This window comes from Rhinolophus sinicus, linkage group LG09 (assembly GCF_036562045.2).
Source record: "Rhinolophus sinicus isolate RSC01 linkage group LG09, ASM3656204v1, whole genome shotgun sequence".
Classification (NCBI taxonomy): Eukaryota; Metazoa; Chordata; class Mammalia; order Chiroptera; family Rhinolophidae; genus Rhinolophus; species Rhinolophus sinicus.
The window spans coordinates 83,379,419-83,667,776 of NC_133758.1; the positions used below are offsets into that span (position 1 = coordinate 83,379,419).

General features: G+C 35.2%; 5 protein-coding genes and 1 long non-coding RNA gene across 26 annotated transcripts in view; 3 read left to right on the forward strand and 3 right to left on the reverse strand.

Moving 5' to 3' along the window:
• Positions 1–972: 972 nt before the first annotated feature.
• On the forward strand, positions 973–145,120 carry AKAP9 (A-kinase anchoring protein 9). 11 transcript variants are annotated; one of them, XM_019716603.2, is made up of 52 exons: positions 973–1,244; positions 18,297–18,554; positions 21,277–21,321; positions 27,035–27,088; positions 27,450–27,614; positions 28,412–28,567; positions 29,411–29,608; positions 34,831–37,218; positions 43,062–43,275; positions 45,184–45,263; positions 51,490–51,628; positions 52,868–52,953; positions 58,796–58,907; positions 59,382–59,580; positions 64,723–64,819; positions 66,035–66,130; positions 74,669–75,022; positions 76,072–76,296; positions 77,376–77,516; positions 78,007–78,110; positions 78,839–78,934; positions 80,661–80,866; positions 87,298–87,530; positions 102,681–102,843; positions 103,663–103,875; positions 104,850–104,888; positions 106,280–106,512; positions 107,452–107,571; positions 110,686–110,862; positions 111,525–111,629; positions 115,998–116,150; positions 116,515–116,694; positions 117,307–118,383; positions 119,526–119,666; positions 120,169–120,657; positions 121,084–121,147; positions 121,236–121,357; positions 121,943–122,131; positions 122,401–122,589; positions 127,503–127,647; positions 131,245–131,464; positions 132,195–132,345; positions 133,445–134,116; positions 134,490–134,698; positions 135,010–135,115; positions 136,535–136,717; positions 137,690–137,890; positions 138,217–138,449; positions 141,307–141,392; positions 142,623–142,752; positions 143,326–143,465; positions 144,583–145,120. In XM_019716603.2, the coding sequence occupies exons 1-52, from the start codon at positions 1,197–1,199 to the stop codon at positions 144,615–144,617; spliced, it is 11,859 nt and encodes a 3,952-aa protein (XP_019572162.2). In that variant the 5' UTR covers positions 973–1,196; the 3' UTR covers positions 144,618–145,120. The 11 variants fall into 11 exon arrangements, with proteins under 11 accessions (XP_019572162.2, XP_019572179.2, XP_019572186.2 ...); XM_019716620.2 differs by having other exon boundaries at positions 121,248–121,357; XM_019716627.2 differs by lacking the exon at positions 104,850–104,888.
• A 2,210-nt stretch (positions 145,121–147,330) lies between these two features.
• CYP51A1 (cytochrome P450 family 51 subfamily A member 1) lies at positions 147,331–163,317 on the reverse strand. The gene is made up of 10 exons (XM_019716672.2): positions 163,012–163,317; positions 159,977–160,075; positions 157,758–157,934; positions 156,420–156,546; positions 155,344–155,518; positions 153,581–153,700; positions 152,974–153,169; positions 150,495–150,590; positions 149,778–149,946; positions 147,331–148,171 (listed from the first exon to the last, which is right to left on the reverse strand). Exons 1-10 carry the CDS (start codon positions 163,183–163,185, stop codon positions 147,993–147,995), a joined length of 1,512 nt encoding a protein of 503 aa, XP_019572231.2. The 5' UTR covers positions 163,186–163,317; the 3' UTR covers positions 147,331–147,992.
• A 15,219-nt stretch (positions 163,318–178,536) lies between these two features.
• On the reverse strand, positions 178,537–192,749 carry LRRD1 (leucine rich repeats and death domain containing 1). The gene is made up of 5 exons (XM_019716725.2): positions 190,809–192,749; positions 186,131–186,329; positions 182,004–182,165; positions 179,824–179,941; positions 178,537–178,723 (listed from the first exon to the last, which is right to left on the reverse strand). Exons 1-5 carry the CDS (start codon positions 192,747–192,749, stop codon positions 178,537–178,539), a joined length of 2,607 nt encoding a protein of 868 aa, XP_019572284.2.
• Positions 192,750–202,543: 9,794 nt separating this feature from the next.
• On the forward strand, positions 202,544–225,202 carry LOC141573198 (uncharacterized). Its single transcript, XR_012498875.1, has 3 exons — positions 202,544–202,860; positions 206,545–206,659; positions 225,079–225,202. It is a non-coding gene; the product is annotated as an uncharacterized LOC141573198 (long non-coding RNA).
• On the reverse strand, positions 207,712–243,714 carry KRIT1 (KRIT1 ankyrin repeat containing). 7 transcript variants are annotated; one of them, XM_019716770.2, is made up of 17 exons: positions 243,211–243,714; positions 238,711–238,814; positions 237,612–237,771; positions 234,528–234,617; positions 233,292–233,421; positions 231,658–231,901; positions 231,355–231,470; positions 231,005–231,148; positions 225,177–225,333; positions 224,387–224,494; positions 222,601–222,757; positions 221,652–221,803; positions 216,647–216,813; positions 215,769–215,856; positions 215,129–215,335; positions 209,499–209,615; positions 207,712–208,655 (listed from the first exon to the last, which is right to left on the reverse strand). In XM_019716770.2, exons 2-17 carry the CDS (start codon positions 238,810–238,812, stop codon positions 208,587–208,589), a joined length of 2,208 nt encoding a protein of 735 aa, XP_019572329.1. In that variant the 5' UTR covers positions 238,813–238,814; positions 243,211–243,714; the 3' UTR covers positions 207,712–208,586. The 7 variants fall into 7 exon arrangements, with proteins under 7 accessions (XP_019572329.1, XP_074196826.1, XP_074196825.1 ...); XM_074340725.1 differs by having other exon boundaries at positions 221,652–221,818; XM_074340724.1 differs by having other exon boundaries at positions 221,652–221,818; positions 238,711–238,839.
• The window catches only part of ANKIB1 (ankyrin repeat and IBR domain containing 1), a 116,849-nt gene continuing 72,174 nt past the window's right edge, over positions 243,684–288,358 (forward strand). For 3 of the 5 annotated variants that reach the window (XM_019716684.2, XM_019716708.2, XM_019716702.2), the window contains exons 1-3: positions 243,684–244,237; positions 276,114–276,392; positions 286,606–286,906. In XM_019716684.2, coding sequence (XP_019572243.2) covers positions 276,205–276,392; positions 286,606–286,906 — 489 coding nt within the window. In that variant the 5' untranslated portion in view covers positions 243,684–244,237; positions 276,114–276,204. Of the gene's footprint in view, positions 244,238–244,368; positions 244,585–276,113; positions 276,393–286,605; positions 286,907–288,358 lie in introns of those variants that run through there. The other 2 variants (XM_019716693.2, XM_019716713.2) reach the window with 2 other exon arrangements.

The following is a 288,358-nucleotide window of genomic DNA, read 5'->3' on the forward strand; positions in this document are numbered from 1 at the left end:
TAATGACAAGATAAGGAACACAGTCTCTGCCATCGAGTGCGGAGTGTGAGTTGAACTAAGAAGTGCACAAATTATTAAAATATCATGCAGAGTACTTAACGGAAATACAAGGAGAAAGAAAACTGACATTGAGGACGTTTTAATATACTAGGGGCAGTCACATATAACTCATATATATTAACAACCCTTCCAAAACTTCCAGGTAAGCCCAGGTAGCATAGGTAACTTGTTCAAGGCCATTACAGCTAGGTTAGCGTGTATTGGCTTTGTCCCCAACGCAGGTTCCAAAGCCTAGGTTCCTTGCAGGGCACCTCCACGCCACGGAATGGGAGGGGAATAAGTTATGACGATACTCCCAGTTGCAGTGGAGGGAACAAAGGGATCAGAAAAGCTATTCAGAGGGGCGAGAGATGGGCCTTGAAGGATGAACCGGAGATTGGGCGGACGAGTGGGGGAAGAGGGAGGGACTTGCCACTAAAATAAAAGAGAGCTGCTGGCTACTCTCCCAGTTCTTCCAGTCAAGGAGTCAACGCACGTTGAAAACTGACGTCCGGTGGGTCCTCTCCCCGCCCCCTCCCCATCTTTTCCTTTGGGGCTTTTCAGCGTTCACCAATTTATTTCACCGTTAGGCATCTGTTATTTTTGTAACTTGAAAAAAATCTTAATGTCTTAAAAGCGACTAGAGTCCCTTGGACGGTGGGTGAGGGTCGACCGGCGCCCCTGGCACACCCCCTTCTCCCATCTCCTCAGCCAGGCCACTACCTGGGGAGCGTTCGTCCCCCGCCGGCTTAACGCCTGTAGAAGCCGGGGTCCGAGGCCGGATCGTGGTCCTCCACGCTACCCGCCGGCGGGGGCGGGGCGGCGTGCGGGGCGGCATGCGGGGCGGGGCGGGGCCGCAGGCGCACCTGCCTGGCGCGGCGGGGCTGGCGGCGGCTGCGCGGATGGACGTGACCCACCCCCTCCCGCCCCGTCGTGTGTTTACGTGGAGACGAAGATGGCGGCGGCGATGACGGCGTTCCCCGTGCGGCGGAGGACGGTCAGCCAGTGAGCGCGGAGACTGGTTCCAGTCCGGGCGGGGGAGGGCCGGATCCGGCCCTGCTCCCTGGGCTTGAGGTTCCCACCTCCGTCTGAACCGACCTTTCCTTCCTACCCCCCGACCCTCTCTCTGTCTTCCTCCAGCTTTCCCCGCAGAGGCCATGGAGGACGAGGAGAGACAGAAGAAGCTCGAGGCGGGCAAAGCAAAGGTAACAACAGAGCCGGAGGCGGCAGGGCCCGCGGTGGGAGGCGGTAGCTGGGAAGGGGTGGGTGGGGGCCTGGGAAGCGGAGATCGCTGCAGCCCCGGTGCGCTGCCTGGGAGGAAGGTGCTGCAGGATCTGCGTTTTCCTTTCGTCCTGCTTTCTCTTTCCAATTAATTGAAAAAGCCTGGTGTTACTACTTAGCAGATGATACTTCCGTGATGATTGGGTGGTGTGGCTCTTTTCTCGTTAACGCCCAAATAAAACCCCTCTTTTACTGTATTGTTATAAACTGGTATTTATTGTTTCTAAATCTCCAAGCTTTCACTTTTTTATAGAGTGCTCTGGGTAGTGCAGTCATTGTGCTTTTCAGGGTGAGGATTTAGGGCTTTTCTTTATTCAGTGGGGGATTTGTACGGTGATCATGAGCTTGGCTTTCTTAGGTGGCACGCTGGCACTCTTGGGTGTGTGATTGGCCTGTGACAGCTGCCTCAGCAGTGGCTTGAGTGTGCCACAAGTGCCAGCTGTGAACTTTGCGTTAAGGGCGGTTTTAGAGACATGGCTTTGTATGTTGGTGTTTGGTCTTTGTCATGGCATGTGCTTTTGTATTGTGTGGAATGTTAATGCAGTCTGTGAATAGAACTTTTGGGGAGGAAAGGTTCTCTAGTCTTAAGCAACACCTATAGAATTCCTGCTTTAAATAATTTATATATAGACATAATAACATCTCTGACAAGCCCTTGTGTGTGTGTGTGAAAAAATAAAGCAAACAATATAAAATTATACACAGGTATTCACACCGATATTCACTGGGCTTCATGAACAATATGACATAGACAAAATATAAATTAAATAGCATTTTTAAAAAATTACATATTTGAGCATGTCTTTTGGCAGGTTTCAAAGGCCCCCTTCCTTCCTATAATGACACTTCATATAATGAAACTACCTTTTAAAGATTATATCTAAATGTTTCATTAGAGATGATTTTTAGCAATCATACTTGGACCACAATTAAATTACAATATAGTTAACTATTTTTTCTCTCTCCCTCTCTTTCCCCTCCCTCCAAATAAACAAACAAAGGAGACCTGATGTATGATTTCAGTAATCATTGAAGGGCCATACCACAGGGATTCAGTTAGTAGACGCTCAACACCAAAGTTTCTTAAATGAATATGTGTATTAACTAACTTGGTATTTCTAAAATATAGTTGGCTTTCCCATAAGTTCCTTCTAAGGTCAAAGTTGAAATGCTTGTATGTTACCAGATAGATTCTGTTACCTTATGATCTATAAATGGAGGGAAAGGGGAATCAAGGCATCTTCAGAAGCCCAAAGTCGCTTACATTTCTGCAACCTGATGGTCTGAGCAAGCAAGCTCTATGCACCCAAGTAAATGGAGGTAAAGTGTGCACCTCCTTCAAAAAGCACTGCTGTTCTAAGACATTATGTTTGTCTGTTACCTCAGAATTTTTACAGCTTGCCCCATAAGTATCTTTACTGAGCATGTGGGAAGCCGTCCTACAAAACAGTTTACTTGGGACAGCACACCTCATAACAGGATTTATTTAAATTGTTTTGATTTGGCAAAAAAATTCTAGTTTCTTTGTGTGTTCTTTGTCTTTCAAATTACGCCTACGGGGTAAAAATCTCTTTAACATTCATTTTTATTGTAGAAGATTATCTTCCTCTAGAGCTAGCCCAGTTTTTCCAGTCAGAAATAAGTCTGTGAGACTTGTAAGGCAAGGTATGTTTGCTGGAGCATTAGCTATACAATATAAAAACACTGGAAGCAACCTTCAAAGACAGTATTAGGAGAATTGTTTTCTAAACTGTATTACATAAATGTGATGGAATATCATGTAGCCATTAAGATTATGACGACTGATAGGAATGTGGAAAATAGAAATAAAACAGCATCATCAAAAGTAGTGTATGCATTATTTCGTTTATATAAACGTGTGCTTTTAGATTAGGACTAAAAACTGCATGGTAAATATAAAATCATATGACATAATGTTTTATTCCTGTTTTATACTAAGAGCTGGAAATACAGAGGTGGTAATAGTCTCTGTTCTCTGGTTGCTTACAGTTTAGCGGGAGAGACAGACACTGGGCAATAACTACAATGAGAGAGGAGGTACAGTAGGATTTGGGGTGAATTTTTTCATTTGTTAAAATGTGTTAAATGCTGCTACCTTATTTTTAAGGCTCTTACAAAGAAGGCTCTTAATACTGATATTAATGCAACTTAGCATAATTCCCATCAAATAGTAGATACTCAGTATTTGCTCAATGAATGAATGAGCAGAATGACTATGAGTTGTTATTGGGTGCTGCTTTGTTTACTAGCATGTTGTAATTTAATAACAGTAATCCAGAATGCTCCTAATTGGAAGCCTCTTATTGCTGGCATCAGAAATCACTTACAATGATCATTTCCAAAACTTATTCAGATACTTGTTTGTTCGTTGGACTTAAATATTGTATTTGATAACCTGGTTTTACGAACCATACCATTTACATTTTTTTCTTGGTGTTTGGTAAGCTGTTCACTGAAAAATTTCTTTTAGACCTTATAAATGATTATTTTTAGACCTTATAAATGATTATTTTTTTACGACTTGTCATGTATACAGTATAGTATACTTTATCAAATGGTTTATACCAACCAAAATCAGTAATGATAGCTGAATACATTTTGGTATATGTAGCCATTAAAATAATTCTGCACAGACTTTTTGAGTTGGGAAAATGCCCACAAATAATGCCAGGTTAATAAAAATGTTACCAAAAAAAATATATGTACATATTTATATATGAAGACACCTGGAAAAAAAAATCCACCAAGGTGTAAATGATGGTTATCTCTGGGTGGTGGGTTATAGGCAATTTTAATTTTCTATACACTTTTAGTATTTTCCAAATTCTCTGCAACGCATTTCTTTTATGATCAGTAAGTAAATGTTTAAATACCATTTTTTAAAAACAATGAAAGTTTATCAAATACAGAATGTTGATGAGCATGTTCTACTGTATGATCATTTTACAGAATAAGACAATGCACACAATAGCTAGGTTTCCTCAGGACCCTCCATTTAGTGTCGTCCCGGAAGTGTAATTCAATTCCAGTGCTGCTTATATTATATAGTTGGGATTCTATTTTATTAGACATTTATAGATCTTTCTGTTTTTGTAGTTTTTATCTCCTTGTTGTCGGTTCCCATTGCCATGGACATGCTCATCTTGCCTTGCTCATTTGCCTCTTCCCAATGTGCTGTGACTAAAGAACCTAGTAACTGAGTAGATAAAATGATTTTTCCAAAATCAAGGGACAAAGGAGCCTAGTGAATGGGCTTTATGACAGTTTAGTTTTTCTGTTACTTGTTGGTTTTTTGGTTTGCTGTTGGGTCCAGCCACTTCCTCAGTGTTGCTGTTGCAAGAAGCCTGATCCATGGAGATGTGAGACATGACTGCATTATTAAGTAAATATTGTCAGAGCTGGGCTAACCCCCTTTACAAGGTGCTGGCAGGGATGGCACGACACAGGCTGTCCTTGTGTTGAACCAATAAACTATGCTAACTCCACTTTAAATGACTTCAATTTTTTCCAGCTAAAATTATTTGCAATAGTACATAAAGCAAGAATTGTAATATTAGTGACCAAAATTAGAGAACAGTGTGTATTTAGTATAAAATTATTAGTTCTGTAAATTCACATTAGGTATACTTTTTAATATTCTATTTTATACTTTTTAATACTGCAAAATAGCAGAATTCAGTAAAACCAAAGTTATTCATCATTTCTATAATTGACATAATTTGATGAATAATTATTAAAATTTTTGCTTGTGGCATTCAGTAAGTAGTAGCTACACTATTTTTACTTGTTTAATGAGCATTTTCAGTTTGAAAGTATTGCCAATTTATGCATAAAAGAATAGTGCTCTTTGCAAGCTATATATTAGGTTATTAATAGCAGGACCTTTCAATTACTGTTTCCACTTTGATAGACAAAGTTAGTTATGCTGTAAAATTGTTCTTTGTGTATTTCAGATACACTGCTCCACCACTATGAAAGTTGCTCTTCACCCCTATTTCTTTTAAACTTTCCAGTTTTTTATTCTTATATGTGACATAGCTTTCCTAACGTTCAAAGTGTACTACAGCAGTTTGATGCTTTCATCAACATTTGTTGCAACAGGGGTGCATTGTCTGCAACTTAAAAATTAATTCATGATCTTCAGGCTTTGTTAAAAAAAAAAAAAAAAGCATAAAACATAACTTGTAGATTATAAGCTTTAAGAGAGATAATGTGGAGGAAAGAATGGCAGAACAGGCTTCTGAAAGTGTATAGTATTGAAAAGTTTCTACAGCAAATCCAAGAAATGGCAGGAACAGGGATAGGGAAGTGACTGGGTAAAAGAGCCATTAGGTCCAGAGAAGAGAGACTCAGCAAGGTCTGTGGTGTGTCAGTGGAACTCAAAGTTGAATGAGCATGTGGAAAAGAAGTGAAAAAGGTTGGCCATACCCAAGTGACTGGAATATGACAAAATTGGGGCAAAAATTATCTTCAAACAAAACACTTATTTTTATATATATAAATTTTGTAATGAGAGCTAAGCTACGACTGCAAAATATTTATGTATTATAAACTGCTAATTATTGAAATATAAGTGAATTCTAATATGAAAGTTCTAATAGAAAAAGTTGTCATGGTAATTGTTAAGCATTAAATGATAGCGAACATTTTTTGTATTTATTTCTCAATAAGATTCCACTAAAATTGAAATTAGACGTCTTATTTAATTGGTGAGCATCTATTTAAAAACTTTAATTTGAAAAATCTTCAGAATTTTCAAAAAGCTTATCTGTAAAGGTAGTATGCATCGTGTGTGTGTTTATAATACTGCTATTGGGCGTACTAGAAAAGGCACTAGGACTTGGAGACATTTAATTGCTCATTTGTTCAACCGACATTTTGAATGCCTACAACTACAGCTATGGACTTTTACTTAGCAAGCATATTTTAAATGATCACAGATTCTCTGTTTTTTGTGTGTGGGAACAATGCTGTCACAGTACGTGAATCTCAACAGGTGTTTTGAAGAATAAGTGAAATAATGATTGAGAGCTCTTTGAACTCCTGTCGTTAGATATAAAGAAGCTATGATTTTTTTAAATTGAGGTGAAATTCACATAACAAAACTTACGTCAAAATGAACAATTCAGTAGCATTTAGTACATACGCAACATTGTGCAACCTCCACTTCTATATCGTTCCAAAACATTTTTATCATCCCAGAATAAAACCCTGTATCCGTTAGGCAGATACTCTTCGTTCCCTCCTACCCCTAGCGCCTAACAACCACCAGAGTCTGCTTTCTGTTTCTATGGGTTTACCTATTTAGGTATTTTATATAAATGGAATCATATAATATTTGACCTTTAGTGTCTGGTGTTTTTTTTTTGCCCCTTAGTGTGTTTTCCAGGTTCATCCATGTTGTAGTAAATATCAGTACTTCATTCCCTTTTATGGCTGAATAATACTCCATTGTATGTATCTACCACATTTTGCTTGTTCCTCCTTTGATGAGCATGTGAATTGTTTCTATCTTTTGGCTATTTTGAATAGTGCTGCTGTGAATATTTGTATATAAGTGTTTGAGTACCTGTTTTCATTTTTCTTGGGTATATACCTAGGAGTAGAATTGCTGGATTATATGGTAATTCTCAGTTTTTTGAGGAACCACCATACTGTTTTCCATAGTGGCTATACCATTTTAGATTCCCACCAGCACTGGATGAGAGTTCCAATTTCTCTATATCCTCACCAACGCTTGTTTTCCATGTGTTTTTTTCTTTCTTAAAATAGCCATTCTAGTGGATGGGAAGTGGTATTTAATTGTGGTTTTGATTTGTAATTTTCTAATGACTGAGGATGTTGAGCATGTTTTCATGTACTTGTTGGCCATTTGTCTGTCTTTGGATAAGTGTCTTATGTCTTTTGCCCTTTTTAAAATTGGATTGTTACCAACTTATTTTATATATTATTTATTTTTATATATATTTCTATATGCAAAGTGTAAGAACACGTGCTCTCTGGCAGGCGTGAAGAGGAACAAACCGAGATAGACACACATCTCTAGTAGAATTATCTTCCATCTTGGTTATTTTTTAGGCCTTCTGGGCTCTGACAAAATTTAAACTGTTGCTTCCTTTGAATAATAGATTCTTGGTGAGTTGATTAGAGCATGGTGCTAAAGTTTGATTTCTGTGTGGGCCAGTGAGTCATTCCATTCCAAGACCAGCTGTTTTACAAGTGCATGCAGTTGGTTAAAGGGGCACCTGTTGGTTTTTGGCTTGATCATTACCAGTCAATTTTCACTGGGGGGTGGGGGGGCAACCTGGTCTTCTTCAATAACAAAAAAGCCTATCATTTTCATGTATGACTATAATAGACCTCTACAGATATTTCACTAGTGTAAGGTAGTTTTTTTTGTTGTTGTCATATTGACTGCCCTTTTACTTTTAGTGTTTTTGTGGTAGTGGATACCAAAATATAACTTAGGATACTTAATACGTGGCTCAGTATGGTGCAGAAAGCTTTGGTTGATTTGCATATGTATTTAACCCTATTCAAAAATTAAGCGTTGTTCCAGAGGTGGTTTTGTCTAGGTTATTCAACTCTATGCGTAGATTCTTTTGTACCATTAAAAAATTCCTTTATTCTCTTTGTTCATGAACAGTGTAGTGTTTGTTTTCAATTGCTATCAGGGTTATGATTTTTATTGTGGTTTGCTATTCACTGAGATTTTTATGTGGTCTAAAAGTTTCTCTGAAAGTGTAATTATTTTTTTCCTTTTAAGAGATCATTTCTTAAAACCCCCAAAGTTTTTTCTTTTATCCTTGTAAGAAATGAATGCTTAAAGCCCCAAAAGTTATTTTAACTAGTAAGAACTACACAGAACTTTACTGTTTAAAATCCTAATCTATAAAGATTTGAATCCATAAATTGTATTGACTGAATAGGTTCTCTGTTTACAGATCTTTGAAAAACTAACAGCGTATAAAATCTAGAATTTCTTTCCTCCTATTTCTTGATACTGCACACACTGCAAAATTCCTTGTTTACTAAGGATCCTTCCTTGTGGGCTCTGTGATTAGGCTGTATTTATTCCTCAGTGGCCTCACTTTTCAGTTGATGTTGCCTTATTGTTTTCCCAGAGAAGATAGGGACAGGGACCACATGAAAATATTCTCCATATTTATCAAGAACCCAATTTAATGTATGAAAGTGTGTGAGGGAGATGCAGGCAATTGCGATGGGCATGGGGCACTGATCCCAGTTAATTACCATGACATTTATGGTCTTTGACTGTATATGTATGTGTTGATTTCTTAAGTCAAATAAATAAGTAGATGCCCTAAAGGGCAAGGTTAGTAGGATATGTGTAAAAACTGCATTAGCAAGTATCTGCTGGGAGTTCATGTAGAAAAGAATGGGTTTCTACTGAAAGTTACAGAAACTATTTCCTATTCTTGGACAACTTAAAAATATTGGAAATTTTTTTATGTAAAATCTTTTATAGTAGTCGCCAAACTAATTTAATTTTTTAAAAACGTTTATGGATTTGTCCTGCTTTTGTTTTGTTTTTTAATTTTATTTTATTATTTTTTAATTTAATTAATTAATTTATTTATTTGTTTTTATTGGGGAAGGGGAACAGGACTTTATTGGGGAATAGTGTATACTTCCAGGACTTTTTTTCCAAGTCAAGTTGTTGTCCTTTCAGTCTTAGTTGTGGAGGGCGCAGCTCAGCACCAGGTCCTGTTGCCATTGCTAGTTGCAGGGAGCACAGCCCATCATCCCTTGCGGGAGTCGAACCGGCAACCTTGTGGTTGAGAGGATGTGCTCCAACCAACTGAGCCATCCGGGAGCTCAGCAGCAGCTCAACTCAAGGTGCTATGTTCAATCTTAGTTGCAGGGGGCGCTACCTACCATCCTTTGCGGGACTCGAGGAGCTGAACTGGCAACCTTGTGGTTGAGAGCCCACTGGTCCATGTGGGAATCGAACCGGCAGCCTTTGGAGTTAGGAGTACGGAGCTCTAACCACCTGAGCCACCAGGCCAGCCCTAATGTTTTTTAATGTGCATAAATTCACTTTGTAATGAGAACACATCTGAGCATTTCTATTCAGTGACTTCCCTTCAACAAGAGAACTCTCACTTTTCTACTTCAGTCAATAGCAATTTTTATAATAGAGCTTGAGAAAATGAGAAGATAATAATTTCAGATTTTTTTAGTTGAGAAAAATGATTTATATACAGAGGGTGCCAAAAATGTATACATATTTTAAGAAAGGAAAAAAACTATTAAAATTATAATACTGAATATATACTGATAACAAAAGATGAATACAAGTCCTGTGTTTACATTTTTTTTGGCACCCCTAGTATTTTTTAAATTCTAAGGGTGAAATACAATATAAGTACTTTTAATAGGTCTCAGGATTTTAATCTTATGACAAAAGACTCTATATATATTCTTTTTTCCTGTAGGATTTGGATTTAAAATTTTTTAATATTCTAGTTTTCTCTTTTCTATCTCATGTATGAGCATATATTCGAGGTTTAGGAGTTTATACCTATTCACAAAGCATCTCAGTTAAAAAATAAAATCCTTCTGAATTATTCTGTAATTATTTTCCTATATCCGGTATACTTACAACCCAATCTCTAATTTTTTTTAATTCAAAATTTGTCTCATACTTAGCGTTTCTTCCACTTCTAATACTACTACCCAATAAAATCAGGCCCACATTTACCTCTCTTCTATTTTGTTTCCCTTACTCATTCTCTTTTACCTTTCAGATTCAACCAATCACCACATTCCACTGATTTTACCTTCTAAATATTTCTTGATTTATCCCCATTTCTGTTCATATGTTATTATCCCTCACTTGGATAATGGGAAGGTTGAGAATGGAAGAGAAAAGAGTATGAATTCAATAATAGTAGCTGCCAATTTTTGAGCACTTTCTAATGGTATGCATTTATTATCATTTCATCCTTATAACTATTCTAAGAGCTGTGTAAACTGTTGCTATCTCTATTTTATAGGTGGGAAAACCAAGAGGTTAAGTAATTTGCACAAAATCGTAGAGGAGGAGCAAGGGTTCAAACCCAGTCTGACCCAAGAAATTGCATTCTTGATTTCAGCCCTACACTAGCTCTTATATCTTTGATCTGTGTTCAGTAGGTAGGATTGGGCATCCTTGGTAATGGGTCGTAAAGGGTAAGAGAGATGCTGTGGTCTGAATGTCTGTGTCATGCCCCCCCCCCTTACCACCCACCCCCCCTTCATACCGTTGAAATCCTAACCTGCAAGGTAATGGTATTAGGAGGTAGGGCATTTGGGAGTGATTAGGTTATGAGGGCAGATCTCTCATGAATGGAATTTGTCCCCTTGTAAAAGAGAGATCCTTTGCCCCTTCCATCATGTGAGGCAAAAAGATGGCCATCTAAGAACTAGAAAAGAGGGCTCTCACCAGACACCAAATCTGCTGGGACCCTGTTCTTAGACTTCTAACCTTCAGAGCTGTGAGAAATAAATTTCTGTTGTTTATACCCAGTCTATGGTATTCTGTTATAGCATTCCAGACAGACTAAAGCAAGAGATGACTCCAGCTTTCTGACTCAAGCACCTGAAGAGGTGTAGGTGCTAGTCTGTGAGATAGGGAACAAATGGACAAGTTTGGAGGGAAAGAAAAGTTTCAATGAAATGGGTCTTTGAGATAGGAAATGTGGGCATGGTTGGAGGGAAACAAATATTTGAGTAAGGTAAAAATGAGTTTTGGGTGTGTTGAGTCAGAGGTGCCTACAGGACATTCTGGAGGAATGGTCCAGTGTAAAACTGAATATATGTCTGGAGCTTAAGAAAGAAGTTCATGCTATAGATAAATATTTTATTTAAAGATACGAGCTGACACTCTGGGAATGGGAGTTCACTCAGGAAGAAGACTGACTGAGTGGGATGCAGATGGAGAGTTGAATCCCGTGGAAACACCCATGTTTAAAATGCAGGTGGAGAAGGAGATTGCAAAGGAGACTGAGACAAACTATTCAGAAAGCTAGGAGATGTTGCTGTCAGTGAAACAGTTTCAGGTATGAACAGGAAGACAGTTTCAAGTAAGTAGGAATGGCCAGTTGTCAAAAATGAGAATTCAGATTACTGAGGGATGGGGAATTAAAAGGAATCAGGAAAAGGTGGGGAATGGTACCTACTTTTTCAAAGATTTTGTTGTGAAAAGCAGTATAATTGTTGTGGTTATGAGCTTGTACCAGATCATCTGAGATCAGATCCTGCCTTTGCCATTTATTAGCATTGTGACTGTAGGCAAGTTGCTTAAACTCTCTGTACTTCTGTTCCCATCTGAAAAATGAGGCCAGTAATAATACTAGCCTTGGAGTTGTTGTGAGGATTCAGCTAATACATAGAAAGCACTTAGAACATTGTCAGACTATAAAGTGTTAAAGAAGTACGAGCCATCCTCCTCTTCTTCGTGCTGGATCATAGAGGCTCAAACTATATAGCAGAAAATTAGATGGGAGAAATCGGCTGGGATCAGATTGTGAGGAGCCATATGTGTCATTTAAAGTAATAGGGACTTTACCATAAAAGTGGCAGAAAAGTCAGAGAATGTGTATCGGGCATGTTTAACCTCTGAAGAGGTTAGTCCTTTCTAAAAAACAAATATCCCGTATTCAGATAGGCCTGATGCCACCAGGTGGCAACTAGTTATATGTTGTTGCTACACAGATGAAGCAGTAAAACTATGTGTTTTTTTTAATATAAAATACTGACTTAATTAAAAAAGCTAAATGTAAGCACCCTAATTCTGTTAGGGCTCCTTTGTTCCGGAAAAACTGAGATTAGTTAAGTGAGGAGAGATAACAAAGGGTTATTGTAAAGATAGATTTCAAAGGAAGGTAAGAGAAGTATAGTTGGGCCTCCTGGGAAAAGCCATTTGGAACCCAGATAAGTTTGGGGCAAAGTGCCATTCTTCTCACTGTTCATTGTTAGCAATAACTGAGGTGACAGTGAAATGAAACAGATAGGTGGCATCTGAACTGTGAAATGTAATGCCGTCAGTGTTGGCAGTTACACTTGTGGGGTATGGTAAAGGTGTCTAGAGAGGCTGATGAAAGAGGCCAGGCCCCAGTCAACATAGTCCTGGGGCTTCTGCCTTTTTTTCTTTTTTTGTCTTTTGGGATGAGATTTTTGATAGATGTATAGTTGTACTATATCCTTTTAAAAATAGTGATGTTAACATATGGGCCCTGTGTGATAATTTTACTAGTGAATATTCTTTATAGATCTGAGGGGGAGGGAGGCAGTGAAGATCTTTCAAAAAAAAACAATCACCCACACAGTCTTATAACCTACAAGCAATCACTATTAACAGTTTGTTGATTCTTTGTTTCCATGTGTACGTATATTTTTAAACTTGAATCATACTCTTATTTGCAATTTTGGCCTCTTTTTTTCTCTGACTTTATGTTGAGAGCATTTTCCCACATTACAATTTTTTAAAAAACATTTTTGACAGCTACATAATACTACATTGTATGGTTGTGCAGTAATGTAACCATGGACCTGATAATATCATCTCAATTTTTTTAAAGAAATTATGCAGATATGTATTCTGAAGTTCTGAGGAATAGTGTCTAAAATTATTGCTTAGAGGCATCTCTTTTCTGTAAAAGATAAATTATCTTTTTTTCTCAACAGCTGTTTATTGAGAACCTATGTACAGCTACTGTTCTACACTTAGAATATTATATAGGCTTTGAATTTAATTAAAAATCCCTGCCCTTCTGGAGCTTACCTTCTAGTTATTTGTTCTGAAGTAGTAATTTGACTTCATATAATCTATAATATAAGCCTAAATCAGTATTTTGATAATTTTATGTTCTTAAAAGTGATTTGTTCTGAACACTATAATGTAATCTTTCCACTTTCTATTCTACATCTTTTTTTCACTTGGAATCACTTAGTAATAGATACTGTTCATTAAACATGAGTACTTTTTCAACCAACAATTTTTTAAAAATACCTTTTATTATGTAGAATTCTAGTTTTTCTCTTTTATAATTAAAGTAGGAAGAGGAGAAAGGAAAGGGAACAATTGAAAAAAAATCTCCAAAAAAAACCCTTAAATTTGGAAGAAATATTAAAAGATCCTTCAAATCTACCTCTTCATTTTGCAGTTGAAGAAACTGAGTTCTGCCAAGGTTAAGTGGCTTGTCCTGTGTCACATAGCTAGCTTATTAGAATCTCTACACAACAGTCCAGTACTCTATTATATGTAATCCATACTATTTTTGAGACATTTTCATTCAACAAATATTTGTGCCTACCATATGCCAGACAATGAAATGTAGTAAAATGTGTAAAATTAAGGTGATTCCTGTGGGTTCAGATTCTGTTTTCTACTTACACGTGAAGGTATTCCAAAAACTTTTATTTAAGAAAAAATCTACATTGAGTGAGATTAGAGATATAAATAGGACCGATGGCTCATCAATGTGAAGTCCTGCGGTCATTTCCATGGCTGATTTCCTGGGACTCATTTGGAACTGTTATTTTCCACCAGTTTGGGATATTGTTGGAAAATATGCTCCAGAGCACAAAAGAATTGCTTTTGTTGTTTTTGCTTTCAGTTTTCCTACTTCGGTCTACATACAAATTGTCTTTGGGTCAACTGTTATCTTTTTGTTTCTATGGTTAGGCCCCTGGAGTGTTGCTGTAATAGTTTGTACAGCATTCTTATGCAACATTTATTAAGGAATATTAAAAGGGTTAAAAGGCAGCATTGACAGTACAAATAGTCACTGTAATTAGAATTAATTAGGATTTCTTAAATTTTCTGTAGCAAAAACATAGGAAATAGCTCTACTTGCAGCCATTTTTGAAAACGAGAGACTAGATAACATTTAAAAAATACTTTATAATCTCTTTTGGGTATGTGTGTATATTTCTTCTCTCAGTCTTGTCAAAAAAGTATTTGTTGGTTTGGTGGTTTCATTTGTTTGTGTCTTTAAACTTAGTGTTGTAGGATTTGAAGTATAATGACAAATGAAGGAAAAAGAGAGCTCAGAGTGCATGGCATGCAGATTGGTATAATGGAAAGAATACAGGATTTGGAGTCAGAAGTTCCTGTTCATTCTGTTTGCCACCTACTGATTATGGTCTCGGACAAGTAACTCGTATTTGTCTTTAAATCTCAGCTTCCACATTCTTTTCTCAACAGTTCCTGACCTTTCCCTGCATTCCCATCCAAATTAAGTTTTTCTGTTGTGTGCTTTCTTTAGTACCTATATTTTTTCTTCAAAGCACTTTTTATCTCTTGAAATGATGTTTCTGTGTTTATCTATATTGGTTTAATTTGTTCTTCCTACCTGAATTACAATTCATAGGAATAGGGTTTGTATCTGATTCATCTTAGCACTGACACATGATAGGTAAACAGTAAATATTTGGTAAATAAATACTTAATACCTGCCACATGCCAGGTTATTTCCTTCACAGAGATAAAACTACCACAACCACACCTCTGACAGAAAGCCTTCTTTGAGAAAATTAGGTCGAGAGGTACCCATAGCACCTTCTTACAGAGGACTGCTGGGTTTATGAAATTGTACACTAACTTTTATCTTATTTGTGTCTCACACCCCAGTGAAGTAATAGGCTGGCCTAGACTGAAACATCCTACTATTAGGATCATGCATTTGAGCTCCTGTCTAGCACAGTGCATTGAACACTCAAGAAAACCAATTCCAGTTAGTTTTTTGAAGCGGCAGTCAGAAACTTGGCATGTTTTTCTACAGCATTTTTAAAAATCTTTATCTTACTGAGAATGATCATTTATAAATTTATAAATATTGAGTTTAAGGAATAAATTATCATTTTTATTTAGTTGTTTATTCATGCCCCGGTCAGGGTAAGATACTTGCTTGAGATCTGAATCAGTTTTGAAAGACAAGTGTATGTGGACATAATGGCTTACCGGTAAATCTTACAACTTATTTCCATGCCTACGTATGCTAACATTTTTATAATTGGCTTCCAAAGGACAAACACAGATGGCTATAGTCTGAATATTCAGCATGTTTTAGACTAAATGTTTTCCCAGTAATTTCAAGTGTATTATTTCAGTATCAGATGATTAGCTGATTGAGTAGTTTCTGATACTTGCTTATCTGTTAGCTTGCCATTTTTCAGATTTAAAATAAAAAGTTTGGATAGCTGTAAGAAATGAGATTTATGAAAAGAACTTGTTTCCTCTCTCACATTTTTATAAAACAAAACTCTTGCTAAAAAGCTATTGTAGGCATTATTTTTGAGAATTTTTGTGTTGTGGTGGGGAGGCTGGTAGAGGAGAGAGATTATGGTGAGAGGGATTATTTTGTGTTTTAATTCATTTCATTGCTAATTTTAATTCTGAGACCATGGAACTTTTTTATATGGTAGAATTAGATATGCCTTTTATATCATCTTAATTCTCAGGTTCTGTAGGACAGCGCTTAAAATGATTGCTTAGTAGTGACTTTAAAAGATAAATTATCCATTTTTCACTCAATATGCATTTATTAAATTCTGCTCTAGCCTTTGTGTATATAGCAGTGAGCAAAAGTTCTTACCCTCATGGACTTTACCTTCTGGTTAATTGTTCTGAAAAAATAATATTACCTCATATGCTCAGTAACCAGCCTAAAACAATGTCTTAGTTATTTTATGCCCTTAGAAGTGATTTGTTCTATTACGGAACCATTCAACTTTTTGTTCCATTTCTGTTACTAACTTTTTCATTTTTATTTTTTTAATTAAACTATTATAAAAAGGTTATGTAATTGCTCATATAAATAAATATTAAAAATAAATTACATACATGACCTAACAGTTGAAATTTTAAACATAATCTTCATCTTTGTCTTGATATCCTCTGCTGCCTGAATATACTTTCTAACACAAACAACATGGAATTTTAAGAAGTTTTAGAAATTGAGCATAAATATCAGGAATGTCATTATTAATATTTTTCTTGGTTTTGCATTTTCTCTGAGGGATCTTTTTAAAATCATGCGCCTAGACTTTTGATTCTATTTAAAGATAATACATAATGGTATTTCAGTTGGTTTATTTTTAAAAAGGAATCTGCTGTCCCCCAAAGTAGTTTAAATGCATTCCAGCAGCTTAATAATGCACGAATAGAGGCAACTAGTCTTGCATCTGTTCCTTAAGCAGACATGAGATGAGGTAGGATCACTGGCTAATTGCTAAATAACTGGAGGGAAAATTTTAATGTGATATATTTTTATATTCTATAGGTCAGTGATTAGATAGTTCTGACTTATGAGTTAGACATCCTTATTAAGTAAACACTATATACTTTTCTTCCTCTATGGCAGACAAGTATAAAATATGCTGTATGTTGTTCTGTAGGTTCTGTTATTTGTCATGTATTTTGATATCAACATTATTATTAAGATTGCTTTAATACTTTGTACCATAAGAAATTTACTACCTTTGTAATTGGTCTAATTAATAGTTATACAATTAATATGTTGCTAGTATATTTCCTCTTTTTAAGGCACAAGGTGCTTGTACATATTCTTATGCTTTGTTTCTTTCAGAATGATCAAGGCTCTAATTAAATTTAGGAATCGGTGGTTAGTAGTTGCTTCATATAAAATTTCGAAAATTTGTTCCATAAAAAAAGAAATTTCAAATGAGCATAAAGAAAAATACCAGTAATCACAAATCCAGAGATACACCAAAGCTATTATGGTTTTATTCTTCTAGAATTTGTCTATGTCTATGTATATAATGTTATTAAAAATAAAGCTAGTTTAGAATGAATTATTGAAGGCTGTGAGCCTGAGGCTTGCCTTGTCTTTGTTAGATGAGATGCATGTAATTTTCCTTTTAGTAAGAAAAAGACGACATTGCAATATTATTTTATACCTACTGTGTCATAAACATCTTTATGATTAATAATGGTTTGCATTAATACTATTTTAATTGAGTTAATCCAGTGTTGCCCAAGTATGTAATGCATACTTCTGATTTTAAGCGGTGTCAGATATTTTAGGTGACATCCTAATCCATTATTAAGTAACATTGGATAGTATTGTAGGAAAGTTTTTACCTTTTTAGGTTTCTTTTAAGTTCACCTGCTTATGATAAGCTAAAAGCCTATTTGATGCTCATATATCCTTTATGCCTCTCTAACACATACCTGTTTCTTTTGTAACTTTCAGTAATATCTAACTAAAATTTTAATAATGTAGTTTTATTTTGCATTGTATTCATTTCTGTTTACTATTTTTTTTTAAAGAAATCACAAGTGATACTGGCTTTTAATTTATATCAGGGATAGAAAGTCTCCTTTTAAAATAAATTTAAGAAATGTACGCTAGTTAAAACAGGTTAAGTAAATGATAAGTATAGGTGGCACTAGGATATGACAAAAATTCTGATGACTAAGGGATGGGAAGCACTATTGATTGATATTGAAATTATTTCTAATTTTTATTTCTAAGGATGTAGTGATGAATTGTATAGCTAAATCTTTTTGCATGGACTAATTATATTTCATATAAATTAGCAGAAGTCCCACAAATTCTGCTAATCAAATGTATTTAGAGCTCTTGTATTTTCATATAACCTCACATCCAAAGTTTACACTCTTTACCAAACAGTGAGTGAGAGTGCCTATTATTCCTTATTCTACCCAACTCTGGGCTAATTTTTTTTCTTTAGACATGACATTTTTAGTTCTTCTCAATATTTGAATAGCATTCATTTAGAAATCCTTAATTTCTTTGCAATTCAGTAGTTAGAGACTGTAACAATTGTCCTTTATTTTGTCATCATTTTTGTGATAGTTTGATCTTTTAAAGAAAGTGACTCCAAAGCTGCTTTTTCCTTAGTGGTGATAAAAATAAATAAATTTATCTTCGACAGTAATGACAATCTTTTTTTTTCTGTAGCTTGCCCAGTTTCGACAAAGGAAAGCTCAATCTGATGGGCAGAATCCTTCTAAGAAGCAGAAAAAAAAGAGGAAAACTTCAAGCAGTAAACATGATGTGTCAGCATATCATGCTTTGAATGTTGAGCAATCACAGAGTGATGAGATGTACACGAATAGTTCTCAAAGAGTAGCATCAGCTGTGACTCCTGAATCCACAATAATGAAAACTTTACACGGTGGAGAAGTGATCAAACATGACCAGGTCTTCTCTGTTGAAGTAAGTATTCATCCAGATTTTTAAACATTAAAATTTTAAGTGGAAAGCAGTTGTAATGACAACACTCATTAGCACCATGTGCAGTTTTTGTGAGCTTGATTCAACAAACATTTATTGGGCACCCAAACATTTAGAATTGAGCAGTAAGGATACAAAGGTAAGTATGACAGTCTCTACCCATTAGGAAAATCAATCTAGTGGGGAGGGCAGATGTAAGATAGTCCGTGGACTCTGTCTGCTTAGAGATGTGCTAACAAATGTGCACATGGTACCGTAGAGTATCATGATTTGGGGGAATGCCCAAATCAGCCTTATGTGGTTATTTAAACAAGTTTCTTGGAAGAGATAATGGAACTGAGCTTTGAAGTATAATTTAGAGGAAAAGAAGTAGGGGAGGCAATCTCTGTGCAAAGAACCAGCAGTCTCTAAGATATGAAAATGTGATGTGATTTGGAAGCCATAGGTAGTTTAGTTTTAGATGGATCACAAAGTGATGGGAATGGGATGGTGGTGATGGTGAGGGGCAGGAGGTCGCACCTGGCCCGTAGGAAGTTCTCAGTAAGTGCTGATTTTCTTCCTCCCCATAGTGGTGTGATTTTTCAGAATCAGGAGATGAGGGAGATGTTAGGAATGGATTGGGATGGCGGGTAGAGTGGAGGAACCCCCAGCTAAAATTAGTAGAGAATGATGGGATGCTTAGGAGGAAGAGTTTTGGACAAGGCAGAACTATAATTTGGATTGTGTCCTTGCATATTTATTTAGGAAACAGATTTAGATATCTAGGGATTTGAGCTTTATGCAAGAGGGCAGGGTGTCAGTAGAGATTTGCTGTTCATAAGTGTACCTTTTTGAGTTTTTCTTACTTAGAGTTTGTTGAGCATCTTGGATATGTAGATTAATGTTTTTCATTAATTTAGGAAGTTTTTGGCCATTGTATTTTCAAATATTCTTTTTGCCCCTTTCTCTCCTCTCCTGGGTCCCCCCATTATGTATATGTTATTACTGTGTTTCTCCGAAAATAAGACCTAGCCAGACCATCAGCTCTAATGCGTCTTTTGGAGCAAAAATTAATATTATATATTTATATAAAGATAATTAGATAAAAATATAAATATAATTATATATTATTATAAGGCTGGGTCTAATATAATATAATGTAATATATTACCGGGTCTTATATTAATTTTTGCTCCAAAGGGCGACACATTGGAGTCTGGCTAGGTCTTATTTTCGGGAAACACGATATGTTTAATGTTGCACAGATCTCTGATGCTGTTTATTTTTCTTCATTCTTTTTTTCTTTTCCTCAGACTGGATAATTTCAAATGAACTACATTAAAGTTTGCTGATTATTTCTTCTTCATTCTCAGATCTGCTGTTAAGCCCTTGTAGTGAATTTTTCATTTCATTTGTTTTAACTCCAGAATTTCTTTTTGGTTGTTTTATATACATTCTTTTTTTTTTGTGTTGATATTCTCTATTTGGTAAGGCATTATATTTATAATTTTCTTTAGTTTTTTAGGTATTTTCTTCAATTATTTGACTATATTTGAAATAATCTAGTTTAAAGTCTTTTTTATTAAGTCCAATGTCTGTTTTTCCTCAATTTCTATTGACTGCTATTTTTCTTGTGTATGGGCCATACTTTCCTTTTTCTTTGTGTATCTTTTAATTTTCTGTTGAAATCTAGACCTTTTATAAAATGTAGTATGGTACTTCTTGTGCTTGATTTAGTTTAAAGATATGTCAGTTCCACAGTTTTTAGTACACAATATGCATTTAATCAATAGCTATTTAGAAAGCATAAATGAATGAACCCTGAAGCCTTCTGTCATGAAAACAGTTTAGATTTAAAAGAGCCATATGGGTTAGGAACCACTGCTACAGAATTTTAGAATAGAGGTAAGGCTTATTTCTGTTCCTGGCATCAGTTACTGTATCATAAAAGGAGGTAGACTTGGAACTTGATCTTGAGTGATGAATAAAATTTCCCTAAGTTTAGATGAGAAAGGAGACACTGATGGTTCATATTTGTTGAATGAAAAGGTGAAATAATGTGGGTCTCTTTTCTCATTTGTAAATGAAAATCTTAGATGAGAGGGAAAAGAGTGAAAGCAGTGAAAATTTAGGTTTCTTCCTTGACTCTTCTTCCCAGTACAGTACTTCTAAGCTGAAGGCTGCTTGGGGAAAAGAAACCACTCACTTCACACCCAAATCCCAGAGATGTAAGGATGAAACAAGAATGTCTTAGAAAGTGCTTTGTAAGCTGAAAAGGTGTTAATAACACAGGTTGTTATTTTTCTTCAAGTTGTAATTACTTTTCTAACATCAAGATTTGATGACTTCTTTTTGAAGAAATCGAACTCTTTTTTAGTAATATTTTAGGACTTTTTATTTCCTAAAAGAGATACAAGAATTAGAGGGATGATACCTTAATTGGTGCCTTTGTCTTACAAATGATTTGTAATGTATACAAGATCCAGTGTGAATGTACTTCTTGATACTTTTATATTTAGAAAAATCCATAGTGTTAAATTTTAGGTGCATTATTTAGCCATTTATAATCAGAGTGAAAATTTTAAAGATTTGAATAATTTTTACTATATTTTTAGTGATATTTTTATATGAGTTTTCTATCATAAGTACCAATAGTAATAGGTTAATAAAGTATATTTGTGGGCGGAGAAGACCTTAATATAATTGGTTTTTACTTTTGTTTTAGCCGGAAAGTGAAATTTCAACCACAGCAGATGATTGTAGTTCAGAGGTAAGACTAAATAATAGTATGATTGAGATTTTATGTTATTCCTAAAACTATTATTGATTATTAGTACTTTATTTCTTGCAACTCACATGCCTTTGTATTTTTATAAATATAATAAAATATAGCATAACATAACATAATATAAATGACCTAGAATACCTGAAGATAGTTTTTCTGATGTATCTGTTTTTCAGATTATTAACTAAGGTCTTAAATTTGTATGTATAGCTTGGTTTTTAGATGAAAGCCTTGTTTTAGTTTCTAGGAGTGTTTGATACTGGGTTTCTAGGATACTTGATCACATTATAAGGTATCCATATTTACTGCAGTAAATATTTCATAATAAAGTCTGTTTCATTTTGAGTAATGCTTTTTATAAATCCTTAACTGCTAGTTAATTATATAAATTCATTTGTTGAAATTAATCTTGCAATAGTGGTTGTTTTTTAATTTAGGTGATAAAAGCTAATGTCGGCATTGGCCACTTTAACAAAAATGTTCTTTTGTTATCGTTTCCTTATTGTCATAGATATGATTGTTACTTCTTTGGTCCAAATTTGAGGATGTGGAAAACTATTTGTTACTCTGAATGATTCAGTAACTCAGTGTATTCTATAAGTTTTGATGTACTGTAGGTTTCTAATAGAAAAAGAAAACTTCATGTTCTTAAATTTCTGTTTTGGATAACTAATGGGAGTAAAAACTTGAACAATTCAAAAATTTAATGTGTTTAAAAGCTGGGAATATACTTAGGAGTAATCTGGACAGGAAAATAAATACTGTGTTTCCCCGAAAATAAGACCTAGTCCGACATCAGCTCTAATGCATCTTTTGGAGCAAAAATTACTAGAAGACCTGGTATTATATTATATTATATTATATTATATTATATTATATTATATTATATTATATTATATTATACCTGGTCTTACAGTAAAATAAAACCAGGTCTTCTGTTAATTTTTGCTCCAAAAGATGCATTAGAGGTGATTGTCTGGCTAGGTCTTATTTTCGGGGAAACAGTGAAAAAACAAATAAATAAATAGGTGCCCAATTTAGGCTACATAAAGTTGCCTCTATGGGAAGTATCTCAATTTAAAAATTATAGCATGTAGTTCATAGAATCTGCCCTTGTGATTTGAAATTTGGGGTTTATATATGAAAACACTGCTTTTTTGTTTCTGTATAATGCCTTAATTCTTATAGCTTGTCTTTCTTGATTGAAAGTTTTGAGTGCTTGAACTAGCTGTGTGTTTGGGGTACCCTATGACTCCACAAAGTGCATTTTTTCCTTTACCCCAATGTGAACTTTTTATAAGCCAGGTGGCTACAGGTCAGACCATCTCATACATGCCTATGAAATCTGGTTAAAATTTCATAGCCATTTTCTCACTTTAAGATAAAAGACTGAAATTTAATTTTCATTATGATTTGAAAGCTAAAGACATTAAAAAACTTAATTTTCATGTTCTCTTTATGAAAATATGAAGTAATAATATTGGAGATTCTGTTATAAAATTTTTTAGTTTAAAAATCTGGTGGGAATTATGAGGTCCAGAAAAATACATTGCAACTATATATCTGTGATACCTACTTAAATACGATGTGTTTCAAAGTAAGGTACACGTAGTATTTAAATATAAGTCCTATAAATAAAAGTTAGTACATGTTGACTGTGGTTCAACTATAAGAAATGTATTTTACATATGTGTGTGTAATTTTGTATATTTGTATGTATATAGTTACATATACGGGACTTCTCAGCTGTGTTCACATTTTCAGGAGGCAGAAGAGTCATCAGTAGACCAAATGTATAAACCAAGGAATAAATCTCAGATTATAATACTTTTCACATTGGCCTTCTTAAGGAATTGTCTTTCAATAATATCCCCCCAAATGAAATTCCTTTCTAGGCAACACATACTTTATTTTATAAGTTCACCACAAAATGCCAGATTTGCAAAGTTTATTAATTTTGCATTTATGTAAATTTTGTATTTGCATATCTGGTTTGCATTTGAATATTTTAAAATTTCAAAATTACATAGTTTTAATCATAGGCCACATCTGTATCTTGTATTTTGTCTATATATCACTGTTATTTTTCTGGTACTTATTTAGGGAAATAAGGTGATATTTGGATCCAGAAAGACCTGTGTTTAAATCTCAGCTTCATCACCTCTGAGCTGAATTTGGGCACTTAATCACTTAAATTCTGAAACAGTTTCCTTTCCTGTAAAATGGGAGTACTAATCTCTACCTCACAGGATAGGTATGAGGGTTATTTGATAGTGTCTAGTATGGTGTTTGGTATATAAAAAATAATTAGCAAAGCCTCTTTTTTTTTTTTAAACTCTTTTCAGTAGAAATATGCTTTTCTTCACACTAAAGTGTATATGAAACAAGTGAGTGATAAGAATTCTTTTAACACATTCTCGGGAGGATTTCAGATTCTGATTATATATTTAGTTAGAACTCAGTTTGGAAATTTTACATATATAAATATGGTGTGTGCTTAATATTCTTGACTTCTGTGGCTAGTATACTTGTTGGATTGAAAAATGTGCTCAGGCCTAGGAAAAAATTAGATTAATTTTATCCTATGACCTACCTTCGATCTGTTCTGTATAAATATACTCGTATATCCAATTACATGTATATATTAGGGAAGTAGATTAAATTAAAACATACTCTTTTATGAATTAATTTACATTATACATGATCTGTTGAGTCCTTGATGAAAGGACATTTCATATCCAGAATGCCATATTTACATGATTTAAAAAAAAATTTTTTTATTGGGGAATTTTGGGGAACAGTGTGTTTTTCCAGGACCCATCAGCTCCATGTTCAAGTCATTGTTTTCAATCTAGTTGTGGGGATGCGCAGCTCAGCTCCAAGTCAAGTCATTGTTTTTTCAATCTAGTTGTGGAGGGTGCAGCTCAGCTCTAGGTCAAGTCCTTGTTTTCAGTCGGGTTGTGGAGGGCGCAGCTCACTGGCCCATGTGAGAACTGAACCAGCGACCTTGGTGTTATGAGCGCTGGGCTCTAACCATTGAGCCAACCAGCCGCCCCTACGTGAAATATTTTTATTGATACCTATTGATCAGAGTTATTTGTAGAAAGTGGGGAGTGCTACAGGCACCATAGAGACAAGACAGGTAAATAAATGAATGGTTTGCTATGTGTAGACAGATGAAATGTTAGGGCATACAATTTCATTATGGATTTCATCTGATTATTTAATATTTCCTAACAAAGGTGCTTGTATGATATATGACATTTATGTAATTACTGGCTGGAGTTAGAGACAGTCTATAGCCATAAAGTAGTATCAACTTAGCTTTTCAACTTTCACTTGTTATTTTGTTTTGTTTTGTTTTACTTCATTTCATTTTCTTTTTCTGCCTCCCTGCCTCAGCTGTGTTGAGGTATAATTGGCAATTAAAAGTGTTGTATATATTTATGATATATAGAGTGGTGATTGATATTCAACTTTGACTTTAAATGTATGATCTTAACTGCATTAGTTACTTGGCTCCAATTCCATGAGTCAGCTAGGAGTTGAACACCTGTAATTTTTATGAACTTTTATGAACCATCATATCCTTCCTATTTTTTATTAAAACATCCATTGTTGTTTCTTAATGTTTGCACTACCAAATTAAGTATAAAGATAATGTATTAATCATAAATAGTTGAGTGAGTTATGTTTTTAAATTAATGTTCACTGAAAGGAAAAGTTTTGTGTGAAGGTCATTTTATAGTTTTAAAATAAAAGTGATCTTTCTTTGATTCCTTCTGAATAGCAGTATAGTATTTTTACGAGATGATACTTACCTCTGCAGAACATTTTAAAATTTAAAATGTACCTCACTTGTACTTTCCCAAATCTTGAAGTTGTCTCTACAGATTAAGTAAATCTGTGAATTCAGAAAATATATGGGAATAGACTAAAGGTTAAATAACTGTGACAAGTGCCACAGTAAAAAAGATCATTAAGAGAAGTTGATCTTTTCTGCAGTTAATGGAGTCTATTAACCTAATTTACATGTTTCAAGTTCTTAATTTTCTTTCACATTATGATTTACCAATTATAGTGTTAGAAAGCTAATAATGCAAAAAGAAGAGATAAATGCTCTACCCTTAGGTATCAGTAAAATAATTGTTGCATTAAAAAATAAAATAATCTATTGCTAAATATTAATGGTCCTAATGTTGTGTTGATTATGCGTATTTCTATTCTAACTTTGAAATACGGTTTTAGTTTAGTTCTGGTGAATAATCATTTATTACCTATTTACATGATACTGAATGATTAAAATTTATTAATATTGACAAGATTTTTATATTTATTATAACATAATTAAGTTTTGAAAACAGTTGCGTAGTATTTTAAGTTTATATATGTGAGTTAGTCTAGTGTAAAATTTGATTAAATTAGTGAGAAATTAAGCTTAATGTTGGCTATATAATGTGTTAGATACAATTAATTACAGTTAACTAATTTATGTTACAGTGATATCATCCATTGCTTAATATTACATTTGAAGACATAAAATCCATTTTGTTACACTGTTACTATAAAGTAAAATTTTAAGACACTTATTAAAATGCGTCATTTCAGAATTAAGAAAAGCTAATTGAAATTTAGGAGAATTTAATTTGAAAGTTATTGCAAGTGACTTGGTAGTAATAACTTTATAGAGGTCGTACTCCTGTTTTCTGATAACTTTCACAAATTTCAATATTGTGTTACCATAAAGGTGAAAAGTTTTTTTGGTTTTTGTTTTTTTTACTTTAGCTTTGTTTTTCAGAAATTAGGGGAAAAAACCCCAAAGGAATCGAACTCTGATAAAGAACTCTTGATTAGGATCTTCATTTTTTAAAAGTGTTGTGGTCCATATGGATCTAATTCTAATTCTGGGAGACTCTATCTTACGTATTTCAAGAGTAAAAACATCATTATCTTGTATTCTATTGACATAGAATTGTGAATAATTAACATGTGAGGAGGAGTGAAGTTCCTTTGTATACTCTTGCTGGTAGGAAGAGGAGGTTGTTAAATACATTAATTGATCTAAAATTAGTCTCACTCCAGGTCAACCCTGCAAACATATTCTATCAGTCATTCTTCTTCCACAAAATGCCTGAGCTAGAGACAGGCTATAATATGTTATAGAAAATGTCCACATTGGTCAGGGTTGATACGTACGATAGTACTACCCCCAGGGGAAAGTTTGGGGGAGTGTTCCTCACTTTTTCATCTCCTCCTACAACTTGACCTGCTTGCCAACCTTCAATTAATTTGTACCAGTAAACAGTTTGACTTTAAAATTAATAGGACTTAATTAAAAAAACCAATTATTTAAATGATTTCAAGGCAGTATTTTGTAGAAGAGGATTCAGTAACTTGAAGTTTATAATTATCCTTCTGAAGACAAAATAGAAACTGCACTTGGAACTTTAAATCACTTAAAAGATAATGTATACTACAGTGTCTTTTGCATTGTAAGCACTAAATGTTTGAGGAATGATTGGCATTTGAAATGGTCATAATGTTTTTTAGATACTTGAAAACTATATCTGTTTCTGCCAATGTGACATTTTCCCTACACGTAAAAGAGGCATGAATACAGTTAGCTGATATATAATTATTAGCTTTAAATAAAATTCTGTTTAAAATCGTAATATATCAGGAAATTGTTTTTATACAGGTAAATGGTTGCAGTTTTGTGGTGAGAGCAGAAAAGCCTACAAATTTATTAAGGGTACAGTATTTAAAACTACTCATGATACTAATGTTTTATGCTATTTAAAACCATCTGGCTTACTAACAAAGCTTTTTCCTGCATGTACTTCTTTCTGTGGGTGATGTTTAAATGCTTTTAATGGTTTAACAAAACAAAATTATCCGCCTTTTGTTGTAAAACTCAATTGTAATAGAATTTGCAGATAACTTGTTCTTGATCTTGAGGTACATAACACATTAACAACAAAGGAGCTTGCCATACCAGTGAACTCCCAGGTGATGAGTGATGTTTTAAAGTGGACTTGGCTTTGAATATTTGACTAATTCTTCCTGTGAAGTGTTGTTTGTACTGAATTATTCAAAATCTTGGATTGATTTAGGAAGAAGAATTTGGTGTTGATGATTCTTATTCGGAACATGGAACACAATACAATCAGACCCAACTAGAGATGATGGAAAATGAACTGGTTGGCAAACAGCATGAGATTGAAGAACTGAACAGAGAACTGGAAGAAATGAGGGCCACTTATGAAGGACTGCAGCAAGTATGTTTACCTTACGTGTCTTGTTACTCACAAAAACAAAAATAGGAAATTTGAATGATAGTGTACGTACATTCTTTAAAGATGGGGTTTTTAAATGGTAACAAGGTCAATTCATGATACTTATCCTTATGTATATATCAAAACCACCTTCCTTAAAACTAGGATTTCATTAACAGGTCTAATAAAACGTGGACTCTTTTATTTTACTTTATGGGATAGGTAGGCTGAAATCACTTTAGTAGAATAGACGTTTTTGTAATCAACCTGCGAGAAAATTATTGTGCAAACCACATCAAAATACGATGATTTAAACTCATTAAAAATGTCAGCGAGTCCTTGTAAGTGACCACTGGTGGTTAAAGTGACGTGTTGTTTGTCGCAGTCAGTTATGAAAACAAGATGAAATAGGACGTTGGTGAGGATAACACAACACATTTCACTTTTATCCTCTCCAGAAAAGAGTGAGATTTAACTTGTCTATGATGGTGTTGCCCAGGAACAGATGGAAGCATCCCTGAATATAAAGGCACTGTCCTTCTAGAAGTAGATATATGGATAAGTCAGACCTAATATGTTTTGTTTCTAAGTTCAGATAATTTTTTAAAGGTTGATTTGGAAGTGAAACCAATTCCTGCAAGCTAATAGCTTTCAAATGCGAAAAAGGTTGCTTACAAATTGTAATGATTCTGCCAATGAGTTGTGAATATCATATTTTTGAAGAACAGTTACCTGTAATAATGATTGATTTGTTAAAAAATAGAAGTTTAGCACTTACTAATTTCACTGATGTTTTTTAGTTACAAGAATTTGAAGCAGCCATTAAACAAAGAGATGGCATCATAACCCAGCTTACTGCTAATTTACAACAAGCAAGAAAAGAAAAGGATGAGACAATGAGAGAATTTTTAGAGTTGACAGAACAAAGTCAAAAATTACAGATTCAATTTCAGCATGTAAGTATTAGTAGTAGAACCAAATTTATTAGATTGTTAGAAAGGAATTAATTTTTTTCACACTTTCCACAACCAATTTAAATTTGTTTAAAACCATTTGCTTATTTCATATTATGTTTGGAAAACTAGTTCATACCTCTTGTTATATTATCCAAGAGTTTAATTCATATTTCTTGCATAGTTTCTTTCTTTTATTTCTTTGTATTTTGAAATCCTACAAAACTTTATAAGTCTGATTGAGTGTAGATTTGCAGAAATTAACATATAGTCACATCCTACCTTTGCCAACCCTGGTGTGATTTTATTTTAGTCTCAAATGGTAACTAGACTGAATATAGTCCATTTACCTTTAATTAGAGCCCTAAGAGTCTTAATTATATTAATCAAGGTTTCTGATGGGGAGTAACAGAAAATAAATTGAGATAGCTTAAGCAAAAGGGAGGAATTTAATGTAAGGATGCAGGCTTATCTTATAGAAGTCAAGGCAGAAATACCACCACGCCTCTGAAATGGACTGGGATCAGAAACTGGAAAGTCCTCAGGAATCCAGGAAGTATTGCCTTTCAGGCCGCATTTCTTTCAGCATGTCTGCCTCTGTTACCTCTCTCACTAGACTACTTTCTCTGCTTGATCATGGGAAAGATAGTCTTATTGGTTCAGTTTGGGTAACATGCCCACACTCATCTGGTCAGCCATGGCAGTAGTTTGATGGGGTCTCAAGCCTGTGAATTCAGCACAGTTCCCAGAGAGCAATTGTGAGCCAAGTAATACCCCAAAAGATGTCTATTCCTTAGTGCCGTCACTGCAGAATTTAATACCTTGTGATTTCTTTCTGTTTTCAAGTTACAGGCTAGTGAAATGCTGAGAAACAGCACTCATAGTAGCACAGCTGCAGATTTACTACAAGCCAAACAACAGATTCTTACTCATCAGCAGCAGCTAGAAGAACAAGACCATCTATTAGAAGATTATCAGAAAAAGAAGGAAGACTTCAAATTGCAAATCAGTTTTTTGCAAGAGAAAATTAGAGCGTATGAAATGGTATGTTTATTTTAAAGAAGTCAGCCAACTTGCAGCAGCTTTACAATTAACTTTAGTTTTGTATGTAAATATTTATCTTGTTATGTACATGAGTCACAAAATTTTGTAATTAAGAAAAGCTCTTTCAGTTTCTAAAATTTATTTCAAAAGCAATTAGGAATCTTATAATAAAAAATGTTAAGTTAATACTCATTACTGAGTTCCTTGAAAGTGACCGGCCTATGTTAAACTGAGTTTTCAGGAGAATCTAAATTTATAACCAGAATTTCTGTCCCTTTTTTTTTTTCCCCATCTAAAGGTATTTCTACTGATTTTAGGGGTGGCTGGTTAGCTCAGTTGGTTAGAGCGTGGAGCTAATAACACGAAGGTTGCCGGTTCAATCCCCACATGGGCCGCTGTGAGCTGCGCCCTCCTTAAAAAATAAATAAATAAATAAAGGTATTTCTACTCATTTTAGACGTGGTTATGAAATTCTGAAAATATTTTCATAACAGAATGAAATTATATGGATTTTAATTAGAAAAAATACAGTCAGTTCTCATTGTTCGTGGTACCGAGTTTCCCCAAAAATAAGACCTAGCGGGACCATCAGCTCTAATGCGTCTTTAAAAATTACTTAAAGATTATTTAGACCCGGTCTTATTTTACTATAAGACCAGGTATAATATATAATATAATATAATACTGGGTTTTGCATTAATTTTTGCTCCAAAAGACCATTAGAGCTGATTGTCTGGCTAGGTCTTATTTTTGGGGAAAAGGTAATTATATTTTATACAATTGCCTGGGACAATTATTTAGCAAATAAGTTCTCTTTGGGGATACACACATATACATAACTCACAGATTATAATCTTAAATCCTAAAAACAGCTCATCCTGGTAGATTATATTTTGTTTACTTTTCAAAAGAGAAAGTGAGGTTCAGAAGTGTTAAGTGACTTGCCTGAGGCCACCCCAGTTACCAGAGTTGGGATTCAAACCCAGTCTAACTGGCCCAGGGTCAGAATTTCTTGCACTGCAGGGTCTCTGTCCTCTCAGCACGAGAGCTGAAACAAGAGGGCCGCCTTGTTTGTCGTCAGCTGGAAATACACGTGTCTATCACCTCAAGGATTTTGACACTCCGTGCACTTCTGAAAATGACTACAAGTACTGATTTGGGGGTTAAAAATCTATTTTAGCAGGTAGGTGAATTTGCAAATACAGACTTTGTGAATAACAAGGACAGACTATACATATAACAGTACTTTTTATAAACTTAGGAGGTTCTTCTGCCAGAGGTTGAGGAGTTACCAAGACGAGTATTATTTGGTTAATATAAAAGTGTTAGTATTTATTTATTTTTATTTTTAAAGATTTTATTGGGGAAAGGGAACAGGACTTTTATTGGGGAACAATGTGTACTTCCAGGACTTTTTTCCAAGTCATGTTGTTGTCCTTTCAGTCTTAGTTGTGGAGGGTGCCGCTCAGCTCCAGGTCTAGTTGCCGTTGCTAGTTGCAGGAGGCGCAGCCCACCATCCCTTGTGGGAGTCAAACCAGCAACCTTGTGGTTGAGAGCCCACGCTCCAACCAACTGAGCCATCCGGGAGGCAGCTCAGCTCAAGGTGCCGTGTTCAATCTTAGTTGCAGGGGTCAGAGCCCACCATCCCTTGTGGGACTCGAGGAGCTGAACCGGCAGCCTTGTGGTTGAGAGCCCACTGGCCCATGTGGGAAATGAACCAGCAGCCTTCGGAGTTAGGAACACGGAGCTCCAACCGCCTGAGCCACTGGGCCTGCCCAGCTAGCATTTATTTTTGTTCACTTGCTACTAGGCAGGATTCAAAGCATTTTACACATATTAACTCATTGACCCATTACAGCAACCTTATGGGGCAGAGGTACCATTATCACCTCCGTTTTACAGATGAGGACACCAAGGCAAAGCAAGATGAAGCAATTTGCCAAAGTACATAGGTACTAAGTTGGTAGAACCAGATTTCAAACCTAGGTAGTCTGACTTCAGATACTGCTCTTAGGAAAATAGGAAATACACAAATTTAAGATATTGGAATTAAGAAATGGATATACTTTACAACCAAGGTAATTTCAAAATGCTTATGTAGATGTTTATAAAATACCTGTTTTGTACCAGGCCCTTGCAGGATACAGTAATGCTTAAAATATGCCCTTTTCTTCACTGGAACACATGATTTAGCAGGGCATATACACAAAACAATAAAACGAGGATAAGTGTAGGTAAAAGGGTGTTGAAAGTTCTGAGTAGGTCTGGCTTCATAAAGGAAGCGATTCAGGGTAGGCTTTAGGGAGGAGGTGATGTATGTTGGAACAATCACTTTTTAATTGTATTTTGTTTCCTCAGCAGTTGGTATAATGTGTGGCACATAGCAGCTACTCAATACTTATTTGATAAATGAGTAAATTATGACTCTAAACTGATAGAAATGGGGGGGACAGTTTAGACAGAGTAGAGTGTGCCTAAAGACCCAGACTAATACGTGTTGAAAATATATAGGGAGCAAAAAATAGTTTAACTAGAAAACGGTAGTCTTTGAAAGAGAGTCTTTCCAGGAGGAAAGTAGAAAAACAGTCCAGGCCTAGGTTAGAAGAGGATGGAAATTGGATTTTATTTTATTTATTTTCTTGGCAGAATAACTTGAGATTATTTAAAATTCAAGTATTAATAATTTATGTAGGGGGGAATAATCTTTCTTTATTTGAATGTTAGCAAGAATTTTATCAATCTCTTTTTTCATTACATATATAATCTAATTTCTCCTTTTTTTTTTTTCCCTCTTTGAATGAGTCCTTCTGAGTGGTAGTTTCATTAAAGTAGCTGAGGGACTAGAGCATTATGTTGATAGTTGACACTGTCTTGTTCCCTAGACAAGTGCATTTGATTCTAGGCTTACTCACATTATCTTAATCCTCTGAACTTCCCATGGTGCAGTAGTCACAGTCAGGAAGTATATTATTCCCCATTCTCAGGTTTGTTTCCAAAAGTAGAAGGATTGTATCTTCAACCATAGGGTTGTCTTTTTTTTTTTTTTGCAACACAAAGTAAGGGGTTTAAAGCCATGTATTTTGAAATAAACATTCCAAAAAAGAAAAAGAAACATGAATTTGTATAGTTTAATAGTTAAATGAAAAATTGTCGTTTGTTTCATTTATATCAGATGATAGTTTTGATTAAGTAATAGTTTTATAAGAGACTTCCCGTAGAAAATCAGGAAATAGAATTGTTACAGATTTATAACAATATTAACATTTTCAAGACTAATTACTTATTTAGCAATTTATCTAAAGTTGAACTAAGTTTACTTTCTTGCAGGTTCCAAATGCTGTATAGATCTTTTCTAGTATATAAAGATTTTACATTTATATACAGCACAGAGAATATTTGTTTTAATATGTTTTAGTTTTGAGCATACTCTGTGAGATAGAGGAAATAATATTATCTTTATTTTACAGATGAAAACACTAAGATTTAAAAAGTAAACTGATTTAAATACATTGTAGTGCAGAAATTAAAGTAAGGCTCAAGGCTCAATACTTGGTAATAACTTCTAGTGACGTTGGGTGGGATATGTGATACCAAGACAAAAGCTGAAAGGATTTTACTCCAGTGGCTGCACAGAATAGTATTCATTGCTTTGGTGAATTTATATAGTGCAGAATCTGGCCTTTGACTAAGCTCAGAAGTCTCATTTGGGTTTTATTTTCTATCAACTGAGACTTGAGCTATCTTTAGGTGAACTCAGATTTTCCAAGTTCAAAATGCTAATATTTAAACCTTGAATATAAAATTATTAATTTACAATGAGAAATAATTATCCCAGAGACCTGTATACTTCAAGTTCATTATTTGAAAAGCCAAGTAATAATAATAATAGAAAGTTGTTTAGTGAGCATGAGATTAAGGGATGTTAGAGGAATCAAATGTTGAAGGCATTAGGCTGTAATAAACTGATGTATCCATCTCACAGTAGAAATGATCATGCCTCTGGACTGGATGAATTAAATTCTGATTAAATGATTAATTAAAATTAATCATTGAAGAATTAAATTCTGTTTGCTACAACCCCCTACATTGCTTTGTACATTAGGTATAGTTTTCCCAGAGGGATCAGAATTCTCCATCTCATGGCACCTTGGTTCTGGACTGCACATGAATGGGGACTGCCAACATTTCCTTCTGAGGCTTTTCTTTTTCCAGGCTTTGCCATTTCATTCTTTCTTTAGATATGTTAATATATTCCTTCAAGGTGCCTTTAAGTCCCCTTGGTCTGGGAGTCCTGTCTTCTTAAAGGTGATTTAGCTTACCTACTTATATTCTGTTCCATTCTGTGGATTTTACTTTTTTCTTTGTTTTTGGGACTACAGCCCTAACTACTTAGGCAACTAAGTAACAGAGGCAAAACTTGGTCTCCAGGACTTCTGCTGGACTCCCTTTTGCTGTAACACTCCTGTGAATGATTGTGATTACTGATAAGCTTTGGCTGTGTTCTGGGTTTAGGCTTATCTGCAATTCCAAAATAGAGTCCCAAATCAGAACCAGGAAAACGTATCTGTCCTGCTTTCTACTTAAACCAATAGTCTAGGGCCAAGTTGATGTGTTATAAATGGTGTAGTTGTCTTGCAAGGGACTTGAGTTCAACTGCTTAAGCATTACATATCCCTAAATTTCTATTTTACTTAGCCCCAGGAATGAAGTTAAGGCAGGCACTCAGGAACCTGTTTTTGTGGTTTTACTCTTTTCATAGCACTTTCCCATCAAACACTTTCAGGTCACTAGACTACATGGGAGGAACCTTGGTTTATTTAAAAGACTTTCTTTTAGAACTCTAGAGTACGTAGTAAGTACTCTATAGAAAATACTAAATATTTAGAATATTGATCAGTTAATATCAAAGATGAAAATATAGTGGTTTAGATACATTTTGTTTCACCTGAATTAAGTTAAAATTTTCAATCATAGTGTAAGAAAACTTTTTTCCTCCCAGTAAAGCTAACACTACTTTAATGTCTGCTCACAAGTAGTGTTGAGTACACAAGTCCTATATTTCATTGACTTGGGAAAAATTGAGGGACAGACCCAGCGGTCACTTTTTATAGAATTACGTAGAAAGCAGACTTTTATTACTCTTTTGATAATGAGGTTAAGCCCCATAAGTTTCCTGGAATTAAAAATACCATTTTTATATTTTCATCTTTTTGTTTTTAAAGGAACAAGATAAAGAAGTAGAAAGCTCAAATAAAGAAATACAGGAAAAGGAGGCAATCATTGAAGAATTGAATGCAAAAATAATCGGAGAAGAAAGAAAATCTCTTGAGCTAAAGGATAAAGTCACAGCTGCTGACAAACTACTGGAAGAATTACAAGAACAGGTTGTACAAAAAAACCAAGAGATAAAAAATATGAAATTAGAGCTGACTAATTCCAAGCAAAAAGAAAGACAGTGTTCTGAGGAAATAAAACAATTAATGGGGACAGTTGAAGAACTTCAGAAGAAAAACCATAAAGATAGCCAATTTGAAACTGATATCCTACAAAGAATGGAACAAGAAACACAAAGAAAATTAGAGCAACTCCGGGCAGAGCTGGATGAGATGTATGGGCAGCAGATTGTGCAGATGAAACAAGAGTTAATAAAACAACACATATCACAGATAGATGAACTGAAAACAAGACATAAGGAAGAAATGGATAATGCTTTAAGATCATATCCAAATATTACAGTTAATGAAGATCAAATAAAGTTAATGAATGTGGCAATAAATGAACTGAATATAAAAATGCAAGATACTAACTCTGAAAAGGAAAAACTCAAGGAAGAACTAGGAGTAATTTCAGGAGAAAAGTTGGCTCTACAGAGACAGCTTGAAGACCTTTTTGAAGAATTGAGCTTTTCAAGGGATCAAATTCAGAGAGCTAGACAGACAATAGCTGAACAAGAAAGTAAACTCAATGAAGCATATAAGTCCCTGAGTACAGTGGAAGATTTGAAAGCTGAGATTGTTGCTGCATCGGAATCCAGGAAAGAACTAGAATTAAAACATGAAGCAGAAGTTACAAATTATAAGATAAAACTTGAAATGTTAGAAAGAGAAAAGAATGCTGTGTTAGACAGAATGGCTGAATCACAAGAAGCTGAATTAGAGAGACTGAGAACACAGCTTCTGTTTAGCCATGAAGAAGAACTTTCCAAACTGAAGGAAGATTTAGAAATTGAACATCGAATAAATACTGAAAAACTTAAGGATAACTTAGCCATTTACTATAAACAGCAGATAGATGGCTTGCAGAATGAAATGAGTCAAAAGATAGAAACCATCCAGTTTGAAAAAGACAATTTGATAACTAACCAGAATCAACTAATTTTGGAAATTTCAAAGCTAAAAGATTTACAGCAGTCCCTTGTAAATTCAAAATCAGAGGAAATGACTCTTCGAATCAATGAACTTCAAAAAGAAATTGAAATACTCAGACAAGAAGAAATGGAAAAGGGCACACTGGAACAAGAAGTTCAAGAATTACAACTTAAAACTGAATTATTGGAGAAACAAATGAAGGCAAAAGAGGATGACCTTCAAGAAAAATTTGTACAACTTGAAGCAGAGAATAACATTCTTAAAGATGAAAAGAAAGCCCTTGAAGACATGTTAAAAATATATACTCCTGTTAGCCAAGAAGAAAGATTAATTTACATAGACTCCATTAACTCCAAATCCAAAGACTGTAACTGGCAAAAAGAAATAAAAATACTGACAGAGGAAAATGAGGACCTCAAAAAACAATGTGTTCAGCTAACTGAAGAGATTGAAAAGCAAAGGAACACTTTTTCGTTTGCTGAAAAAAATTTTGAAGTTAACTATCAAGAGTTACAGGAGGATTATGCTTGTCTTCTCAAGGTAAAAAATGATTTAGAAGACAGTAAAAATAAACAAGAAGTAGACTATAAAAGTAAGCTGAAAGCACTTAGTGAAGAGCTTCATCATTTGCAAAGAATAAATCCAGCTACTGTAAAAATGAAAAGTTCAATCTTTGATGATAACAAACTTTTTATAGCAGAACCACTGGAAATTGGTGAGGTTGTTGAGAAAGATACAACAGAACTTATGGAAAAACTTGAGGTAACCAAGCGAGAAAAATTAGAACTGTCAGAGAAACTGTCTGATCTTTCTGAACAATTAAAACAGAAACATGGTGAAATTAGTTGTCTAACTGAAGAAGTTAAATCTTTAAAGGAAGAGAAAGAGCAAATTTTATTAAGATGTAGAGAGCTGGAAATCATAATTAACCATACTAAGACAGAAAATGTAAGTGTGTGTGATGTTCAGTTAAGTTCTTTAAAAGATGAAGTTGTGAATGTGACAAGCAGGGATTCTGGAGGTTCCATTTCTAAAATAAATAAAGATTTTGGTGAAGAATTAAAAATAATGGAGGATGAGAGTATACCTTTTGAAAATACGATTATTGGAAAAGAAAGCAAGCAAGAAAGATTGATTTGGGATCACTTGCCATCAGTGAAAAGTGAATCGTCGCTTGGGACAACTGAACAAAGTGAAAATTCTAAACTTCAGCAGGAACTCAATATGCTTAAATCAGAACAGGTATGTTTACTTATTTATATATGCTAAAACAAAGTGCAAATGTACATTTCATGCTAAAGGTTTTACCTTCATAAAACTTAAGTTTTATTTTATTACAGAAGAATGAAAGTGAACCCTAGAATGTAATTCTCACTTGGGTCTATCATTTATTTATCGTTGTTTCTGTTACATATTTTTTCACATTGTTGGCTTTCTTTCAGTTAATCTATGTTGTACGTTCTGCCTGGAAAATAAATCGTAATGGTTTCATATTTTCTTTGGAAAGGTAATAGTTTAAATAACTTTGTGGAGAATCTGAGCTTTAGAAACCTTATTTTTTAATATTTTGTTACAGTCTCAAAGATTAGAATTTCATTTCATACTGGTGCTTGCAAAATTCCACAACTGAAAATTAACGTTTAAACTTTTTGTATTCTGTGTAGTTGTGCATTAGTTATGAAACTATAGTTCCTTTAAAAAAGAAATCTCAATTTAAGTCCTAGAGTTTTCTCAGAGTATTGTTATACCTGAAGGAGAAAAAAAGTATTCTAAATACAGTTAAAGGGTGCATATAATGAGTGATAATAAATCACTCCTGACAATTTATAGTTGCCAGATACTGATATTAGAAATAACAGGAAAATTCTAGTGGGTATCTTGTATAATGATGCTCACTCAAGCTTTATGTTTCTTCATTTATGTAACAAGTATTTATTGAATCTGTTGCCAGGTATAGGAGTATAGTGGCAAAGGAGAAAGAAGATTCCTGTTCTCAGAGAGCATATATTCTAGGAAGGGAGGCAGGCAATAAACGAGGAAACCAGGAAAGTAATTAGAAATAGTGATAAGGCCTATGAAGAAAATAAAGCACATAATGTAACAGAAAATGAGGAATAGTGCGGTGGTAGCATTAAATAGGGTTTCAGGAAGGGTCTCTTGGAGGAATTGACATTGGAACTGAGATCTGAATGACAGGAGTCTACTACAAGGAAATGAGAGCAATTGTGAAGACGTAGATGAGTTTGAGTTGCAGAATGAAAGCGTGTGTAGTTGAGTTTGAGAGATGGAGAGAAGAGTTTGAAGAAGGAAGAGACCAGACCTTGGAGAGCCTTACAGTCTTTGTAAGATGTTGAGATTTTATTCTATATACAGTAGGAAGCCACTGGAAAGTTTTCTCTTTATTATAATAGATGTGTTCATATTTATGATGTTATATCAAATGTGAAGATATTTTCCATCCTAATAACTTAAATAGAGATAAGAAACTCAAATTGTTCAACTATTAATGCTTTGTTAAATATCTGGAATTGTTTGCAAAACCATAAACTGGGTTTAATTTAATTACTCCTAAAAATAATTGAAACGTTTTTTAAAAAGCATTATTGGGACGAGGGAGAAGTGGCAGGAATGTTATTGATACTGATTAATTATCGATGCTGTGGGAGGGCATAGATTGCAAAGTATATGTGTAAAATTGAAGGTAATTATTAGAATTTAGAAAAGGTATTGGAGCTTAGAAACTACAAGAGGAACCACTAGAATATCAACTCCTTGAAAGCAAGGACTCTGCTGTATCTCTAGGGACTAGCACAGTGACACGTGATAGGCAGTTAATAAATTTTTTTTAAATGAGTGAGTAAAAGGGAGAATAAACAAAACCAGTTTATCAAAACCCACAGTGAGACATCATAGACCTTCATGTTAAAGTCAGGAACAAGCTCAGGATAGCTTTTGTCACTTGCTGTTCATCATTGTTCTACAGGTTCTAGCCAGTGCAAAGACAAAAAGTTTGTGGTGTAAAGGGAGGGAAATATAGTTGGCATAATTCACAGATGTAATTAAATAACTAGAAAGTTTAAGCAAATGAACTGAAAAGCTTTAATGTATAGTAAACATGAAAAACTTACTTTAAAATGTATAAGACCAGTATAAATAAAATTATAATACTTTAATTAAGGACATGAGACTTAAATAAGTGAGAGGACTTGTTTCCCAATGAGAGGTTTTTAATAGTGTAAAATACCAGATACCTCTAGAAAAATCCACAAGCCTTATGTAATTGTAATAAAAATTAGAATGGCAAGTATTTGAAATTTGATTTAATTGGTTTATAGTTCATCTGGAAGAATAAATGTACAAGAAGAGCCAAGAATATTTTTGAAAAAGGAAAGTAATGCAGAGTGCATGGAACATGTCATGTAGAGGACAATTTTTAGCTTTAAATAAAGTAGTTTTACAAACAAGAAATATTAAAAATTAAGCTATTAATTCAGTAGCATAATACAGTATATACCCTCAAAGAAAGGAGAAGAAAAATAAAGTTAAGAACAGAAATAAGCAAATTTGGAATAACCAAAAGAGGGAGAGAGTTTTCAAGGATATGGAAAGCTTATTTTTTGAAAAGATTAGTAAATTAGAGTTATTACACAAACCTCTGAGAAGATAATGAAGAAAAAACAAAAGATTTATAAACAAAATGAAGAATTAAAATAAGAACCTAACTATAGGTATTGTTAAAAAAAATTTTTTAATCGTAAAAGAATAGTATAAATAACGAATGCCAATAAATTTGAAAATATAGATAAACTAGATAGTTTTTTGGAAGAATATAAATTGTCAAATCTAACTCAAATAGAAATGTAAATCCTGAATAAACCAATAACCATTAAAGCATTTGAAATAGAAGTTTACCCTCTCGCCCAACCAAAAATACTACGTTGAGATCGTTTTATAAATGGGTGTACAATTTCTTAAAAGAACAGGTATATAGTCATTTACTAAAATAGGATGAAAGAGAGGGAAGAAAGGAAGGGAGGAAGAAAAGGCACCCAGGTTATTTAATGAGGCTGGTATACTGTTGATGCTAAGACTAATCTGATGGGAATGGTACAAGAAAATAAAATTAGAGACTAATCTCACTTATGAGTATGGTTGCAAAAATCCAAAATAAAATATTAGCATATTATCCCAAGGAATGTAAGGATAGTTGAACATTTGAAACAATCTGTTAATCTCTACATTCAAGTATAGTGTGAGAAAATCCATATCATTTTAATAGAGGCTGAAAAAGAATCAATAAAAAATTCAACAAGTCATTTATAATTTTAAAAAACTAGAAAATTGGGAGTAGAGGGAAATTTCTTCACCATGATAATGATTTTCATCCAAATATGTAGCAGAAATTTAGAAGCATTCCTGTTAAAATCAGGTATAGAACTAGGATGCCCACTATCAACTTTACTGTTTTGACATTGTTTTGTAGTTACTCTCCAATGCAGTATGACAATAAGTAAGAGATAAAGGATATGAATAGAAGAGACGGAACTTTAAACCCTGCACAAGATGTTTGAACTTGTTAAGAAAATTATAAAACGTTGAAGTACCTAAAAACCTGACTATATGGCAATATGTACCATATTCATAGTGAAAAGATATAGAGATGTCATTTCTCTCAAATTAATCTTTACATTCAGTGTAGTTCCAATGAAAATTCCAACAAGGTTTTTCATGGATCTTAAAAAATACGATTCTAAAATTGATGTACAAGAGTAAATATCCAAGGACATCCAAGACAATCCTAGAAAAATTTATATGATATCAAGACATTAAAAAATCATAATAGGTAATATGATTTTGATGCTGAGATCAATAAATAGAAAACCCAGAAACACAGCCAGGTAACATGTGAAAGTTTAGTATGTGAAAATTTAGTATATAGTATGTACAAGTTAACATTTGTTTGTTATTAATAATGAGCCTCTACTATATTCCAGGTACTATTCTAGACACTCAGAATATAACAGTGAATAAAAATAGGCAATAAAGAATAAAGCTTATATTTTAGAGGAGTTAGACATGAAATAAGACAGACAAATAAAAGTACAGTAACAGTAATCTACTAGAAGTAGGGTAGTGAGCACTTTTTATTCTTTTTCACGTAGGGTAGGTCAGTGAAGACCTGACGTGATATTTGAGCAGATTCAGGTGAAATGAAAGAAGCCAAATCAACAGGAAAAGTTTATTGTTTTTGAAAGCTGCTTTTTTGAAACTTTGCTTTCAATATTGGGGGTGAGGAGTTAGGGAATTAGATCCTTACCCTTAGGAAGAAATAAATCCAAGTTGGTTAAAGATGTTCACATAAAAGGAAATTAGGATCTTGATAGGTAGGGAAGGACTTTCAATGAAGACAAATACACAGGGAAGGATTGATAAATATATCTGTCTTAACAAATGATAGCCATAAACAAGTTGAAGAACAGGGATTAGATATTTGCCACATACATTAAAAACAGGCTTAATATCAAGAAGGTGTAAAGAATACTTAGTGTAAAAAGAGGTCTAAAAATATAAAAATGAACAAAGAATATAAATAGACATGTGTCTCAGAATAGGAAACCAAAAGGGCTAATAAACATGAAAAGATACTTTCAACCTTACAAACTGATATAACAATAAAACAGCATTTTACATCCACCAGATGGCAAAATAAGTCTTTCAGAAAAAAGTGTGATGAGGACACGGGGGAGATGAGTACTCACATACAGAGGGTGCCAAAAAAATGAGTACGCATTTTAAGAAAGAAAAACTATTAAAATTGTAATATATACCAATAACAAAAGATGAATACAAGTCACGTTTGACTTCTGCAATTACAAGAGGTGCTCAAAGTAGTTACCATCAGCCTCCAGACACTTCTGATTATGGAGAACTACTGCTTGAGCATAGATAACATCTCTTAAAATGTGTATACATTTTTTTGGCGCCTCCGCTATATACTATATCAATATAAATTGGTACAATTATATACAAAGTTATTTAGTAAAATCTAATACAGGTGCATTAGCTGTGACCCAGAAATTACATTTTTAAGTGGTGGTTCCCTGACCAGCAACATCAGTGTCATTTGGAAACTGGTTAAAATTCAAATTCTGAGGCCCTGCACCAGATCTGAAACAGACTGGGGGAGGAGCCCAGCTATCTGTTTTAATAAGCACTTCAGATGATTCTGACACTGCTAAAGTTTGAGAACCACTTCACTAGAGAAACACTAGCACAATTTTACAAGGGGATATGTATAAGAATTTATTACAGCATTTTTTGAAATACAAAAAAATTAGAAATAATTCAGTTGATCTCCAGAAAGGAAATGGACAAATTGTGGCATATTCATATATATGACAGTTAAAATAAATTAACCTTTATCTACATGGATAACTCTCAGAAGCATATTGAATTGAATGAGAAGAGTAGTTTGATAAATAAATACCATTTTGCACTATTTATATAAATTCTTAAGAACACTGAATATAGTGCATTGTTTACAGATACATTGAGAAGTGATATTATAAGAAATGGATTGGACTTGCAGCTAATTTGTGGTAATGATTGTCTCGGGAAGAAGGAATGGAAATATAGTGGATTAAATTGTATTTATATTTTCTTTCTAAACCAAAAAAGAAGTGTGTAGGGAGGAGAGAAATAAACACACAAAATATTATTAATAGCACTTGTTAATTGGGGTGTGAATACATAAGTGTTTATTACATTATTCTTTGCATTTCTCTACATTTAAAATATTTTTAAGCAGAAATCGAAGATGAGGCCATACTAGCTATACTAAATATCACAATTTACCATGAAGTTGAGGTAATGAAAACATTGTGCTGCTTTTCTTGAAAAATACAGTAGATCAAGGCAAGAGAATGAAAAGAGAGAAAAAATTAAACTTCACTTTTCTTATGTGAATTTTTAAACTATAATTTCATGTATTTTCCCCTTTGTTGTCAGTATATTCAAGAAGTTAAATTATTAGATTTGTCATTTTAAACTTTTCTAATTTTAATTGTCTATACATTCATTTTAAGAATGACTTAAGGCTACAGATGGAAGCTCAACGTATATGCCTCTCTCTGGTTTATTCTACTCATGTGGATCAGGTTCGTGAATACTTGGAAAATGAAAAAGATAAAGCTCTCTGCAGTCTTAAAGAGGAGCTCATTTCTGCTCAAGAGGAGAAAATAAAGGAACTTCAGAAAATACACCAGTTAGAGCTACAAAATATAAAAACACAAGAAGCAGGTAAATGTTTTCTGACAAAATTATAAGTTAGAGCTACACCAGTTAGAGCTACAGAATATAAAAACACAAGAAGCAAGTAAATGTTTTCTGACAAAATTATAAATGCTGTGAAGCAAATACGTATCACTAGAGACCACCATTCTGTCATTCCATCCTTGTCTTAGAACCCATAAAGGAAGGTAACTGTATATCCTAGTCTTAGATTAATTTGTTCATATTATCACTGGACATTCGTTAAGCGCTTGAGAAATCTAAAATCACTGAATCATTTTCCCACAGGAAGTCACAGTCCAGTGGGAAAGCAATATAAAATAAAGTGTCATAAACAACAGGATAATCTCTGTAATGGAAGAATGAATGGAAGGAGAGGGGAGAAAAGTCTAGTATTTTCTAGAAGTATAATTAAGGTGAGGCAGTGGGCAGGAGTAGAGAGGTTGGAATTTTAGGTCTGGCTCCTGAGTTTTAAACACGGGTGTGAGAGTCTGCATCCATTTTGGAGAATTGAGAGTTCAAGGTGTCTGAAAAGGTAGTGGGGGATAAAGCCTAAAAGATTGGAAGGAGCTTGATCAGAAAAAGCTGTATGTACCCCGACTGAAGCATGTTTAAGCTTTATGCTATTTGTGATAAGACATTCTGCAGGATTTGTAATAGTGGGAGTAACTATTTAAAATTTAACTATTTAACATAGTAGGATTTTTATTTTAAGATGACACCATCGGAGCTAATTAGGGGAGGTGAAATTAGTCATGAGAAGACCAGTTAAGCTACTTTGGCAGTAATTCTGATAAACAGTAAGATGTTGAACTCGGTGTCATTAAGGATGGAAAGGAAAGTTCAACAGTTAAAGACGTAGGCTGTAGTCTGGTGTTGATATTAGCAGTAAAAGGGGGAGGAATTGAGAATGAGCCCTAGTTTCTAGCTTGGGTAACTGAATCGAGGGTGACTCCAGTCATGAAGAGGATGAAGAGCAAATTTGTGGGAAAAATAATAAATTCAGTCTGCAACATATTGAGTTAAAAATACCAATTGACTCAGAAAAAGATGTCCAGTAGGCAGTTGAAAGTAGACGTCTGAAACTCAAGAGGGAGGTTTAGGCTCAAGATAAAGATTTGAAAATCAAGTCAGTTGAGGCCAAGGGCAAGAATGAGATGGCCTATGAGACTATAGAGTGAGCTGAGAGACTAAGGTGGTACTAGGGGAAGCAACAACATTTAAGAAAACCTCAATGGACTTTAGTAGACATCCTCTGTTCAAGTCATCTCTAGCCTTCTACGCTTGACAGCTCTGCTTGTGGACATAAGGGGGTTCATAAGTTTGTCCCATGGAATTGCTCTGTTGAACAGAGTAGAATGTAAAGAGTGGCTTGAATAAGAATACCATACTTTTTCACTTCAGAAGTTCTTTGGGTTTGATTTTAATAAGATTTTAAGCTGTATTACTTTTACTGGTATCCTCTTCAGGTAGACTCTCTCCACTGTTTTTCAAACGGCAACTTAACTATTGGGTGATGAAGTCAGTGGAGTGAGTAATGAGGAGCATGTTGAAGAGTGGAGCAGAACAGGAAACATTGGAGTGCATGGCATATAGAAAGAGTAAACACTGATTTGTGAAATTTTTGTTTCAGTTTTACGTGGATGTATATGATAGGTTACGATATATGATTTATTTCTTATATTGGGTTACAGTAAAAAAATTGTAAGTCGTGGCTTTATACCATTTTGTAGCATAGAGATTAAAAATCCTATAACTTATCTGAGACGGGACGTTAAGTAGTGGAAACTAACTCTAAAAGAAATAAAGAATTTAAAACTAATCCTATTGTAGGGAAGCTTCCAGTTGACATAGGTTTAATATAATAGTACTTAAGTGAGTAAATTTGAATGTCTTAATGCAATTATCTTTTACTAGGTGATGAAGTGAAGCCTTTACAAATGCTCATTGGAAAACTTTATAAGGCAGTGTGTGAAGAATGTTCTTATTTTACACAGGTAAGATATTAGTTAAAAATAATATTGTGATAAGTTTACATGGTGGCAGATGATTACTAGAGTTAGTGGGGTGATTACATTGTAAGGTATAAAAATGTTGAATCACTATATTGTACACCTGAAACTAATTATAATCAATATAAGATTGTATACCAACGGTACTTAAAATAAAATTTTTAAAAAGTATTTTTAGACAAGTGCTAAATTTTGTTACTACCAATTAGATAAGCAGAATCATCCAACTTGGTTTTCCCTGATATCTTACTACAGTACTGCACTTAGAAAATATTCCTGAATTTTTAAGTTTAAAATGAGCATTTAAGATTCTTTCTGATAATAAGTTTGAAACAAAAGAAATTCAGGTAAATTATCTCAGCAGTAGAACAGACAACAGGTATAGATCATAAAACAGTGGACCAGTAGAACCTCAAACAGGTCTGTTTCCTGTCTCTGCCCACTTTGGTGGTTGAGTAAAAAAAACTAAATACTCTAATTATACTAATTATAATTATACTTGGGAGATGGGGTGAAATAGGATCTCTTACACACAGCTGGTGGGAATGTGCTACCTTGAGAAGCAGATTGGCAAGGTTGAAGATAATGTACACCCCACAACCCAGTTCTTCTAAATAGGCTCACATATGCAAACAGTCAGGTATGTTGCAAGAGAGTCTATATTAGGTTAAAAATTGGAAACAACTCAGATTTCTATCTACAGGGTAATGAATAAATAAATTGTGGTACATTCATTCAATGGAATACCATTTAGCAGTGTTTTGTATGTGTACTAATGTCAATAAATCTCAAAAGAAAAAATATTTAAAAAGCATGCTAGAGTCATCACTTCTGGGAAGAAAGAGAAGCAAATGAAATGGGATACAGGGAGCTTCAAATCTATATGAAATGCTCGATTTTTCAAAAAATACATGGGGATAATATTACAAAATATTTTCAAAGCTAATAAACTACTCTTTTCTGCATATTTGAAGTAGTTCAGAATTTAAAATATATTGCTAGGCTTGATCCTGATCTCTGTCCCAACCTTTTTTTTTTTTTTTTAATTTTATTGGGGAAGAGGAAACAGGACTTTATTGGGGAACAGTGTGTACTTCCAGGCCTTTCTTCCAAGTCAAGTTGTTGTCCTTTCAATCTTAGTTGTGGAGGGTGCCGTTCAGCTTCAAGTTGTTGTCCTTTCAGTCTTAGTTGTGGAGGGCGCAGCTCAGCTCCAGGTCCAGTTGCCATTGCTAATTGCAGGGGGCGCTGCCCACCATCCCTTGCGGGAGTCGAGGAATCGAACTGGCAACTTTGTGGTTGAGAGGACGTGCTCCAACCACCTGAGCCATCCGGGAGGCAGCTCAGCTCAAGGTGCCGTGTTCAATCTTAGTTGCCGGGGGCGGAGCCCACTGTCCCTTGCGGGACTCGAGGAATTGAACTGGCCACCTTGTGGTTGAGAGCCCACTGGCCCATGTGGGAATCGAACCGGCAGCCTTCGGAGTTAGGAGCATGGAGCTCTAACCACCTGAGCCACCGGGCCGGCCCCCAGCCTTTTTATTTGTAAATTGAAGGGAAAGAAGGGTAGTGTAGTTGGGACAGGTAAAGCTGCATTATTGATTCTAATTACCTATAAAATAGTTCAAAAACCAATACTGGCAAAAAAAAAAAAGTCAGAAATAAACACACTGAAGGCCTTTATTCTTATTCAGCTACTCTTCATCCTCCACCTCCATCTCTGCCTAAGGGTTCAGACATTGTCCTTTCATGTCCATTGTTTATCAAAGAGTAAATATGGAAAGAGGGCCCAAGTCACAACGGTTCATCTATAAGTTGACTTATATTTTCTTTTCTTCCACTAATGTCTTTACCTAACCCCTAATTTTAATTTGAAATATGAATCAGCTTTTTGTAATGAAGGGGCCCTCGAGACCTCGTCATGAAACCTGGTTTCATCACTAATCATTGATGTTGCTGTGGACTCATTACTTCATCTTTGTGAATCCTTTTCTTCATCTGTAAACCGGGGATCATTCAGGTTTCTGCCAACTCTAATATAAAATTCCAACTTAAAAACTATGCTGGAAATTTAATAAACTCAGTTGTTAATTGACAGTATACAAGTAGTTTAACTTTTAAGCGAATCTCAAGAAATAGCAATAAACAACTTGGCTTTTAAGTCTAGAAGTTGTTTATTATTTCAAGTTGTGTGAGGGGCATGTGTTTAGAGGGCTTATCAAATGATGATGGGGCATGTGTTGTTTTTAAATGATAGAATTGTCTTTTGCTCAGGATAAAAAAAAAACCACAGAGTAATGTGTCAAATATTTTTAATTTTGTGTGTGTATACACCACAGAGAAACTACTCTTATATGTTATAGAAAAGTGTATGAGGGTGCTCCCATACTTGATATGTTACAATATTTATAGAATTTATAAACTTCTTTCTAGTTATCATTTTTGAACTTTCATCCTTGTCTTCTAGTGTTTTTTCCAAAGGGTAGTTGACATTATAGAGATAACATCAGAATAGGATCCAAGCTAGAAGTGGTAAAGTACAAGATATATCATTATTAGAAAGAAGCAGAGAACTAGGAGAGTAATGTCAGAAGCATGGTGGTGTGAGAGGTTTCCCCTGGTCTCTCCCCTGGAACTTAAAACAAGTTGAACAGCTATAATTCAACAGAGGATTCCCTACTCAACACACAAACACATCTGAGAGAGCTGCACATTGAAACATCTGAAGGTGGGCGAATCTGAGTGAACAGGGGAGGAGGGAAGGGAGAAGAGCACAGACAAATGCTATGGATGCAGCTGCAAGAGCTCACTGTGGGTCTCAGGAGAGGGGAGGAATCAGGTTGCAGCATGCACTCTCTGCAGCCCGGAGGAAAAGAGGTAGAATGAGCATTCCTGCCTGAGTGGTGAGCACATATTGTGGCTGAACCCAGTGACCAGGGCAGATGGAGCACAGAGGTGTGGCAGTTATATTCTAGCAGCCGCCATTGTCAGGCAGAAAACAAAGCCATGGAGCCTGGCCACGTCCTCTTACCCTCCCCAAGCTCACCAACCCTCACTCTTCCGGAGCTAGCAACAGGCCCCAGAAGAAGCTGTAAGCAGTGAGTGTTGTGTTTCAGAGCACACTATGTGCAGCCCTGAGAACCAGAGGGAGGAGCATTCCTCCCTGAGCAGCAGATGCATGCTGTGGCTAATCCCAGTGACAGGTGGAAATACAGAGGTGATACAGCTGAGGTCTGGCAGTCACCGTTAATGGGAGGAGACCAAAGCCACAAATGCACAAGCAGGCCTCTTCCCCGCTCACCCCGCCCCTACTCATGTCGGCTGATCCCAGCAGGGGCACCTGGAACACCTCGGGCAGGGCAGCACTGGGATTTCACAGGCTCAGAACCTGATTACCCATCACATTCCCCCATGGGGGTGGTGCCCTGAAACCAAGGAGACCTGGTCACAGAGGAGATGCCCACTTGCCCAAGGAATACAGGCCATTTTCCACCACCCAGCAGAGATCTAAGAAAGCAGTGCAAGAGAAAATAAAAAACTTGGTGCTTCAGTGCCACCTACTGGGGTAAAAGATCTCTTCTTACAAACCTGCTGAGTAGGGAAGTGTCACTCTTTAAAAACAAGCAGATTTCATTCCTATAAATGCCTAGGCAGAGAAATAATCCACCAAATACTATGAATAACCAAGGTAACAAGGCAGTTCAGGAAGAAAGTGAAAAATCTCCAGAAAATAAACAAGTGCATGAAAATGACAGTGTGATTTAAATGACAGAGATTTCAAGATTACAGTTCTGAAAAAAAAAAAACAGCGAGATACAGGAAAACTCAGATAGGCAGTTTAATGAACTCAGAAATAAAATCAATGAACAAAAGAAGTGCTTTACCAAAGAGATCGCAACTTTCTGGAGCTAAGAATTCAGTGAAAGAGATGCTAAACTAATAAGCTTAGGAAACAGAGCTGACCAGATGGAGGAAGGAATTAGTAATATAAGATAGAAATCTAGATGGAAAAAGAGAGTAAAAAACGAAAATGAAAGAACTCTATGGGAACTATCTGACTCCATTAGAAAAGCAATATGAGAATAGTGGGTATACCAGCAGGAGAAGAGAGGGAGAAGGAAACTTCAGAAAAATGAAAAAAGCAATTCCTTTTGCAATTGCAACAAAGAATAAAATATCTAGGTATAAACTTTAAAAATGATGTGAAGGACCTATACACTGCAAACTGTAAGATGTTATTAAAAGAAATTGAAGAGGCACAAAGAAATGGAAAGATATTCCATGTTCATGGATTGGAAAAATAAATGTAGTTAAAATGGCCATATTACCCAAAGCAATATACAGATTTAATGCAATTCCCATCAAAACCCCAATGTCATTTTATAAAAAATAGAACATAAAATCTTCAGATTTGTGTGGAAAAAACCCCAAATAGTCAATGCAATCCTGAGAAAAAAGAACAAGGCCAGAGATATCACATTCCTTGACTTCAATTTATACTACAGAGTGACAATAAAACAGCATTGTATCAGCAGAAAACCGGACACACAGCCTAATGGAATAAAATTGAGAACCCAGAAATAAACCGAAATATATATGGGCAGATAATTTTTGACAAAGCTTGAGCCAAAAACATAACAATGGAGAAAAGACAGCCTCTTCATTAAATGGTGCTAGGAAAATTGGAAAGCCATGTGCAAAAGAATGAAACTAACTGCTATCTGTCACCATGTATCAAAATTAACTCCAAATGATCAAAGACCTAAGCATAAGACCAGAAATGATAAACTGCATAAAAGAAAGTATAGGTACTAAACTTATGGACCCTGGATTCAGAGAGGATTTTATGAATTTGACCTCAAAGGCAAGGGAAGTAAAAGCAGAAGAAACGAATGGGCCTGTATTGACCTAGAAAGCTTCTGCACAGCAAGAGAAACCATCACAAAACAAAGAGACAACCAGCCAAAAGGGAGAAGATATGTGCAAACAACACCTCCGATAAAGGACTAATAATATCCAAAATATGTAGAACTCATATAACTCAACAAAAAACAAACAATCCAAATAAAAAATGGGCAGAGGACTTGAACAAACACTTCTCCCAAGAAAACACACAAATGACCAAAAGGTATATGAAAAGATGCTCAACTTTACTAGCTATTAGGGAAAAGCAAATCAAAACCACAGTGAGATACCACTTCACATCTGTTAGAATGTCTACTGTTAACAAGACAAATAATAACATGTTGGCGATCTTGTGGAGAAAACGGAACCTTCATACACTGCTGGTGGGAACGAAAATTGGTATAGCCACTGTGGAACACAATATGAAGATTTTTCAAAAAATTAAGAATAGAATTACCATATTAACATAGCAATTCCTCTTTTGGGTATCTACCTTCAAAAATTGAAAACATTTATTCATAAAGATACATCTATCGCTAGATATGAGTATGTTCAATGCAGTATTATTCATAGTGGCCAAGATACGGAAACAACCAAAATGTTCTTTGATAGATGATTGGATAAAGAAGATGTGGTATATATACACAATGGAATATTACTCAGCCATAGAAAAAATGAAATATTTCCATTTGCAACTTTGCGACAACATGGTTAGATCTTGAGAAGATCATGCTAAGTGAAATAAGTCAGATGGAAAATGTCAAGAACCATATGGTTTCACTCATATGAGAGAAAAATTAAAAAGCAACAAATGAACAAACAAGGCAAATAAACAAAAACTCAGATACAGACAACAGTATGGTGGTTAAAGGGAAAGGTGGTAGAAGGGAGATAGAAAAGGTTAAGAGGGGACAAATATGGTGACGGAAAGAGATTTGACTTTGAACACAATGCAATATACAGGTGATGTATTATAGAATTGTACACTTGAAACCTATATAATTTTAGTAACCAATGTCACCTCAATAAATAAACTTTAAAAATAAAGAATCAGAAAAAATTATAGCTTTGTGTAGTGAAGATTATCAGTATTTTCCTAATGTAGGAAGAATTTCATGTCCCGTATAGAGAGAGAAAGGTTTAGAGTTGATTATTTCTTTTGCAGATTAATTTGGTGTGTGAAAGAGTGTTTTCTTACTGATTTTTCTGTGCCATTTTGACTGTCTTTTGCATATAGGAGAATAATGTTTAATGATCTTTAGAGGAATAAATCAAAATTTTAATTTTATAAAATGCCTCATTTTGTTAACAGACTTTTTGCAGTGTCCCTGGTGAACATTATACTCCAGCTTTAAAATGTGAAATAAATGCAGAAGAGCAAGTGACTTCTGATGTGCATACTTCTGAAAATCAAAAACCAGAATTGCAAGATTACAGATACGAAGTTCAAGGTAATAATAGTTTACTACATTATTAAACAGTATTAATTTTCTTAATTGATGATAAACTTTTACATTTAATCATGATTTAATCATGGGTTTATCTTAATATCTTGTCTTCATTTCTGATTCATGAGATCTTATGTTTAATACACATTCTTATTTTATAATGCAATAATTGTGATTTAAAGAGAACTGGAGCTGTCTGCAAGTTTCCTTGTCTCGTTTCCTACTCTTCCTCTATTCCCATCTTTTCTTGATTGTAATTCTTTCCTTAATTTTATACCATAGATCCAAACCTTTAAAAGATACCGTATTTATTGAACAAATTTATTTTAATGTTTTTTGGTGTGTTTTTTTTAAAGAATAAGAAGACATAAAATTACCTTTCTTAATAGGAATCCTGTATTACTGTATTTTGCTGCGTATAATGCACACTATTTTTGCCCAAATTGTGAGGGAAAAATAAGGATGCACATTATACATGGGTAGTACTAATTCCGTATTTATTAAATGTATTTTATTCCTTGTATTTATGCTTATGAGTTAAAAATGTAACTCTTAGAAATCAATAATGGTATCCATATACAAAATAATACCCTGGAATACGATAATCGATAATCGGTTTTGTGGAACTTACAATGAATTTGCAACAACAAAGACTTCTTGGCCTTCTATGATGCTAAGTATAGTAAATTTGTTACCGGTACATAAAATTTCTTGTACCTTGTATTTGTTCTTGTGTTTTGTAATTATTTGTTACATAAAATTTCTTGGCCATAATGTGTTAAAAACTAAATGCTAAAATTCCTTTATAATACAAAAAATAAGTACCTAAATGTAAACAAATAAAATTTTGCATTGAAAAATTAAAATGAAAGTTTTTTATTTCCTGTAAGTTTGGGCCAAAAATGTGGGTCCGTATTATACACAGCAAAATACGGTAGTTTATTTCTATAGTTTGCAGCCTCAGTTAATTTTTTTGGTGTGGCTTCACAGACAACATTCTATTCCTTTGTTCATTTGAACAAAATGTGTACAGATTAATGTACACATTAATGTATTTTAATATGAAATTATCAAGTTATCTTAATAGGTGTTTCACATTAATGAAATTTTAGTTTTTGTTTATTAAATATTTGAGGTTTACTGCTAGCAGACAATTTTCTAAAGTTATTAATAGATGACTAATACTTATTGAAAGAAGCAGACTTTTACTGTGGAGTGAAATTATAATTGTTTATCATCTAGAATGTCAAGAAAATATGCAAACTCTTCTCAACAAAGTAACAGAAGAATACAACAAACTTTTGGTACTTCGGACACGATTAAGTAAGGTATGTGAAATGCAAAATGGATCATGTTTGCATTTATTGTATTGCATGTTGTTTTATAAGCTTCTTCATCAACCAAAAATTTCTTGAGTAAGGGAACATGAAAAAGAAGATTAGGCAAAAGTGACATACATTTATAGTATCAGTGAATTGAAGGAATTGCTGCAATTTCAATACTATTTACACCTTTAGAGAGGTTTTGAAATCACGATAAAATACCGGTGGTGCCAAAAAATGTATACAAGTGGATGCTTTGGTCAGCATTGCTCAAGCAGTAGTTCGCCATAATCAGAAGTGTCTGGACGCAAATGGTAACCACTCTTGAGTACCTCTTGTAATTGCAGAAGTCAAATGTGACTTGTATTCATCTTTGTTATCAGTATATATTAAGTATTACAATTTTAATGCAGTTTTTCTTTCTTAAAATGTGTATTCTTTTTTTGGGGGGGCACCCTCTCTATATATAAAACGTCAAATTGTAAACTTTGTGCAAGTGTTGCATTGAATTTTATGTAGAACTCTTTAAAGCAGTGGGTTTCTTTCATAGAAAAATAGTGAATCGTTTAGAACATAGCTAATGTTTTTCACAGAGTGTTACATTTGTCAGATTTCTTTCCAAATAGTTTTTCTAGGGTTCTGGTAGGCAGGTCAGCTGTCTCCTGAGCTGTGGCTCCCTTCATGTGTGCTTTAGGCTGTTTTCTCTGTCTTGATTAATCAACACTCTCTTGCCTCTTTTCTGTTTTCCAGAAATTGTTTGAAATCTCTCTTAGTTTCTTCTCTTATTTTCTTGTTTATTATGGATTCATACCGTTTAAAGATTCCTCACTGTCATTTTAATTGAAGGGATGTAAGAGATATACATACATGAGCTTAGTACATAAGCTTAGCTCATAAAATAAATGAAGACGACCCAGTGAAACTTGGAAAAGTGAAACCTGGAAAAGTGAAACCTGGGGAAAACATACCTCTTTCAAAGCGGGCAGAAGCTGCTCAGCTTCACCCTATTGCCATATGTAGGAATGGGGGCCTAGTGTTGCTAATTTTGTTTGATTTATCAATTTTATGTATAGTCTTTTGCTTTTTAAAATGTTGGGAAGTAAAAGGTTATTATTTCAGAAGAAACAATTAAAAAAGAAACAAGAAAAACTGTTTTGTCCCCAAAAGAACACTTCTGTGGCCTAGATTTAAAGTTGTATCTCCACTTTGCAATCTTAGGTGCAAACACATGCTCAATGTTTGTTGAACATTTTTCTTTTTAATTCTATAGTTTTTTGACTTTGTTGCATTTGCTGCTGTCATAGAATATTTTCTTCCCTTAGTTTCTGCGACTTCAATTCTGTGGCTTTTTAAGCCTTCATTGGGGATTCCACCCCCCCACCCCACCCCCCCGTTAATAGTCACCCAGGATATGTGCTTGATCCTCTTATGCTGTGCGCTGCTCCCATACACTTTCATGGCTTCCATGTCTCCATGTCTCGGTCAGCTCTTACTCCTGAACTGCAGAATCCTACATCTAATTGAATATCCCTATACTTAAATATCTTAATGAACATATTGAAATTTTAATTTATTTATTTTTTTCCCCAAAGCCAGTTTCTTCTCTCTTCTCAGTTTTGAAAAATTATATATTCAACCAGAAACTTGGGGATCATCCTTGACAGTTTTCTCCCCTAACCTGTGATCTTCCTTCCACCATACTGCAATATAATCTGAAGGGTGTATAAAAGAAGTGAAAGATACATATTTTGTTCTCATTCAGTTATCCAGCCAGTAATTTTTATTTGCTATTTATATGCCAGGTGGTTCTGTGCATTGGGAATAGAGCATAGTATGCAATGTAAATAAACTCAGTAGATTGAAGGAATTTGTAAATTGATGGGCTTTATAAACTAATTTAAGGAATATGATGGACATATATAAGTGTTATCCAAGGCAACATTTAATTAAATATTGAAAAGAGAAGTACTTTTGAAGTTAAGCAAACGTAGATACATGTAGGTGCAAATAATTAAGGAAGATTTCTTGGAAAAGGGGGGATTTGAATTGGACCATGAAAGATGTGTAGGCTTAAATAAGGTAGGGGAGGGAGGATAGCATTCCAGGTGGGAGAAATAATACGATCAATCGAAGTCTTACAAATGTAGGTGTGATATATTTGGGACATACTGCTGAGAGAGCAGTGGACTCGAAAATTAGAGAGGCTAGACTGTACCAAACTTTGAATGATAGGCTGGACTTTTATTGTGTAGACATTGAAAGCTTGAAAATTTGTGATTATGGGCAGACATCAGGAAGTTGAACTTTTAGGGAGATGAATATGGTGGCAATGGGAAGTAGGAAATAATGGACCATTCGTAAGATATTTTAAGGAAGAACCTAAAGAATTTGATAGTTGATGTGGAAGAAAAAGGAGAGAAACAGGGCCAAGATGACTCATTTTTTTCATTCCCTGTATCAATGTAACTTACCTTAGAGGTCTGTATAATGGGGCGCAGAGTATGGGTGGGTTGAAGGTCCCTAGGACCATCTCCTGGTTCAGTGATTCGCTGGAAGGACCAGTAGGATTCAATATACAGTTGTACTCAAGGCTAAGATTTATTACAGGAAAAGAATACAAAGCAAATCAGTCTTGAAAAGGTATGAAAAGGCACATGGGGCAAAGTTTGGAAGGAAGCAGGCACAAACTTCTAAAATTCTCTCCTAGTGGAGTCATAGCACACACTTAATTTCTATAACAGTAAGTAAGTTGTGAGAGTATGTGCTGTGTTGTCTATTAAGGAGGACAAGGATTCCATGGATTTTTTTAATCAGGTATTAATTAGTCAGGTAGGCATCCTCTGCCTAGCACATTACCAAAACCCAGACTTCCCAGAAGGAAAGCATGTGTGGAGCGTAAACCATATTGTTGGCATAGTCCAGGCATTAGGCGCTCTTATGATTTAGGGAAAGTTTTAGTGTAGTGGACTGTTTACCAGCCAAGGTCCCGGGTGCCAGCAAAGGGCCAAACTTGCATGCAGCCTTTCTTGGTTGGGATCTGTCAGCAGTGAATTACATCACTGACCTGTTAGCCTCATCTTCTAATTCTCCTCATTTTCGCCATACTGAAATACTTAGTCTTTCACATCTTTGGGCTTTTTTGCCTGCTCTTCTTTCTGCCCAACTGCCCATCCCCCTCCAATCTGCTTGGTGTGTTCCCACTTGTTCTTCCAGTTGGTTCAAATGTTACTTCTTTGTGTCGTCATCTTTACCTGTCTTCCTAGACGTAGACATTTCTTCCTCCATTGTCTTAGCACCTGTAAAAGCCATTGCCTATTTTTTGTTTTCTTTTTTAAGCCTTTGTGTATTGCACTTAACTTTTTCCATTATTTTTTAAATAATTGTCTTATTTTTCAATTACAGTTGAATGCAATATTATGTTAGTTTCAGGTGTACAACGTCGTGATTTAGACATTTATGTAACGTACAAAGTGATCACCCCGATAAATCTGGCACCATACATAGTTATTACAATATTTTTAACTATATTTCCTATGCTGTACTTTACATCCCTGTGACTATTTTGTAACTACCAATTTGTACTTTTTAATCCCTTCCCCTTTTTCATCCATCCCCCCAACTCCCCTCCCTTCTGGTGACCATCTGTTTGTTCTCTGTATCTGTGAGTTTGCTTCTATTTTGTTTGTTTGTGTTATTGTTTAGGTTCCACATGTAAGTGAAATCATGTAGTATTTTTCTTTCTATGTCTGACTTATTTCACTTAGCATAATACTCTCAAGGTCCATCCATGTTGTTGCAGATGGCGAGATTTCATTTTTTTATGGCTGAGTAATATTCCATTGTATATATGTACCACTTCTTCTTTATCCATTCATCTATTGATGGACATTTAGATTGCTTCCATATCTTGGCTATTGTAAATAATGCTCAGTGAACATATAGATGCATATGTCTTTTCCAAAGTGTTTTTGTATTTCTTTGGGTAAATACCCAGAAGTGGGATTTTGTGTCCTTCTTGGTCTCTTGGTATAGACTTTATTTTAAAGTCTATTTTGTTTTTCCATTTTCATGAAATACCTTTTTCCACCCCTTTACTTTTGGTCTGTATGTTTCTTTCGATGTGATGTGAGTCTCTTGTAAGACAGCATATGTTTTCTTACTCATTTAGCCATCCTATGTCTTTTGATTGGAAGATTTAATCCATTTACATTTAAAGTCATTGTTGATAGATATGTAGTTATTGCTATTTTATTATTCATATTTTTGAATTTTTTTCCTTCTTAACACGTTGCGTACGGATCACGAGAATCTTCATGAGGGATTTAAACCCCGCCGTATGCAACGTGTTAAAGAAGCTCCTTTAACATTTCTTGTAATAATGGTTTGGTGGTGATGAACTCCTTTTGCTTTTTCTTGTCTGGGACCTTTTTCAATTATCTAAATACTTCATTTACCCTCCTGTCTTTCTTCCTTGTTCCCATAGTTCCTTGTACAAATGTACATTTGTATCACATTATTTTTCATGTTATTATAATCATTTGTTTGCTTTTCTGCCTCTTCCACTAGATTGTAAGTGCTTCAGAATCAGGGAGACTTCTCTTTAATTTCTCTTCCTAGCACAGTGCTTTGTTTAGCACATGGTAAAGGCTTAATAAATGTTTGCTGAATTAATTAAGTGAAGATACAGAAAGGTTGAGGTGGAAACTAAAAAATTTTCCAGATGCGCTTTGTTTTCTATGGAAAGTATGAAAATGTATTCAGGGGGTAGGAGTGGGATAGAGGACTTGGTAAGAGTAGTAACCAGGTGAAATAGCCTTCATGGGCTTTTCTCCTGTTGCATACTTGCTTCTACAGTATCCTTTGTTCATCTATCCTAGCAAGTCCAGTCTCTTTCCTCTTTTAAAGTGCTAGGTAGTCTAGATGAATCTTATCTACGTAGTGTATTTTCCCCATTCTTTTCCAAATTAAACCCCTCTAATTAAGATCATTGTCTTCACTAATTAGAGCATAGGTCATTCTTTCACCAGTGCTCATTCTTCCTTGTTGACTTTCCTAGTCATTGCCCAAAATGATTGAGGCCCATATCAAATTGACTTCTTCTGTATTTACTCACATTGGTTTTTCTTCTCTGTCATTGCCCGTATGGTCATCCTTTATAGTTTAGCACTTCTCTAATTGTTTTATTTCCCCAACTAGTTGATAAAGTCTGTGAGGGCAGATATACCATATTTTTACTGATTTTGTATTCTTACTCTCTCATCACAATACTGGCCATATAGTAGATAATGATTAAATATTTGATGAATGACTAAATTAATACATCTGACACATTGCTGCCTAGTTTTAATAGTTAAGGAAAGAAGCTGACATTTATTTGTTTTCATTATTTTCCTTCCTTTTGTGTAAAGAGCAGCATACCATTTGTCAATTACCACGCTGCACATAGGTAATATCCAGAGATGAAAAACAGTTATATTATCAACCATTGACAATAGAAAATTTACTGTGTATGAGTTGAAATTTCAAAGATCAAGTCATATAAATATTGTGAGTTTTATACCAAAATTCTGTGCAGATCCTATTTTTGTAGTACAATGAACTTTCTGGGTATGAAAAAACATTATTTTTAATTAACATAATTTCAAAACTATGAAGTTTTGGGAATGGGGTGTGCATCACTGTCAAAAGAGAACATAAATAACTTACAACGGAAAATGTTTGTGTCAGAGTATCACAATTTTAGATGATTTTGGAAAAAATCATTTTAAATGTTAAATTGCTTTAATATGGTTTCTGGATAATGGGTGATATATTTATGTCACTGCTTTTCATTTGTTATTTTCAATAGATTCCAGGACAGCAGACAGATGTGAAACTTGAATGTGCAGAAGAAAACCTACCAAAAGAGGAAACAGAGTTTTTATCAACCCATTCTCAGATAACCAATTTGCAAGACATTGGTAAATTTTAATTATATAACACAATTGTGGTATTTTATGTCAACATTCAGTAATTTAACTTTTTACTTTAAAATTTGGGATAACCTAGTAACCTTGGTTATTTCACTGTAACCTCTCTTGTCTCAGTTTTCTCACCCTCAAAATGAAAGGTTTGGACTCATTTCTTTTTTCCCTTCTCAACTTCTTATATTCTATGATTCTAAATTGTTTTTGGTTTAAAGACATAAAGATGGTAGACTTAGCGGTACTATAGTAAAAAAGATAGACATGATCTTGAATTGTACTTTATGTAATTTATGTTTCCTCGTTTTCATCAATGAAAATGAGTTTAAATCAAAACCTGAGTTATTACTACTAAGAAGCATTATTTTTTCAAAGAAGATGAATATTCTCTGCACACACAAAAAAATGATTGTGATTTTTCACTAGGAAATTTGTATTGAATATGTATTTTCTTCTGTTTGTGTACATTAGATGTCATTCATAAAAGCAAGTTATCTACTCTGCAAGATACTGAAAAAATTAAACAACTTGAAGGACAAGTCCAAGAATTAGAAAACCTCATATCCTCTTTGCAGCAACAATTGAAAGAAACAGAAGAAAACTATGGGGCAGAAATCCACTGTTTGCAGAAAAGGCTTCAAGCTATGAGTGAGTCTACAGTTCAGCCCAGGTATCCATCTATGTATAATTTCATTCAGTAGTATTTGTAGCTTAGTAAGGATTATAATATGGTTGTTTTAAGAAAAAATGTAACTGAAGCAAAGTTGTTTAAAAGAGATAGAATGTAACATTATCAAGAAATAAGAACAGGAGGTAATTCTTTATCTTGAAATGTGTGAACTAAATGTTGGTATAAACCAAAGACATTTTCTGATAGGAATTTTACTTAAACCTGTATTTTATAAAGACGTTGGTTGTTATTAACCTGCTGGATTAAGTGAGGCAGTGTGCATGTGTTCGGTGTTTATTGTATGCCTGGTCTTTACTACTTTGATATGAGGAATACATGAAGACTACAAGCTACGATCATTCCAGTCATGGCTGAATTTCCTCCACCTGGTTGTATAATGCTCAGATTCACTGTGTCCAAAATAGAATTTTGGATCTCCCCTCAAAGTTTTCTCCCTCTGCAGCCATCTCAATCTGTGGTGACTCCTCTTTCTCTAAGACCTCACTTCCAATCTATCAATAAATCCTGTTATCTCTACCTACAAAATATATCTGAAGTGGACCAGCTCTCACCATCATGCCTCACCTGGATTATTGAAGCATCTCCCTGCTTCTACCCTAAATCTTCCCCAGAGTCTGTGCTCAACCGCGTTCCAGAGCTTTGCTTTTAAAATTTAAGACAGAGCATATCATTTCAATGCTCTTGTGTCCTCTCACTGTCTTACCAGTCCTATATGGTGGGTCCCTGTTATCTCTCTGACTTTATTTCCTGTTGACTTGCCTGTCACTGTTCTCAAGCCAGTCTCTAGGATCCTCACACCATCAGTGTGTTCCTGCTTTAGGGACTTCTCATTGTTGTTCCTCTGATTAGTGGACGTTTGCTACTGTCAAAACATTCGTGGAGACATTTGGTCCATGCCAGAAGGTCCTTGATATTTAAATCTCGCTCTTCTGCAAGATGCAAACCCTGACCCATCTGCGTAATTCCACGTGCCACTACCAGCTAGGCTACTGAAGCAAGAAGGGTTATTACAGTACAGCCGCACACAACTATTGGACCAATAAAACGTGATAGTATTTTTTTATACATTAATCCTGTAAACCAAAAGTATAAACAAACATTATGGGCTATTTGAATCCAGGGACCTTTTCCAAACATGGGTGTTTCTGACAGGACCAAATACCAAGGACCATTTGGCATGGACCAGAGATGCTCATGGGTGCTCTTGGTAGGAACACATTTCAAGGACCTGTTGACAGATCAAATGTCTCAGTGGTCGTTTTGGGCAGGAGCAAATGTCCTGCAAGGATTCCTTTTACCTAGAATGATCTTTCTCTAGATATTTTCATGCCCATCGCACTTAACCTCCTTTGGGTCTTTACTCAGAGGGCTGTTCTGATCACCCTCTGTATATTAAAATCACCCCTTAGAACTCTGTGTCCTAATCTTCTGTTTTGGTTTTTCCATGTTACTTAATATTACCTATTTTATATATAAAATAAAAATTATGCATGTATATATGTATGTATGTATATATATATTTATGTATTTGTTATATATATGTATTTGGAGGATAGTTTATTTGTTTTGTTTGTTGTCTCCTGTGAAGGACTTTATAAGGTTGGGGATTTTTGTCTGTTTAAATCACTGCTATATCCCAAACCCTGTAATAATTGCCCATGACAGTAGGTATTTGGTAAATATTTGTTAAGTGAATGAACAGTTTATAATTTAGTTGGGAAGTATGCTATAGCTGTTAACTAGCTCTATTAAATCCTCAGATTTTATCTAACTCTGGTTGGCTCTGCTATTCTAGGACTGATGTCTCCATAGGCACTAACCTCAAGACAATTTTTTTTTTTTTGGAGACAAAATACTGAATGTCCACAGTGTTTTGCAAGTGGTCTTTCTCCTTCTTTTATTCAGGCTCAGTTTGTAGGCTTTGGAATTGTTCCCCCAGCACTGGCACAGCCTTATAATGCTTCCATTTTATTTGCAATCAGTGGTTCACAAACTTGACCATGCATCAGAAAAACTGGAGGTTTTTGAAATTTCGTATTATTTTTTTACTTCTTAAAATTACAGACTCAATAGCTTTGAGATGAAATCTGGACACTTATATTTGTAACAAGATAATTCTGATGCAGGCAGTTCGTGGTTTGGCACTTGGAAACCACGGCTTTAGGTTTTCTGATGTGAGAGAAAGTAGGTAGATAGCAAGAACTCTTTAATAACCAGCTACTGTATTTCAAGTACCATCCTTTAATTAGTGATGGTTTCTCTCCAAAGCATGAAGAAAAGGAAGTTTTCTGGAAATGTAGACTTAACTTTGCTGTTTCTACATTTGGCCATTTGTCAGCTCACCACCCTCTCTCAGAGCTTCTGTAATACTCACTGGGTATATACTGAGGATACCTTTCAAATAAACCATTAGTTTTATTTCCCCCAGCTCCTGCCCCCAAAAAGAGTTTTACTGACCCCCATGCTCAGTCCTACTTACAGTAACGAGTCAAAGTTATTTCTTGTAAATGTTATCACATATTTGGACACAGCTGTAACACTTTTTGAATAAAGAATATACTATTCTCCTCAGGTAGACTTGAACTAGTTTAAGAAAAATGATTGAGTCATTCATTTAACAAATATTTGGTTATATCATACTAGAAGCCTCTTAGGGATATAGTATGGGATTGGTTTGACCATGGGCTTAAGAGACAGACAGACCTGCATTTGACTCCTGATTTAACCTTTTACTGGCTTTATGTTTGGGGCAGATAATTTAAGCATCTCTATAATAATAATAACTACCCTTAAGATTGTGAGGGAAAACTTGGAAGAAGATTTAGATGTATATAAAATGGCCCTTTCCCTCAAGGGACATCAGTCTAATCATTGAAACAATAATTACGGGCCAGCCCGGTGGCTCAGGTGGTTGGAGCACCATGCTGCTAACACCAAGGTCATTGGATCGATTCCCACATGGGCCAGTGAGCTGCACCCTCTACAGCTAAGAGCTAAGATTGTGAACAATGGCTCTCCCTGGATGCTGGGCTGCTGTGAGCAGCCAGAGGTCGGTGTGAGCTGCCGTGGGCTGCTGCAGGCTGCTGTAGGCTGCTGTGCTTCCATGTCCTGCCTTAAGTGGCTAGCAGCCAGCAAGAGCTCCTGTGAGCTGACCGGCGACCAACTGCCTCATCTGGGGCAGGGTGGGGGTGGGGGAGCGCAAGTCTCATAATACCAGCATGGGCCAGGTGTCCTATACAACTAGACTGAGAAACAACGGCTTGAACTAGAGTGGAGAGGGAGGCGGAAGAAGGGGGGAAAGTGTTCACAAAATAATTTTTAACAGTAGTGATTAGGCAATATAACATAGTGTGGTACAACCAGAGTGCTGGAATTTAAACTGATCTGTGTGGTATTTTTCACTGCCCATCACTGTACATTTCTGTAATGTTAGAGTGGCTAAAGGGGAAAAGAAAATGAAGGAAAGAATATGAGACACTGGGATGGAAGAAATGTTGGGAGCAAAGCAGAGGGAAAAATCAAAAGATGACCCTGTGTTGTTTGAGCTTAGAGAATATGGAGAATAATGTTGCATTAATATAAATAGAGAAATCAGGCTGGTAGAGAGTAGGACTTTAATTGTAAAGGGGAGCAGTGAATTTGGTTTTAGACAGACAGTTTTTGAATTTGAGATAAATACTTCAAATTCTATAAAACTACAAAATGAAGTCATTGTGACTAAGTAGCGCTTTTTTGGAGTTTGGGTCTTAATGGCTGGATAAATAATCAGGAGGGTTTTCTAGGCCATGACAATAAGAATCAAGACAGGAAGCTAAGGATCAGAGTAGTGTATGTAAGAGGCAATATGGAAACAGAGACTAAATGTTGAGAAAGATTAAAAAAACTGGAAAGGGCAGAAGAGAAAGTCAGGGGAAACAAGTTTTTACATTCACTTAACAAGAACATAGAACATGAATATAGAGCATGAATAAACAGTTCACAGCAGAAGAAACTTACGTAGCCAATAGCATTTGAAGGGACGTGTAATCTTAAAAATACCAACGTGCTCCGACAAAGTTTTAAGACTGTTAAAACTAGGTGCTGCTGAAGTTTTGAGAAAATACTTAAGTGATACTATTATTGGAATAAATTCAGTGCAACTTTTTGGAATGTGGCATTATATTAAAATTTTAAATATTAAGCCTGACAATTATAAGATTTTATCACATAGAAACATCCAAATAATGTGTGCAAAGATATATTTATGAGAATCTATATTCCAGCATTTGTAATAGGGAACATTTGGAGACAACCAAATGTCTTATCAGTGGGGGGTTAGTTATATAGGTAACGTAATGGGATGGTGACAACTTGTATCTGGCCAATTTGAAGCAGAATGAGAGAAGACAGTATGAAAAAGGGTGGGCAAGAGGAGGATGGAATGAAGAAGGCAGCATGGATGCACGTGAAACAGGGAATGAGAAATTATGTTAGCTATAACAGAAAATTATAATTCCCCTTTAATTTTTTTCCTGTAGTTCCTAAATAATAATCTTGCCTTATTCTATGACCCAAGTTAAGCATGTTAAGAATTTTTTTACAAAATAATGTATGCTTGTAAAACAATACAGAATAAAGACATGAATACCAAAAGATACATAGATTAAAAACAAACAAAAATCTAGAAGTGATTATGTGTACTGCCACTGCTCCACAGTTCTACTTGGAGATAATCATTGTTACTTTTTGTGTGTATTCTTCCAGACTTTGTGAGTGTGTGTGTGTGTGTGTGTGGGTGTGTAAACAATTTTTAATAAAAATGAGATTTTACAAACTTTTTTAAAAAATATAGATAACTTTTAAAAATGTACCTGTAAATAACTCCGTCATGCATTTGTAATAGACTTCATAAAACAGTGTTAAATTCAATGATGATCTCTTAAAATACTCCATCATTCGATTGTGTTACTTTTAACTGGGAAAATTACCAAAAAATATGATTTAAGTTACAATATCTATAAATTTTGACATACCATTTTTGTTTCCCTGCCCCAGTATGCATTTATGCATACTTTAAATTTGGACTAACAGTCAGTAAAGTTCACAATGCTAATTCTTTCACCCTCTTTTATTTGTGTTTAGCTCCTCCATTGATTCAGTGGTAATTACTGAATCTGATGCACAGAAAACCATCTATCCTGGAAGTTGTCTAAGACAGAACATGGATAGTACAATAGAGGTATTATATCTTTAAACTGTAATATATATTGATTTTATTTTTCTTACTATCATTTTTATGTTTGTGGTTTAGTAATTATCCAATAAATAGTTGCTGAGAAGTAAGCATAATAAATATGAGGATAATATCTTATGTGAAAAACCCTGAAGAATAAAGGTGAGGTTTTATTTCCCTCCTAAATATGTTCTAGTTTAAAATTTGTCTTGTTTTGTGTTATATGGGCTGTGTAGCAAATTAGTTTCAGTACCCTGACCTACAGCTTTTCTTCCTACCTTGGAAAGTTGGATTAGACCATCTCTAGATGGTCTTCCCACCTTGAGAAGTTGGACTAGAACATCTCTAGAATAGACTTTTGTAATCCCTCAAACCCAAGGTGCTAGGCTGGGACAGTGAGTTAGGCATCCATCAACACAGGCCATGCAATGTCTAAAAGCCCTCGTCGTTTACAGTATGTGCCATCTAGCTAAACCACTCTCTACTTCTTCTCAACATTGTATATATTCCAATCTGTGGCCACTTTTCTCAGACTTACAACTGTAAAACCTTGGTCTTCACTTAGTAGATTTTTAGTTCTTAAATCCTACAGAAAATAAAGATCATTGCCCACCTTCATTCTGGATACAGAGGAGAGATGTTGGCTACATTCTTGATTCTTCCACACATCTCCCATATGGAGTATGTTTGAATGACATTCAGATAATTGGTAAATAAAGAAATACTTTCATGCTGAGAACTTGTGTACATTTTTAAATAACTGTTGATGGTTTTTCCTGTTTATAAAAGTAATTTGTATTTGTAGAAAATTGGATACTATCAATAAGTACCAAGGAGAAAAGAAAATTTGCTTATAATTTCATGAGCGAAAATAGCCACTGTTAACATTACTTAAAATTAGATATACATTTTATTAATTATATTTAAGAACTTCGTATTTTTATCCAACTCTAGGACTATATATTAATAATTACAAATATGTAAACATGTCTCTCATTTTCCATCTTTGTTAAATTCATAGTACTAAGTACCATTAGTAGAGTTATACACTAGAATTATCCACTAGATTGTTTTTAATTAAAAGCAGAACTGAAATTTATTAAAATTTCTCAGAAGTTTTCTAAGAAATAGTGATCTTTTGAAGATATTTGAGAGAAGTTTAAAAATATGTGGTATATAATTAGTGTAAATAAGTATGTAACGTTTTGCTTTTTAATTTAGATTTCTGGTGGTGAATTTGGAGTGGACCAGGAAACAAATGTGATTAAGTTGCTGGAAAAACAGTACCAAGAACGATTAGAAGAAGAAGTAGCTAAGGTAAGTTTATAGTTTGTACGGAAGATTATTGTGGTGTATACTCCCTTTGAACCTTCAAAAACATAGATTTTGTTGATGGTAATGCACTTTTTCTTTTGTTATACACTTCATGCATAGCTCGTCTTTAAGTTTTTAACTGGTATCAACCACAATTGCCTTTAAGTGGAATGTTCTGTGAATTTTTCTTTGAGAAAAGCATTCTTTTCTTGTTATAGAACAGTAATTAGAAACTTTTCAGAATGCCAAAACAGGTTTTTACAAATGTGTTACCATGTGAGTAGTACCTTCTGAAGAAGTTTGGCCTTCCTTAAAGGTGGTAGATATGGTAGGAAATGACAAAGAAGGTGGTTAGTCTTTTATGTATAATCTTTACTTACCTTCTCCTAGAGAAGTTACTGTAAGGTTAATGACCATAGATAGCATTAGCTGCCATGCCCAAAGCCATTCTTTAAAATTCCTGAATACCAAGCAAATCATCTAATCTACCACTATGATTCCATTTCTTTTTGTCTTTGTATTCTCTTTTAAAATATATATAGCTAATTGGATTCTTTTATTGGAACAGTTGGATTTGAGTTTGCTTATTTTTTTTCAATATTACAACTGTTCCAATATAACAATCCCAGTAGAATAGATGCATTTTAAAGTGGGAGGATTGATAGGATATACAGAAAGTGCAGACGAAATTAGGTTAAACATAAATTAGATAAGGTCAAGACCCAAGGAAATATATGGGCCATAATGATTTATTCACTTCTGTATCTGAATAGAATGTTCAGTTCCTGGAGATCAAACTGAAAAGTGAGGTACCATCACTTTTACATATCTCTCATTATCTAGTTCTTTAGAGAAATGTAGGTTTTCCCTTGCACTTAGCTCTTACGTAAGTTTCTGAAGTGGACTGTTATAGCAGGGCATCATAGTATAGCAATGCAGAGCAAGAGATTTGGTATAGGATATAACATCCTTTAAATTCTGGTTCTCCTGGTTTACTGGATCTGTGAGTTTTAGGAAAGTTACTAAACTTCTGAACCTCAGTTCCCTCTATGTTAAAGAGGAAAATAATAAGCATAATAGTAATTCTTATTCAGTAGTGGATTCAGTGAACTAATACATATAGAGCACCGAGCAGGTAAAAAGACTATTATTTAATGATATTTTTCAAGTAGTATTATTACTATGATAATGATGATGATGTAAGTATGTTTTGTAAAGCATCATTTATCCAAGGCGATAGCACAGCACCCAAGCACAGGCCAATGAAAACTGTTCCAAAGGCAACCACAGCATTGTGGTCCAGGAAACAACATTGATAGCCCAGCTTGATCCTGGAATAATATGGATTATTGACATTATTCACTAATACTGATGCGATTATGCTCTACCCTATACCCTCAGATGTGATGATGGAAAAAGATTGAGAACATTGATTTAAAAGCACAGGGTAAATAAAAGAAGCCCAATAGAAGTAGTGATTCCCAATAGAGATCATATTAGGTTCAGCCTGTGATTTGGGTACATACTACTGAACATAGACAGTCACTTACATTTAACTCCAGGTAGTGTTCCGAGTGCTGGGAAAAAAGAGAGGAAATCTTTGCTCCCATAGACCTTACATTCTACTTGGTGCAGATAATATACAGGTGATGATAAGTACTATGAAGAAAGAAAAACAAACCTCAGTAATAGGACTGGAAACTTCTATGGGGGGGGTGAGATGGTGTTATTTTATATACAGGTCTCACTTTTAAAGTGATGTCTGAGGAGAATTCTGGAGTAAATCATAAAGCTAATAGGTTGAGCACCTTTTTAAAAAGTGGAATGAAAGAGAAACAGAAAAGTCAAGAATTGTTGCAACGAATGTTGCCAAGAGACTTACCCAACTGCCAGCTCTGCAGTCCTTCCATCCCCATATTCATTGGCCTGTTTGGTGAAATATTGTGAAATTCTGGCTCAGATGGATCTCTTCAGCATATGTAACTGGATACCAGGAAAGGGGCAAGGGCTTGCCCTTCAGGGGAAAATATTACTTCAGGCTATTTGACGTAAGCAACTGGAAGAATGGAGTTGCTATTTACTTAGGTATCTGATGTAGAATGGAAAAGACTGCAAAGAAGTGATTTTTGGAGAGGAGTAGGACACTTAAGAATTCAGCTTTTGACCCATTAAATGCAAATCACTTATTAAATGTCAATATAAATGTGAAGGACTGGTTAGATATATAAATTTAGCGTTCAGGAAGTAGGATAAAACTAGACATTTAAATACGGTGGTTAGCATATAGGGCAATGTTTTTCAAACTGAGTTATAACTCATTTTTAGTCATGAAATCAATTTATTGGCTTGGAAGCAATATTTTAATATTAATGGGAAAATTCAATTATATAAACACACAAGTTCCTATGTGTACTTTGGGTCACAATATAAAACATTTTTTATTGTTGTATGTATGTGTTTACCATGGTTGCAGTGAAAAAATTTGAAAAACTTAATACAGTGAGTGTAGATAATGCAGAGGTCATAGGACAGCATGGAGAATGCCAATGTTTAGAGGTCAGAGAAATGAAAAAGAAAAAGGGGAAGCAGTACTAAATTAAATATGGGAGGAACAAAAAAATGCACCACAGAAGCCAAGTAATAAAAGTATATTAAGAAAATGTATTAAACTATGTCATCTATTTCTGATAACTCAAGAAAGATCAGATTTGCAAACTAACCATTGGATTTTACAATGAAATCACTGGGACTTTCACAAGAACACATTTGATGGGGTGGTGGAGACAAACTAGTTTGGATTTGTGAGAGTGAAGAAGAATAGAGATGAACTATTTTGAGTTTTACTTGTAAGAAATACAGTGGTAACTAAAAGGTGCTGTAGGGAGTCAAGCGGTGGAATTTTGTTGTTGCTGTTTTGTTTTTGTTTGAAATGAGAGATATCACATATTTCTATGCAAATAGAAATGATGGGGCGGGGGCGCTGGAGCTGATTCAGGAGAGAGGAGCAGTCCTTGAGTACATGAGAGGAGATGTGATCCCCTGGAGAGTTGCAGTTAGACTGGAGCATGGCAGTTTAATCCATAATAACAGGAGGGAAGACAGAATATTTGATTGATGATTTAGGTATGTTTTCAGATGCAGTATTTGGAGGCTGTAGAAGTTCTTTTCTGATTGCTTGTATTTTCTCACTGAAATAAGAAGCAAGGTCAGCACCTGAGAATGAGAAAGGAAAAGAAGACGTTAGAGCTTTAACGAGAGAGCAAAGTGCTGTCTAGGAGAAGGAATAAGAAATGGAAAAGACAAGGGAAATGGAGTAGAGTTGCCCAGTATCACTAAGGGCCCGTTTTAAGGGTAGTGGTTATGAATTTAAAATGAGACCAATCAGCTTGGTTGGATTTTCTTTTTTTTCTCCTCAGTTAAGTTCACCTACACAGGCACAGAGTAGGCCGAGTTAATTGTAAGAACAGTTGGAATTTGGTTAGATGGTATAGTGAGTAGAAAGGTGAGAATAAAAAGATAGCTGAATCTTTTTTTTTTTGTTTCCAATCCACATAGTTCTTTCATTTGTTACTCATTTCTAATATAAATGCATATACAAAAGAAAGTGGTCATTATGATAACAATTTTTCAAAATTTCAAAAAGTTCCTTTGTGATCTAACATACTGGTCATATTTTTGTTTTTTGTTTGTAATTATCTTTATTGAGGTATAATTTAGATACAATGAAATTCACCAGTTTTGATGAGTTTTAACAGTTTACAGTTATGAAACTAACACCCCAGTGAAGATATAAAACATTTCCATTACCCCCCGAGTTTCTTCATGACCCTTTGGAGACATTCTCCTCTTTTTTATAGGCTGGATTCTATTTGCTACTACAGAGGGTGCCAAAAAAATATATACACATTTTAAGAAAGGAAAAAACTGTACAATTAAAATTGTAATACTCAATATATACCAATAATAAAAGATGAATACAAGTCACATTCGACTTCTCCAATTACAAGAGGTGCTCAAAGTGGTTACCATCAGCATCCAGACACTTCTGACTATGGCAAACTACTGCTTGAGCAGCCCTGACCAGTGTCCACCTGTATCGCTGTGCATGCTATTTCAATTTTCTTCCTGAGCTATTGCCAGTGTAGCTGGTTTTCTACAATACACCACATTCTTTAAGGTCCCCTATAGGTAGAAGTCAAGGGGTATTAAATTGGAGGTTCTGTTGCATACTCATGCCTCCATTGTCGTACTTCCGCAATGTTCTTGAATTTCAAATACCACTTAAAATGGCCTTGCACTCTTCAAACAACAACCAGTGCTTCCACCATTTTCTTTGACTGTCCTGTCTGTCACATGGTGATGCTAGCATTCATTTGATCAATGCCATCTTTTGAGTGAATGTCATACTACACATTGCTACCGTAATTCAATTCAACTTCGAATAATCATAGATAACATCTCTTAAAATGTGTATACATTTTTGTGGTACCCCCAGTATTTTATCAAGGATATTGCTGTCTGTATTCATGAAGAACATTATCCATAGTTTTGTTTTTCTTGTAAGGTCTTTGGTTTTGATACAGGATAGTGTCAGCCTCGTAAAATGTTGACCTGTATTCCCTCTTCTTCTATTTTCTGGAAGAATTTATGTAGACTTGGTATTATTTCATCCTTAAATATTTTGTAGAATTTACTAGTGAATCCAGGTAGGCCTGTAGTTTTCCTTGTTGGAGGTTTGTGTTTTTTTTAACCTATGAATCCAATTTCTTTCATAGGTTTTGTTTTATCAGGTTATCTATTTCTTTTAGAGCGCGCTTTTATAATTTGTGTTACTCAAGGAGTTGATCCACATCATCTAAGCTGTTGAATTTATGTTGGTTGAGTTGTTCATGGAATTCCTTTGTCATTTAGTGTCTGTGTGTCATTTAGTGTTTGTCATTTAGATCTACTTATAAGTGTGGCTAGAAGTTTGTGGATTGTACTGATATTTTCAAGGATCCAGCCTTTGGGGTATTTTTTATTGTTTTTGTTTTAATTGATTGCTGTTCTTATCTTTATTATTTACTTGTTTCTGCTTGCTTTGGGTTTGATTTGCTTTTTTTTTCCTAATTCCCTGTAACACTTTCTTTTCTAATGTATGCATTTGATGCTCTGTAAGTTTCCTTTAAAGTACTCCTTTAAGCTATATTCCACAAATTCCTTTCAATCCAAATATTGATTTCTCTTGTGACCTCCTCTTTCATTCATGGGTCATTTAGAAATATGTTGTTTGACTTCCACATCTTTGGAATTTTCAGATCCTTCCTGTTGTTGATTAATTTATTTTAGTTAATACAATAATTTTAAATTTCTTTGTGGTCAGACGTACCCTGTATAACTTCAGTTTATTTAAATTTGTTGTCCCAAATATGTTCTATTTAGTTGAATGCTTCTTGTGTATTTGAAAAGAATGTGTATTCTGCTGTTCAAACTTTTAAGTTTCCCTCAGGTATTCCCCTTCAGCCTGAAAAACTTCTTCAGAATTTTTTTAGAGCAGATCTGCTGGCAACAAACTCGATATGCAACAAATTGTATATCATCTAATTTTAAATTGTCTATTGAACATTTTAAATATTATGTTGTGTAGCCTCTGGGTCTTATCATTCTCTGGAGAATGTGATTTTCTTTTTTTTTTTAAATAGGCAACCCAGTTAGTTTCAGACTACAGGTTCTTTTTCACCTTCCCCATACAGATCTCTTTTTCAAGTTTTGGTTTCTTCTGCAGTCTGCCTGCTGTTGTTGTTGTTGTTGTTGTTGTTGTTGTTACTTTTCAGAGTTCTCAGGTAGTTATTTTTGTACTTTGTTCAATTTTTAGTTGTAATCAGTGGGAAAGGGGGGCTGTAGTGGACTTCTTTGTGCTGACTGGAATTACAAGTTTCTGTCTTAGGGGCTTTTATTCCACAATTTAAATACAATTATTATTGCTTTATACCCATCAATGTTTAGATTTATCCACATATTTACAAAAAAAGTTTGAATGCTATAATTATTTTTGTATCTTAGGCCTTTCTTCTAGCATTTTTCTGCTTTTTTAGGGACATCCTTTAGAAGTTCTTTTACTGGCAATCTATTGTAATCAGGCTGAGTAAACTTTTTAATTTGTGTTTATGTCTGTATCTTACTTGCTTTTATTTATGAAACATGATTTTGTTGACCATTTGATTCTGGGTTAACAGTTATTTTTATGTCAGAACTTTAAAGGGGTAACATTTTATTATTTTCTGACTTACTTTTTTTCTACTGAGAAAGTCCTTGTCAGTTTAATTGTTCCCTCACAGGTAATACATCTTTTTTCTCTGGAAACTGTAAGATCTTCTTTTTGATTTTGGTATTCTCTTTATTTGTCCTTCTATGATTCATTGGTCTTCTCGAATCTTAGCAGTGGTGTCTTCCATATTCTCAGCCATTATCTCATGAAATACTTCCTTTCCGTTGTTCTCTGACACAGCTTCCTGAAATTCTGATTAGATGTTGGTTGAATATTCTCACTCTGTCCCATATCTCTTTGCTTCTTTCATATTTTTAATCTTTTTTACTTTCCATTTTGCATTCTTCTTCATATTGGGAGACAAAGAGAAGAGCAGATCAGGTTCAAGACAGGAAATTAAAATAAAAAGTTAAGGTGTTGAACACTAGTTAGAGAAAATTGAAGGTATGTTTTGCTAAGCTGTATTGCCTAGTTCTTTCATCTTTGTTTTTTTGACATTTTGCTATAATGGGCATTTTTTTCCATAGTGTCTAGAACATTATTACCAAATTCTAGTGTTGTCTGAACTAGCATAGGCATCCAACAGGGCCATTTTGGTAGAGGATATATAGTGGTGGGATTGTCTGGACAGAAACATTATAATACATAGTGTTTAAGGTAGTTGAGCTCTATTACAGAGTTAGAGACACTTTGATTCAAATCTCTGCTATAATGTTCATTAGATTAGACCTTTGACATGGCTCCTAATCTTGCTACACTTCAGTTTTCTCAGCATTGACTATTGATAGTATAATTATTCCTCGTAAGGCAGTGTAGCATTATACTTCTAAACAGATTTGTTCAGATGTGGAGGTAATGGTATAGTACTACATTTTAGAAGGTGAGCTTAGGTGAGACTACAGGATTTTGAATCCCAACTTTCACCATTTATTTGCTTTGTGTTTTGGGGGTCAAAGTACTTAATCTCTCTTCTTAATTTTCTCATATACTAAATTGGGGTAATAATAATAGTACCTACCTAGTAAGATTAAACAAAATATAGCAAATATAAATGAGATATATAAATGAAATGTCCTATAATGACGATTAAATGAAATAATAGAAGGATTAAAGAAATAATTGCTGCTGCTTTTATTATTGTTCTTATTATCATCAGTATTATTTTACTGAAGCAGGACTCCATTCATCTGGAGGAGATAGCATCTGGGAAGAAGAAGGCTAGCAGGAAGCAGGTGGGAATCAGGACCCCAGATAGGCAAATCAGGTTCAAAACAGAGCATGAAAACAATAGTCTATGTAGTTATATGGCATGGACCAACAGGGAAATGAGTAGATTGAAGGGTAAGAGGCACAAAGGCACTCCAGGCATGCTTTATCTTAGACTGTGGTAACCAGGCTTCCCCCATGGCATATTATCTGTGGAGATGGGACTTGAAATAAAGTTATTGGTACATTTGGTTCTTAAAGGCCTGGACTTGTCACAGCCAAGGCAGTGGGTCAGTATTTCTCAGTACCTATGTTGGGTGGGACAAAATTAAGGAAGAATTTAGTATCATAGTTGTAGTGGAAAGTGAAATTGAGCTAATTGAATTTTATAATCATACTTACCAATCACACAAACCAAGTATTTCACTTCTGGGAATTTTCTTTTAAGGAAATAAGAAAGGATATGCACAATGATACAGTTACAAAGATTTCATCACAGTGGTGTTTAAAATAGTGTAAGAACTGGATTAGTCTAAATGTTCAACATAGACGATTGAATAAATTTGTAATACATTTGTATAATGTGAAACTTAAACCCATGGAAAATTATATAGAAATGTATTTCTTAACTTGAAAAGGAAGGTATTTACTGTAGTTAAGCTATAGAAGCATATTACAATATACAATATGACATTTTTCTAAGAAAAATTCCTATCTGTATTATTCATATCTATCTATACATAAAGAGAGAAAGGATTTGGAAAAGTATTGATAGTGATTAATACTGTGTTCATAGTGATTTTTCTTGGAAGAAAAATATAAGGGCTTTTATTTCCTTCTTTCTAATTTCTGTACTGAACATTTATTGCTGTCATAGTAAGAGTTTTTATTTTAATTTTAAAAAGCAAGCAGTAAATACTTTTACATTCAGTTCATTGTAAAATCTTCATATCACTTTATTATTTCTTTTAGCTTAAAACCATGAGGCCATGCTTTTTTCCAATTTACATAAGTTTGAGTGGTAAGTGCTTTTTAATTCCTGCTGGTATTTATAAATCTAATCCTTTTTTGTTTACCTTATTCTTTAGGTCATTGTGTCAATGAGTGTAGCATTTGCTCAACAAACTGAACTGTCTAGAATATCTGGGGAAAAAGAAGAGGTTACATCATTGAAACAAGCACATGCTCTCTGTCAGCAAGAACATTATTTAAATGAAAGGAAATTATCAAAGGATCAAGTTGATTTTCAGACTTGTGAGACAATGGACATGAAATTTAAAGAAGAATTTAAATCACTTAGTAAAGAGTTAGGAGAAGATAGAAAGGAAATTCTGTTATCAAATAATGATAATCTTGGTGATATCCTAGAGTCAAAGGACCATGAACTGACTATTTCAGAAGAACTGTTCTGCAGTGAGAAAACATGTATAGCCAGAGAACCTGTAAGTATGCCTCTTTGAATAGAAAAACAAAAAGTTGTGACTTCCTTCACTATAAAAATATTAGTAGTAATGTCACTTAATGGAGAAGGAAAATATCAAATTCAGTGTGGACTTATGATTCACATTATGAATGTGTTGTATTATTTGTAAGGTATATGAAAAAATGACTTAATATTATTAAATAAAATAGGTCTGGTTCATAGTATTCTTGTTTGTTTTACACTCATTGAGCATGGTAAAAACCCTGTCGTTAATTATACCTATATTAATTTTGTTTTAGTTCAAGATTATACTACAATTTAGCAATATGTATGAATAAAACATTTATTTTAAATTATCTAAATTCAAATTTTTGGTTAATATTTAGAATAGGTTATGTCTTGTTAGAGGCATATTCAAATAAAATTGTCAACTCTATATATAGCGCAAAACTTGTGAGGTATTCATGAAAACCTCTTTAACAGCAACTATTCAAAGCAGAATGATTCATTTAAGTAGTAGCTCTTCAGGAATTGAAGTACTTGTAGAAACCCATTAAGGAGTTGACTTCTCATGAGTGTGAGAAAGTATATTATTTCCAAATAAAATGTATTGAAGGTTGTTTCTTATCAAACTAGTCTCTAGTAGTGTGATGCCCATTGCATAATATAAATTAAGTAGGTAAAGTTTCTCATGTTTCATTACTTTAATTTTAAAATATAAGTATTACATTTATATTATTTCCCCATCATAAAATGTCAAGAGGAATAGTGGAGTTTTAGCTTCATTAAGTATAAAAGGAATCTTGAGTATGTTTCCTTACTCTTCTCCCTTAAAAATTAGATTACCTCTAAACTAAGTGATAAATAGCTATTTTGCTTTTGGAGAATAACATATATAATGATAATTAACTTCATTTGATTTGGAATTATAATAAAGACAAGTATCTTTTTTTAAGTTATTTAGGTGCTTTGTGGGTTAATAGTAGAATTGTTTTCATATTTATTTAAAATATTGATGCTGACAGATTTCTACAAAATGTGTTATGGTTGAATTTTTTTTAACTACAGATCCGTGATGAGATTTTGGTATCAAGCATGGATGCTTCTAGACAGCTAATGTTAAATGAAGAACAATTGGAAGATATGAGGCAGGAACTTGTACGACAATACGAAGAGCATCAACAGGCAACGGAACTGTTAAGGCAGGCACACATGCGCCAGATGGAGAGACAGCGAGAAGACCAGGAACAGCTACAAGAAGAGATTAAGAGACTGAATAAACAATTAGCCCAGGTACGGGGCTTACAGTCCCTTTTTTCCCCAATTAAAATAGTAGTATTCTTTAGCCTTTTTAAAAAAAGTCAAAATTATTGCCAAGATCTGAGTAAATACAAATATTTAACATCAGGAACAGACTTCAGCAGCACAACAGCTTAGGTCTTGTTAGGGAACTCTGACTCAACATTGGAATGCATTGTCTTCCTACCATTTAATTTATTTTTACAGGCATTGGAAAGGGAGCTACAAGGTTGTTTATTTTCTTTTGTTTTTTAATCATGCCACTGACCATATGGGGCAAAAACACTGATAATTTTGGGAATTTTTTGTTCTGAGGTGTAATTTATATTCAGTTTTCCCATATTCATTTATAGTTTTTGTGAGTTCACCAATTAGCATCTCCCAAGGTTTACCTTTATCTGTCTTTAATCTGTCTTTTAAATCATCAGTGGAAATCTGAAGTAGTATGTTTCTGGAGCTTTCTCCAGAGAAACATCTCTTCTTGATTTGAGAAATGTAAATTTACATAACGTTCTTATCCCTTTCTTGACTAAATTTACAAACTCCGTGGTATTTGGGAGCTGGATTCTTACCAATTGCTGTATATACTATACTCGCAAAATCATTGCAGAAAAGCAAGAAATATTTATATAAAAGTTCTTACTAGAACATTCAATTTAATTTTGGAAACAAGCTAAAAGGAGAACTAAGAAATACAGAATTCTTGAAATATGTTCTTTCAAATATACTATAATAGGAATATCGGGAGTTGACAAAGTCATTTGGAAAAATTAATTTTGCTTTTCTTCATTGCATTTTGTGAATTTAAACTTCTGAGTTTTCAATGCAAAATTGATATATAAAATATTAATTGAGTTGCACAAATACCTAATATTTAGGCTTAATTAGCTTTTTTGTTTGTTTCAAATTTTGCATTGAACTTTATATATGCTTTTAACTCCTTATCTTGGGATATGAATCAGCAGTATGACCAGGATCTGTTAGTCCCAAGGGGTTAAAAGAAATCTGCTTAATATTTCTGCCTTTTCTTCTATCACAAACAATATTCTCTCATGACCTTTTTTCTTATTTAGAGATCCTCAATAGATAATGAAAACCTGGTATCAGAGAGAGAGAGGGTGCTTTTAGAGGAGCTGGAAGCACTAAAGCAGCTGTCTCTAGCTGGAAGAGAGAAGCTGTGTTGTGAGCTGCGCCACAGCAGTACGCAAACACAGGTAGTATGGACTTTGACCCACGTAGGAGCAATGGATCGACAATGCAGTAGGATCTGTTTGTCTTTGTTGGTGGTGTGAAACATGTTTTATAGGTATTGAGCTTAAAATATTTGTGATTGCTTACATGTAAGGTAGGTGGAGCCAAGATGCCTTACATTCCATTGAGGTAATTTGAATCCGACATTGCTGTGCCAGCAACTATTTTCTCACCAAGGAGCAACCTAACAAACTTTATTGTCGCACTATAGCATGCATTAGCTTGAACCCATTAAACCATTAAATTGTTTTTCGTCTGTGCACTGGAGTCTTTTATCTGTTTTTGATAATGCTAATCTCGTGATAAAATATAGTTAAATATTATTTCATACAGTATTTGCATGCAGAGGTTTCTGTTTCGCTTCATAACAATATAGAGGATTGACATGCTATTTCCAAGATGACAGGTTTTCTTTCTGTCGTATCCTCTCTACCGTTACACAAACTTAAACAGGATGAAAATGAAAACGAAGGGGAAGTTGAGGAACAGACCTTCAAGGAAAAAGAATTGGACAGAAAACTTGAAGATGTGCCTCCTGATATTCTGTCCAATGAGAGGTATACAGAATGTGTATTTTTTTTTATAGCACAAAATGAATTAAAATAGTTGTTTCAGTATTACAAACTTTATTTGTCCTTATTTTTATCTTTGATATTTATACATTATACTCTGTATGTAAAGATTAATAATTTTTGGTCATTTAAATAGACAAACAAGTATTTTTAAATTTTTTGTAAATAAAGTAGTTTTTTAACACATACTGATCAAATACTTACCTCAGTAAATCTTAAGGCATTATTTGGTTACTGAACCTTTCTTGACTAATTTTATTTTATTCTTAGGCCATTTTTTGACACAATTGTACTTAGGATTTTATTCCTTCACTGTATGGACATAACATTCAGTATAAGTTACCCCCTGCTTAATTTATGATGAGAAAAAAATTAAGTGTGATAGTCCACATGTAGCTTCTTTCACGTATTTACTGCATAACAGATGAGAACTTTTAATCCATGTCTCAGTTTTATAGAGGAATAAATTAATGATCCAATGTTAACAAAACTACTTGGATTTTGTAGAGGTTAGTATAAAAATGTAAAATATTAAATGAGAATAGTTATCCCACATTAATATTAAGGACTTTATGCACAATATTTTAAAATTTGTTTAAATGAAAATAGTGTCTTTACTTTTAAATTAAAACTAATACCTACTAACTTAATTTCCTCCTTTTCCAATCTCTGTGACTGTCACCCCTCTGTGTCCTCCTAACCTCCTTCCTCAGCTTGCAGGGAGGAATGTGGCCCCTAAGATTTTGGCTTCCCCACTGGATCATCAGTATGGAACACAGTCAATATGGGACTCAAACAAGAAAGACAGTGTATGAAAATTAGAGTTACCATGGCAATATAAAATAAACAAAGTGTTTATTTTATATGATTTATCTCAATTAGGTATATTTTTTAAATTATGCAGTGTTTAATTATTAGGAATTTTTATATTGAGTGCTGATAAATTAATAACCATATATTTCTTTTTACCATCATATTAATTTTATTCATTTCTCTTATGTAGAAACATTTTCAACATAATATAGTCCGAAAGTGTTGGGGCTTAAACAAAATCTCAGGAAAAGTTAAAGAAATAAAACCCTTGACTTAACAATTACTAACTAGATTATTTAGAGTTTTATTTTTCATATCCTTGCTTATGTAAGTAGAGAACTTGATCTAGGTGCAAAAATAGAACTGCCTCTTTCACTTGACAAATACTGAAGGAAAACGTCTGCATTTATTACCCTGTCTTAAAATAGTTATGTCATGTGCATATGAAAACAGATATCCTTTAACCTGGTGTTGGTGATCTCTCACACTGTGAAACTGCGAGAGGAAATTATCTTAAGGCAGAGGACCTTTACCATGAAAGTCTCTTTTTAGGTCTGTGTGCAGTAAATATAAAGTGCCACTGTAGTGGTTCCTTTGTTGAATTAAGCTGTTAGGACAAGAGAATTGTTTAGTTGTTTATTTGTTCAGAAAGAAGATTAATCAGATAATTTTCTGAATCATCATTTATGGAATTACATTTCTTGACATGGAAAGATGTCTGTGTTAAGCAAAAAAGAAAGCTTACAAAAATACTTTGTCCGTGATAATCCCATTTTTGTTTTTAGAATATATATATTTATGAGAGAAATAGTGGGCAGCGGGGGGAATAGCTAGAAGGATAGGCATTAAAATGTTAATGGTGATTATCTCTTTGAGTGCTGAGATATTTTGGTGGGTGGTTAGCAGTATTTTCTAATTGTTTAAAAATAAGAATGTATTATTTGTCTTTTAAAAAAAGAGACACCATTAATTTCATTTCGTTCAAAATAGTTTCCTTCTACTGGTTGAAATGACTGGTGTATGTAACTTGAGAAGTTTCTGTCTCTGGATCAGATATAACGTCCTATGATATTCCCTCTGGTGTTAACAGATAGTGAAATTGCACAGTAGACCTTTTTAAAAACAGGTCTCTGCCAATTTTTGTAATTTAATCATCTGGATCATTGCCATTAAGTTATAGAAATACACTTTTTTTTTCTGGTGGATTTTTAAAATCATATTTTTAAATAGATTGTTTGACACACAAAGAAATTAAATGTAAAACATACATGAATAACCAAGAATGGTATTACCAGCTCAGTAACTTGCATTTGCTTGGGTTGGGGACTGTCACACCTTTTAAAACTTAACCTTTGCATCTCCTTAAATTTTTCTTTTAATCTGGAAACATTTTTTTTTTCAGTTAGTTTATTGGGGTGACAATTGTTAGTAAAGTTACATAGATTTCAGGTGTACAATTCTTTGATATATTATCTATATCTCACATTGTGTGTTCACCACCCAGAGTCAGTTCTCTTTCCATTAATCTGGAAACTTTTAAATGTATAAAATAAAAAAACAAAAAGCACTTGATTGTAGGTGCTATTCTATATTATTTTAACAGAGGATCATATGATATTTTATGTTTAAGTAAAATGTTTTGTGCATTTTTTGTAGGATGTAAGCAAAGTGTTTACTTTAAAAAGATTAAACATTTTCATACATATTTCTTTATCTCTATAGGTATGCACTCCAGAAAGCTAATAATAGACTTCTGAAGATCCTCTTAGAAGTTGTAAAGACTACAGCAGCTGTTGAAGAAACAATTGGGCGCCATGTCCTTGGTATTCTGGATAGATCTAGTAAAGGCCAGTCATCTTCCAGTCTGATTTGGAGGTCAGAAGCAGAGGCACCTATAAAGTCACGTGTCCATGAGGAACACACAGGAGGTATGGGTTTTATATGCTATTGAAAGTATCATAATTTTAAATAAATCTTGGTGTTTGAGGTACATTGCTATGTGTTGGAAATACAGAAGAGAATATATTAAAGTATTTTCTAACTGAAGACCTCTAAACACAAATGCCTTAGAGCCACTCTTCTCAAAACACCGTTATTGTACAGCATTTGCAAGGGGGTATTTTAGAGTTGTCATTACATATACTCAGGTTTGCTATTGTGCTATATAAACCAGAGGCTATTTAATTTCTCCACCTATAAAAGAAAAGTTTCATATCACCAGTCAGAACTCTTAACTGAGGTAATATACATGAGGTAAAGGCAACATCCTAGCACCACACTGTAAATTAAGGAAAGATTAGAAATAAAGAGCTTTTAAGAATCAGACATCAGTTTCACATACCTGTTGAGATGGTTAGATTAGTCTTTATAAGAAGTCCAAGGTTTGAACTTGTTTTTGGACTATCCTCTGCTAGGTCCTTTCTTCCTTTTGGAAAAGTGGAAAAGTATGACAGAATGTGTGAATCTGGAGATCAGATCCTAACATGACGTAGCTGTCCCTAACTGTCTTCTTCCAGCTGTGTGGACTGGGCTCTTTGAGTTTCTTACTTTCACATTGCTGAACTCCAGTCTCTCCTGTTTTTTCAGTTCTTTGATCCTTACTAGAGAGGGAATCAGAAAGTCATAGGGGGAGAAAGTTTTTGTCAGATGGAGAAAGATAGGGTCTGTCTGGCACTTGGATCAGAAGATCCAGCCCAGACTTCACTACCTTTCCACACCCAAGCACTTCCCCCAGTTAGAGGCCAGCATTCTAAAAATGCCTGTTTATGCAATTTTTGAGAGCTTTCTGTTTGTTAAGTTTCATGTGGAGAAATGACAAGAAATTATCCCATTTACAGGTTGGCCTAATTCCAAGTTAGCCAGTAGCATGTTTCTAAGTGCAGAAAAAAGCTAGATTTGGAATTTTAAGTAAAATGAATTTTAAAACACCTCAGTCGAGTTCAAAGATAATTTTAAAAATTGCTGTTAGTAAAGTTAAGACCTGAAATAATAATATATTTTAAAACTTCCAAATCATTCTTTTCAAACTTTGTTAGAAGTTTTTTTCAAACTAATTTTACTCTCCCTTAAGCTCTCAATCAAGGGCTGCTTTATTTTTGTGTATGAATGTTGATGTATATCAAAGAATTAAGTAGTATTTTTTTTTGTCTCATTGTGAGAGTGTTTATGAAATTATACTTTTTTAAAACAAGTGTTTTTGTGCTTGCTTCGGCAGCACATATACTAAAACAAGTGTTTCAGAGATGGTTTCACTTAACCATCAGCGGTGGGGGTTCCTATTTTACTGGTAAGACCTAAACCATATTCAAAACGCACACTGAGGAATGTTCTGTAGATTACAAAAGTATTTTGTGCCATTTTTGTTAGCAGTTCTCTTAGACCTTTCTCAAATGGGTTGCTGAAGTGCTCAGCAAACAACATACCTTAAAAGACAGCAAACTCATTTCCAGTGCAGTGTCCCCATAGTTGTAGAAGGATTAAATTGGTAATTTAATGCAAGCACAGAGGATTATGTTTATGTTCATTTTCTGTGAGAAAACAGACCTAAAGGGACATCTGATCTACTCCTACTTTCTCACATGGTTACATCTAAATCCCCCCTTATAGATTAAATATATCTACATCCTATTTTAAGATATGCAATAATAGAGTAGTTTTTCAGTTATAAGCAGTTTCATAAGTTCAATTCTACAGACATTTATTGAGCAATTTCTCTGTGCTCTGTGCTTTATAGCAATTCACAGTCTAGTAAAGTAGGCACTGAGATTCTAATTCAAGGCAAGATAAAGTCACAGTACTTAATATTTTATTTAAAACCACTTTATGTATATTTTTATCAATTAAACCTTTAAAATTTAATTATTTAACTATTAACTGATTCTGAAAGAATAATATTAAGATACAAGAGGAAAAATTAAATCCACAATCAAGTAATACAGTATATAGAACATTGAGCAGAGATAAGAATTTTGCTGTTACTAGCATCATTGGTTATAATATGCACTTAGTATTTAATTACTCGGTCTTTGTTTTTGTGTTTAACAATGACATGCTAGTTTTACTAATAAAATTAGGGTGACTATTAATATCACTTGGAGACACTTAGATCCATATTGCATCTTTAAGGAAATATTGAATTATCATTTAAAACTTGGAATTTTCTCATAAACTTTGAAGAAAATACTGCCCTTAAAATAGTGACACTTTCATATGTAAGAATTTTTTCTGACGTTCCTTCATATTCTTAATGGATGCATTATTGTACAAACTAAAATGAACTTTTGAAATCTTTCGTCTTAGTTAATATAACAGGAAAAGTTCATTCTTAATCTGATTATGAAGCCAGTTCCACTTTTCCGTTTTCATATATGACTTTGTGTTGTAGATAGCACTTGTGATCTATTTTCAGCCTTCAAGTCTGAACTTGTTTAGATTTTAAACAAGTATGGACTTGTTAACTAACTCTCTAAAAAAACAAATAATTGATTTGTTAATGTTTGCTTCCTCATAAGAGTAACCTGGCTTATGAAATTAAACGGCCGTTTTGAGCCAGTGTGAAATCACTTGAACTTTAGTGAATATTAGACTAGTTCATAAAAATGAGTCCCCCAGGGTGTGTTGAAAGAAAATTTCCTTGAGGCCTGCCCTGTGATGGTTCACCGGTAGAATGCATACCTCTCCCTTCGGCAGCCAAAGATTGAATCTCATTCCTACAGTTTCCATTGGGAGCAGTGCGATGTTTTAGAAAGAATGCTGGATTAGTAATTAGAAGGCCTTTGATTCTTGTTCTAGCTAATTGTGACCTTGAGCAAATCTAGTCTCCCACGGCCTCAGCGGAGTTTTTTCATGGGTCAGGTTGAAGAGTCAGACTAGAATCAGTAGTTTCCATTTGGAGCCCTAGAGAGCTTCAGAGGGCCGTTGGGGCAGAGGAATGCTCTCTCATATCACCCGCCCTGCTTCAGCCTGAGAAGCTTGTTATCTATATGGAATGAACATGGTGTAGTCCATGAAGTAAATAACTAAAGGACTTTGGATAAATGTTATTTGCTATTTTTAAGACACAGGCCTGAGTGGTTCAGCAATCTGAAATCATGATTCTAAACACCAAACTGACCATTCTGAGATTTCTGCTGGCATGTTATGAAATTGCCCTGTTGATTTATATTATTCTCTGATTCCCCCCAAAACTAGTCATTATAAATAAAGTGCAAGTTTGATGTCTTTCTTATTCCTTTATTTCATTGGAATAAACAAAAAAAGTTGTTTCTTCATTGGAACATATTCGGATTATTTTTGTTTATATCTTCAAAATGTTATTAATAAAATACATTAAGCTAGTTGATATCTTCATTTTTTTTTCTAGGTACTTTAATATCTATTTTGTTCTTTAGCCATTTAAAAAAATTAGTGGCCTGTTATAAGCCATTTTGTTTTAATCTCTGTATTTTGTGCTTGAGATTTGCTCCCATGTAGTACACAGTATCTTCAATCTTTTCCTCACCATTAATTCCTTCTCTGTACCAAGAACATGCTAATATGTTCATAATACTAAAAGAAAAAAATGGCGCATGTTGGTTTTACTCATCTTTTCTTCCCCGGCTCAAGGGAAATATCGATAGACTAGATGAGAGATTAGACTGGCTCCTGCCTCTGCCAGCTTTGGTTTCTGTTCCTATGGTAGCAAAGCTGCTCGCTCAAGGACAACAGTGACCTGCCAGTTTTCAAATCCAGTAGCATCTTCTCAGTCCCTGTCCTGTTTGACTTTCTAAACAAATAACATTATTGGAATCTCTGCCTTTTTACAATGTTCTCTTTTTGTCTCCTGGAATATCTCCTGTCTTTCTCTGATAGTTTTTTTACACAGGTTTTGTTAACTTATTGTGTACATATGCTCCAACTTGGTTTGTCTTCCTCTCACTAAATATTGCTCCTGAACAAATGTATCCATTTCCAAGGTTTTGACTTTCACCTTTCTACAAATGATTCCTAAGTTTCTGTAGACCCAAATTTCCAAAAGTTGACTCTTTTCCTGTACATAGTCCATTAATATTTCAGTCTAATCGATTTTCATACCTAAACTCTGTACCCTTTCTCCTGATTTTTTAGTAACAGCTCTTCTGTCATCTAAGAATCATGTAAGGTGGAAACCTAGACTCATCTTTTACTACTTTTCTTTCTCCCTTGTCTTAAACATTTAGTCTTCTCCAACCTATGCCCCATCCACCTCCATCTTATGTCATGTCTAACATTTCTCATCTGGGCAATTGAAATAGCCTTCTGACCAGTCTCCTCCTCCTCCAACCCTTCCACTGCATTGCTGCAATTTGCTTCCTGATTCACCGATTGGATATTATCTTCCAGCTCAAAAAAATAATTTACCTCCCCATTATTAATAGTGAAAACCCTAAGTTTTCTATGAAATTTAAGACCATTTGCAACTTAGATCCCCTGCTTTCCAGCTGCTTTCTTTCAGCTCTTCCCCTACCTCATCTTCACTTCTCCACATACTTTCACCCTATAAAGCCTTGACTTTCTATAATATGAGACTATTCTCTTTCCTCAGATTTGTTCTGTTCTCTGTATCCATTAGAAAGAAATTATTACTAGAATGCATTTAATGAATTTTATAGCATCAGATAAAGATGCTATACAGTATAGGTATTCTTTTTTTGAATACCTATTATAAACTATTAATATATCTTGCTTTAATAACTCCTTCAAAAATATCATTTATTTTATAGACTACTTTGATTTAGTAACTTTGTAATATACATTGTACTGCCCTTTATCTTAATTCATTTTGAATGCCAAGATCATTTTGAACTGAGGAATATTTATAAACTATTAATCCCTATTAAGACATTCCATTTTGAATAAGTGGGATAATAAAGTAAATACCAGTCTAGTTATCTGTTTTTTAATTTTGAGAATAAGAATTCAAAGTGAAAATTGTATTAGCTGTTACACCAAGAATTAGATATACCTATGTAATAGGAAACATTTAAAATTATATCCTAGAATGCAGTTTTGAATTTTTCATCCAGTGACTCATACAGAGGAGGTGCTTAGTGAATATTGAATTCTGTTGAATTCAGATCTTGTGAGAACTACATCTGTTATTGTTGGTACACGAGATTGAGAAAACTCAATGTGACACAAGCTACTTTAGCAAGACATTTTAATAAATAGCTCTTATTCTCTTGTCTGACTGTGTCAAAGTCAATGTTTATTCCATATGCTTTGAAAATTAAAGTTTCAGGTGCTTTTAATGTGTTACCTTGTATAGTTACTAATAAGAAATATTACTGTGTGTAATGAAAGAATAGATAATTCCTCTTCAGGAAATTTCACTGTTGGGTTATAGCTTGCTGCCATGGATGAGTACTGTATTTCATGGCAGCAATGAATAACCTATGCCTTTATTTCAGTTCAAACACTTCCAAAGCTTATCATCTGCCCATATAAACTCAATTTTTTTTACATTAGAAATACCGTGTTTCCCCAAAAATAAGACCTAGCCAGACCGTCAGCTCTAATGCGTCTTTTGGAGCAAAAATTAATATAAACTAAAATTATAGTAAAATAAGACCAGGTATAATATTATATAATATAATATAGTATAATATAATACTGGATCTTATATTAATTTTTGTTCTAAAAGACGCATTAGAGTTGACGGTCGGGCTAGGTCTTATTTTCGGGGAAACGGAGAATAGTAGGATGCATAATTCCATAGTTAAGTTAGAACTGCTCATTAGTCTACCCTCTTCCCACTATACCTCTTGCAAAAACAGCAAACTGCAAAATGATCTTAGTCACCTTTACTGCCTACCCGGAGCAGGCGATGCTGCCCAGCGTGGTGTCAGAAATCAGAGGGTCTGCTGCACACAAGATCAAGTACTTCTGTGTTTCATACACCAGGAACATCCCGTGCACAATATTTTACTTTTCACGTGGGGGTTTATCTGTTTGTTTTCTCATTGCACTATATGTAAAGTCCTTGAGGATGGGATGCAGATCTTGTCACTTCTCATGTGTCTCCATTACTTGGTAAACCCTACATAGTGGGCACTTAGTAAATATCTGTTGAAAGTTATTTTAAAAGTTTAATCAAAGAAAAAATGCTAAATAACCCAAATATTAATTTCTGCAAAGCACTATTAGCATAGCATTATCCTTATTTTTATCTATTTGGTTATCAAATAATGTTCTGTATTTGTCCATTTTATGGATTTTGTTGCAGTGTTATTAAATAACTTGTAGCTTCAATTATTTCAAGTTTTAATTTGATTTTATTTTGTAACCTTCTTTACTATAATTAATTATAATTGATTTATGCCTTTAAATACTATTATTCTAGTTACAGATGAATCGATACCCTCTTATTCTGGAAGTGATATGCCAAGAAGTGACAGTAGCATGTGGTCAAAAGTAACTGAGGAAGGAACGGAGCTGTCACAACGGCTCATAAGGAGTGGTTTTGCTGGAACTGAAATAGATCCTGAAAATGAAGAACTTATGCTGAATATTAGCTGTCGACTACAGGCAGCAGTTGAAAAACTCCTGGAAGCCATAAGTGAAACTAGTAGTCAGGTAACCTCCTTCTATTGCTAGTATGTACTGAGTTTGAAGTAAGTTTTCTTTAAAGCCGGGAACAACTACATGTTTTCTCTCTACTGTTCCATAGAAATTTAGACTCCACCGTAATAATTGGTTGTCTTTGCAATCATCTGATGACACTGATAGCTGTAGTATTCTTTTAAGGTAGTAAAGGTTAACATAATGTGCTCATGGACTCTTCTGGCCCTAAAATTCAGTGTTTTAATTTTCAGATTTTTCTAGACTCTTACATGTTACTTTTTTTGATACCAAAAGAGATTTTAACTTCACCATTGTATGAAATATTCCACTATGATATATGTAATTTAGTTAAAAGAATAGTATAAGGTAGTCCTAAAACAAATTATATTCTCTAGTATGTCATAACACTATTACAATATGATAAATCAGACCTACAATTCCTTTACATGATTTTTACGTCCTTTTCAGAAATATGAATAGATTAATTATTTCACTGTACAGACTAGCTCTTATTAGGAAATTAGAGTGGGGGACAGTTTCTGCATTAAGTACTGTTTTTATAGAAATTTTTGAACCATTGTGCCTATAACTTAAATAGCAATTTTCTCTGTCTTTAAAATGGTGATACCTTATATGATAATTGTCTCTTAAGTTTCCTTTTAAAAATATTAAGAAAATTCACTTATTTATTTAAAAAATATTGAACTTAAAACAACTGTAAAATCAAAGCTGTCATACTAATCAAATGAGTGCTGCATTGTCATTAGCTGCAGGGCCAGTATTAATGAACATTTTCATTGATATCTTTATTTAGGGTATTCTAAATCCAACTGTATTTTAAACAGAAGTTGTGAATTTTAAAAATTGTCTTTGATCTCTTGTTTCTGATATCTGGCTTACATTGATGCTGCTTTTTTCCCTCTATGATAGTATGCTGTGTATGGTTTTTGCAACAGCAATGACTGTTGGTTGTAACACATTTGACAAATAATGTTACATGTTTTGTGTTTTAATGCCAGATTCATTTATTTTCAGGTTAAGTTAGTGATTATAGGCCATTCTTAAGTCATCTCTTGGTTATCGACACTTGAAATAATTTCGTTAATCACCTAATATTTGATTAGCTTAACATTATCAATTATTCTTTTTTTTTCTGTCTTGGTAACTTGCTATTGGCATTTAATGAAGAAGGCATTATCAAAACAACTTATATTTCCAGTGAAGTATTTGTCCTCTGAATAGTCTTCCTATAATGACACTTAACCAGAGTTTTCCCCAGGTTCATTCCTTTTTGTAGGGAGACAGTCTTAATTCTTTTCTTTGAAAGAGTATGGACTGTATCTTTAAGAGCAAAAGAATCCTGAAATTATCCCACACTGAGATGAGAATTCACTCATTGGCCAGGGGAATATACCATAGTCATAATATATCTGCTGTTAAACTTCTGGATTGTATCTTGATTGACTGGCCAAACTAAGGTATTCATATTAAGTTAAGTAGTAAGTTATACTCATATAGCAGAAGAAATTGCTATCTTTGGGCAATTCTTGTTTTTCTGAAACTTTCTTTCACAGCAGGTACAAAATGATCGAAAAGCTTTTGCTTCAGTAACTCAGAAATTTCCTTGAGCATCACAAAAAACTGAAAGAAGTGTAGTGTTTCTGAAAACTCATCTTTGTATTTGCTAACGTACAGTAGATTGGCAGTAGATACAGTTGTTGACGCAAACAACGATTGTGGTCCTATTTTTAACTAAAACTGCAGTGAGTTGTTTTCATTGCCAGCATCCTAAGTGCTAGTAAGGAAATGGCATCAATAAAAACCAGTATCATTTATGTTACTAATTTAATAAGACATTAAATTATACTCTTGGATCAAAGAGTTTTAATCTTCACTGTATTTTTCTTCAGCTTTGGGTCCAGTAGACTTTACTTAAGTTTAAATTAAACATTGAAATTATGAATGCTATGCCATGTGAAATTCCATAGCTACTGTAAGAAAATACGTATTTACTAAGATTTATTATTTGTAAAAGTCTTTACTTTTCTCATTAGCAGAAGCCCTGGATTGGCTTTCCTTTAAGAAACCTTACGCAGAAGCCACTTTAACAGTAATATGCTGCTCTACTAAATAAATCAGCTGAGCCAGTTCAAGCGGTTTCAGCTGTTGCTTTTCAGCACTTTTAAAGCTTGAATGTATATACGTCATAACTATCCCTTTTACTCTCTGAAAGTTGTATAGAATAAATGATTCTATACTGAATTTGTATATGATTCTGCCCTTTTTTTTTTTTTGGCTTATTTTAGGCAGATTAGTATTTAATTCTGTGATTTGTAGTCTTTCATACCATGAAAAAAGCTGTGATATTTTTCCCTTTTTGGCCGCTATCAAATACTTTTGAACTGGATGTGGAGCACTGTTTATACTGTTGCTACTACTACTTGATACCACTGTAAATTATGGACAGTGCAGTTACGGCAGTAGAACATTTGCTGTTTTGGAAGTGATCAGTGGTTGGACCCGTTCTTAGTATAGCCAACAGGCAGGTATGTCAGATCCCCCTGAAACACTGAGTGTCCCAGGCCAAGATCACAGCCCATCACTTCTACGTATGTGACCAGGTGGTGAAGTACAATAGGAGCCTGACCGTGACAGTTCTCAGATTCTTCTCAACTTGTTAAATATTAAAGCAGCAATATGTCATTTAACCTTTACTGTATTGTTTTAGTTTAAATATCACTGAACAGATCACACAAAAACTTTGCCTAGAGCAGTTCTCAGAGTGCAGTCTCTAAACTAGTAATATCAGCATCACTGAGGACTTGTTCTAAATGTAATCCAGACCTACTGAATGGCGGAGCCCAGCAACCTTTGTTTTAACAAGTCCTTTCAGTAATTCTGATACACACTAAAGTTTGAGAACCACTGATCTAAAGATTATTAGTATAATGTTCCTATCATTCTAGCAGAATTTTGAAGTGTTCTATTAATATCTGTTATATAAAAGGTTGAAGTAATTGTTGACATTTGGTATAAAAGTTAGACATTTCTTAGGTGAATTATGTTTTTAAGGCAATGGGAATAGGAGCTTTGTAAAACTTCCTTTTAAACTAAATTTAGTTCAGTTACTACTCTTTCACGAATAGATGTTTAAACCCATTGACTTCTCCAGAATATTCTCATTAATAACTGAAATAATTTTGAACCTCATGAATATTTTTAAGTCAGTTAGATTGGTACAAAATAATGTGTAATTATCTTTGTGAAATAACTGGTATTCCATTTTCCTTTTAATGTGTCATTATTCGATTCTTCTTCATAATGGAACAGTTCCCTTTTACCTTGATTTTTTTAAAACTTATTGAGAGACAGTGCTGTAATTTTACTTGCAGTGAAAGAGAAATCCATGTAAATAGCTCTGCACAGGATACCCTGAGACTAGAAAAAAGAGCAGCATCTGGCAGTTTGGGGTAAATTGGGACCAAGTAAAGCTTATGGGAGTGTTTGATGCTTGAGATTTCATTCATTCATCAGATTTACTGAGCATCTAGTATATAAACAATTGCTATTCTGGATGCTGGAAGTCCAGCAATGAATAAAATGGACAAAGTCTTTGCTCTCATAGAGCTTACAATTTAATGGTAGAGACCAACAATAAATAAATATATAGTAAGTTGGATGGTGACACCTACTGTGAAGAAAAATAAAACAGTGGGATAGAGTATGACAGGGGAAGGGGACATTTTATATAGAAAAATTAAAGAAGGCCTCTGTGATAAAGTGATATACAAGCATATTCCTTAAGGAAGTATTGGAGGCAGCCATGGAGACAGTAGGTAAGAAGAAGGCTGTTCCAGGCAAAGAAATAACACATATAAAGGCCCTGAGGTGGTTGTTTACTTTTTTTGTGGCTGACAAAGAGACCAGTGCAGCTAGAGCAAGGAGAGTGGCGAAAGTGTGGGAGATGAGGTTAGAGTGATATCTAGAAACCAGATCACATGGAGCTTGGGACTTTTTTCCAAAAAATTATGAACTAGATACATATGGGGGAAAAAAGAACCTTAGCCCCCCACCTCATAACATGCAAAAAGCTTATTTCAAGATGGATCATAGACCTAGTTATAAAAAAAAAAAAGCTATAAACCTTCTAGAAGAAGACCTAGGAGAATATCTTCATGACTTGGGAGTAGACATAAATTTGTTAGAGAAACCACAGAAAGCACAAGCCGTAATTTTTTTGATTGGTGTTACTAATCTGGAGTGTTGTATCTACAGTGTTTCTCCACTGTGATATTACTATTTTTCTATTTGTAATTAATAAATACCTTGGAGAAGATATTTAAGACTATGCAACTAATCTGTTTCTTCTTTAACTTTCACTCACTAATTTTAACATCCATAGGTATATTTTGCCTGCATAGTTATTACTGTGATGTTCTATTGGTGATTTTCTATTTTCTTCATTCTGTTAGTTGTTAAGTGGAATTATTCTATAAGAGCTGTCTCTTCATTCACATTTATTGAACTAATCAGGATCCATGTAGACTCATGGCTATGTTTTTAAAAAATGGGTTATAATCCAGTACTACAGTAATGTGTTTTGTTCTAGCGTTGGCATTGGGAATTTATCCAGGTTGGTTCTTGCTCCTTTTCAGAGTGCTTACTTTTTGAGCATTTGTACTGTCAGAGGCTCCAGTTCCATCTTGTATCTTCCCTACCCAAGCCCTTGAGTCAATTACTTTTCCAAGGAATTCAAGTTCTTTTTATTGGAGAATAATATTTAGAAACCAAAATCTGGATGCTAGATGTACCCATTATTATTAGGGTGTCATGACTTCTAGTTCTACTTAGCAGACAATTAAAACAGTATATATAGTGTATTAAACCTCGCATCTGTATTTATTTCTGTATCTATCTGTATATAGTAAAAACCGTAAGATCATACTGTTACCATACATACCCATAAAGTAATTTCATAATTGCTAACCTATACGCCTGTGTAAAACAAATTTACTAACTAGAGAGCAGTATTTATGTACAGTACTTTTTGTCTTTAGCCTTATACAGTGAAAGTACTGTTTTTTTAAAGTAACATGTTAATTTCCCCACCCCCTACCCCATTCAGTGTGGTTTTGTTATTCATTTTTAATATAGTAAGAATCATTTGTTACAGTTTTTATTCCATTTTGGGTTACCCCACATTCTGGTTAATTTTTTTAGGTTTTAATAGTATAAAATTCACTCTTCATGGACAGTTCTTTTGGTTGTGACAGATGCAGAGAGATACGTGTCTACCACCACAAACATGATGCAGGATAGTGCCATCACCCCAAAATTCCCTGCTGCTGCTCTTTTGTAGTTGGCCTCTCCTCTACCCCCTGCCCTTGACAACCATTGGTTGTTTTCCACCCCTATAGTTTTGCCTTTTCCTGAGTGTCATAAATGAAATCATATACCATCTATTCTTTGGGGCCTGGCTTCATGGCTCATATATGTTGTTATGTGTAGTAAACATAACACAAACTTAAAAAATTAACTTTGTTCCTTTTTATAGCTGAGGGGTATTCCATTGTATGGATGCACCACCATTTGTTTATCCATTTACTACTGTTTAGAGGACACGTAGATTGTGTCCAGATTTTTGAGTAATCACCTAATTTACATTTTTCAAAAGGATCACTTTGACTGCCTTGTTAAAAATAGATTGGGGGAGAGGGGAATGGTGGGGTTCAGTGCCGAAGCATAGGAACCAGTTAGAGAAGTCACTTATCCAGGTTTACAAGTTAGGTAATAGACTTAGAATTTGAACCCAGGCCGTCTAGCTTCAGAGTCCATGCTCTTAACTGCCACTTTTTCTGCAGTTTGAAGAAAGGAGTAGATCACTCTGTCAATTACAGCTGATAGGTCATGTAAATTACAGACTGAGGAATGGATTTTAAAATCTGGGGTCATCCCTAACCTTACAAGAGCCATTTCAGTGGAGTAATGGAGATGAAAGCATCATTCAAGAGAAAATTATGGGAAAGGAACTAAAGTCTTAAAAGACAAGGAGAAACGAGGAGATAAAGAAGAAAATTTGTGGCAAAAGGAGGAGCATGTTGGTGTAAACCAGCATGATGTTTGTGAGGACAGTGGATAGTTTTGTGTTACAAACATTCGGGTGGAATGTGGGAAACTGATAGAAGTTGAGGGTAGAGAAGTAGGCGGTGATTCCATGCCAAAGTCCCTTATGGGCTAAGTTAAGGAGTTTTAACTTTATGCTGAAAAATTGGGGAGTCATTGAAATATTTTTGGTAAGAAAATAATATTAATAGCAAATTTGTGTTTTAGAGAGATTTCTCAGGCAGCAGTGGGATGGATGGTCAGGAAGATGGTGAGAAGAGATGCTGAATTTAGAGAAACAGGAAACTCAGGACATTCCAAGTGAAACGTGATATCAAGTTAAGTCAGGAGGAATGTGATTTTAAAACTTTTAAGGGAGCTGAATTTGATAGAAGTTGGTGTGATTGGTCAGATGTAGAAGATAAAGAGGAGAGGAAACCAGGCATGATTCTTGATTCTTCATTTTACTAAGATAAGGATGTAAAATTAGTGAATAATCAGTTCAGTTTTAGATAATCAGTCTAAAATGCATGGTGGAGGTGGGGGGGTATCATATGAAGATTCACTAGAGTCTGGAGTTTGGGGAAAACTAGATTAGAGGTTGTCGTCAAAGACATTTGAAGCCTTAGTGTGAGAGAGTGTACAGAACTAATTTTTTTGTGCTGATAGATGCTGACATTTAAAAGCGAACATAGGTAGATAAGTACACAAAGAGGATTAGAAAGGAGAGGTAAGTGGAAAAGCAAGAGAATGGTGCCATAAAAGCCGACTAAGGAGTGATTTTGCAGAAGTGTCGCATACCATGGAGAAGTCACGGCTGCTGAGGATTAGTTTGCATTGGATAGTGTGGATGTCATCGCTGTGACCTTGATGAGAACAGTTTCATGGAGTTGATAGAGGAGAAATTCAAACTTCAGAGAGTTAAAGAAGTAGAATTGAAATAGAAAGCAGTTCCATGACACCTAGCTGTGAAGCAAACAGGAGAGCAGTAGCTTCAGAAGGGGGCACTTTTTAAAAGGTTGAAATCATTTATATGGAGTCGCAATGGAGACGTTGATGATGCAGGACTGGGGATGGGCTATGTGGAGCCAGGTACTTGGGAAGGGGGAGGATGGAAAAGGTTCCACCAGAGCACAGGTGGAAGATGTGGCCTTTGGATCAGAGAGACCTGGCCTCCGTTGCGATTTGACAGAAGGGTTACTGCAGCTGGCTGTGGGTCTGTGTTTGGTGTTGAGGAGGAGTTTCATTGAAAAGGCCCAGTAGTCTAAGTAAATATTGTCAAATTTCAAGGTTCTTTCCTTTTTAATGGTGTGGATTTATATGTCGTATAATTATAGTAGAAGATACATGATTAAGCCCTGTACTTAGTTTTAAGGTTTTAGGCTGCTTTGGGTTCCATGGGTACTTTCTGCTTTAATAAAAGACCTAGTATGCATTTTCTTTACTAAGTATCAGGGCACCTGCCTTATAGGCTTTTATAATATCTATTGTAGGAGTATTTTACTTTATTTGCTTTGACAAGTCATTTGCCCAATGTATATCCAAATCTATATAATAATACATTTATTTTTTTGAGATATTCAGCAGCTTATTATAAAATAGGCTTTGTGTTATAAATAATACATTTATTATGATGGATTTTACTTCTCTTTTGCCCAAACAGGCTACCATAAAATTAGGCTAGTCAACCTATTGCAGTTTCTTGTTGTTTGGGATAGCATTCATTATAATATGAGGAAAAGCTTAGAGACCACCCTTAAGCCCTTAGAAAGGTGAATCTCTTTAACATAATTTTTATTCACTAGTCTCTTTGTGGTTCTGCAGAACAGTTATCTTTGAGAGTGTGGTTTCAGATTCTTGATTTTTTGGGTCAGGCAGAAATACAAATAGTCTGTTCTGTAAGAATAGTCTTTCAGCAATTAAAAATTTCCAGAATCCAGAGGGACTGTTCAGAGCCACAGGAGATTATTTATCAAGAGATTCTTTAAGGCCTTGGAAGAAATGAATGAATAAGGAATTTACTCCCACAGAATGATTTTTATTGTAGGCAACTCTCATGAGTATATTTATCATTTTTAAGAATAATGGATGTTAAGCTACAGGTTTCTATATTTACTCAAAAAAGAGACTTTTCCTGAGGATGAAAGAGTAGTGTAAATTAGGATTTTGTTTTGTCACGTTTGTGTTTTATAGATAACTGCAATCTAAGTGTTGAAACATGTTTTGCCATTAGGTGTTGGCCCCAGTGTGCTTATTATAAGCGTTGGTCAGGGCTCTGTCAGGGTATTGTTTCAGGGATTCATTCTCTGTATTAAAGAACTTAGAGTAATAAGTAAATCAAAATCCGAAAGAGAGCAACGGAAGTGTTTTACAATGTGAGGGAAATGTTTATGGGAAAAAAGATTAAATAGCTTGACATTGTACAGTTAAAGCTATTTAGTTTGGGAAACATATCTCTATACTGTAAATTAAGCCTTCAAATATACATTAAAATCTTGATTATCTGAAACAAAACCTGGGAAAAATGAGCTAGTCTGGATATTTAGCAAAATGTCCTACATATTGAACTCATTTTAACTGGTTTTTGATTGCAAAAGTTTTATGTGCTTTCCAAAATTGAATATCTACATATGTATAACTTGAATCATTCTAATTCAGAGTAATCTGTCTGAACATTAGCTAATATGATGTACTATCAGTTAATATACTGTTGTTAGAGAGCTATTTGCCCCTATTCTAAAGCATCTTAACTGCTGTTTTGAGTCTTTTTCCCTCCTGATTTTACTCTTATTGTCTTTGTGGTTATTTTGTATGTTCCTAGTTACGAACAGATTACACACACACACACACACACACACACACACACACACCGGGGGTGCCAAAAAAATGTATATATACAAGTGGACATTTTGGTCAGCATTGCTGAAGCCGTGTTTGCCGTAATCAGAAGTGTCTGGATGCTGCTGGTAACCATTTTGAGCACCTCTTGTAATTGCAGAAGTCAGATGTGACTTGTATTCATCTTTTGTTATTGGTATATATTGAGTATTACAATTTTAATACAGTTTTCCTTTCTTAAAATGTGTATACATTGTTTTGGCACCCTCTGTATATATGTATATACATATACATATGAAATCTGACACTTAAGTTTGTGAACTCATCCTAGAAAAAGTGCTGCAGGCCTCATTGCTGAGTATCACTGTGGTCACCTTCGAAGTACTCCCCTTGGGAAGCTATGCACTGATGCCAGTGCCTAGTCCACCCTTCAAAGCAGTTTTGGAACTTTTTCTGGAATGGCCATCACAGCTGTCATTGTATTATCCTTGATGTCCTGAATGTCATCAAAATGTCTTCCTTTCAATATTTCCTTTATCTTTGGGTAAAGAAAGAAGTCATTGGGGGTCAGATCAGTTGATTAGGGAGGATGTTCCAGTACAGTTATTTGTTTACTGGCTAAAAACTCCCTCACAGACAGTGCCCTGTGAGCTGGTGCATTGTTGGGATGCAAGAAACCATGAATTGTTTGCGAAAAGTTCAGGCTGTCTAACTTTTTTATGCAACCTTTTCAGAACTTCCAAATAGTAAACTTGGTTAACTTTTTCCAGTTGGTACAAATTCATAACGAATAATCCCTCTGATATCAAAAAAGGTTAGCAACATCATTGCAACAAGGATCTCAAACTTAATTGTCCGACCTTGTATACACGCACACATGTATGTTTACACATGTATGTTTACATGAATGGAAACAAGTTTTACATGTTTTCAAAATGGGGGGGAAACACTAATGTGAATTATTTTAATTCAGGGTCACCATTCTGAACATGACTTAGTATAATGTGCTGCCATCAGTTAATATACTGTTATTATGAGGGTTGTTTGCCCCATTCTGTATCATCTTAATCTACTGCTTCTTGAGTCTTTTTTTCCTCCCTAGTGTTTTCTGTCTTTTCTTTGTAGTTAGTTCTTCCTTGACCTAAATGTTTCTATTCATAAAGGGATACTTCTTACTTTCAGGGTTTTGTTTTTGCTACAAATAAGAGAAATTGGACACCAGATTATCAAAATAAACTAATTTGCAGAGGGAGCTGGGAAGGAGTGTTCTGAGAGATGTTTGACATGCTGAGCATGGGCCCCACCATTTCATAAAGCTGAGCAGCTAGATTACGGATGGTTTTGTATCTCCTGAAGCCCCAGTAATGTCAAATTTAGCTGCATCAGTGGTAGGATTCGGCCTCTGTCTTGTGCAGATGTTAAGACGGCTTCACAGACTAACTGGAGGACTCACGTAAGAAAACACAGTAAGCAGACATTGGTCATTGTCTAGTCCAGAATGGAAGAGGCAGCTGCCCCTTCTTTAGCACACACCATCTCACTGTAGATTCTGTGCTTCTTCTAGAAAATCTTGTTTTCTCTGCCCTAATTCACCTTGAGTCTTGGCTCACCTAACAATTTGTGTAGTGAAAGTGGCTATAAAATGGATTTTTGTTGTTAATACCTCCTTGCTTTAATATGGGTTTTCCCATTATAGATAAAAGGTTTTGTGGGTTTAGGATATTTAGTTACTAGATAGAGAAAAGGCACCACAATGAAAGCTTTTTCAGTTATTTAACACAGCTTTCACTATTGAGGATCTTTTACTATTAAAAAGTAAGTTCATCTTTTAAAATTTTGAGTGACTGGTTTATTTACTATTGCTTAGGTTTCTGAAGCTACAGGAAGACTTTTGTATACATCTTGTGCTTTTAAGTTTTAGTCAAGAGTCCATAGGATATCTTAAGTGGTATATTAATAATTACTAACTATTATATACAATACAGTTTTTTAAAAGAGGGTCCCCCCACCTCCCCCCTTTGACATTCGCTCTAAACAATTCAGTGTGGAAATAGGTTATGACTAACCTATCTACATTTAGTTCTAGTAACTGCTCAAAAGAATGAATAGTATTTCTAAGGAAATATCAAAAAGAAGTACTAACTTAGTTTTCCAAAAATAATGATGGTTATTTCATTAGTTGAAGAACCGATTGGTGTGGACTCAAACCTGCTTGATTCCACATTTTTAAATTAAAACAAAAATTGTAATGGGGTGGCAAAATACTATTAATAGCTTATCTTCGAAGCATTACAAACTTGTCTACCCTTTTCAAAGCTCTGACGTGGAAGTTGGATCCTGTTAGGCAGGCTTTTTTGTGGGCGTATTAATTCACATTCCACCTGTCAGGGTACCTATAGGTAACGACAGTAAACCACACCCTCTGTTCTGACCTTTCCTCAGGGGACACTGACTAGAATCCTTTGGCTCTGCATGAGAGGCTGGCTATTTGAATAGCTCAGTACGAAGAGCTTTTACTTTTGAATTGAGTGAAGCAGCAAGACCGAGGGAAATAATGTTGCAACTACGTTTCTCAGGACTGCTACTGTGGAGAGGTTTAAAACTGGATCTTTCCTGCTAGGTTCGACTTGGAAGGGTTTCTTATTTCCATAGACATCTTTCCACAGGTTTTTTTTTTTGCTCAGCTATTTAGATATTTATATTTTTATTCTATTCTTAAAGGATTTAGTTAATCTAGTTTAAAAGGTGTTTGCTTGCTTTTATTTTTGTGTTTCTGTTGTTTTCTGGTTTTTTGATGAAGACTGAAAAAGACCTAGTTTTTTTGTGTGTTTTTTTTAGATTTGTGAGGTTTTTCTTTCATTGTTCAGTTTTCTCAATTAGTTTTGTAATGTTTATTTGATAGTGCTAAAAATAAAGAGAAACTTCCATATTGCTATGGAATAAACTGAAAATAAGTTTTTAATGGGGAAAACTGATAAAACAAACAAGGAAAATTGGTAGCTGCATCTCCTAGAATGGATTCTTACAGAACCTATTTAGCAACTGTCAAACTCAGTGGCTCATGGTTGGAAGAACAAGATGAAGACATATATGAGGTTGAATCTCGTGTGCCTTTACCTCATCCTTTTCCTCTGTGTGAACATTTGGATGAAAATAACTCAGTAATTATTAATACTTCTATTTTTCATTTTATTCATAAAAGAAATGGGCACATATTAAAGCTTATTTCTAAAATTTCACTGCCTACCCCTCCTTATTCAGTAAGTATTAAAAATTTTGTTTTTTGTACTTTTAGCTGTAGTTTATACTTTGTTTTAATATGTTTAGTTAAAAAAAACTATATTGAAAAATGAAGTTTAAATGTCTTTAGTCAGGGTAAATGGAATAGAATCTTGTTTTGTTGTTTGATGTGTTACTACTTATTCATCCTGGATATATTATTGAAGGGCTAAATTTCTTCTGAGAGCCCCAACATGGCTATGTTTTTAATTCCAGAAAGCAGACTGAGAGATTACAGTTCTCCCATGCCACACAAGCTGTTTAAAGGGATTCTGCTTGTCCTTAAGAATCTTGCTTTTATATGTGTATGATGCCAACCCTGAGTAAAAATGGAACGATTATATTTGAGGGAATCAGCACTGTGGAACCTAAAATAACTAAGTGAATTGACATGGAGCCAATTAGGAAATGTTTACCATCATACGGCATATTGGCCGTAGTTCCAGACAGGAAAACGGGACCTGGATGCTAATTTTAATTTTATTGGTAGCTCAGCTCCCTAAGGAACTTATTTTCAGTGTTTTTAATATGCCTACTAATCAAGTGAGGAAATACTTTGTTTTATTATTTCTGTGAAATGTGTTTTATTAACATTGTTCAGGGTAAGTATTTAGCATAGTTAATATTTCAGGTTCATTTGAGACTTAAATATGTTGTGAATGATTCACTACAAGGTATTCAGCACTTTTTATGACTTTGATGGCTTTAACTATAATACACTAGCTAATGTTTAACAAGCCAGATGGTTTTCAGAACAGTTTTGTGACCGCCCCTGAATCTTTTATATTAAAGTGACAGAATGTTTACTGATGCTTTATACATACTTTTAATGATTGATTTCTTATATTATTTGAAAATATTGAATATGACATTTTTATATATTTCATATTTAGTTAAGTAATAGTTATAGGCAGGACATAGATATTAGGATTAAATCATATCTCAACTGGATAAAAGAGGGTTTTTTAAGTATAAAGTATTTAGATGAACATTCGAAGGGAATCTCTTATTCTAATAAAATTCTAAAAAAAACTGATATAATAAATGAAATTTGTTTACTAGATTTACTGTATTTGATTCTTCCGATTTTTTTGTTTCATTTGTAAAACAAGTTATTTCTTGTGGTTTTATGGTAAATATTTAAATGCACTTTAAGGCTGGTTTAGATGCTGTCAAGAAGCAGAATACAGAAGCAAAGACTTATTTAATTTTCTTATCTAAAGCAAGAATATATTTTGTTGTAAACACTCTGTTGTAGTTGTACAATAAGTTGAAAAAGGAAAAACGACTCATATCCTTTTTAGTTAGAGCTGTGAACTCTTTTAGCCAGTTCATGTATTTACCAGGCAACCATTTTATAATGTACAGAAAAAAATTACATATGTACATATAGAAACAATTGATATATTTTTAAAATATAGGCTATGACTGTAAATTCAGGAGCGTAGTTGTATAAAATTATTTTATAGTTTATGGTCATGTTTCTTTGTAATAGAAATTAATGTATATTATCTACACTTAAAAGAAAATACTCTTACTAGTCTAAGTAAATATATAAAATTTTTATCTTTGATAAGGTAACAACATATATATATTTTAGGAAATATATGATTTAAAATGTATGCTTAATTTTCAATTATGAGTCTTAAATATACATGTTATTTCCAAGTAATAAGTTGTGAATGATATTTAAAACATCCTATAAAAAAATGATTGCATACGAGAGATTTTAGAAATTAATTGAGTATCTATAAAAAGCTTTGTTTATTTAGTAACTATAAAATCAGTTTGCTATGGCAAATACCACTCAGCTGTGAAGAGCAGACGTTTTTAAGAATAAAATATTCCTAAATGTTATAATTTTATAATACATTATTGATACCTGACTATTAATTGGAAACCACTACAGTTGATTCATATTTTAAGCTTAAAACATGGTAATATTTTTGTAATATACTAGGTATCTATAAATTTACAAATTCTTATGATGTTATTGTGAGCCTATTAATGTATATGGTCATTACTTTTTTAAAAAATTTTAATAGTGTTTATAATCTAGGACTAAGTAGTCAATCTGTGCTCAGATTTTTTTCAGTATAGTTGTTTCAATAAAAATAGATAAGGAGTCAGCAGCCCAGAAAACTGAGGCCGAGATAGTGCTTTTCTACAGTTTCATGCAGCTGGTAACAATGATCACTGTTTTTTTGAGAGCTTTGGCCTTGAATCTGTACAATACTTGACTGTCATCTAAAAATCGTATAATAATGTAGTCAGTATGTGCCAGTGACAACAGTTTAAGGAAGCTGTGTTTATGGGTAATGCCTCTGTGTTCTGAGGTTTTGAAAATAAAGTGAATATGCATATAGAGTCTTGTAGATGTTTCAGAAATGGGTAAAAACATAGGCTTTTTAGTTAAAACATGGGTTATAAATGTAATTTCATTTTGTTTTGCCACTATGATTTTTATTCATTGATGCCACTGTATTAATTACATATAATTAGTTCCCTACAGTGTGTAGTAGGAGTCACAGTTAATAAGTAAATGTTAAATATAAAAGAAATAGTTTGTCATATAGCACAGTTACATAAAATTCTTTAGCAAATACAAAAAGAACCTATGTGTCATTAATTTTGTATCTCTCTTTATATGATAGAATGTAGATCTAGTGATGTAAAGTGGTTTATTTCCAAAAGAAGCATTATTTTATTGTTCAATAAAACTAGAGTGCATCTTTTATGGAAAGTTGTACACAATCTAGTTGTCTACTGACTTATCCTACCTGCTAATGCTAGCATGTACTAGAAATATTAAATGACTGCAGTTCAACAGCATATTTTTATTTTTATTTAAAATCTTTTTTTAAGCTTTAATGGGGAATGACACTGGTATTCCCAGTACTTCACTTGTCTTCCTTCATGTGTATACTTTCCCTCCTTGTTTAGCTCGAACATGCAAAAGTTACACAGACAGAGTTGATGCGTGAGTCATTTAGACAGAAACAAGAAGCGACCGAGTTCCTTAAGTGCCAAGAGGAACTGCGAGAGCGCCTTCATGAGGAGTCCAGGGCCAGAGAGCAGCTGGCTGTGGAGCTCAGTAAGGCTGAGGGTGAGCAACTGGCCATTGGCAATGGAGGGTGGAGAAATTTCAAGTCTAAATATAGAGATTTTGATGCAAGCCAGGTTTGGAAACCACCAGTCTACTCTAATTTTGAGTGACCATTGAAAAGTAGTTGTAATTTGTTTTCAAATTACTCCAGATGATTTTTACAACTATCTATATTTTTGATTATGAAAACTACTTAATAAGAGTTACAGAAAGTATAAAAAAAATTTAGAAAATACAGAAATGGATGATGGTGAGCTGTTACCATACTCCCACCTTCCTAAGACAACTCTTGTAATTTAAAGATAAAGAAACTGTAGCTAAGAGTAAATTGTTCAAGGTTAACATTAAATGGAGATGCCAGGGTTGAAGCCTCCAAAGCGCCGCACTGTTTATATTCTGCCATGCAGTTGTGGGTGTTAGCCTTCTAGAATCACTTAAAATATCAACTTTTTCTACTCTATTTAAAATGTGATTCAGTTCCCAAGAATCTGATTTATATTAAGCTGTCCTGGACCCTATCTATTTAATCTATTTAATAAAGTGAGTTATACCCTGGGTAACATTATGTGATGCATTAGCATAGCAAAGCAATAGAAAGTTCAGAGGAATTTCATATTTAGGCACAATGGTTAATAAGAAAATGGCTGGATTGAGCATAACCTTGTTGGCTGCTGTTAGCAGGAGCAAATTCATCTAAGACTTTTAATAGGTTGGAATGATTTAAAGTTTTGCTAGCAGTATACTCCTTTTATTGTTTATATAAAACCTAATGGTAAAATTTGAAATAAGCAATAATCCCATTCCCTGTTAATTTTTTAGGTGTCATTGATGGCTATGCAGATGAAAAAACTCTTTTTGAAAGGCAAATTCAGGAAAAAGCTGATATAATAGATCGACTTGAGCAGGAGTTGTTATGTACAAGCAATAGATTACAAGAATTGGAAGCAGAGCAACAGCAGATCCAAGAAGAAAGAGAATTACTGTGCAGACAGAAGGAGGCTATGAAAGCAGAGGCAGGCCCAATTGAACAGCGTATGTATTTTTAGACTTTGTATGACATATTCTTTAAAACTTCAAGGTGGCTTCCCCCCCCTTTTCAAGTGTCATTATTTGTGTATTTTATATAGGGATTAAAAAATTATAAGAAAATCCCCCTTATTGATAAATGTCTTACTAGCCAACCATGTGGAATCAGAATTTTTTTTTTTCTGTTTTCTCTAGCAACTTTAACAGAAAAAGAGAATTCTTCACTTCTCCTCAAACCTCTGCCTCAAGAGAAAGTTGCACATAGTGAGACAGGATATTTCTTAAATTGTGTAATATTTAGTTCTTTTAACAGCAGAAAGGCAGCAAAAATGTGTACTTGGATTAAATAACTAAGAGCACTGATCTGACACTAGTAGTGAGCAGGCGGGGGTGGATTTCGGCCTGTAAGAGAAAGATGAAAAGGTCAGTCAGTGGCTGTTAGAAGCAGGCTGACATCTAGTTTAATCTAATGAGTTTAAAGAATGTACAAATTTACAAGTAACCTTTAATACTTTCTTAAATGAGAAAGTAGATAATATCTTGAAGTAAGTTTAGTAGTAAAAACTTAAATGTTAGTCTTTGTAACAATGGAACTTGAAATCCTTATTGTATCCTCTCACTTTTATATAACATGTGTAGTTAGAATTGTGTGTAGTTTTACTAGTGGAATTTTATCAATTTAGAAATACAATATATATTTTTGTAATATGGTGAAGTTGTTTCTGGTTGTTTAAATTTGTTTAATACAGGTTTATAGAGTTGAAATTTTTAATGTGGAAAGTATGCGTATCACACATGTAAAATATTCAGGAAACACTGGAACATCTCTAAATGTTACCAAAGATAATAATCAGTGATTTCAACATTTACTTCTAATTCTTTTGTGTGTGTATGTGTGTGTTGTCCTATTTCAGAAAATAGAAGACATATAAATTATATTTTTGTTCTTGTGTGTATTTTTGTTTTTTCTATTCATATAGGACTAGTAGATGCTGCAGTCGATGCAGCACCTGGATCAGGTGTGTTTATACAATTGCATGGCCAATCTTTGGGTGGTAAATTTACAACTCCAAAAATTGGATGACCCTTGGATTTTCAACCAACTAACATATCTCTAATTTTGCTGTTGTGTTTCATACTTACAGTTTTTCTCTTTAACGAAACTTTTCTTACAATTAAAATACATATTTATGTTTGAAATTAACCATTAAGATTCATAGTCATCATCATTTTATTATATCTATTTTTCCACAGTTTAAAACCATTTTGATTCTTTTAAAGAAAATATTGTTTTATTAAAATAGTTTTTTTCTTTAATAAATATATTAAACTCTTGCAGCCAGCCTATGACTTTTTCAAGATGCTGTTTTTAAATCAAGATGTATATAAGATGATGGTGTCAATAGAATCAGTGAAATTTAGTATAGAGATTTTGGGTGATTTATATTAACATCGAAATCAGTATTGTTTTAAAACCAAAGCTAATTTCTATAGATTCCTAGTCCTGAGTACGGTGTTGGCAAACCAGTTAGTATGGACTCTAGGATTATGTTTCTTCCATTTTCTTCATTAGAGGATTGTTGTACTTTTCTATATATACTTTATTATTGTACGATTAGTATTAATAATAGCTAACACTTATATAGTGTTTATTATACCCCAGGCACTATACATATAGTAACTCATTTGATCCCACAGTAACTCTTAGAGATCAGTGCTATTACTCTTCCAGTTTACATATAAGGAAATTGAAGGACATCATAAGTGTCACAGGGAGATAAGTAGCAGAGGTAGGAGTCGAACTCACAATTTCTGCTCTGAAGCTTTATACCACATACCTCTTCTGTCAGTTTTCCCTTGGTACACATACATGTGAGCATGCAAGACTAACTCAGGAATATGGATCTAATAAGGAGTAAGACTAACAGGAAATTCTGATTGCAGTTGTATTTCTTTTTCTGTAACTCTTAACTTGCCTTGGTTAAAGATTTGCAGTATTTGATCTTCATGTGTATTTGTATGCATATAAAAGTGACTTTATGGGTATAGAATGAATTGATTTTTGCCTGAGGTGAGTCATTTCTATGCTACAATTTAAATAGACTTTGTCCTTTTCCTCATAGTAAAAGTGGACCTTTTCTTTTTGGTCATTTGATGTGGTGTTTTCACAAAAATACTTTTTTTTTGTGACAGGATATGATCTTTTTGTTAATTCTGTATAATTTTATTGATACCACTTGCTTATATAAGGGATATGTTATTTTCATAGGAATATTTTCCTTTTCTACGTGTGTTTGAAATAAAACTCTGATCTTTTATTTCATGAAGGTAAAATTTTGTAATGGGTGATTTCACTGTCATAATAACATCAGTGTGATTTAACTTAGTGTATTTTTGCATTTATAAACAGAATTACTACAGGAGACAGAAAAACTAATGAAGGAAAAACTAGAAGTACAATGTCAAGCTGACAAAGTACGCGATGACCTTCAAAAACAAGTGAAAGCTCTAGAAATAGATGTTGAAGAACAAGTCAGCAGGTTTATAGAGCTGGAACAAGAAAAAACTGCTGAGCTAATGGATTTAAGACAGCAAAACCAAGCACTGGAAAAGCAGTTAGAAAAAATGAGAAAATTTTTAGATGTAAGTATTCTCAACTTAAATACTGATTTTTCTCAGTGGAATGCTACCTGCTGCTATTCTAGGTTGTGAATTTTAAATTTTGAAGAGACTCATGAATTCTAATATTTCCATCTTCATGTATCGTCTACCAATTAATTGAAAAGTACTATTCCAGTTAAAAATTCTAATAATTGTTGTGCAGCAATCAGAATTAAAAGCAGTACTGGTAGGTTATGAGGAAGCCATACTAGTTAGCCTTTCCAAGTTAAGAAGTTAGAAAGTTTGTCCTAGTCTTTTGTTTAAGCAACAGCCAAACCCAGTGAGGATCCCAAGAGGTAATTGACCACCATTGTTTCACCCACAAAAAGTACGCATGCAGGTAACAGTGTGCCCTTGGAAACAAGGGACTGGAACAGTTGTCATGTTGTCATTACTCTCTTGCCAAAAGATGTATCTCTACTTTCACGTGGATTTTTTTCTTTGGGGTTTCATTTAAGCCTGCTATTCTCTTCACAGATCAGAGAATCAGATTCTTTCACATTTTATAATTTTAGATGTAAAACCTAGATTAGGATGAAAGAAATTTATTTACTAAACAATTTGTTGTATTTATTTTGTTTAATAACTAAATTAACAATGGAATTCCTCCATTGTTCCAAAAAAGTAAATTTAGTTTAAGGGAAATATTTTTATTTCATTTTGTATTTTATATTACTGGAATAAAAAATGATATGCTTCAAATAATACTTAAATGCATAAATTTTTACGAAAGAGCCCATGAAGGCTCTGTCCCATATAAAAAAGTTTTTTGAAATGTTATCTTTTTAAACCTTTTGGTTTGGGGTATTTTGTGGTCATCGGTTGTTTGTCTTCAAACAAAACTATACCTATAAATAAAGGGAAATAATAGCTTCAATAAATATTGTTTCTTCAGTTACTATTATTATTATTAAACTTTAGGAGCAAGCCATTGATAGAGAACACGAGAGAGATGTATTCCAACAGGAAATACAGAAACTAGAACAGCAACTTAAGGTCATACCTCGATTTCAGCCTATCAATGAACATCAAACTAGAGAGGTAAGAACTTTACTAATAATGTCTACCTTATAATAATTTGTGTATTGTATGCAAAATAAGATGCATATTATGAAAAACAAAGAATTCCTTCTATTGTATGTAAATCTTCAGAATCAAAATTAAATGTTGTTTCAACATAAGAAGGTTCTTAACCTAAAAATTGTTTGTATCGCAATTTGGAATCATTCTCACCTGCATTTATGTTCTAGTATTGTCCAGTTAAACAAGCTTTCCTACTCATTTTTCTATTCCCAACAAAAGGATCAAGAGTTTCTGTATTCAGTCTTTGCTTCCCCATCTCTTATTTTCTTCTCAATATACTTCAGTGAAATTTCTTGCCTCTCTGTCTCAGTGGAGTTTTCTTATCCTCTGCTCTGTTGAAACTGTTGTGTGAAGATTCCCCTCGTGGATATGTTCAGATTACCTCTCTGTCTTTATTGTGCATGACCAATCCGAGGCATTCATTACAGCCTTCTTCCTGAAACACTTCCTTTTCTTGGCTTCTGTGTCACACCTACTTCATTGGTCTTTCTCTGGTCTTTGTTTTTTGACTTAAAATAAATGATGGAGTACACTTGTCTTAGTCTTGGGTGCCCTTTTCTTCCCTATTTATATTGTCTTCCCAGGCAGTTACATAGGAGTGACTCCACATTTGTATCTCCAGCCCTAACATCTCGGTTGAGCCCCAGACTTGAATATTCAGCTGCTCACTCTATGTCTACTTAATAAATGTCTCAAAATTAACAGGTTCAGAAGAGAGCTCTTGATTCCTGATTAGCCCCCACCAAGAAAGACAAGAAGAAAACATATTCCTTCTTTATTTCGGTAGATTTTACACCATTGCCACCTTCCACATTGCTAAGACCTAGATTTCATCCTTGATCCTACTCTTTTTTTTCAGCCCCTACTTCTAACCTATTGGTGAGTCAGGTTTCACTACATTTTCCTATTCTTTCCACTTTTATCTCCCTAAATCCTACCTCTTGTCATTTTTTGCCTAGATGATTTTGATAGCCTGCTTACCACTCTCCTTGCTTCTACTTTTTCATCCCAACTGTCCGTTTTCTCCTCATATGGAAACATAGCCAAAACTCCATATTCACCAAATGAATGCTACATGAATGAGGGAAGATTCGTTGTACAAATTGCTAAAGATGACTTGTTATAGTTGTAAAGAGAGTGTGCTTGGGGTTAGACCATCCCATTTTGAATCATGGCTTTGCTGTTTACTAGGTGTTTGACAGAATCTAAGTCACTTTCTAAAACTTGTTTACTCATTTCCAAAATGGAGACTGTAATGAACCCACCTCATAGGAGCACTGGCATGGTACATAGTGAACATTTAAATTTAACTGTTGCTATTTCTGAAAATAATTTTTATTTTTAAAAACTTTTACCATATATAATTTGATGCAGTTTACTGGATTTTTTTCCTCTTAAAAACATTCCAAAGAAGTATAAAATGCCTATAAACTTGTTACAGTAAAATGTTATCTACATTCCCATGGACTAGAAGTAATTCAATATAGAACAGCATTATCTGCTAGAGTGGTAGAAAATTATCAATCCCCACAGAGTTTGTAGTTAGGTCGTTATTTCTAACAAATATATTTTCACCTTTTGAAAAATAGCCGTGTGTTTGTTGAAACTCAAAAGAATATTTAAGTTCTAGAACTTATCACCATTTCCTATTATTTGCTTTCTTACATTTGAAAAGTGTGACCAACTTCATTCATGAAACTTCAAGAAACAAACAAGGATGTGTATATTTGATACTCTCCAGTAACATTGTGATCCATTTGTTCTCGCCTTACCATGTCAAATCTGGTGCCCCAGCTTCTGATTTTCTCAAGATTAAAAGAAAAAACTAACTATAGTAGTATATTGTGCCACTTCATTGTGCCTGTTTTGTTGTCTTTTCCTTTAACCTTACTCCAAATCTTAGTCTACCTATTGTTAAAGTTTCTCCTCGGTGGCTTCATTACTGTCATCCTCGAGCATAGATAATTATAGATAAGCTTACATTTCTTTTAATGTTTTGAGGAATAAGTATCATTTTTAGATAATTCCTCAAAGTATCTCACTGAAATAGGGTAAAATTCCTTTTTCATTTTTCCTTCCTGTCACATTTAATAAGCTTTCTCTCCTCACTTGATCAGAACTAATTTCATAAGCTATCTTATTCAATTTCCCTGTATCCTTCCATCACAGAGCCATTTACTTGAATGGACCTGCATATCAGAATCACTTTCAAGGTACAAAGATCACTCTCATCACCCCACATTCTCATCTCTATTCTGGGCTGGTGGAATGTGTAGGCTGAAAAAGCTTTGCAAGTGATTGTATTAAAGCCCCCCCAGCCCCTACCATCCCTGCAGTATTTAGAACTATTGTGTTATGTATTGATGGTAACCATTTGTGGAAAGAAAAATAGAATCCATGAAAGATTTTTTTTAAGGTAATCTTATCTCACATAAGAGTATGAGTTGGTACTATGTAAACTTGTCTTTATTACGTTATAGTGTGGTTATGCCATTAGAGGTTGTAATTCAACATTATTTAAAAGTTATTTTTTTCCTCCTAGCTAGAGAAACTCTTAGTCTTCAAATAAAGAACTTTTTTAAAAGGCTAGTGAAAGCACTATCATTTTTCTTTCCTTACTTGTCTAGTGCTGCTTAGTTTTATCCACTCACAAAATGTCACCATACCGTTTCCCCAAAAATAAGACCTAGCCAGACAATTACCTCTAATGTGTCTTTTGGAGCAAAAATTAATGTAAGACCTGGTGTTATTATATTATACTATACTTATATTATATTATATTATATTATATTATATTATATTATATTATATTATATATTGTATTATATTAAAGACCTTATAATAAAATAAGACCGCGTCTTATATTAATTTTTGCTCCAAAAGACGCGGTAAAACTGATTGTCCGGCTAGGTCTTATTTTTGGGCAAACACGGTAGTTGGAGACAATAGTTGCTATCCTTATAAAAAATAAAATTAGCATAGCATCTAAAAATACTTTTGCAATGACAATAGATGTGTTATTAGCTTCCTGACATTTTTTTAATTTACAGTTTTTGTTTATTATATTTACAGGTTGAACAGCTAACAAATCATCTGAAAGAAAAAACAGACAAGTGCAGTGAGCTTTTACTGTCCAAAGAGCAGCTCCAGAGGGATATACAAGAACGGAATGAAGAAATTGAGAAACTGGAGTGCAGAGTAAGGGAGCTGGAGCAAGCCTTACTCATTAGTACAGACGCTTTTCAAAAGGTGTGACATTTTCTTTGGGTTGATTTTTACAGTGTTTTAATGCAGATTACTCTTACTTAAACAAGCATCAGTTCTTTTAAATAAAAAATTGAACTATTGACTTTTTGTTGATGTTATTATATAATGTATATGTCTTCATTGACATCATAACCGTTTCTGTTTATTCTTATCTCCAAATATTGCTTGCATACCTTAGTCCTGAAAAAGGCAGATTAGTTAAACCAGAAGAATTAATTACCCTTTTAACCATCAACAAGGTTGTGATTCTAAAATAATAGCCAAATGAAAAAGCTGTGGGCACCAGTTGAGGCTGATGCTTTACCCCAGACTAAGGAATGAAACCTCTTCCTGATATACTGCAAAAACGGAAATGAATAAAAGAAGAGCAGGATAAAGAAGCTTGGGAGAGGGGCAGATGAGGGGATAGCCTTCATTTATCCGGGGAGGGAATAGCCTTCATTTATCCGGGGAATGAATTTTAAGAATGTCAAACATTGCTGTATAAAATACACTTCAAGATTGAGTATCTGTAACTTTTTTATTATTCACTAATGTAGATTATCTACTTCTAATTAGAGAAATAGAGTTGCTACTTCTCTAATTAAAAAGGAAAATCAAGATTTAATGTCTGAAATTTTGAGAAAATTCTTATGTATTTAAAGGTAGAGGACCGAAAACAGTTTGGAACTCCAGAAGCTAAAGCAGAATTATCCCTAGAAGTACAATTGCAGGCTGAGCGAGATGCTATAGACAGAAAGGAAAAAGAGGTAAGGAGTTTATTTTTAATGATAAAATGTGGTTTGAATTATGAATAAGTCACCTTGAAAATATAATTTGAGCAGAGTGGAGTTTATGGCCTAAAACCAAAGTTTAGACTGTTTCTTAGCTCATTGCCTAAGTTGACCTTGAAGACAAGAAACATTTGAACAGATAGCTGGTATGTGAGGAAGAGTGTTCCAGGTAGAGCGGACAATGAGTGTAAAAACCTTGATACAGCAAGAAGTTTTGATGGCAAAAAGGAGGCCAATTTGGTAGATACGAAGTGAGAGAAGAGGAGAATAGAGAGAGAGAGAGATACTCACTAGTGTTAGGGCCAAAGGCGGTGTCTCTTTTCTTTTGACTTTTCCATGGGCTTTGAATTATTGCCACTTTACTCTGGGGTTTTATTTTTAAGTTGTATTGCCCTGGGAGATTATAGTGCTGTTTTAAAATATACTGAACAATATAGTGTTCTTAATATAAAAGATTAATAATAAAGTAATTATATAAAGTTCTCCTATGTTTTCTCCTCCACCTTCCAAAAAAAATTCCACTTTTAAAACAGTAGTACTGGGGGTGGCGTTAGCTCAGTTGGTTAGAGCGTGGTGCTGATAACACCAAGGTTGTCAGTTCAATTCCTGCACTGGTCACTGTGAGCTGTGCCCTCCTTAAAAAAGTGAAGAAATAAGACAGTAGTACTTTCCAATTCCTTTTTTTTTTTTTTTTACTTTTCAATTTCTAATGAAATTATAGGTTATTTAAATCTTTGTCTACTATTAGTTTTTCTAAAACATTCTGTATTCTATTGTTTAGCTATATCATATCATTTAAAATGTTTAAAAATTTCTTAATTTCATTTTTCTCTGTATCCATATAGTTTTCTCAGTACATTTAATATATTTTAACAAATATTCATTGAACTTAAACAGTGTATAAATGTTAATAAATGCTTTGAAAAATACAAGAATGATTGAGACATCAGCTAAAACTACCACTTAGAGAACTTGTAGTTTAGAGGAGGAAACAAACTATAAAAATGACTTATAGCAATGATCCTTTCCATGAAAAGGATTATTTTCTCACTAGTACATAATTCTACTAATGTTTAGCTGAAATATTCCTGTTTATTTCATTTTTTGGTTTTTCTAGGAGAGGCAGTGAACACTTTTGTTTATATGCAACCCCTATACAAGTATGTTTTTAAAAGAATTAACATTTAAAGATGTACCTTACACTGCATAGTCAAAGTAATTTCCTTCTCCCAAAAAAGATGGATTTTCAAAACTGGATCCAAAGCAATGATAATTCATTATAGATAGTTGGTAAAGTTTACTAATTTTTTATTTTTATTATCCTTTGAACTTTATAACATTACTAACACCTTAATATCTTGAAGTAAGTACCCAATTACTGTCTACCTTTTACTCAGTAACATAATTGTTTAGAACTGCAAGAGCCAGATGAGACAGAGCCAGACATGTTGAATGAGTAAAGGGTTAAACTGACAGTTGGCCCTGGTCTACTATTTTTTAATAACAGTGACAAGCACTGTGTCAGAACCCACTTACCTATAAGTGCAGACTGAAAGCCAGGAACATAGAATTAAAACACATTTCTTTTCATGAAAATTACTTAAGCATTCTCTCCTGCACTAGGCAAATGTTTTCAGGTATCTGATGGAGTATAAATATAGGATGTCTATATGTCATTATATTTGAGATACCTTCCACTACTCTCATAGCCTAAATTTGTGTAAAGCTTTTTTTAAGTTTATTACAATGTTTAGAAATGGAGAATGAATAGAAAGAGAAGAAAACTTTAAAAGAGGAGTTTCAAGATGATAAGAGAAGGGAAATAACAGAAATACAAGGAAGAATTTCTTTAAGAAAGCGATGTCTTCAATAGGTTTTATTTCTCTGTAGAGCTAATGAGATCTAGTTTAGTGATGTAATAATAGTAGTTAACTTTGTTTAGATCTGTGCTGGAAAATTTAAATGCCTTGTGTTATTAATCTTTATGCTATCCCTGAGAATTAGGCTCTATTGTCATCTTCATTTTACAGATAGGACTAAACCGAGCTAAGCTTAAGGGAGATTAAAGTAACTTGCTCATGGTCACATAGTAAGTGATTTACCAAGAATTCCTCCAATTTATTTCACTGATTCTGGAGCTCTGTGCTGCTGTACTTCCAAAGCCTGGGGGCATGTTTTGCCTTGCTGGTAGAAGTATTAAAAACCGTCATTCAACATTTATTGAGCTCTTACCGTGTGTAGACCATCACTGTCCAACCAGCACCGGACGGACTTTAAGGAATCTAACTGAGGAGACATATAAACATTTGAAAGAGATGAAAACACTTAAAAAGAAAACACAAATAGGTGCAAATTAATGTGATCCAAACAGTCTGGATATCATTTGGTAACTAAAGTAAACAAGACTAAAACAAATAGCTACCATTCTATTTTTAAACCTTAATATTCTTCTGTTTTGGGGTTGTTACAGACTCAGTAATAAGACAACCTGAGACTGAAACTGGAGTCTGACTGAATAAAAGGAAAGAATGCCCTACATTGTCATTTTTGGGAATTGAAGGCTTGCTGTGATGCCTCAAGTTCAGCTAGTTATAACAAGAATGTTAGTACTTTAAACCAGTGCTTCTCTAACTTCAATGTGCATATGAATCCCCTCAGGATCTTGTTAAAATGAAGATTCTGACTCAGTAGATATGACGTGGGGCTTCAGAATCTGTGCATCTAACACCAGGTGATGCCAATTCTGCCCCAGGGAACACACTAAATAGCAAGGTTTTAGATCACAGAGCTAAGTATTTGACTTTAAACTATTGTATCATAAAGAAAATAAATACCATGTGAGGTAAGGCAGCAATTTTGAACTTACCATATCTCTGTATGTGTTGAAATAGTACCTTGTCATCAAAAGTAGTTGTAGAAGATAGGGATAGATATAAATACAATTATATACAGTAACTTGGAAGAAGATATAATCATCACAATTTTCAGCAGACTAACCTGATAATCATATATGCACAACTAAGTATATTTAAGATGTGTTTACTGAGTTTAATGTCAGTGTTACAGAAAATAATTTACATATGAGTCTTAGACATTAGTTATTAGAAGCAGAATAAACGATAGTTAAGAATATCAGGCTCCAGAGGTAAACTCCCCAGGTTCAAAAGCTGGCTTCCTCATACTCGTCTTCTGACCCCAGGAGTGCTCTCTCAGTGGCTCCCTTCCTTACGTCTGAAATGAGAATAACCCTAGTAAAGATGTCATAAGTTTATTAAGGGTTTGTTACATATAAAGCACTTAATAATAAATTGTCTATGACTGATGGTTATTACTATAGTATCAATACTATTTCTGTTAAGGAAATATTAGGCTGAATAATTTTGAAGGTGTTAGCCTCATCACTGCCAAGATTTGGTTATGATTACATGCCTGTGTGTAATGCCCCCTTTCAAGTTCTAAGGCAATAAATGTTTTCTAGACTGCTCTCTGAGCTGAGCTAGCTGCCGCTACATGCTGCTCCCGGATCTTAGGTTGTTTTTAATGCAGCAATTTGATCATCAGATAAATACATATTTGCAAATCCATTAATTAAATATTTGTAAGTAGCTACAAAGCAATGAGTTAAATGACTGTTCCTGTCCTCAATCAAACCCAATTTTTAAAATATAACAATAACTAGCTTTTAATATTCATCATTAGTTTTCATCTATATAACCATCAAAGATCAATTGCTGTATCATTTGTGCTAATCCTCAGAAATGAGCTAAATTTCTATTGTCCTACATATGGGAGCTCTCTAATTTCCTAAAATGGTATTAATAACTAAGGTATTCTTTAAGTTTCTGTGTTTCAGACCTCCAACTCTTCTTCCTTCTGCTTAAACAAGGCACATGGCAGCCAAATCTTTTGTTGGGTATTAATATGGACTAAATTGAGCTAGTCTCATTGGTGGCAAAAGTAACTGATTTAATTCTACAGCTTTCTTGAACCTTTTGATAGAAACTAAAATCAAATATGAAAATAAAAAATTTTAAATGTAGACTTTTCCCTTTCCTCCCATGACTCCTCTGCTGTATCAGAGGGTATTGTAGGTAGGAGCTAGCTCCTGTATCCTTCCTCCGAAGGTCTCCTCTTTGCTTGTGGCAAGACGGTTTAAGGGTGTTCAGTTTGACAAGGTCTGGAAATGACACATGTCTTTGAGAAACCCCTTTCCTTTATTGTTACAGTTCACATATTTTAAGCATACACTTTATAGAACTAATATAACACTGTTCATTCTCTTTTGACAAATAAACATTTGTATAAACGTTTGTTTTTTTTCTTTTGATAATTTTGATATTGAAGATCACGAACTTAGAAGAACAGTTAGAGCAATTCAGAGAAGAACTGGAAAATAAGAATGAAGAAGTTCAGCAGCTACATATGCAATTAGAAATACAGAAAAAGGAATCTACTACCCGCCTACAAGAACTTAAACAAGAAAACAAATTATTTAAGGTGATTAGTTAAGCAAAACTTTGTAAATAACTTATCGTTTTGTCTTGTGCAAGCCTGAGTATTAAGCATTTGCTAAATCCAGCTGCTAACTAGTGCTTAACAGAGGAACGTGGGCTGCAGATTGATATACATGGTACTTATTCTTAAATCAACATAAACATTTGAATTTATCATAAATGAAAAAATGTTGAGATCTTTTATCAAAATATTTTAAGAATTATTGATTTACAATAACTGTATAATATCTCTGATTTTTGTCATTTGTGTATTTTGGGCACTATATCTTTTGTAAGAGTTGCTTGAAAGAAGTTTAAAAATCACATGTAATGATCTGTCCAACTGGGATGGTTATTTTTGACCCTAGGATGAAATGGAGAAGTTGGGATTTGCTGTAAAGGAATCTGATGCTACCTCTACTCAGGACCAACATGTACTATTCGGGAAATTTGCCCAAATGATGCAGGAAAAAGAAGTAGAAATTGATCGATTGAATGAGCAAATTACAAAACTTCAGCATCAACTTAATATTACAACGGATAATAAGGTACACGAATTTAAAATCTATTATTACATGAAGTTAATTTAAACTAGAATTTTAAAGGGCAAAATGGTGATTTTTCAGTTTCTCTTTGAATGTAAAATGCAAATAAACCTTAATTCTCTTTTACCCATTAATTTTAATTTAACAAGCTATGTATATTTTTATCTCCTCCTAGTATTGTCAAAGATTTTTGATGGTTTACAGGGAGTCTTTGGTGACTTAGATTTCCTCATATTATTCTAACCAAACCTATTAAAAATTCTTCTGTTGTGAGTTAAATAAGATAATGACATTTGGGTGCCATCTGCTATAGACTGTTTTTATTTCAGTACTTCATCCTTTTCGATTAGAGTGTATTGATACTATTTTACTTATAGGAATTCAGCTACTAAAAGTGCAAATCACTTTATATTTAACAGAACTTTCTGAATGAAGTTCTAAATAAAATCTTTGATATTATGGGGGGACTGTTGGCTTATATTAAAATTAATGTAGTGTGTCTGAGAGGTATATTATTTTGTGTGATGAACACTTGAAGATCCTGTCCAAAATAAGATAAAATTCCCAAAATATAAATACATATTTTTATATTACTCTTTTTTCATTAACTGATAGGTTATTGAAGAAAAAAATGAACTGATAAGGGATCTTGAAATGCAAATAGAATGTATGATGAGTGATCAAGAACGTGTGAAGAAAAATAGAGAAGAAGAAATTGAGCAGCTCAATGAAGTGATTGAAAAACTTCAACAGGAATTGGCAAATATTGAACAGAAGACATCAGTGGATGCTAATTCTCTCCCAGAAGAAGCAGATAGTTTAAAACATCAGTTGGATATGGTAATAGCTGAAAAACTGGCTTTGGAACAGCAAGTAGAAACCACTAACGAAGAAATGGCCTTCACGAAAAATGTGCTTAAAGAAACCAATTTTAAAATGAACCAGCTAACAGAAGAATTATGTAGCTTAAAGAGAGAACAGGAAAATCGGGGAAAAATCCAGAGTGTATCAGAGAAAAGTGTTAACACGGCTATAGATGATCTAAGCAAAAAGAAACCTGAACTAGAAGTTGTCCGTACTGAGGACGCTCTTAAACCCCTAGAAAACCAGACTTACTTCCAGTCTTTTGAAGAAAACAGCAAAGTTTCCATCAACAGTTTGGAGACAAAGGTGCTACATCTCGAGAGCACTGTGAGTGCAAAGAACTTAGAACTTACCCAGTGTTATAAACAAATAAAGGACATTCAAGAGCAAGGCCAGGCTGAAACAGCAATGCTTAAAAAGAAGATTGTTAACCTACAGAATATACTTGAGGAAAAAGTTGCTGCTGCTCTTGTGAGTCAGGTCCAACTTGAAGCAGTTAAGGAATATGCAAAACTCAGTCAAGGAAAACAAGCAAGTTCATCAGAGCCTGAAAGAACAAATAGACAGAATTTAAATCCACCAGCAGAAAATGAGATGGAGTCAAATGTATCAGCTCTAACCTTAAGAATATCAGAATTAGAAAGCCAGGTGGTTGAAATGCAGACTAGTTTGATTTTGGAAAAAGAACAAGTAGAAATTGCAGAGAAAAATGCTATGGAAAAAGAAAAAAAGCTACGAGAACTACAGAAGCTATTGGAGGACAGTGAGAATAAACAGGGAGGCAAAGAAAGGAAAAGAAGCCCTCAAGGAGATTTTGAAGTTCTCAAGGTTAGTTTGTATTTGATTTTTTTTCACTTAAATATTCCCCTAAGAAACTATTCTTTTCTATGTTCCGTAGGCTGATTGCTAATTTACTAAATTACAGATGGTGTTCTTATACATCTAGCAATTCATACGTAAAGGGTTTTATAAAAATATTTCTATTGTGTACAGTCATATTATCTCTAGAATAATGGATACGAGCTGTACTTTGTGGTCTTCAAATCACAATATTTATTTCACAGGCATAGTCATTAAATAGAGCAGTCGGAAGAGACTTCGAAGTGTTAAGTTGAGCAAATGTCCTCTAGAACTTGTATGGGTTCTTTTTCCTTTTCCCTCTAACGTGCATGTTATGTGATCATCCCTTTTAGGTAATGGAAAGTATCAAATGTATTAGTGTCCTACTGAATTAACATGTGAGTGATAAGTCATTGGCTTTTGCAGATTTTATACCTGATAATAAACTTCATACTTTCCTAGGAAAATTTTGAATTTCACCCAGGTCTACTTATGTAGAGATCTGAAATCACAGTTATTTCTTAGCATAGGACTGATATGAAAGGACTTTAATTTTCATATCCTCACTTTATAGTTTATAATTTTGAATAGTTGATGTACAGTCTTATCTGAACACCAGGAGATTAACTGATATAGCAGGATTCTATGAATATATAATTTATTTTGCAAAGGATAATAATTTTTTCCATTTGCTAGTCTATTTCCTCCTAGCTCACTGAAACTATAAATGACTATAAGCAATAGTAAAATAGTAATGTGAGTTTTTGTGTATAAAAAATGTCTGAGAAATATCTTAGTGATACCTGATATCTTTGGAAGAAAGTGATATATGTTAGTTTTTGAATGGTAACAATATTTTCATTAATAATTTATAAATTTTTTAGGCTACATACTAGTGTCATGATTTATCTTTCATTCTCAGAAAATCATTCTCACTGTCTCAAGACTATAAAATGATGGTTCTGAAAAAGTTTCCCTATTTTTTCAAAGACCATGGATTATTTCAACCCCTTTTATCTTATAGGCAGTCATTCCTGAAAAAACTTCCTTAGAATGTATACGTGTTTTGAACTTGGTTATATGTTTTGAAAACGATATGTTTCTTATGTTTTTTCACATTTGCCATTCAGACAAATACTGAGCTGATTCATACCAATGAAGAAAGTGAATTTTTTGATCAACTTGCGGTTCTTAGAGCTGAGTTAGCAACTACCAAAGAAGAACTTGCCAGTTATAAAGAAAAGGCAGAAAAACTTCAAGAAGAGCTTTTGGTAAAATAAGTAACATAGCTTCTAATTCAATTACATCTACCTATCTTAATTTTATTTCAAAGTATATTCTCTTCTATAGAAACAAACCCAGATCTATGACTTAAAACTTAAAAAAAATTTAAAGCTTTTGTAAATGTGATGAAAAGTTATTATAAATTCTTTACTAGCATCTTCTTGCTTGGTTTTCCTTGGAATCTTTGTTTAGGGAGATGGTTTTTTAATCTCTAGCCTATTAATGAAGGAGGAGAATGACAGATGTTAAAGAGAACTGTATATCCCATGAGACTCCAGAGTAGAGGCTGATAAAATAATTTCACTTCTGTGGGCATCTGTGACCATACTTATATACAAATGTGTATGGAAACTGTGAATGTTTCTGAAATGTTTTTCCTGTTCTGAGGAAAATGAAAATATTAGCAAGAATTATATTCTCTTCTTTACCCTAAATTCTACATTCAGTATTTTTAACTAAATGTTCTACTGTTTTTCCATTATTTTTTAGATAAAAGAAACGGATATGGCATTTCTTCAGAAAGATTTAAGCAAAGTTAAGAATCAGCTCACAGAGGCAGAAGAGAAATTATCCTGCTTCTTAGAAAAAGAAGCTAAGACTGAGGTGCAAGAAAACAGAAAGGTCTGCCTATTTGAGCCACTTCCTGTTAAAGTGGGTAAAAGCTCCACATCCCAGACAGACAGGACTCTCACGGTCAATAGCAGCAATCAGACTCCACATATTCGTGTTAGAAATGCAGGAATACAGATTGATTTACAGAATGAATGTTCATCAGAAGAAGTCACTGAAATAATCAATCAGTTTACTGATAAAATTGAGCAGATGCAAGAGCTGCATGCTGCTGAAATTTTGGATATGGAATCCAGACATATTTCAGAAACGGAAACCTTAAAGAGAGAGCACTGCGTTGCTGTTCAGTTACTGACCGAGGAATGCGGTGCCTTGAAGGCAGTGATACAGTGTCTGAGAGCTAAAGAGGTAATTGGTTTTCCTAGTAGATGTTTTTCATCATTCTGTGATTTTTTTTTTTTTTTTAATTCTATGTTTTTAAGAGAAAAAGAAATTTGGGACAGTTGCTTCCTTATGATAAAATTACAATTTTAAATCTTTCCATTGTGTACAGTCAGATAATAACTTCCCACAAAGTTCCTATGCAGGTTTGCACCGTGATGTTTTCATTTCTTAATTCATGAGTGTTTCTTCTTCTTATGGTAATAGCCATGAAAAAAACTAAAGACATGATGTAAGCCATGGATAGTTTTATTTATTGTGAAATGTGTGACAGATCTAATTGTGCTTTTTTTTTTAAAACAGCATTTTACAAAGAATAAGACTTCATTGGACCCTGTTTTTATTAAGCAAAAATAGTTATGTCTTGTTTGTTTGTTTGTTTTCTCTAATTAGGGATCCTCAATTCCTGTATTAACACATTCTGATGCTTACCAAACTAGAGAAGTATGTTCCAGTGGTAAGTTATATAAATTTCTGGAATTTTTATAGTACTTGTTTAAAAGTGTTTGTTTCTTTTTAATAGTCAGTGGTTTTCTTTATTTCAGATTCTGGATCAGACTGGAGTCGGGGAATTTATCTTACACAAAGTCAGGGATTTGACTCAGCATCAGAAGGCCGAGGAGAAGAAGGTGAAAATTCAACAGATTCATTTCCAAAGAAAATAAAGGTACTAAAGGACAGATATCTTTTAGTATAATTTAGTCAGTGTGGTTTCTATATTGAACATAGTAGTTTAATTAGAAATTTATGCAGTAAAATCCCCTCTGAAGGGAGAATCGCAGAGCTAGAAGAAACGTTGGCATCTGTTTAGTCTTATTTCCATGTTTTGCAGATATTAAAGTACAATATATTTAATAATTATTTGTATAAGTATTTTTTAAATTTTATTATATTTTTGTCAATATTCTTAAATTGTTATCAAGGACTAGAATTTATCTCCTACGTATTTCTTTTGGTCAAATTAGTGACTAATCGTAAAATCCAAGAAGAGTATGTTAGCTAAATTGAAGGAACAAAGTTGTAGGCCGTTCATTCTGGGATTGGCTAACCCCTGCATAGGAAGACGCCATTCCTCATAGGAAGAAGTAATGGTAGGCTGGTATTTTCTGCCTGCAGTGGCTTTTCCAAATCAACCTAACTAGGTAAAGTTATCTTGATTAAAGTGTATTCTTAAAATGTATTTCTCTTTGTATGTCTGACTTTGTAGTCTTTGAAAAAGTCATAATTCTGGCTTTTGGGTTTTGGTGTGTAGGGATTACTGAGAGCTGTCCATAATGAAGGCATGCAGGTGCTCTCTCTCACCGAGTCTCCTTATAGTGATGGAGAGGACCATTCTGTTCAAGTTTCAGAATCTTGGCTAGAAGAAAGAAGAGCTTACTTCAGTACAATCTCATCTCTTAAGGATTTAATTACCAAAATGCAAGTGCAAAGACAAGCCGAGGTACTCAAAGAATATTATGTGTCTAAATAGTTTTATATGATTTTTATCAATAGTAAGGCACCTTGCCAATTAATGCATTATCTTTTATGATGTATTTTCACATGAATTAGTATATATTGTTTAAATGCCGCAAGTCATATTCTTGAAAATAATTCACATGCTCCTAGGCTTCTAATACTTATTTTGATTAGTAGCTAAACATCATTTTTAGAGCATTTTTTAAATATGTTTATTTGAAAACTAACTTTCGTTTTTTTATACTCTGCTAGGTTTATGATAGTTCTCAATCTCCTGAGAGCTTCTCAGACTGGCGAGGTGAACTTCTGCTTGCCCTTCAGCAAGTTTTCTTAAAGGAGCGCAGTGTTTTACTAGCTGCATTTCAGACCGAGCTGACAGCTCTAGGTACTAGAGATGCAGTTGGATTATTAAACTGTTTGGAACAAAGAATACAAGAGCAGGTATCAAAATGAAACTTTAAATAAAGCTTTAAAAGAGAGAATGCTTTTTAATAGTAATAAGAAAGTGAGTTATTGATTAGTTTTAGAGTAAGTCTGAAGGTTAAAATTCTAACAGGAGCCACTAAGAATATTTAGAAGAAAAATTATTACCTTAAGTGTTTTTATCTTATGTTAGGAAGTAACCAAGACTGAAAATTAATGAGCTAATCGTCTAACTGAGGCAGTTAGAAAAAGAGCAACAGAATAAGCCCAAAGAAATTAGGAGGGATATGATTCAGTCAAGCTCATTACTTGCAGTGGATTCGGTAAAGTTGCCGTGAATGTTGAGCCATGGCCACTAGGGGAAATACAGGCTTAGGTTCCTGTGAGCCCCTGCTCATGATATTTTGTCTGCCAGTCAGTACATAACCTTGTTTTATGTGTGTTTCTGTTTAAAGATACCTTATTTACTATATATTATTGATTTATTAACATTCAACTCATGGCCAACAACACTATAACCTATGCCTAAATGAAGCTTATCTAACACAGGTTTCCTTCATAAAATGTAGCTTTCTTCTGCTTAGAAACAGTAGAAAGTATAATACTTCATCACTGTGCTCGGGGACCATTTTAAACATCATAATCACCAATTTAAAAAAGCACAAAAGTGCAAAGAACACATCACTAAGTGGATGGCAAAAAGGACACGTATTTATAGTATAAGGTATGAAAGAAGAAGGCACACTCACCTTGTTTGACTTGCTAGGAACATGTCCATCTGGCAGTTTAAATGTTTGCCACTGAGTACATGTTTGCAAATGACTAAAAACAATGCATTTATTTATTTGGGAGTCACATACATTTTTGTGAATTGGCAAATTTGTTAATACGTAATCAACAAATAATGAGGCTCAACTATAATAAAGAAAAAAGTTAGTGAAATACATACACTAGTACAACAGAGAGGATAAAACAGTAAAAGTTGGCTCTTTTAAAGGCTAATATAATAGAAACTTTTCTGGAGAATTGGTTAAGGAAAAGATAAAGCATACTTTTTACTTTTAAAAGTTAGGAATAAAAAGAGGATCAAAACCAAAGATATAGGTGAGATATTAAAATAATACAACATTGTGAATAATTTTATGTCAATTCAAAACTTGGGTGAAATGGACAATTTTTCTAGAAAAATATTCCTATCAAGAAGAAATAGAAAATCTGAAAAGACCTGTAAGTAGTAAAGCAATCAAATCAGTAGTTAAAAATCTACTCACAACACTTAGCTTCCAGATCTTGATTTTTAAGTACATTCTCCATTAAGGGAATTAGGACTTCTTGTAGTAATGGCTGATTCCAGGGCTGGGCAAATACAGGATGAATCTGGAATATCTCATTTTGCTAACAAGGAATTGCTAAAAGAATAAAGGCAATACGTCAGAGGATCACAGAAGCCAGCTTGAAGGCGTTCATTTCACACTGGCTAAATTTGGGACAATTTCAACATCAAACTAAATAACGAGAATGACAAATTATAAACCAAAGAGTAAAATAAGAATTCATGAGTTCATACTAATATAATAAATGAATAAAAATTCTTACAATAGAATGTTGACTAGCAGGTAGAAGCAATGGTAGAATTAATAAATCACCCTTTGTTAAACACTATCGTAATAGTCAACTGACTGTGATCAGGGAAGTATACTTACAGAGTCTCAAAGAGAAAATACTTTTTAATTACGAAAGGAAAAGCAGTAACTTTGTAGTAGAGAAACCTTGCCGATACCACCTTAACCAAGTGATCAGAGTTAATATCCCCAGTACTGGAACCAGCAGACACCATGTACTTCCTGACATGAAGCTCACAACGTCACTTTTGTGCATAACCAAAGTGTGCTCATAGGGACACATTAGACCAAAGTAAATTGAGGCTTCTACACATCTATCAGAAGGGCCAAAATAAAAATTAGTAACAAAACCAAGTGCTGACAGAGAAATTGTAACTCTCGTACATTGCTCTTAGGAATATAAAATGGGAGCATCACTCTGGAAAACAATCTGGCAGTTTCTCATAAAATTAAATGTACACTTACCATACAACCTACAAGTCACACAGTATTTAATCTGACAGAAGCGAAAACTTATCTCTCCATAAGAACCTATGCATGAATATTTATAGCAGTTTTATTTGTAATAGCCCCAAACTGGAAACAACCCAAATGTCCTTTGACAGGGGAATGGTTGAACAAATTATAGTAGATCCATACAGTGGAATGCTACTCAGCAATTAAAAAGGAACAACTACTGATACTCTGAACCTCTTGAGTTATATGACACTCTTGAAATGACAAAATTATAGTGATAGAGAACAGGTCAGTGGTTGTCGGGTTAGGAGTGGGGAGAGGATGACTACGAAAGAATTTATTTGTGGTGATGAAACAGTTCTGTATCCTGACTGGTGATGGTTATATGAATCTATACATGTGATAAAATTTCATAGTACTCTACACCAAGATAATGAATGAGTGTATGTAGAAACTAATGATATATGTATAAGTGCTGTAGTTTAAATAGTATTGTACCAATGTCAGTTTTCTGGTTTTGATAATGTACTATAGTTATGTCAGATGTTATCAGGGAAAGCTGGCTGAATGGTACGTGGCAACTTTGTCTTAAATTATTTCAAAATAGAAGTTTTTAAAAATTGAGGGGACATACAAAATAACCTGTACTCCTCAAAAATTCAAGGCCACAAAAGAAGACTAATATATCATTTTCTGCCCTTTTGCTATTAAGGACATTTAGCAAAATTTAAATAAGCTCTGTACATTATAGTAGGTTATAGTAAGTTAATTTCCACTTCGATAATTGTACTGTGGTTCATAAAAGAATATTGTTTATAGAAAATATACATTACAGTTTTTAGGGTTAAAGGAGCATCTGACTGCAACATATACTCACACATTTTGGAAAACAAAAATGATACATGTGTATATGTGTGTAGAAATATACACACAGATACATAGATAGAAGGGTAAAGCAAGTTTGGTTAACATTTGGGGAATTTGGATGAAGGATATATGGGGATTCCTTGCACAATTTTTGGAGCTTTTTTGTGAGTCTGAAATTAAAATACGAAATTAACTACAATTTTTTTTTAAATCTATCCACAAAAATTATACCAAGCCCAAATGGTTTTACAGGTGAAGTCTACCAAACATTCATGGACTAATTCCAGTCTTACAGATAAGCTTCTCATTGTTGGATGATTGTGGGAATGCTCTTGCCCTATCTTTGTGTGAGGAAGCTAGTATAAATCCTGGTTCCCAAAATCAGACAAAGATAACACAAGAAAGAAAAAATGTGGACCTCTTTTATTCCTGAACATAGATGCACAAATCCTGAACAAAATATTAATGTACCAAATCCATCAATTTATATATTTTAAAGACACAATCACCTTACACTTATCCAGGGATGCAGGGTGCATACTATTAAAAACAACTGATGTAACTCATTACTTTAACTAATCAAAGGGAAAGAACGTAGTCATCTCAAGAGATAAGGCTAATTAATTAAAATGAAGAATTTCATACTTTAAAATAGCTTAAAGCAAATAAACTAAAAAACAGATTTCTAGAACTAAATAAAGTATGTCTAGCAAAAACCTACAACAACCATCATATCTGATAGCTAAATATTAAAACTATTTCTTATCAAAGGGTCTAGTAGTTCAACTTTGTCCTAAATATCTAGCTAGCAAAGCAAGAAAAATAATTAAGGATTGGGGTTGTGGAAGACCCCTTATTTACTTACATAGAAAACGAAAGAGAATTTATACACACAGATTTTTATAATTGATAAGAAAGTTGGATAATGTTGCTGGATAAACGATCAAGATACAAAAATCTGATTTCTCAACAGGAAACAAAATATAATTTTAAAAATAATTATTTACAGTAGCATTAAATGGACAAACTCCTGAAAGTATACAAACCAAAACTAACTCATGAAAAAAATAGAAAACATGAATAGACCTGTAATAGTTAAATTAGTAATTCTAAAACTTCCCACAAAGAAAAGCCCAGGATCAGATGGCTTCACTGGTGAATACTGCCATGTTTAAAAAAGAATTAATACCAGTCCTTCACAAATTGATCCAAAGAAAGAAGAGAAGGGAACACTTCCGAACCTATTCTATGAGTTTCAAAACCAAAGACATCACAAGAAAACTACTGACCAAGTATCCAATGAGATTAATACAACCAATGGAAAAACGAACAAATAATACAAATATGTGCTCACATGGAAGATAATAAAGAGTATCTAATCATTATATGAAAAGATGCTCAAAATGTCATATTATTTGTAGTGTGGAATACTATATAATAATGAAAATTGGTGTAAAGTAGGTCTACATGTGTCAGCCTAGATGGTTCACTAACACTTTAAGTAAAAAAGGCAAATTACACCAAAATGAACACAATATGATGCCATTTATATAAAGTTTTAAAACACACAAAACGGTATTGTACGTTGTTTAGGATATGCGTATGTATGTAATAGTATACAGAGAGTATGAAAATAATGCCAGACTTAGAATTTGGTTATTTCTTCAGCAGGTGGTGCAGAGGAGGATGTGTTCAGGGAGTTGTACACAGGGGGCTTTAGTTGTATAGGTGCTTTTTCCTAGGCTAAGTACATGGGTGTTTATTATATTATACATCATGTTTTCTTGTGTGTTTGAAGAATTTCAAAATAAATGTAAAGATTAATAACCAGAAAGTAAATCCTAATGAGCAGGAAGAGAAAATGAATAATATCTTTATACAATTTTAGCATGTATGTTCCATTCATTCTTCCTTAGACTTTGTGGTTATTAATTTTCTTGTCTTTATAACTTCTTCACTTGATTTTTTTACTTTGCATTGTTGCAGGGTATTGAATATCAGGCAGCTATGGAATGCCTCCAGAAAGCAGATAGAAGGAGTTTGTTATCTGAAATTCAAGCACTGCGTGCTCAAATGAATGGTAGAAAAATGACACTGAAAAGAGAACAAGAGAATGATCAGCCAAGCCAAGGTATGCTGTATAACAGGGTCATATGGTGGCACAAATAGGTGACAATGTTTCACTTCATCTCCCTTTTTATTGATCAATTAAAACACATTTCTTCTTAGTCACATTTTGTTTTCATTCTCCTATCAGAGAGGTAATTTACATTAATTATTCTAGGGATTAAAGGGTTGTCCAATTGGTTTTAAACATATATATGTGTATATATGTATACATAATGTTTTTATATATTGTATATGTGTGTGTATTTAAATACATTACACAAATATATGTATGAGGTCAGACAAGTAAGTTCCCGAACTAATCCTAGAAAAAGTGCTGCATACCTCACTGCTGAATATCACTACAGTCACCTTAGAACTACTCCCCTTGGGAAGCTATGCACCAGTGCCAGCGCCTAGTCCACCCTTGAAAGCAATTCTGGAACTCTTTCTGGAATGGCCATCAGAGCTGTCGTTGTGTTACTGTCCTGAATGTCATCAAAATGTCTTCCTTTCAATATTTCCTTTATCTTCTGGTAAAAAAAGAAGTCATTGGGGGCCAGATCAAGTAGTAGGGAGAGTGTTCCAATACAGTTAGTTATTTCTGGCTAAAAACTCCCTCACAGACAGTGTCACGTGGGCTGGCGCATTGTCGTGATGCAAGAGCCATGAACTGTTGGCGAAAAGTTCAGGTCGTCATGCAGCTATTTCACACTTCCAAAAATAGTAAACTTGGTTAACTGTTTGTCCAGGTGATACAAATTCATAATGAATAATCCTTCTGATTTCAGAAAAGGTTAGCAACATCATTGCAACAAGTTCGCAAACTTAATTGTCAGACTTTGTGTATATATTTGAATACATACACACAGTTGACCCTTGCACAACATGGGGGTTAGGAGCAGTGACCACTTGAGCAGTCAAAAATCTGAGTATTAGATTAAGACAGCCTTCCACATATCAAAAATTCAGTATTTTTTTTTTTTTTAGAGTTGAAAAATATTTAGGGTTTTCTCACCAGGTACAAACTCCTACATAGCTTTGGGAATAGAAATAAAATAGCTAACATTAAGTCATGCTATGCCATCTAAGCTTATTTCTCCATCATCATAAACAAAAGCAATAGTTCTTGAAATTGGGAAGAAGTAGTGGTTGTAAGGTGCATGGGTTATTGCTCAATTACTGCAAAGATAAAATGCTATGTGTCACACAGACTGGTCGGGACATGCTTTAGAATATCAGTGGACTCCTTTTATTTCCTGTAAAGTTTGGAAACAATTTCTGCTAGCTATGTGTGGAGAGAGAATGACAGTAACTCTTACAAAATACTTGAATCAAAGAGACTGCAATTTTCTTACATAGAAACAGATATATTTAACTTACGATGAACAAACATTGTCTTGACCAGGTTGTTTCCCCATTAAGTTCATTATCTTTCTTTTTTTGAAGCTCTTTATAAGGATAATTTAAAAGAAAAATCCACAATGAAAGTAACTATTTCTTTTTAATCCTTTTTTTATTGTGAACTATAACGTACATACAAAAAAGTGCAAAATGCAAAACTGTACAGTATAACAAATTATTAAATTAGTATCTGTGGAAGCATCACCCAGTCAGATATCCCAGAAGCCCCCTTCCCAAACACATGCTCCTCTTTTAACCTAGATACCTATTATCCTGATTTTTTTGTTGTTGTTTTACTCTCTACTTACATATTTCTAACCGATGTAAGTTTACAGTTTTTCCTGCTTTTGAACTTTATCACACTGTATATATTTGTGTCTTGCTTTCACTTCTCGATGATATTCTTCTGTACATTGTTATTCAGTGTTTCTGATACATACGTGCCAGAGTTTCTGATGTATACGTGCATGAGTTTTCTGGGTACATACCCAGAAGTGGAATTGCTGGGTAATAGAATACATATGTTCAAATGTATTAGATAATGCCAAACTTTTCCCAAAGTGGTCACATCAATTTGTATGCTTACTAGCAGTGTATGAGAGTTCTGTTGCTTCACGTCTTTGCCAACAATTGGTATTGTCAGACCTTTATTGCCAATCTGGTGAGTGTGCAGTGGATTGTTATTGTGGTTTTAATTTTACATTTCTCTCATTATTGAAGTAGTTTGTCATGATTATTGCTTGGCTGGATTTCTGTTTTGTGAAGTGCTTGTTCATATCTTTTCCCCCACTTTTGATAGGGGTCTGTTAATTTAAATTGAGTTGCAAATAGAAATCTTTAGAGATTAAAGTAAAATAGAAGTTTCATCATATCTAGTGAAGATACATGTCTTTGTCTTCAGATTTGTTTAATAAAATGGTAGAAACTCCTGTCCTTTTGCAGATTTTGAAAGTTACACCATAGTCTTAACATTTGTCATTGGAAAGCTGAAGATTTAAAATATCTTAAAATATTTCAGAGAAAACAAGTATAATGACATCACAAATATATCACTTATGTTTCAACAGAATTAATTGATTGTTTTCAGAAAATTGATTAGTATATTTTAGTTAAGTTCAACTCCACTGAAAACTTAATTAATATCACATAGATACATATTTATACATGTAAATCATTAGCCTCTACTCCCTAAGGAATAGTTTTAAACACCTAAATTAACATGATTATCTTCTAAAGCCAATATTATTTCTGTCTCCTAACATCAGTAATATGAATTGTAATATGAAGTGATGAACTTTGATAAAATTTTTTAAGTTAAAAATACATTTATGGTAGAATGCAGAAACAAAAGAATGGAGTAGAAACCGCACCTCGAGTCTCCTAAATCCTACTAGGTTGGTGCAAAAGTAATTGCGGTTTTTGCAGTTATTTTTAACCTTTTAAACTGCAATTACTTTTGCACCAACCTAATAAAGTAATGACTATTAATGCTCAGGTAAATATGTCTCCAGACCTTTTCAATGTGCATATGTATATAAGTTTATATTTTTCACAACAGGGGTATCCTGATGCATATTTTGTAACTAAAAATAAAATATTGTATTTAGTGAATTAATATTTCAGTTTGTTTTCATTGTAATAGATAGACATATAGCAGGGTTTGGTGGTTTTGTGTTATTTTGTTTTGTGTTTTTTTTTAAAAAGACCGTGATCCAAATTGAGGTTTGGACTTCTACTTCTCTTACAATAAAGTTCCTAGGTACTCTGCGAAGGAGGGCTGGACAAAACACGCAAGCAGTTCTGGTCATTGTGGTCACAGTCACATGGGTGACTCCTACAAGTGCTTATGTGGCTGTCAGAACTACTGGAATTTTTTAGTGTGAGCTACAGAAGTTTTGAATGAACAAATACAGATTTCTGTTGTGTGAACACATGGAGTATTTTTATTCATTTCAGGTCTTGTATCCATTCATGTATTCTGTTAAACTTTTATCATGCTTATATATTTATAGTTCTGAAATCTTGACCATTAGCCCTGTGAGGAAAATACGCATAAAATGCACATGTATATGAATTGCTGACCTTTGGGAGTGAGATCTTTTCACATTCGCTTTGTAGTAATTTCCTCAATTACAAATCAGTTCTTACCAACAAAGTATTTATAAACCAAATAAGAGTTGCTAGATCATACTTGAAATATGAATAATCTTCCATTTAGAGCTCTTGGAATATAACATACAGCAGAAGCAGTCTCAGGTGCTGGAGATGCAAGTGGAGCTCAGCAGTGTGAAAGATCGGGCAGCAGAACTGCAGGAACAATTGAGTTCTGAGAAAATGGTGGTTGCTGAACTGAAGAGTGAACTTGCCCAAACCAGACTGGAACTAGAAACAACACTTAAGGCACAGCATAAGCACCTCAAAGAATTGGAGGCATTCAGGTATGCCAGGCTCCCTTATTATACACCTGTATTAGTGAAGACATTGGAATAATTTTGTCACAGACACTGGGCAGATGTTACAAAAACATAACATTATGCATGATGTTTAAATAGCATGAAACTTTGTTATTTATAGGAAGAACTAACAGTGGAAAGGAAACATTCGAAATGATAAATTTGTGATATTGGCATAGTCTCTACTGTGGCTTCAGTTCTATTTGAGACTTGTATAAAACATATAAGTTTGACCTTTATTTTACTACCAAGTAATTTGAAATGACATTTATGATTTCAGTATGATTCATGCTTCAATTAGCTAATATATGCAAAATGCTTTAAAAGATAATGCTTGTAAAAAGAATAAATTTGTGAGTGTAAATACTGAGATATTCTGCTTGCTAAGTATTCATTCCAAGTACAGTCTTTATTTTGAACATTATTTTCACACACAAACACGTTAATGCCTCTGTTTAATAAAAGACAAAAGGAAATTTTTTATTAATATTATTTTGTAACAGTAAATTGTTTTTAATGGTAAATAATTGTACTGCTAGAAACAGTTCATTTGAAATGAACCAGTCAAAAATCTTTATCTTTACATGGTTTGTATTTTTCTATTAGCTAGTTTATAATATGCTTCCACTTTTTAGTGGGAGCTGTTCTCTCTTTCTCTCTCACTATATAGTCGTCAAAGTCGTTTTATGAGAGTTCATTTGTCTCTCTGATTTAGGTTGGAAGTTAAAGATAAAACAGATGAAGTACATTTGCTTAATGACTCATTAGCAAGTGAACAGAAAAAATCCAGAGAGCTCCAGTGGGCTTTGGAGAAAGAGAAAGCCAAACTGGGACGCAGTGAAGAGCGGGATAAAGAAGAACTTGAGGTATTGTTATCTCTGTCATTAAATATCTGTGGAAAATCCAAAAACGATAGAGGATAGAGAGTCTGGAGACCTTTCTCTTTCTTAAATGTCAACCTTAGACTCTTCATGAAGTACAATTAAGTTAACTACTATTATAATTGTTACCTGAACTGTTTTATCAGGAAATGCTAATAGTGATGCTTTTTTTCCATTATTATATCCAAGGATGCATACAGACTGTTCTGCTACAACATATGTTTTGGGAATTTGAATTAGTGCATATACAATTTGATAAATACAGCAATCGTGTCTGCTTAATACAGAAGTAGTTTGGATTCCTGTTTTGTCCTAGGGAAGGGGAGCAGTGATACTTTTCTGGCAGCAGGGGTCCCCACTGCTCTGAGTCCCTTAACTCTGGGCTCTGTCCCAGAGAGGCTCATGGCAGGCTGGACCGCACTCAGGCCGCCCTTTCACCATAGCCCACTGGCCCATGCTCTTCTATCCACGTGATCCCAGGACTCACTAGCTCTGTACTGGAAACTATGTAGCCAGCATTTCTGCCCTGCTGCTTTTGAGGTTTGTTGTTGTTTTAATGTCCACCATGGTAGCCTCCAGGTATAGCGAGCTCTCTGCCTGGCAAGGACTTGTTATCTCCTTAGGTACTGATTTCTGTTTTTTAATCATTACAAATTTGCGTAGGTTTTGAGTAGTTTGTCCCTAGCCCTGCTTTCCCTGTAAGCCCTATTATTTTTACTATGTGATGTTGGAAAACCTGGAGTTTTTCGATAACTTGTATCACATTATATCAGAAATACTTGTATTTTTAATGGCTATTGTTCCTCGAAGAAGTGTATCCTGCTTCATATTCCTTAACCAGATATGATGGCTGATGTTTGAAGAGAAAGTATTACTTAGCTTAGCTATCTTTTGTTTATATTCTTTGATTAAAATGACCTGGCTGTCCAAATAATAATGCTCTAACCACTGAAAATTTAATAAACTAAATAATCAGTTCTGTTACCAAATACTATCAACTTAGTATTAATAAAGGCACAATTGTGTATTTAAAAGTATTGTTAATAATATTAACACATTCTTAATTGCAACTTTCTCCTACAAGGACCTGAAATTTTCACTTGAGGGTCAGAAGCAAAGGAATATTCAGCTAAATCAACTTTTGGAACAACAGAAACAACTACTAAACGAATCACAGCAGGAAATAGAATCACAAAGAGTGCTACTTGATGCCCAGTTATCAGAAGAACGAGGTCGAAACTTAGAGCTTCAAGTACTTCTTGAATCAGAGAAAGTTCGAATTAGGGAAATGAGTAGTTCCCTGGATCGGGAGCGGGAACTGCGCGCCCAGCTGCAGCAGCGCAGTGACGACAGTGGGCAGCCTCGGACCCCCTTGCCCTCTGAGGACCTCCTCAGAGAGCTCCAGAAACAGTTAGAGGAGAAACACGGTCGCATAGTAGAATTGTTAAGTGAGACTGAGAAGTATAAACTGGATTCTTTGCAAACAAGACAGCAAATGGAAAAGGATAGGCAAGTGCACAGGAAGACGTTGCAGACAGAACAAGAGGCCAACAGCGAAGGACAGAAGAAAATGCATGAGCTCCAGTCCAAAGTGGAAGAGCTTCAGCGCCAGCTGGAGGAGAAGAGGCGGCAGGTGTATAAGTTAGACCTGGAAGGAAAGCGGCTGCAAGGAATTATGCAGGAATTCCAGAAGCAAGAGCTAGAACGAGAGGAAAAACGAGAAGGCCGAAGAATGCTATACCAGAATCTTAATGAGGTAAATTGCTGCTTTGTTTTAAAATACTTTCACAATTTTTGATGTTGGACTTAATTATTTAAATAGCTATGTACAGATCTATTAAAAATGAAATCTGTAGAAGTTTATTTGAAGTATAAGCAATACAGCAGGTCCTCAAAGAACACGTTTTCATTCGACTTTGTTTTAACATTAATGAGACGCAGTAGGAACTTAACTCCTGTTTATATCAATTAGCATGTGGTAAAACTGGTTTCTTTACACGTCATCTTGCTAAAAGTTACAGAAGCTATCAACATTAAGTGAGGACTTATTATGATTGTGTTCCCTTAAGAATGTGATATACTATTCATTTCTTACTATTACTTTTTCATTTTCTCTCCCAAATTGCTAGCCAGTCACATGGAGTTTAACCAATGATCGAACTAGAAATTGGATTCTTCAACAGAAAATAGAAGGAGAAACAAAGGAGGCATGCTATCCTAACGGGATTGAAATGAATGGAGGAAGAACTGGCTATAATCACGAATTAGAAATGATCCAACAAAAGCTTCAACATGTGGCTTCAAAACTACAGCATCTCGCCCAGAAAGCCTCCAATAGGTTAGCCCTTTGTGCCCGACCCCTGGAAAAGGTATTCTTAGACAAGCTGTATGGAATCGGTCCGTCACTAATAGCTCACCGAGGGCGGGGAATTGAAAATTTTAAAGTTAATGCCTATTTACATTAGGAAGTGATATTCTTTAACAAAACTCATAACACCTGACAACAAATATCTTAAAACCTTGACCCAGGGAGAGAAAACACTTAACATAAGAGAGGAGAGATAGGTGAGCTTAGTTGCCTGATCCATATGTTTGTGCCAGTCAACACCACTAATTGAGATTTGTTTGATTTTTTGTCTGTTTTTGAAGACTACAGTTTGAAACAGCAGATGATGAAGATTTCATTCAGATTCAGGAAAATATTGATGGAATTATTTTACAACTACAGAAATTAACTGGCCAGCCAGGCAAAGAGGTAAGACTTTTCTCAACACTGTAAATTATCAAGAGCAAAGATGTAATGGAAACTATATGAATCATTTGAAACTGGCACCATATTTTCTAGAGTTTTACTTTTTTCATTTATGTTAAATATTAATAGTAATGTTTGCCTTCTCCCAATAGAAGATAGTGAAAGCTTGAGGGGAAATTACCTTTCATTACCATTATTAAATAATTACATTGACCCCCTATTGCTTTATGATAACCAAGTTTCTTGGAAGATTAGTCTGGCTACCACCCTCTTCGCTACCTGTCCAATCTGATGAATCTTTTCAGCCTGTCTTTCTGGTCTTCTTTCTAGCATTTGACACTTTTGACCTATTCTGTCTTAAAAATCCTTACTGACTTTATTTTTGTGTCAGTATTCTCATTTCTTTCCTTATCTCATCAGTCACCTTCATGAGTTTTTCTACCTCCTTTCTTCATCCATTTTTTTCTCTAACTATAGCCATGAAAGCTATAGTTAGCATTCATTTCTATAGCCTGAGTTCTCAACAGACTTATTTATTGAAAGATCCTTATATCAGGCACTTACCATATGCCAGGTACTATCCTGGGTTCTGGGGATACAGTGAACAAACCTGATAAAAATCTCACCCTTAGGAAGCTTATGTTGTAGTGGACTGTGGTTCTAGTCCAGACCTTTGTGTTGTGGGCCAGGTTTATATTTTCAGTTAGTTACTAGACATCTTTCTTTGGGAAAATATACCCCAGAGTGACCCCTTAGGAACCTCACAGCCACGTTCCAAACTGGGCGTTATCTTCCTTTCTCCTTCCTGCCCCAAACCCACATATCTGGTCATGCTCTCTCCCACTTTAGAAAGCCGAGTCTCCATAGACCACCTTTCTTCACTGTTACTTGCGCACCCAAGCAGTCACTGAGTCCTGTGCCTTCCACCTCCTAAACAACTGCCCCTGTGCCCTTAGTCATTGCCTTCATTCAGGCCTTCGGCATTTCTTACGTAGACTGTTGCAGTAACTTCCATTGCGTCGGCCTCACACCAGCATCTGTCTTTGCTAATTCACTCTACTTTGCACACTGCTTCCAAAGGACTCTTTCTAACCCATAAACTTTGTGGCATTCTCCTGCCTAAAGTCTTTCATGGCTCTCCACTGCCTGCATTTAGGTCCGCTACCCATAAAGCCTTGCCAAGCAACTTGTAGCTCCCTAAAAGCAACCCACTCTGATCCGGCCTTTGTGCCTTTACACGTGCTGTTCCTTGTGCTGAATACACCATCCCTCTCTTCTTTCCTGCCAGTAACGTCCTACTTATTATTTAAGGCTCAACATAAGCACCGCTTCTTTATGAAATTGTCCTCAGTGCCTGTTCACCTTTTTTTATGTATTACTCATGTTGTGCTTATGTGATCTTATGCCGTTTTGTCTTTCCAGCCTAGCTTAGTGTCCCCAAGCACTTCTTACGGCTCATTGACTGAAAGACTACTGAGACAAAATGCTGAGCTGACAGGACATATCAGCCAACTGACAGAAGAAAAGAATGGTTTAAGAAACCTAGTTATGAAGCTGGAAGAGCAGATCCGGTGGGATCGACAGACAGGAACTGGCAGAGATTATGTACGTGTATTTTTAGCATGGCCACATTAGAAGTAGTGCAGAGTTATAATTTCTGCTATTTAGTTTCAATTTTTAACCCTGAGAATGTAAAAATATTACATATCTGATTCTTGGTAGGGTCATTGGAAAATGTATAGGGATGACAATAATTGCTATTATTTATTGGGAGCCTTCTCTGTGCCAGATTCTGTGTTATATGCATCCGGAATCTCTAATCCACACCCAGCCTTGCACACGAGAAAACTGAAGTCAGTAGTCGAACCGAAATCAACTGATCTCCAAAGCCAGATATTTTGCTACCTATTGACTAACAGCAGACACATGTTAAAGAAATGTTCAGATTTGAATTTGGACTGTTCTTACCAGTTATCTATTAGTTATTGTGTTCATAACTCAAGTGAAAGATGCCATTAAATTATATATTTCAGTCTAATAAACTGGGAATTTATTTTTAAAATTTTTTTCATTTAAAAACTACAAAATAAATGGCTAGCTTCTGTAATCCCCCAGTATAAAAATAGGGAAGACCTGTAAAACAACTGTGTAGTCAAATACACAATCACACAACCGCACAGCTTCTGTAGGGATCCACTTTCCAGTGGACATGCCAGGTGGTTTTTTCCCCACTTCTCCAGTGCACTATTTCAGGCCCAGGCTAAACATTTGGACCCAAATGATCCATCTGTTATTTCCCTAGACTTTTTCACTTCAGAGCTCTGCTAAATCTAAACACCTTCTTTAGGACCAGTCTTTCACAGGGATTTGTAGTTGTAAAGTTAATCTGCTCAGCAACGGACCATATACCTAAAGTTAGTGTAGATTCTTTAATGAGATCGGCTTTGGACTTTGTCTGAGGCCGGAAAGCTGAGACGGCTGTATCCCCCATAGGCATACCTTTAATGCGTTTAAGTCACATTTTTTCTTGAGGGACTTTTTCTTAAAAATCAATTAAGTAGGCTCTGGTCTCCACAGTCTTCTAGGTTTTCGTTCGGTGGTGGCATCAACATTGAAGCCATCATTGCTTCTGAAAAAGAAGTATGGAACAGAGAAAAGTTGTCTCTCCAAAAGTCCTTGAAGAGGGCAGAAGCTGAAGTGTACAAACTGAAGGCTGAACTAAGAAATGAAGCTTTACTTCAGAATCTGAGCCCTGATGCTGGGCATGCTGCTATAAAGGTAGGAGGCATCCTTCATGGAAACATGTGCCAAAGGAAGCGGGCCCTCTGCTTTTGCCTGCTTCCGTCTCTCACTAACCTAAAATCCAAAATAAACAAAAAGCGTAACTCTGCAGGTCGGATCCAGATTCCATTGACTAAAAAGAGGCAGCAGTGTAAGGTTAAGGTAAATTATCGTTACTTTGAACTTTGCTGAAAAAGTAAAGTTACGAGTCCCTGATGTTCTACTACTACTACTTTTTTACAGATAAAATCTAGGTTATCTTCCCCTAGAGAACAATTTGAATGACTTCTTAATAATGTCTTTATTTTCTTCTTTAAACACAGAGAATTTATGGTAAATACCTGAGGGCAGAAAGTTTTCGGAAAGCTCTCATTTACCAGAAGAAATACCTGCTGCTGTTACTGGGTGGCTTCCAGGAATGTGAAGATGCCACCCTCGCTCTGCTTGCCCGGATGGGGGGGCACCCGGCCTTCACGGACCTCGAGGTGATCACCAACCGTCCGAGGGGCTTCACCAGGTTTCGGTCGGCTGTCAGAGTGTCTATAGCAATTTCAAGGTAAAGTACTTGAAAGGGATACTTCATGTTGTCCTTTGGAGACCCTATGAAAAGGGCCTTCCCAGCTGCAGGCAGCTGGTGACTCGTGGCTGGAACATCCAATCTGATTGTCTTTTTTTCCCCCTAAACCTGGATAAACCCTTGAACTAGCTCAGACATATAAGTAAAAGAGATAAGAGGGAAAAAATGTTTTTGAAAAATTACTTAAGTTGATATACATTCATTTTCTTCCTTCCTAAAATAACTCATTCTTGGGGCCCCACTACGGAAAGCCTTGGCCTCTGATTTAGGCCAGAGATGAGCTTTTAGGGCATTGGACTCTGCTAGTGCTTTTGTCACTTTTTCTCTGGTAGTTCCAACCTAGGAACACTGGGACTCATTCTGTATCTGGTTGAAATGGAGTCAGGACTCAAACTACCTTGTAGACCTGGCCTCCTGCAGTCCCCGACTTGGGTGGTACATACCCAGATACCTAGGCTTCTCCATACTTCCCTTCCCTTTCATTTCTGTAGGAGCCATACAGTCTCAGAGAAATTTGGTTTATAAAGTTCTTCCTATCGGGTCACCTTCAGTGGGTCTTGCCTTTATTACTTTACCAGTTTTTCTTTGAAAAATATGATGCAGAATTTTTTAACTAGAAGCTATCTGAGATCACATACTAGTCCAGAATGTCACTTCACAGATGAGGAAACTGAGGCAGAGTGAGATTGCAACGCCAGTAGAGATAGAGCTGGGACAACTAACCGGCGCTCCCCAGACTCATCCACATTGACTCTCTAAAGGAAGCTCACGTTTTTTCTTACTGGTGGTCTTATACTATCCCTGCCTCTACTATCCCACATTATAGTCACATGGTTCCAGTTCCTCCTTCCATCTTTCATTCCCTTCATCATCATCACCTTGTACAGGATTAAGTGCAGGGTTAAGATGCATTAATAAAAAAAAGACATAATCCCTACCTAAATCCCTAAAGGCAGCTCACTTCCTAGTGGAAAAGACCAACATGCCCATAAATTAGAAGACACTAAATGAGAGGTCACAGGAATTATCCATCAGTTTTGTATTTTTTTAAAGATTTTTATTAAAATACAGCTAACATGCAATATTAGTTTCAGGTGTACATCATAGTTATTCAACATTTATAGACCTGAAGAAGTGACACCATGATTAAGTCCAGCAACCATCTGACACGGTACCACGCTATCACAGTACTATTGACTATATTCCCTGTGCTGTACATTACATCCCCGTGACTTATTTGTTTTATACCTGGAAATTTGAACCTCTTATTCCCCTTCACCTTCCCCCTCCCCCTTTTTTAATTTTTCAATTACACTTGACATTCAATATTATTTTATATTAGTTTCAGATGTACGGCATAGTGGTTAGACATTTGTATATTTACAAAGTGATTTCCCAGACTAGTACCCACCTGGCATGATGCATAGTTATTAGCATATTACTGACTATATTCCTTATGCTTTACTTTAAATCCTCATGACTCTTCAATAACTATCAATTTTTCTTTTTTTGTAAGATTTTTATTGGGGAATATTGGGGAACAGTGTGCTTCTCCAGGGCCCATCAGTTCCAAGTCGTCCTTCAATCTAGTTGTGGAGGGTGCAGCTCAGCTCCAAGTCCAGTTACTGTGTTCAATCTTTAGTTGCAGGGGGCGCAGCCCACCATCTCATGCAGTAATTGAACCGGCAACCTTGTTGTTGACAGCTCATGCTCTAACCAACTGAGCCATCCCGCTACCCCCAATTTTTATTTCTTAATTCCTTCACCTTTTTCACCCATCTCCCCAACTCCCCTCCCATCTAGCAACCATCAGCTTAGCTTGTTCCCTGCATCAGTAAGTCTGTTGCTGCTTTGTTTGTTTATTTCATTCTTTAGATTCCACATATAAGTGAGATCATATGGTATTTGTCTTTCTCAATCTGACTTATTTCACTTAGCATAATACCTTCTAGGTTCATCCATGTTCTTACAAATAGTCAGATTTCGTTTTTTACAGCCTAGTAATATTTCATTGTATATATGTACCACATCTTCTTTATCCAGTCATCTATTGAAGGACACTTAGGTTTCTTCCATATTTTGGCTATTGTAAATAATGCTGCAATGAACATAGGGTTGCATATATCTATCTGCCCTCTTGACTGGAACCACCATTAATTTTGATTGGAAGAATTTGGGAAGTTTCCATAAAGCCAGTTGCCACTGAAGGATTTCACTTTAAGTCTCTCACTTTCTTTTCCTCTTTCATGTTCATTGTATTTTGACCCAGCCTTGAAGCTGATGGTAGTTATGAAATCAAATTGATGCTCCAAAAGCTCCTTGCGTCAGTACAAGGCTGGCAGCAACTTGCTACAGCTGGTTTGTGACACTAGCACCCTGATCTTTTTGAAGCTAACATTGTTTTCATCACTGATGACACAGCCTCACTCCTTTCCGCTTTCCCAGCTCACTCTTACTATCAATTTAAGGGTCTTCTTACTCTCTTTCCAGCTCAGCTTCCCTACTCTATTCTTTTCTTCTTCCAGTACTTGTCGCCCTTTCTTCGCTCATCTACTTTTCTCTCCTTTTGCTCTCCATCTCTTTTGCCCCGTGTGCCCCTAAAGCCAGAGCCTGATGTTGGCAACACAAGACACCTCTGATGCCTGTAGGGAAAGCCTCTTCTTCTGTTCCAATTAACTTTGCCACAAGCCAAGGAACATTTGCAGATTTTAGATTAATCATGTGATGTTATATTTGTTCTATGTTCATATGTAAATGTAGGACTTGATTTTTGTGGGAAGTATCTACTCTCTACATTATAGATGTGCCATAAATATTTTCTTGGGATCTTTTTTAGAATGAAATTTTTGGTTCGTCGGTGGCATCGGGTCACAAGTTCTGGTTCTATCAATATTAACAGGGATGGCTTTGGATTGAATCCAGGTAAATTCAGAATGGAATTTGTTCTTATGTTTATGATTGTCTAAAAATTACTGCATGTGTGATAACTTCCAAATAATGTGTTCTGGAACCCATGTTGTCCAAAGACAGAGCCCCCCCATAACTAACAAAGCTGGGGACCCTGCTGTTTTAAAGAGTAATAATAGCTGATTTTTCTGGAGATTTAATCTGCACTACGCCCTACTTTTTTCGTGTATTATATATTCTCCCAATTCTGTGATACAAGTACAGTGACTATTCTCACTTTATAGGTGAAAAACTGAGTCATGGAAAGCATTTGTCATTGCCCCAGATTACCCAGTGGGAAGTGGCAGGGCCGGTTCAACCCTGGCAGTAGGGCTCCAAAACCTACTCTCCTTACAACTGTATTTAAGGCTCTGGTTCACGATGGGATTGCTGTTCAGTCACATGAAAGAGTTACGCTTCGAAGTTTTCTCAATTTAGCAATATTCACACAGGTTTCTGAGTTCACAAATAGGTCGTATAATAATGGTTAAAATGGTTAACAGTTAAAATTCCTTCTCTCTACACCTAGAAGCAGAAACAAAGCTTAGGGCTTTAACATTTCAGGCATAAGGATGTCAAGCTGGGGACAGACACAGAGCATGACTGCCGCGCATTGCTGTTACACCACCTTTACATGTTCTACCAGTAGCTGAGCGTGAGCAGCTGAGAAAGAGGAAATGTATTTGGTACCCTAAGCAAAGTGTTTTAAAATGGGAATCCTTACACTGAAACAGCTGAAATTTGTAGCATAATGAGTTCTGTGTTGAAAGTTAATATATCTTGATTTCAAGTATTTTCTAATAAAAGTTACTAGAATGGCTAGATTACATTAGTCAGATTTTTTTTTTTTTTTTAACTACCCCATCTTTTCCCCAAAACCATGGACACGCTCAGGCACTGTGCCTTCACTTCACCTCTACTTATATAACTAATTGTTTTTAAAAGAAAATTCTTCAATTAAATAGTTTATTTTCTTTGAGGTGTAGCTCCAGATTAGCAGAAATACTCATATTGAAAGGTAAACAAAATAACAGTTCTACTGTTGTTCTCCCCTTTATTATAGTCAAAATAATTGAAAATCACTATACATAGGAGAGTGTGCAGTGTAATACAGTATAGTAGTCCTTTGAGTCCTTATCTGTTTTGTAGAAATCTTTCAAGGGCTTGTTATTTCTTTTTCACAAGCTATGTTTTGGATTACTGTAGGTGCTGAAAAGACTGACCTGTTCTATCATTCATCTGGTGCCCTGGAGATGTATGGAGAACCAAGGCACACTACGTACCGCTCACGGTCAGATCTGGACTATCCTAGGTCTCCTTTACCATTTCAAAATAGGTAAGAATTTGAGAAAAGCTGCCTAGAGTAGTTAAATATTCTGATACTCAACAGAGTAAGAAAGCTAGTGTTAGTTAGGGCTTTGACTTCTTTGCATTGAAATAGCTAGACGTATCTTCAGTTATGCCTGATTTACATAATTTAAGGCTCAGAATGAGAAAAAGCTTTTGAATTTGTAACTAGTTTCGAAGGATGTAAGAAACAGAGCTGGTTATTTAGGATATGCTGTGGATTAGACATGGGGGAGTGTTGACCAAGAGTGATAGTCTCTGGACATTATAAAAACAACTGTAAAGCCAACATGACAAGATGTATTTATAAATATGCAACATTTACCGAGGACCTCTGCTAGGCATTGTCCTGGACATTCTTATGATGACTTAGTAGCTGCTGCTTTGAATTTCTTGAGAAGGTTTTTCCTTTATACAATGCGGACTCAGAAGTATGGGGTATGTAGGTCAAGCAGTGTACACGCAAGTGGTCTTCCTTTTGCGGGCAGCGGAGGCTGGCTGCTAAGTTACTTGCCTTGTTTCTGGGTAATTTGGATTTATGTTTATATTTTTGACCTCATAGGTATCCAGGCCCTCCAGCTGATTTAAATCCTGGTTCCTTAGCATGTTCTCAGCTTCAGCATTACGATCCTGACAGAGCCCTAACAGATTACATCACTCGGCTAGAGGCACTACAGCGACGCCTGGGAACTGTACAGTCAGGTACGCTCAGCTTCACCGTGTTAGTGCTACATGGACCCACCGCTGCCCCTTCTCTTTTGGAACTCCGTGTCCTCCTCATTAGCATAATCAAATCTTACAGTTCAGTGCATCAGTTTCCACCTTACACTTAGGAATTTAAGTCAGGACAGGATTTATCTATCACCCCAGATCCCATTCCCCGCAAAAAGATTCCTGCTGTCTTCATTCAGCAGATTAGAGAAAATGCACAGTGAGCACCAAAGCCCACTGAGGCTTGCGAGGTGGCTGGAGAACATGTCCCTAAGTACCACATTTTCCTAAACAATGCATGCAAATTAAGGGGTGGGAGATCAGAGAAAGAAGCAAGTACGTTAGCACTTAATGCAGTCATTGTTCCTATTAGCACAGTGTGCTTTTATGTGTGGTTCATGAAACCCATCCATTCAAGACTTTACAAAAATGACCTTTTATTTTTCTCTGCTCAAAACACAAATTTCATACTTAATAGAAATGGATTCCCTGTTCATTGTGGGAAAACCTCTTTTCCCTGTGTGCCTTCAGTTCACTCCTGATTCAGGTTTTAGATCACTTTAATGTGTTTAAGTCAACTTTTATTTATATTTTGTTTTTACTTTTTTTACAGACCCTTTTTTAGAACTATTCCCACAAACTAGATAGGGCTAATAGCAGGTTATTTTAAGTTAGTGGTTTATCTTTTCATACAGTCACCTAACGCAACCAACTTACTGTCATAGGAAGCTTTGTTATGATAGCTGGACTTTGGGTTGGTTTGTATTGTGTTTTGAGCATCCAGATTTCACAAGACCCAGATTATGAAACCACGTGATTTTTCAAGAGGCAGGAGGTACAGAACTTTCAACCTGCAGGGCACTTTAAAGAGCCTTAACATTAGTCTCACTTACCTTGCTATAGAGCCAGCCACTGACACTTGTAAATATATATTCAAAATCTCTTTCACAAATTAGTTCAAGTACGAATAAGAATTTTTTACAAAAGTAAAAAGCATTTTTTGAAAATGGAGCGTAATAGTAATCTTCTGCTCTTCATAAACTAATTAGTCTGGGATAGCTGGCGGTCTAATTTGAAATCATTTAAATAGACTGTTTTTCTCTCACAGGTTCAACTCATTTTCATGCTGGCATGAGAAGATAATCTTTTTGAAACATCAGGAATCAAAATGATTTTAAGCAAATTCCCTTTTGTAAATCAATGGTTCTTTTGTGCTTTTGTATTGTGGATATGGGACCAGTACAAACACAGCTATGATTGTATACAAATCCCTTGCCAGCACATAAAAACAAACTGGAATTTGTACATACAGGCACTGTGTATGTATTCATGCACAATAATCATTTAATTACATGTATATTTGTGGAATGCTAATTTAAATGGTTAAATTATAAACCTTGTGTATTTATCAAATGGGTGAAAAGATTAAACTTTTGCGCATTATGACACTGCTGAATGTGTAGCCGAGGTGTCCTGCACTTTTCTTATAAGGCTACTGAAGTTACATGTTTCTGCCTAATATATTTGCTACTGGTGATGACGACAGATATCACTTGTAGAGACCTATTTTTGTATAACGGTAGAAGTTTTGAATTTTATGGGGTATTTTGTCAAGTACTGAAATAAAAACGAGTTCACCATTTTAACCCTACTGTATTTGAACCCTCTTCATTTTAACTGAGCCATAGTTCTTGGTGCATAGTTCTTAGTCCACTCAGGATGCTATAACAAAATACCATAGACTGGGTACCTTAAAAACAATAGAAATTTATTTCTGACCGTTTTGGAGACTGGGAACCAGATTCATTGACTGGTAGGGGCCTGCTTCCTGGCTCGTAGGCAGCCATCTTCTTGCTGTGTCCTCACATGGCAGAAGGGATGTGCATGGGAACTCTCCCATTCAGGAGAACACCACCATGATGGAATCACCTCCAAAGGCCCCATTCCTGAATACCAACAAATTGGGGATTAGGTTTCTGCATATGAATGGGGGTGGGGGACACAAACAGTCTGTGGCCATGCATATTGTGTCATTACCTACCAGAAATTCGTGGGACTTAGAGATTCAGAAAGTTGTCCTAATTTTGGAGGTCCTATTGGGATCTCTCCTTCTATTGCAGCATTTTCCATGTGCCTTTGTAGCAACCTTACATCTTATTACATAGTTTTTAAAAGCTCTATTGGTGTTTTTATGATCCATCCTTATTTGCCCTGTTATATTTAGTGTTATGTGTGTCCTCACAAAGCTATGTGCACTAAGACAATACAGAACTCATTTAACTCAAGTAATCTTAAATTTTATTAACCGCAATATAACAGAATTAAACAGTATTTCTGCTGTCTAGCCCAATTCAGATTGGGAAACTGAGCTAAATCTCAATGTTGTATCTTAGAGTCCTCTCTTGTAACTTGGCAACTCACTAAAACAACAAGAGTAGTATTAGATGCTTATAACCAGAGAATTTTGTCTTACCATTGGATATTCTGATTTTTACCAACACAAGTAGGCTATGGAAACAAATTGTATGTATTGAAGATTTCTCATTACCTAAATTATCCATATTAGCAGCTGAGTTCCAATAAGAGTTCTAGAAATAACAAATGTATTCTAAAGCGCGTAGTTGAAGGTGAGGGTTTTGACTAAAACCTTTCGTAACTTGACATTCAAGGCTATTCTGCTCTGAGAATGGACAAAGGAGCAGATAGACAAGTGCTCTGAGCAATCTCATTTCACTCCCATTGTTTGACCATCAGCTCTCTTGAGATTAGGCCTCTGTGGTCAGCTTGTTAATGCTTCTCAATAATTAGTCTGCTTAAAAATTAAATCTATTAAGGTCTAAAACTATTCACTAAACACAGATTAGCCACCTTACCTCAGAGCTTTAACTTTTTTTGTGCCATGAACCTCTCAAACTTTCTTGTCGAAACTATGAGTTCCTTCTAACAATAATGCTTTTACAGCTATAAAACATATAGGATTGTAAAGGAAACCAATTATATAGAAATAGTCAAACAAAAAAAATTTATGATATGTAAGTTTAAAGAAATAAGATCTAGCAGTTGATCTAACTACCATAATTTCAAAGTAGTGATGAGAGTAAAAGATATTTCAAGAGATGTACAATAATGATAATATGAAAATATCTGTGATTTGTTTCCAAAATCATGGGTACTGCTAATACTAGTGTACTTTGTTGCCTAAATTTGTAAATAAAGGAAATACTAAATTAGTTTGAAACTAGTACAAGAAAGGCATTTTTTTCCCATCCAAGTTTTTAGATTCCTGAATCTCACTGAAGCACGGAACTTTACAATTCATGAATATAGACATTTTTTCTCAAAGACAATTTTAATGTGAAAAACTAACAGCAGAGATAGACTTGAGCCTTTAATGAGTCCTCCAGCCTCTTAAACAAAACTGTTATACACATGATGGAAAATATTTTGGCGTCATCTAGTAAAAACAGACTATGTCGTTGAATTACAGGTATGATAGAGACAGGCCCTCGTTATAATTTAGGTTGACTCCCGAACACAACTTCCATGAAATAGGACCAATGATACTACTCTGCTTCATATTACCCTTATATTAAAGCCAGAGTTTCCTGATCTCAGATTTTCTATTAAAAACAAACAAAATTGCTTGTTGGCATAAATTAAGTTTTAATAAACAGAACTAGTAACATAAAATCTCTAATTGCATTAAGAAGAAGCTGGGAACCACCTTGAGCCGAAGAGAACAAAAATTATCCCTCAGAGACTTTATTTTGGATTTTCACAGATGTGACTAACAGGAACAAGAGACCAATTTATCAGGTAGGTAAATATTTAGTAATTAGATCAAGTCACACAGCAGTCTTTAGTATTAATTTATTTTTTTTAGGAAATGTAATTAAGTCAGTATCATAGATCTCTCTCAATTTCCTATAGACAGTGTTTCTTAAGGACAAATTTGTCTACAACACAGCTCCATCATTACTAAGAATCATCACACCAAAACAATACCGTTTCTCTTTTATCCAAGGCTTTAAATGTGAGTTTATTCTCTACCCACCAATCCTCACTCACACACACAAACATTACCAAGCAAGTGAATGAATGATCTGAGGCTTCCTAGTATCTCACTGAGCTTTTACACCTGCATCTAGTCCAAGATTTGAGTACCCTGAACTAACTTGCCAAGAGCTATTAAAATTAATATCAAGAAATCCTGTTATTTAGAATTTGCCAATTACCAAGATCCCCCTAAATAATTATTTACTGGTGAGCTTGATTTCCTCAATTTACAAAGCATGTGTAGTAAATATCCATCAAAAAACTATTGGGAAATGTCTGAAATGCCATTAGATTTGATGGAACCTTTCAGTTAAGAAAATACAAAAACCCTAAATTAAGCTGGCAGTCTTTTAAAATTACACCCTCAAAGAAAATGCACTGAAGAGTTGTTTCATAAACTTCATTCTCTTCTAATGTTTTTGCCGTTTACAGTGATGTTTCACGTATTCCTTGCAGCCTTTTTCATTTTGGTCTTCGTTTGTATCTGATAACTGGGTTTTCAGGGGTGTGAATCATGGTTGTGTAATTCACAGTGGGAAAATAACCATCAATGAGATCAAATTCAAATAAACGAAGCATAGTGGACCAAATTGTCTTGATTTGCACATAGGCAAAATTCTCCCCAATACAACGATGACGCCCTGTGTAAAAAAAAAAAAAGCAAGTTTTCATAAGAATCAGTTGCAATTCTTTCTCACTTCTTTTAACCTGGAGTGATAGTTTGTTTAGCTACAGGTAGATGAAGAGCAGATATACAGATATTATAATAAAAAGATAACATCTTTTCACATAAAATGATACAGTTAATAAAAATCCCAGGAGATTTTTGACATATGTTTTTAGGGGAAATGGTACTTGGGTAATTATATAATGACTTTTCCATCATTTTTTATCTAGGTTAAATATATATAAGGTTTGAAATATACGATGCTAACCTAGTTTGGGAATATACTAGAATATTCTTAGTTTCTGTTTCAAGAGAGCTCTAGTTAAAAAATAATATGAACCCTCCAATCAAAACTTTAAATGCCATTACAAATTGAAGAAAGAGGGATCTAATAAACCCAAAACAGCAACACATAATGAGATCAAAATTTAAAAGGTCATATATGCATTAAAAACTGACAAGCTGGAGCCACCCCAGTGGCTCAGGCAGTTGGAGCTCCGTGCTCCTAACACCGAAGGCTATTGGTTCAATTCCCACACGGGCCAGTGGGCTCTCAACCACAAGGTTGCCAGTTCAACTCCTCAAGTCCCGCAACGGATGGTGGGCTCCGCCCCCTGCAACTAAGATTGAACACGGCACCTTTAGCTGAGCTGCTGCTGAGCTCCCGGATGGCTCAGTTGGTTGGACCACGGGCTCTCAACCACAAGGTTGCCGGATCGATTCCCGCAAGGGATGGTGGGCTCCGCCCCCTGCAACTAGCAACAGGCAACTAGACCTGGAGCTGAGCTGCGCCCTCCACAACTAAGACTGAAATAACAACTTGACTTGGAAAAAGTCCTGGAAGTACACACTGTTCCCCAATAAAATCCTGTTCCCCTTCCCCATTAAAAAAAAAAAACTGACAAGCTGATTCTAAAATACATATGGAAATGCAAAGGACCTAGGATATCCAAGTGATCTTGAAAAAGAAGAACCAAGTTGGAGGATTTAAACTGACCTCAAATCTGACTTCAATAGTACAGGTACAACAACTGTGATACTGTGATTTGTAATAAATATACATTCGGTCTTCCTCCCATTCTTGGCATGGAGCTCCTCAAACCTTTGGACTATCTCATGAAAAGAGTAATAAAGGTGAAAGGAGCAAGGAGCCTTTTGTTATTCCTAACAAGCTCCTTTCAGCCACATTTGAGTTTGTTAATGAGGTAACTTTGGGAAAGCTCCACCCCTGACCTCCAGGAAAGGGGCTGAAAGTTGAGGAAGCTCTCTCAAAAATCCCTGAAATACCAGGGTTGGCGGAGGCAGTGTTCAGAGAGCTTCCAGGCTGGTGAACACGTGGAGGTCCTGGTAAGGTGCTATACTGTGCTAACCCCAGGTAGTGTTAGAATTGAATTGATTTGTATGAACCCAGTTGGTCAAGTGTCGAAAAGAATTGGTGTGGGAAAAACACCCACACATTTGCAAGAATGTCCCTATTAGGAAAGGGAAAGATATTTGTAAATAAAATTCACATGGATTATTTTGACAACCACAAATTTTGTCAGAACAAACATTTCAAATGTAAAATGTAATAATCTTACCAGCTCCAAATGGCACATAGGCAAACTTCTCTCCTGATGCTGGATTGTCCTGTAAGTATCGATCGGGATTAAAGTCCAGACGTTCTATCCATGAGTCTTTCAGTCTTTGATTGACGGTCGGAGAAACACACACCTGATGTCCTGGAGGAATGGTATATCCTGCCACAGTCTACGAATGAAAGCAACACATTTCATGAGATAATTTTAAAACATTCTACCAAATAATCAAGTCATTGTGTAATAAAGCAGTAATACACATGATATGCACATATATTTTAAAACTAGCTAGATGATACGCCAGCTAAAAATCATTTTAACTGAAGATGATTTGCAAGTGACCCAGTATTGAGCTAGAAGTATATATACAAAAAAGTCAATGCATTGGAGGTAGGGGTGGGATTTTAAGGAGCTTTTCACAATCTTATTTATACACTTCAGTACTGTTATAATTATTTTCTTAACAACAAAATATTTTTGAAAATAAAATTACTTCCATTTTAAAAACCCTAACTGTCAAATAAAAATACAGGGAACAGATTAGAGCCTGTCTCCTGTCAGCAATTATGTAAAAATAAATATTTGGAATATGTAAAATTGAAAAGTACTTAGAAGTGATTATTCTACTTTTTTTAATTTAAAAAATTCTCTTTCTGAAAATCATCTTTCGATATATAAATACTAGGGGCACAGAGGAGGAAATCTAGCCAAAAGACTAACCTGAGGAGTTTTGGCCATTCTCATCATGGTCATTATAGGAGGTCGAAGTCTTAATGTTTCTTTTATACAGCGATCAAGTAAATTTAGATCTTTCACCTAAAAAGATAAAACATTTCCTGAGTTTTACAATATTTAACATACTTCAACAGTTAAATATTATTTTATAAATTAAAATTTATTTAGTTCATTTTATTTAAGTTAAAATTATTTTAATTTCTGGATTATTACAAAATAGCTTATATTCTAGGTAGAAGTACAGAGGTAACTGGTTCAGGGTAGCTGGGATGAATCTTGTTCTATCACTGTCCATGATCAATAAGAGAAAAGAGGGTAATGTAGCAGAAACAGAAGAGATCACCCTGAAGAATGGTATAGTAAGGACATGCAAAAATTCACTCATCTAAAAAAAACACTAGCAAAAATCATCAATGTCAACTTTTCCAAAACCTGTACACAAATGTTTAGAGCAGCATTACTGATACTAGCCAAAAGGTGGACAAAACCCTTTTGTCCATCAACTGAAAAATGAATAAACAAATATGGTATATCTATCTATATGATGTAATATTATGAGGCAATAAAAAAGATTGAGGTACTGATACTACAACATGGATTAACCTTAAAACATGCTTAAGAAGCCAGTTTTAAGCCAGTCACAAAAGACCGTATGAATGGTCATTTATATGAAATGTCCAGAATAGGCAAATCCATAGAGACAAAAAGTAGGTTAGTGGTTGCTAGGGATAGGATGCCAGGGAAATGGAGAGTAACTGCTAACAGGTACTGGCTCTCTTTTGGAAGTGATATAAATGTTCTAAAAATCAATTGTAATTTCTAAATTTCAGAACTCTGAATATATTTTTTAAAAAACAGCAAACTGTGTACTTTAAAAGGATGGATTTTATAGTATGTGAAATATATGTCAACTAAGCTATTATTTTAAAAGTTACTAAAATTGAGAATGAAAGAGGAGACATTACTACTGACCTTACAGAAATAAAAGGGATTATAAGAGAATACTATTAACAATTGTATGCCAACAAATGAGGCAATCTAGATGAAATGGGAAGATTCCTAGAAAGACAAACTACCAAAACTGACTCAAGAAGAATAGAACATATGAATAGACCTGTACCAACTAGAGATTGAATCAAAAAACTTCCCACAAAGAAAAGCAGACCTAGGTGGCTTCTCTGGTGAATTCGATTAGCCGTGTAAGAATTACCATCAATCCTTCACAAACTCTTCCAAAAAATAACTTCCAAACTCATTCTATGAGGCCTATATTACTCTGATAACCAACAATTATCAAAGACATCACAGTAAAAATACAGACCAATATCCCTTATAAACATAGGTACAAAAATACTCAACAAAATACTAGCAAACCAAATCCAGCATTAGGACATTTCAGGGAGGTCTATGGGGAATTTTCAGAAAATAAAGACGCTAACCAATTTGTAGTATATAGAAAATCTCAAATTGTCCCCTTTATTTTTAAATTCTATTTTTTCAGCCATCCTTCCACTCTCCTCCCCTTTGGCAACCATCAGCTGGCTCTCTGTGGGTCTGTTTCTGTTTGGGTTTTTTCAGATTCCACATACAAATAAAAATCAAAAGGTATTTGTCTTTCTCTATTCGATTTACTTCACTTAGCATAATAGCCTCTAGGTCCATCTATGTTGTCAAAAATGACAAGATTTTGTTCTTTTTTACTGCCAAGTAATATGCCATTGTGTATATGTATCACATCTTTATCCATTCATTTATCGATAGACATCTAGGTTGCTTCCATACCTTAGCTATTGTACATAATGCTGCTATAGGAAAGCATATAGCTTTTTATAGAATTAGGGAAGCACATATTTTGAATTAGTGTGTTGGATTTCTTCGGATAAATACCCAAAAGTGGAACTTCTGGTATTTTATTTTTAATTTTTTGAGGAACCGCCATAGTTTTCCATAGTGGCTGCACCAATTTATATTCCCACCAATAGTACACAAGGGTTCCCTTTTCTCCACATCCTCACCAGCACTTGTTATTTATTAATTTATTGATGATAGCCATTCTGATAGGTGTGAGGTGATATCCCATTGTGGTTTGATTTGCATTTCTATGATAACTGGTGATGTTGACCATCTTTTCATGTCTGTTGGCCGTTTGTTATGTCCTATTTGGAGAAATGTCTATTCAGATCCTCTGCCCATTTTTTAATCAGATTGCTTTTTTGGTGTGAAGTTGTATGAGTTCTTTATATATTTTGGATATTAACCCCTTATTGGATGTATCATTTGCAAATATCTTCTCCCATTCAGTAGGTTATCTTTTCATTTTGTTGATGGTTTCCTTCACTGTGCAAAAACTTTAGTTTAATGTAGTCCCATTTGTTTATTTTTGCTTTTGTTGCTCAAACTGTCCTCTTTAAAAACTAGCACAGATACTCAAATAAGGAAGCAAAGAAACTGAAAATCAACAAACCTGGTCATAAGTTAAAGGAGGTAGATCCTCTCCACAGACTGTTTTCTGTTCTAAATAACATTTTTCTTGAAGTGTTTTGTCTCTGGCCAAAAAGAAGCCCATCCAGGCACTAGTAGTTGAGGATGTATGCTGCCCAGCCAAGAGCAGTCCAATCAGCATGCCTGCTATTTCATCATCTGTCAAAGGACGTCCATCCCTATGGAATGAACCACACCCACAAATTTAACATTTTGGTAGACAACATTTCATTTCTCATCTTTTACATAAAGGGTCGTAATGAATAAATTTTTGAGGTATAATAGCCTCTTGTATCGCAAGTCAGATATTTTTTTCTATTAGGGAAAAGAAACAGACCAATAGAAAATACAATTTTGATTATAAAAGACTTCATTGCAGTTTCCTAGCAAACATTTTTCACCATGCACAGTTACTGGAATTCCAGTAAGGCATGAGATCCAGTAATTTATGTCTCATCCATTTAAAAATCTAAAGGTCATAGCTATTGATTTTGTTAGCATCATTACTTTTTAACTGGATATATTATTTAACTGTGTTTTAATGTGTAATTTTCTGCTTCAGCTTAATACGTGATCTGAACACCTCTTACTTGTAAGTGGAATCTAGTAAAGTCTGGAGAATGTCATCAATTTTTTCTTCTGACTGTCTGCGTTTCTGGATTGCCTTATAGAAAATATTCTTTATCTCTCGATGAGCTCTGTCCCTGCGTCTGTAATTCAAAGAAGAAATAACTTCAAAAAATAAAGCAATACTTTGTGGCATCAAATTCATTTTGAAAATAACGAGGACCTAGCTTAAAGCAACCTTACCCAACTTTACTGACTCTAAAAAAATTGACAAAACTCAGAACAAAGAGAAAAAAAAAGACACCATGAAAATCATATTGTTATGGACTTATAGGGACCCTCAGGGCAAGAAATGTGTTTCTTAAAGCGGACAATAGTCACTCTGGTTCTTCTATAGGATTTGAATAAACCTAGGATTATTTTGGATTATCTAAGTCTAGGTTTCAGAGTATGACTACAGTATATAGGGTTTGATTCTACTTTTCATTTTCTAACACAACAGAGGGTTATATAGGGGGTAAAAATACTAATAGAGTCAGAAAAAAAACTTGAACTCCCAAAATTTTACCTTTAAAATAGGATGCTCACTAGGTAACAAGAACTGTAAGTGTTTTACATGAACTACCCACTTTGACCTATGAGGTAGGTGCACAGATATCCTCACTGCACAGATAGCTGCATAAGATCACATAGCCAGCAATCTGACTACCTCGCCCCTCTTCATGAAGCCTTCTAACAAAAACTCCTGCCCTGCTTCATTTTTTTAAGACTGTTACTGACGATTGAATGAGATAATGTGAGCAGAAGGGAAGATGACACTGAAGGTTAACACTATGCAGCAGAGCCAGGAAAACATAAAGCCTGTTTGAGAAAGTGAATGGAGTAATTGGGTTAAATCAATTGGTTTGGGTAAGACAGAGAAAGACTAGGCTGGAAAGTAGTAAAGGGCCTGTCACACCAAGCTCAGGAATTTCTGACTTCATCCTGGAGATTGGGAAGGTGGAAGAAGGCTCAATGCACATTTATGGAGAAACTACTAGAGGCCCAGGGCTGTGCTAGATGTTGCAACATAATATGGATGAAAACATTTCGATAACTGCATAGCTCCCTACAACTGTAAGGTATTGATGAGTTCCAAAGAACTCCAAAGAACCTCTCCTGGCTCTGCCTTTTACTCCCACCCCTCTTCATTCTGTAAGTAGATAGAAGTGCAGAAATGGAAGGAAAAGTACCAATGTAACACCTCCCCATCGCTCACCTGAACAGAAAAGAATGAAGATACAGAAAGCCTACTAATATGTAAGACACTACTAATACGCCAATTCCTATGAACAATATTTCTTTTATCACTGGTGGTGCCTGTCCTTTAAGTAATCACAGTACAGCTGGCAAGGAGACAGAAAACTAAAGGCACTAATACCTCAAACAAAGAAATTTCACAGTATACTGCAAAACAGTCAAATACTTTCAAACCAGTGCTTAGAGGGCTATACCACTTTTAAGTCGAGTTCAGAATCTTTCCTGAGTGTAAGGAGTATGTAAGATAAGTACGTTTTAAAATATTAGGACAGACAACAAATTACCTTTGTAATAAACAGAAACTTACCATAAATGAGTTCACTATATAGTTTATATAAAGCAAACTTGTCTTGACTTCTTATAGAAGAATGGGGACTCATAATCTGCCACAATTTGTTTTATGTTTAAATTTTATCTTACCAAAGCATACCAACACTACAATAATTATACAAAGTTAAATCACCATATATAAATTGTTTATCCATACCTGAAACTCGGCAAAGGGAGCCAACCAGGCAACAGCCAGGCTGCGTGGCTGAAACCTCCATCCAAATCTGCATACAGTTGTGCCATCTTCTCGTTGAGCTGACTTCTGATTTCCTTTCCATGTAAACAATGACTAGCTGTTAAGATAATAAGCTCAGAAAGAGCTTCAAACAAATCTAGAGGGGAAAAGATTATTCCCATTAACATTGCTAAAAATTATTTTGAAATGTCCTGTTTTCTTAGAGATATAAAGTAATTATGAAAGAAAACTGAATAAAAACAACTCAAGAACCAACAGGTACTATTCATATCATCAAAAAAGCTGATAGACATATAGATATGTGGTCACCCCACTACATAAAACAAAGAAGCAAGAAACCAAATGATGGGAAGTACCCCACCCTCTAAATGGCCAAAATCGATGCCACAAAGGCATCTCTAAGCCTCATTCATAAACCCGTCACCTTGAAAAAATAAAGTGAAGATAAAAATTAATGTGGTTATCTGAGTTCCTCATACTATACCCAAAGCAGCAAAAACAGGTCATTTAGTGCATATGAGGACAGCAATGAGGTGCTTCCTAAAGACCAGTAGTCCTAAAACTGAGGAATGGGTCATTTCCCAGGTCCAAAGTGGGAAGGTCAGAACTAGACAATTAAATTGCTTAGACCTTTACTTGCCCGTTAGGGGTAAAAAAATAATAATACATATATATTTTATTAACTTAAAGTGAACTCGCAAAAGTTTTACGTTCAGTTTATTTCAAAATCTACTCATGAATCATTTTTACGTTATTTGTACAAATGAGCTGAATAATATGCATGTTATTTAACCCATTTTAAGGTTTTGCTAAGTGAGCAGCAATAATCACTTTCTCTCAGGTCTTTTTAACTCCACAGTAATCATAACATGTTCTTTCCATTAAATCTAAGGTGCTTTAACATACTCGTATGTTGTAGTTTGTTTTATACACATACACACACACACACACACACACACACACACACATTCTTAGATTTCTAGTCATAGAAAAGTAGAAATAGTAGGACAAATGCAAAATCAAAACATTTTGCTTACTTCTTTCTCCACTTTCTCCCCAACTCTGAAAGTATTCCTTTGTTTCTTTTTCAATTATAGAAACATGCTGTCTAAAGTGGGCTATATTAAGGCCACTTTTTAACATTTTCTTTTGCTCCAAGAAAACCTTCAAAACATTAAGAGTATATAGCATTAAAACACAATTTTGTTTTATCACAAGATCCATTTGGGTTATTATAACTCTGACACTCAAAGAAAACAACCTTCTGAAAAACTGAAACTAAAAATAGTGAACGGATTTTTTAGAAACTACACCAGATGTGGAATAGAGCATTTGTGCATAAGTCTGAAGTAATGTGCAGAAAACACCTGTTACGCAGCCCTAGACAAACAATAAATTAGGAATCCCACCTCCCACCTTCCTTCCTATATACCCTTTTCCCACTCCTGGCTCCAGGGCTCCCTTTTCCTATTCTATTATCTTCTAGTCCTCCAACCCAACCCAAATGCCAACACAATCTCCCAAAGGTCCATTATGCTTTAATATTATTTTAATCCTCCTTCACATATTCCACAGTTCTATTCCCAAACAAATGTCATCCTCACTGACACTATCTTCCAGAAGTTAATTAGAATATAATATAGTCTTAATAAAATAATTTCACACCAAGACAACTAATGGTTTTAACCCTTTGAGGCATTTCTATTTTAAGAGTATGATAAGCTGTGTGAAAAGACACATATATCTAACCAGAAGGTTTTTCCAGGGCTCTTGCTTTTGTCCTTCAGGAAGCCAATCATCCCCCACAACTCTCCCACCCCCAGAAACAACACTTAATGTCAATTTTTAACTGCTACACTAGGGTTCTAGGCAGTGTGTGTACATTCATAGCCAGAGCCCACACCAAGCAAGCAGGCCAATTATCTGATTTGTGTTTTACATCGACTTGCAGCACTTTAATGTTTGACTTTAGTGGGGAAAGGAAATCATAAAAACTTGTAAAGCCTATGATCTCTAGCTCAAAGGAGCTCTTATGCAAGCATTTCAGGCAGGAGTGGGAAGATAGGAGGCCCTCTGATGAAATAACGGGATTTTCTTGTTACTCTCTCAAATCAAATCCTTATAAGCTATCATTCATTCTATTTCTTTGTATGGCAAGCCCTTTGAAATTGCTTGGTCCATGCCAGCAACTACAAAACAAAATAACCATTCTTTGTCAGTTACCCATGGCTTCTCTTCTTTTGAATCTCATGATTGTTCGGCTTTTTGAACAAAGGAATAAACTGTTTCTACGTTTTACATGTATACTCCTGCACTACCAGCTATAATTATTACAGCGTAGATTGGTCTTTCTTGAAGATAACAGTGTCACCTACTGGATTCGGCACATCATATGCAACGCCCTTCCCAAACACAGGTGTCGTCAGACGAGCGTAGACATCTTCTGCATTCAGATCTTCGTTTTTACTATTAAAAAGCAGCGCAGCAGCATCACTCCCCAGAAGGTAAGTAAACGTCTTGCCCACCATGGTAAAACTAAACACAGGTCCGTACTAAAGAGAAAAAAGTACCCATACTGATGTTACCAAAAAACACGGAGCACTAAAACATTAATTTCTTAAATCACAAAACAGTAACTTGTTGAAAATAAATTCATAAACCTTAAAGCAATTTTCCCCTAGTCTTTGTCCAAATGTATAATATTTCATCCAGTTGCAAATGGAATATAAATAAAACTTTATATTCTGCTTTTTTCACTGTTTATATTTAAAATATATTCTATCTTATAGACATCATAATATCAATAACTAACTATTCTTTCATTACTTGATTTACAGGTAATGTGTCAGTTTTTTAACTTATTATATACAATTCTGCAATGACTATCTTTGAGAATATAGATGTTTTTTCCCCCTTGGTTAAAGACAAATTTACAGAAGGAGCCAAAGGATATGACCTTTCCTAAAGTACTTGCTATGTGAAGACACCAGAAGTTTATTCAGTTATTAGTTTTACCACTATCTCACCAACACTGTGCTTCAGTTTACCTCATCTATAAAATGGAAATAATAATAGTACCTACGGCACAGAACTGTTGTCAAGATTAAATAAACATACATATGTTAGAGAACATATTATATTAGAGGAATATGAAAATATAGAGGGTGCCAAAAAAGTGTACACATTTTAAGAATGGAAGACAGTATTAAAATTGTAACAATATATACTGATAACAAAAAAATGACTGCAAGTCATGTTTGACTTCTGCAATTACAAGTGATGCTCAAAGTGGTTACCATCAGCGTCCAGACACTTCTGAATATGGCAAACTATGGCTTGAGCAACGTTGACCAAAGTGTCCACTTGTATACATTTTTTTGGCATCCCCGGTATAAAGAGTGCCTTGGCCATAACATTAATAAGCATTTTCTATTATTATTATTATTATTACTAAAAGCATAGACTTGGCAATCAAACCATATGTATATCCTAGCTTGGCCACTAGCTAGTAGTGAGCTTAAGAACAAATTATATGTGTATAATGTGTTTCTCAGTTTTGTTATCTATAAAATGAATGAACCAGAAGGTTTTGCTTCAGCGAGATAATCTATATAAAGCAGTAAGTACTGGCACAAAGTTAAGTGTTTTATAATTAATAATGTACTAGCAAGAAAAGATAATGGGATTATATAACCATCACTAGGTCTGTATATTTGAAATTAGGAACATGAGGGAGTGCCCAATGGCTAGTTTTTAATCTCTTTAAAGAGGAAACAAAGTCATCTGCTTTGATAGAAATGTAGGAAAATTCAGACGTTTAAAAAATAAAGTTTTGAGTTAGTCTCTGTGGGGAGTGGAAAAGTAAGCCAACAACAGAAACATATAGGATTGCTGAAAAGTGTTCGAAGTTCATTTAACGTAGGCAACAATCATGAAATTAGGAAAGAATTAATCTTGTGCAAGGAAGAGAAAATGACAAACAGGCTCCCTTCCAAGATTGGGGTTTTATCAGGTAAACACAATGAAAAGATCCAGGAGTAAGGAAATTAAGGTATTGGCAAGAGTGTAACTCAAATGATGGACCACGGTCCCAAAGTGGAAAAAGAAAGTAAAGAAAGAAGGCTGATAGATCACAACAAAGAAAATGGAACAATGGACTGGAAGATCTAGTGAGGTCCGAGAATGGTTATAATGGAAGGAGATGTACAGGCAAACCAGGAGAAGTTGTGATCTAAGAATAGGTTGGGTGTCTACGTTCATATTGTGCAGGTCAAATAGTTAAGAGTGATGACAACTCTTAGTGGGAACGTGGGGTTAATGACTGACTAGGAACAGGAAAGCTCACTGGAGAAAAGGGCCACTATCTGAGTGGCCGTGGTGTTGTGTGCGTCAGCCAAGTAGAACATAAGTCATAGAAGTGTAGTGCAGGTTACAAAATTCCACAGATGCGTGGTTAAGAAAAAGAAGGATCAATTAGTGGTACCTCAGTGGTACCTCAGAGATCACCCCAGGACATGAGAGAAGCTAAATGTTATACCATTTAAAAGAAAAGTTTGAAAAGCACTAATTTCCTGTAATCATTTGGAAGACTTACCTTCTCATATGCATTTTCTAGGAATTCAATTGGACTTCTCCCAAATGCTATGGCATGCCCAAGGAATGGAATTGGAGAGAAAATGTGTGGTGGACTTTTCTGCCAGAGAAAACAAAAAACTTTCAGTTCACATTTCATTTTAAGGGAGGAACCCAGTTCAGTTTCATGACCAAACAAATTAAATTTGCCATTAATACTAAAAAGTTACCCCAAAATGAAGCATCAAAAGTAATTAAGAACAAATGAAGAAACAAAAACTCATAGACACAAACAAAGTTTAGTGGTTACCAGAGAGTAAGGGGGGAAGAGGGTGGTAGATGAGAGTAAAAGAGATCAAATATATGGTGATGGAAGAACTGACTCTGGGTGGTGAACACACAATGTGATATATAGATGATGTATTACAGAGTTATACACCTGAAACCTATCTAACTTGATTAACAATTGTCACCACAATAAACTTTAAAGAAAAGTAACTAAGTACAGCCAAAATACAAATATTTTAGGACTGAGTATTCATAGTAAAAAGAACAGAAACTCAAAACCTGCTGTAAGATGACCAGATAAACACAAAGGCATTGCAATTACAATGGACCACAATCCAGAATATGTAATACTGTATTAGTGGCTCTAGGCAACTTTCCTAACCATTAGTAGCAAAACAAAGACCAGAAAAATCAAACTGTAGTTTCTTTTTTTTTTAACTTTTATTTATTTAAGTGTGTGTTTCCAGGACCCATCAGCTCCAAGTCAAGTAGTTGTTTCAATCTAGTTGTTGAGGGCGCAGCTCACAGTGGCCCATGTGGGGATCAAACCAGCAACCTTGTTAAGAGCACCACTCTAAGCAACTAAGCCAACCAGCCTCCCAAAACTGTAGTTTCTTGACCACTTATTTCCACTACCACTCACAATTTCAGTCCCAGAATCTTCTCTAAAGAAGGTATAGAAGAAAAAGACAAACAGTAACTTGAAGTATAGAAATAAGAGGAATGTTTGAGAAATAACATTTATCAACAAACAACTGCTGGTGAGGATGTGGAGAAAAGGGATCCCTCGTGCACTGCTGGTGGGATTGCAGATTGGTGCAGCCACTATGGAAAACAGTATGGAAATATCTAAAAAAAATGGAAATGGAACTACCTTATCACCCAGCAATTCCACTCCTAGATATCTATCAAGAGAAATCCAAAACACTCATTTGAAAAAATATATGCACCCCTGTGTTTATTGCAGCACTATTTACAACAGCCAAAGTATGGAAACAACCAAAATGCCCATCGGTAGATGACTGGATTAAGAAACTGTGGTACATGTACACAATGGAGTATTACGCAGCCATAAAGAAGAATGAACTCTTACCATTTGCCATGATATGGATGGACCTAGGGAACATTACACTAAGTGAAGTCAGACGGAGAAAGACAAATACCACATTATCTCACTTATATGTGGAATCTAAAGAATAGAATAAATGAACACTAATCAGAAACAGTCTCAGAGATATAGAGGAAAAACTGAGGGTTGCTAGATGGGAAGGGTGTGGTTATGAGGGAGAAGGTGAGGGGATTAAAAAGCACAATCAGTAACCACAAGATTGCCACAGGGATACGAAAGACAGTTTGAGGAATTGAATCAATAATGTTGTAAAGATTTTATAGGGTATCCGATGGACACTTGTCTTATTAGGGAGATCACTTCATGGACAGTGTAGGTACCTGACCACTGCAGTGTATACCTGAAGCTGAAGCTGAATAATAATGAACGTCAACTATAATTTAATACGTATATATGTGTGTGTGTATATGTGTGTGTGTGTGTGTGTGTGTGTGTGTGTATATATATATATATATATGTATATATATGGTCACAGGATGTGGAGTACAGCATAAGAAATAGTCAGTGGAACTGTAACAGCTATATACAATGTCAGAGGGGTAGCAGATTGGGAAAGGGGGGGTTATCACTTCGTGAGGGGCATAAATGTCTATTACATTACATTGTTTTGTACACCAGAAACTAATTTTAAAAAATGACATTTATCAGTAAACAGAACACATCTCATGCTTCTCTCGCTGCAAATGAACTAGATCCACTGATTTTAGAGAGTAGATCCACTCTAGCAGGTACTCTTTAGCAGTCACTATAAAAGGTACTTTAGATGCCCCGAAATGGGACTTGCAGATTACAACATTAAGTCTCCTGGAAATCAGACTTGCAGTGATGAAAAAGCTTAAGACTCCTCAGATCTCTCATGGTCACAAATTGTAAGGAGCACTACAAACTCACTCTTCAGGTAATAGTACCAACAATCTTAAAATACTAAAGCTACCTTTCTTTCCCAAGACAAATACCACTTCCTCAAAAATACCGTTTGTAGTTAAAATAATACTTCCTTATGCCTGTTATAGTTCAAAAAATTATTTTAAAAACTACTTGGTCAATAGTTTGTACTTCCATTGTCAGTAAAAGGGTAGTTTTTAAAGCCACTAGGTGTTGGCTGGTTAAGGATGCTTTCATCAAATATATCATAGAAGTATGAAGCTAGTGGTCAATAAAGCCAGTAACAGAGAAACTGATTTTATTAGCACTATAGGAAGGTCCCTAAAACACCCGTCACCCGCACTCTTCCAAATTGAACACGTCCTCCTTCATACTGATATAAATCTCCATTTGGGGCAATGCCGCAGGACACTGAACCAACCACACAAGGGCAGTCACTAGGATCACACCAAAAAGGGACACAGCTGCCAATAGCATCTTCGCCAGGGCCCCCACCAAGCACGCAACAAACCTTAGGGCCAATACAACGCTCAGAGCCACAGCCTGGGCCACGGCCGCCGGCCCTGCCACGGCCAGCACAGCTATCACTACGGCCAGAGACGCGGCCAGCACGACCCCAGCCAGAACCAGAAACGCGGCCACCGCCAAAAGCAGGACTGTCAGCAGGCAGTCGCCGCCCTCGCTAGCCATTCGGCCGTCTCCCTCGCCGCATCTCCCGGAGCGGGTGAGGCCCGGACCTCCAGGGCTGCACTTACCGCCCCGCCGTGCAGAGGGGCCAGGTAGCCGATGGCGAGGCGGAACAGGTAGACCAGGCTGAGAGTAAAGGCGCAGGCGACCAGCAGCATGGATAGGAGGTTGCCACCTGTCACCTGCTCCGTTGCCTGCCTCAGCACCGACCCGCCCGCCTGCAGTAAGCCCAGCAATGCCATCCCTGCCGCCGCCGCCGCTTCAGTCCCCCGGAGACGCTGGAGGCCCAGGTAGCCGCGTCCCCTCGGAACGGACTATGCGAGAGAAGTCGGCAGAGAGGCGGCTTCCTACAAAACCTACTCCGGTCCCCTGCGCGCACCACCCGGTGCGTCACAGGACGGGGCGGGGCTCCAGACACGGCGCCCGGTTGGGCGGGAGGAGGGAATCTCGAGAGCGAGGGCTGCGATAGGGCGGCGGGCGGCAGCGGCGCGCTCGGTGATTGCACCGCGTGCGCGTGAGGTGATCTCGGCCTAGGTCGCGTCAGCCCCGCCCGTGGTTCGAGTCCCGCCCCCTGCCTGAGCGCCGGATTCGTTGTACGAACCTGCTTAGGGGCCCAGTCCTGTGCACTCCCAGAGACAGCCCCATATAGACGCGAAAGGAAAGATTGTGAAAGACGCCTCCTGAAGGGTGGGACGCTGAGGTCAGTCCCATCCCACACCAATTCAAACCAGTTATGGCCGTGAAAGTAACAAATTTTGGTTCTTAAGTATGCTGAATTATACGGATCTGTGTATGTGTTATAGGCTGTCGTGACGTATCTGAGGTAACATTTCCCAAGAACGCCACTTACTCTGGCCGTTTAGCGGCCAGAACGGTTTCGAAGCCGGAGTTCAGCCCTGCAGCCACAGTCAACCTGAACTCATCCTGTGGTTTCAAATAAGCATGTGTAGGAATGACAAACAATCCTTCGTCTAGATGACAATCAGGAGCTCCTGACCCGATTTATGTATTTATTCAGTCAACATTAAGAGCTAGGTATTGTGCCAGGCACTGGGGGATACAGCAGTGACTGAGAAAACTGCAAGGTCCTCTGGGAATGAGCACAAATACCCAATTGCCTGCTGGACACTTCTGCCCAGAGAGCTAACATTCATGTATCTCACAGTCAGTAAAAACAACACTAAACTTGTTGTCTCCTCCCACCCCCCTGTCAACCTGCCCCTTCTGTGATGCCTGTGTAGGAGGGGCACCACTACCCACCTCATTGCCTTCTTCTTTCATGCTTCACATGTAACCAGTCACCAAATGCTGGAATTCCACCAATTGAAAAAGGTCTTCATTCTTAGTGCCACTACCCCAGGTGAGGCCCTAATCATTGCTCATCTACATTGCTGCAACAGTATCCTGCCTGTCTACTTCCACAAATGTCTTTATCTTCCACACTGCTGCTGTTTCTTACATCCCTAAAGCTATGTTGTAATCATCTCAACAGGTTTCCTCTATTAGAAGATGAACTTGAGAATAAAGATCATAGCTCTTATGTTCTTTGTTTATCCTAATACCTACCATAGCAATTATCAAAAGTGTGGTCCATGGCCCTCTGGGGAACCCCAGGATCCTTTTAGGGTGTCTACAAAGTCAATACTCTTTGTAAAAATAGTTATTTGCTTTGTTACTGCTGGAATTGGCCCTGATGGTGTAAAATCAATAGTAAATCAAACTTCTGGCTTTTTACCACAAACCAAAGGCAGTGGCACCAAACTGTAGTATCAGTTATTCTTCACTGCCATGCACTTGCAATAGAAAAAATAAAATTGCCTATTTCACGTAAGAATGTCCATAATGAAATTGTGAACATTAATTTTAGTAAACTTTAACTATTGAGTACATGTATTTTGAATTAACTTGGTTTTTCACAGAATAGCATTTTTGCTTGCAAGAACAACTGACAGACAAACTGATGGTCACTTAGATTTGGATATTTGAGAGACATCTCTTGAAAATGTATGTAGTACCTTTCCTTGAAAGGTCAAGGAAAACCACTGGCAGTATTTGTTGTGATCATAAAATTAAAGCTTTCAAATAAAAGTTAAGAATTTCAGAAAACATATCTACTGTTGTGAACTCAACAGCTTACTAATTCTTAAGACTTTTCTACAAAGGAACATTTAGTAACAAATGAATTTTGTATAATAAAATGTGTCAACATATTGAATCTGCCTAATTCAATAAACTAGTATTTTCAAATCACCAATGCATGACAAAGTCATGCTTAAAACATCCATTCAAAGTACAAGCTAGACCAATAGATTTTCACAGAATACAAAAAATTCATTGATATAGTTTATAGTTTCTAATCATACATTGCAGCTAACTTTTAAGATACTACCACTTGTGAGGAAGAACATAATTCTCTGAAAAAGTTATTAAAGTATTTCTCACTTTTCCAATTATTCATCTCTGTGAAGCCAGGTTTTCTTACAATACTTCAACCAAAACAGAATAGATAGCATAATAGATTGCACAGAAAAGCACATTTGAGAATTCGACTGTGTTCCATTAAGCCAGGCATTAAAGAGATTTACAAAACTCTAAACCAGGGCCACCTTTCTAATTGTTTTTTGTTTTTGAAACTATTACTATATTCTAAAAGTGCATTATTTATGTTAACATGGCATTGTTATTTTTAATAATAAACATTTTCATTTCTCCACTTTAATTTGTAATACTGCAAATATATAGAGATAGAAAGATGTAAATATTTAACATATAGATTGACATTTAAAAAGAAAATTTTAGACTTCTCAATAATTTGTAAGATTGTGAAATAGTCCTGAGACCAAAAAGTTTGAAAACTGCTGACCTAGAGTATAAGGTTTTCAATTTTTGTTGTTTGTGGGCCTAAGTCCCATTCCACCAGTACTACCTTCCTGTGAAATTATTTTATAGCAAGACCTTTTTTTCATTAAAACTTCAAAGTAGTTCCCATTGTTATATAACCATAGCTTTTGTTATTTTAATCATATGGGTTTTCCAAGGTGATGTTTCAGAAACACATCATAAAATAAAAAGGGAGATTATTGATTCATCGTGGATTTGACCCTACTGTTTTCTTATTAGTTGAATATCGCAGGTAAACTTTTTCCTAGGCTGCCTATACTTCTCATCAGACCACTCTTTTAACATTATTGAAATTTAATTTAATTGTTGTGAACTAAGAGTGGCCTGAAATTGTGGATGATTGATAACAAAGCATCTGTGACCAAACTCAGTTTCTTTGTTTAAAATATTTTTAATGTTTATTTAATCAATAAGTTGCTTGACAATTAAGTTGGATAATTTCTTTTAAAATTTTTTTCCTTTATGTGATCTTTCTGAACTATTTGGGGGAGAATTATATTAAATTGACTCCTGAATCAGTGTAAATTGCAACCATTTCTCCAGAGAGCTCTTCCATCTCAGCTCAGTCTTGAGTCTCTGCTTACTTTCCCATGATTCGTCAATAAGATGCTGCTCTCTGACAGGAAGGGAGAATCCCTTAAAATTCCCAAAACTACACTATTGACATGTGAACTTACCTTTACAGCTTTACTGAAGCATTGTAGATAACAAAATTTTAGAACCCAAGAGAAAAACTAAAACCTCTTGTCATAATGCTAAATATGACTTTTCTAAAGTCAAAGGAAAAGAACAAAATGTTGTGGACACAGAACACTATTTGTCTAAAGTTTACTTCTCTGGTGCTCCTCAGTGAAGGGGCTTTCTTTAAACGGTGCTGTAAAAACCATTCCATTCAGGAGAACTCTAACCCCTGCCCACAGAGATTATTTCACTGTAGGATCCAAAGCCCACCCACATCCAAACCCCTACCCTAATCCTCTCCAGCAGGGCAATTCACAGACACAATTATGCAAAATATTTCTCTTGAGTTTTTTAGTAAGAGGCAGTTAAGCAAACTGTTCATTTGACACCTCAAGTCTAGACCCCTCAAGTCTGTACCAGTGCGAAACGGAATGTCCATCTTCATTTCTCCTCTAGTTTTCTGTTAACTTATTGGAGCAAACACACACACACTCCAAGGACAAATGTTTCTCAGCTCTGGGACAATGCAAAGCCAGGTAAAGAAAGAGAAACATTTTCCTAAATGCAGCTAAATTCACACAGATTTCCCTGCTCTTAACAGAGATAGCACTATGTATGCTTATGCGGAGAGAAGTGATTTCCCATTGTGCATCTTCTGGGTTTCAAACCATGCCCACTAGAGCATTTGAAATAATGGGACTATCTACTGCTGATGAATACTTTTCAGTGACACAAAATATCTGGCAGTAGCTTTGAAATAATATCTTTATAATTATAGGTCACAGCAAATTATCACTATCTATTTTTTCTTTGTTGCTTGCACTTTGGTGTCATATTCAAGAAACCATTGCCTAACCCAAGGTCATGAAGATTTAAGTCGTGTTTTCTTCTAAGACTTTTATAATTTTACATCTAATATATAAGACTGATCCATTTTGAGTTAATTTTTGTATGTGGTATGAGTTTGGGGTCCAAATTCATTCTTTTGCATGTGAATATTCAGTTGTGCCAGCCCCATTTATTAAAAAGACTGTTCTTACCCCATTGAATCATCTGGATAGCCTTGTCAAATAATCAACTGACTGTATATTAGGGTTTATTTCTGGACTCTCAGTTTCTGTTCCATTGATCAATATGTCTATCCTTATTCCAGTACCACACTTTTCTGTGTAGTAATACACACACATGCATAAATAAATAAGTGTATATTTATATAAACTTACAGTAATTGCTTTTGATGAGTAACTTCTAATCAACATTGCACACACACACACACACACACACACACACACGGTGCCAAAAAAAAGTATACACATTTTAAGAAAGGAAAAAACTATTAAAATTGTAATACTCAATATATAGCAATAACAAAGAATGAATACAAGTCACATTTGACTTCTGCAATTACAAGAGATGCTCAAAGTTGTTACCATCAGTGTCCAGAGATTTCTGAGTATGGGGAACTACTGCTTAAGCAACACTGACCATATCCTAAAGTGTATACATTTTTTTGGCACCCCTGGCATATATATACATATACATACTTATACAAAGCTTGGAATATGATAAAATGACTTTTAATGCTTTTTCAACTCTGTTAGGTAAAATGCCTATGACTCTAACAGTTAATTCCATTTATATTTTTAGGTTAACAAGATTCTGTCTGCCACCATCAGTAACAAGTACCAAATCTGTGTTCTCACTACGCTTGACCGGTGATTTGGCAGTTAGTGGTCATGGGTGTAAAGTATATTATGAAGGTAAGTGATGGCACCATTGCCTAGTTCAATGTAGTCAAACCAAAAATTTATAGGGTGGAAATGGAAGAAGAATCACCAGGAAGGAAGATACGGTTCATCCTCTCGTCTCAAATCTTGTCCTGAGATTCAACTTCTTATTAATCATTAACATATAATAAAATACTGGAATTAGTGTCCTTTAATGTTTTACCACAGTGTGCCTAGACAGAAGACAATCATTCCCTTAAATCTTCTTAGGAGATGTAGGGTTAGAAATTAACAAGAGAATCAAATGTGAGAGTAACAGGAAACTGATTTGAGATTTAAGCATTACAGAATCCACCTTATTCTCTGTGTTCTACCTCTCTGCCAGAAAATAAACTGGTAATCTGTCTTCTTTGCAAGTTACAGTCAAGAGATTAAAGTCCATTAAGAGACAAGCATTGATATCTTCCATTCTAAACCCCTTTACAGTCCCACAGATCCATTACCCCTTACCTACAGAGAGGAAAACTAAAAAGCTCTTGGAACTGAAGGTTTTTATCTAGAAGTTTGGTACAAACTCATTTGGCATCAAAATATGAACTGATTAGAGGATATTCATAATCTTTATTTATTCCATGTAGTGGGAGTACTCATATGTTTGGGGGACAAAGCCCCAGAAAGTAGTTTACAGGTTCTCAGCCTCACGTGGAAGGGTGCTGGCTCGGGTAGTAGAAGGCCATCAGCTGAGGCTGGTTGGCTGTCAGCTGTGGCCAATTCGCCAATTGGCCGCTAATATAACTGCTGCGACTACGGAGGAGAGCCGAGGATTGCCGAGGAGAGCCGAGGAGAGAGGAACAGAGTCGAGGAGAGTGGAGGAGAGTTGTCGGTCGGTTGGCAGAAAAACGGACAGCAGGTCGCACGGCCGGTTAACGCAGCCTCCAGTGAGACCGTAGCGGTATGACTCCCCTACCTATGGTTCCGTGGGTGTTCCTTTTTGGCCTCACCATATCCTGCGTTCTTGTGTGGGGAGCGGGAGCCGAGACCCCGCAGGCCTCCGCACACGACAAATGGCGCAGCGAGCAGGGTCTCCTGCACGACAGTGTTTCACTATAGAAATATTGTTTGATAATGGGTGGTACCCTACCTTTTGCTGAGGATGTTAAAAATGTACAGAATTTTCGTGTTTTTCCTTTTTAAGACGTGAAAAAAATTCTGATGGCAAAAATAATGTTTTCTGAGGGTTTCAGACAGCAATAGTGGACTTGTAATGTCTTTTCTATATGATTCAGTTCCTAGTTTCCTTACCCATAGAAATATCACATCAGATTTCAACTTCCCCAGGACCACAGGTATCGCACCAGGTCTAGTATAATCATAAGAAGTACACAAATACAGTAGTGGGATGGGGGGCGGGGTTACTTTCTAAATCACATACTAATTTAAAACATGATTTTGTTTTTGTTGCTGAAACAGAAATAGTTACTGGCTGATTAAGTTCCTGGTGAGTGCTCTCTTCCTGGCTTGCAGACAGCTGCTTTCCACTCTGTCCTCACATGTAGAGACAGCGAGCTCTTCTCTCTCTCCCTCTTCTTATAAGGGCACCAGGCCTATTAGATTAGGGCCTCTCCCTTATGACCTTGTTTAACCTTTATCATCTCACAGGCCCTATTTCCAAAAAACAGTCTCATTGGGGGTTAGGGCTTCAACACGTGAATTTTTGTCTTGATTACTGTGCCTTTGTAGTAAGTTTGGAATTGGGAAGTATGAGTCCTCTAACTTAGTCATTTTCAAGATTGTTTTGGCTCTTCTGGGTCCCTTGAGTTTTTACATGAATTTTAGGATCAGCTTGTCTTTTTCTGCAAAAAGCCAGCTGGGCTCGTGCTAGAGATTGTGTTGAATCTATAGATCAGTTTGGAGAGTCTCGCCATCTTAACAATGTTGTCTTACAAGCCATGAACATGGATGTCTTTATACGGTATTTATTTAAATTTATTTTAATGATGTAAAGTCTTCTGTTTCCAAGCCTTTCACTTCTTTTGTTAAATGTCTTCATAACTATTTTATTCTTTTTTATTTTATTATACATGGAATTATTTTCTTAATTTTACTTTTAGATTGTTCATTGTAATTGTATAGAAATACAAGTGATTTTTGTGAATTGATCTTGTATCGTGCTACCTAGCTGAACTTATTTATTAGTTCTAATAGTTTTTTAATAGGTTCATTAGGATTTTCTACATATAAGGAAGATTCTGTCATCTGCAAACACAGTTTTACTTCTTCCTTTCCAATATGATGCCTGTTATTATTTCTTTTTCTTGCCTAATTGCTATGACTTGAAGCTCCAGCACAATGTTGAATAGAAGTGGCAAGAGCACATCTCCTAGTCTTGTTCGTCATCCTAGGAGGAAAGCATTCAGCCTTTTACCACTAAGTATGATGCTAGCTGTGAGTTTTTTGTCGATGGCCTTTATCCGAATGAATTAGTTCTCGTTACTCTTAGTTCGTTGAGTATTTTTATCTTGCAGAGGTATTGCATTTTGTCAAATGACTTTTCTGTGTGTATTGAGATGATCATGAGGTTTTTGTTTTTATTAATATATTACATTGAATGATTTCCATTCGTTGAACCAACCTTATATTCCTGGAATAAATTCCTCATGGTTGTAGTATATAATCCTTTTTAATGTTGCTGGATTTGGTTTGCTAATATTTTGATGAGGATTTTTGCATGTATTATCATAAGGGATATTGGTCTGCCATTTTCTTTTCTTGTGATATCTTTGTCTGGTTTTAATATTACACTTACACTGCCTCATAAAGTGAATTAGGAAGTATTCCCTCTTCCGTATGTTGGATGAGATTGTGAAGAATTGGTATTAATTCTTCTTTAAACGTTTGGTAAAGTTCACTGGTGCAGTTATCTGGGTCTGGGATTTTTTTTTTTTTTTTTTTTTTTGGTAGGTGGTTTTGATTACGTATTCAGTCTCTTCTTGTCGGTCTATTCAGATGTTCTACTTCTTTCTTAGTTCTCTTTCTAGTAATTTGACATATATCTATGTTATCTAATTTGTTGTCATGCAGGTATTCATTTCTCTTATAATCCTTTTCTGTCTATAAGGTTAATAATGCCCTCCCTTTTGTTCCTTATTTTAACAAATGGGGTCTTTTTTTATTTTCATGGACACTATAGCTAAGGGTTTGACTTTTTTTTTTGTCCATTTTGTTCTTTCCGAAGACTAACTTCGGTTTTGTTGGATTTCTCTATTGTGTATTTATCTCCATCCTAATCTTTATTATTTCCTCCATTTTCTTGCTTTCAATTTAGTTTATCCTTCTCTTTTCCAGTGTTATTGTTTCCCAGTGTTGTTTATCCTCCTTTTCCATTAAGGTATAATGTAGGTTATTGATTTGAGACCTTTTATATTTTTTTAATGTAGACACAGCTATAAATTTTCCTCTAAGTTTTCACTGCATCCCATAATTAAGGAATTCTGTTTTATTGTGTTTTTATTTTAATTCACTTCAACATAGTTCCCCAAAGTTCCTCATTTCCCTTTGATTTCTTTGCTTGGCCATTAGTTATTTAGAAGTGTGTTGTTTAATTTCCACACATTTGTTGAATTTCTCAAATTTTTAAATTTTTTATTTCTACTTTCACTCTTATTTTGATTTTAGAACATACTTTGTATGATTCAACACTTTTTAATTCATCGAAACTTGTTTTATGACCTATCATATTTATGGTCTATACTAGAGAATGAATGTTCTATGTGCACTTGAGAAGAATGTATATTTTGCGGTTGTTTGTTGGAGTCTTTTATAAGCTTGTTAGCTCTAATTGGTTGGCAGTGTTGTTCAGGTGCTCTTTCTTTGTTGATCTCTGTCTAGTTTTATGCATTGTTGAAAGTGGGTATGAAGTATCAGCCTATAGTTGTTCAATTGATGAAATTTTCCCTTCAATTCAGTCAGTTTTTGCTTCATGTCATGCTTATATGTTTATCATTTTCTTCCTATTGGATCGATCATTTTATCATTATTACCTTTTAATATTAAATTCACCACAGAATAGTTTTACCTTGGCACCTTGAAATTGACATATGAATGTAATTCCTCAATTTTAACAACTTTCTGAGGCTTTATTTCACTATAGTTACTGCCAAAGTTCCATTCCCACATGAAGAAGGAATCAGATACACACAAAAGAAATACATAGCCCAGGAGTGGCAGCAAAGATGGTGGTAGTGGCCATGTGGGAGGGACTAAGGGTATGACTTACATAAAACAACTGGGCACTAGAAGTAGAGTAGTTATTCATACATACTGGATATTAGCTAGGAAGTGTTTCAGGACAAAACCAAAAATGTTTAATGCAGGAGAATTCAGATGGCAGAGTGGGAAGCACCAGGAATCTGCCTTCCATCTGGACAACAACTGCCCTTCTGGAATCTGTCTGATGTCTGTTTTGGAACTCTGGAGTCTGTTGCAGCCTCGGTGGTAAATTGCAGTTGATTTCGGTCAATTTCAGCTGTTAGCACAGTACAGCTACCCATATACCCCAGCCTAATCTGCTGGCAGGCAGCTGTGTATGTGTTCCTGGAGCAGCCTGCACATAACCTACAGGAGTGAGAGTGGGGAAAAAAGGACCCTGTTCTCCAAACATCTGGGATCTGAGCTCCTCTTATTGGCTACTGCTTCTGAACACAGAGGTGCAGACAGAAGGTGGGAGGCCATTGTTTCAGGATGCTCGCATCCTCTCTGGCTGAAGTAACTTCAAGAAGATTTAAAGGGCTGGAGCCTTCCTTCCGCCCTTAATTTTTTATCTTTTGGGAGCCAGGTATTAAAGACTAGGACAAAATTTAACAAAACAATGGCATATATGAGTAAAATTAGAAAGTCAGCACACATACCCAGGGAAAGACTTAGAAAGACCTGAGAAGACCTTAAGATTATACCCCAGGCTCAGCACAGACAACCTGCAACAATCAAAACAAAAAACAACAAACATGATTTCCAGAGTTACTATGTTATTAGATTCAAATGTCCATTTTTTCAACAAAAAAGTCACATGGCATGCAAAGAGATGGGAAAGTATGTATCTTTCAAAGAAAAAAAAATAAATCAACAGAATCTGTACCTGAAAAAGACTTGATCTACTAGACAAAGACTTTGAAACAACTGTCTGAAAAATGCTCAGAGAACTAAACGAAGATGTGGAGAAAATTTGAGAAGGATTGGTATTCTTCTTTAAATGTTTGGTAGAATTACCAATAAAGCCATCAGGTCCAGGGCGTTAGGATAAACAATTTCCTTTTGCTGGTATGTTTTTCCTTAAATTTTCCTTTCTCCATCATCAGAGTTTTTAAAATAAGTTTAGGGATAAAGGAAGCTACTCAGCAGCTGGTTGTAAGCCACTAAAATCTATGAGTCCAAGATATGAGCTCATAGTATCAACCAAGCCAATGAGACTCCTTTTCTAGAATATCTGGTACAGAGAAATAAGTCAACTCTTTATTTATTTTTATGGTGTGCCCCCAACAGGCATCCCAAGTCACAGAGAAGAGCCTGAGAAAATGAGGCTAAAACATAGACAAAAGCTGAAACAAGGGAGTAGCAAAGAATCCTGATACTGCTCAGTTTCTGAATGTAGTTGGGAAATAAAAACAGGAAAACTCTCATTCTTTAGGAAAAAATTTGCTAATTTTTGGAAAAAAATGTTAATTTCCTCTTTAAGAATGGAAGTTAGCTTCTTATCCATAATATTTATTCGATAGCCAAAAGAAAACGTCTCCCTCCAAAATGCACTTTTGTTTTGACAACTTTTCACAAGCTCCTTACAATCAAGGAAAATAAAAGTTTTCCTAGTGCAAATAAACTTGCTAGTTTAGTTTTCTGTTACACAAATCAAACCTTTAAACCTAAAGCAATTGATTTCATTGCTTTAAATATTTGTGGGAAATTGTTTAATTGTGAAAATTAGAGATAGTTTTGAATTGAATATTTATGTAAATTATTCAACAGGAAGCTTCCTAAGCTTTTCTTAAAGGTGCATTGTATTCAAAGATTCAAAAAATTGCAGTTTTATCTATCCTACTCTTCTCTTCCTAGTACAATAAAAATTTAATAACATGATTTCTAAAAGTTTTTGCCACCAACGTCTAAACACTGCAAGCTTTTTGTTTTGTTAAGTTTTTCTTCCTCACTGTTGATGCTAAAGCTACTTTCACCTAGGTCTTCTGTGGCTTTAGTTACATGAGTAGGGTTGCCTTTTAGCTTAACTAGATAGGGTTTTGATTCTTTGCAACTAAAAGAGTTTTAACAAAACAGCATTTGCTTGGTCTCATCCTCTCTACCTGGGGTCTTTTCCAGGTTATCAGAGGATGGCTATGATAGAACAGGATTCTAAATCTTGAGTCTTAGACAAACACCATCACCCTATTTCAAAATGACTAATAGTCTTTTTTTTGAATCCCCACAACAACCCTGAAAAATATTATTACCCCATGTAGTACTATTGATGCCACACTCAGATCTCCTAGACATATTTCTGAATACATTGTACGTGTCCTAATGTATGTACCTGTATCTCTCCGCCTTATAACTTTCTCTTGGCTAGACTGAGGCAGGCCAGAAGTGCTGTGGAACCCCTAGAAGCAGCCCTTAGCCATGATGAAAGAGAATTGAAGAGTAAAGACTCTAGTTCCCTCACTCATTAGATTGAAAAACTCTATGAGACTTGTTCTACACCCTCTCCCCAAGTTCCCAAGGGATTGAGCCCTACTTTGCCCACAATTACAAGCCATTCAATAATACCCCATCATTAACTTCCTTCCCTTTCTTGTCTTACTTCCCCACTGCTCTACTGGTAATTCCTGGGATCACCTCCCAATTAATTGATGTGTACCCAAGTCCTTTCTCAGGGTCTGCTTCTGGGGGACCTCAGTTTCAAATACCCCATTTTACAACTTAGGAAACTGAGACAGGTTAAGTAACATCACACCTATATTAGATATAGGCTCTGCACTTCAAACCCAGGATTTCCTGGATCCAGGACCCATACGTGTTGCCTCTCTGACACATAGCTTCTAAAACATAAGCATTTATGCTCATTAATGTATTACTGGATAAAGTACAACTGACATTCAAAGGTTTGCATTTCTGGCTTAGCACCAAGAGGCCCTATTCATGATCAGATCTATGTTTCTTAACCACTTCATCTTCCGTCGTTACCCACAAACCTCTTTCATCTCACAGTTTCATATTTGTGCTTTTGCAGTTCTTCTGCTGCCTCAAACAGCTGTTGGGTCTGGGTGTGGATTTTGCCCTACTGGCAAACTAAAAAGTTACCATGTTGCTATTTCATGTATATAGTAGCAGAAGTAAGACTCCTAAATCAGAGACAAAGGACTGTATGGCTGCGCAGCAAGTAACGTGTGCCATCCAACTCTCATGGGGCAATGCAATATGGACCCAAATGGACACCTCACATGGAGTGGGTTTTTATCACAGTTGAGGAACATTGAGCTTGGAAAGCTCACCATTTTATAGCAAGCAGTAAACAAGCCTGCTCTTTATCCTGGAGAGAGGCATTACCTCATCCCTCAAGGTTATTCACTGCAAACAAAGCCCTGAGAAGTGGCCCTGATAAAGAGTAGTCTGGACTCTGCACTTTTCATGTCTGAAACTAACAATTCTTCTGGACTCCACTTTTCACTCACTTAAACTGACCTGAGTTTCCATAACTTTGAATAGAAGGAGACCTAATACAGGTGGTTCAGAATATTCTAGACATAGTGCAGTTTTGTTACTTCTTTTTTTTCAAATTCAAGTCTTTTTTTTTTTTAATTTTTTTTAATTGAGTAAGGGGAACAGGACACCATTGGGGAAAAGTGTGCACCTCAAGGACCCCCTCCAAGTCAAGTTATTGTCCCCCCAATCCCAGCCGTGGAGGGTGCAGCCCAGCTCCAGGTCCAGCCGCCATTGTTAGTTGCAGGGGGTGCAGCCCACCACCCCTTGTGGGAGTCCAACCGGCAACCTTTGTGGTTGAGAGGACTGCATTCCAACCAACTGAGCCATCCAGGAGCTCAGCTGCAGCTCAGCTCAAAGTGCAGTGTTCAATCTTAGTTGCAGGGGGCGAAGCCTACCATCCCTTGTGGGAGTCGAGGAATTGAACCGGCAACCCTGTGGTTGAGAGCCCACTGGCCCATGTGGGAATCGAACCGGCAGCCTTCGGAGTTAAGAGCATGGAACTCTAACTGCCTGAGCCACCGGGCCGGCCCAGTTTTTGTTACTTAATAAAATAACTTTCTACTTGAAAGATATAGTAAACTTTGTGATGTGAGACCAAATTAAACAAAGGAATTGGTTTTGCAGGTTGGATTTAAATAGTATATATTTTGTCTTTGTTGTTGTAAGTGCAACATGCAATCCTGGTTTGCAACTATAAAGCCTAGGTCCTAATTCTCTATTTTTAAACTTTTTCTAGTATGGATAAGAGTACAGTAAGTTCTCACTTAACATTGTCGGTAGATTTCTGCGACTTTAAGTGAAACAATGTATATTAACAAGATTGATTTTACCATAATCTAATTGACATAAGAATTAAGCAAGTGAAAGTGAAGAGTCCAGAAGTATTGTTAGTTTCAGACATGGCTGCTGTGATGGCTAATTTTATGTGTCAACTTGACTGAGTTAAGGGATGCCCCAGATAACTGGTAAAACATCATTTCTAGGTGTGGTATCTGTGAGGGTGTTTCTGGAAGAGATTTGCATTTGATTCCGTAGATGGAGTAAAGAGATTCACCCTCACTAATCTAGGTAGGCATTATCCAATCTTTTGGGGTCCAAATTGTCCAAAAAGTCAAAGGCAAATCTTTCAAATCTTTCTTGAGCTAGGATGTCCATCTTTACTGCCTTTGGCCATCAGCAGTCCTGGTTCTCAGGCCTTTGGCCTTGTACTGAATTATACCACCAGCTTTCCTGGTTCTCTGGCTTACAGACATCTCTGTGGGACTTCTCAGCCTCCATAACCATGTGAGCCAATTCCTATAATAAATCTACATGCTAGGGGTGCCAAAAACATGTATACAAGTGGACACTTTGGTCAATGTTGCTCAAACAGTAGTTCGCTGTAATTAGAAATGTCTGGATGCTGATGGTAACCACTTTGAGCACCTCTTGTAATTGCAGAAGTCAAATGTGACTTGTATTCATCTTTTGTTATTGGTATATATTGAGTATTACAATTTTAATACAGTTTTCCTTTCTTAAAATGTGTACACAATTTTTTGGCACCCTCTGTATATACAGATACACACACACACACACACACACACCCTATTGGTTGTTTCTCTGGAAAACCCTGATAGGTGGTCTCTCTCTCTGTCTCTCTCTGTCTCTCTCTGTCTCTCTCTGTCTCTCTCTCTCTCTCTCTCTCTGTCTCTCTCTCTCTCTCTCTCTCTCTCTCTCTCTCTCTGTCTCTCTCTCTCTCTCTCTCTCCAGCTCTCAGACAGACTACCACAAGCTGTGTATGATAGAACAAGACTCCAAGACTCATAACCTACCAGCAGAAAGAGTGCATCTTCCCTTATAGTTGTGCTGAAAGGTCCAAGGGAAGCTCTTAATGGCCTGGCCTCAGTCAGATGGCTTTCCCTGCATCATTCACTGTAGTTACATGGGTTGTAGACCTTGGTGTTAGTGGCTTCAGGGATGGGGGAAGAGGGTTGCATATGACAAAGTCAGCTCTGCCTAAAATAGATGAAATGGGTTCCCCATATAAAGGAAGGTTTCTGATAGAGGAAGAAGGTACACATGATAGGCAAGACACTACTCCATCAGTCCTATCTGGACACTCAACTAGAGGCTTACTGACCCTGGCCTTGGTTTATGTTTAACAGAGCGACCCCATTCCAAATGGAGAAACAGTAGGGATATTCAATTCCATTTTTAAGCCAGTATCTAAAAAGAAACTGCTCTGCTTTCTAACTTCAATGAAATGTACTAATTACCTTATTATCTACAAATATGGGGTTGTGTAAAAGAATTATATAACAAAGAATTTTTAAATGGAATTATTTGTTTTAAAATTTGTTATCATAATTCTAGGCCAATAGAACAAATACACAAAACATTGTCTGTAATATTTTATTATAACATATTACAGTGGTAGCCATAAATTGTTATCACCTCTTAGGAATGCATAAAAAGAGACATGACATGCAATTCTCTTAGATCCAGTTTCAGTTATATAAGTGCATCATAAGTTTTCAGTTTTTATTTATACACTATTCAGAATTTAATTGTACATGTAAAAAGTTTTAAAGCTGTGATTTTGTCCATAATTTCATATGCTCCTATCAGAGTTAGCGCCCGAGTTAGTTGGTCACTTAAAGCAGCAGTGGTTAGTAACAAGTTGGTACTTTCCATTTTCCACCTGTCAAGTGCTTGGTGGACTCGCTCACTTAATGAAACAGTGCTGAAAAATTTTTTAAACAATAATTACTTAAAGAACATTGTTTCAAACTACTAAATATTGTATATCTAGGTTTTTAAGCCAGTTTACCAGATTGAAGTGAGGATTAAATTATTTGGTAAAGATAGTTCCTTTAAAAATTTAGCACAGAGTTTAGAACATAGAAAGTAAGTGTTAGCCCCATCTCACCCCTTCTTCGTTGGAGACAATCAACAATTCAATTAACATTCGATCTGAGAGATTTACACAAGACCTCAAAACAATAATTATGAATTATTTGCTATAAACCAATGCATTACTGCTCTTGATACATGCTTTATAACTTGGTCTCATGACAACTCTCTTAAGTACTGTGTTTCCCTGAAAATAAGATCTAGCCAGACAATCAGCTCTAATGCGTCTTTTGGAGCAAAAATTAATATAAGACCTGGTCTTGTTTTACTACAACATAAGACCAGGTTTTATGTAATACAATATAATATAATATAATATAATATAATATAATATAATATAATACCCGGTCTTATTTTATTGGATATAATATAAAGTATAATATATAATACTGGGTCTTATTTTACTATAATATAAGACCGGGTCTTATAATAATATAATATAATATAATATAATATAATATAATATAATATAATATAATATAATATAATATATAATATAATGTAATACCCAGTCTTATTTTACTATTATATAAGACCAGGTCTTATGTAACATAAGACCCAATCTTATATTAATTTTTGCTCCAAAAGGTGCATTAGAGCTGATTATCTGGCTAGGTCTTATTTTTGGGGAAACACAGTAAGTATATCTATTTTACCAGTGAAGAAACTAAGGAATAGAGAAGCTAAGGGACTTATCTAAGGTCGCAAAACTAGTTGGGATTTAAAGCCTAGCCGTCTGTCCTCAGAGCCCTTACTCATAACAACTACATATACCCACATGGATCTCAAATATATATAATAAACCAAAGTCATTCTTTTACAGCAAATTACAGTTCATGTTAATATGAATGTTTCACAACCATATAATATTAATGATATAAATCAGAACATGAGAATAAGCTTATACCACATGTTGTCATTCATACATACCTCTTTGTAGACCTATCAGTTTCTGAGATTGCCAGGTTTAATTTTTGACACAAAAATTGAAAATTTGTTTCAGTGATGTTGTTGGCAACTATCTTGAAGATCTTCTCTAAGATTTTCTCTATTATTTGAACATAAAAGAAAATTTAAGCCATCACTTTTGAAAAACATACTGTATTTTGAGTTATTATATCTAGGTTTCTTACTTCTGTGCTCCTACCAAATGTATATGTCAAGTACAATGGAAGTGTAAAATGCAGACCTAATATACGATAGCTTTTTAATGAACTTCTTTATATACCATCTGGAGAAGCTAAGTTCACATCTACCATGTTTCCCCAAAAATAATACTGGATCTTATATTAATTTTTGCTCCAAAAGACGCATTAGGGCTTATGTTCAGGGATGTCATCCTGAAAAATCATGCTAGGGCTTATTTTCCTGTTAGGTCTTATTTTCGGAGAGACACGATACTATAAATATTGTGTATATATGCATATTTTATATTCAAATCACTCATTTAATGAATGTTGGCTTAGATATAAGTAGAGAGTATTCAGTTTAGGAAAAACAAAGCTTCTAGCTAATTTGAGCTATACTCATTTTTTTGTTGTTGACCCAAGGTACTTTGGGAATTTTTAAGAACTAGTGATCACCCACCCCTCTGTAATAATCTCAAATATGTTCCATGTTTTCTGTTTTTTTATTTTTATATACCAATAATCCCTCAGGCTAGATTTTATGCTAATGATATAAATGAAAATCCAGTCTTCTGAGTAACATTTTAAGGAAGGGACCCCATGTTCTTTGTTAATTGCACAATAAACGCATCTTCTATGGTGACTTCCTGTCTGCTCTCTCTGGGCACCAGGCCTGCTGTCTGAAGGCCCCTCAGACGTAAGGAAAGGAGGTAAATGGCCAGGGTTCTCTTGTTTCTGCTGACTTCGATCTGATGCCATTGCCCTTTGCACTTTCCCCATAGAGGCCAGAACCACATGAATCCTCCTTCCTCAAGAACTTGAGTAACAGAATTTTAGCAAGGAGATTCAATCATGAACTTGACAGCCATTCTCTAAAGTGCTGTTACGTAACAAGAATTATTTATGGATCCTTGAAAATCCCTAAAGACTTTATTTTATAGAAATAAAGTTACCACAAAATGTCCCTTTTTTATGGTTATAGTCAGCAGAACCAACTTGCATAGCAAGTTAAAAAAAAAAGCAGCTACTGTGACTTTTAATTTTATCTCAGGTTTTTTCCCAATCGATGAGGCCAAGTCTTGCAAAAGCTTGTGAATGGTAGCCATGTGTATGGCTGTATATTGTGGCTGCACATTTTTAATGACCAGCTCACTAGATTATGAGGTTATGCTGAGGTAAACTCCTGACTACATACACAGGGTACATGATATAAAATAATTTTAGGGGACAGTTTTGTATATTCCCTTTCCCCATATCTGGAACAATACTTATTAAGTTAATACTTATTAAATGCTGCATTAAATAGGAGGACCAAAATCTGGATGCATTATGAGGATTGACAATGAGGAGCAAAGTCAGAATCGCTGGAAAAAGCTTAGTTGTTGGGAACCCAGCCCCAGGGAAAGAATTGGACAGTGAAATTTGCCTCCCATAGGCCTGGAGAAACCAGTCTCCATGTTTTCCAGTAGAAGAACATTTAAAGAAAATGGACTTGCTCTCTGAAATAATTAGGGACAAAAGGAATGAAGAGTGCCCGAGGATTGCAGGCCAGTGATTCTAGTGGGCAAACAACTGACTGGCATCAATGGAAAGGCTCTATGGACTTCTTAAGGCCAAGTAATGACTTTTAGAACAACTACATATGGAGATACAGATTAGAACTGATGAAGAAATCTGTGTGTGGATTCTCTGAATCTGGCCACAATCATGATTTTAAAAAAAACCTATTGAAGGGCAATGAAACCACTAGGAGGGAAACAGCTCACCCTTCTGCTTGGATTTAACTGTTTTCAGTGGTTGAATGTGTATAGTCCCAGATTAAATAATCTGAATTATCAAAATAAACTCCTTCTGAAAAGGGAAAATTATAAATATTTTAATGTCTCTGACATATTGAAAGCCTCTAATTAAAGCAAACTATTTTTTAATGTACAGATGATTCTAGAAAATAACTTATAAGCAATTCACTTACTCATCACCTACCATCTCTTTCATCTGCCCTCTGTAGATAACGTGTGATAGTATACAATTGTTTTGCTTTACACATTTCCCCTGGAGGTCTCACCAAAGGGTTATCATCAAAATTTATATCTTTCAGTGAAAAAAGGTTGTAGATACCACTAGGCAGAGCTGTAAGATTATTTCCTAATAAAAAAGAAATTATAATTATACCTTTCTGTAAAAGAAAAGTGTGGAGACAAATAACCACATATGCGGCATCTACTGTGTCTCACTGCAAAGTACCAGAGAACCCTCCCAATGCTGGCAAATCGTAAGTAAGAATCCTAAACTCTTCCTGTTGTTCACTTGCTAGGAGTGAAAAGGAGGAAGAAACAGAGCAGTGGTTCCTTTCTCTCACAGAGAATGGCAAAATGAGATAGGCTTTCCTCTTATAATTCAGGAAGGGACTTGAGAGAGTAGATATAATGATAATTTTTTAAAAAAATAAACTTTTTATTTGAAGTAATTTCAGATTTACGGAAAAGTTGCAGAAATTGTAGAGTTTCTGTGTACTCCTCATCTAGTTTTAGGTTCCCCTAATGTTAGCTCATGTTATCATGTTACATTTATCAAATCTAAGAAATTAACACTGGTACCTTAGAATTAGATAAACTTTGCACATTTCTGGGTGTCATTAGATTTTCCATTAATGTCCTTTTCCTGTTTCAGGGAAAGGGGAGTCAAATATTTGGTGATGGAAGGAGAACTGACTCTGGGTGGTGAACACACAATGCAACATGTAGATGATGTATTATAGAATTGTGCGCTTGAAACCTGTATAATTTTACTAATCAATGTCACCCCAATAAATGTAATAACAATTAGTAAAAAGGAAATACTGGCATTAACAAAGGGAAGAGAGGCTATTGATTGGGAGTCCCTTCAGAGGCTGTTATGTTAGTCCACGTAAGTAGTGATCTTCAAAATACTTAACTGGTTTAGCACAGGCACTGAACGTCAGAACAGAGGCCAGCTGTGAACAACAGATACAACTCTACTTGCATAACTAGCTGTCTTGCAGGTAGGGAATGAAAGCCTGCTGGGTGGCATTACCAATGCAGATCTGTAGAGAACTGTGAGGTCTTTCCTCGTTGAGAAAAACTACAAGCAACTCACATGTCCGTCTGTCTTCCTTTCATTTGGTATTTTAGCTCCTTGGAGGAGAGACGCTAACATTTTTTAAAAACCTACACTGTATCAATTTCTGTGCTTGTCGTTGGTTAACCACTTAATGCTCCCAATCCAAAGAGGAGATATTATTATTTCTATTTAAAGGTTAGGAAACAGAAGTTTAACATTTAAAAAAAAAAGCTTCCTAGTGAATGATGGAGCTAGAAATCTAACTAAGGTCTTTTCTACTCCAAAACCCGTGCTATGAGGGAAGGAATTAATATCGAAATCCATTTTTTCGTATAATGTCTCACATTTGTCAAAGTGTTTCATAAGTTTTACCGAATTATATTCCCACAACTCTATGGACAAGCAGAAGTTACAGCCTTCTTGTCTTGCTGATGAGAAAATTGAGGTTCGGAGAGGTTGGCTTCCTAAATTCACTGCAGTGAGTGACAAGAGGGCTTTTCTTCACAAGAGGCCTTTTGTTTGAATGGTGCTCTCACAGTATGCTACCTGCTTTCAAAATCTCATTCAGTCACCCACCAAATCTATGGCATGGGTATTCCTGGTAGCTTCATTTTATGAATGAAGGAAACATTAAACTACAAGACTTGAACTGAGCCCCTCTAACTTCAAATTTGGCAATAAAAGTTGGTGACTGTGGGCCTGCCAGTTGTGCAGTCTTTGCCTCCAAACTTATCTCTCTGTGGGCTTCTTGACTGTTTTTTTCTTGAGTGTCGCCCAAGCTACCCTCTTTTACCCCACCAGTAGCTGTTCCTTCCCATTGAAACAGCTGAGTGCAGTCTGCGGTTTACCCAGTACACGCACTCACACCCCAAGCTCAAAGCAACCAGCACTAGCCAAGCAGTGTTCCATCCTCAGATATCTAACTTTCACTTCTGCGTGGCCCCTCCTCCAATCTTTTAAGTTGTAGTAATTCCAACTTTACTCCCTCAGCCATAGGGCCGTTGTTTCCTGCCATTGCTACTTTTGTGATAACCTTAGAATTTTCATTTACCCTTTCAGTTATGTAGTTAAGAGCATACTTGGTCATTAACGTATAGTTTCTGTCTCCTGATTGGATCCTGACTGATGTCTTTTCCTAATGCCGATGGGGACTAACAGAGAGCTGGCTAAGCCTGCTGAAAAGTCTGTGAGCGTCCCGTTCTCCTGGATCCTGTACTAGAAGGCCTACGGAGAACTGTGCTTCCGGTTGGTAGTTGTGTTCTCCAGTGGCCAGGAGGCACTAGGCAGCCTTTTTTCATGCACAAATAGTAGGTGAGTGGAGTATCTCCTGTCCTACACTTGGACAGATAAATAACCTCCCTAAAAGACAGTAAAACTTTGCCATAACACAAAAGTGAGACCAAAAATCCAATTGCAGGGCTGAGTTATTGTAACTTACTGCAAAATTAATGAAATGACTGATGTGTACCTGCATAGCCAGCTTACAGGGAGTTCTGGGAACTCAGGAGATAAGTTCTAGTTGCATTATATCTAAGTATTGATGCATTACTGTAGGTTTTACTGCACTACTGGTACTATGATAACAAAAAGATGAACTTTGTTTTCAATCTGGAAATCCTCTAAGACTGCCCTAGTTAGAAATGCTACTTTAGACTGAAAGGTATGATTTCATAAACTCAATTGTTCTTGTGGTTAGCCCAATATCCCCAAATCTGGTAAAGCTGAAGATGTATATACCCTCTGATCCAGCAATTCTCCTTATAGCTATGTGCACTAAAGAAACTCAAGCAGATGTATACCAGAAATATCATGCTCAAGAATGTTTATAGTAGCAAACAAATTGGAAACAGCTTAATTGTCTGTCAACAGGATAATGGGTTAATTGTTGTTTAACCATATAATTGAATATTAAGCATTTCAAATGAATGAAATAGGTCTATGTATATATTAACGTGGATTAATTTTTAAAATATGACAAATGAAAAAAGCAGGTTACAGAATGGCGAATTACATACCATATAGTATAAGATTTAATACAATTAAAAAATTCAAAATAGTACTTTGTATGGATATATATACATGCATATATATGTATAAAAACATGAGTGGAAAAAAGATACGCACAAAATGGTTACTTTTAGTTTGGGCACAAAAAGTTTCACCTCTATTATTTTATTTCTTAATTAAAAATAGCTCAACTAAATATCACACAACCGTAACACTCTTTATATCTGGGAATAGGTATGTAGGTGTTTATTATTTTCTGTAAGTTTAAAATATTTCATAATAATAATATTTTTCAAAATACCAGTCTAGTACCGTGTTTCCCCAAAAATAAGACCTAACCGGAAAATAAGCCGTAGCATGATTTTTCAGGATGCTCGTAATATAAAATAAGCCCTAATGTAGCTTTTGGAGCAAAAATTAATATAAGACCTGGTCTTATTTTCGGGAAAATACGGTAGAGCCTATTTTATATTACGAGCATCCTGAAAAATCATGCTACGGCTTATTTTCCGGTTAGGTCTTATTTTCGGGGAAACATAGTGTTTGTTGTGCTTTGGGAAATCTTTTCTGATATCTTTTGAGTAAATGATTTACTTTTTTAAATTTGTTATTGTAGTGATTGACTTTGTAAAAGACTGTAAGGTATTAGAATGTTGTAGGGTATAGGAGTAGGATCAGGTAGCCAGCGGAGAAGGGAAAACAGAGAAAATGCTGACCTAAGGTTGTGTAGGTAGGTGATGAATAGTGTCAAGTTCAGGAGGGAAGAAATACTGAATGAATGGGTATAGGCAGAGGAGACAGAAAAGAAATGAAAATATGTTCTGGTTCCCCAGCTGGATTATAACCTCTTTCAGGAAAAGAACTGGACCTTATGCTCTACTCACATTTTCTTTACCTACGATAGCCATTCCCTTCCAATGGGCACTTAATACATTATGTTGACTGTTTGCCATTCTGTCCTGTCAGTAAAATTTATAACCTCGACACTAATACTCTACTTATTGATTATGCTTGATACTCACCACTCAAGTTTAGTTGCTGGAGATCATTTAAAGATAGAAAGGATGGTGGCAGATAACTTATTTGATTGTTGTATGCATTTAAACTAACCAGACTTCTCAGTTTCCCTATATTTGTTGGAATCGCTCTGATTGCATTATTTGAGATATCAAGTCTTTTAAGTTGAGTCATATTAGACAGCTCCTCTGGAAGTCTTGTTAACTGTAACAAAAATTAAAGAATTATATTTTTAATAAATATTTCTACAGCTAATATTTTTTTCTAAAATCAAATAGAAGGAGGGATTTTTATTTTTTGTCTTAAAAAGGAGATATTTCACGATGTCACAAATTCCTTTGCGACTCCCTTGCTAAAACCCACGACATATTGTGTGGCATCCTACGACCTCTTCAGTCTGACCCATGCTACCAATTCAACCCCGAGCTTGCTAACCCTCTTTTCTGACTCTCTTCGTTGCCATCTTATCTCTTTCTTTCCTCCTTAAATCTGACCCTGCTTTGGTTTATTCTCTTCTTCCCTGAAGTCTTTCCCAATTATTCTGTCCCACATTTGATCTCTTTTTTTCTATTCTTACCAACATTACTTTTTATTAGTCCATTGGGTGTTTTCCTTGGATTTCTAAATGACATGATGTACCTTTTATACTTTCTGTATGTGTGTTCCTAAGCATTGTGCATTTTGAGTAAACACTCAATAAACCCCTTTAGAATGGAATCACACAGTTTGGCAATGCAGCCTAAAATAAAAATTCCTAGTACAAAAAGCAATGCAAAATATCAGGAATTAAGATACTCTGCTAAGGTGAAGAAAAAATATGTACACTCAAAGAAATAAGGCCATCACAATTGGTTTTGAAATAAAGGAAGTTCTATGCATGAACAAAAGAATTTTGAGTATATGGGTCCCTCAGAAATATCGAAACAAAGTAAATGCTGGATATTGTGCTCATTGTTCTTCCAGATATAAAAGAAGCATAAGAGACAGTCCCTCACTTCAAGGAGATTACAGTTTAGTTCAGGGAACAAAATATACGTATATGAAACCATCAAGAAATAGCATTAAGTAATAGGTACGCCAATGTCAGAGTACAATAACAGATATATGCAAGTTTAGAAGATGTATATCAGTACAAATCAGAGGACTAAAGGAAAGTTTCATGTAGCAGGTGGGACTCAAATGACATCCTAAGGATGAATGGGATTGGATAGAAATTACAGGACACTTAAGGCAAGACAAGTATCATGCATGAAAATGGCCAGGGAGAAGCTGACCAGTAAAGAGAGGTGATAGGAAGCAAAGGGAGATATGTTTGAAGAAGGAATATGGAACCAGGCTATGGCAAGACTGGTGACACTGTGTGAGATAGTGACACTGGAAAACAAGGGAGAATGATCCAAGAGCTTTTTCAGAGGCAAAATGAGACAACTTTGGTGTAAGATTCAGTATAATGGTGATGGGAAAGCAACAGTCAAAGATGATTCCATGATTTCTAGATTGGTAGATTTGAAGAAAATGGCATCAGGACCAAATGCAGAGGTTTTGAATGGAGTTACATTGGAAAGATAGATGAGTTTGAAGTTATGTTGAGTATAGACAATAGAAGACTAAAAGAACAAGAACTGTGGGACTAAACCACTAGTGATCAGCTCCAGTTATGTAGATTTGAGTCATGTGTATGGTGTAGTCTTAGAGGATGGAGTTACTAAAAAAGAGAAAATTAAGAACACAACCTGTAGACTTCCACAGTAAGATACAGGAGGAGAAAGTGAGAGGATTACAAATTAGCCAAGCAATTAGTTGATTATAATGCAGAAAAAGTGTCTTTGAATACAAGAGCAACTTTTAAAACACAACGTGTATCATTATTCATTCCTTCTACCTCAAGCAACTATTCCCCGGAATAACCTTTCTGGAAAGGTTCTATATAGCATGTGTTAGGTTCAAAAAGGTCAAGTAAGTTTGGGAAATATGGGTTAAATAGACACAAACCAGCTTGTTGAGTGCAGGACTCTTCACAACTTTTAATACACTAACATTCATTGTGATTCTCTGAGAACCCAGTGCTTCTCGAAGCTATTTGACGATAGGAACCCGTTTACCCATTTATTTATTTAGTTATTTTCAGGAGCAGCTCATGGCACTAGTTTATTTTAGGAACAGACTTCAGGAAATCTTGCTGCAGATAATAGTCTGACCTCTATTAAAGGACTTTAATTTGACTGACAATCACATTAAAGATAGCCACGTGTCCTTTTCAATAATGTGTCTCAATATACATCAGTAATGTTTTGACTTTGAAAAAGTATTTCATAAAATTCACTCTTAGAATTTGAGTAAAATGAAATGCTAAGCTATAAAGAACATTTATTTCCATTAATCTAGCAATTTTTAAGGGAAAATATCCTAAAGAGATAATAAAATATGAAAAAGGCTATATTGATGAAGACGGTCTTCACAGCATTATTTGTGATGATGAAAAATTACAGCATCCCTGGGTTGCGCCCCCTGCAACTCAAGATTGAAAACAGCGATTGGACTTGGAGCTGAGCTGTGCCCTCCACAACTAGATTGAAGGATAATGACTTCGAGCTGATGGGTCCTGGAGAAACACACTGTCCCCCAATATTCCCCAATAGAATAAAATAAAAAATAAAATAAAATAAAAATATAGACCATATCCTGGTTTATAAAATAAACATTAACAAAAATAAAGTAAATGAAATCATAGAGTATGTTTCTGACTAAAATGGAATTAAACTAGAAATCGAAGGTAACAGGAAAATTGCACATCAGTTGGAAATGAAACAATATACTCCATAACCGCACAGCTAACGCGTCTTGGAAGGAAATTTGTAGCCTTGAGTGCTTATATTAGGAAAGAAGTTCTTAGATCAATAGTCTAAGCTTCCATCTTAAAAACTGGAAAAGGATGAGCAAAATAAACCCTCATCTAGCAGAAAGAAGGAAAAAGAAAAGAACAGAAATTAATGAAATTGGAAAAAACTCCAAAAACAACAGAGAAAACAAATGAAGCCAAAAGCTGGTTTTTTTGAAAGATCAATAAATTGATAAGCCTCCAGCAAGACTAACAGAAAAGAAAGCCACATGATACCAACAGCAAGAGTGAAACCGGGTTATTCGAATTTGCATTTCACTGAGTATCAGTGAGGTTGGCACCTTTTCGTGTTTATCAATTATCTGTCTTTCTGGTGAATGAACTATTTATATGCTTTGCCAATCTTTTAAAATTATTTTGGAAAAACTAGAAAAGCACACTGCCGCCTTTGTATGTACATGGGAGGTTTCAGTCTTTACTTGTTGGGGTCTCTATATCTGACACCAATTTTGTTAATATGTTGCAATGCTTTGTCATAGCCCACTGCTAAACTGTAAGCTTTCTTTTGTCTTATAGAAAATAATTGCAGAGTCAAACCTCAAACCTTTTCTTTACAGATGGGATATTTTGCGTCACCTTTAGAAATATTCACCCTTCCATCATAAAAAGAATTATATATGTTCTTCCAATGCCTTAAAAAAACATCTTGCCTTTTGCTTTTATATCTTTAATCCAACTGGAATTGATTTTTTAGTAAATATGAAATAGGGATCTAAACTTTTTTTTTTCTTCCCAATTAAATGGGTAGCAAATGGACATAACACCATCCAGTGAAGAGCCCTTGCTGATAAAAAAAAAGGTCACATCATGTTTCAATAAACTGCCCTGGATGCATGGGAAGGTTTCTAAATGTTGCTCTTCTATGGATTCAGTTTGTCTACACCTGAGCACAGAGTGCTGTTCTAATTTAATTGTGTATCGTGTCACATATACCCCCTGCCCCCGCCCTTGTTCTTTGCTTTTCTTGGTGATTTTTTAAAATGTGAACTTTATATCCTTTAATATGAACTTTAGAATGAGTTTGTTATTTCTATATTAAAATTCTATTTGGGAGTCTTATTAAATTGCATTGAATTTAGTAATTTTGAAGAACTGGCATCTTTGTAATATTGAGTCTTAATATTGTAAAGTCTCCTTTTAAGTCGGTTTTCTTATATTTATTTCAGTAAAGTTTTCATCAAAAAGGTAAAAAAACAAAATTTACAACATCCCTAAATATTTAACAGGATTAGTTACATAAATCACGTGTTGGTTATAACAATTATTGGGAAGATTATGTTATATCACGGGGAAATTATTATGCTACATTAAGTGAAAATGAAAGAATTTAAACTTGAATGTACAGTCTTTTTATAATTGCTTAGAAAACTATATACATAAGGAAAAAAAAGGCTGAAAGTAAGTTGTCAACATATGACCAGTACAGTTATATTGCAGTAATGTGCTCGTGGAATGATTTTTTTTTCACTTTTCTCAATTTTCCTCCAATAATGTATTTATATTAATCCATAAGTTTGAAACTATTTTTATAATTTAACTGAAATAAAAAGAAATATATAAAATTGTCAGCTTTACTTGGCATTTCATTTTAATGAAATATTTTCCTATAAAACTTTTGTGTTGAGAAGTGCATTTGTAAGCCAAGTATGGGATTAAAATATAAAACCTATCCTTTTAAAAATAAAATATTCCACCTAAATTTAAAACACATATACTCATACAGCTTAGATTCTGATTCTCTTCAGTCCCACCTTCCCCCCAAGTCCAAAATATCACTCTCTTACCTTTGTCCCATTTATCTGACTTATATTCAGCTCTTCCAGTGAGAGAAGTTGACACAACTCAGTAGGAAAATATGTAAATTGATTGCTTGAGATGTTTAATTTCTGGATTTCTTTTAAGTTACAGATCTCTGGAGGAATTTTCTGTATTTGGTTTTCTGAAAAATTAAGTACTTGCAAATTTGCTAAAGTACACACTTCTATAGGAAAAGTTTCAAATTTATTACAGCATAAAATGAGAACATGGAGTGATGCCATATTGGAAATAGATGGTGGAATTTCCCTTATTTGGTTTTTACCAAGATCCAGGTGTTGAAGATTAATTAGAGAACAAAAGTGCTCAGAAAACATGAGGAGGTTGTTTTCATTAAATTCTAAATGAAGCAGTTGTTTACTGAAAGATATATCCATAGGTATTTCTGAAATATAATTTCCATTAATGCTCAAATAATAAAGAGAATCTAAAGCGCACAAACCTACTGGAAAATAGATTATTTTATTATAACTCAATTCAACTTTAGTTATTTTTCTGCAGTTTTTTATTTCAATAGGAACATCTGTGATTGTATTTCCTGAAAATTCTAAACCGAACATATTATTAAGATGTGAGATATCTTCAGGTATTCTCACTATGTTATTTCTGTTTACACAGAGTTTTCTTAAATTTTTAAGCTTGTGGATGTTCTTAGGAAGTTCCGTTAATTTATTATCACTAAGACTAAGGCATTCCAACATTACACAGTGGGAAATTTTCTCTGGTATTTCTTTCAGTATATTTTTATCAAGTATTAGAATCTTAAGTTCCCTGAAATTCTCTATTTTGTGTGAAATAACTTCTAATTTGTTGTTAGTCAGCTGAAGTTCTTGCATTTTGAGCAATTGAAAAATGTCCACTGGCAAAAATGTAAGTTTATTGTGATCCATTAAAAGTTTTCCTAAATTTTTAAGCTCCCTAATTTCTTTTGGCAAACTGCTTATCAGGTTTCCAGTAAGGTTTAATGAAATTAACTTTGGCAGAAAGCACAGAACTTTAGGAAATATTGTTAGCTGATTATATGCCAGAGTGAGAACACTCAAGTTTTTCAAACTAGACAGAGTATCTGGTATATGTCTTAACTTATTTTTAGCCAGACTTAAAATTTCCAAGTTTCTAAGACTTACTAAGCCAGAAGGAAAATTCTCAATGTCATTGTTATTTAAAAAGAGCTGCTTGATACTCCCAAGCTGTGATATTTCTTTAGGTATATGTGCTAGTTGGTTGTGACTGACATTTAATATCCTTAAATTATGAAGTAACTGAATTTCAGATGGAAATGATGATAGTTCATTATCTTGCAAGGACAGAATTTCTAGTCCTAGCAGATCACCCAAGTCTGCTCCTTTAAAACTTTTGATTTTGTTCTCATCTAAATACAGATATTTTACATATTTTATATTTAAAATGTCCTTGGGGAATTCTTGTAAACCCTTGGCCTTGAGATTGACTGTAAAGTCATCTGACCCTAAGCCAAGTCCTTTCTCATTTTCTTCAGAGAGCTGTAGACTGTTTTTTCCTAATGTTTCATGAGATAGGAAGTCAACAGAAGCCTCATATTCAGCAGTCATCTCCGTTATTGATGATGATGGACTTGGTGATGTTTCAGTTATTAATTGCAAGCTGTCATAGCTAGTGACTGTTTCAGAAAATTGAAGAGCTTCCCTTTGTTCTTTATTTCTCTTAGGCTTATTTCCAGAGGAGGATGTATCATCATGTCTGTCTGATGTATCCTTTCTAGGATGTGTTTCACCAATCTGGTCAGAAGGTTTCCCATCAGAACCTTCCTTTAACAAATTTGATATTTCTTTAATAAATCCAGGTTTTTCCACCAACTGTGATTTAGATTCTGTCCTAAATTGACTACTGCTGTCCTCTATCTCTTTTGAAGTATCCTCCTTTTCAGACATCTTATTTGCTGATATGTTTTATACCAATACAAGATTGTAACTCGATTTTAATTTTCATGTTTAATTTTTTCCTTTGAACCTAGAAAACAAATGTTAAGAGATGAAATAAAAATATCAAAATCATAAATGAATTTAAATATGCTTTTTATTCTATAATGAATAATTTGATGAATATAAAAATATTTATAACTAATAAACTAATTTATATATGATTACTGGTTAAAGCTAATTTGTTGATTACATGCATTTATCACATGATACTCTTGGAATCACATTAAAATTATAGAATAAAAAAGATCACACAATTAGAAAGGAGACATAAGGGAATGAAAGAATTTAGCAAATTTTTATAAGACGGGTTAGATAACCAGTGGTCCCCCATGCCACATGCAGAGTGCTGTTTGCATTGTGGACATTGCAGGTCTACATATGGTACCAAAGTGACTTGTCCCAACAAATTCAGTACATTATGACAGTTTCCCAACAGGTGGAAGTAAAATGTCTTAAGGAAAGAGGGGTTGCTTTCTATAAGAGTAAACTAGAAGTAAAACAAGTCCTTCTCAAGGACTGAAGCCAGACTTTAAGTCTTTTATGTGACTCCTGAGGCACCTACACAGCTGGGCAGCACCCCTCCTCAGATGCATGGGTCACAGCCCCAGTAGGTCCCTTCTCCAAGTTTGTAGTTTTTAATAAACCAACCTCTTTCCCTTGTCCCTTCATCCTCAGTGTGGTAGCTACTTCCTAGACTTACTATCTCTGTGTTACTGCAGTTCCCCCTTACTGTTTCAGTTCTCCAGTACTTGTCTACACAGCTCCCTAAATCCAATCCTTTCTATTAAACTGGTATGGTTTTAATATTTCACAAACTCTTCAAGAGAATAGAAGAACGAACATTTTCCAACATGTTTTATGAAACTAACACTAACCTTCACATCAACACCTAACAAGGACAATATGAAAAGGAAAACTACAGTCCAATTTTACTCAAGACAAAAATGCAAAAGTTCTAAACATTAAAAAAAACTTCTAAATTTTATAAAAACCATCAATACATAAAAGAGAATATTTTGTGACTAAGTTGCGATTGTCCCAGGAATGCAAATTTGGGTTTTAACATTAGAAAATCAACATAGTTTGCCACATTAAAAAAGGAGAAAAATCATATGATAATTTCAATAGAAGCAGAAGCACTTGATAAATTGCAACATTTTTCATGATTTTAAAGAAAAATTTTAGCAAACTAGGAATAGATGGGAATTTCCTTAACCTGCTAAAGGGAGTCCATAAAAAATCTACAATAAATGTCACACCTACTGGTGCAACAATGAAAACTTTGATATTGGAAGCAAGAAAATGTTGCCCTCTTCCATCATTTCTATTCAACATTGTACTGGAGATCTTAGCCAATGGCATAGGCAAGGAAAAAAGGTATGAAGATTATGAAAGAAGAAATAAAACTGCCATTAGTCACAGATAATATAATTATGTATGTAGAAAATCCAAGATCATATACAAATTATTAGAATTAATAAGAACATTAAGTAATGTTGCTGAATACAAAGTCAACATACAAAAGTCAATTTCCTTCCTGATATTAACAAAACAGAATTAGAAAATGAAAATGAAAGTTTATCATTTACAATTAAATATTAGGAATAAATCTAATAAAAAATGAGCAAGACTTTACTGAAAAAAATGCTACTTAATGTAACTACAAAATGTAATAAGAGAAATTAGAGAAGTCCTAAATAAATGGAGAGGTATTATTTTTAAATTGATATATATATATATATATACTGTCAATACGATTCCAATCAAAATCCTAATCTTATTTTTGTGGAGCTTGACAATCTAATTCTTAAAAGTATTTGGACAAACAAGGGCCAAAAATAGTCATGATAGAAAACCAGGTGGGAGGACTTTCTTGTTGACTATCAAGACTTATTATAAAGCTATAGTAATTAAGGTGATACAAATATTGGTCCAAGAATATTCAAGTAGATCAGTAGAATGTATAGAAAGTCCAGAAACAGACATTTGATTATGACATGATACTTGATTTATGAAAAAGATGGGATTTTTGAGCACTGGAAAAAATAGATGGTCTTTTCAACAATGATGCTAGGACAATTGGACAATTTAGCGAACTGGAAAATATGTCTGAAAGATATATCCAAAACGTAGGAAAATATAAAAGAGCACATAGAAAATATAATAAGAATGATTAACATATATTTTTCCAGAAGGAGAAAGTGGAGCTAATGGAGAGCAAGGCAATATTTAAAGAAGTGATGGTCATGAATATTCCAGAACTGAAAAATATGAATCCACAGATCCATGATGTACAGCATATCCAAAGCAGAATAAGTAAATTTTTATCCTGAAACTACAGAACAACGTAAACATAAAAATGTTGTGAGAGTAGTCAGAGAGAAGGGAAAGAACACCTATAAAGGAATGGTGAAAATAGACTTCCTAGCAACTACAATGAAAGCTAGAGGACAGTGGAAAAACTTATTCAAAATGCTGAGAGAGAGTCACTATCAACCTAGAATTGGGTATCCAGCCAAATTATCATTCAAAACTAAAAGGAAAATAAAAACATTTGTAAAAAAAAAACAAAAGAACTGGGAGCTTTTACCACCAAGAGACTTACTCTAAAGTAACTTCTAAAAGATTTTCTTTAAGGAAGAGGAAAAGATACCAGAGGATGATCTGAAATTCAAGAGGGAATAGTGAGCAAGTGAAATGGTAGACACATAGGTAAATTCAAATAAATAATAGTCTGTGTAAAACAATACTAGTCTCTCGCGTATGGCATTAAAGAAGACATAACTGGAATATTATACAATAGTATGTGAGTCCAGAATCTCCCCAAATATATTTATGAGTTATAGAAGTGATGGTAACTGCAGGGTAGAAGGCCAGTAGACACCACCTTTGCCAAGTGATTTAAGTCAACCTCGCCAGTATATCATGTACTCCCAGATATGGAGGACTGAGAAAGGCACATCACTTCTGTGGTATTCTTGCCAAAAATGCATAACCCTCGTCTGATCAGGAAAAACAAAGCAGACAAATCCAAATTGAGGGACATTCTGCAAAATAACTGACCAGTACTCTTCAAAAGTGTTGAGGCCATAAAAGATAAGAAAAGACTCAGAAACTGCCACAGATTGGAGGAGACGAAGGAGACGTGACAATCTTAATATGGGATCCCAGGTTAGATTCTGGAACAGAAAAAACACATCGTGTAAAAAAACAAATTCCAAATAAAGTCTGTAGTTTAGTTGGTGCTATACCAATGTAAATATTTTTGTTTTGATAATTGTACTATGATTATTAAAAACGTTCATATTAGAAGAAGCCGGATAAATGCTAGAAGGGAATTCTCTTTACTAGTACTGCAACTTTTTTACAAATCTAAAATTACTTCAGAGTAAAATAAAAAGACCTCAGCTAACATGTTTTTAAGTCTTTTTTATCTGAGGTTGATGGAAGCTGTTCAGCTTTATGGCTGTGTTAGACATGCTTGATAAAATTTGATAAATTTTAAGAAATTAAAAGAATAAAAGTAGAGGGAATAAATTCAACTTTTAGAGAGAAAAACTTTAAATAATGAAAAAAAGAACAATAACAAAGTACAGTCAGATTTTTTTTAGAGCAATAAAGGAGAAATCAGACAGACAAAATTCAAATAAGGTAGAAACAGACACAAATGTGTATGTTGATAATCAAAATAAATGTGAATGGACTAAATAACCAATTAAAAGTCAGATTTGTAATAAAAAAACAAAACCTAAGTGCTTATTTTTGAAAGATGACTCTAAAGCATACAGTCACAGAAAGGTTGAAATTAAAAGGACGGAACCCACACATATATGGCTCTTGATTTATGGCAAAGGCACTAAGAGCACTGGGGAAAGGATGGCCTTTGATTCTGGGTCAACTGGGAATCCATATAAAAAGAAAAAGATATTTGACCCCTATCTAGCCAGCCACAAAAATCAACTTTAGATTTGATTTTAGACTATAGATTTAAATGTGAAGAGTAAAACAATAAGACTCCCAGTCGATGACATAGGAAGATGTTTTCATGACATTAGGAAAGAGAATGAATTCTTAAGTGGACACAAAAAGCATTGTTTTTAATAACAGATTGGAAATATCATCAATGTCCATAATATGAGACATGTTAAATGAGTTATATCCGAAAGACCTAAATGCTGAAAACTATAAGACATTTTTGAAAGAAATTGAAGAACACACCAAGAAATGGAAAGACATTCCGTGCTCATGGATTGGAAGAATCAACATAGTTAAAATGGCCATATTACCCAAAGCAATTTACAGATTCAATGCAATCCCCATCAAAATCCCAATGGCATTTTTTTAAAGAAATAGAACAAAAAACCATTAGATTTGTTTGGAACCACAAAAGACCCCAAATAGCCAAAGCAATCTTAAGAAAAAAGAGAACAATAATGGAGGTATCACACTTCCTGACTTTGGCTTGTACTACAGGGCTACAATAATCAAAACGGCATGGCATTGGCAGAAAAACAGACACACAGACCAATGGAATAGAATTGAGAACCCAGAAATAAAACCACATAAATATGGACAGATAATTTTTGACAAAGAAGCTAAAAACATACAATGGAGGAAAGAGAGCCTCTTCAATAAATGGTGCTGGGAGAATTGGATAACCACATGCAAAAGAATGAAACTGGACTGCTATTTGTCACCATGTACCAAAATTAATTCAAAATGGATCAAAGTGGTACTAAACTTATGGACCTTGGGTTCAAAGAGCATTTTATGAATTTGACTCCAAAGGCAATGGAAGTAAAAGCTAAAATAAATGAATGGGACTATATGAAACTTGAAAGCTTCTGCACAGCAAAAGAAACCATCAACAAAATAAAGAGGCCACCAACTGATTGGAAGATTTTTGCAAACAGTGCCTCCGATAAGGGGCTAATATCCAGAATATACAAGGAACTCATGCAACTCAACAACAAAAAAACAAACAACCCAATTGAAAAATGGGCAGAGGACCTAAAGAGACATTTCTCCAAAGAGGACATACAAATGGCAAATAGATATATGAAAAAATGCTCAACATCACTAATCATCAGAGAAATGCAAATAAAAACCACAATGAGATATCACCTCACCCCAGTCAGAATGGCTATCATCAACAAGACAAATAGTAACAAGTGTTGGAGAGGCTATGGAGAAAAAGGAACCCTCATACACTGTTGGTGGGAATGCAGACTGGTGCAGCCGTTATGGAAGGCAGTGTGGCGGTTCCTCAAAAAATTACGAATAGAATTGCCATATGACCCAGCAATCCCTCTCCTGGGTATCTACCCAAAAAACCTGAAAACATTTATCCATAAAGACACGTGTGCTCCAATGTTCACTGCAGCTTTGTTTACGGTGGCCAAGACATGGAAACAACCAAAATGTTCTTCGATAGATGAATGGATAAAGAAGTCGTGGTATATATACACAATGGAATACTATTCGGCGGTAAGAGAAGATGATATAGGAACATTTGTGACAACATGGATGGATCTTGAGAGTGTAATGCTGAGCGAAATAAGTCAGACAGAAAAAGCAGAGAACCATGTGATTTCACTGATATGTGGTATATAAACCAAAAACAACAAGAGAACAAGACAAACAAACGAGAAACAGAAACTCATAGACACAGACAATAGTTTAGTGGTTACCAGAGGGTAAGGGGGTTGGGGGGTGGGAGATGAGGGTAAGGGGGATCCAATATATGGTGATGGAAGGAGAACTGAGTCTGGGTGGTGAACACCCAGTGGGATTTATAGATGATGTAATACAGAATTGTACACCTGAAATCTATGTAATTTTACTAACAATTGTCACCCCAATAAATTTAAAAAATAAATTTTTAAAAAAATGACTTATATCCATGCATAGATCTAACTTCAACAGAATCTTAACCACACCAGATTAGACTGGGGTTTAATCAATATATATTTGGCTTTGGCTTTAACATAGTGTTAAAGGTTATTAAAATAATCTGTGTCCGTATGATCTCCACTCAAAGTTACTCAAAATGTATGACATACAGCTTTAACTATAATTTTAACTATGGTTTAATCAAAGTATTTGGGTTTATCATTTTCTATTTCCACAGTGTGTTTTGTGATGTTTTAATTGTATGGTTTTTGTTTTGTGTGTCTTGTTTAAGAAATTCTTCTATATCTGCTTCTGTGTAAGTCAGGTTCCACAGGCAAGACACGATCCACTCAAATCGGGTAAGTTGAGGAAAGTTAACAGAGAGCTGATTTACAAAGGTGTGGGTAGAGTGTAAACCACAGAGGATAGCATTGTATCCAGTGGAGATTATAAAAATGGCTACAGATTTTTTGCATCTCAGTATGTGCTCCAAGAGGTAGAGTCTGTTTCCCCACCTCTTGCAGCTCAGCTTGGCCATGTGACTTACTTTGGCCAATGAGGAATTAGCGAACATGACATTAGCAGAGTTTTGAAAGGCACTTAAGACATTACATCTTACAAAACTGCCCTCTCACAGTTTCTGAGACCCCTACCATTTATGCTATGTGAAGAAGTCTGAGCTAGCCTACTGGATGATGAGGTACATTTGGCTAGTTTCTCCAGCCTTCAGCCATCCAACACTCACAAGCAAAGTGACCTAGCTGACTGGCAGATGTGTGGGTGAGCCCAGCTAATACTATCACAACTGCCTATCTGAGCCAACCCCAATGGCTACCTGCAGAACTGTGAGTTTAATTAATTGTTATGCAATGACTAATTGATGTAAGGAGTAAATGGAAAATATCCAGCACAAATTCTAAAAATTGTATGCTTTGCCATTCACCATTCTTCAGATGGAAATTGTTTTGTGTATGCTATGAGGTAGAGATCTAATTCAATATTTTCTTATATGTCTAGTGACTTGTGTCTAACAATTTATTGAGTAGTAAATTCTTTCTTCACTGATTTCTAATGCTGCCTCAATCATACGTCATACATGTACAAAGCTATTTCTGGACTTTCAATTCTATTCCTTTTATCTATGAGTATTTGTCTAAGTTTGCATCACTACATGTTTTAATGATTAAAACTTTATAGTAAATCTTGGTATCTGTAGAGAAAGTCCACGCACCTTATCCTTTTTCTTCAAAACTGTGGTGATTATTTTCAGTCCTTTACATAGCTAGATCAATTTCAGGATCAGTGTGTTAAGTACCACAAAACATCTTGCTTGTATTTCAATAAGAATTGAATTAAATTTGTAAATTAACTTGGAAAAGAAGTGATATATTTATGATATGGAGTCTTCCTATTTAATAACATAGTATATCTTTGTTGTTATTGGGAATGATATATTTTCTATGTCTTTAGTTTTTAAAATATTGGTATAAGGAGCACTACTAATTTTTGTATGCTGATCTTATATCCAGCAATCTGGCTAGGCTCTTATTAGTTCTAATAATTTTATACATTCTTTTAGTTTTTCTATAAGGACGGTATTATAAATATTGGCAGTTTTTGTTTCTTATCTGATTCTCTTGGATAAAACTCTTGTTTATTTTTTTTTATCTTATTACATTTGTTCAGCCCTTCAGTACAATGTGGAATAGGAGATTTGAAAGCAGCTCTCTTTGTCTTATTTCTTTAATCTGCTAAGGTGGTATATTACATTAATAGGTTTTCTTTATTAACATTGAAGAAGCAACTGTGATATCCTCTATAGCCACTTCTTAGAGATAACCAGTGGTGAATATCATACATATATCATGATATATTACTTTTTAATTCACTTCTGAATTACATGTAACATTTACTCAGAATTTTTATGCCTATGTTATTAGTAATTTTGCTGATAATTTTCCTTTTCTGTACTGTTCATGTCCACTTTTGCTGCCAAGGTTATATTACCCTCAGAAAATGAGCTGGGTAGCTTATTCTAATTACCTGTTAGTTGAAGGATTTTATATATTATCAGAGTAATCTCTTCCCTGAAGTTTCTGTAAAATGTGCTTTTTGAAATCTATTATTTTGATTTAATTGTTACTGGTTTGTCCAAGTTTTCTTTTAATTCTTAAGACGTATGGGGAAGTAACTGCTTTCTCCTGGCTTCATGTTTCCATATGGAGGAAACTCTACTCGTGTAATGCCCTTGGCCTTGAGCCTCATCTCCACAATATCGCCTCTAAAGAGACTTGGATGACTGATGAGCTCAGTTCCGTCTTGGCTCTTTCCTCAGGGCCATTCTGCCTGCAAGATTTGTGTTTTAGTCAGCTGTTTTTCATAGAATAAGAGGGTTGCATACCTATTCGGGGAGCCAAGGTTATCCATCTGTGTGATGACTAAGTAATTATGTCAAATTCAGGGGTGAATAATGACAAGTTCTCTTAGCTGCATACCAAAGCGACTTTCTCTAAACTGCTTTATCAATAATAAATGTGATATTCTGACTTCCTTCTGCCTGATTATGTTTAATGATAAAGAATTTGGGAGGGGAAGAAAGGGTGTTATTCTTTGACCACTTCTCAAATTGCACCATCCGATGCATTGGCTGAATACTTTGAAAAATAAATACGACTAGGGAATTAAGGCTCTGAGGTGGCAAGCATTCATGGTTTCTGGCCTTAGAGTTTTGACCTTGGTGTTTTGTAGCAGCCCAGATTGTGCAATTGCTTCTGTGGGGATGGCTTCTTCAGATGTCCATAATGGCCATAATAAACATTGCGTAATGGAATTGTGATCTTCCTTGGTCACCACAGTTTATGGTAGTTTACTCCTCAGGTGTTTGGTTGTTTTTCTGCAAGAGGGTAGTTTCAGTTTTATTTTTTATAGTGTTAAAATATACATAAAATTGACCATTTTAACCATTTTAAGTATAAGGTTGGTAGCATTAAATACATTCACATTGTTGTGTAACAAAAAGGCTGTTTTTTAAAAATGGCGAACTTATTAAATGAGGGCTGCTCTGATCTCCATGTGTGGATACCTACAGATTGACCATGAATGCTGCACTCAACTTGGACTGGCATTCTAGGAGAAACTGAGTCAGAGATGAGCTCTCCTGTTCCATTGGCCCAATTTAGTTCATGGGCCCAACTCTGAACCAATGACTGGCCAGGAGCCAGAATAATACTGTTGTTTAAGACAGTGCCACATGGCTCACTCTTGAGCCAAGGGTAGCACATACCTCTCCCAAATCACAGGGGAGATAGGTAGGTAGATAGATAGATAGATAGATAGATAGATAGATAGATAGATAGAAAGATAGATATCGGGGAGCTAGAGCAACCCAAAGCTAGAACAGATGCTGGAGAATGTCCCCCATATATAGCCACTTCTTAGAGATAACCAGTGGTGAATATCATACACATACTTTTTTTTTTTTGACAAAATTGAGGTCTTACTATATAGCATTGTTGTCCAATACAGTACACGTGACTATTTAAATTTAAATTAAATTACAGTTTGGTTCCTCAGTCACAGTAGCCACATTTCACGTGCTCAGGAGCCACACACGGCTGGTGACTCCCTTATTGAATAGTGCAGAGAGCAAGCCTTTCCATCATCCCAGAATATACACCAGAGTTAATATGTGGTGATTTGAAATCAAATATTCGAGAAGCTTATCTCTCATGGCTGCAAAGTATCCCATAGAAGGATGTGCCAGCAATTATTTAACCATTCCCACGTGAACATTTTTAAGGCTGGTACATACAGCTAAATACATTCGGAAAATGTGCACAGGAAGTCTCCCCTCATCCACACAAGCACTGAGTCTCATTTAAAACCAAATATTGACAATTTGATAGGCAAAAATAGATCCCGACTCCGTTTTTGTAAATGTTAGTAAAGTTGAACAATGACCTATTGTAATTTGTTAAATGTCTGAAAGACACAGACATTCAGGGAGCCAACCACGGGACGTTTTTATACCGCGCAGCATCAACATGCTGTTTCCTGGACTGGGGGGACAAGGCCACTCAACAGAGGCTAAAGCAACGTGGGACCGGTCGCTCACGCGTTAGAGGTGGGCATCCCGGGGCACACAGGAGGAGGACTCGCAGAGCTGCAGGTATTGAGGGGGAAATGGGAGCAAGAGAACACCTGGGTTTCGTTTACAAGGTCGCCGAAGTCGCAGCACATCGCGTCACCTGGAGCTGTCCGCACGGCTGCGACTCGGGTCGCAGGTGGAGGGCGCAAGCCGCCGAGCATCCAGCGACTCCGGGGACGGCGGCCGCCTGCTGCCCGGCACTGACGCGCCCCGGGGCCCGCGGCGACAGTGGCGGGGCGCCCCGGCCGCGCCCCTGCGCGTTTATGAGCTGGCCTCGGGTCACACTAGAACACTTAGGGGGAGCCCGGGGCCTCCATTCAATTCCCCAGGAAGGACGCGCGACCAGGGCAGAGAGTGAGCGTCTGGGTCCTTGGCTTGCGCTTCGGAATCTTCCGGGGAAATTGGGGTTCTGATTTGATCCATCCGGGGTGGCCCCCGCCTTTGATTCTAACGAACAGCCGGGTCGGAGAGTCAGTGGCCCGGGCACTGGCCCCTACCACGCTGACCAACACGAGTTCGACCTCGAGGATAGTCGCGCTGCGAGGTCCTTCGACCGAGCCCTGTTTTCCGGACTGTGGGGTGAGCAGCAGGCGGTACAGGCCCGGTGAAAATGCCACTTAGTGACGTGAGGGACCCAGCTTGTCACTCTTCGACCAAACCGCCTCATGGAGTCCGACCTCTTTTTGCCTCGGTCCCCCCTCCCTCCCCCCCACAGGCCATTCTTCAGGCCCAGCCACGCTCCCAAACCACGAACCAAGCTGAAGGCAAACGAGCGGAGCCCAGGAATAACTAGCACACTCACGTGGAGAGGCGGCGATCGCGCCGCTGTTGAAAGGGAGTCCCCGAGACCACGAGGACTTGGAGATTTGGGGGCGGGCCTGCCTTTGCGATCACCGGGAAGCGTCCTGGGGAGTGAGTGTAGGCGGGAGAGGTGGCTGAGCTTTGGAAAGCTCCTGGGCGACTGTGACCTACCATCGCTCATCATCTAAACAGACGGTAGCTATCCGAAAACCAGGACATATTTGTAGAATATGATGTACTTGAAGAACCAGATGTAGGGCTTTTAGAAAAGACAGAAAGAAAACTTTAAAAGGCTTTTTCTTTCCTAAGGATCTTGGTTTACTAATATCGGTATCTAGAATATAACAAAACTAAATAAACCAATGAGTTTTATTTACCACGAGGGAAGTATTCTAAAATTGACACTTGAATTCATTCATATCTTTTGATGAACACTACCACATCTGTATTTCAAAGTGATGTTTAAAAGGCCCTTAGAGCGCTAGTTCAACCTCTAATGCGTTATTATCCTTGGACTCTCAAAGGCTTACCATTCATTTACAGGGGCTCTTGTCTACCCAGCAGGGAGGGCATTTCCACCCTAGCCTGTTCGCTGCCGTAGCCCTCTTGGTTATGAAGGTGGTTGGCTCACTTTTCCCAGCCCTTTTCCATAGCCTTGCAACTACTATCAAATTGTTTTAGTGTGTGGACCTCCTGAGGTCCTCCAGTTGTCACAAATGTGAACTTTTTCATGGCTGAATAATATTTGTATCACTTTCTTTTTAATCCATTCGTCCGTTGATGGACACTTAGGTTTCTTCTATCTTGGCTGTTATAAATAATGCTTCAGTGAACATAGGGTTGCATATATCTTTTTAAGATAGTATTTGCGTTTCCTTAGGATATATACCTAGAAGTGGAATAGCTGGATCACATAGTAGTTCTATTTGTAATTTTTTGAGGAACCTCCATACTGTTTTCCATAGTGGCTTTTCCAATTTACATTCCCACCGAAAGTGCATGAAGGTTTCCTTTTCTCTACATCACTTGTTCTCATCTTTTTTTATAATAGCCATTTTAACAGGTGTGAGGTGATACCTCATTGTGGTTTTGATTTGTATTTCCCTCATTAGTGACTAAAACTTTTCATGTTTCTGTTGTCCATCTCTATGTCTTCTTTGGAAAAATGTCTGTTTACATCCTCTGCCCATTTTTTAATCAGACTTTTTTCCTATTGAGTTGTATGAGTTCTTTATATATTTTGGACGTTAACTTCTTATCAGATTTGCAAATATTTTCTCCCATTCAGTAAGTTGCTGGGGTTATCTTTTCATTTTATTGGTTTCCTTTGCTGTGCTTTTGTTAGACATAGTCCCACTTATTTTTGCTTTTGGTGTCAAATCCAAAAAGTCACCAACATTGATGTCAAGGAGTTTACTCAATTTTCATTTAGGATTTTTAGGGTTTCAGGTCTTACCTTCATCTTTAATCCATTTGAGTTAGTTTTCGTGTGTGGTGTAAGTAGTGGTCCAGTTTCATTCTTTTGCATGTGGCTGTCGAGTTTTCCCAGCACCATTTATTGAAGACATAGCCCTTGCTCCACTGTATATTCTTGGCTCCTTTGTCATAATTTGATTGACTATGTATGTGCGGGTTTATTTCTGGGTGGTCTATGCTACTCCATCTATCTATGTTTCTATTTTGTGCCAGTGCCGTAGTATTGAAAACACAGATGATTTGTTGGTGTTCCAGAAATCTGTTTTTTGTTTTTTTAAATGAGGGCATTAAAAGCTGCTGCTTAGTACATTTACCTTCTTTACTCAGTATAACATAGAGATGAAAAAAGCTTCTCAATTTTAATACGGTAATTTATATTACCATTGATCTTTGGAATACAGGTAGTTTTCTTATCTTTTTCCCTCCTTTCTTTTGGGGAGTTTAAATGCTAAGTTTCTGACTTGTGATTTAAACTCCACATCAGATAGAAAACAGATTGGGATAATCTTTACCTAAAAGTTGTCTCAAATTTTATTTTATTTTTTTTCAAATTTTATTAACTTGAAAATAAGTTCTAAAAATATTTTTGTCATGGTTAACTCCTATAATAGTGTTTAATCTATCTTGGAAATTTTCTGTTTCCGTATCTTTCCTCATTTATACAATAATGTAAATATGAAATGATGTATTTTTATGACTGATTATGATTGGTTATGAGTAAGATAGAGGGGAAACTTTTATTAACTTTATTGCACTTAGTAAAATCCTGTTTTTAAATTGTTATACAACATAAAATAGTATGTGGTCTATGAACATCCATACATTTTAAAATAGTAAATAAGTTCAAGTAAAATTAATTAAAATCCAACTTTTAACTATATACAGTTAATTATTTGTGACATGGCTGAAATAAATACAAAATCCAGACTGGCTTTTCTTCCTCCTAGTGGTTATGTGTACAAAACTAAATTCAATATTGATTGAAAGCAAACAATCCAAAAAGGAAAAAAGGCACACATTTGACTTAGTAAAAACTATCTATTTTTCTCTGCAAATGACATCGTTTTAAGTTCATTCATTTTCACTGCTCTACTGGTATATATTCAGTAAATACAAACAAAAAGTATTATCAGCATTTGTAAAATATAACTGGGAAGGCATATTATTAAAGCATCATATAGCATATTCCAAAACTCAGCAAATGGTTCTCTAATTACTGTTTTGGGATACTTGTGTTATTTGCTCATATAATTCAGTTGGTGGCATAATTACACAACTATAACAAGTAAAGCTCTGGGGGGAGATTTGTTTAAAAACAATTGCCTTGGATATATATTATTTTTAACTACGATTTTTTTCCATTTTAGCTTTTTTCATTTTAACGGTAAATTTAGAAAATGATTATCTTTTTCCTTTGTTGAATTGCAGCACAGTTTACTCCCTAGTCAAGTGGGGAAACTGTACCAGTAAAGAACTGCAAATGAGGAAGTGGGGCAGCGGGCTCATTCTTGGACTGTCCTCAGTGTTGGATCATCAGGTCAAGGTGAGTAAACATTTTCCAGACTGCTTTACCAGATTAAAGCAATTTTCAGTACCACCCCAAATATATTCTCATATGTTGTCTCAGCACTGTGACATCATTAATTTTTACTAATGTACTTAGTTGGGTTTTATTATTTCATATAATTTTAACTAATTTAATATGGTTGTTTTGCATTTTTGTTAGGTAGGATTTATGTTTTCCCATTTTTTAAATGTTGTCTGCATTTCCAAACATATAACCTCTCGGTAATCTTCTCTGACCACTTACTGTTGGAATTTAGGTACTGATTTATATTTCTATTACATCTTTATAAATTTTTGGTAAATTTTCAACACTTTTACAGCAAGTTGTGATTCTTAAACTTACTTATAAAATTTATGTACAGTAAATTTACTTAACCACATAATTTTAATTTCAATAAGGCTCAGGTGGAGCACCATTAAAAATAAGCAGAAGTTAATGTGAAGAGTAGATGATGACATATAAAAATTATCTGCAATCTGTAGGATAACTTTAAATATGACTGTATATCTCTGAACTTACTTAGAACACATCAGTCTATTAGATTGGAAAGACTAGTTTCCGAGCTTGTTACACAGCAGATTAATCAAGTTAGCTCCTCATCTGTGATATCAGTACTCACCCAAGTTCCTTCATGATGCCCCTCTTATTCCCACATCCTCTCACCCGTATCCTTAACCTCTGATACCCGCTATTTGTTTTCTCACTTTATAGTTTTGCCTTTTCAAAATGCCATCTAAATGGAAGGGAATGTTACAGTATAATCTTTTGAGCCTGGCTTCTTTCAGTTAGCATAACACATGTGAAATTTATTCATATTGTTCCTCAATAATTTATTTTTTTGTTGCTCAGCAGTATTCCACTGTATGGATGTACCTGAGTGTGTTTATTCACTCACCTTTTGAAGGATTATTGTTCCTTTTATGATGTACAGTTTTGTGAGATTTAACAAATACACTATTTGTCAATCAAAATTAGGATACAGAACAGTTCACTCCCCCAAGTACTCCCCTAAATGAAACAAGCAGATATTTGGTGATCTACTTCCTATAATGTAAAGGCAACATACATGAATTAAGCTAACTCATAAAAATATAACATGTACTTAATATTTAGAGATTGTCATTTAATCTGTGTATCTATGTACATATGTGCTTGTATGCCAAGCAGTTTTGTATAATTTACTTAATTTTAATAATCCAAATTCAATACTGGGTATGGAATTATTTCAACAGAAAATAAATCAAAAACTAAGATTCGCAGGCTCTGCTACTTCCAGAGAGTGAATGAACTTGTCTAGAGTGAGTCTCTAAAATCCTCCTCCTTAAGGGGAACCTAGGTAGTTATGATGCAGGGCATTCAAGAATTATACTGTGAGAAATACTAGCTTATCCTAGATCCATTTCAACTAAGTCTTTAAAAAACATGCTAAAAAATTTTCATAGATAACAGAAAAATGTTTTAAATAACAGTGTTATTTATGGTTTAAGTAGAAAATACATTTCTTTATTCAAATCATGTTAACTTTCAAGTATATTTTGAAATGACACACAAAGTTATAGCAAAGCTATATGTATTTTAATTTCACATTCCACTCTAAATTCTTTACTATTTAACAAAAATAACTTTTTATAAAGCTTACTATTTTTCTAATATTATACAGACTATCAATCTACACTTTTTTTGTGTTTCTCTGAAAAATTAGAATAGCTTATGTGAAGATGTTATATAAAACTAATTGGTATATTACACACCAAACTTAAGTACAGATTCTGTACAATGTAATAGTAAACATATATATTACAAGAGATTTAAGTGCTTGTTAAATGTAATAGTTTAAGGAATCTTTCATGGAAAAAAATCTGTATCACAAAATGCGGTGGCTTAAGTATCAGCTGCTTTCTTCTCATGAATTTCTTTCAGTAGGCATTAACTGTCCATTTAGCTTCATTAACAGTTTTACCACTAGGCCAGCCTACAAAGTAAAACATGTTAACAATAAATATGAAACATGTTAGATGAGTAAATAACACACATGGCAGCAGGCAGTTCCCTAGCATTTGAAAAGGTACTTTTTCATCAGGAGGCAGCTTGTCAAGAATAAAGTATTTACTCAGGCTTTTGAAGGGATTTAAGAAACAACCTACTGGATACAACTAGAGGCTCAGATAGGATACCAGTCAAGAAGAGGGAAAGACGACCTAATAACTTGATAGAAGAGATAGGGAATACTGGCCAGAAATTTTTTTTTTTTTTTTTTTTTTTCCAAGTCAAGTTGTTGTTCTTTCAATCTCAGCTGTGGAGGGCGCAGCTCAGCTCCAGGTCCAGTTGCCGTTGCTAGTTGCAGGGAGCACAGCCCACCATCCCTTGCGGGAGTCAAACCGGCAACCTTGTGGTTGAGAGCCCGCGCTCCAACCAACAACTGAGCCATCCGGGAGGCAGCTCAGCTCAAGGTGCCGTGCTCAATCTTAGTTGCAGTGGGCAGAGCCCACCATCCCTTGCGGGACTCAAGGAACCGAACTGGCAACCTTTGGAGTCAGGAGCACGGAGCTCCAACCACCTGAGCCACCGGGCTGGCCCCCCAGAATTTTTTTAAATGGCAGAAAAAGTTTCATTGTTGTAAGACTGAAACAAATTATTCAGATAAGTTTCTGGCTTTGTTTGCTTAAGAAAGGCCTGCCGTTTTTCATTGGTTTAAAATATTTTAATTTCATATTAGCAGTTTTCCTTGAACTAAAATGGATGGTGATTTAAAAAAATAATTTTACTAATACGGTAGTTCATTATTAGAAGTCCAGAATAACTGATAAGTACTTACCTGTTTTGTATGTACTATAAAGCTCATCTTATTTTCCATACTATGGATCTGAAAACACGCATCAGCATCTCCCAGCTGCCACATAAAACAACCATACTTAAGACTGATGAGTAAAGCCTACAAAATAATTAGAAATTGTTGTATTGAAATATATATTAAAAATACCTATCTTCTCTTACTATCTATACTTATCTAGTCAGGTCTAATGGTAGAATAAAACCTATTCAAAGCACCGCAGTAACCCACACAGCCTGCAGTACAGAATTACATATACGGTAGACTCTCAGAAGACTGAGAACAATGAGATTCTTTGTATCAGATTGACAAAGATTTTTAAAAGATGCCCATTCTGAAGTGTGTGTATATACGTATAAACACACACACAAATATTATTCAGCCATGAGAAAGAAGGGAATCCTGCCATTTGTGACAACTTGGATGGAACTTGAGGGCATTATGCTAAATGAAATAAGTCAGAGAAGGACAGATACTACATATCACTTACATGTGGAATCTAAAAAAGCTGAACTCACAGAAGCAGGATGATTACCAGGGGCTGGTGGGTGGGGGAAATCTAAGGGATGTTGGTCAAAGAGTGAAAACTTGCAGTTATAAGATGAATGTGTTCTGGGGACCTAATGTACAGCATGGCGAGTATAGTTAACAATACTGTACTATACACTTGAAAGTTGCTGAGAGACCTAAAATGTTCTCACCACAGAAAAGAAATGGTAATTATGTGTTGATGGAGGTGTTAGCTAATGCTATGGTGGTATCATTTTGCAATTTATAAGTGCATCAAATCAATACATTGTATATGTTAAACTTATACAATGTTATATGTCAATATATCTGAGTTAAAACTGGAGGGGGGAAAAAGATTTTCATTAATCAGTTACTTTCAAGATACGTAATTAAATGTACTACAAGTTTTTACTTTCTGCATCTTAAAACAATTACTTTTACTTTATTAAGTACTTTTTGAATATTCACATAGTACGTAACATGTTGACTTAGGCAATTTTATTTCACTGAAAATAAGTATACTGATATATTTATTGTAAAAATAAACGTAATTTAAAAAATTAGTAATATACTATACCCTTCATAAATTTAACAGAGCTATTTGGAGCAACCTATTCCTACACTTTCCTAATATAATGGTATATTTAAGTAGGAAATTAATATATTCTTTTGAGTATTTTTAATGTCTTTCCTAGAAATAACTTGCATTTTCTTGCCCTAAAAATATATTCTTTGTATACACACACAAAGTGTTCATCCCATCTTTTAAAATATGTATGTTTAGAAATATGAGCTTTCTATGACTGAGTTCTCAACATTGATTGTAAATAATAAACTAAGAATATGCTAAAAAGATAATGGTTTAGGGCATTTTAAAATTGAGCTTCCGTAAATGAAACAGTATAATTAATTTACATGAATGTATATTATGTATAGTGGGAAACTAATAACATTCTTTTTTAAAAATAGCCATCTACATTTATATTGTAAAATATAACTTTATTGATAGGATATGCTAAAATATTTAGCTATTTACCAAGGTGCACACTGAAACATTGAGTCAAGATATCATATTACTTAAACTGCTTATCTTTGGATCAGTCATCTGAAATTTGTTTAATCAAGAGGCAGGAAATAGTCCATTTATATGGGCTCAAAACAGTTTAGTATAAAAATACTACATCTGTGGTATAGCAACTCAGTTATATGGAGGTCAAATTATCAATAAAAGTACTGAGACCATAAATTAAAAATAAGATTTTGTTGTTAAAAGACAACATACAGGAAAAAAAGGAATTCTGGAGAAATCCCCAATAATGGAAACAGCTGAATGGAGCTGATGAACCAAAGAGTCTACATTGTGGTTTTGATATCTGCTCCAGAAGGATAAGTAGCTCTCAGGAGGTAAAACCTACAAAGGGCAAGGTGCTGAGTGAGGGAAGTCAAAAAGCACAAGAGAAATGGCAGGGATAGTTGAGAGGAGAAAAGAGAAAACCACAGAAATCAGGAGTACCAAGCAGCTGACCAGGACAGAAAGGAGAAACTGATGTTGACAAGTGATCATGAGGAACAGCACTAAGTGGGTATTTAAATAAGCAGTTTTATTTCAGAAGAGCATTATGGTCAACATAAACTGACATCAGCGAAGGGTAATCTATTACCTGTGTGTGGCAGTGGTGCTGTTAAGGTTGAAGCTATATCCCCAAGTACAGTTCAGTTATGAAGACTGTAATGCTTCACTATAGTAAAACAATGAACCCCAACATAGTGTATTTCTCTATTCAATAGTGTCTATATTTTATGTAACTAGAACAGATAGGTCTCCGATGAGCACATGAAATTGGCTGAGCTATATTTTCTGACAGGCAATATTCATTATTTCAAAAAGAAACCAAACATAGATGATAGAAATAATTGGTATCTCTCTATATATACATATTATATATATATATATATACACCCTGTGTGTGTGTATGTGTGTATATATATACACATATATATGTATGTGTATATATATATACGTGTGTGTATATATATGTATATATATATGTATACACATACACACACGGAGGGTATATGTAGTATACCAAGTAATTGGTGTACACACACGTACACACACACACAGGGTGCCAAAAAAATGTATACAGATTTTAAGAAAGGAAAAAACTGTATTAAAATTGTAATATTCAATATATACCAATAACAAAAGTCAATACAAGTCATGTTTGATTCTGCAATTACAAGAGGTGCTCAAAGTGGTTACCATCAGTGTAATTTTAATAGTTTTCTCCTTTCTAAAAATGTGTATACATTTTTTTTTTTGGCATCCTCTGTATATACAAGTAAAACCCACAGCAGTATTCTATGGCTTTGCCTGAGAATCTCTAAAGCTACTGCATCCCAAGTAGAGTTTTAAATGTAAATGAAGGTATTTTTGCAGACGAAGGTGTTTACTCTGTTTAAACAAGCTTGTCATTTCAACCCTAGCAGATTTTGGTGAATCTACGACAACTGAGGACAAGCTGATTGCTCCCACCTTTGATGATTAGAAAATGTAATCATCTTGTAGCTTTCATATGTGCTATAAATTTATCAGTGGCTTGCAGAGCACAAGATAATGATTATATGGACAGAAAACATCATTACCCTTGGGTTCAATCATGTTTTTATATACCCAAGAATAGCATTTCTATTTGTATTTCTAGAAATTGAAAATCTTATCCTGAAAAAACACCCTGTTAATTAAGAATATTGTTATCATCCTCTGCCTGATACTGCTGCTATCTCACTTAACTCCTAGACCAGAATATTATTCATAATATGAAATGTAAGATATTGCTGAACCATCATTTGAATCTGATATAAAACTTTTTATTTCTGCCTAAACTTGGAATGCTACCACAAATCAAACATAAAATACAGTTTAGAGAAACGGGTCTGTCAGCGTTACACCCACAGCATCACCATCCAGTTCAATGAAAAAGGATTTGTAGTTATTGGTACGAAATGGTCTGAAATAGTAGAGGAAAACTTTTCTGAAACGGTGAGGGGAACTTCTTCATTTTCTTTAACAAACTTAGTATGTACAATATACATAGAAAAGTGGTTACAAGCTAGTAAGAACCTACTTGTATTTTGTATAAGTGAAATAGTTTAAATAGAAAATAATATGCAAATCACCCAAAAGCAAGCTGACATCAGAGACTTCAAAAAATCAAGTTCCAGGTCAATTACTAAAGTTAGTCCCTCTTCAGCCCTATGTCCTACATATTCTCTATCTTCATTCACAGGCATATCTATCACCATCAAATGACTAAACCAGGACCCTGCGTTATCATCATCAAATGACAAAAACAGGATTGGGGTACTTTCAGAAGTTATGTGATTACATAATAAAGTCTTATAGAAATGAAAACAAAAATTATGTTTATGATGAAATTTCCTAATCTAAAATGTCTTTTTTAAATGCATAAGCTTAGTTATTACTTTAACTGATTTGGAAATGATTTATTCCTTACAAATCTAAATAAACAAAATAGATTTAATTTTTATTAGCTTCCTACACTAACTAGAAAGCTGTTCATCCTGTGAAATGTGTTAAACATACTAAAAATAATTGATAACCAACCCCATATTTTATATAACTTTAGAAAAAGAAGCACAATGCAGTCACAAGCTGTGACTCGACTGAAAAGCTGTGAAGTATTCCAGTGGGTATTCACAATCCCTTCCGCACTTCATCCTGCCTCCCAAAAAGGTTCTTATAACTAATTCTAATTTTCAAATTGAAGTTCTTGTATCAGATATTACATTTCCTTTTTAAATCTGTATTTTTTCATTTAAATCTAACTGATTTTTTAAATACATAATATAATCACAGTTGAAATTTTTTAAAAGTTGCAAATGGTATATAGTGAAAAGTATCCCTCCTACTCTTGTTCCGTTACCTGGTTCCCTTCTCTAAAGCCTTTAAGAGACTTTTTATGGAAACACAAGCAATATATATTTATGTAAATATAGTCTTCACTCCCCCCATTTTTTAAAAAATTGAGGTATGATTGACATATTACATTAGTTTTAGGTGTACATGACTCAATATCTGTATATACTGCAAAATGATCACCACAATTCATCTATAATTAACATACAATCACCATACAATTATGAAATTTTTTTTCTTGTGATGAGGAATTTTAAGAGCTACTCTCAGCAACTTTCAAATATGCAATACACTATTATTAACTATAGTCACGCTGTACATTACATCTCAATGACTTATTTATTTTACAACTGGAAGTTTGTACCTTTTGACCCCCTTCACACATTTTGCCCAACCCTGGCAATCACCAATCTATTCTCTGTATCTATGAATTCAGGTGATTTTTTTCCCCCCAAAGAGTCCACATATAAATGAGATCATATGGCATTTGTCTTTCTCTGACTCTTTTCACTTAGCATAATACTCTCCAGATCCATCCATGCTGTCACAAATGGCAAGATTTTATTTTTCATGACTGAATAATATTCCAGTGTGTGTGTGTGTGTGTGTGTGTGTGTGTGTGTACCACATCTTTATCCATTCATCCATCAGTGGACACTTAGGTTGTTTCCATATCTTGGCTATTGTAAATAATGCTGCATTGAACAAAGTAGTGTATATATCTTTTTGAGTGGGTAACTGTCCACTTCCGCATTTTTAACAAAAGGCAGTGTATCACATTTGGTTAAGCACCTTGCTTTTTCACAAAATATATCTTGGAGCATTCTACATAAAAATATTCATTTTTTAAATATGGCTGCAAGTTATTAATCCCCTACTGATAATCATTTAATTCCCCCCAATCCTTTGCTATTATAAATATTGCAATGAATAGTCTTGTATATATGTCATTTCTAGATTTTTCCCGTAGGCTGGCACTGTTATTTTAGATATACAGAAGGTGCCCAAAAAATGTATACACATTTTAAGAAAGGAAAAAACTGAATTAAAATTGTAATAATATATACCAATAACAAAAGATGAATACAAGTCATCTGTATACATTTTTTTTGCACCCCTGGAATAAAGTGACTGGTCAAAAACAGCCAAAAAGCTGAAAATTTACCTTAGTTTCCATGTTGAGGAGATGAAGTCCTTTTATATTTACTCCTACATACACCAGGATGACCTTATGATTGCTGGGGCTTGCCTTTGTAAATATCTGTCCTGTGAAAAAAGCTGCTCCATATGTAGGAATTTCCCAACAATTCTGTAAGAACATGCGCTGAAGGTGATGCATTTCTTTACTAACACCCTCACTCGTACTAAGAGTCTAAAACCAAATAAAGTAAAATAAAGAGATGTGAAGAACATACCTTTGATAATCCAAATAGGTCAACTAAGCAGTTTCTAAAATCAAGGCTACCCCCAAAGAAGAATAAAATTGTGTGACATTATCCCAAGAGCAATTTTTCTTTCGAGATCTTATATTTTTAAAAAAAAGGAAGAAATATTAACGTCTAAAATACTGTTTTTGTCTCTTCTAATAGGTTTTTTAAGTGCCCCACAGTATCCAGCACATAGAAGGTATACAGGAAAAGATTCTTCATTACTAATAATAAAAATATCTTGCTACTTTCAGTTTCAGGCATGTGAACCAGAAAACCCTTTGTAAATTTTAGGACTGTATATTTTATGTACCCATGTTTAAAATAACACTAACAAAATTTCAACAAGTCTATAAAATGTTCTGTTAAACAGCTTACCTTGTATTCATGAAGTATTCGGTTTGTCCAGTGAGGTGCCTTACTTTTCAATTTGGTAATAGGTACAATGGACTTTAGATTTTCTTCACTGTTAAGTAAATAAGCCAACATCTTTTACATAAATCATCTTTAGTAGCTAAAGTAATATAATCATTTAGACACAAATGGCAAGTAACTTGATTTTTTTAGCTAAAAAATACAACATTGTAAAACACCAGAGAATTCTAAAAATTTTAGGCAAAAGCCACAATCCTAACATTGCTCAATGTAGAGGAATATTTCTTCTTTCAATAACCACAAAAATTTTTGAAAATTGATTAACCACAATAAACTTTAGATGTGTTAAAACTGCAATGCTTTCTCTCAACATGAAACATGAAACTAGTTTTTGTGGTGGGATTCTTAAGCGCATCTGCTTTATAACATTCTTCTATTAGTTATTCAAGTCAGGTTTAAGTGAACTTATTTAAACATATAGTAAAGATAAATTTTAAAAGTATAAGGGTTATCAAACTATAGTCAAATATAAGAAAACTAACTTTGGAATATAACTTAAAGAATGCTTTACACCATACTTTTTTTTTTCTTTCCTCATTCCATGCCTTGTATTACAGTTGTTCCTTGATATCTGCGGAGAATTGGTTCCAGGACCCCGAGAATGTTCCAGTCCCTTAGTCAGCCCTCTGTGTGCATGGGTTTGATCTGTGGTTGGTTGAATCCATGGATGTGGAACCCACAAATACGGAGGGCCAATTGTACTTAACTCCAAACCAATGTATAAAACATAATATTTCTTAAAAACATAATATTTCTAAACTTTCTCAGTTAAATTGAATCTTGAATATAGTAGAAGACTACACATTTTATCAAATACTTACTTTAGGAAACCTTGCTTGTGTTTCTTACTCTCATAATTTCCATAAACTATTTGCAACAGTAGACTTGCCAATGTTATCAGTTTGGCATCAGGAGCTGTATAAAAGCCCTTCAATAAATTATATCTGGCTTCGTCAAAGAGAATAAGAATAGCTAGAGGATCTTCAATCTTAAAAGAAAAAGTATAATTTGATTATTAGGCTATGATTTCCTGTTACAAATGTACAACTTGTCACTTTCCAATATGGAAAAGCAAAAGCTACATATTTGTATATAAGTAAGCTGTTATTGCTTAAGAGTAGGGGTTGTCAAATTTTTTCTATTAAGAGCCAAAGAGTAATACTTTAAGCTTTGTGAACCACCATAGTCTCTTAAAACTACTCAACTGTGCTCTTGTAAGTGTAAAAGCAGGCACGGACAATACGTCAACAAATGGGTGTGGTGGTGTTCTAATAACACTTCATATATGAGTACTGAAATTTGAATTTCATAAAATTTTCTCGTAACATGAAATGTTCTTTTGAATTTTTTTCAACCATTAATAGCTTGTAAGCTATACAAAAATAGGCAGTAGGTCAGATATGGCAATAGGATATCATTTGCTAACCTCTGATTTACAGTCTAATAAATTTTCATCCATTTATGGATATGGATAATTTCTAGTACAAGTTTACTTAAATTCTTTATATTCCTCAAACATTTTTCTATTATCTATGCTTCATACAGTATAGTAATATATCTCAAAGATAAAAAGAAATGTTAATTCCCAGAGGGTGCATATAGTTTAAAAAAGTTTAAGACAAACATTTTTTACATGACTAAAAATGCTTTGCACTTTCAAATAACATTAGAGAACATATGATTTTTTTTTTTCAGGTTTTAAAAACCTAAAGGTTTCACTTTATCTGAAAGGATTAACAAAGATTGAAAAATGCTAGCCTACAGAATATAGTTCTATTTGGAAATAATCACCAATTATAGTTTCTGAATGAATTCTTAAAATATTTCCAAATATAACTCACAATGATCCAAATTCCTTACAGAAATATTATTTCTTTCATGCTGACTAAAATAATAAAATACTCCATATAATATAAAAAAACAATTTCATGGGAAAAAATGATGGAGTGGATTGTTCTGGATTATAAAAGACTAAAGAGACAATCAAATCTGAATATGGATCTAATATTAGATATTATGGAAATATTAATTTTATTACGTTGTAAATGGTACTGTAGTATGTAGGTTATGTCCTTGGTCAAGATGCATATTGAAATATGCAAGGAAGAAGTGCCATAATGTATGCAACTCACTTTAAATGGTTCACAAAAGAGGAAAGATGAAGCAAAATATTAAGAATTAGTGATTTAATGAATGTATATGGTGTGAATTTTATTACTTTTTCAATTTTCCGATGGGTTTTTAATGTCTCAAAATAAAATGTTATAAGATTGAAAGAAAACACATTTTTCTAATAAAAATTGACAATGAATTTGAAGAGTTTGAATAGAGAAGTTATCTTTGCTAATAGTATATTCAGTATTAGTCAACAATTGTTCTTTTTAAATGAAATCAGGCTGTCTTCATCCTCTTAGAAAAATGATGCTAATCAATAAATGCAACTCTTCTATTTTTCAGATGGTACAAACAGCAATGCCTTAATTATATAATGAGTGAAAGAACACAAATATTTTACCAGATGATCATATTTTGATTTACCTTAAGTATTCTAAGCCTTGCTTCCTTTTCACCTGAGCCCACTTTATATTATTTATAACATAATTATGCAATTTATCATCCAAGTATTATTATTATTTTTTTTTTTTCCTCCAGCAGCCAACTTTTAAAATATTACTTAGGTGGAGAAGGAAGACGGACTGAGTATACTTAGATTATTTGCAGATTTCATGGACCTAATACATTTTTTGAAACTGTGCTAAAATACGTATAACAAAAAATTTGCCATTTTAACCATTTTTAAGTATACAATTCAGTGGCATTAGTTATACTCATAATGTTGTGCAACCATAATCACTATTTCCACAACTTTTTCATCACCCAAACAAAATCTGTTACCATTAAGCAATAACTTCTCATTCTTCCCCTGCCACACACCTGTGGCAAACACTTATCTACTTTGTCTTTATGCATTTGCCTGTTCCAGATAGTTAGTATGAAGATATTTTATATTAAGTACAATCACACAATATTTATCCTTCTGTGTCTGGCTTATTTCACTTAGTACAATGTTTTCAAGGCTCATCTATGTTATGGCATGTATCGCAACTTCATTCATTTTTTATACCTGAATATTCCATTGTATGTATATTTTGTTTATCCATTTATCTGTTAATGGACACTTAGTTTGTTTCCACCTTTTTGGCTATTGTGAATAATGCTGCCATGAATATTGGCACACAGGTATCTGATTTCTTGTTTTCAATTCTTCGGGTATATACTTAGGAGTAGAATTGCTGGATCACATGGTAATTCTGTTTTCTTTTTGGAAGAACTACTAAATTCTTTTGCACAGCAGCTGCACCATTTTACACTCCTACTTGCAGAGTACAAGGGTTCCAATTTCTCTACATTCTCACCAATATTCATCATTTTCCTTTATAAAATTTTATTATCATAGCCATCCTAGGTTTGAACTGGTTTCTCATTTGTATATATCTTCACTGAAGAAATGTTATTCAAATCCTTTGTCCAATTTAACTGGGCTGTCTTTTTGTTTTTGAGTTGTAGCTCTTTATATATTCTGTATAGTAAACCTTTATGAGATATATCATTTGCAAATATTTTCTCCCATTCTCTGTCATCTTTTTACTTTCTTGATAATGTCCTTTGATTTTATGTTTTTAATTTTGATGAAGTCCAATTTATCTGTCTTTTATTATTCATGTTTTGGTGTCACATCTAAAAATCCATTGCCAAATTTAAGGTCATGAAGATTTACGCATATGTTGTTTCCTTCTAAAAGTTTTATGATTTTATAAGTTTTGAAATTGGGAAATGTGAATCGTCCAACTTTATTTTCTGTTTCAAGATTGTTTTGGCTATTCAAGATACTTTCTAATTCCACATGTATTTGAGGAGCACCATTTCCATAAAAAAAAAGGCTATGGGAATTTTGTTAAGGGACTGCACTGAATTGGTAGATCACTTTGCTAGCATCATCTTAACAATATTAAATCTTATCCTTGAACATAGGATGTCTTTGCAGTTACTTAAGTCTTCTTTAATTTCTTTCAGTAACGTTTTTGTAGTTTTTATTGTACAACTTTTACACCTCTTTTGTTAAACATATTCCTAGGTATTTTATTCTTTTAATGCTATTTTAATGGATTCCTTAATTTCCTTTTTTGGATTGTTTGTTGCTGGTGTATAGAAACAACTGATTTTCATATCCTACAACTTTGCTGAATCCATTTATTAGCTCTAATAGCTTTCTTGTGGATTTTTTGGGATTTCCAAAATAATAGGATTATGTTATTTGTGAACAGAGATAGCTTTACTTTTTTTTCCTTTCCCATTTGAATGACTTTTATTTCTCTTCCTTCCTCTCTTCCTCCCTCCTTCCTTTCCCCTTCCTTCCTTCTTTCCTTCCCTCCCTCCCTTCCTTTCCTTTCCCTTCCCTTCCTTTCTTTCCCCTTCCCTTCCCTTCCCTTCCTTATTTCCTTCTTTCCTTCCATTTGTCTAACTGCTCTGGCTAAAGCTTTCAGTAAGTACTATGTTAAACAGCAGTGGTGAAAACAGGCATCCTTGTCTTGTTCCTGACCCTAGGAGGAAATCTTTCAGTCTTTCACCATTGAGTATGTTAGCTGTGGGTTTTTCATAAACGCCATTTATCATACAGAGGAAGTCCCCATCTATTCCTAGTTTTCTGAGAGTTTCATCATTAAAGGGCATTGGATTTTTCTCAAATGCCTTTTCTGTGTCAATTGACATGATCATATGGGGTTTTTTTCCTTCATTCTATTTGTGATTCTAACACATTTTTGATGAATAATCAAGATCTTCATTTTTGGTAAATTTTATACAAATTTTTATACAATTCCCAGCATATCTGATTGACACAATTAAATCTATCTTTGGTTTTGATAATATTAGAGGGACAATCTGAGTACTCAGGTATAAAAAACATTTACCAAGTTTAGACATGTTCAATGAAATTTTCATGTGTTAGAATTTGCTTAACTTTGTTCATTATTTCCTTGAATAAAGAATCAGGAAATACATTGCATATTTTTTCTTCCACAGTTATGAAACTTGGAACTACCCCCACTACCCCAATTTTCATAGCTACCACTGTATTTAGACAATCATACCTAGTTTAACTTGTAATATCTCCCTTAGGTTTCTTCTTTGTCCATTCAACCTTCAGATGGCATTATCTCACTTCTCCTTTAATATTTACAGCAATTCAAATTCAAACGTACTTGTTTGGAACAGATCTTTTTATCAAATATAAATTGTATTCTCTTTTTTTTACTATCTATATAGTCTTCTGCTTGGGTTGAGAACAGCTACTTATTGTTTGTTGAGAATAATTTTTTATGTTCCCTTTGCAAAAAAAATCTTCTTCATCCAGAATGTTTTCTTCTTTTCTTCCCCCCACACCAAGGTAAACTTCTTTGAAATTTACACTCTGATTAGCCCTTTATTAAGTTTATCTTTGACACTGTACTTCCTTCTAACTATTCTAACTATTTATTTTCTATATAATCTGTCTTCCATCTGGTTGCTAATTCTCTTTAGGATAAATTCTCTTATTTCTTTTGTATTTTAAGACAGTGGAAGTAAAAACAGAAAACTATCCAGGGGCTTTGTAAGTTGGCTTTGACTCAAATTCTACCACTTACCACAGGGATGTGAGGATTAAGCAGAAAAACAGAGTAAACCCCACTGTACAGGAAGAGCACAATTTCTGCCTCTAGTGCCTACAATAGGAACTCAAAGAATTCTGTACATTTAAATGACTGTAAATAACATTTCCAAGCAAACCTTTTTTTCAACTTCCAAAGGGAGTCTCACGTCTCTTCTTAGGAAAAGCTGTGGTGTTTCCCTTTGGGGATCCAAATTTGTCAATTCAGCAAGTATTTCTGGCCAGTCCCGAACATGTTGCAAGGGTTTATGATAAGGTTTGAGCTGAAGGCCTGAAAAACATCTTTCTTTTTATAAATGATAATGCAAAAATAAATCAATTGTATCAATGCATAGAAACTCTGTATTAAACTCTCTGCATTTAAGTACTGAATACACACAAACTAAAGGAAAAAATTTAAATAAACATTGACTTTAATCAATGTTACTACCCAATTTGAAGTTAAATGCTTTTGTATTTAAGAATAAGAATTATGAGAATAATTCTTAAAACAAACAAAATTTATTAAATTTATTTAAGACCCTTAATTCCATGATAGCCTATTTAATTATGACAAATGATCACAATTTGGTTTTAAAAATACAATTAAACCATTAGATAACCAATCACGACAATCTCAATTAAATTCCTTATATATCTACAATACTTTGAGAGAAATCTACAGTGACATTAGGTTTATTTTAAATAAAAAGATCTGATAGAAAAGTAAAGAAAAATACTTTTGTATTATTTTGAGCTCTGAAAATAAATGCAAGTTGGATGAGCACCACATTTAATGGCATTCAAATCAAATTCCATTGCCAGAGAAGAAATATTTTGTTTTTTACCACTTAAAATATTGTTTGGATGAAAGGGGAGGGAGGGAAGGAGAGAGGGATGAAAGGTGAGGGAGGGCCCAGAGGCTTTACCGGCTTCAAAAGTTTGAGCACTAACAATTTATATAAAAGAGAAGAACACTGTATCATTACAAAATTCAAAAGTCAATAATAAGTTGATGCTATACTTAAATTTACCAACCCACTCTCAAAAAGGAATGAGGTTCACACAACAAAATAACAACTTTCTTACTGAGGTTTTCTGAACAGATCCAAATAGTGAAATATTGTTGTGTTTCTTGAGAGAGACGCATTCCTTCCATTATCTGCTGCACTGTGGTATTATTTCCATGCTTCAGTTCAACAGAACGGTATGATCCATCCATTCTGTATATTCGAACTTTTTCATACTAGTACAAAGAATGATGATAAATTATGCAACCTGGTTAGAAATTATACATCCCAATCCAACAAAATGCTTTAATTTCAACTACATCTGCTTTACTACAGATTTCTTACCAGGAAAATACCAAAAACACTGCTTCAAGTGCAAATCTGCTGGCATTATTTTTTAAAATTTTACTTCTATTATTTATATTTTCTAATATGTTTTCCTCTGGATAGTTCATGGTCAAATAAGTTTTAGAAACTAAGGCAAATGGCTTTTTTAAAAATTCAACTTCAAAATCTTCTGAGAGGATATTTTAAAGCCATAATGTACAAGGTAAATATCACATGCGGGATACAGATTTGTTAACTAAATCTGGTGTTAGTCAAGTATCTCATGAGTCTAGTGGGCACAAATTATACTGTAGAAATGTATACGAACAATAATTTGTCCTAAGAGGAATCTGTGATAGAAAACTTTGCAGGTAAAAATTAGGGAATGATGGACCTTGAAGCAGTTTCTTTCCTCTAGTTCAGAAAATCCCAGAAAGAAATGATAGTCTCAATACATTTTTATTGTTATGGGAAGTGATGCCTCCAAACAACTTCTAGGACAGTTCATTTTAGACAAAAGTACCTAATTACTCTTATCTTACACATTCTAATATAAAAATTATGCCAAGAAAAAAAAACAGTGTTTTAACTATACAATTAGAAAATAAATTGCAAAGAAGTGTAACATAAGGGTGTCTACCCCCCTTATCTATTTTCTTGCCTTTGCCTTGTACTTATGGACTAACGTTTGGACAAAATATGTATAACTGTGGCTGTGAGTAATTATCCTTAAAGGGAGAGACCCTATATTCTTTATCCCTACCACTTTCAGCATTTTATGATGTTAAATTCACACAAATACTGAACAAAGACTTACTGTCTAGTTGATGGGACTGTCTGGAAAGGTTCGGCCATATGAATTATATTGGTTGGTATCAAACTTTTATCCTCTATCTGTTGGTATAAAGCCTTTTATATAGTTTGCAAGTTTTCAGTTTTTAAATTGATGATAGTTTTATCGTCACTGTAACTTTTAGGCATAAGTGAGTTTTTTTCTAATTGTTAATTCTTCTCTACATTAATGTCACTGCTAATTATTTTGGACATAATTAAATGGAAAGGTCAGGTTGAATTGACAGAACAAAAGAGCTAGGAACTCTCCTATTTTAACCCATTCACTTTCTTGAGGAGGAAAATGAATCTGTAATAGGTAAGTAATTTGCTGAAACTAAATTAATGAATGATGTGTAATGTCAGTTTTTATAAATATAAAATACTGCTGAGAAGGCCTAAGTAGAGAGAGATGCTTCAATGAACAGATTACAATTTGTAATTAACACTTCAAGCATAGAGATTATACAGGAGATTAGATTTTAAGTGATTAACAGATTTATTTATTTATGCAAGTTTCATTTTGTTATGCAAAAGTAAATGTCTGAGTGTTAGGGATGGTAACAAATTTAATATCTATGACGTCTAATCATGAGGTTTTATAAAAGTGGTAAAGACGCAATCTAGCCATTTATCCTTCTACCCTTGCCACAGATCCTCAAATTACTTATTAAGTATGATTTTGGCTTTCTTAAGGTAATTCTTACTGGTTTGTTAACGGCTTCCTTTAACAATTTTGAAGTTTCTTCCCAATTATTTTGTTTGTTTTCTTCACAAATATTTAAAGGGGATCTTCCTTGCTGGTCTGTTATGTGCTGGAAATGTGGGAAAAAGAAAAGGAGAAAGAAAAAAGGCATTAGAAATATATAGTATTCTAAGGGAAAATATTCAATCAATCAAAGTTTCATGAAAAACAGACTCTTCTCGAGTATTAAGCAAATACTAACCATACTCAGTAGATGCTATACTTCAACACGAATTGCCAAAGATAAATGAAAGACTCAAAGCACTAATCAATGTGATTTTTTGTTTTAAGTCTGATTATAGATACAACAAGGTTTTGTTAAAACTATTATTTTTCCCTTCACACAAATATTTGTTAATACAATTTCTAGAAAGTGGGTAGAAAATCTTTTTCACTCTTAAAGATATTTTTGAGGAAATACAATATAAAATAAGAGGTTAAATTTTGTATACATTCTGGAGATGGATAGTGGTGATGATTGCACAGTAATGTGAATGTACTTAATGTCACCGAACTGTGCTCCTAAAAATGACTTGAATGGTAAATTTTATGTAAGGCATATTTTCTCACAATAAAAGATATTTATTTACAAAAGCAAAGTTTATACATAATAGGTATTCTATATAGTAAGTGAAATTCATTTTTATTTTTCAGCTGATCTCTCAAGTATACAATGGAACATTTTTTGTGTTCATTATTTGTTATTTACTGCTTGAACATTAAAACAACAACAAACCTGGAAAATAACTTACTCTGTCAACTTCTGGATGGTTTAAGAGAATCTGTACTATTTCAGCATGTCCTCCTCCAGCAGCAAAATGAAGAGGAGAGCTAAGCTGTCCATTTAAAAGGTTTGGATTGCACTTTCCTTTCTCTAACAATATGCGAGTGGCCTCAACTTTTCCATACCTACAAAAAAAAAAAACCACCTAAAGTCATTTGAAATGTTTTAAAACTCCAAATTTCAGATAACATCTCAAAGAAGTCTAAGATTTTTCTAGGCAGAGAACAAGGAATTAAGACACTGACATACCCGTAAATGTTTTCAGTGCCTAGTGATTTCTTATGGATTATTCTGGTTCAATTCAAATATGTTTATTTCTGATCAACTGGGAGAAAATATAACCTCAAACACAAGATAGAGCATATGATAGAGAACTACTGCACGAAAGTACAAAAACTATAAATTAGGGAGATAAAATTTTCAGTCAAAAATATGTTCAGAAAGTAACTCATAAACTTAATGCTTTTCACAAAGCCCTGACTGTGCTTTACAAATAGGCCCAAAGACATAATTCTATATGTAGCTGTTGTATTAGGTAATGTGTGAGACATAAATATATGTAAAATACATGGCTTCTGCTCTGATAAAGGTACAATGTTATCAGAGAGATAAAACAAAAACATGGGATAGTTACATAAAATTTAAGTAAAAGTTTAGGATAACAACAAAATAAGGCACTATATACTTATCAAATCAAGATAGTATGAAATTAATGCTTTTAAAAAATGTTGGAAAAGGAAGATTTTGAGATAATTCTGTAAAGTGTTGTAATAAAAGAACAATTTGAACTGGATTTAAAATAGGAAGGAACTGAAGAAATGTTGAAAAGAGGTAAAATATTTTAGGTAAGGGGAAAAGGAGTAAGCAAAGCAAGGACCCAGAAGATTGGAAACAAAGCAGGTGCCAAACATAGGCCACCATCTGGTTACAGCCAAATCACTTATGGAAGGCTGCAATCTGAAGCAATGGTGGAAAATTCATTGGTTGGAAATACATGGGTGGGAGGGGGAAGAAGAAGGAAAGTTTGCTTTAAGATATGGTACATTTGAGGGGAAAATAGCACATCTTAGAACTGATCTGATTTGCCCTCAACTTTCCTTTCTTCCCCTTCACATACCCTCTGGTTTTCCTATGCCCCGAACCTGCCACTTGTGTACTACCTCTTCTTATTCATGTTACTTTTTGCTCATGTTGCTTGCTATTTCTGAGCTGTCCTTTTCCCCCTCCTCATTTTGTTCAGGTTAACTTCTATTACTTCTCTGAAACAGTTTAAAATCTACCTACTCCATATTACTACTACATTTTAGCATTTTATTTTTGCTTCTTTTATGGGACTTATCTCATTTTGCCTACTTTCACCCTGGTTTATATACATTTCTTCTCTGTCAGTCTGGAAATTCCTTGAGGGTAGGGACTATATCTTTGCATTCTCCAAACTGCTTTATGCACCAAAAAATGACTAGACTGTTCAGTAAGCAATTGAAAATGCAGGCTTGGTACTCAGGAGGAAGGCAAAGGCTCAGGAGTCTTATCTGAGAATACACAAATTCATCTAAACAAAAAGAATAAGTGTTAAGGCTGGGAGAATGAATGAAGTCTTTCTGAGAGAAAATTTAGAGAAAGATGATCATCTTAGAACAATGAAATACATCTTGAAAAATACTCTTTCAGAAAAAATACTAAGGGAGCAATTCAAGAAGTAAAAGTAATTAATATAAACATACATTTTGTATGATGCTTTAAAATTTTCTAGGTACTTTCCTATATAGTTACTTAATCTTCACAGCAACTTATGAAGCAAAGGTATTTTTATTGCACAGATCGGAAATATGAATCTTGAACCAGTTAACTTGCCCAGATTCTCATGGTTACCAGCCAGAGTTAAAATTCAGTTTTCTGAATCTTAGTATAGAACTTCCCATACTATCACACAGAAAGGTTATAGTATGGCCTCCAGAATGGAAGCCAGTATTTCAATGGTAATAATGATACAGTAATAATAATATCTTGCATTTGTGCTGATCATATAGCTACCTTATGCCCTTTCAATCCGATTTATTCTTCAAATGAAGGAGTGGTCAACAGTATTAAATGCTACAGAGCAGGGAAAGAGATTACAGTCTCAGAAAAGGTTAAGAAGGTTCATAAAGAGAGAAAAAGAGAAAGCAGTGAGTATGGCCCACTCACCTTTGAAGTCTGGCTATGAAAGGAAGGAAAGAAACATGACAGTGGTCAGAAGAGACAGCATGTTCAAATTAAAGTTCTTTTTAAGGAGGGAGAGAACACTGTATGTTTGAAGGCAGGAGGTAAGAAAGTGCAGGATAGAAGAAAGTGAATTTAATGGGGACAAGGATTTTCTAACTTGCCTACCCCATGGTACAGGAGAGAGATGGGAACAAAAACTCATCATTAGGGGTAGAGAAGAAGGATATTTTGAATTCTTCATTTTTTTTGGAAAATAGGAATAAAACTATCTGATGAGAAGAGAGAAAGAAAGTAGTGGGAGTTTAAGTGCTCAAGAGTAGAAAGGTTTAAAATGGCTTGTAGGGGAGGACTAAAAGGCTGACAGGATAAGTGAGACAAAGAAGATAGACAACTAAGCTGCAGTGAAGGCCCAAATGAAATCAGATGGAGTACTCTGTAGGAAGCCAAATCATCGTAGTTCTACAACACCCTCCTAGCAATGTCAGAGACAGAAGACACTGATTTGAGAGAGGTGAGAGAATACAGATGTCAGTGAGATATTTACAAGTTACCCATCCGGGGAGAAAGCCAACTTAAGTCATTTTGGAAAATGGTGATTCTAGTAAAGAATCGTTTTTAGGTACGTGGTCACCAATATGAGAATTATAAAAGCTTGGGGCAATCCTAGGGGTGATTTAATTAAGTGGTTCTCAAAGAGTGATTCAGGAGCCCATGAGGACCTCTAAAATCTTTTCAGGGTGTCCTCCAGGTCAACATATTTTCATAAGAATACTAAGATGTTATTTGCCCCTTTCACTCTCATTTTCTCCTAAGCATAGTAGAAGCTACATGATATGTAATATTGCAACAAATTAAAGGTAGAATCAGATGTAAAACTCCAGCTATCTTCTATTTAGCTGGAGATTGAAGAGACTTGCAAAAATGTAAAACAATGCTGCTCTTTTTATTAAATTTTTTTAAATTTTGGGAAATACGGCATATTTCAGAAAATTGTGTTATTTATGTTAATAGATGTTCATTGTTATTTTTAAATGAATAAATACTTAAAATATTTTCCAGTTTTAGCTTCTAATATGGTAAATAATACTAGATATAATTCATATGAACAAAAAGCTTTTGGGGATCCTTTAATTTTTAAAAGTGAAAAGGGGTCCTGACACCAAAGTATGAGAACCACTGATCTAATAAAAACCCTGATTTTAAAGATGAGAAAACAGACCAAGAGGGGTAAAATATCTTGTCTAACTTATAAAGACAGGCGCCAATTCCCAGTCTCTGGATTAGATAGCCCAGTATTCCCCTCCTTGATCCTTTACCAATTAGAATCAGAGTACATTTCCAAGATAAAGTAATTTAAGTTCTTTACTAAATAGTTAAATCAGTCTTCATTCAAAATCACATCAATCAAATGATCCATCTGATTAAAATATTGCAAGGTGACCCATACCTCCTGGTATATTAAACTTGGTATTATTTCCAGCTGACAAAAAATTAATTTTATCAAAGGATAAAACTCTTTTCCTTGGTGTATTGTAGTAATAAGATTTTCCAAATAAAAATATTACAGATTAATGTTAGATTTAGACATCAAAATCTTTAAATTATTAAAATTAATTTAATAGCAACAGCCAACATTTATTGAGTGCTTATAATGTACCAGGTACTCTCAAAGCATTTATTTGCATTTCTCCTTTAATCTAAAGAAAGACACTATTATTAATCCCATCTTGTAGGTAAAGAAACAGATCCTTAGAGACATTAAGTAACTTGCCAAAGGTCATACTTTTAGGAACATACTTTTAAGAGTTGGGATTGAAACCTAGGGACAATCCAAAGCACATTAAATACTATACAATACTCTGTTTTTATGTAATAGGTAGTTGAAAATAGTACCATTCTTTTACTAGAGAATAAAATAACCCCTGCCACAAAAAAGTGGCAACAATATAGCTCAATATAAATTTGGGATTCCTAAACTAAGTTTCACTGCCTGTCTTTCCCAATTCTACAGTGCATTTTCTTAGGGTTTGAACTATATTCTCTACCTCTTTTTGTTTAGTTCCAGGTAAAGCATGAGGGTTGCTAGCAGTATTTACTAGTAATCTGAAGAAATAACTGTAAGTTTAGTTAAAGAAGATTTAGGGTAACTCTTTCCAAATCTGATATAAATATTCCCTGTAATGGGCAAACAAGACTACATGTATAGAATAAAGGAGCATATTTTTAAACAAACAAAACAAAACAAAATTTAAGGAGCATATTTTTAAGGAAACAGCATATTTTAAGGGAGAAAAGATGTATATTTAAAGCAAGTGTATTTAGCTTCTTGATCACAAATATTAGAATGAATGAAATAAAAAAAATTGAACCGAAAAGAACTCTAGCAATCATCTAACTAATGCATTTCACATACAGATAAAAAAAAAAAAACTTAGATGCAAAGAGGTGAAGTATCTTGCTCAATATCACACAGCTAAGAAGTTGTGGACATTTAACAAGCAGTAAATAATGTAGGCACTGCTTAAATGAGCCAAAGAAGTTCACTTTAAACAATAAGTCAAAAGCAACTTTTCCATAAGAAATAATGGTAAATAACTTTATTATATCCTTTCTAAAGGATGGGGAATAGCAGACAGTTAACTACTGCTATGAACACACATTTAAGAATTCACCCCAGCTGAGGGGAAGAGTTATTATCATGTGAGAGGAGTGGGAGAGCAAGAACTACATTGGGCAACTAGTGGAAAGAGCTAACCTCAATCCTGTGAGCTAATCCCTCTCATCCAAAAAAAAAGAGGAAGGCTCTGATTCTAATGAAGGCTTTGGGGATTTCTTATAACACAGCTTTGAACTTTTCAAACATGATGCAAGGTCAAATCAGAAGTAGTTAACACATGTAAATTTTATAGTAAGGATAAACAAACATAACAACTCTAATACAAACAATAGAAATTGCAACGATAGGGACCAGCCCAGTGGCTCAGGCGGTTAGAGCTCCATGCTCCTAACTCCGAAGGCTGCCGGTTCGATTCCCACATGGGCCAGTGGGCTCTCAACCATAAGGTTGCCTGTTCAATTCCTCGACTGGTGGGCTGCACCCCCTGCAACTAGCAACGGCAACGGCAACTGGACCTGGAGCTGAGCTGCGCCCTCCACAACTAAAACTGAAAGGACAACAACTTGAAGCTGAACGGCACCCTCCACAACTAAGATTGAAAGGACAACAACTTGACTTGGAAAAAAGGCCTGGAAGTACACACTGTTCCCCTTCCCCAATAAAAAAAAAGAAAAAACGAAATTGCAAGGATAAATATAGGACCCTGTGCTGTGCACTGACACTAGTCATTTGCTATCCTTGTGTGTGACTTGGTAATGCCTGAGAACACTAACAGTACTTTAAGCATGGGGCAGACCTTGAAACTGTGAATGTTAGCACATATACACTAATCAAAGATCTTAAATAGAAAGCTCATAAAGCAAACATGATAGAAAAAACGTAGCTGGAATGAGAATAGTTTTGAAAAGAAGCACTAACATTTATAACTAATAATTAATTCTTTCTAAAAGGAAAATAATAAGTAATCTATTTACCAGCATGCATAATGAATGGGTGCCCAGTGGTCACTATCTAATTGGTTGACTGAAAATCTTTCATTGAGAAGACGGCTTAATAATTCGGAATCTCCTTCGCAGGCACTTCGATGGAGAGGAAAATCATCTACCCACTGTCGTTCCCTATTCATAAAAACAAATTGAAATTTAAATTGTTTTAAAAACAAATGTGACATATCTATGAAAGCTACATATCACTGAGCAGCTACAAAGTAAATCATTTATGCAATGATTATATTATGTACTAATTGTATATATCATTTTAAACAATATTTTAACATTAGAATGTAAGTTTTAAAAAGCAATGTGGAGTAAAACCAAAACAGTACTTGTCTTCTGTGACACTGCTCATGCTTCTCTGCCATTTTTCCTGTTTGGGAATTTGGATTTTTGAGTAGTCTGGAGCTCCCAGACCAAAGTATGGATTTATCACCACTTTATCAACCTAGAAAGCGAAAACAAAACAAAAAAACCCTTAAGAATGTTAGATACTTGACTTTAATATATGTAAATAGAGCTAAGTATGGATGTCATCTTAATGTTAGTAATAGATGCATTTATCTCAGGGAAAATGCATTTACATTTGAGATGAAATGTTTTGAAATCAGAGCCAAAGTTCATTCAATTCTTACCCGGTTTGTGTACTGAAGATCTGATCCAAACAAAGGGTTGTAAATACAGGTATCTGCTTTCTCTAGGGCTAACATTTTACTCTTTATTTCTAGTGCACTGTAGCCCATATGCAGTGAGTTCTCTGTCTGACCTGATTCAGTAGCATACGCAGGGTTTATGACATTAGTTTTTATCCGCTCAAGAGGAGAAGGTCGAAATAAAGCTGGAATAAAGTGAGATTGTGCATGACGTTCATCTAACCACCTGGCAAAATAGAGAGAAGAGATAGTAGAAGTGTTTGTTCAAAAGTGAAGATTTAAAAAGTACACTACTATCCAACTCTGATATGTGATACTTCCTAATATTCAAATTTTTAAAATTTTAATCCGTGTTGGTTAAGTACTTCATTTACTATTAATAAAAGTTTTGTTAATGGACACAGCAAACTACTTTTAAAAATGCTTATACCATTATAATAAAAACTGCTTTCAAAAAATACAAAGCACTTTTAAAATTTAAACCACTGAGATGTAGGATTGTAGCCCTGTTGTTACACAGAAACAAAGGCATGATAGGTTAAACGACATGTTCATTGATAAGAGTAATTCAGTATTAAATTTAGTTTTATAACAAAGGAATCTTATTAAGCCAAGGCAGTGTTTGTCACTTTTGAAGATAAAATTAACATTTTGCAAGCAAACAAGGATAATCCTGTCTTTGGAGTTTTTCATTTTTACATTATACTTTCATTTTTATATTAAACTTACCATTTCTTGCAAATCAAAATCACAATGAGATATTACCTCACACCTATTAGAGTGGCTATCATCAGTAAAACAAGAAATAAGTGTTGGAGAGATACAGAGAAAAGGGAACCCTTGTGTACTGTTGGTGGGAATGTAAACTGGTGCAGGCACTTTGGAAAACAGTATGGAAGTTCCTTTTAAAAATTAAGAATAGAATTATCATATGATTCAGCAATACCTCTTTTGGGTATTACCCAAATAATATGAATACACTAATTTGTAAAGATATATGTACCCCCTATGTTCATCACAGCATTATTTACAATAACCAAGACATAGAAACAACCTAGATAAAAAAGATATGAGATACACACATACATACACACTGGAATACTATTCAGCCATAAAAAACAATAAAACATTGCCATTTGCCACAACATAATGGATCTTGAGAGAATTATATTAAATGAAGTAATAAGTCAGGCAGAAAAAGACAAAAACGTACGATTTCACTCATATGTGGAATATAAAACAAAAAGTAACAAACTAACAAAACAAACAAAAACAAACTCATAGATACAGACAACAGAACAGTAGTTACCAGAAGAGAAAAGTGTGGGGGTAGGATAAATTGGTTAAAAGGAATCAAATATATGATATGGGAGGGAAACTAGACTTTGAGTTGTGAGCATGCAATAAGCGTATACAGATACCAAATTCTAATGCTGCACATCTGAAATTTATAATGTTATTAATGAATGTTACCTCAATAAATTAAATTTTAAAAATTTACCATTTATTAATACATATATTTCATATTTTCTTCCCAAAGTGTTATCTATCAGAGCTAATTTCTACTATCAACATGTATTTAATTTTTAAAAAATATTTTTAATGGCAGTTCTTACTTATCCAAGGCTATTAACATCCTTGCTGTAAGTGTAGCAAAGTGAGTGCTGGATTCACTACAGACTCGCATTATGTCTTGTAAGCAGTAAAAAATTGGGCATCCTGGAGTATATGTATATTTAGTATTATCTGAAAAAGAAAAATGAATTATGCCATCATATCAGAGGTTTATAACTCCATGTTTTTTATTTAAAAATATACAGTATGTTAAAAAGATGGTTAAGTAAAACAAATTGTTTTAGATTTGGAATTAGAAGACCTAGATTCAAGTGGTGGCCAGCTCTGTGACCTTACCCATTTGGGTAATACAGCATTTAGAATCTTGGAGAACTGAAGAAATTATTTCCTCTTTTTCAACAATGTTATAAAGCTGATTAATAAGATTTCCAACACCATTTAAAATACTGAACCTTTTTCACCTAAGTATGGCTGGGAAAAAAAGTGTATCTGGAATGCAAGAGCTGGCCAATAAAATACATGTAAGTACTCTGTAGCAGCAGGCTGATGGGATGGCCGCAGTGGATCATTAATATAGAATCATTATTATTGCTACCTTACATGATGCTAGTACTCTCTAGGTTCCAAAGTGACATTCATATCTAATACCTCATTGGAGCAGATACCCATATTACAAATAAACAGCTGAGGCTTAAAGAGGTGATTTGCACAGGGTTACAAATTAGTGGGCTGCAAGGTCTGCTCTGAAACTCAGTATTTTTTTCTATTATTTATTCTAGGATGTAAAAGGATCATATTAAAATTTCATATTAGATATAAATGTTCTTTAAATATTGCCACCACTGTTGGGCCAGTATTTTAGAAATATTATTCATTCTTTCTTGTCCCAAATACAAGACAGGTCCTGATCATCTCTTAATTTTCCAAAATACTTAGGTGTCTATTTCTAGTCAATCTATAGCATATCCTTTGAAAAATCCATTATTATAACCTGAAAATTTTTAGTTTCAATTATGGCTTCCCTCCTCACTTCTTTATTCTACTTTTAGAAAAAGAAACAAAAACGTTGTTCAGTTCAGAAGCCTGAATATTACTTTGAAATGAAAAGTTAAAGTCTTTAAGTAACAAATTTCTCCATCTTCCATTAATTTAAAAACATGCAGTTTACAATAGTATTATAATAGTAACTACGAACATGAATTCCTAAATTCCTCAACAGACTTTAACTTAGCACCTAAGGCACAAAAAAGATGCATAAGATGGAACTTAGACTTTACCTTTGACAACTGATGGAACAATAAATAATGCCGCTTCTCTGCTCATCTCCCCATCCAGAGGAAATTTCTTCAGCAGTACCACTCGTTTTCCTAATCATTTTTTTAAAAAGTCAAGAAAGATAAAAATAATGGGCTTTTAAATTTTATAAATTACCTTGAGAACTACAAAAAAATTTTAAATGCAGCATTAAAAGGAATGGAAATATAAAAACAAGTCTATTTTATTATAAGTCCTAATAAAAACTGGTAATTCTGATAATACTCATTCTGTGGACAATCAACCAGTAGATTCATGGTCCTGGTCTTGACTCACTGGAAGAGAAACTTCCTATGCATAGCAAGGAATATGTCCTGCTAAGGATTGACAGAGTGGCTGAGGTCAAAAGGCATATACTTCCTCACTCAGCAGGGATGTAGATGGGAAGAATTTTACTACAGTCTAAGCTGGCGAAGGAGGGTGGTATATGCACGTTGCAAAGTCTTAAAGTTTAGCATCTCTTAATTTAACCTTCAAACTCCGCATTCTTTATTAAAATCTGATTTGGGATACAAACTATTGTTCTGAATTTTAACCACTATTCTTAGCCTGTTTTTCCTGATTTGGCAGCAAGGGAGCCATAAATAATAACCTACACATCTTACACTCTAAAACCTCTCATCTTCTAGATACCTTGGCCATGATTTTCAATCAACCCTTCCAATCTCTTCACCCCAAGAAATAGAACCTTGTTCCTGATCCACATAGGAATACCTGGCTGGATGCCTTCTGTGGACAGGGAGATAACATAAGAGTTCAAGCAGCTTCATTTTATTCACAAAAATACTGGAGTCAATTATTTTTATTATTATGGCTCATTATCATTTTAGGCCTTAAATAATTATTTTACAAAATGGACGCTTGTACAAAATATAAATGTTAGATACAGAATAACATTCTAATAAATTTCAGAGGCAATATTTCTTCTCTCTGGCTTGAGGTCTTGTCCCACTTAATCTTCCCCGCCTTGCTGCTTCCCCAGTTCTGATCAATTGTTTAAATGGCTACTTTGCAAATTATAGATGTAACCATGAGATCTGTTGTGGGGGAAAAAATAAAAGCACTAACTACAAGTGGGACATGAAGGTTCTAGTCTTAACTAATGGGAATATTATTTTAACAGATGACAATCTATGTCTGCATTTTATAGATGTGAAAATGACCACATACCAATTCACAGAACTAATTTAAGAATTTCATGAGTAAGTGTGGCAGTGCTTTGTAAATTATAAACAGCACTGCATAAAAAGGCAAGGCATAACTACTGCTATTATAAAGTCATTTGTGATTTTCATGTGATGCTTATATAAGGAACCATTACTCTATAAAAATAATTCGTACATTTAGAAAAACTCAATTGACTAAGTCAGGAAATGGTACGGCTCATTAATATAATTATCTATTTAGTTAAGTAAAATGTCTCTAATTTCTCTTAAAAGCTACCTGAAAAAAGTATTAGTACATTTTACTAAATATAAAAGGCATAATTGTGCTAGACATGTTTCAGGGTGCCTGTCCACTCATAACTTCTTCTAAGAGAAACCACCCAGCCCTCTGGATAGAAACTACTCAGGGGACATTTTTGTCAACACTGACACCACTTCTATCCCTCCTTCTGGGTGAACAGACTGAATGGTAGAGTTTGGGTAATTCATAGCAAATTATGACGTCTATCTCAGTTCAAATAATGATTTGGGTTAATCAGAACTGTCTCAGTAATTTGATCTCAGGATAGGTCCTGATAACTATAACAACTTAGCAATAGTAAAACAAGTCTGGATGAAAATATCAGAGGTCCAAGACTGAGGTATAAAAGACTGACAAATCTGTGCCATCCAAAGAGAGCCTTTCACATGCTTTCATCACCCACAAGGATAGTCCCCCTTTTAGCTAAGCTCAATCTCTAGATCATTTTATTAAAAGTCAATCTGATATTTAAAGAAAGGAGATGCTCTCTGTGGGACTCAGATCTGTAAATTTATGCAGGCACTTATTATAATCCTGGTTACAAAACTTAGAGTTACAATGCTTAGAACCCTGACCCACAAAACCTGTCAGGCCCTACTGGGGAGGTAAAATATGGTGAACGGTACCTCTAAAAGTTAGGAAAAACAGTTGTATAATTAGCTATCTCTAGAGAACAAATACCCAAAATAACTAATGAATCAAACCACAGGATTCAGCCTTATCCCTGCAACAAAAACGGTCTCTGTACTGAAACAGATGAATTAGACAACTAATCTCTATAAAGGTAAACAAATAGAAAAAACACTGAATAAGCTTAAAAAAAACACAAAGTAGGCACAGAGAGGTATTCTTTACCTCACTAACAATGGTTTCAACTGCTGTTTGAGGGGAATTAGCTTTACCTTTTTAATTGTAATGACTGAACCTTGGATGCAGTTTATAATTTCTGTAACTTCTAACTGCTATTGTGAGGTTATGGCCTGAGAAAAATGATCATTAACTTTTGATCAGTTTCATAGGCTATACATTATCTAACATTTTAAACCAGACCTCAACCTTTCAAGGTTAATACTTCCATAATTCAGTTTGGCTCTCTGAAAAGGGTTTTTTCTTGTGACCAAATGGGAAGAAAACCTCTGATAACTGGTAATTTACAGAACTCTCTAATCCCTGAATCTTAACTCTTATTTAGTTATGGAGAGAGGTTTATAGTTTCCTCTGTCCTGGAGTAGAGAAATAAAAACAGCAGTTCAAATATACTTATCTAGGAAACTATACTTCTAGCAAAAGTAGTTTGTACTTTTAGTTTTCAAGCCACCCCCTTGGTTTTCCTCTATCGAACAAATCATTACCACTGTGACTTATTTAAATACTTTTCAACTTAAAAAAAATTAGTCAGGTTACTTTTGGAAGGAGCTTGGCTGTACCTTAAAAAAATGAGTCTTTTTCAAGTTTTTTAAATGAAAAGGAACATAAAAAGAAACTGATTTTAATATATTTTTAAAACCATTACTCTGTAAAAATAATTCATTTAAAGTGAACTGTATTTTTTAAAAAAGGAAAAAAGAAAAGTTTCCTACCTCTGATACCCTGATTTGCAGGAGAAATTGGTTTCGTGGTTTCTACTACATAATCCAATATGCCTTGTGTTATTTCACTGTTGTCTTGAAGTTTAGTTTCCAACAAAACTTTCTTTCTCTTTTTTTTCTGTCCTTCAATGGGAACTTCATGCAACAAAATCTTAGATGAGAAAAATAATATTAAGAGAAAGTTTAAATTAATGTGCCCTAGACTATAATAAGCCAGCAGTCTTTCTTAACCCTAGCTGCACATTAGGATAACGTGGGGAGTTTTAAAACAATATCAATGCCCAGCTTCATGTCAGACCTATTAAATCAGAATGTCTAGGGAGTGGGGTCTTGGTACTGGAAGTTTCCAAGTTTCCCAGGTGATTCAGCACTGTAGCCAGGACTGAGAACCAGTATGCCAAAACACTGCAGAGGCAGCAGACTACTGAGAACCCCTGCATTGTTCTATAATAGGTTTCAGATAACTAACCTTAAAAAAGCAATTTAAGCAAAATGCTACAGAAATTAGCTGGAGTTGGGTTAGATTAGAAGTATTTTACGATGTTTGGAATCTGTTGCATGGAAAAGATAACAATCTGGGTTTTTATTGGCCTCAATCATATTTACTAATATATGTAATATAGTTGAAGTCTACAGAGAAGTAACATAATCATCTAAAACTTACTTAATTAAAGGTAAAAAGATATTTTTTAGTGAACTGTTAAAAATAGTTCTTTGGGAAAATAAGCAAGAACGTTTAGGTTGTAATTTTGAATAAGCTGACTTGCAATGTACTTTTAATTTTTAAGAGACATTCCATAAATTGTACGAAAAACTAAATCATAAATCATAAGGAAAAGTCAAACAAGTACCTTTATGTATCTAATAACATATGCGTCAATGAGTAGAGAAATGATCAAAGGGCATGCAGCAGAAAAAAACAATGATGGGCAGAGGTGGTCAATTCAATCTAGGTTATCAATTCTAGTTTGTCAAGACCTTGGTTGTAAATAAGAATTTACAGGACATGGTAAGACTATATGTAAATGAAAATTGTAATGGAGAATGACATTCAGTGGTAGCAAATCAAATGTTAGTAAATTGTTCTCACTTCATATGACTTAGCTTTGTATTCCCGAGAATTTAGACTGGCAGTGTTCTTTGGTCGAATAACAGCAACGTATGCATCTTCTATGTTTTCTGGATTTCCCATTGCTTTATAAAACAAACAAACAAATCCCTTGAAAGATTAAAGGACACATAATCACTTTTTGAAACAACTACATAAATAACATGTTGATTTTTCTATCTTAGACTATAATACACCACCTAAAAGGCAAGCAAGAGATGAATGGTTATATCTTAGCATTGAAATATTCAAAACCTAAGCTTATCATAAGACTTCCCTGTAATCCTTTTTTCCTTTTCTGTTAAAGGTAAAAAAAAAAGTTTAATGGGAATACATACTTTCAGAAGTCTTAACAACATAAAAGTCTGTCTTTTGTAACCTAAAAAAGTGATGCAATTATAAAAAATGTCTTCTAAGTAAATATTGACTTGAAATAGTGATTCAGAATAATATACACTTATTTTCAATAAATTACACAATGAATGTTATATTGTCAGTAATTTGGAAGCTGGAACTAGGTAGCAGCCATTGACATTCTCTTCAGAATCTTTAGAGGGAACTTTGATATTTGACGTTTGGATGAACTAAAGTATAGTTTATAATTTTCTTTGGACGTACCTCACTGTCAAAAACATTTGGTCAGCTTATAAAAACTTCCTGATGAAGACGTACGAGTATTTTCCACTTCCATTATCAATTCTCTAGATAATACAATTTTTTGTTCCAAATATGTATTATATATACTCATATTTTCAGTACAAAGAGATGCATATTAGTCTAGCCACAAAAAATATTAATATTACTTAATGAGACAGATTTGTGCTTGAAATTCAATTACTTGTTGGAACATGCCTAATGGAGATTTAAAATTAGTCTGGGGGAAAAAGGGTGCAGATATATATATATATACACATATAGATATAGATATATGTATGTATATATATGTGTATGTACATATATGTGTATACATGTATGTATATATATGTGTGTGTACATATATGTGTATATATACGTATATATATATATATATATATATATGCACATAATTGTCCAACCTCGTATTTTGTGTTTTTTAAAAAAGCTTCCCCACATTTACATGCCAACAAATTTCTAAAAGAACATAAAACAAGGAGTTTCCTGGCCAAGTTGAGATGAACATTCTTCAATTTTTTTTAAAGCCCATTAGGCATTAAAATGATCTGTTCATATTTAATGAGTTCCTTATTGCTCCAACTCTCATAGAGAGGAAAAAAAGAGATCATTTTCAAGAAAGGTTTTCGAATAGCATTTGAGAGGAAATAGAGGAATTTTTTCAGTTTTTCAACTGCAATTAATAAAGTCATTTTGGAAACTTTAATTCACTTCCCTATATAATAAAAAAAGCCTTATAATTGGAAAATTTCCTTAAAAAGACATTCTTTTAAAATCCAGTAGCTTTTGACATTTTAAGTAAATATTATCCTAAGATTAAAACAACCTTTAAAATTATTAAACAAAAATGTTTTAATTATTTAAATAATTAAATAATTTAAAATTTTATTTCATTTTAAATTATGAAAATTTTCACTGATTTAGATCCAGTGAAACTAAATATATTTCACCAGAGAAACTACAGTAAAACATTCAGATTAAGACATTCATTTTTAGGACATATCATTCATTTTCACTCTATACTTCATGGAATTTTTTTCAATTTAGTTTTTCCATAAGATCATTCTTACAACGCACCTTATGCAAGAGAGCTTCCGATAGACACTATGTGACAAAGATGTGGCCTTTTTTTCTCAGAATTTCTACTTAGCAATTACTTTTCATCTCAGATTAATAATGACTTCAAGTTAATAAAACCTAACAAATTATGAAATGTATGGATGCCTGTTTGAGGACTGCAAGCCCCCAAAAGAAAGACGTATTGTGAACACATTGTATAATATATATGGCACAATCACAGAAACCTTTTTTCTATTAAGCACCTAAAAGAGAAATCAAGTAACTGTTAGTTTTCCAAACATAATTTAAAGCAAATCAATTCCTGTGCTGGTCAACTCATTTAAACAAAAACACTTACTAGCAAAATGTGTTATCAGTGCTCATCACTTGTCTAGAATAGTACTGCACAGTACAGTCAACTTTTACAAGATAAACAGATGTGATGTAATAAAAAAAGATATAACCTTGAGGGTTATTTTGTTTTTACATCATTTAATGTTAACATGCCCCCAAAAGATTCTAAAAAAATTGATTTTCAAGAAGTACTCATACTTCAATATTTGAAATGCACATACTTTCAGTGACATGATAGAAGGAAACAAAGGCTTAAGTTAGAAAAAGAATAAAAGCTACTAATACATGAAGGCAAAACTACTAAGGCAGAAACACATGCAAAGAGACTGGAACAGTAACTTTAGCTGAAAGTAATAAAGGTATAACTAGAGTGTGTAGTATGTTTGGACCGAGTTGTAGATAAGGGTTCAAGTTACTAAGGTAATATGTGGTATTTTTATTCTGGAAAATGCGTAGGCATTAATGATGATATGCTGCCTAAGAAATGAGACCTTACAAATATATATAGAAGAGGTTCTCAACTGGGGGAGCCACCCATCAACATCCACCCATCAATGTCCACTATCGAGAAAGGACATACACGCTGCCACCCAAAACACAGACCACCTGGGATCATTGAATATGTAGGGGCATTTCTGGTTGTCACCATGACTGGGGTAGAAGAGGTACACACACGCCATTTGGCTTCTACCTGGCAGGTTTGTTAACATCTCTTTACTATGCTAGAAAGTCCTGTTTAACAAAATGCTATCATGTCTTTAATAAGAAACATCTGCTGTATGGAGTACAGATGGACAAACTTAAGCCTTTTGCATGGAAAAAGATTCAGTATGTGAACATGGGTATCATAAATTTAGTACCAGAAGTTGAAGTCAACAGGATGACTTACCAGTTTGCAAAGTACATGCTAATAGAAATTACCAACAATGATCAGAAACTATATCTTCATAAATAAAAACCAAGAAATGGAGCATTATCTTAGGGCTCTGTAAGCTGTTCCTGAGACAGAAAGATTCCTCTTCTTCCATGTTTCTCAACTTTAAATAACCAAACCAAAAACCTTACTGTCCATCCACATAGTGCAAAACCACTGATAAAATGTTTTTTTCTCTCCACCAGCCAAAATGATTTTATTAAGTTGTCGTTAAATTTTTATTGCTTTAATTTTCTAAATATAAGATGTAATATGCTTTTAAAATAATATGAATAACTAACACCTATAGTGCCTATTATGTGCTAGACTCTATGCTGTTTTACATTTATTAACTCATTTTATTCCCCCCCCCAAACCTGATCATCTTCATTTTATAGAAGAAAAAACTGAGGGAGAGTAGCTAAGTTACTCTCCTCTTCTCTGTTCTCCTGAATAAAAACACTTTAAAGCATTATAATATTAAAGAGAAGAGATGGCAAGTAAATATCAGTAAGAATTCCCCTACAGGGATTTTTGACCATAAAAACTCATTCTTTTGCTACTTAAATTGGTTTATGGTAATAAAAAGAGAGGAAGTAATAATAAAGCGGAATAGAAGAAAAGCTATTCATGCTTCTTTTCACTCAGCTTGCTTTCTCCTTGTCCCTTCAACCAATTCTACCAGTCACTTATCAATATCAACAAGCGTCACTGATAATTTTAAAACACTTTAAGTGACACTCTATTCAATTTAAGATAATAATCTTCAAATACTTTTTGAAGGCAGTTACACTAAATTTGGCTAACAGAGAAAGACTGTAATAATAGTTGGAATTGGGAACCAAACGAATTCCTACAGTGAACACCAAGTCCATTTAATGGGGTTATTTGGGGGAGCATGATTTCATCCGTAGTCTATCTAAATATGCTATGTATCAGTCGTTAACCGTAGTTCTGTAACCCAATTCTAAGGGGGAACCAACTAATACATTAACATCGGGTTAAAGGGAAAAGATCGCGGAATGAATTATTTGTTTTTATATTATTATGAAAACATTTTTGAGTTTTTGACAAGATAAGGACACCAAAGCAATTGGACATACTGGAGACGAAGGGAGAAACTGTGAAGACACGTAAGTTCTCCAAGACAGAAGGGAATGGAGGCGAGGTCCTGAGTCGGGCCAGATAGAGCAAAGATTTCTGGTGCAGCTAAAAGCACCAAGGAGAAAAAGCAAAGAAAGCCAAAGGCCTTAAAAGATGGAGAGATGTAGAGAGAAGTGAGCTGGGAAGACGTGCTGTGGATCGCTTTCCCAGGAATGACATAAACACTCTGCTTAGGTTTTTCCTCCCCCACCCATCGACGTCCACTACCGGGGAAGGATGGGCACGTCTCTTTGCCCAAAGAGCTGCCACCCAAAAAGTGGCTTTGGCTTCTCTGTAACTACTCGTAAGAAATAAATTCCTTGCCTGGAGAAACTAGATGTGGAGATAGTTCAGCCTCCCACCTCTCTTGTTTTCTCGCTGGAGTCTGGATCTGCCGGCTCCTCGAGTCACCCGTGCGGGCGGCCGAGCACCTCCCAGGCCGCTACATTCAACTCACTGGGTGGGACAGTCACCTGGGGGGCGGGGAACCGTCACCGCTTTCTCATTCCTCCTTCCCTTCTCTTTCCCAGCGGCCCGACCCAACTTCCTGTGACAGAAAAATCCTCGGTCGCCACCAGAAGCCGCCCGGCGTGTTCGGTCGCGTTCCCCACCCCCCGCCTGGAGAGCTCGGGTGGTGGACTCGGAGAACCTCTTGCCCACGGGCTCTTTATTGTCTTTCCTTCTCCTCGCACCTCAGCACCATTCACCCCTCACGATCTCCCGAAACTAGGAGACTCCAAATCTTCAAAGGCCTTAGCTCTCCATCCCGTCGCTACCGGGACGAAGAAATCGCTTCCGGGTTCACGCCCCTGGCAGCCTCGCGGGTGGCGGTGGGAGAGTTTCCGGGTCGGCGGCCGAGGTGCTGCCGTCCTGCAGCTTCTCGCTGGGGTTTCTCGCCGGCTGTCTGGGTCTGGTGGCGGGTGGCTCAGTGACTGGGGTGGCGACAGGCGCGCCAGCGGCTGAGCCGGAGGCGGGGGAGGGGAGGAGGGCAGTGGGGGCTGCGCGCGCGCGCGAAAGGCTGGAGCATGAGCGGGACTTGACCGCGAGGCGGAGGCAGGAGCCACCGCCCCCTCTTCCCCTCCCCTGAGACAGGCGGCTCGGCGGCCTGAGAGGGATGGGGGGCGCCCGTCGACTCTGAGCCTCGCCGCGGGCGCCTCTGGCTCTCGCAGCGTTCCCTGTAGGTCTCCAGGGCACAACCTCGGCCCCAGCAGCCTCCGCCCGGCGGGCGCACCGGGGTCGGAGAAGAGGGGGCGCCCGCCTGGGTGGGTGGGGCGGGGAGGGTACCTTAGGTCACCAGCTCCGCGGGAGAGGCAGGGGCGGCCACAGCGGTGGCAGAAGTGTAGAGCTTCGGGATCCATTCGACCCTTACCCTCAGCCCGGGAAGTAACCGTAAGTCTCAGCTTCGCGGTACGGGTCTGTTTAAAGGCTGTCTCTACCCATTTTGAGCTCCGAGTTCAGCGCTGCCTAGTTCACGCCCTCCCGGGTCTCCTACAAATGCGCCTCCTTGCTCTTGTGGAGGATTGTCGGTCTGTCTGTCCCCATTCCTGAACTGGCCACATCCTCTGTCTGCCCCGTGGGGCTTTTCTCCAAGCGAATTTGCAAGCCTCGGGCTCTCCCTGGTGCCATTCATCCTCACCCTCGGGATGCATCTTCTTGTACTGTCCTCAAAGGATCTCTGTCTTCCCTCTTTTTCTTTCTGTACCCCGGACCTCAGCCTCCCCCGCCCATCCTTTGAGGTAAGGAAGGCCACGGGATCTCGAGGGCAGGAAAGCCTACCGATCTCGTGGGCTAGGGAGTGTTGAGCGGGTGGATGAAAGTGCTCTGCAGGGCTGCGATGGGTGGGGATAGGTGCAGATGGCTCTTGTGAACCTTTATTTTTACAGCTAATGCCTCCAAAACAAAAGAATGGGCCTCTCCCTTCGACCTTCATTCCTCTCCCTTCCTAATTGTGTGTAAGCTGTTTTCTGTACGTTGCAGTTTGAGTCTCAGGAAATTGGAACTAGCACTGTATGTAATTAAGCGTCTTCTGAGGAGGTTTTGAGAATTAGTCTCACAAGCTCTATTCACACGGAATGGCATGTTGAGCAATCTTGTATCGAAATGAAGACTAATTCCGTAAGAGCTTTATTAGTAGATCTGAGAAATGAATGTGAAAACAAAAGTCTGATGTTTCAAATGTGTTTTGGGTACCTGTAGGTAATTTTTAGTGTTTTGGATTTACAGTTCTTAATTTATGAAGTGTGTATGGTGTGAAAATCTTGGTGTTGGAAGGTTTTGTTCTGTTAGTAGTAAAAAAAAACGAAACACCACTAAAGTGATTTTTGAAGATCATATCAGATTGTATTTAATAAGATATTATTTTAATTCCTTAATTCCAGAGAGACCTTTTTTACTGATTTGGATCAACCACCTAGAGATGTTACACACCTTGGTACCTGTGACCTTACTGCATCTTAGTTTAAAAAGAAATTAACTGTGTATTTCCAGATTTTGGGTTAGGCAATTTTTTCATGAAAATTTAATTTACTTTTTAAACTGCCACTGCAGAACTTTCCAGAAATTCGATTTTAAAATAATTTTAATGCTGTCAGTGATTAGACAATAGCTCTTATGTCTTTATATATTTGATACTTTTCCAGCCACTATAGCAAGCAAATGATAATTTGAGAATAATTTTGCTCTGTGTATTGCAGATTCTTTGATATTATTCTGTAAACTGTTCTGTACTTTTGAGTGTTATCATTGTTTTGTTTTTTTTTCCTGAAATAATCTACCTTTGTTAAAGGTAGATGTGTTTAATGATTTTTTTGTATGTTTGTTTTCAAAACCTCCTTCCAGGAGTTGACTTGGGGCTATTATTTGATTTGTAACTTCATACTGTTCACAGATTTTAGTTTGAAGTAGGACCAGGAAATGTAGCTCCAGCTGTCTTTCTGGAGATGTACTTCACTGACTAGTTTTAGAAGTCAAGCACTGTATAGAGTGAGTGTATTATTAAGGATATGGTTTTTGCTTTTCATAAAATTGGTCAGTTTCCAAGTAAGAGGAATGGGGTGCTGTAGTGAGGTGATGAGCAATAACTTAGAACAGTCTTTTTTTTTTTTTTTTTTTTAAGTCTATTACCAGTCCTTATTCTTGCAGGTAGGGTATGGAAGATAGGACTATAGTTTCATATTACACTTTTCCCCTTGCCCACTGCACTGGGAATTTTGAGTCTTCAATATGAAGGGTTTCTGAAATCGAGCAGACTGTGCCCTAAGTGTGGGCTTGAACAGGTGGCTGCTGAGACCGTGGGAGAGTTTTGTTTGCTACTCTTTTGTACTTCTGTAGCACAGCCCACTTCTGAGAGAGTTGGTTTTCTTTCTTTCCTCTTCCTTATCTGGGGTGTGCACTTGAACTTGTGAGAGTGAAATATGTGTATTTACAATTTACTCGTAGCTGAAAGTTTAAGCTAATTTCCGTGTATAAATAGATGGAAGAACTATGAATTAAATGTATCTGATTCTCCTTGAATGGAAATTAGACAAGATTCCTCAATGCTTGGGTACTTTTTTCCTCCTTTGAGGATGCACACTTTTTTTTTTTAGATGAAATTTAAAAATACTTCTCTCTAATATTAGACTTTATACATGACACATTTGCCAAAACAGATTGGAGAGTTGCTCAGTCATTATTAAAAAGACTGGTCTGAGGGGAGTTTTTATGTGTGGTTTAAAAATGCTTAGGTATTTTATTTCCTTTCTCAAAGTGACTTGCTTAGGAAATAGTAATTTTTGGACTCAGTTTATTTTTCAGACAACCTCAGACTACTTCTTTTTTCTTTTCCAGAGAACTTACTTTCTTACTCACTTCATTTAAGTAAACCTTTATTGAATACCTACTATGTTTTCCAGGCACTGTGTTAGATTCTGGGACTACAAGAATAAGTTAAGATTGCTTTCCTCATTGAATTTGCCAGTCTAGATATTTAACTGTGATTCTATCCATCTGCCTTTACAGACTTCTCTAATAGGTTTTTAAGTCACTTGTCTGTGACTTATGATTTCAGGGTTGATTCACATCCTTTCTATAAGAATAAGCAAAATAAATGCTATTTATTGGGTGCTTAATTTTTGCTAGCCACCATGCTAAGTGCTTTATATACATTATCTTATTTCATCCTTAAAATAGTCCTAATAAATATTCTATATCCATTTAAAAACCATATAGATTCTGGTTTATAGTAATGCTGAATGTTGTTTTATTTATAATATGCTAGAAAAGATTTGACCTTATGATTTCTCCTTAGGGGGAGAAGTTGTAATATAGTTATAATAGTTTTTAATTCCCTAATAATGCTTTGAATAGAAAGATTCTAAATTCATGAGGTATTAGTACCTTTTGTTTTTTAAAGCAGATGAATCACGATCAAAATGTAATTTTCAGTTTAAACCTTTGAAAAGACAATCCTGAAGTTCCTTATGGTTAACTGTAACAAAGGTCTTCAGGCATATGTAACTTTTTTCTAGTTCAGCAATGGGACCAATAGTCTATAACATGTACTAAAAAATGTATATATTCTCCAGGAAAGATTTGAATATTGCGATATCTGACATCTGTTCAGCTTCATTTCTTTTTAAGTTTAATTTTGAGAACTATCTAAATGCCTTGGAGAGTTTTGATTTCTGTAATGAAAATGTATTCCTTCAGATTTAAAAACGATCTTTCTCATCTATTAGTGAGATATTTGCTTTATCAGCAATTTGATATGGTTCAATCTAATCACTTTTCAGACCTTCTCGAATTTTTTAAGAGGTGATCTTCCTCTGTCGACACTTTTCACCAAAAGCCTCATTTGCATTCTAAACATTTTATTTATTTACCAAAAACTGTCAACAGTTAGCCATTTTTTGCACTAAGACCTTTTGCTACTGGTTATACACTCTTCTGTTTTTAGGACTGGTGGGGCAGACAATTATTCTTCCTCCAAGTTCCTAAGAGAGGTAATCCTTGATATTTTTCTGTGCTCAGTCTGACATATATATTTTAATTTGATATAGACAGTTTCTCCCTTTCAGTGTAGCAGAATCCTTGATACTCAGGTCACTGTATTTTCTGATTCGAACAATATTAGGGGTAGAATTCCTGTTCACAGACAGAACAATGACTAAATTATAAATGTATTAGGTGCTGGGACCACAAAGATGAATAAGTCAAGATTCATTTCCTCACTGAACTGTAAAATGCCTATTTAAAGTCCATGAAGAAAAAGGAAGGTTCATTTGAAAACAGTGAGATGCTCTTCTCCAAAGCGAGCTGAAGACATTGCCCTCTTTGTTCACGTGCCCCGCAGAGTATTGGAAAGGAAGGTGTGCGAAGAAACATGCTAAGCCCGGGTTTTCATTCTACGTCATGGCCTCAGACAATAGCTGATTGTCATTTGCCCTAACACTAAGTATTCTGTATCACATATTTATTTCAGATTTTAAAAAATTATTTTGAAATAATTTCAAACTTACAGAAAAGATGGTCAGAACAATACAAAGTACTCCGTTACTCAGATTCCGCCGTTGCTGATTTTTTTTTTCTTTTTTAAAGATTTTATTGGGGAAGGGGAACAGGACTTTATTGGGGAACAGTGTGTACTTCCAGGACTTTTTTCCAAGTCAAGTTGTTGTCCTTTCAGTCTTAGTTATGGAGGGCCCAGCTCAGCTCCAGGTCCAGTTGCCGTTGCTAGTTGCAGGGGGCGCTGCCCACCATCCCTTGTGGGAGTCGAACCAGCAACCTTGTGGTTGAGAGGACGCGCTCCAACCAACTGAGCCATCCGGGAGGCAGCTCAACTCAAGGTGCTGTGTTCAATCTTAGTTGCAGGGGGCGGAGCCCACCATCCCTTACAGGACTCGAGGAATTGAACTGGCAACCTTGTGGTTGAGAGCCCACTGGCCCATGTGGGAATCGAACTGGCAGCCTTCGGAGTTAGGAGCATGGAGCTCCAACTGCCTGAGCCACCGGGCTGGCCCCGTTGTTAATTTTTTACTGTGTTACTTCCATGGCCTGCCCTCCGTTGTTCTGTCTCCATACATACATTACGTGTGTGTGTGTGTGTGTGTGTGTGTGTGTGTATAAATACATAGTCATTATCATAGTTTTTCCTGAACCTTTTGGAGCAAGCTGCAGGTACGTCCCATCATCCGTAAACACTACAGTATTTCAGTATCTCAGTAACAAGGTACTCTTATCTAACCAGCATATAACTCCTCAAATCAGAAAGTAAGTATTGGTACAACACTACTATCTAGTCAAAACAACCTGTGCATATTTCAGCAACTATTCCTACAATATCACTTTCTTTCTGGTCCCGGAGCCTGTGCAGGAATAATGTTGTATTTAGTTGTCAGGTCTCCTCAGATTTCTCCAGCCATGTTTTCCCCTGTGTTTCATGTCCTTGACAGTTTTAGAAAGTGTAGGTCCTACACTTTGTAGGATGACCCTCGTCCTAGGTCCGTGTGACACTTCCTCGTGATTCTAATCAGGTCACACATTCCTGGGAAGAACACCACGGAAGTGGGGCTGTGCCGGCTCAGTGCGGTGCATCCAGAGGCATCGGGGTCAAACCAAGCCACTGCTGCTGATTGACATGGTGGTCATATTGTGTCCTTTTGTATTTGATCAGTACTTGTGGAGAGGTGTTCCAAAGTTAGGCCAGCGTCTTATTTCTCATCCAACTTGTACTCAGCAGCCTTAGTGTGGGAGTCCGTGACGACTCCCACCTGAATTAGCCGCTTCTATGATGTGATTGCCAAATGATACTTCTCTATTTTTATTATTCCTTCTCCATGTATTAGTTGGTATTTTATTGTAAGGTAGAACTTTCCTTTCAGACCCATTTATTTATACGTTTATTAACTCAGTAAGGACACGTGGATTTCAGTTTTATGCAGTGTGTTGTGATTTGTTGTGATTTGTTACTATTACTATCTATTGTGCTGTTCACATTGTCCCCGGTTTAGCCAGCAGGAAGCTCTTCTCGCTGGCTCCTCTGCCCGTTTATCATGTGCCCGTCCCATTCACTATGCATTTCTGGCAGAACATGCTGTTCCTGGTTCATCCTGTACTTTGCCTCATCTAGTCCTGGAATCAGCCATTTCTCTAGGGAGCCCTGTTTGATTTTTGTTGTTGTTTGTTTTTGTAAAAGATGGTGTTTAAAAACAAAGATTTAGGGGCTTAGGGTGCTCATTGCTACTGGGATGCCATTGCTTAGAGGAAATAGGAAATGTATGAGTATGTGAGTATGGTTTTCATAAACACACACATGCATATATAATACACACTCATATACAGCCAGGATTATTTCTATACTTACGTGTATATGTTATAAAACCATAAGTTATGTTCCTATACTTCCAATTCCAGTCCAATTCCCCAGGGTTCTTTCTAGCCTTCCTCCTTTCCATGTTTCTAAAAGCCTTCTCTGGCAGTGAGAAACTTCACCTTAGCCTCAATATGGTTACCGTTTGCCCAGCTGTTTTACTGGCTTGCTCAGTGTCGGCATTGTCCCTGCCATGGAGACCACCCTGTGTCTTCCCCAACTGCCCAGTGTCCCTGATTGCTGGATCTGATGGCCTGCGCCTCTTTGTGGGTCCATAGCTCCTCACAGGACCCACAACTTGGTGCAATTCCCTGTCCCCACACAGCACCTCCTTATCTTCAGCTGTGGGCCAGTTGGCTCACACCTCTGCCGACCTTCCTGCCATGCCCTCAGTGCCCTGCATACCCAGCCAGCATGCTACTTTGTGTTACCCAGTATCTCATTTTTTACTACCAGGATCTACAAACATATATGTGATGAAATATATACATAATTCCCACACACTCAAATAGTAGCATACGACATTAAGTGTTCTACATCTTGTTCTGTAACTATATAGTATTCCACTGTGTGTGTGTGTGTGTGTGTGTGTGTGTGTGTACATCCAGACACACACACACACACACACACACACACACACCTACCTCTACCTGTGGTGGAATGAGTAACAACCATAATTTCCTCCTATTCTGGTACGCATTCCCCCTTACAAGGTGACTTTACTGCCTCTCCCATCTAGAGACAGAATCTGTTTCTCCGTCTCTTGAGTCTTGGCTGGTCCTGTGATTCGCTTTGACCAATGAATATGGTGGAAATGATGTGTGAGTTCTGGAGCTTAGCTTTCAAGAGGCCTTCAAGGAATGCTTTCGTGTGACTGCCATGTAAGGAAGCTGGTCTAGCCTGTAGGAGGATGAGAGGTCTTTTGGAAAAACCAAGATGTTCCACTTGACAGTCAGCATCGACCAGCAGACATGAAAGTAGGTTATCTTGGACTTACTGGCCCAGTCAAGCCTTTAGCTGAATGGACCTGCAGAGGAACTGGCGGTGAAACCAGCAAAGAAACTGCCCAGCCAGCCAACAGTATTATGAGAAATAACATTGTTTGAGGCACTAAGTTTGGGGTGGTTTATTCTGTAGCACTAGGTAATCTGCAGCCATATCTGTCTTCATTCGGCACATCTAGGTTATCTCTAGTCTTCGATTATGAACAACATTGCAGTGAATATCTTGGACATACTGTGTTTCCCCGAAAATAAGACCTAGCTGGACAATCAGCTCTAATGCGTCTTTTGGAGCAAAAATTAATATAAGACCTGATCTTATTTTACTATAAGACTGGGTATAATATAATATAATGTAATATAATATAAATCGGGTCTTATATTAATTTTAGCTCCAAAAGACACATTAGAGCTGGTTGTCCAGCTAGGTCTTATTTTCAGGGAAACACGGTAGTACGTACCATTTAAATTTTAATAAGTAAATGCCAGATTGCTGTCCAGAAATGTTGACACAATTCTTATTGCTGTCAGTAATGTCTCAGAGTAACTGTTTCCCTCATAAACTCACTGATGTTTTTCTTTGACAGTAAAATGAGTAAAAATATGTTTCTTATGGTGCTTAATTCTGCATTTCCCTAACTGCTTGTGAAGCTGAGCATCTTTTGATATCTTTGTTGGTACTTTTGATGTTTCAGTTCTCTGAATTGCTTTTTCATATCTTTACTCATTTTTTTCTATTGGAGTTTTTTCCCTTATCAATTTGTTGGTTCTCTTTGTTATACGAGTATTAATAGATATAATCCTTCAATTTTGTTTGCATATACCTTTTATCAGTCTGTCTTTTTGTTCTTTGTCTTAGTTTATGGTATCGTTTACCATAATTTTTTGTTGTTGTTATTTCAACTCATCTTTTATGTCTGTCTTTTTCTGTACTGCTTTGGATGTTCCTGTCGAGAACACCTCTCTCCTCTTTTAGGTTTTATAAACCTTTTCCTAACTTTTCTTCTAACTTTGTGTTGTCTTGCCTATCCGTTAGGAAAGATAACCAAAAAAGAGTGGCATAAACAAATTGGTTCATTTTCCTTAAGTAACGAGAAATTAGAGGTGGTCTGTCCAGGGCTGGTCTGGTGGCTTCACAGTGCCATCAGGAACGCAGACTCATGTGTCTTTCTGTTTAGTGATCCATAGCAGGTGCTTGGTCACCTTTGGTCCCAGGATGGCGTTCCGATGGCATTCCGGGCTGAGCAGCAACTTCTACCTCTTCTGGTATCACCTGCAGCTCTGCTTGTTTTAACTGAGGTTCAAATCCAGTTTGGTGACTGTCACCTCTGGGGATGGGGCCAAAAACAATAGCAGATTCCCCATGACAGCAAGGGCTTCTGGGATGTTTTTTCTGTTCTTTGAAAGAAATGCTGATTTTGCTGTCTGTGTCAGAATAAGTGTGTGTGCAGAATAAGATCCCACAATCCTTTTTGCAAGCTTATTGGGCAGCCATGTTCCCCTCCCCCTCCAATTTATTTACAAGCAAACAGGGAAATAAACATGTTTATATTCTCAAATTGGAAACTAATGTTGAAAACACAGGGTTTTATCATTGTAGGCAATAAATAATATTAATTAAAGGTGTTTTATGTGCCAGTAACTATGGTAAGCATATGGTAAACTGAATATGGGGTGGTCTTTGTCCTCAAGAAGTTTACCAGATAATTGGGAAGCAAATGAAACGTTTCATTATAGTATTAGATGGTCAGTGAGTGTGTTATCAAGTTAGGGAGGCCGGGCAGCTGTGTTAGTTGAGGGTTGGGGGACTGTGAGCAGGAACTTGATAGAAAACTGGCTTCTGAGCTGACTGACTAGTAGGAGTGAGCCTGTGGAGGAGCCACTTGTAGGGGGAGGGGAAGAGCATTCCAGGAGCTTTAGTCGTGCAGAGGTGTGTTTGTGATCAGAGATAAGTTGTGATGAGATCAATTCTGGCCTTGGCAGGGACTTTTCCTTAAGTCCTTAAGGGCTGGGAGCCTTGGAAAGGTTTTAAAATGGAATTCGATAAGATCAGATTTGATCAAGTTAAGTTAGTTGAAGTGGGGGAGTGCCTTTGGTGGTAGGATCTGGAAGTATGAGGTAGGAAGTTTATCTGATGTATTAAAATCTAGTCCCTATTAATTACATAAATATTTATTGAGTACCTATGTGACTATAATGTGGGATACAGAAATATATAAACCATAGTTCCTATTCTCAAGGAGTTAGTATTTTAAAATAACTACAGCAATATGAGGCAGTATACTGATATTATGGCTTCTATCCTATAAAATGAGGGCAAATAAAGACTGGAATTAAAACTTGAACCCAAAAGATCTTCATGGCTCCAAAGTACATATTCTTTCCATGTGTATATCAGTAGTTACTTGTCAGTTGCCTCAGAACCCTTGTGAAATAAGGTTAGAGTACATTAACATGGTTTGCAGCTTGGGATACAAAGTATCAAAGTATCAAAGGAGCTCCAGGCTTTCTCCAGGCAGTCTCTGTGTTGGATGGAGTATAACCATAAGATAAATGTTGGTCAGAAAATTGCTACATTATCTGAATGAAATTCCTAGTTGTAAACAATCTTGAGATTAGTTTGTAGGAAATTTAGTGTTGAACTGATGGGATAGTGGAGGAGAGACTCTGGCATAGCATGCCATGCCACTAGGAGCTGAATAGCATTCTTATTAATATTTAAGGTCTTTTTTTCTTTGTCAACATATAGAGGAAGCAATGGGGAAAGAGCGTGCACTATTGCTAATAAATAAATAAGGTAATGGTCATTTTTGAAGATACATTTATTTCCAGACCGCAGTTGTAAAAGTAAAGGTTATTCTACCTCTCAATCTTTCTAACACCTTACTTTTAATTTAAATCTATTAAACTAGCTATTTTGATTCAGGCCAAATAGAGATGGCTGGAGATAATTTTGTCCTTTGATGTCTCTCTAATTGTGTAAGGATGTGCTTGCCACGTGATCTCTTCCGGTCTCAGTTTTCTCACCTGTAATTTGATACACTTGGATACATAATCTTCTGAGGGTTCTTGCTCTGAAATGTGACCGGCCATGGCATTTACAGAATTACCTAAAAAGTTAGGATATGATACTCTGATTGGAAAAACATTACCTTTTCTATAGAATAGAGAGGACTTAGACGGAAGGATAAAGGTGGGGCTGATAACTTGGTATCGTAGAATGAAGAAATACAAGGAAATTCAGAGGGAGGGCATACTTCTGATTTTTTTAACTGTTCAAAAACCCTTTGAACGTGGATTAAATGCCAGATACATAAGGCAGTCGAAAGAGAAAAATAATAAGGTTGCTATGATCAAGAATTTTATAATCTAGTAGCCTTTTTCATCTGACAGTCCTTGAGAGAATGAAGCCTTAATGTTCCAAGCTAGAGGTTCTCCAAGGTTAGCATGTGTGAGAATCACTGGGAGGGCTTATTAATGTACAGATGACTGGGCCCCACCCCCAGAGTTTCTGGTTCAGTAAGTCTGGGGTGGGACCCGAGAGCTTTTATTTCTAGCAAGTTCCCAGATGCTGCTGGTGTTGCTGGCACCTGTTGTATGGAATTCATTGATTCTCTCTTACGCCTCTAGAATGGTACGTATAGACAGCATTGGCAGAATTAGAAAAGTACAGTTCCTCGAATTATTTTTCCTATGCTCAGTTGATAAGGAAATAATAAAAATGAATGAAATTAATCTATAGTTCCAAACCTTATAAGAGAAGGTCAAGACGAAGTTGCGTGCGCATAGGAGGATGAATCTAGCAGGTGGGGGGTGGATTGGAGTGGGAGACACAGGGCTCAGGTCCATGTACTCAGCGGCTTCCCTCACCTACCTGGAACATGATGTAAAACAGACTTATCTTCATTTGGAATTTTGTGCCCTTAAACCTACGTAGCATCAAACACACATCAAGGACCAATGTAGCACGTACCAGAATGTCAGCGTGCCAGTTTGTAACCTAAACGTATGTAGTTAATTAACTTTCTTCATTATTCCTCTCACCACCTACCTTATTCAAACCCTTTACCTTGGTATAGTTTGTATGTACTTCTTTCTCCCTAATTGGGTTTTTTGGCTTCTGATTTTTGTATCCTGTTTAACATGTACATACTAAATAATTTACAATTCAGTAGGCTAGATTTGATAGGCGGGAGAACAATCTTAGTATTTTAAAGTTGGAAAAATATGTGTGGAAAACCTCAATAGGTGTATATCTTAATACTAAATTGCTTATACAAAAAGTACACAATCTATACATTGACAACTTCCAAATTGTGTCTTCAGCCCAGATCTGTCCTCTGAGCTTCAGACTTACATGTCCTTTGGCCTCCCTGACGTATATAATAGGCCTCTCAAATGTAACGTGTTCAGATATAAGCAGATCCCCCCCCCTTAGCACTTACACCTCACCTGTAATCGCTCAGTAGTGGTAACTTCATCTTTCCAAGTGCTTAGGCCAAGAACCTAGTAATCATTCTTACCTTTTCCTTTGCTCTCACATCTACTTCCAATCTGTCGGTTCTTACCTTCCAAGTACATCCAGAATCTAATCACGTATTCACCTCCTCCACTGCTACCTCCCAGGTCCAAGCTCCCATCATCTTTTCCTTGGATCAGTGCAGCTGCGTCCTCAGTGGTCTCCCTGCTTCTAGCCTTGTTGCCACCCTCATTAGTCTTCTTAGACCGGCAGCGAGGGTGCTCCTGCTAAATGTTAGGTCAGGTCATTTCATTCCTTTGCTGAAAACCCTCTAGTGGCTTCCCTTTTCACCCAAAACGCAAGCCTAGTGATTTACCACGACCCTTCAAGGCCCTAAACAAGCCACCTACCCCCATTACTTCTGGAGACTTCAGATACTGTTATACTTTCTTCCTCGCTCTACACTACGATTGCACTGCCTCTTTTCTGTTCCTTGGCTGTCTGAAAAGAAGGCGTGCTCCTTTTCACTGGTGGTTTTCTCTGCTTGGAATACTCTTATCCCTAGATATCACATGGCTCATGCTTTTACTTCGTTTACTCACATGTCACCTTCCCCAATCATTCTCTCAAACATTACGACATCTCAAAACTCTGTCCCCTTCCTGGCTTTGTTATTATTTTTTAGATAACACCTTACACTGTTGAGTACAGAATGTAAACGCCGTGGGGACAAGGATTGTAGTTTATTTTGTTCCTGCTGTATTCCCCTACACCTAGAATAATGCCTGGCACATGGTAGGTGCTCAGGATATGTCGCATGGGTTTTTGTTTTATCTGCGTAGAAGAGTACGCCTTGCGCCTGACAACAACGTGCTTCTAGCGTAGACCACCAGTCATTGATCTCCAACCCTGATTCTGTTTCTCCCTTTTCTATTATAGAAACAATATGTTCTATGCCTCCATTTTTTATTTGAAATTACTGTTTGACTGATTTTTATTGCAGCATATTTGCCCTGGCATAAATTCTAGTTCCTAAATTCATATATTATTTTGGAAAATAATTAAGCATCCTTTAGTCCTCTGTAAAGCATATGAATTGTTCATTGCTGTCATTGAGCATGGTGTTTCCTAGCAGTCGTAATGATATTTTGTTATGCATCCTGCTTTTAGATAACTATATCAGATTTATAACTTTATACCACAGTCTCTCTCATGTTCTCCAAGGAAGGTCAATGTCTATTTCCCCTTGTAACAACCTGGATCGAGAGCAGTTGGTCCTGTTTAGATTTTTGAGATTTCGGTGGGTTTTCGTGTTTTTGTGTAGCCAGTGCTTAATGCGGACCTTCATTAGAGCCGTGAGGTCCTTGCTTTCTTTTGCTGGTGGCTCACCAATACTTGAATTTTATGTTCTTGCAGTGGAAGTCACACACTTCGGATTTTTCATTTCAGGTATTGTGCCAAATTGTCGGATCACTTTTTGAATCACATCCGAACTTTTCCATTTGAAAAAGAGTCACTGCAGCACTTGTGTGTTCACCTGTTGCCATTTCTTCAGGATGTAGGAAAGCGTAGGTGGTTCAAAGCTCAGTCCTTCACGTCTTCCTTTTAGATGATAAAGGTTATTATGTTCCTCAGTCCTTCGTTACTTCCTTAAGATATATGAAATATAAAGTGAATTCAAAAACATTGAGTCAAACACGTAGGATTCAGCTTCTTGTTTCTGATGTTGGAGAGTTTCCATTCTTAGACTGGTCTATGGCTTGGACAACAGACAGTAGACATGGGAAGCCCTTAATCTTAATTATATTTCGTCACTATGGCAATGGAATGTGCTTAATGCTAAGATTCAATATCAGTAGCTAAAGATATATATAGTATAAATTAATTCTTTTTTCTTTCTTTTGGGTAAATGAGTTATTTATTCCAGATGCAAACTAGAACTTGAATGTCAACGTGAACAGTAATAAGTAGGAGCTTTACTGAGAAAACAGATACTGCTACATGGCTTATGACATTCTTTGGGGGGAAAAGCATAGGTTCAGAAACACACATAAGTTTACCTGTAATCGTGGATAAATTAGAGCCAACTTATGTAAAGCAATAGAGAAAAGGCTAAATTATTATCCGTATGTCAGACTTTGATATGATTAAAATTATATTTCAAGGGATATTCGATCAAACAGGGAAATGCTCATGATAAAAGTTAAGTACAAAAGAAAAAGTTCCAACTTTACAATGCAGCGTGATCCAGTTCTGTACTTAAAAGAAGGCTACATACATATTGAAAGAAAACGTGCCAGTATTTTAACAGGGATTATTATAGGATTTGAAGATTATAGTGATCTTTTAATTTTCATCTTTATACTTTTCTGTATATTTTCCAATTATTATACTTTCTGTATATAATTTTATTAAGCAGTTTTAAAGAAAAAAGTTTTTGGAATTAGATATAGCCTTGATTCTAGGCAAGTTCTAACAAGGATGATGGCTACATTGTACTGAGTACCTACTATTTAGCAAATATTAAATGTATTTTATATACTCCGTCACCTTATTTTATAATAGCCCAGCACTGAAGGCTTAATTATCTACTTTTACATATTAAGGGAGTGGTGAAGGGGAATCTCAAAATTTTTAAGTAGCTTGTAAGTTAGTAAGTGTTCAAGCCAGATTCAAATAGAGGTTTGTCTTCAGAATTTTCTAAATATATCATAAGGCCTTTCCAAAATGATTCAACTCCCAAAGCCTGTGTTTCTTTACTGTAAAATGCAGGTAGGATTGTTGTGCAGATTAAATGACAGGCGGCACATAAAGCACAGGACTAGATTTTTTCCTTAGCTCCTCTTGTAGATCTAGGCTTCTGGCCTTTCTTCAGTCCACTTCTGTCTGCATATGTATTGTTCAGGCTGTTGTTAAATATTTTCATTAACAACATCTCCTGAAATTTAACTTGGTAATATTAAACCTGTAAGTTGCATTTCTTCAAAGAAGAACAAAGTTAATCTGTGGATTGGAATTTTGTTCTTTAGAACTTTTTATGTTTATAAAAGTGTCCTGGTCTTGTCTTGTGCTTTGCTTGATACATAGTGATTGCCAGTAACAGAATCTGAATTTGTGAATAGGTGACCATGTGAGTTTCTCCCAGTTTGTAGTTTGTTTTTTCAGTCTCTTAACAACAGTGTCTCTTGTAGAGCAAAGGTTTTTAATTTTAATAGTCTAATTTATCAATTTGTTTCTTTTATAGACCATGCTTTTGGTGTCATGTTAAGAACTCTTTTGCCTAATCCCAAGTCATGAAGATTTTCTCCTATTCTTAAAGTTTTGAGGTTTACTTTTAGATCTATGAACCATTTTTACTTAATTTTGTGTAAGTTGTCCTTGCACCTTAGGTCATGGTTCTTTCTTTTCTTCCTCTTTTTTTTTTTTTCTTTTGCATGTGGATGTTCCAACACCATTTGTTTAAAAAACAAAAACAAAACCCGACACCTCTCTTTTCTCTGTTGAACTGCTTTTGCACCTTGGTCAAAAATGAATTGACCATACTTGTATGGGTGTGTTCCTGGACTCTGTTTTCTGTTCCGTGAATCTATGTGTCTATCTCTTTGCCAATATCACACTGTCTTAATTGTTGTAGCTTTCGAATAAGTCTTAAAATCGGTTAGTGGTTTTTCTCCAACTTTATTCTTCTTTTAAAAATGTTTTTAATTATTCTAGTTCCTTTGCCTTTCAAGATAAATTTTAAAATCAGCTTGTCTATATCTACAAAAAGTCTTGCTAGGATTTTGGTTGTAATTGCATTAACTCTGTGGATCAATCTGAGGAGAATTGACATCTCTAACTATGTTGAGTCTACAAAAATTTTTTAAAAGACTAGTATCTTCATAGAGATGAGATGTTATATTCATGATTCAAAAATAGGATGCTATAGGAAAAGGAACAACTAGATGACAAAGGAAGAGCTATGGAAATTAAAACATGATAGCTGAAATTTAAATTCAGTACAATAACTGGAAGATAAACTTAAAAATCTCCCTGAAAGGAGTACAAAAAGGCAAAGAGATAGAATATGACAGAAAGATTACAAAATCAGAGGATATATTAATAGCTAGGAGGTCCATTATCCAAATGAATAGGAGTTCCAGAAAGGGAGAACACAGAAGTGGAGAGCAAAAGATGATCAAAGAATTTGTCCTAGAAGCGAATGAAGGAGATAGATCTCCATTTTGGAAAAGTGTATTTAAAAAACAAACAAACAAACAAAAACCCATCCAACTTTATAGAAACAGAAAATAGAATGGTGGTTGCCAGGAGCTGGGGGGGAGGGAGAAATGGGGAGTTACTGTTTAATGGGTGCTTTCAGTTTGGGAAAATGAAAACGTTCTGGAGATGGATATTGGTGATGTTTTCACCACAATGTGAATGTACTTAATACCACTAAGCTATACACCAAAAAATGGTTAAAATGGTAAATATTAGGCTATGTCAGAATTTTCGGTTAAGGTCGAAAAGAACAAGAGAAGAGACAACAGCAGATAAAAAACTTCCAAAAGTTTTGAAAGTTAGAGAGCAAAACAAAAAGACAACTGATTTAGCAAAACTAAACTGATGAAGCAAAGTTCAAACCTAATCCTGCAATTGTTAAAGGAGAGGCTGATATGTGCTAAAGGGCACCAAAACACACACACACACACTCTCTCTCTCTCTCTCTCTCTCTCTCTCTCTCTCTCTCTCTCACACACACACACACACACACACACACAAATTGCAGGCACAGGTAGCTCTGAAGAAGTATGGGATGTGGCTAAATACAGCAGAGATTGGAAATTTTCATGAGGAGTAAAATTAGCCATATCTTCTGCCCCATTCTGTGCAGCTGAGTTATTACCCCTCTTCTGTTCTGGAAGAAGACAGGAGGCATATTAGCAGGACAAAGTGTTCCTTCCAGAAGCACAGGGACAGACAGCTGAGGGTGATGCACCATCTGGAAATGGGATCGAGCGGAAGTATACATACTAAATGATGACAGCTCTCCCCGCTTCCTTCCTCCATTTAGCCCAAAAGAATAGACCTAAACGTTCTGCAGTTAGGGTCCACAGTGAAACCGGGCAGCCCGTTTCATGCTGCCGTGGAGCCTGCTGGGTGCCAACCCTGCAATTACACGTAATGCCGAAATAAGCACTAGTGTGCAAGGCTCTGTATGTACCTGTCTGGGGTTATTCTAGGACAATGTCTGTTAAGGTTTTTAACCATGACCCACAGTAAGAAGTACTTTATCAAAATGTGGCATACACACACATACATGCTATGTGTTTCCATAACTTGATTTGTTTTTAGCGCTGAATAGTATTCCATTGTCTGGATGTGCCACAGTTTATTTATCCATCACCTACTGAAGGATATCTTGTTTGCTCCCAAGCTTCAGCACTTCTGAATAAAGCTGCTATAAACATCTGCCTGCAGGTTTTTGTGTGAACGTAAGTTTTCGACTCCTTTGGGTAAATACCAAGGAGCATGATTACTGGATCGTATGATAAAAGTATGTTTAGTTTTGAAAGAAATCACCAAACTGTCTTCCACAGGAACTGTACGATTGTGCATTCCCCAAGTAGTGAATGAGAGTTTCTGGTACTCCAAATCCTTGCTCACATTTGCTGTTGTCCGCGTTCTTAGCCATTCTAATCAGCGTGTACTGGTACCTCATTTTTGTTTTAATTTGTGTTTCCCTCTGATACATGATGTGGAACATCTTTAATGTACTTATTTGGCATCTGTGTATCTTCTTTGCTGAGATGGTTGTTAAGGTCTGTAGCCGTTTTTTAAGTCAGGTTGCTTTCTTATTGTTGAGCTTTAAGAATTCTTTGTATATTTTGGATAATAGTCCTCTATCAGATGTGTCCTTTGCAAGTATTTTCTCCCATTCTGTGGCTTGTCTTCTCATTTTCTTGACATTGTTTTTCAGAGGGCAGAAGATTTTAATTTTAATGAAGTCTAGTTTATCCATTATTTCTTTGGTGGTGTACCTAAAAAGTCATTGTAACATCCAAGATCATCTAGGTTTTCTCCTCTGTTATCTTCTGGGAGTTTTATAATTTTGAGTTTTACATTTAGGTCTCATATCCATTTTAAGTTGTTTTTTGTGAAGGGTCTAACATCTGAATCTAGATTCATTTTTTTGCATGTGGATGTCCAGTTGTTCCAGTACCATTTCTTGAAGAGACTGTCTTTGCTCCATTGTATGGCCTCAGCTCCTTTGCTAAAGATCAGTTGACTATATTTATTGAGTCTATTTCTGGGCTCTATTTTGTTCTGTTGATGTATTACTATAGCTTTCCAGTAAGTCTTGAAGTCAGGTAGCATTAGTCCTCTAACTTTCTTCTTCTTCAATATTGTGTTGGCTGTTCTTTGTCTTTAACCTTTCCACACAAACTTTTCAATCAGTTTGCCAATATCCACAAAATAACTTGCTGGGGTTTTGTTTGGGATTGCATTGCATCTGTAAATCAAGTTGGGAAGAACTGACCTCTTGACAACACTGAGTCTTCCTTATCCATTAATATGAAAAAATCTCACTATTTTTTAGTTCTTCTTTGATTTCATTCATCAGAGTTTTGTAATTTTCCTCATATAGATTTTGTATATATTTTGTTAGATTTATACCTAAGTATTTCATTTTTTGGATGGTTATGTAAATACTGTTGTGTTTTTAATTTCAAATTTTACTAGTTCATTGCTGGTATATAGGAAAGCGACTTTTGTATATTGACCTTATAGTCTGCTAGTTTGTTATAATCATTTATTAGTTCCAAGAGTTTTTTGGTTCATGCCTTCGGATTTTCTATGTAGATGATCATGTTATCTGCAAACAAAGGCAGTTTTATTTCGTCCTTCCCAATCTGTATACCATTTATTTCCTTTTCTTGTCATAAGTTTTAGCTAGAAACTCCAATATGATACTGAAAAGGAGTCGTGAGAGGGTCATCCTTGCCTTGTGCGTGTTCTGAGTGGGAAAGCTTCAGTATCTCACCACTATGATGTCAGCTGTAGGGTTTTTATCGTAGATGTTCTTTATCAAGTTGAGATAGTCCCCCTCTATTCCTAGTTTATTGAAATTTTTATAATGAATTGGTATTGGATTTTGTCAAATGCTTTTTCTGCATCTATTGATATGAACCTGTATTTTGTTTTTACTCTGTTGATGTAATGGATTACATTAATTGGTTTTCAAATGTTGAAGCAATTTAAAAGCATTTTTCTAATGTAAGATAAATGTGTTAGGAGTCTCCAGTACAGCCCCCCGGTTTGATGATTTGCTAGGAGGACTCACAGGACTAAATGGTATTTGCAGCTAAGAGTCATTACAGTAAAGGGATATAGAGCAAAATCAAAGAGACAAGTTCCTAGAGGAAACTACGAGAAAACTTTCAAGAGTCCTCTCCTCATGGAGTCAAACAAGATGTGCCTAATTTTTCCAGGATCAAATTATGACATGTGTGAAGTGTTGTCCACTAAGCAAGCCCACTGGAGACTCGCTGCTCAGGGCTTTACTGAACCTGGTCTCAAAAATCCCAGGCTCCCAGAAGAAAAACAAATGTTTAGCTTATACCACATTGTTTGTACAAACAACTTAGGCACATTGAACCACTCCTGTCTGTTATGGAATGGTGTGAACCCTCCTTAAATCCACGCTTGCAGATACCAGCCAAAGGCCAGCCATTGCAAGCAGGCCTTTCTAAGGACAGCCGTCTCGAGCCTGCTATGGGAACTGTTCTACACAGTCCATTCCTTGGCATCTTGACACCTATTCGTTTTAGAGGTTCAGAATTTAGAACTTCTAAATGGTTACATTCGTTAACCATAAAGATCTATTTTAGAAAGCCAGGTGGCTTCCTCCTTCAGTTTTTGTGTTTAAGTTTCTTTTTTATGTAGCCCAAGTCATCGATTCAGACATAGCACAAATCTGACTGATAAGTTGAAAGTGACCTTAAATGCCTTTAAGGGTTGAAGGAAGTGTCCTAATCCAGCTTACACACAAAAGAAGTACAATTCCAGAGAAGCCACACATAATTCCCCTGGAAACGAAGAATTCACACTTGTCAGGGTACCCCAAGTAGGACATGCATTGGTCAGGCAGTCCAGAATAACAGAACCCCCAATGTGGGGTCTCCCATCCTCGGGTTCCCAGTCCAGTCCAGTGAATTCAGTCCATTATTTGGTTTCAGGACTGCCTGAAGGCAGATACGTAGTTCCAAACGGATTTGCTTGTCCGTGAAGTCAGTTACCCCGCCTCCCGAATGAGACTCCATCTAGGATGTTCTGCACGGCAGGTGCAGCAGCTCGGCCACCTCAGCCGGCTCTAGTCGGGCTGCCAGGTGTGATACAGCCCGCCTGGCAGTTTGAATTCAAAACGCTCACAGCCTCTTGGAAAGGCAGCATGGGGAGTTCCTTCAGGAAGAGGAGAACGCTTCCAAGAATAGTTCTGAAAAGCAGAGATCATTAATACCCTTTCCCATGCCTCTCCGGGTGCCAGATTTTGTTTTGTCTCTGTTGTTAGAAAATCATTGTCCCATTTAGCAATTATAACTTTACGTTTTTTTCAATCATCCCCTGTTCTCACCCAGACTTTTTTTCCACAGGATTGAGTACAAAAGGTACAAAAACATTTTCATAGAAAAACATTTTTATATAATTCGACCAACTAGACACATTATATTCAGGGATTGGTCAGGGTTAAATCCTAACTATTCAAAAATTTTGAACATCACTTCCCTTGCTAATTATCTAGTGAGCAGCCACGGAAAGGTCAATCCCTTGATTTTGGACAGCTATATTTAATCATCAGAATGCCTCCTCATGGTGTGTCTACCAGGAGAAAGGTGAAGGAAGTAGTGCCATACTGTCAGTCCATTGTTGTAAATTGTAATTAATTTGGAAACCTGAACACAAGTCCACAGCAGTGAGCCATCCCCCAGAGGGAGGGAGTCCAGAATCCAATCTGTCAGGAGTGGGTAGAGGGTCACACATGTTGTGATGTGCTCCTCAAACTTGCAGCTTTGGGCAGGAATTACAAATTAGGAGTGCAGTTAGCCTCTGCATTGGAAATACAGACCTGACCAGTAGGTACCCAAATTTTAGATGGTCCCATCAGAGAGTAAGACATTTCTTGTAGGCATGTGGATGTGACCCAGACAATCCAGCCAGCATCCGTTGATGTTTTCAATAGCTTAGGGCCCCATAGAGAGCTGTTCTAAATCTGCAACACTTCCAGAGTCTAAAATACTGTTCATTGAGCCCCTCCTGCCTGCTTTCAGTTCGGCGGAGCTTGTGCTGAGACTGAAACAGCTCATATCAGACAGCTTCATGTTTTAGTTTAGAGTCAGGCCAAGGCAATTAGGACGTGTGAATTCAGAGTTCCCACAAAGCTACCAGCTAGTCTTTTGCAAATGCCAGACTCTACAAGGCCAGACAGCTGTGTTCCAAGTTCAAGTAACAAATAGGGCTTTTTTAGTAGCCCTTTTATCTTGTCAATCATAGAGTCCAAATTGACCCACCCAAAAATATGCATATCAGGCTGAAGAATCATCTGCCTCTAAGGATCAGAAACTTGATTTCATAAGAGCTCATTAGCAGCTAAAAACTGCTTTTTAAAACTGTGGAAGTGTATCTGCATCTAGAGATTGCCTCTCTTTGTGTCGTCTCCTTTTCTGCAGAAGCTCCAGTAGACAGAAATCATGTCTATTGGAGACTTACTCTGTTTCTAATATTCAAACAGTTTTAAATTCCATCTGCTAACGAGCAGCAAGAAAGTTTTGTCCCATTAGCATTTTTTTCTTTGCAGCTTTTCCTGATTGGGATGATCCTTCTAGCACTTATGAAATTATAAGCAAATAGTATTTTATATTAGTTTTATCATACATCCAGATGCAATAGTCACAAAATACAAAAAGAGCATTTTGTAAAAGTTTCCCTTTTTTTCTCATTGCAAATTTATATAAATATTCCTAGAAGTAAATTTAGCATTTACATGGTTAACATTTTGTGTGTGTGTGTGTGTGTGTGTGTGTGTGTGTGTGTGTGTGTGTATTGGAATACAAGGGGGTTATGGTTGCTGCAGCAGCCGCTCGGTTAAAGAAACTGTTGAAGGTTGTCCCACCATTTTTCTTCCTTCTGGGTTTATCTGATGCTTTGCTCCATCCCTGACAACTGATTTAACCTTTTTTCCCTGTCACTTGTAGAAGAGAACAATGCAAACTTTCAACATTTTTGGCCTACCCAAAGTTTACCTTTGGGAATGTTTGGGCCCTTTATCCTTCAACCTTCAGTAAAGAACAAAAGCCAAAGATATCACCTGGGATGTACTGCTCTCCCCTTGCCCCTCCCCACTCCCATTTTATCTAGTGCAGGCAAAAGCAGCCAGCGGATCAGCACAGCAACTCTCCTGGGGATGGGTCTATCCTTTTCAAATTTTATCGGCAACCTTTTCTCTCATAGTGGAAAGCAGCTCACCTGCTGTTTTATATAATAGATAACTCCTACCCAGGCACCAAAGGCTCTTCATTTCCCCGCTCCTTCATCCTTTTATCTCCCAAGCAATACTTTCACCGTTATTTTAGTGAGTCACGGATAGTCTAGCAAATCCCACTTCTGACACCACTGTGTTGTGGGGGGTGGTCCTCAAAATCACCTCCAGGTTCAGTGATTTCTTTGGAGGACTCACAAGATGCAGCATGTAGTTGTACTCACAGCCAAGGTTTATTGCAGCAAAAGAATATAAAGCAAAATCAGCAAACAAAGGCACATGGGGGCAAAGTCCGGAGGAAGCTAGACACAAGTTTCTAAGAGTCCTCACCCAATAGAGTCAAACAGGATGTGCCTAATTCCTCCAGCATCAAATTATGACAATGTGTGTGAAATGTTTTCTACAAAGGAAGTACACAGAGACTCAGTACCCAAGGTTTTTACTGAAGCCTGGTTACACAGGCACATTCTGCCTAGCATGTACCCAAATTCCAAACTCCCAGAAGAAAAGCAAGTTGTTAGCTTATACATTTGTTTGTACAGACAACTTAGATACAGTGAGACACGCCTGTCAGTTATGGAATGGAGTGAGCCCTCCTTAAATCCAAATTTCCAAACACTAGCCAAGGACCAATCTTGTCAGCAGGCCTTTCTAAGGACGGCCATCTTAGGTCTGCAGTGTTAACTCTGTTTTGCAGAGTAATGCCCCACATCCTCAGAGAAATGGGGTTGAAATTGTAATACTGAATAAACTTAGTTCAACTTGATACATTCTTTTAGGTTAAGTAGGACAGTGGATAAGAAACAATGAGAGTTCCTAGAAGCTAAATAGTATTATACCTTGAAACAATACAATACTTCTAGATTTTTCTCCATAACAATAATAACTTAAAATGAGTACCTCACAGTGGAGGAAATTGCAAAGCCAGGTAGGTTCACTGACTTTAAAACAGTGTGTGGAAGAGCGGGTTCTTTTCCAATGTGAATAATGGAAAAAAATGTTTAGTACAGCAATTTTGTATTAATTCTTTGTGGTTAGTGTGAGAAAGGGAATTGTTCTCTTTTAACACTATTTTGTAAACATGTACTAAATTTGAATGTACATAATTATTAGAAATAGGTTAGGGAGCAGTTCTGTTCCCTGAAGTTTAAATACAAAACTTCCAATTACAATTCACTTTTTAAAATTTTTAAGCATTTAATTCTCACAAAGAGTAAAACCTAATTATTACCTTTTCAAACAATATTTGATTACAAATTTTGAAACTTCCATAAATAGTATATAATTTTTGTCTTTTTTTCCAATTGAATATACAGTTGATGTAAGTTTAGGGAGCCTCAGTTTAAGGCTAAAGTTTTGCTTTTGAGACATAAGTAATTTTATCTTTTTCTCAATGACATCAGCTTTAAGTCCTTGGCTTCCTGAGCCAAGATACAAGACTACCAATTCAACATTTTCACTTATGTTTCTGTAATAAGAACAATACAGTTTTCAAAAATTATGACAGCAAGCACTGCTGAGTAGTCAGAGAAGCCAGAGTTGCTGAAATTAAGCTATTTGCTGACAGCACCATAGCATTCCAGCCTGAAAGGTTAATTTTTCAGCACTGTATGAAATTCTGAATTCCAAGTATGAAGAATAGGTGTGTGTGGGGGGGAATAAAGTATAACACATACCATTTTGAATAGTTGCAAAGTATAATGTATAAAAGCTGAATGTTGCCTAAGAAAAATTTTATCTATCTGAAAATTTTACTTGTGCGGAGAGCTCTATGTTCTGTGATCACTGCAGGTAATTACATTTTAATAGGAAATAGAAAATTAAGAATGATGCTTCACACAGTAGTTGTACCCCAAGTTTGGACTGTTTTCCACTTGTGGACCTTGTCCTAGCTATTTTCAGTGTTCATTTGCCAGTTTGGCAAAAAGAGGGAGTCAGCTGCTGCCCTTTGCAGCTATTTTCATTTCTTCCCTTTCTAGCTGAAGCATCCCCCTCCACACTATGAAAGCTATGTAGATATAAAAGGTATCCAAGAGCAGCCAGAATGTATATATTGAATTATCTCTTTTTCTTTAGTTGCTGAGATCCCTCAGGCAACAAACTGCCACATAGAGTTTTTTAGTACTATCATGATAGTACTTTGGTGTTTGTGTAGCCATTTTATTTTGAATGCCGCCATATTAAGATATTGTAATAAGAGCAAAGGGAATTCTAATTCTGGAATGCATATAACAGTGAAGTTGTTTTCTCTGTTAAAAGATTTTTCCCAGCATAGATCACTGTCATATGCAGTATTCTCTAATACTCATAAGTTTTCCTGGAGACTGGGGGGTCCATGAACTTCTTTGGAAACCACGAAGAGTAAAGCCACACTTGATTTCAACTTAATATGCAATTAGGCAGACTAAACCCCCAAATCTCTTAAACCGTACTTCATTTTTAGCAGCATTTTAGGCTAAGACCTCTTTCTCCCTGCCAAAGATTGGGGTGTGTGTGTGTTTTCCATGTAATCACAATGTGAGATTCTATCTCTTACTCCTGGCTTTGTATTCAATTCTATATCCCTTTCCCTTAGCATTTGTACATGCAATTATATAGGACAGACCTTTGTTAATATTGACAGTGCCCTAGAAAAATAGTAAAAATGCAATTAACAACCTTGGTTCAGAAGATAGTTGAAAAAATACATAGTTCTTTTAACTTGACAAAGGTCAGACACTAAAGTTACAATTGTAAAATCTAGACTACCAATTATATATCATTCCTGATCTGAAACATAGAGTTGGTGACTGTTTTCTTAAGGTTTTACTGTCTTTTAAAAAGAATGAGTGTTGAATTCTTTAAAGGCAGCAACTCCCAATGACTTGCAGATCCTGAGAGGGGAAGGGAGGTAAAATTGACTAAGTCCCTGCCATGTGCCAGGCACTGTATTACCTGCTTTACCTCTATAATCATGACAATCCTGCAGAGTAAGTGGCCTTATCCCTATTTTACAGCTGAGGAAATTGAGATTTCAGCGAGGTTAAGTGATTTGTGCTAGACCTAGGAAGTAGCAGATGTGGGATCCAACCCAAATTGTTCTGAGCTGCGCTCCTTCTATCAGATCGGGGGTGGCAAACTGAGCCCATGGGCCAAAGCCCTCTGCCTGTTTTCTGTAAATGAAGTATTATTGGAACACAACCACATCCATTTATTACATATTGCCTGTGGCTTTCAAGGTACAACAGCAGAGTTGAGTAGTCATGTGTTGCTTAACATTGGGGATACGTTATGGAGAAATGTGGCATTCGACGATTTGTCATCGTACAGACGTAGCGTGTTCTTTCGCAAACCCGGACGGTGCAGCCCACCACACACCAAGGCTGGGCAGTGCAGTCTTGCTCCCAGGCTGCACACCTGTGCAGCATGTTGGCGATTGTAGGCAGTTGTAACCCAGTGTATCCGTGTATCTAAACATACCTAAACATAGAAAAGGTACAGTAAAAATGAGGTATAAAAAATAAAAAATGGTCCACCTGTATAGGGCGCTTACCATGCGTGGAGCTTGCAGGACTGGAAGTTGCTCTGGAAGAGGCAGTGAGTGTGAGTGAGTGTGAGTGAGTGTGAGTGAGTGTGAATGGGTGTGAGTGATTGTGAAGGCCTCAGACATGACTGTCACTACTGTAGACTTAGGCTAAATTTATAAAAAATAGACTAAATACATAAAAAAATATTTTTCTCTTCAACAATAAATTAACCTTAGCTTACTGTAACTTTTTTGCTATATAAAATTTTAAATGTTTTTAAATTTTTGCACTCTTTTTGTAATAATACTTAGCTTAAAACACAAACACAATGTACGGCTGTGCAAAAATATTTTCTTTCTTTATATCCTTATTCTATAAGTTTTTTTCTATTTTGAAATTAAAAATATATTTTTTTTTTTGCTTTATAAACTTTCTTGTTAAAAACATAGACAGAAATACACACGAGCTGAGGCCTACACAGGGTCATCAGTGCCACTGTCTTCCATCTCCTTGTCTTGTCCCACGGGAAGGTCTTCAAGGGCAGGGACATGCACAGAGCTGTCACCTCCTGTGATAGCAGTGCCTTCTGGAATGCATCCTGAGGGACCTGCCGAAGGCTCTTCTCAAGGAGGTGTCACTCTTTTAGGAAATATGTCCATGCTGGTTACTTGGTCTGTTTCTTTCTTTCTTCTTCTTTTTTTAAAATCATAGATTTGCTTCTAAGCAGCTAATTTATCATGAACATTCCTCTATTGATGAAAACCCTTCAATGTTGTGTCCATGTTTTCAAACTTTTCAAGGAACTTGTTGCGGTCTACAAAAAAGCCTTCATTGTGATTTTTCTTGGGGTTTCTTTTTCTTCTCCTGCACCTTCCTTTTCTCAGGCCTCTTCTTCAGCTGTGCATTCCTGTTCTGGTTCCAGCAACTCCTCATCAGTCAGTTCCTTAGGAGCCACATCTGGGAGCTTCTCAGTGTCATCCCCATCCACACCCAGGTTAAAGTTGTTTGCTGTCCCAACCACAGCCCTGGGGATTTTTGCAGCCTTTGTGCTTAAACGTTATGATGGCTGCGATGTCACGAGGCGACAGGAATTTTTCAACTCCATTATCTTACGGGACCACTGCCATTTATGCAGTCCATCATTGACCGAAACTTATGCTGGGCATGATTGTATTTTACTCATTTTGATGCAGTTGTAAATAGGATTGTTTTCTTAATTTCTCTTTCTGATAGTTTGTTATTGGTGTATAAGAAGTGCAGCTTTCTACTTATTGATTTTGTATCCTGCAACTTTACTGCATTCATTTATTCTAACAGTTTCATGGTGGTGTCTGTAAGGTTTTCTATCTATAATATCATGTCATCTGCAGTTAGTGATGGTTTTATCTCTTCTTTTCCAAATTGGATGCTTTTTGTTTTCTTGCTATGGCTAGGACTTCCAATACCATGTAGAATAAAAGTGGTTGGAGGGGGCATCCCTGTCTTGTTCCTGATCTTAGAGGGAAAGCTTTCCGCTTTTCACTGTTGAGTATGATGTTACCTGTGGGCTTGTCGTTTATGCACCTCGTTATTACCCACTTTGTTGAGAGGTTTTATCATAAATAGATGTTGAATTTTTTCAGATGCTTTTTCTGCATCTAATAAAATGATATGATTTTTATCCTTTGTTTTGTTAGTGTGGTGTATCACATTGATTGATATGTGGATGTTGAACCATCCTTACACCCCTGGAATAAATCCCACTTGCTCATGGCAAATGATCCTTTTAATGTTTTATTGAATTTGGTTTGCTAGTCAGTTGATTTTTGATAAGGGTACAAAGGCAATTCAGTGGAGAAAAGACACACTTTTCATCAAATGGTGCTGGAACCATGGGATGTCTATATGTAAAATATAATGAACTTCAATCTATGTATTAGAAATTAACTCAAAATGGGTCACAGACTTAAATGTAAAACCCAAAACTAAAAAATTTCTAGGAGAAAATCTTTGTGACCTGGGTTAGGCAAAGAGTTTGACATATGACTTCAATAGCACTATTCATAAAAGGAAAAAAAAAAGATACATTTGACTTCATCAAAATTTAAAACTTTCAGTTTGTGAATAACACTGTTAAGAGTATGAAAAGAGAAGCTACACAGACTAGAAGAAATATTTGTAAGTTACATTTCTCACAAAGGATTTTTTTAAAGAATACAAGGAACTCACATTCAGCAGTAATCCATCTTAAAGAAATGGGCAAAAGATCTAAAGAGACATTTTACACATCAGCAGATACTCACGGCAAGTAAGCATATGAGTAAAGCATGCTGAAGTCATTAGTCATTAGGGGAGTGGAAATTAAAACCATTGTGAGGTGCCAGTATACATCCATTAGAATGGCTTCAGAAAAAGGGGAAAGAAAAAAACGCTGATGATTCCAAAATGACGAAGATAACAGAGCAACTGTAACTCTCACACGTGGCTGACAGGAATGAACTTGTACCTCTACTATGGAAAACAGTTCACTAAACTGTTTTTTATGTAAAGTTAAACAATTTGCTGCATGTACCAGTAATTCTTCTCCTGGATATTTACCCAAGAGAAATTAAAGCATATGTTCACACAAAACCCGTATATAAATGTTAGCATAGCTTTATTGAACAATTGCCAAAACCTGGGAACAACCAGCATGTCCTTCAATCTGAGAATGGTTAAACAAACAGTGGTTCATCCATGCAATGGAGTGCTGCTCGGCAGTAGAAAGGATTGAACGATTGATTCATGCATCAACATGGATAAATCTTAAATGCCTTTTTCTAAAAAATGCTAAAGCCAGGGAAAGATCAGACTCAAAAACCTGTAATGGCTCCCTGTTGCAAACAGAATAAAATTAAAGCCTTACAATGTTTATCTGTCTGCTCCCACTATAATATAAAACCCATAGGTGCAATGGTTTTTATTTGTTCATTTATATTTGTTAGCTGAAGAAAGTAGATATTAATGTTGCTGGTTTACAGATAAGGAAACAATTCAAAGAAGTTAAGTTACATGGTAAAATAGACACAGAATTTCAGCATGGGTCTTTCCAACTCTACCCTTTTCCTTACCATCACAATTCTTGCCAATGCATAGTTTGGAAACTAGTCCATGGTCCTTAACTCTGACCTGCACGTTATAATAATGTAGCTTTTAAAATTCTCACTCTGGCCTCATCCTTCCTAGACCAGTTGAAATCACCTCCCTGGGTGAATCTAATGCATGGTGACAAATGAAAATTACCAAGCTTAATAAATGCTTGTTGAATGAGTGAATGAACAGAGCTGATAGCTTAATATATTATTTGCCCACATTTTTTGTCTGCTTAAGTATATTGACTTTTCCTGTCTTTTTTCCTTATCCTTATTCATTTATTTTTTTATTTTTTTTACCTTATTCCTTGACAGTTCTCTTAGAGTCTTTTTAAAAACCATCTTCTCCTTTTCTCTAAGTATTATTGCAATAACAATTAGAGTGTTCCTTTGGACACAAAGCTTTCCTCAATTTTCTTGAGAATTCAGACACACCTCTCTTATTTAAACGTGGAGTGGGGTGGGGTTGGAACCTACTGTTAGAATGAACTTTCTACTTGTTTCTATTCTGGCTAAAGGTAAATTTAGTTGTAGATTTAAAATTGTTATTTTTACCTGCAGAAACTTGCAGAAGGATGAAGTGAGTGAGTGAGTGAGTGAGTGTAATGTTGGGTTTTCTTCAAGTTAAATGAAGAATGGGAGCCAATTATTTTGTTTAAACCAACAACTTCAATCCATAATTATGACTTTAAAATAATTTACTCTTGTGGAAACAGATAAGTTAAGAGTTGGTTATTTATTTCTGAAGCACTTCATCTTCTGTAAAAGATTTTTGGGAGTAGTTGATTAGTTGAAGTGCACTTAAATTTTGTTGCAGATTATTAACCTACGAATGGGGAAGTTGAGCGACAAGGATTCAAAAAGCAAGAGTTTGAGAGTCCTTCACAATTAAAAGTTAATCAGAAATTAGAGAAAGCTTTCTGGTGTTCATTGACAGGCTATATTTTTCTTTCTTTTTTCATTAGATACTAAGTGCTGTGCTTTACTAATCACAGATGAAACTTCGCCCAGATTTTCCTGTATAACTTGCCCAAAATAAGGAATTCTTTTTGCCTCTTTGATGATCCATCGTGTTCCTCATGAAGCTCTCTATATGTAGATTTATCTTGGTGTTGGAGAAATAGTACTTAAGAGTTTGATTCAAAAACAAAGAGAGAACAGTCACTTCAGGTGACTGTACTAGCTGTGGCTATAAAAAAATGAAAGGACACATCTGGCAAATTTGTAGGCAGGACTTGTGAGAATAAATCTGAGAGGGAATGGAGCTACGATTGCTTTAAATGATGCATTTCCTGGTGACTTTCAGGCTTATTGAACTCAAATTTTAAAAATGAAACATACTTCAAAATAACCAAGAACCACAAAAAGGTTTCTAGACGCCATTATGCTTTCAACATGAGTCATAGTAATATTTAATGTACATTTAGAGTGTTATTGATTTTTAAAAGTATCTTGTTATTTTAAATAAGTACCCCATGATATCATTTCTTTAATAGATATTTCTTTTTTCACATCTTGGATAAAAATTATGTTCTTATAGAACATTTTTCTGAAGTAATAATGTAAATCAAAGAAAATGTGTTATTTATTAATTTAACCCGAAACTCTGAAAATGGTCATAATTTGAGCTATATAAGGGATGAAAGATAAGGCCAAAACAACTAGAAATTTCCAAATCCTTAGGAACTAGTCTTAAGAACCCACATGATATTCTTTATATTTGATTATAGATAAAAATATAAACTGGAGTTCTCATTAAGAATAATAAACCCTTAAAATGCTTAAAGCAGTACAACAAAACAAATTATTTCACTGAGGATAAACACATGGTTCCTAGATTCTATGAAAAACAAAAGAAAAAAAAAATCTAGGCTGTTACTGAAAAACCTCAAAAGTGGCTCTCTTATATTGTGATAAGCATAGAGTATGTGTGTGTGGGGTTTACTCCTCATTCAAGATGAGATGGTAAAGGAATAGTACTTTAGACTAAACGTTCAGCAACCCTTTGAAAAATTAAATAAAAATTTAAAAATTAGAATGATCCAGTTTATGTATATAAATATTTATAGTGTATTATATATGCACACAAACACATTTAGACACATTATAAATAGGGTGGTTATTTATCAAAATGCTAACAGTGGTTATCTTCCAGTGAATAGACTATGAGGGTTTTTTTTTCTTTTTTCTTTATTCATATTTTCAAAAAATTCTATGCATATTTAAAGTAAAAAAAAACAATAACAAAGAACCCTAAAAGACCCCAATAGTGACCTCATTAATAAGTACAGCTGTTTGCCAGAAAACATGCTGCTATGTAGTAAGTAGGTAGTTAACACCTGTCTCTAAACTGGGCTTAGCGGATGTCTTGCCCTGTCCACTCACCTTCACGTCCACACTGTAGCTAGAGCTTCACTGTACAGATAGGAATCTGAGGCTTTTAGAGGGTAAATAACTTGCTCAAAATTGGACAGCCAGTGTAGGCAAATACGAGATTTCCGACTCCCAACCTAGTGATTGTTTCCAAGTCCGTCCCCCACACCTCACATTGCGTCACTAGTCAGTGCCCATATGATCATTGTCGTAACCTCTTTCCACACAGAAGATGCATAAACGTGATGTTTTCAGCCTTGTTTTGAATTCTTTATAGTAGAAGAAAATAAATATAATGGACTTAAATTTAGAATAATCACTGTTTCCATTGTTCTGTGTATAATCAGTTATAATCACTTTCATTAGTTTGCTGTGACTCTGATTAATCAGTGAGCTGTGTATGTTTACACAGCTATATGTTTATATTTGTAAAGTCTTTTTGCTGATGTCCTTATAAGTAAAGAAAAAGTGAAACTGTTCAGTACTTATGTTCTTTACTGTAGTTAAACATCTATTCTGGAGTTCTTTTATGAGCAAAATCTACATTTTTCACTATCCCACAAATTAACTGAGTCAGATTTATACATAAGTTATACAGAGGTTTAAGTGTATTCAACCATAAAATCCAGTCAAGCTCATTTCCTGCCCATGTGAAGAGGAAAATTGAAAAGCCCATATATGTACATAACTTTTATAGTACAAAGTACAGCCTGTGAAACCTTAATAGTCTCTGTAGGAGAATGTTACAGTTTAACAAGAAGTTCATTTGGTCACTGTTAAAAATTTGAGATTTTGAGGGGATATTAACATAAATTTAGTAAAATGTAATATATTTTGTCCCCTTACATACTTTTCTAGATTTTATTAGTGTTCCTAATAACGATAATTTCTTTAAGATACTGCTTTATAGTTATTGTTTGCCAATTTAATTTGATCATTTTACCTCCATTAGAATGTGAAACATGTTGCAGAAGCATTCAAGAAGTGGCTGAAAGGGAAAGGAAAAAAGTGCCACTGCCTATCAGAAAAAAACAGAGCAAAACATGGGAAATACAACCACCAAATTCCGTAAAGCACTCATCAACGGTGATGAAAACCTGGCCTGCCAAATATACGAAAACAATCCTCAGCTAAAAGAATCCCTTGATCCAAATACATCTTATGGGGAGCCCTACCAGCACAACACTCCATTACACTATGCTGCTAGACATGGAATGAATAGAATATTAGGGTAAGTATTACTATAAACCCATTGATGACAAGTTAGTGCAAACGGGAAAAAAACCCTGATCTTTGGAAATACATACATACATATGTGCATGTTATACGGTATTTTAGTGAATTAAACTTTCTAAAACTGAATATGAAAATTATTAGGTATGGCTTTTTTATTATGCCTAAATTATACCCAAAGTTTTAATAGGGAGGTTGGTTCACATATTCTTGTTGCTGTAAATACATTTTGCTCCTCAGTATGTTTCATAATATGAATTCTTGATAATAGCTTAGTGTTTAATTTCAGTATTTCGAATCTAGAAAAGTATTTGTCAGCTATCAAAAAATTGCAGGGAATGCTGCCTACTACAGCAAAGTTCTAAGTTCTGATTAACTAGTTTAAGTTGAAAAACATATACCTTTGCCTTATCTAGTCATGATCAGATTTAAGTTTCCTTTCTTTTAATGGGGGTTGAGTTATTTGAAAAGACTTTTCTAAAAGCAAAACATTTTCCTTAGAACTGAAAATACTAAGAAACTTAAAAAAATGATCTCTGAGCATTAGTGACAGCAAATATATTTATATGAAAATTCTTCTTACCTAATTACATGGGAATTAAATTTGATATTTGCTAGCTTATAAAAGTGAAAGAAGCAAAGGATAAAAAAAGTAATTCCAAAACAAAATTAGGTTTTTTAGAAGTAGATTATGCAGCTGTGGAAGTCTAGAATAGAAAGAAAGAGAGGGAGAGAGAGAAAGAAAGAAAAAAGGAAACACTTCTTTGTTCACAGTGAAATATAATTCTTAAATCAGTATTCAAAGCTCTTTATAGCTTGACAGAAAACTTTATACCTTTTTTTTTTTCCTTTTTCTACAAATTGTTGTTCAAATTAAGTTGCTCTCTTTGGTATCCCTGAAACATGCCATGTGTGTTCTGTCTGCCATGTCCATGCTGTTCTCTCTGCCACAAGTGTCCCCCTTTTCCGCTCCTCTCAGCTTTCTCTTTCTTGTCTTTTTCTTCCTTCAAAGTCCTGGGCACACTTTATCTTCTGAGCCTATCACAACCCACAGGAATCTTAGTCTTTTTTCTTTTTTGAACTGATATGGCTCATTTTGTTTATTTGTATTACTTGTTTAGTATACATTACCTCATTGTGTTTTATAATTTTGTATGCTTTTTCTCTGCCTATTTAAATTACAACTTTGTAAAAGTATCTTTATACTTCTAACATCTAGCATAGTATTTTATGCAAAGTAAATAGAAATTTTATAAAATCATTGTGCAAGTAAATATTCTTGTGGTCAGGATTTCTGACAAGATTGGCAGTGATACACACTAATGTGATTGTTTTAATATTGTGAAATGAAATGTGACAATGTCTAGAAAAATTGCATAACTCAGTGAATCAGTATTTTTCAGAAGATCAGTATATGATTTTTTAAAATTATGAATGGGTGAAGGATTTACTCAAAATGTAAGGTAGACCAATGGATTTTAATGTAACAATACAAAAAGTTCATTGATATGATTTCAGATTCTACATTGCAAGGTAATCTTTAAGATTTGATTAGCAATGAAGGACAACTTGTTGAATTTTTGGTAGTATCAAATACAAATATTCACAATTATCTGAAAAGACTATTTGAAAATACTTCTACTTTATCCTACTGTATAAAAGCTGGATTTTCTCCATCTGTTTGAACCAACACAACATATCACAATAGATTGAATGCTATGAGAATTTATCTTCTATTACCCAGACATTAAAAGAAATTTGTAAATATGTAAAACAATGCCATTCTTCTCACTTAATTTTATTAAAAACATAGGTATTTTTCATTTTAAAATATTAGGAACATTTAGTATGTAAATGGGTTTACTTTTTAATGAGTAAATTTTTTTAAATTTCTGTTTTAATTTTTAATATAAATATCAATATACCGGGGGTGCCAAAAACATGTATATACGTGACTTGTATTCATCTTTTGTTCTTGGTATATATTGAGTATTACAATTTTACTACAGTTTTTTCCTTTCTTAAATGTGTATACATATTTTTGGCACCCTCTGTATATATAACCCACATAAACAAAAGTTCTTAGGACTCTTCAGTAATTTTTAAAGTTGTAAAAGGGTCCTGCGACCAAAAAGTTTTAAGAACTGCTAATCTGACCAATATCCTTGGTTCCTCTAAGCAGGAATATATCTGTCTGTCTCTATCATGTGGTTATCATTCTAGTGAATGAGTGTTTAAAGATCTACAGAAAAGGTGACTGTATATTCTCTTTTAGTTACCAGTTGGGACTACTTTTATGATTTGGCCGTATACATTATACTTAATTTTATACTTATATTTTTACTTTATACTTAACTTTCAACTTCAGCCCAAAGTGTTTGGGTGTTTTTCTTTTCCTTTCCTTAATTATTTGGAGATCAGTGGCTCATAATTTCTTTATTAAAGCTTTTACTATCCTATATTAGAATCACAAATTACTATATTGCTCTTCTATCCTAAGAATAAGCAATTCTAAATTGTTTAATCTGTGTATTCTTTTGTTTTTCAAAATTTATTTAGACAGTGCAGAGAAAATCACAAACCAAATTGTTTTAAATGTTAGTTGCTTTTGGAATTAAGAAATTCCTCTTAACACTGTGCCATGCAGAATAAGGATAAATTTACTTTTTCCTTATTTACTTCACCAACATTAAGTAAAATAGCAACTCTGTTTTAATTGTGTTCTAGATTGCTTCAAATATTTGACTGCATTTAACCTTTGTAAACTTTCTAACAAGTTTATGGCCATTATTTTCTCACACTGCCTCATGTAATCTGGGGTACCTGCCTGATAGCTTCAGTATAGACCCTGGCTCAGCTTTGTTAGATTCCTAACACATGACATATGTGAGTAGACATACCGTGTTTCCCCGAAAATAAGACCTAGCCAGACAATCAGCTCTAATGCGTCTTTTGGAGCAAAAATTAATATAAGACCTGGTTTTATTTTACTATAATGTAACACCGGGTCGCATAATATCATATAATATAATATAATATTAATACCGGGTCGTATATTAATTTTTGCTCCAAAAGACACGTTAAAGCTGATAGTAGCAAAAAGTCAGCATGTTCTAGTTTGGCTATACAGTTCATTATTTGTATCTTCTTGGGAAAGTCATATATGAAATGGGGATTATAATACTTTTTCCTTAGATTTTATAGAATAGCTTTTTTTGTTTCTTTGGAAATAAAAGATGGCCTGTCTATTTCCTCTATATTTCAAGAGTTATGAAGTTCTTTTAAATGGATTGAAATGCAGTCCTCCTCTCCCAACCTCCCTTGCATGCAAACCCGATTAGGGACAGGGACTTCATCTGTTTTCTTCACAATACGCCTTGCTTCTAGAATAGTACCTGGCAGATAACAACTGCTCAAAGAATATTTGTTCCATAAAAAAGATTTAAAAGGAACTGATGGTGTATGTGTATGTTAAATACGTGTTATGACAAATTGAGGCTCTGGGAGCAAAGGTTGTTATTTTGGAGGGAGCTTTTTGAATATGAGATGGTAGTGGAACACGCAAGAGAATTTGGAGTACCTACTGAGATTAGATGAGCAGTCACAGTGTGACAGAGCATTAAGAATTATCACAGAAGTAGTAGAAGCCCTTTGAGAGAAACCAGAATTTTGCCACCACTGCCTATCATTTAAGTTCTGATAATACTTTACAATATATAAAATGTATTCATAGAAACCATTTAAAGATAAATGGCTTTGACAGTGGTTGTGCTCTCTAGAAGAAGGGAATGTGTATAGAGAATAAAATGGATTCAAGAACTGAATTTGCTTCCAATAGGAGGATAGAAAGTAGCGCCATCATCATGGGTAAAAGAGAAGTTGTACTAAAATGATTTAAGAAGGATATTGAAAAGGTGTGTAGTTATGGAAACCAAGATAATAGAAAGATCAGGATGTGGATGAATAGTCAGCAATTTCACATTAAAAGCAAAAATTAAGAACAACTACGAAGAATTTAGTTCTTAGGAAATGCTGCTGATATGAGTGCAATTTCAGGACTATGATAAGAATAGGGTCATATTGAAGTGGAGACTAAATGTAGAAGAAGTAGAGGTAGCAGGTATAAACTGGCCATTTCAGAATTAGCAGTGAAAGAATCTAGATAAACAAATGACTCCCAGATGGATTTTTAGGATCAAATGAAAGATTTCCCAGGTTAATGTTCTCCTTACGTCACCTTTCTGCTAGTTATCTCCTGTACCTGTTTAGAATTAACCTCATAAGCAAGTAGTAAAATACACTTCATGATTACCGACGTATGTAGTTACAGAAAGGGGCCAGTCTAAAACTTACACATCAATTATATAGTTACTATTATATTTATACATTCATTAAATTAAGGAAGACTCTACTTTTGAATTTAAGAAGATGACAGAAAAGTAGTAATGTGAGTTAACGAAATTAGAATATCCAACTTTATAGTTTTAGCATAAAATGTTTATGCAGGTATGATACTATGTCTAATAAATTTGAGAATCTTTCCTGAGTAAATATGTAAAAAGAAGCTATCTTAATACTTTAATTTCAGAAAAATAAACTTTGTTTGGTGTGATTAATTAGAGTCTAGCAGATCAGATAGGAGAACATTTGCAAAGTTATGTCACTATTTATTCCTTATATTGGGGAGGATCGGGAAATGTTTAATATGAGAGGGGGGAAGGGAAAGATAGAGATATTAATATACCCTGACATCCTTCCAACTTACTCATACATTAAATTCCATGGTGATAAGAACCTGAGGTCTCCTGAACAAACTAAAAGAATAAATAATATATTGGAAATGGGGGTAGGAAAGGCTGAATAAATGTGATTGTACAGAATCTCATAGAATCTGAATTATTTTTAATTTCTTTTTCATTAATATTTATTAAATTTATTGGGCTGTCATTGGTTAGTAAAATTGTATAGGTTTCAAGAGTACATTTCTATAATACATCATTGTGTGTTCACCACCCAAAGTCAGATCCTCTTCCATCACCATATATTTGACACCTTTTTTCCTCTGCCACCCCCGCCTCAAGTTACCTTCTCATAACTTCTAAACTGTCGTCTGTGTCTATGAGTTTTTGTTTCTTTGTCTTGTTAGTGTGTTGCTTTCAGTTTTATAACCCACATATGAACGAAGTCATATAATTCTCAATCTTTTTCTGTCTGACTTATTTTGCTTAACATGATAATCTCAACATCTATCTATATTGTCACAAATGGCAGTATTTCATCTTTTCTTATGGTCGAGTAATATTCCACTGTATATATGTACCACATCTTCTTTGTCCAATCATCTATCGAAGGACACTTTGTTTGTTTCCATGTCTGGGCCCCATGAATATGCTGCAGTGAACAGAAGGGTACATACATTTTTCCAGATAAATGTTTTCAGAGGGTTCCTTTTTCTCCACAGCCTCTCCAATACTTGTTATCAAGTATCTTGTTGATAATAGCCGTTCTAACAGGTGTGAGATGGTATCTCATTGTGGTTTTGATTTGCATTTCCCTATTAGCTAGTGAAGTTGATCATATCTTTTGGCTGTATGTCTTAGGAGAAGATTCTCTTCAGGTCCTCTGTTTATTTTTTAATTAGATTATTTATGTTTTGTTGTTGGGTTGTACGAGTTCCTTATATATTTTGGGTATTAGCCCCTTATCAGAGGTGTTGTTTGCAAATATCTTCTCCCATTCGGTTGGTTGCCTCTTTGTTTTCTTGATGATTTCTTTGGCCTTGCAGAAGCTTTTCAATTTGATATGCTCCCATTTATTTTAGCTTTTATTTCCCTTGCCTTAGAGGTCAAATTCTTAAAATCCTCTGTGAACCCAAGGTCCAAAAGTTTAATACCTATGCTTTCTTCTATGCAATTTATTGTTTCAGGTCTTATGTTTAGGTCTTTGATCCATTTGGGGTTAATTTTGGTATATGGTAACAGATAGCAGTCTGGTTTCATTCTTTTGCATGTGTCTTTCCTTTTTTCCCAACATCATTTATTGAAGAGGCTGTTTTTTCTCCATTGCATGTTTTGGGCTCCTTTGTCGAAAATTTTCTGTCCATGTATTAATATATATGGGTTTATTTCTGGGTTTCCAGTTCTGATCCATTGGTCTGTGTGTCTGTTTTTCTGCCAATACCGTACTGTTTTGATTATTGTCACTTTGTATTTTGTTTAGGATATTTGCATTTTATTCATCAGAGATATTGGTCTGTAATTTTCTTTATCTGTGTTATCCTTACCAGGTTTTGGTATCAGGTAATGTTGGTCTCATAAAATGAGTTAGGGAGTATAGTCTCTTTTTCAATTTTTTGAAATAATTTGAGGAAGACAGATATAATGTCATCTTTGAATGTTTGGTAGAATTCACTAGTGAAGTCATCTGGTCCTGGATTTTTCTTTTGGGAAGGTTTTAGATGATTTCTTCCTAAATTGAATTTTTCAGAAAAAGAAATTTTGTTTTTGTTGTTAGTAATAATGCGTCTTGGAAAAGGTTTTCATCTTGAACACATATTTTTAGGAGTATGCTTTTAATTTAGTTATTAATTATAATCTAATTCAAGCATTATAAATATAAGGAAATATGATTGGAAATGTTATCATCAGTTGTTGACACAGGGCCCTTTTTTTTTTACTATTAAACAACATTATGATTATATAAACAAATAAGACTACCCATATTCCTTTCTCCTGTAAACATATTAGAAGTATTCTGTGTTGCTTTCTAGTTTTAGCTATAAATATTCATAGACTTTTTGATGACTTTATAGTTTTCTGTTGTGTAGCTATACCATGATTTGTGTTTCATAATTCTCTTATATCCAGACATTTAAGTGATTCCTAATTTTTCTATTCAAAACAATATTGTATTAAATATAATTGTTCCTATAGATTTTTATTTTTTAAGTCATTTCCTTTATGATGAATTTCCAAGAGTAGGTTTACTGAGTCAAAAGATATGAACTATATATTAGTTGTTAGTGAGCTATTATGTAATTTGCTCGGGATCACACAGCTGAAAAGCAATATATAGAGAGAGATAAATGGCTTTGAGAGTGGATAAGAGTTGGGCAGTCTGTACTAGATGCCATGTTCTTGACCAGCCTACTACACTGCTGGCTTGAGAGATCTCGGGCGCTGTCTTAAGAGCTCCCCAATGCTCTGTCGCTGATCTAGATCATAAAAGTAATGTGCACTCAGTTCAACTGTCAGAATGATAGCAAGAATCTGCTATGTGTCTGACACTGTATTGGTGATTCAAAGAAGAAGAGGATACAGACTGTGCCTTAGAAGCTCATAAATTAAGTGGGAAAAGCGAACAGATGTGTAAGAAAGGAGCTTTGATACTGTGTGATCAGTTTATAGTTAGGATGCGCTCTGAAGACAAGGAAGGTAGTGACCAAACTCAACTGGAGGAGGGAGCCTAGTGGGAAGAGTCTAATAAATAGGGTTGGGTTTGTGGAGATGATCTGGGTCAGTTCCTAGGAAACCAAACAGCAAAGCAAGCAGTGAAGAGCCTACACATGTATGGCAGGGATCAGAAAGTCATAAAGGCTGTGGGGCTTAGAGAAGAGAGGGCTTTCTGAGCCAACTTTACTGCAGCTTGGGACCTAGGCTAAAAGGCAAGCCTTGGAAGTTCATCTGTGACTGAATAGAGACCGAGAACTCTGGAGAGATTTACCTCCAGGAGATGTATGTTTATGTGTGAAGTGGGGTGAGCAGTGGATGAAACCTGAGACAATGGAGACATTACCTAAGTCTTGGACTCGGACATGCTAATCTTCCTTCTAGAAACATATTTTACATTCCAAAGGGTGAGAACCCACAATCTTTCCCTTGGACAATTTGTTTACACTCAAGGATAAGTTTTTTTTCCCCTCTTGTTTCCAAAGAGGAGGAAGTCTGCAGTACCAAGCCTCCTTGAGTCTTATTTTTGGGGGTTCCTTGCTGTTTTTACTCCCTATTGCTGCTCTAACAAATTACCACAAACTTAGTGACTTAAAGCAACATAAATTTATTATCTTAAAGTTCTGGAGGTCATAGTCTGAAATAGTTCCATTGGACTACACTCCAGGTGCTGGCAGGGCTGCATTCCTTCTGGAGGCTCCAGGGTAGAATCCCTGCCTTATTTTTCCAGCTTCCCAAAGCTGCTTGCATATCTGGCTCACAGTCCCCGCCTCCATCTTTAAATGCAGCAGCATAGCATTTCCCAGCCTCTCTCAGGGCTCTGACTCTCCTGTCTTCCTTTTATCAGGATTTGTGATGACATTGGGCCCAGCCTGATAACCCACCCTAATTTCCCCGTCAATAGCCTTAACTTAATCGCATCTGCAAAGTCCCTTTTACCATGTAAGGTAACATATACTCATAGCTTCCGGGGATTAGGATACAGAACTTTTTCGGGTGGGGCATTATTCTGCCTACCACACTCACCTGCAGTGCAGACCCCAGTCCATGTGGGATGACGTCCAATCTGGCTCTGATTGCCTTGCCCCAGTGGAAAGAGTTGGGGTATGAGCAACTAGCATGGTTATTATAGGTAGTAATAATTCATTTGTTCCTGCTCCACTGACCTCATGTCTACTTTCAGGACAATTTGAATAAATGTGGATGCTGAAAACCCAATAGGCTAGTTTTGAAGGGCTGTACGCTGAGCTCTCTACAGTCTTGAATGACAAGAACAGGAAAGATCCAGTTGTTGTAGAAGTTGTCTGGGACCTTCTAGGTACTGCGCTAAGACCTCCTACTTCGCCTTTTTCTCATAAGAGCTTTCCAGCCTGGCTAACTCATTCAGATTGAAGAGTCCGTCCTAGTGCCTTGATGGGCAGGCGTTTTTTTTTTTTTTCTGTCAGACCCTTGTGCTTTGAGCTGAAACCAATCTAAAAGCAATACAAATGAAACTAGAATTTAGGGTTTGGCTCTGCTCCCTTCCCAGATGCTGTTCTGTACTTGGACACAGTCCAGTTCTAGTGACATCAGCCTCCACGGTCAGTGTAGGCACTGTCTTCAGGTATGGGCTTATACACCCATTTCATGATGCATTTGTGTCGTTTAGTATAAGCTGACTGTTTTGTAGCAAGCTTTTCCCAACTTATTTCCCAGTATCCTATTATAGCTACTGAATTGGCTCAACTATTAATCCTATAACTCTAGCTCGAGGGTACATTAAGAGCTATCGTGTTTCCCCGAAAATAAGACCTAGCCGGACCATCAGTCCTAGCCGGACCAATGCATCTTTTGGAGCAAAAATTAATGTAAGACCCAGTCTTATTCTGCTATAATATAAGACCAGGTCTTTAGTATAATATGATATGATATAATAATTAATATAATTATTAATTATATTATAATAATATAATATAATGTAATACAGGGTATAATATAATACCGGGTCTTATATTAATTTTTGCTCCAAAAGACACAGTAGAGCTGATTGTCTTGCTAGGTTTTATTTTCGGGAAAACATGGTAGTTACCACTCTCATGTCTGGGTTTGGCAGTAATTGAGGTAGCTAACCTAGACCTGTCATTGGTAAGGCTACCACCTTGTAATCAAATCTTAGGCTTCTAGAAATAACCACAATTGACTTCTCTCAAAAAGGACTATACTGTGTAAATATATGCCTTATTATTTCAAAGGCTAGCTGATGACTTTCAGGTAGAGAAATTTTTCCTAGATTTAAAATTTAATCCTAGACTTATGCATTACTTGTGTGCTTATATTAATTGTCACCAGCATCCTTATTAAATAAATATGTACTCAAGAGAGTGCAGAGCAATAAAGAAAAAAGTTAGCATGGAATGTTCAATAGTGTACCCCCATGGTGTATATGTTATTGCTATATTTCTGTTCCTTTCGTTTCTCGCCCCTTCCTTTTATCTTCCTTTTTTCTTCACTTCTTCATCTTCTTTGCCCTTCCTATCTCTTTTCTTTTATTAGCAAGTACTGTAAAGATATTCAACTTTGTTTTTCTTAGTATTATTGTTCTAGAATAGAGTTTTTCATAACTATAAGAATTAGTCATTCAACCTATTGTGAGACAATACTTCTGTAGAAATTGGATTAACAGCTTAGAAGTAGATTATCTTTTAAACTTGTTATCTTCTATGTATTCTTATTTCAAAGTAGGAAAAAACTGGTTTTTATCCTTCTTTTCCTTTACCATTTTAGGACTTTTCTTTTTGGTAGAGATGGGAACCCAAATAAACGGAATGTGCACAATGAAACATCTATGCATTTGTTGTGTATGGGACCTCAAATTATGATATCTGAAGGAGCCCTCCATCCTCGCTTAGCACGCCCCATGGAAGATGATTTCAGAAGAGCGGATTGTCTGCAAATGATCTTAAGATGGAAAGGAGCAAAACTTGATCAAGGCGAATATGAGAGAGCAGCTATTGATGCCGTTGATAACAAAAAAAACACACCCCTCCACTATGCTGCTGCCTCAGGGATGAAAACCTGTGTAGAGGTAAAACTTGTTTTTTTAATATTCTTTATGGTAAAATTTGTGTTTTGGTCATATGTTACAATTATCAGTGTTTGTTTTGCTTATTTAAACAGTTAATTTAATCGTTTTTGTCCCTTTTGTGGTCCTGTAAGAATCAGGACCCCTTTTAAATAACGTATTCTCTGTTTTAGGGAAAGATTAAAAACAAACCTAAAGTTAAACGGTCAACCTTGGGAATAAAACTAGATTAAGAGCAATTAAAAGTTTGCTAACATCCCTAAAGATAACAGTTATCAATTAAACACTGTCATATTGAGAGTAATAGTTTTAGTAGAGATATGGTCTACTTTTTTGCTGGTTTAGTAACCAATGTATAAAATTTATACATATTAGATATGGCAAATCTTGGCAAGTGGGACCTATAGCTATGTATCTAGAATTGATCAGTTCCCTAAGCAAGGGATAAATATTAATGAATACATTTATTGGGATCTTTTTAAAAATGCATAATTTTAAAACATGCTTTTTCTGTTTAATCTGTATTAAAGTGCTCCTGAGTACTGTGTTGTATTTGAGTTTTTCCCTATATGTATTTCATATACACATAATGTCTAACAACACGCTTAGGTAAAAGCCAACCATATAATATAGGATCTTAAGCTAAGAAATCATTACTGTGTCATCACTGGTACATACAACTGAACAGGTTTTTCTCAGCTACATTCATGTCAATTCATGCATAACTCATAGAAGCTCTTTTGTTATAAATATATTTAAGTATGAGTAAGGGAGCACTGTGGCTTGGATTATGGAGTATTAACATTACCAAAAATGTAGACCTTTATTGGAAAAGTAATGATCCTAATCAGATTAAAACCTGTATCTGGAAATTTAGTATCTCCTTTATGGTATTCATGTATATATACTTTATACTTATAAAATAATAAATATACTAAAAATATGAATGCCTTCGTTTTCCTATTCATGTAAAGAGATTAGAGCCACTTACATGATTTCTTTAGTATATCTTAAGTGTCAATTATTTTCACTTCTATAATCCTTCTGATCTTATCTTTTGCTTACTGCTATTTCTGATACTTGTTAATTTTTTAGAGTCTTTGTTATTTCATCGCTTGAATTTGTGTTACCTTTGCTTAGTAGTCAGTGGCAGTCATTAACTTGAAACTTTCTTTTAAGCAATGCTTTCTAACATTTATTCAGTGTGGTGGATGTCCTAGGATTTCAGGGAGAAGGGGGCTATTAGCAGAATCCTGAGGTTTTTACACAAGCCTTTTGTATATTGTTCTGTGCTCAACTACCTTGAAAGAATCCCTGCTGTAGTGACTCACCATTAGCGATGGGACTGCATCATATTTCTCAAGCGAGTTAGAGTAGAAAATAGGTTTTTCTTGATAGTAGTAATAATGCGCTTAAATTGCTTCTTTAATGTCTTACTTCCAAAAATTCTCTATA

What these genes read in the sequence shown, in the direction of transcription:
- CYP51A1 (XM_019716672.2), bottom strand. Translation starts at nt 163,185, where the DNA reads ATGGCATTGCTGGGCTTACTGCAGGCGGGCGGGTCGGTGCTGAGGCAG. An exon ending in CTCCCTTTGCCGAGTTTCAG is followed by an intron (nt 153,701 to 155,343) that starts GTATGGATAAAC and finishes TTTGAATTACAG; the next exon opens with ACGCAGGGACAGAGCTCATC. An exon ending in CTCCTTTAACTTATGACCAG is followed by an intron (nt 150,591 to 152,973) that starts GTTTGTTGATTT and finishes TTATCTTTTTAG; the next exon opens with GTGAAAGATCTAAATTTACT.
- LRRD1 (XM_019716725.2), bottom strand. Translation starts at nt 192,749, where the DNA reads ATGTCTGAAAAGGAGGATACTTCAAAAGAGATAGAGGACAGCAGTAGT. An exon ending in GAGGGCAGATGAAAGAGATG is followed by an intron (nt 179,942 to 182,003) that starts GTAGGTGATGAG and finishes TTCAAATAATAG; the next exon opens with AGAAAATCTTAGAGAAGATC. An exon ending in ACTGATAGGTCTACAAAGAG is followed by an intron (nt 178,724 to 179,823) that starts GTATGTATGAAT and finishes AAAATTTTTCAG; the next exon opens with CACTGTTTCATTAAGTGAGC.
- AKAP9 (XM_019716603.2), top strand. Translation starts at nt 1,197, where the DNA reads ATGGAGGACGAGGAGAGACAGAAGAAGCTCGAGGCGGGCAAAGCAAAG. An exon ending in CTTATGAAGGACTGCAGCAA is followed by an intron (nt 27,615 to 28,411) that starts GTATGTTTACCT and finishes GATGTTTTTTAG; the next exon opens with TTACAAGAATTTGAAGCAGC. An exon ending in GCCCAGAAAGCCTCCAATAG is followed by an intron (nt 134,699 to 135,009) that starts GTTAGCCCTTTG and finishes CTGTTTTTGAAG; the next exon opens with ACTACAGTTTGAAACAGCAG.
- KRIT1 (XM_074340725.1), bottom strand. Translation starts at nt 238,812, where the DNA reads ATGGGAAATCCAGAAAACATAGAAGATGCATACGTTGCTGTTATTCGA. An exon ending in AGCAGTGTCACAGAAGACAA is followed by an intron (nt 231,149 to 231,354) that starts GTACTGTTTTGG and finishes TTTTATGAATAG; the next exon opens with GGAACGACAGTGGGTAGATG. An exon ending in AGGAAGCCGTTAACAAACCA is followed by an intron (nt 222,758 to 224,386) that starts GTAAGAATTACC and finishes TCTTTGTACTAG; the next exon opens with TATGAAAAAGTTCGAATATA.